General features: G+C 44.5%; 2 protein-coding genes across 3 annotated transcripts; one reads left to right on the forward strand and one right to left on the reverse strand.

Moving 5' to 3' along the window:
* Window positions 1-47,365: 47,365 nt before the first annotated feature.
* LOC143819658 (cytosolic beta-glucosidase-like) lies at window positions 47,366-139,705 on the reverse strand. Of its 2 annotated transcripts, none has more exons than XM_077301546.1 (6): window positions 139,571-139,705; window positions 95,728-95,935; window positions 81,860-82,087; window positions 76,185-76,990; window positions 72,647-72,770; window positions 47,366-50,504 (listed from the first exon to the last, which is right to left on the reverse strand). In XM_077301546.1, the coding sequence occupies exons 2-6, from the start codon at window positions 95,846-95,848 to the stop codon at window positions 50,299-50,301; spliced, it is 1,485 nt and encodes a 494-aa protein (XP_077157661.1). In that variant the 5' UTR covers window positions 95,849-95,935; window positions 139,571-139,705; the 3' UTR covers window positions 47,366-50,298. The 2 variants fall into 2 exon arrangements, with proteins under 2 accessions (XP_077157661.1, XP_077157662.1); XM_077301547.1 differs by lacking the exon at window positions 139,571-139,705 and adding an exon at window positions 113,731-114,003.
* A 183-nt stretch (window positions 139,706-139,888) lies between these two features.
* ADGRA3 (adhesion G protein-coupled receptor A3) lies at window positions 139,889-198,969 on the forward strand. The gene is made up of 19 exons (XM_077301548.1): window positions 139,889-140,380; window positions 152,637-152,708; window positions 158,833-158,904; window positions 159,867-159,938; window positions 162,493-162,564; window positions 163,090-163,250; window positions 165,499-165,712; window positions 166,938-167,102; window positions 171,114-171,315; window positions 172,193-172,342; window positions 176,170-176,331; window positions 176,980-177,183; window positions 179,012-179,225; window positions 179,360-179,568; window positions 181,870-181,994; window positions 184,251-184,374; window positions 185,759-185,904; window positions 191,457-191,552; window positions 194,248-198,969. Exons 1-19 carry the CDS (start codon window positions 140,109-140,111, stop codon window positions 195,491-195,493), a joined length of 3,978 nt encoding a protein of 1,325 aa, XP_077157663.1. The 5' UTR covers window positions 139,889-140,108; the 3' UTR covers window positions 195,494-198,969.
* The last annotated feature ends 3,289 nt before the right edge of the window (window positions 198,970-202,258 follow it).

Genomic DNA, 202,258 nt, shown 5'->3' on the forward strand with positions numbered 1-202,258 from the left:
CTCAATGTGCCAGGCGGCACGTCATTTCTTTGCGCCTCTTCCTTGGCGCCAGGCAACTCCGCCCGTCAATGGGCAGCCTCAGTAAGTACCCAAAGGAGTCTCAAAGTGGCTTACAGTCGTCTTCCCTTTCCTCTCCCCACAACAGACAACCTGTGAGGTGAGGCTGAGAGAGCCCTGATATTACTGAAGAAGAAGAAGAAGAGTTGATTCTTATATGCCGCTTTTCTCTACCCGAAGGAGGCTCAAAGTGGCTTACAATCCCCTTCCCTTTCCTCTCCCCACAAAAGACACCCTGTGGGGTGGGTGAGGCTGAGAGAGCCCTGAGATTACTGAAGAAGAAGAAGAAGAGTTGATTCTTATATGCCACTTTTCTCTACCTGAAGGAGTCAAAGTGGCTTACAGTCACCTTCCCTTTTCTCTCTCCACAACAGACACCCTGTGGGGTGGGTGAGGCTGAGAGCCCTGATATTACTGAAGAAGAAAAGTTGGTTCTTATATGCTGCTTTTCTCTACTTGAAGGAGTCTCAGAGTGGCTTACAATTGCCTTCCCTTCCTCTCCCCACAACAGACACCCTGTGAGGGAGGTGAGGCTGAGAGAGCCCTAATATTACTGAAGAAGAAGAAGAAGAAGAAGAAGAAGAAGAAGAAGAAGAAGAAGAAGAAGAAGAAGAAGAAGAAGAAGAAGAAGAAGAAGAAGAAGAAGAAGAGTTGGTTCTTATATGCTGCTTTTCTGTTCCCAAAGGAGTCTCAAAGTGGCTTCCAATCACCTTCCCTTTCCTCTCCCCACAACAGACAACCTGTGAGGTGGATGAGGCTGAGAGAGCTCTGATATCACTGCTCAGTCAGAACAGCTTTATCATTGCCATGGCGAGCCCAAGGTCACCCAGCTGGCTGCATGTGGAGGAGGAGCAGGGAATCAAACCCGACTCACCAGATTAGAAGTCTGTGCTCCTAACCACTACACCAAGCTGGAAGAGGAACACTGGGCAGGTAAGTATTCAAACTGGATCCTGCATTCTCATTTTCCTCACTTGTTTCTGTTTCTTTGGGCAGTGGGTAGTGTCTCTTCTGCACATGTTTTGTTCCTGCTAGGAGTTAACTCGATATTACATCAGTTAATGTCAGGCATATTTCCCTGCAGATTTAAACTGCAAGTTTTTTATGCTGGACATAAACCGCTGTGATATCAAACTGAACATTGCAGGTAGCAAAACACATGGAGGAGGAGCTGGGGCCTTTGTACCCTACTTTGCACTACCCCAAAGAGGCAGCTTACACTTGCCTATTCTTCCTCTCCCCACAACAGACACTTTGCGAGGGAGATGAGGCTGAGAGAGCTCTGAGAGAACTGTGATGGGACCAAGGTCACCCAGCTGGCTGCATGTGGAGAACCTGGTTCTGCAGATTAGAGGCTGTTGCTCTTAATATTAGATCTTAAAACTGAAGATCCTTACTAGCTTATTTATGGAAGCCCTACTCTTATTAGCAGAACTTATTAGTTATTGAATTGTTTTAAACTGAGTTTTAATGTTTTAACTGTGTACAAAGCTTTGATGTAAGCTTCTCCCCCCCCCCAACCTGCTGTGTAGGGAGGGGTGGCCTAAAACATCAAATAAATAAATAATGTTTTCCCTCACAGCCAAGCAGTGCTACCTGTCTGCCGACTAGTTCCATTTCTGACATGTCTTTGTGAACTACAAATGGGTTCGAGGGGTTTGATTGGCTGATTGGCTGGGAGTTATCATGTGGCCGTGTTTGGATGCTGTGACACAGTTTACTAATGTAACAGAGTTAACTTTTGCTTATATATTCCTACAGGTCAGTTCTTAGTCTGACGAAGAGTGCTTGCACTTGAAAGCTCACGCCTTGAATAAAACTTGGTTGGTCTTAAAGGTGCCCCTGGACTCTGGTTTTATTGTGCTACTTCAGACCAACACGGCGACCCATTTGAATCTAGTTAAAATATAGATATATATGCGAACACTTAGCATTTCTACACTCAGATGACCCAACTCATGCAACATAAATAAATGTGACTGGAGAGAGGGAAGTGAATGTAGCGTTTCTCCATGAATATCTAAGCAGATTGCACAGAATTATCCTACAAGTTGCTGCCGACAGCTGGAGATGCGGAAAAGCTGTCAGCCCATGTCTCTGTAAAGTGTTGCCTTTTGTGTATAAAATGATGGCCGTTTTTCTCCTTCCCAGTATTTATGCTGAAGCTTACTGTGATATTCAAAATTATATACATACAAGGACATATGGAGAGAGAGAGAGAGAGAGAGAGAGAGAGAGAGAGCATAACCTAGCCAAATGCACTGCGCCAGGCATTCTGCCCTAGAAATTATGCATTCTGCAAGCACAAAAACTCAGTTCTGCAATTAGAATAAATCAAGCTGGCTTAAGGAAATGTGATTCAGTGTATACAAAACAAAGGTTCAACGTTGCCTGCATATTCAGAGAAATATTTGCAGTCTGTAATCTGCCCATGAAATTGCCTGCAAAAAAGGGGGAGTGGTTCTGGACATTTTAAATTTTGCAGGCAGATTCATTTGTGTTCTGACCTGCGCTGCTGCAGTCTCTCTCATCCATGTGAATGGCAGAGCGAGGAAAAGGAAAGCTGGTTGGACTGATGAGTCAACTGTAGCTTGCACTGTTCTCCTCTCTGTCCTATCTTCACAACAACCCTGTTGGGTAGGGTCAACTGGCAGCGTGTGACTGGCCCAAGGTCAGCGAGTAAGCTTTCACATTAGAGTGGGGATTCAATAAACAAAAATGATGATGACGGATTGCACTTAGGCATGAGGGAAAAGTGCTTTCCACATGTCCAAATATGATCCCATTTTCATTTTGCTAAGATCCTCTTTTGTAAGAGCAAGAGCCTCAAATCTTGAGAACTGGGCTCGATTCCCCACTCCTCCTCCACGTGCAGCCAGCTGGGAGACCTTGGGCCAGTCACAGTTCTCTCAGAGCTCGCTCAGCCCCACCGACATCACACGGTGTCTGTTATAGGCCCATTATGCACGGGGGGGAATAACATACATTCGGGGTGGAATGGCGGCGACTAAAATCACCAATAATGCACGGAGCCGGCTGCAACCGGCTGCAGATTTGGTGCATGCCGCCGAAAAAGCCGTGTTAGCGAAATGCAGAAGAAAGCGGCGCCAGGGTCACCACGTGCATAATCGGTTACTCTGGGTTTTGCTGCCGTTCCGTCCCGTCCGGTGCATAAGCGGTTTGCTTCGCTTCTTCCCCCTCCGCGTTTTCCATGTGACCCGAAATTGCCGTTTCGGCGGCCGTGCATAATGGGCCATAGAGAGAGGAAGGGAAGGGGATTGTAAACCACTTTGGAAATCCTTGGGATAGTGAAAAGTGGGCTATAAAAAAAACAGTTCTTCTTCTTCTTCTTCTTCTTCTTCTGTTGCCTGACTTTTTCAGAAGCACTGATTCCACCCTAAATATTTAGAACAAGATAAGTGTGGCCTTCCTTCTGCCACCTCCTCGGTTTAAAAAGATTTGACAACTTCAGGAGCAAGAAGATCAAAGCAATTTACTGCAAATATTCAGGGTGGGGGAAGCATCAATAGAGAGATTCAGCTTGCCCTAACATGCCGTCTCTTCTTCTCCTTTCCTTCCAGATAATGATGACTTCAAAAACAAACGGGGCAAGAGGGTTTGAACTCATTGATTGATCTCTGTTTGGAACGTTTAAAATAAAAAAGGAGAAGGAGAAGCCATACCGCCCAGATATTGACCTGAAAAATTCTGTTCTGCTTATGTAAGCACTAGCCAGCAGGCGAGAGTGATATTTCTCAAGCTGTGTCAAACGCTTTGGAACAGTTCAGGCAACTTTTAAATAGACTCCGGGAGATAATCACTTGATCGTATTACCAAGTGTCAGGAGCAAAAGCTGACCTCTCTCTCTCTCTCTCTTTTTTTTTAAAGGAAAGAGAATTTAAATAGAGCTACTAGTTATTTTTATTAAATACCATTAAGCATGTTGATTAGCTACAAAACGGGAAAGTGCAGAAGTATTTCTGTACACCAAACCTCAACTGTTTTTCATACTAGTTGAGCATCACAGTTTCACTCACACAAAAAGAGTCCTGGGAATTGTAGTGTTATAGAAGTCATGAAAATGTTCTGTTCTAAGAAAATCGTGAAGCTGTTTAAATACGCAAGAGAGCAGAAAAACAGGGTAGTGTCACACAAGGCCCTGTAAAGGCCCCCCTGTGGCTTCTTTGGGCCTGGGGATGGCCTGGAGAGCCTTCGGCGTGGCGTTCTAGGGACCGCTGCATTCCTGCAGGCAAAGGGCTTTGCCCCTAGTAAGAAATCCCTGCAGGATTAGACCAATGGTCCACCTAGTCCAGCATCCTGTCTCACACAGTGGCCAACCAGCGAGAGCAGGGAGGCTGGGCTCCAGGCTTGCTACATTCACACCTACCCTGGACAATAACCAGGACCTGAGTTCAAAAGACTAGGCTACAGACCAAAGGACTACATAAGATGTGTGCATTGATAATAGGCCAAGATCTGTGAATAGCAGGAACCGGGCTCTATGGCGAAAGCATAAATCATGGTTTTGACAAAACCTCCGTTTGGGGCCTGGCATTCTCCCAGAATTACAGCTGATTTTCAGACTATATAGATCAGTTAGTTTGGAGAACATGGCTGCTTTGCAGAGTAGGGACTTTTTGGCACTCCCTCCCCAAACTGACTTCCCCAGGCTCCATCCCCCATGTCTCCAGGAATTTTCCAGTCCAGAATTGGCATCCCTATCAACTTGTAACATTAACTCTCTCTGTCAGCAGAGTTTGACATATACTCAACACAAATGACGCAAAACAGAAAGATTTCCAGGTAAATGCTGGGAATCTTGAAACCTGCAGAGACACACCACTGGCGCTGTGGAGAAAAAAACGACACCTTTCCAACGCACATCTCCAAGGCACAAAACTCAAAGCATGATGAGGAATGAAAGATCTCTTTACCCTGAGACACAAAATATTGTTTGGTGATTTTAAAAAATAGCTCCCTTTATTATCTGTTAAACAGAGGAGACATACCCCAAAGGCAGAGGTTCTTATCAGCAGGGAACAATGAAAATAACTGATTGGAGAAAATAATCCCCATGCTCTCAGAAAGACAGCAGAAGTTGTTACATTACACTTGTTGCTGTTTTTCCTCCATGCAGACCCCTGCAGCTTTTTCAAAATGGACATGCGGTATCGTAGCGAACATCCAGGACTCCAGGTCAGATATTCCATTTGTGGGCAAGGCTGAAAGTTTAGCAGGATTAAAGGAAATGGTCAAAGTGCTTGCAGGAATTGAAGGTTCGCATTTGTCTCATCGTCCTCTGCTCGTGAGAATCTCTGGTTCCTCTCAATAAGCAGGGTTCATTTGTAAAAAGAAAGCTTTTTATTGAAGGAATAATGAACTAGACATTACAGGAACTTTGCTAAGACTGAAGTTTCTAATCAAGCTACTCTTTTATCTACCCCTCACCTCTGATCCCTCCCTCTGCAAAATCGTTTGGACATGAAGTCTCTCTCGGTATGAAGGAGCCTGCTGAGATTTAAGATCCAAGGAAGGATGACAGTTCCAAGGTGCATCACAGTGAGGAGGAAGCTTGAGATCCGGGACTAGCTACATTCACACCTACTCTAGTCAATAACAAAAGAACAAAACCAAGGTAGTGAGGCTGAAGATCAAAAGGTATAACCCCGATGGGGTGTCAACAGAGGTGCTGTCGCAGGCATGACCATTGACAAAAATTAAATCACAGAGCAGAAATACACAATGTAGAACATCATGGCAAAAGTGTAGCATGGGGAAGGCAGAGCTAAGAGGGCGGGATGGGAAGTCACCAAATTGGTAGTCTCCTGCACCACAGTAAGGCAGGCTCTAAATCTGGGGTCTGTAGGGAGTAGAGGGGCATATGAACTCCTCTATAAATCGCCTCTGGTAGCTTGCAAAAGTGCCAGGGGCTCTAGTTCAAATCAGAGGGCCTGTTTGAGCTGCTTCTGCAGACCTTCATACCAACAAGATTTTCCGTGACATGGGGACCTGATCTGTAATTCCAGGGGATCCCCAGGTCCCACCTGGAGGCTGGCATCCCTAGCAGCACTTGTAAGCACAAAACTCAAACTGCCTGTGCCCAATATCCTTCGCTACCATTTTCTTATCTAGTTTCTTAACTGCTAGGGTTTCGTGTACCAAAATCTAAAATAGTTAGTCGTCCACATGAATACACACAAATTGCCCTGTGCAATATTGAACTGTAAAACGGTACAATAGAGAAATGTCGTGTTCAATTCTAGCACCAAGTCTTTGCGCATTGCTCTTTTCATTTTTTTTTTTAAGTCGGGGGACCTCTTTACACCATTAACATCATTAACTTCTCTCTTGTGACTGCTCTGCTAACTCTTATATTAAAATGGAAAAACACAGCAGCCCCTCCTCTCCCCAAAAAGTGAGAAATCCTTACAGCCATTCCAGATTGTCAGCTACAAAGACGGAAAGCAGGGAAGGGGGGGGGGGAAGAGCATTGACGAAATTTATTCCAATAAGTATAAAATTATTATAAAACTGTCACATTTCTAATATTTCATCTCATTCCTGACCATAAGCTCTGCAGCTATAAAAGCAATATCTTTGACTCCTCGACGTGGGGAAACGATGGTTTGCATTCTATCAGGCTTACTACGTTTTAAAAAGTGCCTTTAATTATGTTCCAGACAGCTGATGGGAAGGAATTCTTAAAACTGTCGTCAAGGTCAAGGCATTACTCTCGGGTTGATCCTGAGATCATCCATCTCTGATCGTCATTTTGCTGACATGGTATCTGTGTTATTCTTGAGAAAAGCTATATTGCTGTGCGGTCGAGACCAAGGATAACATCGGCTGTCCCTAAAGGTTCAGATGCATCCCAGTGATATCTCTTTCTCCTTTGCTCGCCTTAAAAGGTCAGCTAGGCTGAACGCTAATGGATGTTCTTACTTGGTGTTTGAATCCTGGAATCCTGAGTCTCGAGTCTATGGTATAAGAAGCAGCTAACGTCCTTCAAACTTGTTTCTCCAATAAGGTGTCGTAACACAAATGAGGAGGGACATGATTGGTGGCCCATCACGGTATTAACTGGGCACCTTGAAAGTCCTATGTAGGTGGTTGGGGGAGTGGGGGGGGGAGTTTGCCATTCCAATGATTGCTAGCTGTACAGTCCGCAGACATACACTCTTACTCCCCAAGCATTAATTTAAACTCAGAGACACCAAAAACCAAAGAAGAATCCTCTTCATGGATCACTGACCTCGTTAACAAGTCTAAAACCAAATTAATGGTATTAAAGTGATGCCCATCAACTCTCCTGTATAAAAAGGCCCAGTTGAATATTTGGGGCATTACAAATGTGTCACGTCCTGTGGCAATTCTCCCAGTGAGGAAAACTCTGAGGCTCTAAGAAGGAACTTCCAAGACGTTTATTTGATGAGATGTACTAACAGGTTCATCAAGACGCTCTTGAAGCCTAAGTGGGCTTCACCCAAAAACCAAGAACAGTTATTGGGTTCAACTCACACACAAACACCCCTCAGCTGGTTTCACGCACTCTGTGATCTTACGGAGACTGTTTCTGCTTTTGAGACATATGTTGCTTTAGTCTCATTTTGGATTTCTATTTCATGCTGTGAGTCAATACTAGGCTTTCCACTTTTGGACATCCCCCCTTCATTTTCCAGGCTGAAATCCGCCATATATTTTCTGTGTTTGGTTCAAATGGAGGTATCTTCCCATCATGCTTTGCTCTCATTCCCCTTTTCCAAGTTTTTTTTTAGTCTGCGTATGGTGCCTGATTGCGCCTTTCTTTTCAATATGACCCATTATTCCACCATTCTGTGCCTTTACTGACCAGCTTCCCCCCTTTCCTCTCAAGTATACTAAATGAAATTTGTTTTTGTTTTTTAACTTAGTTTAGCATATTACAACGCTGGATTAAAATCCAGACTGCTGCTATTTTTGTGTGGGACACATCTTCTGGCGTGCCTCCTGAAACGGATATGAATACGGATGTGGCGTCCATAGCCCTATTCCAAGGAACATGTCAGAAGAGGCAGAAAAGGCCAAGGGAGCTGAGAATGCTGAAGCAGAGACCACAGTGCCCCCTGGGGACCCAGCCAGTGACTATGATGCCGGAGGGGGTGAGGAAGCGGCTGCCCTGGCTCCTTGGCCAGGGCAGAGGCTGCACTGACCCCTGGATGCCCAGCCAATGCCTATGACTCTGGTGGGGGGCGGCGGCCAGGAGGTGGTCTTGTGAGAGTTTCCCCACTGGACAGTCCCAAATTAGAACCTGCCTCAAAAATGCAATTCGTGTATCTGGGAATTTGTTTGATCTGACAAGTTCGGTTTGCACTTGAAAAGGCTACTTAAAGTGTGGAAACAGATGCAAAATTCAGCCCTTTTAAAAAGACAAAACTGATGGATATCTCAAGTGCAGAAACAGTTAGAGATAAGAACACCAGATGTCCCCAGGAAGCAGAAGAAGAAAACAGGAAGTGTCAGGTTCCAAAAGTGAGGGCAGAAACGACCCTGGAAAGCATAATGGGACTTTGGGCAAGATGAACATAGCATGAGCCAGGGACAAATATGACAAAATTATTGGCTCCAAGATGGTAGTTTCAAGATTGCAGAACTTGCCTTTTGAGTATATATCAAAGGGCCCCCTTTTTCCAACAACCACTACCTTTCCCAGCCCCAATCCTCTGAATTAATTAAACGTCCCTCTTATTTTACTGTTCTTTTTGACTCAAAGGTCTTGAGCAGATCAAGATCCAACTTTCTTCCAGGCAATTGCTGCAGTGAAATTTTTACCAACTGCTAAGGTAGTTTTCCAGTCCTCATCTACAAGGAGAAACTGACCAGTTTTTAAGATGATAAACTCACAGAATGTATTAAAGGGGAGGACAAAGACTTTTCTCTCAAATGAGACCACATTTCACCCTCCAATAAAATACATGCTAAGCACTCAAGCTGACAAATTCACAAATCCACATTCACAAATTCTGTCTAAATATACTATGCCTTCCAGTATGCTTGAAGGAAAAGAGGTTGTTTAAAATATGTATTCTACTTCTGGAGAAAACTGATGTTTTGGGAGGCAGACTGCATGGTATTATAATCTATTGAGTCCCTCCCTTCCCTTCCTCACTCTTCAACACTCCATCCCCAAATCTCTAGGTTGAGAAATTATTATTATTATTATTATTATTATTATTATTATTATTATTATTATTATTATTATTATTATTATTATTATTATATTTATTTCCCGCCACTCCCTACAGGCTCGTGGCAGGTAACAATAGTCTTAAAATCCCCCATTAAAACCCCCGTTTTATGCCTGGAGATCTCAGAGAGGTAGGGTGAGGTTTGGAGAGTGGAGGAACCTCGGTCTTCATGTCAACCTTTCAAGAGATCCCAAAGTAACGTCAAGAGACCTCCAGGCCCTACCTGGAGGCACCATTGCAGTACTGCCACTAATCATAGAGTCTCAGTTTATCTAGTCCTCTCCCACCTGCATTGATTTTGAATGATTTTTTACTTGAAATGTCATGTTTTTTCATCGCATACACCAGGGGTAGTCAAACTGCGGCCCTCCAGATGTCCATGGACTACAATTCCCAGGTGCCCCTGCCAGCGAACGCTGGTAGGGGCTCCTGGGAATTGTAGTCCATGGACATCTGGAGGGCCGCAGTTTGACTATATCTGCCAGAAGACTGACCACTGCAGAGATGAACTCATTAGCACATGACCAATTGGCAATATAAAGATCTAGAGGGAATTGTGAAAATCTATTTCCTCCCAGCTTATTTTGTGAAACAATGTTGGTCATTGGAGGAGGCAGGCATGGGGGTTAATACATCATCTATTTAATAGTATTCCCTTTCCACCTTATGCAATGCAAACCAATTTTGAATGCAGAATTTTGCAACTGAAACTAGACATTAAACCTGAGAACTAAAATATCCGAGGCTCACAAATGTAGCATTAATTGTGCTACCGGTAATTAATATTAATTAAGGCTGAAGTTTTAAGATACAAAGCCGTGAAAGGAATCGGCAGGGTTCTGCCCTCCTATTTGTCAACTTTTATTTGAAAACAGCAGGGGAAGTTTGATCAGAACAATATTTAGCCTCTAACTATCCTGCAGATTGTTTTGTGTGGCTGTAATTACACAAAGACAGCTTTGGTCGAAGCTCCTGAACACTTTTTATTGCTAATTTTGGCTATAAACCTGTTAATTAGTTACTAGTAAAACATTAGTGAACGGAGCGCACAGAAAAAAAAGGACCCATCTGTTTAACATTACAGAAATGTCTTCTGGGCATAACATTTTAAAGCAATTGTGCTAGTAACTGTATCACCTATTTATTGAACTAGACACACACAAAGTCTTTCCCTTTCATATTCTCGTTACACGTAGCATTGAGATCCAAACTCTCCAATAGATAGAAAAACTATATAATATGGAACATACCAAGTCCTCACCTGGAATAAAGAATGAGTGGGTATTTATATTAGCATAATCTTCCTATCACATAAATATGGTTATCAGTTCTGGGTTGAGAAATACCTGGAGATTTTGGAGGTGGAGCCTAGGAAGGTGGGCTTTGGGGAAGAAGGGACCTCAGCAGGTACAAGGCCATAGAGTCCACCAGGAAAATGGAATTCTGTAACCAGTTGTAGTACTCCGCCTTCACCATCCAGAGACTGGCAACTCTATAATCTCAACAATATTTTTACTACAGATTTTCTTGACAGGGGATGGTAAAATGCAACCACTGACCTACCAGTAAATGACAAACCCAAAGGATTGCCAGCTGGGGCTGAGTCAGCACTCACATGCTTTTTTTGGTCTTGGTCCTGCCGATTTCTGTTCAATGCAGACTCGGATCTTGCCAGAGATCAAAAATAATCATTTCCCCCAAATGAAAAGAGCGTTGACCCAGGTGCTGTAATCTGTACCCAGCAGGAGAAGCCCCTTTAACTTCTGGTGGTTCCATTGAATGCTTCCCCCTTGAGTGATCTTTGGGTAGCTCCAGAAAAAAGTCATTCTCCCAACTGTTACTTTCAGAGCACCCCCATTTCCACCCTGATTTGCAGTGTGACAAGAAGGGGGAAATCAGGATTTTGTGATTTTCCTCATCATTGAGTAAATTGGACGAAAACTGCACCACCCACTGGAGAGTTCCAGGTTGCTGCTGACATCATGTGGAAGTAGCAATGAGAAATTGTCCAGGGGCAAATTCCTCATGTGGAATCGGGCAAACTGAATTTCTTTTCTGTGATTCCTATGACATAAGATGTTACAAGAAGGTGACATGAAAAGAAAGATGAAGACCACAGAAAATAACAGATCATGCATGAAGCACAGCCTTTTGTTTTTCAGACCAGTGATCCAACTTGACTTGGAATTATTTATGGTGCCCCAAATGACCTGTTCTTTTTGCTCTCAAGAAGTATCCCTCAACATCTATCTTTCAGGGAAATCATGCTTGTGGTGTATAAATTTAACCATTTTTCCAACATCCCTCTTTGTACCAACCTAGAGCCTTTTGTGGGCCCAGACTTTCATCCATATCAACTTGTAGGTAAGACCATCTGGACTTTCATAGATCCTTAGAGCTGGGTACGGTCTTGAAGTTATCTGGTATCTTGGTAGTAAGATATTCAAGGATGCTAAATGCAGGAAGAATAAGGCAATGTACCTGATCAAGACCTTATCTCCTAAATTCCTCCTGATCTGTTCTAGCCTGTGTCAGAGTCCAAGTCTACGTCTTCATGTTCAAGTTCATCATTCTTGTTCCCAGATTGTATTTTATTGCTTCTTAATTTTCTTGTGAATAGTTTACCCAGTTTTTGACCTTGGTTCTCCCTGAGTTAGTTTTTTCCTGATATTGTTTCCTGAAAACAACCATTTTACCCAGACATTTCACCTTATTCTGTATTGTCTCTGCCTCCATTTTGGCCTCTACATGATTTATCTCACCATTCCCACAGCCTCCTGTCCCTGTGATGTTCCATGTCAGTCTCTGGGGTTGTCCTTCCCAGACTGGAGTTGGATTCCTCCACTCCACTGCACCCCTCCCTTCCCAGTTCTTTCCTGTTTACACCTGACCTTGTTGGGCATGTCTGTGAAATGCAACTGTTATCTCTCTGTACCTCCTTGAAATGATAAACATTCTGTGTAGTGGCTAGAAGAGTAGGAGCCTGATTGCACCACTAGTCACCCCTGTGAGATGAAACTCTCTTCCCTGGGAAAAGGCTTTCCTGTGCATTGCTATGGGTGGGGGTCTGAGCCTATATTTGCCCATTCACCCTTTGTCTAGTGTCTCATCAATTTCCTCATTGTGTGATGGACTTCCACGGATGCTTTCCTCTGCATGTGCCTTCTAATAAAACGGACTTTGGTTAAGTACAGGGTCTTTGCTTTGTTGGTGCAGAAGGTGACCTTCTGAGAGTACACTCTGTGGGTCATGACACCCTCTTTTTCTGGGACTGGAATGACCTTGGTTGATTCTGGAGAGCCAGTTTGGTGCAGTAGTTAGGGGTGCAGATTTCTAATCTGGCATGCCAGGTTTGATTCTGCGCTCCCCCAGATGCAACCAGCTGGGTGACCTTGGGCTCACCACGGCTCTGATAAAGCTGTTCTGACCGAGCAGCAATATCAGGTCTCTCTCACCCTCACCCACCTCACAGGGTGCCTGTTGTGGGGTGAGGAATGGGAAGGTGATCATAAGCCGCTTTGAGCCTCCTTTGGGTAGGGAAAAGTGGCATATAAGAACCAACTCTTCTTCTTCTTCTTCTTCTTCTTCTTCTTCTTCTTCTTCTTCTTCTTCTTGCCCATGGCCTAGCATTGATAGCAGTAGCTTGCAGGTTTTACCCACCTCACCATTCCAGCATCTCACTCTTTGAGCTTTGGGGGGGAAAAAACTACCTTTCTTTCTGATCGTATCAGAAAATTAATTTATTTTGTGTTTCCGAGGCCGGCTCATTCATAAAAGCACAGCTTCATACAGTACATTTTACAGTATTATTCACGAACACACTAGCTTCAGGTTGACAAACGAGTTCCTGTTTTACTTTTTTATCAGTAAAAATGACTAGTCAGGACATTGACATGTACAGTATTTCAACTGCCATAAGTGGATGAGATAAAATAGAAAGAAAAGGCCTTGACAATAACATCCCATGAGAAATATTAAAAAGTGTCCTACTGCAAAAAAAAAATTAAAAAGTGAAGACAAATGTCAGATAAATTACTGTAGCTAAAAGAACTCCTAAAATGATTATTGAGCAAGGAAGGGAACTCTACATGACTGAGGCAGCCAGCTGTCAGTACTGGGCTGAAGGAAGTGGAGCTGGTAGGTCCTTTCACACAAGCTAAATAATGCAGTTTCAATCCACTCCAAGGACCATGTGCAACTATATTTTGTCACTTCACACAAAACCCAGTTGCAAAGTGCATTGAAAGTGCATTATTTAGTGCCGTTTTCAGGACTGCTTCAAGGAAACTGAGATTAATGTCTTCCTAAGATGGAGTCAAAGCCGATTAATTGGCATCCAAGAAGAGACGACAGCTAGAGATGCCATCAGGACTGGACATCGGGATTCAAGTCAGAAGCTCCTACTGCCCTGCTCAGCAGCAAATAGAGCCAAACGCTGACTGTAGCTAGAGATAAATTCCATCCCATCCACCACCAGCCTCTTCTCTCCAGGGCATTCTGGGAACTGTAGATCTTGTAACAATTGTTCAAAGAACTGGTTCAATTGCCTATGAAACAAGCGATTCAGGTCTAATGCAGGTCTGCAGGTAAAGGTAGCTGAATCATCCGCACTGAAACCCCCAGATCCTTGTCTCTCTGCAATAGCATGTGGGGGTGGGGAATATAGTTACCATGGATAGGAAAAGAACAAAATATTCAGCTCCCTTCACTGGAACATTCCTGTGGATATTAGAATTGGACCCTGTTATTACCCACCCATCTTATACGTGGTTCCTGTACCTCTAGTAACAATGAATATATCTACTGCTAGGGAAGAGCAAGCCCTGGAAAAGGAGACAGTCCTGGGCAACTGTGCAGTGCCATAGTTTGACATCTAAAAATTATTTTCAGGTGTACATTCCTAGCTACCATTGTAACATCTAGCTTGGCCACTGGTCTGAACAGAGGCAGGGACATGGTAGACAAACTAGGGAAGAAGGTGACTGAGGCAGGGAGGAAGAAGGCAATATGCCAGACCACCAAGACCGAAAACTAGACTCTCCTCCCTCCTCCACCTCCATCCTGGCTGAAGAAGGACTAGCCGGCAAACCTCACTGGTGAAAAAAACGATATACCTCTATGGAAGGCATATATTTTGAAAGAAATGAGCAGTTTCCATAACATTACAATCAAGATATATAAAAAATACTCGAATCAGTACTATAGCAACAGTTAAGGATGGTGTGATGAACAGGAAATAGTTAATGATTTAATCTGGTCTGAGTATTGAGTGTCAGGATTCTAGTGTTGAGAGGGTCAGTTAGGAGGGGCAGTTAAGAATGACAGTTGACACAATGACAGTTGACATTTGAGGAATACCTTGATGTTTAGGAGGTGGAGCCTGTGAAAGGTGGGGGTTGGGGAAGGGAGGTATCTCAGCAGATATAAGGGTGTGAAGTCCACCTTCTGAAACAGCCATTTTATCCAGAGGAAGTGATCTCTATAAACTGAAGATCATTTCTAATACCAGGAAATTTCCAGCTACCGCTAAGAGACTGGCAACCCTATTATTGCCCAGAAATAATAATTAAAGTGCTTAGTCCTTTATGATCTTTCTGAAAGTTCTCCATGGCTTGGCACCTTGAATTCACTTTGCACAGAAAGGGGTACATTTCACTGTGCGTACCACGTGACCCTAATTATCCATCTCTTTACATTAATGATGAAATAATACAATCTTCTATTTTCTGTAATTAACTTTATTAGGAAGGCATTTTCCTGTGCCTATTTTTAAAAAATTGAAATTCCATTCAGAGTCGGCATATCAGATCTTATTAATTTTATTACATTACAACATGAAACATTTCATTGGAGAAAGGGAGGAGGGGGGATGAATCAAGCCCAAACGCGACGCTTTGATAATACTGATTTTTTTAAAATCCAGTGCATTCACTTTTCTGCCTCTCTAATTTTTAAAACAATCCATGTCAGAGTTTTCTAATATGAAGAGCTTTCCCCCTCCTCTATCAGCAGAGGCCAACCGATCTCGTGCTGCTTCAAAAGCATTTTGGGTCTATTTCTCTGTTCTTTTTCCTTAAGAAAAATACAATGGGATTCTAAGGCCCCCAACTATGACAGTTATGGAGCTCACAGTTCTTGCTTGATCTGTGATTGACCTAGAGTTGGTTGGAGGAAGAAAGGGGATGCATAAATTATACTAATTACTTCCTGGGAGACCATTGTATCATAGACTGTCATTAGACCCCCAGAGTGGTAGGTAGGGCTTACAGTGGAGGGTTCCTAAATGAATAGTTTCCACAGGCATATGAAAATGTATTTATTTTCAACAGCTTTGGCTGAATTCGGCCATGCCTTTGTTTTAACTTTTTGTGTTGGGCTGAGCAAAAGAGAGAACCTGGTCAACTACTACTAATATTTATTTACTATATTTGGTCCTCCTTTCTCATTAAGGATCAAGGTGGATTACAGGATTAGTAGACCACTGGCTAATTACTGAGAAATGTATTTCATTTCTACCCCATCTTTCTCCCCCTTGTGGATTCATCATTCTTCTTTCCTCCATTTTACTCTTACAACAGGATTGCCACCCTCGCAGTGTGAAGAGTGGAGAGTGCAAATGATGTGACACCGCTCTGGTATTTTCAAAAATATTTTACCATAAAGATGTTTGAAATTTGTAGAATCATGATGTCACTTCCTGTTCTGAAAGAGGAAGTGCTGTCATGTCACTCTAGGAATTTCCTAAAGCATCATGATATTCCCATTCCATAATGAAAAATGATGTTCAGATGATGATCAACACCATTCCCCCTGATTTTCCAGAGAGCAAGGATTAGGGACAGGAAGCTTTGCTGGAAGGTTTTCTCTCACTGATAAGTGACAGTCCTATACAAGTTAACCAGAGAAATTGTGTTGATAGCTCAAGTATCTATTAAGTCCACTTAGAAGGTGATCCCTGTCTACATACTTCCACACTCCCTCCCATACATTTTACTCTGTGGTTGGGATTCCCTGTGGTTGGGCTCCCATGCCACACAAACACATATCTGCACACGGGAATGATCACTTTTCAGAATTATACCTTAAGCCCTTTTTATTTTCTGGTTCTCGGGGGAGAAATGTCAATTTGTGTTAGTTCTGTTGTATTCTAATCATGCCTCACCTTTTCATTTCTAGGGGGAACTGCTGCCCTTGAGTTTCCATTTTGGCTGGTATCACACGGGAAGCTGGGTCCAGCTCATCTTTGCTCGTCACGCAATGCAAAGAAAGAGGGCTTCCGGCCATCAACGTCCCTGGGAACTAGCCGGGGGGGGGGGGCAGGAGTGCACCTTAAATGCCATCCTGCTTACTGAGGAAAGCCAGTGTTTCAAAGAGAAGCCAGCCTCGCTTCCCATCCTGCAATCAGACTATTGATCAGTGCCTTTCAAGTGATGAATCAGCAGGCCATTCGCTTCAAAGAATCCTGCTGTGTCAACAGTCTACCAAAGAAGGAACTGTACTCACGTTATCATTTCCCCAAAATAGGTCACACTGGCCAAATCGCTGCAATCAAGATATTTGAATGGCCTGCAAAAGTCATATCGGATCACTGGCATAATAGTTTTTTGGGGGAAATGCTCCTGAAATACCTTCTCCTGCCCTGCATACTGGAATGTCCAAAATGTAGGACTGTCAGCTATCTCCAGACTACAGATATCAGCTCCCCTGGAGAAAGTGGCTGCTTTGAAGGCTATATTATTCTACCCTACTGAGGACCCTCCAGCCCAGATTCTCTGCTAAGCCTTGCAGTGGTTTTCTAGGGCAGGGCTCCCCAACCACGCTACTGTGGTACCATATAATGGGGGTGGGTTTGGGGATGGTAGAATCCTTCTCCAATGGGGACTGAACTGCAAAGTGCACTTTAAATTGACTCCAAACTCCCCATGTCTGAACAGTAGCTTAAGTCCTTCATGTCCCACAACTTCATATGGATTATCCTGGAATTACTTGCAAGGGAATTACTTCCCTAGTAGCTCCATAGCATTATACTCCATTGAGTATCCTCCCCACCCTAAATCCTGCCCACTCCCAGCATCACCTCCAAGGTCTCCAGGTATTTCCCAATCCAGAATTGGCAACCGTATGGTTGATTCATGCACATAATAGATCTTGCATGCTCCAGCACTGACTGTAACAGAATCCCTAATGTTTTCTACTTCCCTGCTCTTTCCGTCTGCTTGCTAAGTGGCTTCCGACTTAGGGAGACTCTAAGAATGAAAGTTCTTCAAAATGGCCTATTGCTAACAACCTTGCTCAGGTCTTAAAAACTGAGAGCCATGGCTTCCCTTATTGAGTCAATCCATCTCATAAGAATATAAGAGAAGCCATGTTAGATCAGGCCAATGGCCCATCCAGTCTGTCTCACACAGCGGCCAAAACCCAGGTGCCATCAGGAGGTCCACCAGCAGGATCCATCACCCATTGGCTCTTCCTCTTTTCCTGCTGCCTTCAACTTTTCCTAGCATTATCATCTTCTTCCAGTGACTCTTGTCCTCTCAGTTTAGTCATTTTAGCTGCTATGGAGAATTCAGGCTTGATGTTGGTAGCCAATTCTGCATCCTCCGCAGGTTCTCTTCACCACATCTAACAAAAACGCTAATCCTATTCAGAAGTGTGACTGACCCTGTGAACCTTTCGCGTGGCCCTGGCATTCAGTGACACTACCTCAGCCATCACTGATATGCCGTAATATTTTCTTTGTCACTGCTGGATGGTAGCAACCTGTGTCTGTAATGATTTTATGTCGCTACCTGAAAGTGATAAAGGCTATGAGCACAATAAAAAAAAAAATCTGGATACCCCACTGAGAGGTATCACGTCCTGCTGTCTTCTCAATGCAGTCTATGGATGTGACTCCAGGGTGCACGCAACCTAAGTATTTTGGGCTTAGACTAAGAACCTGCTATTTCTTATGGTGCTATTACACAGCATGGGTGACATACCACGCTAAGGGGTGATAGGCAGTGGTTAAAAAACCTTCTGCTTGCTGTAGGCAGAGAGGAATTCTGACTTGATGATTTTATGAACGAAAAGCCCGAGCAAAAGCTGCCAGAGAAATATATAGGCCATGACAGGAGAGCGAAAATATCATGGAAAACCCAGCAAAATGACTTGTAGTACATACCTAATTGGCTTAAATTGCTTATTTGGGTTTTCTGTGAGCAGCAAATGTAGGTCATATAACTTGTCTAGCCGCAGCTGTTTCTTTATTCAACACTTTATCACCCAGGAAGGAGGCATAGTGCCTTAAATCCTACACCAAAGACAAAGATTCCAAGAGTCTTCTAGCAATTTTTCCCATGCCACAGAAAGGGAGGCAGGAAGGAGAGTGTGTATTAATTCTTTTATCTCTGCCCCTTCCTTAGAAATACATAGATAGGAGCTAGTGTCTGCACAGGAGTGTCTCCTGTACCTTTTAAAACCTTCAGATAAGACAGATCCTCTTTTGTGCCCCGCAAAAGAGCCTCAAATTATGTCTATCACATCATTTTGTTAGAAACTTAATTTTTGATGGTTTCACTGTATCAAAGGTGGTGGTAATAATTAAATAAAGAGAAGACAAGATGAAAATTAAGGGCTGTGAGGCAAAGGACATAAGGATGTAAAAACACAGGAAGACTCCCTGCTGGACCATCAGACTAGTGGTCTATCAGACCAGAGGCTGAGGGTATGGCCTTCATAAGAATATAAGAACCCTGCTGGATCAGACCAATGGTCCACCCAGTCCAGCATGCTGCCTCATACAGTGGCCAGTCGGATCATCTGGAGATCCAATAACAAGACAGAGACTGAAGACTTACCCTGATGTTGCCTCCTTGCACTGGGATTCAGAGGTTCACTGCTTCTGAATGTGGAGGTTGTCCTCGGGCACTATGGGTCTATCTGCAAGAATCAAAAAACACATTTGGATTTTCATGCTAAAAAGAACGTTGAAAAATAGGTTATTCAGTGAGGCAATTGCTTGATTCACGTTCTCCCAATTTTTGTTATAGCCCATTTTCACATTCCACTTAGATGTATTCATGACTACATAGGAGCTTATTAGGATGAGCAGTCCATTCTTTAATACAGTTTATGTAACTGTCTGCATTCAATAGCAACTAGAATTACTTAGATCTGAACATTATTCTGGTGCCTTGCTCTCTGGTTTCAATTTCCCATGCTGTGAAGATTATGAAGAAACAAATGGCTTCATCATTCAACATTAAAAAAAAAACCCTACCTTGCAGGCAAAAATAATAAAGCCACTACATAGCATTAATTAAATCAACAATTTATACATTATAGTATACATTTCTGTGCACAATTCCACTTTACAGTTGTGAGCATAAAAGTCATGCAGTAGACATATACTTGAAAGAGACGTTGGGCTCTTCCACATTCTCATTTTTGTTGCTGGTGTGTTCTTGTTGCTTTGGATTCCCCTCCCCCCCCCCCCGTTCTGCACATGTTTTGCTCTCTTTAACAGTAATTCAGTATTACAGTGCTTAATGTTCAGCATAAAGTCATGCAGTTGAAATCTGCAGAGACATATGCTGGGCATACAGCAATGTAATATAAAATCTACCACTAGAGGGAGCAAAACATGTACAGAAAAGTTTAAAAATGACATAACACATAAGCAACTAGAATGAGTAAGTGGGAGAGCCCATTATCCAGCCACAAGAGGTTGCCAGTGTTGAACCAAACAGGTTTATTTAAAGATAAATAAGAATATAATAGCATGTACATAAGACATACAGGTACCGAAGGTATCTCCATTCTTCCACAGAGATAAGGAATTAACCTATTATTTATTTGTTTGTTTGTTTGTTTATTATTAGATTTATTCCCCGCTATTCCTGAAGCTGGACTGTGCCGGGTTACAATGATCCTTCATAAAAAACCCAATAAAACCCCATTAAAACAGGACATCACAAAATACTATATAACACAACACAATGAACATGGCAGTAATAGCACACAACACCCATCCTCCACTATACCCAGGATGCCTAATAGCGGGGGGTTGGAGGAGGGTCATTGATGTCATTTGGAGCAAAATGCTATATAATACTAGCACTGGCACTGGACTGGGGGCAATCAATCTCCCTCACCACCCTGGCCTCAACCGTAGACCTCGTGGAAGAGCTCCATTTTGCAGGCCCTGCACAACACAGAAACTTCCCACAGGGCCCTCGGCACTTCCAGGACCTCATTCCACCTGGTCAGGGCCAGGACCAAAATGGACATGGAGCTGACTGTTTCATGAATCACTCTGGCTAGGTGGTCAGAGGACAGGTAGGCACTAGTAGCCAGGCATGGCGAAGATGGAAGAAGGCCTGGCCAGCTACCTTCTTGACCTCCATGGTTATGTTATCTGTGTGTTACAGTTATATGTTATCTGTATCTTTTCCTGTTTTCTGTAAACCACCCTGAGCCCTCAGGGAGGGTGGTATATAAATATAATAATAAATAAAAGAATTCCTGGCCTCCATGGTTAGTGAGGCATCAGTGGTCACTCCCAAATTCCTGGCCTGAGGCATGAGTGTGTGGATCATGTGTGGACAAATCTAGTGTGTGGACCATGTTCCAAGGCCTCAATGAATAGTTCCAGTCTTGTTCAACAAACAGCGAGAGAAATTATCAAAAACTTTCCTTCACATGATTCAGTTCATGTATTGATCTTAAGCATTTCCCTAGCTACTTTCTCCAGTTTACCCTTGACATGGTGGGAAGCTCTGAGAATTGATCTTATGGCAGTCATTCCAATCTAGGCAGGGGTCTTCCCCACCATCTCCTCAGTACTTAGTGTATGGCTTACAAAGTGCTGGAAGAACAACATGAAGATCAAAAGCATAAAAAGGAACATTTCCTTGAAATTAGAACCATTAATTACCGAAAGGAAAACCATACAGTGAGCAAGTTGTCTAATTACTGAGGGGAAAAAAATTAACTGAGGGAAAGAAATTGCATTCCGATTTCCCTAGTTCTAAAACAGTGATCTTAAGAGGTAGGAAGAATAATCTTAGTTACCCAGTTTGCCTTTACTCAGAAAAATTCTGCTGTCCTCTGGGTTACTCCCCACATGCTTTTCAGCTTTCTACCCACAAAGGGGGGCAGGATGTGCAAGGCAAAGAATATTATAAAACAACTGTTGAATTCTTTTTTCTTATTTATTGCTTTAAGATTCTATGGAAGAAAACTTTTCAGCCCATAAGACCTTTATCTGTTCAGTAAATAATTTCATCCACTAGATGCATCAAAAGTTAATAAGGTTCAGTCACTAGTTACAGAGAACCTTTAAAGTTTTCCCTGCAATAAAGAGCTTCATGTTCTCAATCCGGGTTACAAGGAGGTCAGTTGAGAGTGTAAGAATGCAGCAAATTAAATACTTCTCTTCCAAATCACACAAGTTACCCAGTGTTCCCCCTAATTTTTTCCCCTAATGAGAAGAGCAGGGTCCATTCCGCACAACTTTAATATAGCACTAGTATTGCATTTTGCTTTCGCCACTAAAACTACATTCCGCATGACGTCGTGAGCAATCTGCATCACTTCTGCAACCCTAGCGCCCCCTGTTTGCCAGCCCCCTGTTTGCCAGTTCCCTTTAATTTTGGCCAAAAATCACGCCCGTGCAGGGAGGGGATATTTTTTCCACTCAGGAGAGCATGGTAACGATGACTCGCCAGCTAAATGAAGGTATGCAGAACGCCAAGATTCCACTATTTAAAATAGCGTTATTGCTTTGTGAAACCAATTGGCAACATTGGTCCTTGTGCGGAATGGGCCCAGTTCATGACCTGAGCAGAACACAACTGCTATATTATTTAAAAGGGCAGGGCAAGACCCTGCGTGACTCCAGATTGCTGTTGAGCGGGACTTCCTGTGTCAATGAGCAGCCACTCACATGCACAGCTTAGAGGGAACACTCGGTCCCATTTGACCTACCCAATGCTATGGTGAAAACATGGGGAACTTGGAAATGGTAGAAAAGAGCAAGAGACCAGTAGCACCCTAAAGGCTACAAAATTTGTGGCAGGGGAGGAGCTTTTGCAAGTCCCTCCTCACTTCTTCAGCATCCGGCCGAGCTTTTTTTCAACCTTTTGACCATGGAGGAACCCCTGAAATATTTGATTGGCTTCAAGGAATAACAGAAGTGGTGACATGCCCTTTCAGGGATATAGGCACAGAAGTAAGATGCGGGAGCCAGCCAATCAATCGATTGATCATTTGCCATTTCCATAGTGAAGAAAGGGACAAGACTTGCAGAGCAACAGGTGAAGTGGCTCCAGTGACTAGAAAGGCCAGCAACCAACTGAACTTCTGGGAAAAGCCATGTAACCCCTGGGGAGCTCACTCGTAACCCCTGGGGTCCCTGGAACCCTGGCTAGAAATCCCTGCTACAGCCTATGAAAGTTACAAAAATGACACTGTAAAGCTAGAAGACACACTTGACAACATTGAGATGTATACCGACTTAGCAGCATACAAGCCAAAATTGTTCCGGTGTAACAGAGAACAAATAGACCTTCAGCAGAAACTTAACTCACAGAGTTGGATCCAGCAGAAGCCTTAAGGTGTTGGCAGAGCAGATTCCTTCCTCACCATCCCCAAACAGAAACAATTTTTTCCACTGTCCTGCCTGAGGACTAGGAGAGCCTCAAAAGTGAAATGCATCAATGAGGAGGAATTGCCTCTTTCCCTGCATCCCATTCGTCGCCTGCATCAGTGGAAGAGAGACAAGAAGGCCATTTTACTTGATTTTACTTTGTCACAACATGCCCTGGTCACCTGGCACCTTTTGCATGCAATGTTCTCCCTGAGAGGACTTTCAAGATGAACAGTTGGACAGCTTTAAGGTGGGGAAAGACCCCCTTCATCAACACCTTCTGTGAATTTCTTGAGGTGGGTTCGACCCACTGACAGGAAACTATACTGCAATGCAGTTGCTTGAAGCGAAGCCATCTTCAACTTTTTTAACCACTGAGGAACCCTTGAAACATTCATCAGGCTTCAAGAAACCCCAGAAGTGGCACGATTGTGCAGAATATCATTGGGAAGCATAGCTGTGTACATGCCCACCTGGGGACCCTCCTCTTCCTAATCCCTCCAGATCCATCATTGGCCATTTCAGGAGGGGTGGGTAGGTTGACATGACCATATATTGTTGTATCACCCAATAAATGTTTAACCAATTAAAAAGAAATAATTAACTCTCGCCCATTCAGAAAACCCTTCCAGGGCTGTCAAGAAACCCCAAGGTTTCACAAAACCCTGGTTGAGAAAGCCTGATATATGGTCATATCACCCAATAAATGTTTAACAAAATTTAAAAATATATGCAAATTTGTTAACTCCTACCCATTTGGGAAGGCCTTAGAGGGCTGTCAAGAAATACCAGGGTTTCATGGGACCCTGGTTGAGAAAGTTGTGATTTGACTTATGCAACTTTTTCTTTGTTTAAAAGGTAAAGGTAAAGGTATCCCCTGTGCAAGCACCGGGTCATATCTGACCCTTGGGGTGACGCACTCTGGCGTTTTCATGGCAGACTCAATACGGGGTGGTTTGCCAGTGCCTTCTCCAGTCATTACCGTTTTACCCCCCAGCAGTAAGCTGGGTACTCATTTTACCGACCTCGGAAGGATGGAAGGCTGAGTCAACCTTGAGCCGGCTGCTGGGATCGAACTCCCAGTCTCATGGGCAGACAGCTTCAGACAGCATTTCTGCTGCCTTACTACTCTACGCCACAAGGGGCTCTTTTCTTTGTTTAGTGACAGGTAATTTGTAACAACCATATGACAGGCAAACTCCACCCATGGTCTGTTTACTTCTTTTATTCCATGTTTTCAAAGTACAAGTAATGCATCCAAATTACGAATGGACTCGCTTAACTAGGATTGAATCTATTCATTCATTCATTCATTCATTCATTCATTCATTCATTCATTCATTCATTGGATTTATGACCCGCCGCTCTCGAAAATTGGGTTGCAGTGGGTAACATGAAAGAAAATCCATACAATAAAATTCATTAAAAACCTCCATTAAAACCCAATCACCATACACAAAATATTAATTGATGGCAAAAATCCCATGGCCCTCTTTAAACAGGGAAGCCCTTGCAAGGGCAGCATGGGGGATGTAAGATGTTCAGTACCAAATGTTCAAGTACCAATGCCAGGGGGGATCCATATGTCCTGCTCTACCACTAGCCCCAACCATAAACCTGGTGGAACAGCTCCATTTTGCATGCCCTATGGAAAGCAGTAAGCTCTCCAAGGGCCTGCAACTCCTCCGGGAGCCCATTCCACCACATAGAGGCCAGGACTGAAAAGGACCTGGCCCTGGTCAAGGCTAGGCAAGCATCCCTGAGGCCAGAAACTATCTACAAGTTGGTACCTGCAGAGGGCAAGGCCCTGCAAGGGGCAAAGGGCAGAAGATGGTTCCTCAGGTCTGTGGGTCTCAGATCGTGAAGAGCCTTGAAGGTCAATATCAAGACCTTGAACTTAATCCGGGCCATAACTGGCAACCAATGCAGCTGCCTCAGCACAGACTGAATATGGACCCTCCAAGGTTTTCCTATGAAGATTGTAAGCAGCTGCATTCTGCACCCAATGTAATTTCTGGGTCAGGGTCAAGGGCAGGCCCACGTAGAGCGAGTTATGGAAACCAGTTCTGGAGGTGACTCTTGCATGGATCACCATAGCTAGGTGTTCTGGTGAAAGGTTGGGCACTAGTATGTAGTAGCCAAGCCTGGCGAAGATGAAAAAATGCCTTACTGACCATGCACACTGCGCTACTGTAATCATTGAGTCTGGACAGGGAAATGGAGGTGGTTACGGAAGTGCATCCCACACCTCTTTAAGATTGTTAGCAAGCATAGAAAGGCCCTCCTTAGGCACTTTCACACATGCTAAATAATGCCGTTTTGACCCACTCCAGTGACTGTTTCCAAGTGGCCCCTTTTGCCATTTCCCCCAGCCAATCCCAGTTGGAAAGCGGCTTGAAAGTGTCGTGTATAGTGCGTGTGAAAGGGCCCTTTGTCTTCCTATATGACTTTGCGAGCTGTCAAAGACCAGTCGGGCCACCCCATCAGTTTGAGCTATTCCACCATCTTGTGCTTGCCTTCTGGATCCGCGTTACGCCTCACAAGCGGCAGGCCGGCTTTCTTCTCAGGAACCAGTGCTATTTTATTAATGGAGTCATCTGGCAGGAAGGGGGAAATTTCATTGCTTCACCCAGCCTGCAAATTAAACAATATGGCTGAAGGAAAAATAGCTATAGAGACGAGAATACATAATCATCGTCTTGTCATACGGGGCATCTAGGGATTCAGAGATATAGGAGTCTTTTATTACAGTTTACAGGCCCTGCTTTCCTAAGCTATTGCACGAGCAATAAATTCTGGTTTGGATACTAATTTGATGCATTTGAAAACCATGCCAGGGTGCACGTTTTGTTCCTGTCGTGGAAATATGGAGAAGTAAGTCTACATATCATTTCTTTGGCATGTTGACATCTCCGAAGATTTATGCTCTTTGAAAACCCCTATTCTTGCTAAATGTACTGCATATGTAAGTTCCCTGTAATTTACTCGGAACTTTGCTGTCACAAATAATGTTAATATGACTGTTTTGATTTGGCACATAAAATTTATTTAATCGGCGACCTCGTTTTGAAATGTATTCATTAGGAGCGCAGCGTCGAAAGCCGGGGATATCGGGCGAAGGGAGACGAAAACACCCACCGCGGCACCGCAGAAGGCCACGTTCATTTAGAGGGTGACGGCATTTGCAAAGTCGTAAGGAATGAACCAGCTGAATAGATTCTGGTCAAATATCATGGCATTATTCGGATGGGAGGATCTTCTTATTGATTGAGCACTGGTTGAAAATTTAAAGCTTACGCTACATTTCACTAACACCGTGACAATGAAAACCATGAGCAATGGTCTGTCAAATGCGAGAAAATTGCACTCTCCGTGTAAATAAAGGCGCTGTTCATAATCCTATAAAAAGAGGGACGGCAACATTTATCCTGGAATTAAGCAGTAATGAAGTGGAGGGCCACATCCTGTGCTGGGAGAGAATGGGCTGGGGTGATGGGCGAAATCCTTGCGTTCGTGACGTCTTCTGCAAGAGAAAACATGATTCGAATCCACCTGAGCAAAGAGGGAACGTGGTAGAGGGGACTGGCACCACTCTTCTATGTTTTGTGCTCTCGCATAGACCGTTTATGCACTGGGAACTTCACTGCCTCGGCTCCTGTGCAGGAGCACAAATCGGGGGTGGATGAGGCACATTGGGCCAAATGCTCCTCCAGGTGGGTGCAGGAAGAAGTGGGGCAACCTGCCACATCTAAAACTCCAGCCTGCAGCCTGGCATGAAACCTCCAGGGCATAAACGGTCATATAGAAAGCAGGAGCCATGAGCATTTTCAGGATAGAATCATAGAATAGAATAATAGAGTTGGAAAGGGACCTTATGGGTCATCTAGTCCAGGGGTAGTCAACCTGTGGTCCTCCAGATGTCCATGGACTACAATTTGCTGGCAGGGTCTCATGGGAATTGCAGACCATGGACATCTGGAGGACCACAGGTTGACTACCCCTGTCAATTGAGGCATTCTTTTAAAATTTTATTTTAACTTTAGTTTCTAGGCTGCCTCTCCCCCCAAGTGGGCTCGGGGTGGCGCACAACGTATAAAATGACATTTTAAACATCATAAAACAACTTCAATTGATTACTTCTTTAAAGCGTGACGGATTAGAATGTAGAATTTGCTGCCAGAGGACGTGGCACTGGCCATCACAGACGGCTTTAATAGGGGTTACACAGATCCCACTCCATTCCACTGTAATCACTGTTCCTTTGGCCATTGCCATGGATAGAAGCACGCAATCAAATTAAAAACAACAGGCAGGCGGCTCTTTCAATACATAGCGTTATAAAAACATTGCCAAATATTAGGCCACCTGCACAGTAACTTGATTTCTACATCTCTGAATAGAAGAAAATGGGGGAAAAAACAATTGGTGCTTGTAGGGGCAGAATATGAGCCTCTTGTGGTGCAGAGTGGTAAGGCAGCCGTCTGAAAGCTTTGCCCATAAGGCTGGGAGTTCGATCCCAGCAGCCGGCTCAAGGTTGACTCAGCCTTCCATCCTTCCGAGGTCGGTAAAATGAGTACCCAGCTTGCTGGGGGTTAAACGGTAATGACTGGGGAAGGCACTGGCAAACCACCCCGTATTGAGTCTGCCATGAAAACGCTAGAGGGCGTCACCCCAAGGGTCAGACATGACTCGGTGCTTGCACAGGGGATACCTTTACCTTTACCTTTAGGGGCAGAATATTGGTTTTATTCTTAAATTATTACAGTGATATCTCCCCAAAGAAGTTTGACATGAAACGCGTTGGGGGTTTCACGTATTTTAAAGGCTAGCAGTAAAGCCCATGGTACAAACAATACAACGGGCTCTAGGCCACCTGAGCTCCCTTTCAATACTCCCCGTCCCCAGCCTGCAAAGTTAGGGGGTAGTATTGAAAGGAAGCATGGCCAAGATAGCTGTGCAGCTGTCATGATCAGCTGTTACGTGGGGACTCGGTCCCTTTAAAGGCTCCCTGCCAGGCTCCCAAGGCAGGGGAGTGCATTTAAACACATTGACACCTACTTTTAAGGATGGACTTTAACTTCTGATGTCAAGAACACAGGACCACAAAGGGAAAATTTGGGAAATTAGGAGGTTAGCAGAAACGCAGTTCTTCACATATGTATCCAGGGCAGAATCTGGCTAGAGTTTGGACAGACTTGGAAAAAATCTTGACTATTAATTTGTCAGACCTAGCACTGGTTAACTGCTAGAATGCCACCAGGGTCAATGATGAAGAATGGAAATAGCCCTTGTACCTTCCATGAGCTAAACAGGAGCCTAGGTGCTCAGGCTGTTGCTAGGCTATTGGACTCTGTATATCTCCCAAGTCAAAGGGCTTTCCCAGTTACTCTCCTCATACCATCTACCCCCATCATGGTTGGTTTCTTTCAGCCACTTTTTCTGATGGATTCAATATCCATCTGATCCAACAGTGATAAGTAGGCATGTTTTTATAAGGGAACATGGGACAGGAAATACCTGTGACTCCAGTGGCCGTGTTTTCTGCAGAGCCCTGTCCCCTGACCCCCCTTCCCCTGTTCTGTTCCTAAGACCATGCAAAGGCAAGAAGTCTGGGGTCCTTCTTCAGGCCTTGCCAGGACATGGGTTCCCTGGCTCAGCTGTGGAACCCGATGTGCTATGCACCTAGTGTTGGGGTGTGGCTGACTTTTGCTGCCAGAATGCTAGTCACCTCCCCTCCCTCAGTGCAGCTTGGCTGGGTAGTTGGGAGGTGCCCTTGAACAAGTTCCCGCCAATGGGGATGAGTGTTGGTGGGGACTGGCACCTGGCTGGCTTTTCCTCAGGTGGAGTTTGCGTGACACATTGCTTCAGTCCAGGTCAGAATGCTGTGAACCTGGACAGGAGGTTAACATTAATGCCTAGTAGTGGTAGTGACAAATGAACTTATCCTCCATGGATCTGTGCAATCCCCTTTCAAAGCCACCCATGCTTGTGGCCCTCATTATATCCCTTGATAGTGGATATCACAATTCCATTACTTACCAAGTGAAGGAGCAGGTCCTTTTTCTCTGTCTAATACCCATCAACTTCACTGGATGGCCCAGGCTCTAGTATTATATCATCCTTCGTGCAGTGGACGCCCTCTGTTTTTCTGTTTGTTCTTGTCTTTCCTTGGCTTCACTGGAATAACTGAAAATGCTGTCTTTTCTCTTCACATCCTCCTGACCCTGCAACCACCTCTGTGTTCTAATCACCTCCATTTGTCTCTCAGCAGGGGAGCCTCATTTCCCCTTCTTCTAGGGTTGCAAGTCTCCAGGTGGTACCTGGATGTCAAAAGTAACCCCTTTGATCTCTAGATCAGCCATCCCACCTCAGATTTTTGTTCAGAATAAGGGTGAATGTAATGAGCCTGCCTTTCCTGCCCCCATCATCTTCTTGAGTACCAGAGACTGTCCATGTTATCAACAAAGAGTCTTCATGCCCAAACCCCTTGGTATGGGGAGGGCCTGTGAGTACAGGATAGATAAGGGGTCATTTGGTATACATCCCCAGTCTTAGCAAAGACCCCATGATGATCTAGATATTATTTCTTCAATAAAGAACTTTCTCTTCTCAAATGAAGTCCACTCATTGGGCATAATCAGAGATCTCGCACAGGAGATCTTCAGCTATTACGATTAATCTCCAGAGGACCAAGATCAGTTCTCCTGGAGGAAATGGCTGTTATGCAGGATGGATTTGATGACATTGAATCTTGCTGAGGTCCCTCTCCTCCCCAAATGCCACGTTCCTCAGGCTCCACCCACAATGTCTCCAGGAATTTCCCAACCCAGAGTTGTAGTGGTAATCATCCCAATACAGACTAGAGAAGATTGTGAAATCTGGTTCAGGGTTGGGTTTCATGTGTGAGTCCTGGGTGTAAACTGCACGGAGCTTTTATTCCAACCCAAGATTGATTCAGTCCCTGCCCTCTACACAGAATGCGATTTCCATTTGGATTTGGGGCGATTTAAAATTTCCTTCTGCAGCAAGAAGGATTGATCCGGAGTGACCCTACCTTTATTGTGTGATATCTTAGAGTGCTTTTAATCCTGAATATATTATAAAATCGCATTGTTTTGAATCGGGGCTCTCCTCCGTGGTAGAGGACCCGTGATTGGCCATAGGTGGTCATGTGACGAATTTGCCTTAAAGGAGAAGCCCCTAATTTCTCTCAACTTCTGTCGGTCCTGGATTTTTTCTCCCTTCTCTGCCTTTTTCGATCTTCTCCCCCTCCCCTCCAAGAAAAGAAAGAGGCTCCCTGGTTGGGTCCCCTCCCCCTCCCCTTCAAGAAAAGAAAGAGGCTTGGCTCCCCCCCCTTCTGAACTACCCTAACCACGTGCAAAAGACTTTCCTGTTTCAATGGGGAGGGGGGGGGGAGAGGAAGATCCGAATTCAAAGCGATCTGAATTCAACAGGATTGACAATGGAATAAACAAAGTAAGCGTAGACTCTGCCCTGGTCTCTCCGTAAGCTGTTTGGATCAAAACTTGATTTATATGTGATCATACAGTGGTGTTATTATTTATTTATTTATTGCATGCCAGGTGTGTAATATAGCCAGGAAATCCTGAGGCTGCTGGGCTGCCAGGCAAGAGACATTCGTAGGTGGTTTGCCACTGCCCACCCCTGTGACACAACTCTGGTTTTCCTTGGAGGTTACCCTTCCAAATGGTATCCAGGGCCAACCTTGCTTAACTTCCAGGATCTGATGGGATCACACCTGCTTGGGCTATCCAGGTCAGGGTTTGTGTGCGTGGGGGGAGGGGGGGAGTTGCATTTTGAAACAATTTCCCTCCCTAGTGTCAGACAGAATTCACTGAGTTCCCATGAAAAGCATGCCTACAAAATCACAACAACAACAATAAGAACAATAATAATAACAACAGCAATGATATTAACTTTATTGGCATACAGCAAGTATAAAACACAGACAAACATGCCTATATATTGCAATTTTAGTGCCAAAGTGAATATTCTGCAGTAGTTTAATTTTGGCACCCCAAGAAGGTATTTCTGTTATTTCAATTTCTATGTTTCAGTACAATAACATTCTTTTGCATAGAAAAACAAAGAAAATGCTTTGAAATAAGACTTCTAATGTAATCAAAGGCTTTTTGAGAAAAGTCTTTGGACAGAGAAAGGTGGGGGGAGGTCTTCATTGCTTGTTTGCGAATCCGTTGCTACAAATGGGTGTGACTTTCCTGGGATGCTTTTTTCTGGGTGCCATGGACACAAGACACCTATGGAATTTTTAAAGAAAGGATTCTTGGGTCTGTAGTTTCAGTGGGAATGGGGAGGATCAGTCTGGATTTTACTTCCTAGGTTTTACTCTAGAAGTTCCATGAAAGAAGACGAAAGACCAAAGCATTATGATGAAAATACAGTACGAGAAAAAAACCCAAATCATGAAGGAGTTGGGGAAATCCACTGATTTCTAACCCAGATGTCCGTTCACATACCGTTCCTGGAACAGATCCCTTCTCTGATGTCCTAAAAATTTGACCCCAATGGAACATGAACAGACCCTGGCCTGGACTGAGTCGCCCAACAGAAAAAGAGCCCCAAAACAATGCTTCTGCGTTGAGCACCTGTTGTGCAGCCCATCCCCTTTGGGGCCAAATCGTCTTCACTCAGCTCAGCACCAGGACTTCAGAGCCAAGCCTAAGGAAAAGGGAGTTTGTCCTCTGCAGGTAAGCTCATTGGTGGGGTTGTGGGCAGCAAGTATCACCAACTGGGTCACATTTAGGGTTGCCAACCACTACGTGGCATCTCGAGTTCTGCCACTATTACAGTTGATCTCCAGATGACCAAGGTGTGAGGTTTCTACCAAGTGCTGCAATAACAAACCTTGACGGTACAAAGATAAGTTTATAGGAAAGATACGGGTAAACATGATCAATACACTGCCAGGACTAAAAAAATCAATAGCAAATGCGAGTTTAAAACTGTTTCTCCTGCGCTTGTCCCCCAAGTTGTAATATTCCGTGGGAGCCAGGGTCTGCAAGACAAAAGGCATAACAGTTCTGTGTGAATCAAAACAAACACCAGGGAAGGGGGACACAGAGCCTGAGACAGGGTACCTAGGGCTGCCCACCAAATAACACTTTAGAGCAGTGGTCACCAACCTTTTTATCACTGGGGACCGGTCAATGCTTGACAATTTTACTGAGGCCCGGGGGCGGGTAGTCTTTTGCCGAGGGACGCCACTGCCTGAGCCCCTGCTCCGCTTGCTTTTCTGCCGGTGCCCCTGACTTCCCGCCACCCACTGGGGGGTGCTGCCAGCAACAGCTGTGCAGTGCCACGTCGAGGGGGAGCCCCAGCCGTGGCGGCCACCAGAGAGCACCAAAGGTGAGCTGGCGGCAGAGTGGCAGGGCAGCCCCCAAGGTGGCAGCCAGGGAGGAGGACAAGGAGCTGCAGCCCGGTACTGGTCCCCGGACCGGGGGTTGGGGGCATCTGCTTTAGAGGACAAATGGAAACTGCTGTCAGGACAAATCAAAGGGCAGGGTATAACGAGAGGGCAATAAACAGGAAAGAGGTTACCACCAAAGAGAGAGTTTGTCAGATGAAAAACTGAACTGGTTACAGGACAAGATACATAGATGCATGGAAGAATGAACCATTTCTGACTCAGTTCCTCTGGAGGAAACGGCTGCTTTGGAAGATGGACTGTATGGCTTGCAGAGGGCCCCTCACCAAACCCCACCTTCCCCAGGCTCCACCCTATAAGCCTCCAGTTATTTCCTAACCCACAGCCAGCAACCCTAGCCACATTTGAGCAGGTGCTGAGCCAAAGGGGCACTGGGAGGGTTTCCCTGATGTTTCATTGGGCTGCAGGGTCTCATGAGAGATTGGGGATGCCCATGTAACTTATGCAGCTTTGCCCCAGGGTGCCAGGTCCTTCTGGGTAGCCAGCATGGGATGAGGGGTGAGCTTACAAGGAGCTAGGAGTTTTGTTGCAAATTTCACCGCTGTGTCCACGTGACTTCCAATTTGACCTGGAAATGATGTGTGCACATGGAGGATGTCAGAGTGACACTCGGGTTTCGGGGCAAAAATTATATGGTAGAATTCGCTTCTATCATGGAGTTTTTGTCCCAAAAAACAGAAAGTTGTCCCAGTGTCCTCGATGCACCTGTGCCACTTCCAGATCACATTGAAGTCATGGAGCAAGTCGGGTGTTCCTCCCTTGTTTGGGGGGTAATCCCCTCTCTGGCCAGATGAGCCCCAGTAAAGAGGTAGGGCCTAGCAGTAGGGGATCCCCATTCTCCCTGGTGTGTGTGTGTCAGGCATCCCTGTCTTTCCCACATCCACTAGCAGAGACCTGACAGAAGCCAGTGAGGTCACCAGTTGAGACAGTCAGAGAGGAAAACTTGGGGGAGCTTGGTCTGTTTAGCCTGGAGAGGAGACGACTAAGAGGGGATCTGATAACCCTCTTCAAGTATTTAAAAGGCTGGCATGTACAGCATGGAGCAGAGTTCTTCTCTCTTGCCTCGGAGGGATGGACCAGAAGCAATGGGATGAAATTAATCCAAAGGAAATTCCGTCTAAAGTTACTGACAGTATAAGAGGCTTCCTCAGAAGGTGGTGGGTTGTCCATCTTTGGAAATTTTTAATCAGAGGCTGGATAACTGTCTGACGGAGAGGCTGATTCTGTGAAGGATCAAAGGGGTGGCAGGTTAGAGATGATGAGTGATTGGGTTCTGAGTGTCCTGCATAGTGCAGGGGTTGGGCTAGACGACTCAGGAGGTCCTTTCCAACTCTATGATTCTATGATTCTAGAAGCCAGCTCACTGCCACTGCTTTCCCTTTCCCAACCAGGGCCTTGGGAGCCCCTGTGACCAGACTTATAGAGGTGGTGGGAACACAGCAGCAAAGCTTGGAACCCTGCCCTGATGGATAATGCAACCATTGCCAGGAAAACATTGGGAAAGAGCTCACGGCCCTGGGCCCCAGGGAACTTCCACCCCACCCACAAGGGCCGCAAAGTGCCTTTTTTGCCTTTCCATAATGGTGATCTTAACAGGATTCTGTCTGTCGCAGAATCAATACTGAATACACTAAGTACAGGCATTATTAGAAGAGAATATTTTTATCAGAACATGTAGGATTCAGAAGCTTTTCAGAAAGCCATGGTGTCACTTTTTAAAAACTGGGACTGTCAGGGAAAAAATATTTCTCAGTGCTGGGTTCGCGGTACTTACACAGTAAAACAAACAAGTTCACAGACCATTGAAATAATAAGCACCGTATATTAAATTTTATGAGGAAAATATACATGCGCAAGAAAACCAAAGAGTGCGGGGTAGAGTTCCCTTCCCCAGTCATATATTGCCATTAGAGCAGTAGATAAAGTTTTCGACTTGTACTCTGGGTTCAATATGCCAAACTGTGCAAAACGGCCCTCATTAAAAGGCTTGAGGGTGGCTCCACAGAACAATGGCTCCTAAATCACAGTTCCCGCAAGTGTTAACAACCAGCCCATGAGTTACTCAGGACAGTCTCTCGCCATATAAGGGACCTGTCACGAAAAGGTCATCTTTTATAAAAGGTTCCTTCCCTCCAGTGAGGCAAACAATTGGAACGGCAGCTCCTGAGCGGAGAAATACAAAGCTAGCGGGAACAATGTGGGATAAAGACATTGAGAAGAAAGCCTTCCGTGCTTGAGCTGCCGTTGCGGGTACAATAGACAAAACATGATTTTGCGTGCTGATATCCACACTTGATGGTTGCTGTTGAGGGTTAAGGCAGCCTTTCTCAACTATTTTACCATTGAGAACCTCCTGAAACAGTCTTCAGGCTTCGAGAAACCCCAGAAGTGGCGCAATCATGTAGAATATGGTTGGGAAGCAGAGCTGTGGACATCTCCACCTGAGGCTCCTCCCCTTCCCTCCCCTCCAGGCCCATCATTGGCCATTCTGGGAGTGGGTGGGTGGATCAACATGACCATATATGGTCATATCACCCAATAAATGTTTAACAAATTTTTAAAAGAAATTAAAAAGTAAACAACTCCCATCCCTTTGGGAGACCCTTCCAGGGCCATCAAGGAACCCCAGGGTTTCATGAAACTATGGTTGAGAAAACCTGGGTTGAGGATTTTGACCCAGAAACCTGGCACTCTCCTGGAATTACAACTGATTTTCAGACTACGGAGATCGGTTCCCCTGAAGAAAATGGCAGCTTTGGACGTCTGGTTCTTTTTCTGTCTGGAGCTGTTCCCCCTACTTCTGCACACACTAAGTCCTGGAGTGAGCTCAAGCAGTGGGTAACCACTGGCTTGGATTATAAAATCAGAGTGATGGAAATGCCACACCTCCCCTTCAAAAACCCAGCCTGCCTTAGGCTTCAACCCTGCTGCCCAATTTCCTGGAATTCTATCATGATCTGAGGCTGGGCTCATCAAAGGAGTTACCTGGGAGTGTGGGAACTGATTTTTCAACACACTCAAATTACTCTTAATTTCCTTGGGAGTTGATCCACACAAGCACTGGTATCAGTTTGGGCATGGTTCCTCAGCCTGCCTGCCCTTCCCCAGATATTTTTTTTCCAGTTGTGGAGTCTATTTATTGTTTTTCTCCCATGGATGAAATACTCGAAGCCAGCTCGGTGTAGTTGTTAAGGGCAGCGATGGCCTCTAATGTGGAGAACTGGGTTTGGTTACCCCTTCCTCCTCCTCATGCAGCCAGATGAGTGACCTTGGGCCATCACAGTTCTCTCAGAGCTCTCTCGGCTTCACCTATCTCGCAAAATGACTGCTGTGGGGAGAGGAAGGGAAGATGATTTTTAGCTGTTTTGAGACCCCTTCAGGTAGTAAAAAGTGGCATACAAATAAACAGCGCTTCTTTCAAGTGAGGGTGCTGTCACCATCGGTGTTGTTATTTGTGGCATCAGAGCACCCTATTTTTTAAAAAAATAGCCTTAAGATATTGATAGAATGCAGTAATGTTGTAATCATAGTTTCAGCAGCTTCTCTGAATTCCCAGGTTTCATTATAAACAACAACATAAGTTTCTAGCTTCTTCTCTTGCAGAGGTATGAGTGGTTTCTCAGTGGAACAGGCTTCCTCGGGAGGTGGTGGGTTCTCCATCTTTGGAAATTTTTAAAATAGCCATCTGATAGGCTGATTCTGTGAAGGCAAAGGGGTGGCAGGTTACAGTAGATGAGCGATTGGGATGTGAGGGTCCTGCATAGTGCAGGGGGTTGGACTAGATTAGCGATTCCCAACCTGTGGGCCACGGACCACATGTGGTCCTTTGACTAATTGGAGGTGGGCCCGAAGGACACCTTCTCCCCCCCCCCCCGGCACTTTACTTCATCCCCGCTGGCCCCTTACAACACACTTCGGGTGTCATTGTCTCCCATCACTTCCAGATGGGACTATCTCGTTGCAGAGAAACAAGTTCAAGGTTCCCATTGATTTGTCATTGTCATGAGTTAAAATTTTCATTGTCATGAAAATAAAATGTTCCTTATGTTCATTGTTGTGGCGTGTCTGTATCTTATTTTGAGGGGATGTTAAAACATTACGATAGCTATCAGAGAGTGTTAGGGCAGTGGTTGAGAGTAAACTATCCCCCCCCCCCCCCGGGCCTCAGTAAAAGGCGTTGAGTGGTCCCCGGTGATAAAAAGGTTGGGGACTACTGGATTAGATGACCCATGAGGTCCCTTCCAACTCTATGATTCTATGATTCTATGACAGACACTTACCCTTAAAAAAAATCAAGCTGAAAATTCAGAAACCTGCTTAAAGTATCATTACAACACTATGACATTATATTGATAGTTTAGCATCTTAAAAAAAACAAACACCTGAAATCATTTCTCTGGGGTAAGCGGGAATGGTTTAACAATGACAACAAACCAATGATTGAAAAATGGGCTGGAGCTGAGTGAAACAAAGAAAACCAACAGAAAAATTACACACTGGAAGAAGCCAACTCAGAACTGGCTTCCAGGGTAGCACTGGGATCAAAGTCGTCTCAAAAGAGCCAGGGGAAAACTTGGCGGGAGTGAAAATTAAAATCACAAAAATGCTTCCCAAAATCAGAGGATAAACGGAACCAGTGTGGGGAAGCCCCTCACCTGGCACAGAGAGAAGCAGACGTATGCATAATTCAAGTCCCAGAGACTGCCATCATATGGTTTGGTAGCAGGATTGTGGTTGAATTTCAATAGCTGTCTAGTTCCATTTGAATATTCCCATTCCTGTTTTCTCCTCTGAGAAAAAGAACAGATGCAGGGAGAATAATGAACTGATTATCTGACATAGCCTCCATGTCGCTCATATGGTTTCCCCTTCTGCATTGGTGATTAAGAAAGCTCAAACCAAAGCTGTGTCTCACTAGGCAATCAAATGCTTAAACGTATTGCAGCTTGTTTTATAGGAAGGAAAGTCCGCTTTTGTTGTTCTTTTAATGTTATGTGTTGGGATCGGCTTGGTTTTGTATTTTTAATTGCAATTTCTTTCCCATTCAGTCTGGAAGGTTCATTTTCACCTCAGTTCCTTTTCAGGAGGACTTCACCCAGAAAATAATTGACACATTTTCATTTTCTTTTTGCCTCAGTTGCACAGTGTAAATTTGGTAAAAGACTCAAAGGAACCGTCAACGAGCAAACCGAAACTGACAGCAACTTGATAGAAAATCAAGACGAAATGACCGCGGGAACGTAGCTGCCCAGTATAAATGTGTTTGATTCTTCAGACATGGTCTTTGCTTGGTTAGCAGATGGTACTTTCTCTGTTCCTGTTTCCCAATCTGAAGATTCCATCACCAGGATCCCTCATGAAATTCTATGGTAAAAGACATAAAGCCTAAAATCCTAGAGAGTCACACAAATACCATGATATCCCTTGTGGTTTTTGTGCTAAAAGTTACATTGTAGTGTTGACATGATGCCTATTGCCTGTTCCCACCCCCTAAAGCAGGGGTAGTCAAACTGTGGCCCTCCAGATGTCCATGGACTACAATTCCCAGGAGCCCATGCCAGCGAATGCTGTCAGGGGCTCCTGGGAATTGTAGTCCATGGACATCTGGAGGGCCGCAGTTTGACTACCCCTGCCCTAAAGCTTCCACCAGGTGCCAGCTCTGGGATGACAACCGAGAGGTAACAATGTAAAATACTGAATAATTAATTATTTTTAAATGGCAGTCTTCAAACAGAGAAGCTTCAAGGGGAGACTGCAGTCTGAGATGGCTCAATTTGAGGTCATTCACAAATTCAGCAAATGATCCCCTGCATCTGAATAGGATTATTTCACTACAGATGCTAATTTTTTGTCTGTGCGCCTTTTCTTCTTGCTCAAATTGAGCTGATCAACTTTGTTTTGTACCTCTGCATCCTTCTTTGAAACACTCCTTTCCCTTTAGTGTGGGATATAAGGGATCAAGGATCGCCATTCCTACTTGTATCTGAGGAAGTGAGCTTTAAGGTGCAGCTGTTGTATTGCAGATCAACATGGCCACCCTCTGAAACTATATCCACTAAAGCCATTATCTTAAATTCTCAGGTTGACACTTGCTGATGATTTGACCTCCATTGTTTCCAATACAAAGAAAAGAACAGTTTTGGGGTTTTTTTTGCAAATTTGGTGACTCTTTCTCAAACCCCCACCTCTCTTAGACCACTGAATAGACAGAAAAGGGAAATTTTGGTCCCTTTAAGCTTCCTGATATCTGCATGGCCGAATCATACCCAAATAGTGGTTTGGAGATTTCGCCAAGGCTGCTTCGGGCAATTTAACTATGTTGTTGTTGTTATGTACGAAGTCGTGTCCGACCCATCGCAACCCCATGGACAATGATCCTCCAGGCCTTCCTGTCCTCCACCATTCCCCGGAGTCCATTTAAGTTTGCACCTACTGCTTCAGTGACTCCATCCAGCCACCTCATTCTCTGTCGTCCCCTTCTTCTTTTGCCCTCGATCGCTCCCAGCATTAGGCTCTTCTCCAGGGAGTCCTTCCTTCTCACGAGGTGGCCAAAGTATTTGAGTTTCATCTTCAGGATCTGGCCTTCTAAAGAGCAGTCAGTCGATTCTGTGCTCCCCCACATGCAACCAGCTGGGTGACCTTAGACTCGCCACGGCACTGATAAAACTGTTCTGACCGAGCAGGGATATCAGCGCTCTCTCAGCCTCACCCACCTCAGCCTCTCAGCCTCACCCACCTCACCCACCCCACAGGGTGTCTGTTGTGGGGAGAGGAATGGGAAGGCGACTGTAAGCCGCTTTGAGCCTCCTTCGGGTAGGGAAAAGCGGCATATAAGAACCAACACTTCTTCTTCTTCTTCTTCTTCTTCTTCTTCTTCTTCTTCTTCTTCTTCTTCTTCTTCTTCTTCTTCTTCTTCTTCTTCGTATTCAAACCAAGTAATGCATGTCTGGATGTGGCCACTTCCAAAGAGATTTGTAATCTGGTATAATTGAAAGCAATAGGGATTGTAGGGGCTAATGGATGGAGGACAAGTCCCCCAGTACCATTTCTCTTTTGGATTGCCCATCCATGCTTGCCATGTAAACTAACCTCTTTCCTGGTGCTCAAACTTTTTATATTAAAATTGCAATTGTTGCTTAGGGCTGCACAGTTGTGGGGCATGGTGTAGTAGTAAGAGTGCAGGATTGGGATCTGGGAAGCCCAGGTTCACATGCCTACTCTGCCATGGGGATACTGAGAGACCCTAGGTCAGTCACTCATAGACTAATGCACCATCCAAAGTGGTGGTTGTGAGGATAAAATTGAGAGGGGAGAATAGAGTCGTAAACTGCTTTGGGTCCCCATTGGAGAAAAGAGCAGGCTATTCAATCTATACATAATGTCCAGCCATAGCTGCTGTATTATACATAAAATCTAATAACAGACATAAAAATGACTCCTGCTACTGCATGCAATCTTACAGAGACTTTTTTTCACTGCACCATGATTAAAATTTGAAGATAAGTTTTTTATACCTCATTTTCCTCTGCCACAAGAAGTCTCAATGTGGCTTGCAATCTCCTTCCCTACCTCTCCCTATAACAGGCACCTTGTGAAGTAGGTGGGGCTGAGTGAGTTCTGAGAGAACTGTGACTGTCCAAAGCAGGCAAGAAGAGTAAGGAGTCCCCCGTCCCCCAGTTTTCCAGAATACAATCCACTGCTGTCAACCCCTGTACCACAGTGGTAGAACTAAGCTGGATAACAGTTCTCTGGGGGCCATACTGGCTCCTTTAAACCTCCTCAATTTCTATTGGATTGAATAATCCTTAAGTCTTTAATTTGCCTGACAAAAGTCATCATTTTCCCCCTAACATCTTCTAAAGCTGACATCGTACTTCTGCATGTCCAGGGAATGTGCAAACACATGGTGCATGTGAGAGTTTCATTTCTTGCTTTCTTTGTGAAATTCAGATACATTTTTGGGACAGCAGATGATAGCAGTGACTCCATTTCCCCAATATCTCCTATGGAAGACTCGGGATATCCTCCAGATTAATTTTTCCATCCCTTCTGCTGAAATGTGTTTTGTTTACTTATAGTATCTTTAAAATCAGCACCAAGAAGTACTATTTTATGTGCTGAAGCTGTACAGAAAAGTGGAGATGAAAAGTCTCATTTTAAGTCCTCCAAGATTATCGCATTCCAGCTTCTGAAATAATTAAATCTCAGCTTCATTATCTTTAGTGTTGTTTCCTCACCCTTTTGTTTTCCTTGGAAGTTTATCTCTGTTAGCACTCCAAGGGCAATTACATGCTAATGTATTGGCAATTGTGGCTGAATCTGGCACTCCAGGTGAAGTATATATCTGATAATTAGAGACTATTAATTCTGGTTTGTTCGATTTATCATCTGGGGCCGTGGTAACGAAGCACAGATTTCTGTTTGCCTCGCGCTTTTAACACATGGCTTTCGACAACAGCTTTTGGAAAACAGACTTGTGTTTTATTTACTGACCAGTTATGTCAAAAATTAGTTTGAATAATGGATTCATTATGCATACACAATGTGTTTGCTGCTTTAGAGTTAAAAACAAAGTTAATGGGGGGAAATTGCTAATCTACTTCAGGGGGGAGGGGGCGACAATGATGACACAGTCTTTGCAACTGCCAGCATATATAACCTGAAGAGAAACAAATTAAACACTACCACTTTTACCTCAAAACTCTACGCTTTCCATTCTGAAGCATTTACTTACACATTACACATATACTTGGTAAACTTTACAAATCAAACTGTGTAAGGTAAAGGTAAAGGCATCCCCTGTGCAAGCACCGAGTCATGTCTGACGCTTGGGGTGACGCCCTCTAGCGTTTTCATGGCAGACTCAATACGGGGTGGTTTGCCAGTGCCTTCCCCAGTCATGACCGTTTACCCCCCCAGCAAGCTGGGTACTCATTTTACCGACCTCAGAAGGATGGAAGGCTGAGTCAACCTTGAGCCGGCTGCTGGGATCGAACTCCCAGCCCCATGGGCAGAGCTTTCAGATGGCTGCCTTACCACTCTGTGCCACAAGAGGCTCTTAAATATACTAAATATACTCGTAAGGTGTAAGTGTAAGTGTAAGTGATGGTTCAGAATGGAAAGCATAAAGTTTTGAGGTAAAAGTGGTAGAGTTTTGAGGTAAAAATGGGGTGATGGTACTTCTAGGCATGATTTCCAAGGTTATAAGGGGTGATCTTCAGCTATCAAGGCAATGGTTCACTGCAGAACTTACATGAAGTAAAAACATATTTATAACAGGATGGAGGACTTGAGATAGATCACAAATGTTTGGTCAGTTGGACAGTCCAACTGCTCTCATTGGTCTTCAACAAGAACCAGTGAGTTGACACCCTGAGTTGTACTCTTCATTAATTGGCTGAAAGAGTTAGGCCAGGCAGAATAAAAGGCATCTAGTCCAACCCCCTACACTATGCAGGACTCTCACAACCCTATCGATCATCCACTCTAACCTGCCACCCCCTTGAACCTTCACAGAATCAGCCTCTCCATCAAATGGGTATCTAGCCTCTGTATAAAAATTTCCAAAGATGGAGAACCCACCACCTCCCGAGGAAGCCTTGTTCCACTGAGAAACTGCTCTGTCAGGAACTTCTTCCTGATGTTTAGACAAAATTTCTTTTGAATTAATTTCATCCCATTGGTTCTAGTCTGTCCCTCCGGGGCAACAGAGAACAACTCTGCTCCATCCTCTATATGGCAGCCTTTTAAATACTTGAAGATGGCTATCAAATCCCCTCTCAGTCATCTCCTCTCCAGGCTAAACAGACCAGGCTCCCCCAACCTTTCCTCATATGTCTTGATCTCCAAACCCCTCACCATCTCTGTTGCCCTCCTCTGGACACGCTCCAGTTTGTCTACATCCCTCTTCAACTGGGTGTTATAAACTGGTTACAACTTGACAGCACTAAATTCTTATTAGTAGTGTTTATGGAACAGCAAGCAACATGTGGAACATGGGGGGGGGCTTTTTAATCTCTTTGAAGACTGTTCCACAAGGCTGGAAGGATTTCAAAGAGGAGTCAGGCAAGAACAAAATACATCCTCACAAGGTGCTGCTGAGCCAAGTGAATTTACTGTATGGAATCATAGTGGAAGAGGCAGTCCTTAAAGTATGTGGATCCCAAGTTGTGAGGGGCTAAAAAGATAAGTATCTGAACCATGAGGATATCTACATTCAATATGCATTGCATACATTCAGAAAGTATTTTATATTTTTCAAACCCAGGTGTTGTTCTCTCCTGTGCTGTGTGAGAAAAGAATTTTCTCTGTGGGTCCCTCCTCACGATGCCGGTACTCACACAACTTTGATCTGGTATGGAATTTCCAGTGGTTTTGGATCAACTAGTAGAGAGAATAGCTACCTGAAGACATATTGTCATCCACTGCAATGGCTGTTGCATAGGAACAACATGCTGATACTAGACTCAGACACCCAACAGGCTGCTGAATTCTGCACCAGCTGTAGATTATGAACAGTCTTCAAGGCTAGCACCACACAGAGCATGTCCCAATAATTCCACTATCTTGATATGGGGTTTCCTTGTGTGGAACAAATAACAAGGTACCAGGATATAATAATAATTTTAAAAACTTCAACTTTCAAGGGTCAGTGGTGGCCTGTGGAATTTAAAGAAATGGATAAGACCTATAATAATGATTTGGGGGGCCCATTTTTGGATGTAGAGACCCTTGGAGATCCATAGGAGCTCTGGAGGGTGTCTGTTGCCTTTCACCTCCTGCCTTAATGAACTCAGCCACAGCTAGGGAACTGGCCACTTCCACTGCTTCCCTACCCCCTCCTGAGCATGACTGAGCTTTGCCATGGTTTATGGACCTAGGAGAGGGGCAGGGCCTGCATGCCTACTCCTGCCTTAAACCGCTTCCTGTCTCTCATCCCCCTCAGTCTTCCTTGAGCTTCCTGTTAACATGGGTGATGATGTCACACCTGGGGTCATGGTAGGGAGGTGTGGCCAGTTGACATCACTTCTGAGGTTCCTCTAAACCTAATTTTTTTTCAGGGGCCCTCCATGGTCAAAAGGTTGAAAAAGGCTGAGATATAGGTTGAAGGATTTTAAAATCTCCAGTCTCTTCAGGAATGGGTGATAATATCCCATGCAACCACTCTGCCTTCACAATTCTTCTTCTTCTTTTTTTACAAACTTTTACTCCGCTTTTGATTTAATTATTTGATGAAATTATCTCAAAGGTCCTTTTTCCACATTATTTTTGTGTGTAGTTTTTCCTCGTCAAACTTTTCTAAACTTCCTTCAGGTCTTCTGCATCAATTTCAATCAAAACAAAAAACTCAGACATACACCAGTGTGTTTTGTTTTTAAATGGAGCAAATAGAACCATAGAGCTGGAAAAGACCATACAGGACATCCAGTCCAACCTCCTGCTCAGTGCAGGAGAAGCCAAAAGTATCCAGGTTATGTATTTTGTTTAAATATACTCTTAACTTGGAAACATATATCTTAGAAGAATTTTTCATAATTGAAAAAGTCTTTGCAGATTAAAGAAACACCTTTAAATAGGGGTGATGCCTGATTTTCCAGATTTAAATATTTTTCCAGGTGTAAAGAGGTTTAGTTAACCTGCATAGGCTTTTCAATTGTGAAGAATTCTTCTGGGATATAGGTCTTCTGTTGAAGATCTCTATGGGCATTTCTTTAGACTTATCTTTCTGGTACTGTGGATCTACTGAGGAACAGCGATGTGATGAAATGGAAGTTTCCTGGGTCTTTGTATGGACATCATGGCAGACATATTTTCATAAGAGTGATTTCAGCACACATTACCTATCCCAGAACAGAAATGTCTTAGAACGGGGGTGTCTGTCTGCCTTTGATCTTTTCCACATTCTCATTTTCCTTGCTTGGAAGATCCTGTTCATTTATTTTATTTCCTGTTCTAGATTAGGTGTGTTTTGCTCCCTCTAGTGGTCAATTCAACATTACCCTGGTCACTCAGATTTAAACTGCAGGTTTTGATGCTAGACATAAACAGGTGTAATATTGAATTGATCATTAATGGGGGCAAAACATTTTGGGAACAGCCCCCCTCACTCTAGAAATGGGAACTGACACGTGATGAAATTGAGAATGAGGAAAATTCTCTTATCCCTATCATAACTAACAGATACTGTTGTCACTTGCAGTCTTCTGACCATATGGATACACACAGGCCTCCTTTGATATCAGTTTTGAATCTAGCCATTTTCATTAGATATCAAACACAAATAAATCCCAAGGAACTTCTTAAAAAGCCTTTCAGCTAAAGCTTTTGCTTTTTTGAAGGCCTTAATTCTGGCTGTCAACCAAGACAAAGGTGATGTGCGCTTCCCAAGTTTTCCTAAGTTTCACGAATAAAAGGCTCAAAAACATACAGAACCACTCTGTTGCACTCTAATGACCTTCCGGATTGATATGTACAGTAATCTATGGATTTTAAGTATAATTAACAACTTCCATTTTGGTACTTAACAGCTTCAAGATCTGTTTCTTTGACGGTCAAAAGCTAATCAATCTTATTCTCAAATGCTAATACAAGCAATTAAAAATAACATTAATTGAAATACTGCAGGGGCTGGATGCTTTTTCCCCCAATTTAACCTTATGGCAACACTAATTTACAGTACTAATTAGCGAATTGCCCTTTGTATGATAAAACTTTGGAAGACAGAGGTGTCCTTTAAAGCCCAACAGAGAACTACAGATGGTCACTGTGCTTTCTGTGGGCTTGCGTGCCAGCATTTGGAATATTTATTTCACCTGATGGGTCAAATGTGCAAGAGTATATTATTTACAATGCAAATATTAACACTCTTGTATTGCTGGGGAAATATACTGGCCCACTTTTCCCACCGTAAAAATGTAAATATGCCCAATAGAATAAATAATAGTCTACCCAACTTCCTAATTAAAGGACGTTAAACTTTTCCATCTTGGTTAATCATATAAATAGGGAAGACTCAATTGTAAGTAAGATACACTGTAAAAATCTGATTTTGGCAAGGGAAAAACTGAATAATATAAATGAACTGCAAATGTAAATTAATTTTAAAATAGGATGTTTTAAGAATTTTTATGGTGCAATTAGAGACGAGCAATTAGCAAACAAAACCAAAGTTCACTAAATACAAATTTATAATCCCGCTTGTACCTTTTTCCTTAACACACTTTTCCTTCAGTGGCTTTATATCAGAGAGATGCAACTCAGCTATTTTACTCTTCGCTCTCCAGTAACCTATATCATATTTTCATTGCCAAAGACTTACCAGCCAGCAAACATGAAAGGCATCCAGAAATCAAGGTGCCCTTGATAGGAGAGAGCGGGTGCATAATGATCATTCAATGCTGTATAGAAACAAGAAATCTTGGGTTTTTCTTTAAAAGGTTAGCTGGTAGCTTTTGGAAGGCGAGGAGATATGAAAATTTTGTTCTGAGAGACGCTTTTTCATCAGTTACTGAAACAAAGACTAATTAGCACACACATCTTGCATTTGTTCATTGGGGGATAGTTCATACAAGTAAGTTGATTCCTTGGGGTTGGATCCACAGAACCGCCAGCAGCGTGAAACTGACTAGATGGGGCTTCCTCACTTTCCCCTTCGTACTGAGCTCCCCTCAATCCTGCTCTTGGGGGTGAGAGGAACAACTGGGAACAGCAAGGGGTGCAAAGTAGGCTTTATGGGGACAGATTGGCCAAAACTGGATATTGTTATCAGGTGACTGTTTGCAAATATGAATGCAACTCAGTCATGAGGCTGGCTTGCACATTCATCCACCGACGGATCATGGTCAAGGGAGAAGGCATGCATCGTTAGCTGCTCTCTGGTGTGCAAACCTATGAGCCAAGTGCATGGAGACACAATCAATGTGGCCCTTGGACATGAACTACAGGTAAAGGTAAAGGTATCCCCTGTGCAAGCACCAGGTCATGCCTGACCCTTGGGGTGACGCCCTCTAGTGTTTTCATAGCAGATTCAATATGGGCTGGTTTGCCAGTGCCTTCCCCAGTCATTACCGTTTACCCCCCAGCAAGCTGGGTACTCATTTTACCGACCTTGGAACGATGGAAGGCTGAGTCAAACGTATGAACTAGCCTAACATAATGGACATGAACTAGCCTAACACAATGTCTGTATCAGGAAATGAGCTTTGACAGAGTATGACTCTACCTCCTGTACCTTCCAGTTGGGTCCCTTCCCCACCTATCCATAAGATTACACAGGCTCTCTTCATCTTCCATGTCCTTCGATTATTACTGGTTGTATAGGAAATGAAGGGCAGCCATTTGCTTATACAAAAAAACACTCTCCAGAGCACTATGCAAGAAGGTTAAAATCTGTTCTCTGTCCTTGGTGGTCCCAGCCACTAAAAATCAGGTCTGACCCTAACTGCATAGCCCCATCCCAGCATCCATTTCTTGGTCACTCTAAGGAAGGCTTTCTCAACCTGGGTTTTGTGAAACCCTTTCTTGATGGCTCTGGAAGAGTTTCCTAAATGGGTGGGATTTAATTAAAGATTTACATATGCTTTAAATTTGTTAAACATTTATCGGGTGATATGAATATATATTATCATGTTGCTCATGTTGCTCTTCTTCCCCCTCTCCAAAATGGCCAATTATGGGCCTGGAGGGGGTGGGAAGGGGAGGGGTGTGTTCTGAGTGGGTGTGTCCACAGCTATGTTTCCTAACCATATTCTGCACAGTTGTGCCCCTTCTGGGGCTTCTCAAAGCCTGAAGAAACAGTGAAAAAGTTGAGATAGGCTGCTCTAAGATGTGATGGGAAGGGAGAAAACCAGCTTTTCTTTAGGATCTGTGAAAGGTAAACTGTAAGGCAGCTGTGCAATCAATACCCTCATCTGTAAAATAAGAACACTAATATGGCAATGTTGTCTGGGACATAATGGAGAGACGCGGTTAAAGAAAGCACAGGCATGGTAAAAGAATCACTTTCTTTCTCAGGGTTTTATTTCCCTCCCAACATGAAATGTCAAAAGGGAGCAAAAGGCGGTCTTAATCCCCAGAAGCACACCTTGATGTACCATTTGCACAGGTAAAGGAGATGTAGAGTTTACACAAAAGGGAGGAACAAAGCCAAGCCGTGTTGCATTCTTCTGACTTCTCGTCTTTTGTGAGTAGCGGCAGAAGGTAAGCACAACACAATTTCTTTTCTTTTTTTAAAGCATTTTAATCTAAGCAATCAGCACCACGTTTTTATTCTTTATTGAAGAAAGATTAAAAACTTTGTAGGATTTTCTACTGGAAACCAACCTTCCTTTTGTATAGCATCTTTTTTTTAAAAAAATCCCTTTTCTTCCCCTCTCAAGAGTAGGAAGGTACCAATGTGGGATTGTGCAGAATCCTTTGTTGCCGTGGAGTTTTCCTCTTTTGACTTTGCAGCTTTGAGCACATGGAGGGGGTTGGGGGAGGGAAGGTCATGTCTTCACGGGCAAGACTCTCCTTTGCTGTGGGCTGAGACTTTCCCCTTTCAGCACAGCCTTGGGGCACGCCACCTGACCTTTCTGGGAAGCACACCATCTCCCGACTTTTCTGCTCTAAGCTCATCCCTCTTCCCACTAGCAGTGGTCAGGAGCGTCTGGCCGTGCTACTATTCAGCTGTGCAGAACCAAATCTGAATCGAAATGACATTTGCTCTAGACGGACTCAAATAGCTCCTAGGCAGGATATTCACATTCTCCTTGTTTCTCCTTCACAGTGAAGTGCTTAACAAAATCATTAGCTCTGATTTGGGGGGGGGGGGGGAGAACCAATTCATTTGTTAGCTGCTTATTCAACCAAAGCATCAGGAGGCAGACTTTCAAGGCCTAGTTCAATAAGGCATCTTTAAGGCTGTTTGTATGGATGCAACCCAGAAGGACCATGTGAAAGGCATACCACAAGGCCTTGGGAGAAGAGTTCAATTTCTGTAGGATCTTACCCTTCAATTTTCAAAGAGCCCACCAAGTTGATGGTCCTTGTGACTAAGAAGTTGTGCTTATGCCCAGAGGCAGGCCCGAGGTGGCACAGTCTATTCTTGGACCTTGGGCTTGGCCATGGTTGATCTTTGAAAGCTCTGACAAGAGCCATTGGGAGTCCTTTTTACCCAAAATTCTTTGATCCACACAAAATTCTAAGAACAGTCCTAGTCTTCTTCCTCCATCCTGATTTTCCAAAGTCCCCAATTCTGCAAGGGCTGGTCTCCATTGCCAAGGCAAGCTGTTTAGGTGGGTCTCATGGTCAAGCTGCAACCACTCATCTCCAGTAAAGTCTAAAAATGTTAACATTAACTGCTGCTTAAAAATGGTTGGTAAGAAAAGTCTAGTCTCTCAGCCACAGAATTTCACAATCCGTAAGGTATAAGATTACCAGGTCTCTGGGTAGAGCACATTTGGATCTTGTATCTCCCCGTATCTAGTGACTCAGATGCCCCAACATGTAGTAATTGTGACTGGCTCTGTCCCTAGAGGAAGCCATTTTGTAACTGGCATCAAGTGGTAGATCCAGGAACGTTGCTGAACACAGTAGATTCTTCAGCTACAATGCCTGCGTATTCTCAGCTGGGAGAGCAGTGCTTGCTGTAAAATCAGGGTGGGCTGAATGGCCAGTTCCTCCAGCCCTCCATGAGAGCACAACCAAAATAACCAGGAAAGCCCTTAGCATAAAGTCATGTCAAGTTTGCTATGCAAACTCATTCAATATGCACAATGTCCACAAACCACAGAATTCAGGTCCCCCCCCCCCAACAGAATAGGAACGGTGGGGGTACAACACTAGCATTTTCAGTACCTATTTAATTAATGTGCACCAGTTGCTGTTGTGCGCTCAATTTCTACTGTTGCCAGTTGACTGTCATTTGTTCAGTTGATTACTTGTTAATTATTAGAAATGGCTGGTTATTTGGTTAATAGGCGCTCTGGGGATGAACACGACATTGGCCATTAAGACCCTCTGTCCAGCTTTTGGAATGAAATAGTAATAAGGGGACCTGGGAAGATGATGCACACGATTAGGGTAAGGAAGGAGAGACATCATTTGGAGCTATTTTATACCCTGAAATGAGAAAGCACCAAAGGGATCTGCATCAGCTGGAATCTTCAGGGGCCAGGTCTTTTGCTGGGAATCCATTACTTCTGGATGGGCCACTGGCCTGATCCAGCAAGACTTCTCTTATATGTACTGCCTGATTAGTGGTTTTGCTGCTGCCTGGTATTGGACACTATTTTGCATCCTGGTCAGTTATATAAATGGTATCAACACAGCACAAATCCTTTTTCCCTTTTCAACTAACAGAGATTAATTTTTGTACTCCTGAATGTTATTCTTCTTGGGGACATTAGAAACACTAATGACACCTATAATCCCTGCTTTAATTATTTCTTTTTCTCTTAACTTTCAGGTCTAAAATCCGATCAAATATATTTGGAGTTGTAAAATTTAGAAAGCTATATTGTTTAAAAAAAATCAGAATGCTATAGTACTCTTTTAACTATATTGCTTTAAAAAAAAACATCTAAAGGGGCTTTCCCAATCGTAGGACATTCTAAAGCTGAAACAGTATTGCTTGTTCACTATGGGGGAACCCTATGTGTAGACAGAGACTAACTTGATGTTTCTTCCGAAGTTACGGAGGCAATGACACTCTTCCCTGGTTAAATTTGGTAACTAATCAAATTCCAAGTATTTTAAGCTTTGCAGAAAACATATAAACAGCATTTTTTCAAGGCCCTGTTTAAAAGATCTTGTCACATAAAGATCTACAGCAACAAGTCCATACGCATCTTTTGATATCTTGTAAAGGCCTTGGGCTACACAAATAAAATTGACTGACTGACAATGTCCATGGACAGCATGAAGGGGTCTCCAAGTTCCAATCACTCATGTGAATTCACCGGCCTGTTGTTGGCAATTACTTTGGCATATTCGGTAGCTGATTTGTAAGGAACTCGAGGGAGAGCTGGGTTTTCATAATCCACATGGAAGAGTCCAAATCGACTGCTGTATCCGCAAGTCCATTCAAAATTGTCCAGCAGGGACCACACAAAATAGCCTTTTACTCGGACACCGTCAATGTAAATGGCTGAAACGAAATCAAAAGGACACAAATGACCGTCTGGGTTTGATTACAAGAATGCATGAGCAGAAGCCTGGCAATCAGCAGGATGGACACCAAATCATGATTTCCAAAATATCTATTGCCAATCAAGACATGGGTATGATGAAACCAATAATCTATTTCATGAATGATTTGTGAACCTGTATCATATTAGATCAAAAGAAGAGCTGTTGTTTCTGAACCCCATTTCCCACTACTCAAAGGCATCCCAAAAATGGCTTACAAACACTTTTCTATTCCTCTCCCCACAAGAGGCACAAGAACTAGAGGCTACAAAATGGACGTCAAACAAAACAATGAGGGCTAGCTTCGAGCCCAGGAGTACCAGTACCGGAGAGCCAGTTTGGTGTAGTGGTTAGGAGTGCGGACTTCTAATCTGGCATGCCGGGTTCGATTCTGCGCTCCCCCACATGCAGCCAGCTGGGTGACCTTGGGCTCGCCACAGCACTGATAAAGCTGTTCTGACCGAGCAGTGATATCAGTGCTCTCTCAGCCTCACCTACCCCACAGGGTGTCTGTTGTGGGGAGAGGAAAGGGAAGGCGACTGTAAGCCGCTTTGAGCCTCCTTCGGGTAGGGAAAAGCGGCATATAAGAACCAACTCTTCTTCTTCTTCTTCTTCTACTTTGTAGACCAACAAGAGTTTCAAGGTATCAATTTTTAAGAGGCAAGGTTCTCTTTGTCAGACACAATTTGAAACAGAGATCTCAAAGTCCATGCCAGCAGGGACTCATGAGAATTGTAGTCCATGGACATCTGGAGAGCCAGTTTGGCTACCCCTCTAGCTCGTAAACAAGCTGATTACAATACACATGGTAACTTTTCCACTTTCACAAACATCCTTCACAACATCCCTCCCACCCTCTGATGAGAATAAAAGAACTCAGAGATCCCAATTTCTTCTCTGCTGTGTAAGAGGTTTGTCTCTCGAAAGCTTATACCTGGAAACTGTTGTTGGTCCCTACTGGACTCAACTCTGTTTTACTGCAGACCAACCCGGTTCCACTCTAAAACAATGATGGAAGCCAATGATTTTTGTTTGCTTGACTCATAAAAGATCTCCTGTGAGATTTATGATCTCTCACCCAGGAGAGAATGCACTAGAGAAACCCAGCTCTCAGCAAGGATTTTAGGACCCTTGAGGCTTCCGTTTTCTCTTTCTGCTCGTTCCCCATTTGCATGCTGAAAAATCTGAAGTCTATAAAATGAGAGAAAGGAACTAGCAGCCAAACCAAATGACAAGAGGGGAGTTGGAGTTGCCATTTATATCTCTCCTGCAGCTGCAGCCCCCCCTCCCCCTGCGCCCCCCAATAAGGCTACAATCCCAAAGTTCTCAAGTAATAGAACGAGTTCAAATATTTTAAGACCAACCAAGTTTTATTCAAAGTACATCCTTTTGTGTTCAAGCACGCATCTTCAGATACATACAAATGGAAGTGACCAGTCCATACATAAAGGTTGAGGGTGAACAGCAAATCAGTATACTGCGTAAGAAACGGTGTCCAAGTGATGCAAGGACCAAACTGGAATAATAAGCTTACTTTATACGGCCCCCAGCTGTTCGGGTTTAATTCCAGAGGAGGTGAATAAATATATCAAAATCGGAGACTGATGACAAGATGTATCCTTCTAAACTGTGAAATCCTGAGAGCAATGGAGACCCTGCCATCATTCCATCCGTCTCCTCTCTGGTGTGGTGTATCTTCTTCTTTGAGGTGGCGTGACTGAGGCAGTATGATGCAACTCCTTTTCCCCCCAACCAGACAAATATTCCAAAGCACATTACATTCAAATTCAAAAGAAATTCTATCTCAACACCCGGAAGAAATTCCTGACAGTTAGAGCGGTTTCTCAGTGGGACAGGCTTCCTTGGCAGGTGGTGGGTTCTCCATCTTTGGAAATTTTTAAGCAGAGGCTGGATAGCCATCTGACGGAGAGGCTGATTCTGTGAAGGTTCAAGGGATGGCAGGTTACAGTGGATGAGTGATAGGGTTGTGAGTGTCTTGAATTGTGCAGGGTGTTGGACTAGATGACCCATGAGGTACCTTCCAATTCTATTATTCTATGATTCTACATTCTACTATGCCTTACATTACAAACTACTAGCAATAACAGAGTAATTTTGGGGTTCTTTTATGCTAAATACATCCCATATTTCTGTAGCATATGGGTTGTGACTGGAGGCAATGTGGGCTTGAGTCTGCCCACCAGACTTGCCAGTCTCATATCCAAGTTCACCAGACATCCATACAACGGACAGTGCCCAGCTAGCATACAGTGAGTAGAGCAGGGACTCCCAGCCAGGCTTCCTCCACAATGGAAAGGGAAATGGATCAATTGATTGGCTGGGTCTTGCAACTTTTTCCCATGCCCATGACACCATTTCCAGGGTTCATTGAAGCCTGAAAAATATTTCAGAGGTCAAAATGTTGAAAAAGGCTGGAATAGAGTATCAGATTAAGAGCTGAGAAAACCAGGTTCAGTCCCCCACTCAAACTAATTCTACATGGTAAAACCTCTTCTTTTTTTTTTTTAGATGGAGGAAAATCAATCTACGAAGAGCACACAACAAAGAAAACCCTGGCTCTGCCAGAAAGAAAAACCCCAAACAGAAGCCTTTTAAGCTTCTGCCAATTAAACAGCGAAAAAAAAACAATGGAACTGGCCTCCACCGTTTGTCACAAAACAATAATATTTAGGCGCAGACTCGCTGAGGTAGCATCTCATCCAGCCTGTGTAGAACGCCACCCAGTGACATTATGAGAAAATAAGCCACAGAGGACTCCACTGTATCACCTGTCTGCATACCATGCACAAAACAGGGAGAGGAAACCGAGCCACGTGACTTGTCATCTTGATTTATGAGGTGCCTAAATCTTGGGGGAAACAATCTTTTGTGTATTAAACCTCTCTTCAAAACAGCACTGTGTACAAAGATAACCGAGGACGATGGGGATGGCTCTTCGTCCGCTGGAGCCGGAACAAATTTGATAAGGGACTACCCGTTTTTGTGCTTCTACTTTTAAGGGGGGAAAAAGCTTTAGGCTATTATGAGAGGGAAAGAGAGTGTGCAAATGAAAGCAAGTGTAATATAAAGGTGAGGTGCCAAAATAACGTCTGCGGCGAACTTCCTTGATGGTAGGACGTTTGCTAAAGATGGCGGCTCCATGCCGATACTTTGATTAGAAAAGCACGTCAGGAGCTCGTTATTTCTGAGCCAGGGGCACCAAGTTCCCAGCATTTTTCGCTAAATTGCACTCCGATGCCATGCTGCATTCAAAGCAATTTCCCCTCCCTCTTCATTTTTTTTTTACGGGGAGGAGGGGGAACAAAAGGTAGAACTCTGCTAAATTTTATACTGGAAGCAGACTAATTTAGAAATAAAAAGTCTCTTATCTAGAGCAGGAGTGGCCAAACTATGGCTCTCCAGATGTCCATGGACTACAATTCCCATGAACCCAATAGCATGTGCTCTAGAGCAGTGGTCCCCAACCTTTTTATCACCGGGGACCACTCAACGCCTTTTACTGAGGCCCGGTGGGGGGGGGGGTAGTTTACTCCTCTACTCTCAACCACTGCCCTAACGCTCTCTGATCGCTATGGTAATGTTTAAACATCCCTTCAAAATAAGATACAGACACACCACAACAATGAACATAAGGAACATTTTATTTTCATGGAAATTTTAACTCGTGACAATGACAAATCAATGGGAACCCTGAGCTTGTTTCTCTGCAACGAGATAGTCCCATCTGGGAGTGATGGGAGACAAGGACACCCAAAGTGGGTTGTAAAGGGCCGGGGGGGGGGAAGGAGTCCTTCGTGGCCCACCTCCAATTAGTCGACGGACCACATGTGGTCCGTGGCCCACAGGTTGGGGATCACTACTCTAGAGTGTGGGGCCCAAAGTTTAGAGCACAAGGCCAAAACCATGGCTATTACCCAGACAGAACAAAGTTTGAGTCCAACGGCAACATTAAGATAAATAACATCTAATTCTGGGTATAAGCTTTCAAGGATCCATGTTTCAGATCAGCTGTGAGGGATGACACTTTTTAAAAGCTTAGAAGTGCTATACAAACAGCTGAAGGACTGTGAAGCATTAATTCTTCACAGAAACAAAGAGCCTTGAGAGACAAGTTGCTCCAAGCAATCAGTTTGGTTAACATTAGCTGAGCAGAGAAAGACTTCAGAGTTTCATGATGAGGAGAGAATCAGCCTGATTTCTAATTTGACTCAGTTCAGCCTGATTTCAGCCTTAGATGGAAGCAGTTTTACACAGATGGAAAACTGGGGGAATGTTGGCAAGGAAGTTTGGCAAGTAGGCAAAACTACCACTTAGAGAACATCCCCTAACCTGTCAAACAGGGAGTTATCTCTGAAAACTTCAGAGATCCTTGGTCTAGTGTGGATAGAAACTGCCTTTGGAGACCTTAAGAGTCCATTAAAAATTCAAGACAAATGCTGGTGTTTCAAGAGAAGGGGTTTGGGTATTGGGAAGAGTGTACCAACCTTCTAGAAGCCAAGAGTCAAAGCATACTCAAAGAAAATGTAGCAAAGTGTTTGAGGGGAAACACTGTAACAAGAGCCTCTTATTCCTAAAGCCATCATGACATCCCCTGGCAGCAAATTACACGTTTTAATCCCGCTCTATGTAAAGATGTATTTCCTTTTGTCCATCCTGAACTTACTGCCCATCAGCTTCATTGGATACCCTCAAGGTCCAGTATTTTGGGAGAGGGAGAAAAAGTAGTCAGCTCTCTTCACCCCATGTATCATAAGTTGTCTCTTTTCTAAACTGAAAAGCCCCAGGCTTTCCAGCCTTTTCTCAGAGGGAAGGGGCTCCAACTCCCTCACCATCCTGGTTGCCTTCCTCTGAATTGTGTCCAGCTCTGCAGATTCATGTGCATCTGTGCAAGTGTGGTCTCACTGACAGAACCTTATGCTAGAGTGAACTTGCCTATTCTAAGATCCCTACTAGTGATTGGGTTTTTAAACCTGCTTTAACTTCTGGCAGTAAAAAATAATGTTTTTAAAGTTTTTTTTTTAAGTTTCATGCACCTAAAGAGTGACACTATGCTATATTCAGTTTGCCCCTACTAGAAGAATTCATTTTTATATGCCGCTTTTCTCTGCTAGGAGGCTCAAAGCGGCTTACAACCTCCTTCCCTTTCCTCTCCCCACAACAGACACCCTGTGAGGGAGGTGAGGCTGAAAGAGCCCTGATATTACTGAAGAAGAAGAAGAAGAGTTGGTTCTTAGATGCCGCTTTTCTCTACCCAAAGGAGTCTCAAAGCAGCTTACAACCTCCTTCCCTTTCCTCTCCCCACAACAGACACCCTGTGAGGGAAGTAGGGCTGAGATAGCCCTGATGTTACTGCTCTGTGAGAGGAGCACTATCAGCGCTGTGATGAGCCCAAGACCACCCAGCTGGCTGAACATGGAGGAGCAGGGAATCAAGCCCTGTTTACCAGATTAGAAGCCGCCACTCCTAACCACTATACCGCACTGGCTCTCTACTGAAAGTGCTCACAGCTTTTTAATTCAAGACATGATTTTGCACTAGAAAAGTAGGCAACCAAAGAAGGATCCCGTTATACGATGCAATACAGAACATGCACCCTCCCTCCGCGTGAACCAACAGTAGGTCACAGGGAAACTTGGTGGTGCAGACAGAGCCTTTGTGAAATCCAGACAAGCAAGGAGAGTCCATGGCCGGTAATGCAGGTAGGTCTAATGTGCAAGGATTGTTTTGCTACATGGAGTTTACCCCACTGCATGTGAACTAGCCACAGCAAACGTGCCTGTGAATCTACAAAGAGGAACCATGTCTACCGGACTTTCTTTGCAGTCTCTTCTCCGGTGCCTACGCATGTCGGTGACAGCCACATTATTAATTAGCATAGAAGTGTTTACACCCATCCTGCCATTAATCACTGTATCATGAAGGTCGTCTAATTAATTAACCACCATGGGTGGTCACAATAGCCCAAAGAACCATTTCAGGTGTATGGCGGAGGAGATCATTTGTCTTGTCTAGCACATTAGCCGTCCCTTTCTTGTTGGGGTCTCTTCGGCATACTTTCCTTCCCTTGATCTCTGTGTTAGCTTTGATGCCACGGGACACTCATGCTCCACAAGGTCTTTTAATTTTTCCAGTTTTAGGGCATCAATTTACTTGTTCTTCATGTTGCTGACAGCTCTTCTATAGAAATATCTCATTCCTCCCTTCCAGGATCTAGTGACATTTTCCAGGGTTTTGCCATTAATCTCTTTTTATTTTCAGAGTTACAGGAGTAGTCTTGATATCAACCTTATTACATTCTCTGCTCTTGCCTACGTAAACTGCACTGGTTCCACATTGAAAACCAAACTACTTTCAAAGTGCTGTTTGTTACCTTCAAATTTGTTACCCTGAATACTCTGGGACATTCATAACCTGCAGGACTGCCTCCTCCTTATATATTCCTACTGTTATGATGATCAGTTCATAGTCTGACAAAGAGTGCTTGCACTCAAAAGCTCACGCCTTGAATAAATCTTAGTTGGTGCTACTGGACTCTGATTTTATTGTGCTACTTCAAACCAACACGGCTACTCATTTGAATGCCTCCTCCTTTGCACCTCTTAGAGAAATCTATGATTCATTGTATGAAACCTGCTCAAAATCCCCAGCCCCAGAGAAGTTCTGTCTTGCAGGCCCTGAAGAACTGTTCTAGTTGAATCCAGTTTCACTTCTCTGGGGTTGGGGAACTTAGATAGCATAGAATGAAGTGGACGGAGCGCATGTCCCTGTAAAGTTTACCGTGTAGTAACACATGCTTGACCCTTTTAACTGTGCCAGATTGGCAGGAGCAAAGGTGCTGGGAGTGTGGTATGCATAGGTATCTTCCTTCTACATATGTTGAGGGCAAAAGATTACACTGGGCCAAAGTGAAGACTCTACAGTATTTGGGGAATTCTGTGGCATACAGGTAGTTTGCTGGCATCAAGTTTCAGGTGTTGCTCCCGGTTGCTGGACAGAGGGATGCCCAAGCTCTATCAGTTTGGAGGGATATTATCGCAAAGTTGTTGTTTTATTATTTCGTGGGCTCTTGAGGGCCCGAGGTGGCAGACTGCTGAGGAAGAAAAGCCATACAGTTATAATTTATTCTCGGCATCGACCAGCCAGCTGGAGCGGTATGTATCTAGAAAGATTAAGGGGGCTAATCCAGATGGATAAAATTTTTAGCGTAAGCCAAAGGTATGTGGCCAGATACCAGCTGTGTGCCTCTAGTGATATCTGCCCCAACTCTATTCTAAGGATTGTGTTTGGTGCACAGCAAGGGACACCAAATATACACAGCTTCTAGGGAGAGGATGTCTTTATATAAACAAATCTGTGAGCCATACAGAAGTCTGGATGGTACTTTGGCTTGAAAAACTGTGATGGTGTATGGAACATGTGAGAGAAAGAAAAATCTCAGGGTGGCTGATGTAGTGGCTACCATGTACACCCCCTCACCATGAAAACATCAGGTCATACAAGTTGCACGAGAGTGTGATCACCAGCGACTACCCCCCCCACACACACACAAACTAACCCTAGTGACTGACACCCCACCCCCTGAAAAAACACACATACCCCTAAAGGCCCTCATGCGAGCCTTCAACATCTGAACAGAGCCCACAACTGGTGTGTGTTCTCACCTGCCTACCATCTGGAGATGTAAGCAACAACAAATTGTGAACCACGTGAAAGCGCTGCAGGTTGAAAATGTCAAGACCAATTTACATTCGGGCTTGTTCTTCTGGCGCTAGTAATCTTAGCTACAGCGGAAAGTAAGTAGAAACTAAAGACACAAGCATCAATGAAGGGGATTAAAGATAAATGCCAGGGATTTCTCATGAGTGGCATTTTGCAAGCATTGTTTGCAAACTGAAAACTTTTTAGCGCGTCGACTGTCTAGGAGGAGACAAATGGAAGATTTGTGGGCATGGAAGCAGCCATTAGCAATGCAGTAGTCAGCATACTTAGAAAGGAGTCAGGCCGGTAAAACAACAGGGGCAATTGTTTATTAGAATTTATTAGAATTCTCAAGCCTTCCTATGTGTGGTGGTTTTAACTGACAATCAATAAAAGCGTTGTATACTTTCTTGCAAGCTGCCAGAACTGGAAACATCTAAGGTCAGATCACATGCTTACCTGGGCAACAATCCTTTACCTGGGTAGATGAGGCTGGTTAGTGCCTCTGTCATGCATACAACTTTAATTGGTGACATGGAGCTCCACACAATCTTTATCCTTCATGTAGAGTGATCAGCAAACAAGGGATATGCTTAAATGTGAGAAGGGGCTATTATGCACACAAACTGTACAGAGAAACCTTTGAAGAAAGGGGTTACGGTCACTGGGATAGCTATGGGTCTTTCTTGGTACCACACAGCTTCAGATAGAAACAAGTACAACTTTGTACATATCTGATTCAGATTAAAACTTCTACACATCACTGCAGATCCAAGTAGAACAACCTTTTTCAACCTTTTGACCATGGAGGAGCCCCTGGAATACTTTTTCAGACTTCAAGGAGCACCGGAAGTGATGTCAGCTGGCCACGTCCCCTGCCCTGGAAGTGACATCACTATCTGCACCCTTAGCCTTCCCTTTACTCCCTTCTCCACCTTTACTACTACTATGTCAGTTCTGCCTCATGTAGATTGGAAAGAAGGGTAGGAGCTGAGAAGACAGCCTAGACACCACCCCATGCTATGCCCCATAACATGTCACAGAACCCTATGGGTCCATGAACTCCTGGTTGGGAATCCCTGAAGTAGAAGATCACATGGAATATGAATATGAATATATATATTTGAATTTATATACTGGCGATCTCAAGTAGTCTCGTGGTGGTTTACAATAAACAATAAAATACAATACCACCCCTAAAAACCCTTAATATATTAAACATTAAAAGATGGCAATACAATCAGAGTTCTAAAATTCCACCCCCTGTTCAGCTTGAAGTCAAATGAGCTCTCTCATTAGGAGTCAGGACAATGATCTAACCAACACTAAGGGATCCCCTGTTGGAAATACCAAGATCCCACCCTGGTCTCAACCATGTGCCTGGTGGAAGAGCTCCGTCTTACAGGCCCTGCAGAAAGCTGACAACTCCGACAGGGCCCCTAGGTTTTCCGGGAGCTCATTCCACCAGGTTGGTGTCAGGGACAAAACAGCCCTGGCCCTAGTTGAGACCAGGTGCATGTCTCGGGGGCAAGGGCTAGCCAGCAGATTCATATCTGCAAAATGCCCTGCAAGGGACATAAGCAGAAAAACAGTCCCGCAGATAGGTAGGGCCCAAGTAATGTACAGCTTTAAAGGTCAAAACCAATACCTTGAACTTGATCTGGAAGCAGACTGGTAACCAATGAAGATGACACAACATGTAGGCCTTCCAAGATGTCCTAGTGGGGAACTTTGCAACTGCATTTTATACTAGCTGTAATTTCTGGATCAAAGCCAAGGGTAGGCCTGTGTAGAGTGAGTTACAGAAGTCTAACCTGGAAGTAACTGTTGCATGGATCACTGTGGCCAAATGTTCTGAAGACAGGTAGTAGCCATACTTGGTGTAGATGAAAAAACGCCATCTGGGCTACCCTTCCTCTAACCTTCCCACCCTTCCTCTTGATAGCATGTAGGTCCTTTCCAATTTTATCTTCTCAACTACCATGTAAGAGAGGGAAGGAGTCAACCCAGAATTGGGATTTGAACTTGGAACATTATTGTCCTAATCTGACTCTATGCCACACTGCCTCTCAAATAAGTCTTATTTATTGGCATGAAGCAAGCCTTGATCTTGGAGGATTGACATATAGTGTTAAAGACAATGACTTAAATCAGAGACAACAGGGGCTTCTTTATGCTACTGCTGCAGGATTTCCTTACGTTTCACCCAAATGCTTTTCCTGGTGGACAAAGGACCACTAGAAACAGTACAGGTGGGGTTGGATGTTCATAGCAGGAGGGACTCATTGGATCCAATCCAATCCAAAATATTCCATAGTCAGCTGTCTGGTTCCAAAGGAGCAAGAATCTGCCATCTGTCTAGAGCAGGGGTGGCCACACTGTGACTCTCCAGATGTCCACGGACTACAATTCCCATGAACCCCTGCCAGCATGCTAGCTCTAGAGCAAAAAACAGATGAGACCTGTCAAACGCAAGTCTCCAGAGTTACTCCTGCCACCTCTCCAAAGCAACTCCAAACCTATTTCTTTTAATTATAAGAAATGCTCTCAGGCTTTCTGTATTCTGTGAACTGCAGATCAATACTGATTCAGAAAATGAAACTCCTTGGACAATGTGAATGGAAAATTATGAAATATGACTTCTCCCTCAGAACCTTTGGGATGGCAGCATCATCGCACATCGGAGATCTCTTGCTGCCAAAAGGAGGGAAATAATCAAATTGTAAAACAGCAAAAGAGTAAGAAATCATGTATATAAATAAATGATACACATGGATGGAAAGAGATGTTTGCATTCCAGGCAGATGTTGTTCCACTGAGCTATGGTTTCTCCACCGCACAGGAGACAACTTTCTCCATGCTTTATTTCATATAACTTACTGCCAGGAGTCTACCAATCTTGTTGATACTGTAGGCACTTCTGGAATTTTGAGACCTAGGGAATAAGTGCCTCAACAAAACAGATGCTGTGGAAGCCAGGGACAATCAAAACAGTGGGAGGTTGCTAGCCAACTATCCCGTAATGGAGACAGCTGTTTTCGACTGGATGTTTGCCTGAAGACGCAAAGTGGATGAGCCTTCTGAAGGATCTTCTGCTCCACAAAGGTGGAGAACAGTTATGACTGGCTCTCTGGTTTGAGGAAGATACAAATGTGCACCAGGAAAACCCAATGGCATGCAATGTAGTGCCCATGAGTACTTGTTTACTGGATAAGCCTTTTTCTGCTGAATTTTCACAAGTCAAAGCAATCTTGGATCCTAACCAATATTCATGGTAGGTCCTTTTTTGGGGAGGGCATGCCTGGATTTGCACAGTGCAGAATCCTTCAAAAATTCTGGGCTGTGGTAAACTCAATGGATATTCAACAGGATTCCATTGCCATTTTTGATGGCCTCCCTGAATCTTCATCATATTCACACACTGTGTTGTTAGGCAAACATATATGTAGTAAATGAACAGAACCTGCAAAACCACTGCAAAAAACCACTGCAAAAACAGGGATTCCTGTTTTTGCAGGAAGCTGTTTCTGGGGCCTAGTCGCCATTGATACGATCACCTTGCTGTCATGCCCCCCCCCCTCCAGCAATGACAGCTCCTCAGATTAAGCAGGTGAACTGGTTTCTCAGAGAGCTGAAAGCTCAGGGGACCAAGGAGTGCCAGCTCAGCCATCTGTAGCTGATGAGGCAGCATGCTATAGCCTTTGAAGAGAGAAGTTCTTCAGGTGAGCCAGATGCTGTCAACATAGACTTAGGGTTGCATTATGTGAAGGAAGAGGTTCCACCGATGTGCTAAAGAGCCTGACAGTGACTGATTGCAGAATGACTTCCAGCTGAGCTACTGAGCATGATTTAAGGAACAGTCATAAAGAAGGCTGGGTGGATGCAACGTGCTCAGTTCCTGACACAACGGGACTCCACCCTGACAACCCTGGACCAGTAGCAATGACTTTGCATCTGGATTTCTCAGCTTGGATGCTTTAGTTTGCTTTTGGACACACTCTTCCCTGATAACCTCCCTGGCATCTGACCCATGGCTTGTTTACCACTGTGACCTTGGATATTCCTCTCAGTGTAGCCTCCACAGATGTAAGAAAATCCAGCTTTAGTTAGTTGTACCTAGCAACTGTTCCTCCTCCCAGCTTCCCTCCTGATCCCTCCCCTCCCCTCCCTAAATCCCAAATCCCACCCCCAAAGTCTCCAGGGTTTACCCTACTTGGAACTGGGAACACTAGGAAGAACACTATAGAGTCCCCCTTCCAAAGAGGACGTTTTCTCCAGGGAAACTGATTTCTGCGAGCCAGAGATCAGTTGTAATCCAAGATCTCCAGCCTCACACAGAAGTTATTTTATTTATTTTTTCATTTATTCTCTACTTTTCCTGGAGGCTCTGGGCACCCTTCCTGGAGGTTCAGGTTGGCAACCCTAGAACAGTTCTGCACTGGTAGAAACATATGGCTCTCAGTCAGAACATGAAACAAGAACTAGATAGGTCTATTTTGTATTCCTGCTGCATTCCCATTTACAACGTGAATGTATTTGGCTTGCCGGAAACATTTTCATGCTGGCTGTTCTAACAAAATGCAACCAAAACTGCAAGACAAGATTTATTCTTTGAACTCAACTCATCCCAGTCTCACTGCTGCTAAAAAAAAAACTCTTCACCGATTAGCTGAATTCTGCAAGACTAGCAATGCCTGTTCTGCACCCCGGAAGGGATGGAAAGTTTGGCCAGGGTCAGGGATCCAGGTTGTTAGTGGTACTCCCCTTTCTTTGCAAAGCACTGATATCCACAGATGCTCAGAAGCCCCTGGAAAACCGCAGAAACTTTCCACTCTACTCTTATCTTCCCACCATCTCCACACAAAGAAGAATCTCCTCCAAATTAGATCAGAAGCAGCCACCACTGCACACAGAGTTCTGATGTCATGCCAGGGGGGGTTATTTTCTCATTTTTTTTTAAACGAACAACAATAAATTTATAAATACAGGACATATTAATAAAAGTGAAGTTCTGGGAAAGCTGTTTTTGTTGAAATAAAAGACATTTTTCATATCACATTAATCTTCCTTCCCTATTACAAGCTGGCAACAGGTGCACATCTCGAGCTTATTTAAGATCAATAGATTAGAGATGAAAGAATTAAAGTAGACACCCCCCTCTCCCCTGGCTAAAAGAGAATTTGAAATGGATATAGCAAAACACTGCCACCTCCAGTTACGGGAAATGTACCGTCAACTATCTGTGCAACACATTCTATTCACTACGGGAAGACACGGAACACATAACAAAGCGGCGGTGAACTCTGGAGACAAGCAAGGTGTCTAAAGGGTAATTGAATGCCAGCACATCCCAGGGAGGTCCTTTGATCACACAATGGATATTTGCTCAGCTTCATGTAATTCCCCCAGTCAAAAAAAGAGAAGTGTTAATTCAGAGTTGTGGTTGAGAATATAAAGAAGACTCCTGCAATGTTAGAGTGACTGATCACCCAATGGGGACGCAGGGGGCAGGAGGAGATCTGGGCTCAGATCTGCTCAGACAGTGCACTCCTAAACAGAGTAACCCTTTTCTAAATCCGATGGAGTCAACAGACGGAGAAGGTATAACTCTATCTGGGATCCTACTGGGAGAGGCTTTGTGAGTCACTCGTTCCCCTAGTCTAGCTTGCTTTACAAGATGGTTGTGGGGATGAAATGGAACAAGCTCCATGCAAGGCAGCCCAAACTTCTCAGAAACAGGATGGGATATAGAAGGAATTGTTTTCAATACCTTGTGTCATGCTTGCGCCACTGGTGCCTCTGGACACACCATTAGGGGGAATGCTGAGACCCATGCCACCCTTGGAAGAAGGAAGGCCTCGGACTGGCCATTTCTCCACTGGGTTCACAAGAAACAGACGTGGAGTTGATCACCAAAGATCCAGCTGAGGATCGGTATCAGTAAGACTAGGCAGATGATGAACTGCCCAGTCCCAGTCAAGAGCTAATTCAGCCCTACATGCCAACCGCACCAGGGCCTGCACCGCCAGGGGTGTCCAGCTCAGATGACTTGCCAGAGGGCTGGAGGCAACAAAGATGGGCTGTTCTGACAGAACACACTTCTAGCCTCCTGTTGGCTTTCCAAGAGTTTTTAAAGTTATCCTTTTATTTACAACATCCAGGAAGTAATGCATCACTCAGACAGGCCCCAAATTAAGTTCTAAAAAGTTGCCTTCTCTCAAGCTGAGGAGGAGATCTTTGGTCTATTGGGAATTCAGTCCTGTAGATGCCAGTGATAGTACTTCTGTCAAAAATCACTTAAGATAATTTTGTCAAAATTTGCTCAAGGTCCCTGGCCCCAAGGAAATATAACTGGCCTTGGCCCCAGCTTCTTGGAACACTCTGACTGGGGGGTCCAGGGCCCTTTGGGATTTTTAACAGTTCTGGACAGAGTTGTTCTACCAGACCTATGGTTGAGGTCAGGAAGCTAACACCAACAAAACGCTGTGCTCCCTACCTGAAACACAGAACCACCTAAAGAAATCTGCCAAACACTGCCCCCCCCCCCCATGCGCCCAGGTCTTTTAATTGAAATGAAGTGATGGCTTTTAAACTCCCACTGGGGAAAATTTAGCACAGTGCTTGGAGATCACATTGGGGTGGTAGTAAAATCTGTCTGCAGCGTTTGACTCTGGGTGGCCCAGCCTTGACTACAAGGGACCCTGAGCCCATGACAAAAAAATCACGCAAATGCACACACAGAGAAATGCATATTTCTTGACAAGTACAGGTCAGATGAACTTATAGTGTTGACGTCTTCTCCAAAGGCTCCTCTCAACAACCAGCATGATGCAGTATTTAAGGGTGGCGGAATCTAATCTGGTGACCTTGGGCCAGTCCTCTTGGAATTCCCCTGCCTCACAAGGGGCTTGTTGTGAGGAAGAGAAAGTGATTGTAAGCTGCTTTGAGACTCCTTCAGGTAGAGAAAAGTGGGATATAAAACCCAACATAATTTATCATATATATAGTGATGATATCATTAAAGGTCTAAAATCCTGTTCTTGGTATCGCTTCCGAAATATATTATGTTCCCACTTGGGAAAACACAAGATGTATTAAAATTTAAATTTACTATGGAAACCAAGAGCATGTTACTAGGAATATTGCCTGGCAAATTACCAAAAGTTTTGGAAGCATTTGGATATATGGTGACAGTGGCAAAAATTATCTATGCAGCACAAAGGAAATCTGATTTTTTTTCAAGCTAGAAGATTGAAATAACAAACCGGTCGACTATGCAGTAATGGCAAAATTAACTTCATATCTGAAAAATAGATTTGAAATTCGAGGAGAGATTGAAAATTTCTTCTCAAAACAGAGGCTAAATTTAGAATAAAAAGAAATTTAAAATAATATATAAATATACAGCAATGTTAAAGCAGAATGAGAGCAAAATTTGTATATAAATGCATATAGAATTCAAATAATATTCTTTCTTTCTGATTGTTTTATTTTTCTATTATGAGATACATACTGGCTTCTTGTGCGGGGACTTTGATTTATTAACGTCATAGTTAATATGTTATAGCTGAAGTGTAGAGGTGACGAGATGTGTAATATGGAATACGTAGCTGTGATGAAAATAATATAGTGGTAAAAGAGAATAGATATAAAGTTTGGAAGTTAGAATATTTGAAGTAGGGATCATTGGAAAGATTATGGTGAAAACATTGGGAAGAAATATTTTGCTTGTCTGTTTTACATAACCTGAAATAAATAGTAATTTTTGAATAATGTGATTTGCTAGATATACCCCCTTTTCTCTTTTTATATTTTTATCTTTATTTTTAAAATAAAAATATTTTTCAAACATATCACCTCCTGTTTTACAGGGCAAGTGAGAAACTTCAAAATAAAGTGAAGTAAAGTTAATTTTTTTATTTTGTGAGTATGTGCAAACAGCCAGGGAGGCATAAATTGGAAGCCGAGCATAAAATCATCATAAAACCAATCTTTAAACTCTTCACTTTCACAATATAAAATAGCTCGGCAAGAGAAAGGGTGGGGGAGGTTTCTCTTAGCAGGGAATAATCACAAGAAACCATATTTAATTGTCACATTGTGGAGAACTTAGAAGAAGAAGAAGAAGAAGAAGAAGAAGAAGAAGAAGAAGAAGAAGAAGAAGAAGAAGAAGAAGAGTTGGTTCTTATATGCCGCTTTTCCCTACCCGAAGGAGGCTCAAAGCGGCTTACAGTCGCCTTCCCATTCCTCTCCCCTCAACAGACACCCTGTGGGGTGGGTGAGGCTGAGAGAGCCCTGATATCACTACTTGGTCAGAACAGTTTTATCAGTGCCGTGGCGAGCCCAAGGTCACCTAGCTGGTTGCATGTGGGGGAGTGCAGATTCGAACCTGGCATGCCAGATTAGAAGTCTGCACTCCTAACCACTACACCAAACTGGCTCTTATACAGAGGAATAAGCACTCTTGAGGCACAGATACAAAGAACTAAATTAGCCTTTCCAACTGAAAATCCCAGTTTCTTTCTCCTAAAGAAGAGTTCTTTTGAGGTCAGGGAAAATGTTGGGATTTGTTGGGCTAAAAGCTTGAGTTCTAATCAGGTCAAACATGCCTACTACCAGGGTTCTCCCTATACTGTGCGCATGAGCAGCCGTTCGTTAACACAGGAAGCCCTGCTAAGCAGCAATTTAGAGCTGTGCAAGTCTTACACTGCCCATTTTTCAGATTACAGCAGCTATATAATGCTCAGGATGGGAACTGTTCTGCTTAGTAATGAAAAAAAAATTAGAGGGAACATTGGTCAACTACCTTCCCAAACTAATAATACTACAATTCTGGCGGGGGCAAAATGGAGACATAGCCTTGATTCCCTGTTGACACAAAACAAGGAGCTCAGATCACTGTGGATCAGTGGTTCTGAGAGTTTTTGAAGTGGAGATCTCACTTATAAACTTTATCCCATCCAGACCCTTCTGAGGCTATGGAGAGAAGGCTCTCTGCAGTTTTAGAGGGTCTGAGCGAGGGCTCTCTGCAGTTTCAAAGGATATAAGAGGGAAGCAGTTAAAGATCCCACCAAGTAGCTGATCCTATCACTGGTTGGCGAGGTCTTTCTCCCACCCAGACTCTCGTGAGATGCAGAGAGAAGGCTCTCTGAAGTTTCGGAGGGGCTTGCAGAGGAAGCATTTAAAGACCCCACCAAGCAGCTGATCCTCAGGATGTCTGGGCTTCTGTGATGCAACTGATTTATGTGGGATGTGTGATTCAGCTCAGATAAGCCTGAAAGAACTGCTTAGCCTGATTTAAAGAACAGCTGTGAGGAATGCAGTGTGGAGGTAATCCTTATCCATTGTTGTTCCTCTATATATTTGTGAAATAACCTAGGGGGTGGGATGTGTCCAAGTTGGAATAGGGCTGTCCAAGTTGGAATAGGGCCAATCAGGGTGCAGCCAGCTTTGTCCTGATTGGCCCTGCCCCTGCCCCTGCAGCTCCCGCCCTCCATCCCTGGACTGTAGCCTCTTTGCTCTCAGACGCCTCAGTGCCTGGAGCCAGCAGCAGGCAAAGGGTCGTGGTGGAGGGCTTGCTAATGAGGGCCTCCTGGCCTCCTGACTGCCTGTCCCGGCCCTGCTAACGAGCTGCCCAGATCTCGCCCGACCCACTTGATCTGGCTGCGAGCTGCCGCCCAAAGCCACCTTAAGCTGCCTGGCCAGGGGCCAGAGAAGGGGACCCTGTCAAGGCCCATTCTTAGGAATGGGGTTTTAAGCTAGTCATCTTCTAATACAGCCTGACTCCACACTCCTGTTCCTGCATGACCCCAGACCAGTAAACTGACCTTGACACTGGACATTCCCTGTTGGCATCTTGACTTCTCAACTTTGACTCTTTGGTTTGTTCTGGACTCTCTGTCTTTTGGCTCCTGGCTTGTTTATGACCATGGCCTTGGACATTCCTTTCAGTGTAGTCCCCTCAGTTGCAAGAAACTCCAGATTCAGTGAAAACTGTGCCCATCAGTCGTTCCTGCTCCAGGCTTCCCTCCCGACCCATGCCCAGTACAACATAAACTCTCAGAACAATGGCCTTGAGGACTGGACCCATCCTCCAACGTGCTTGTTTTATCAACTCTAGTTTCATTCATAAGCTAGAGAAGCTCAAAGACCGCATGTTTCTATGGCAGTGGCTTTTAAAAGCTCTCCCATTTGTGAGCTCAAATCCCCAACCGTAACCCAGCAAAATTATTTGCGTTTGATATTAATAGGACTTCATTACACATAATGCATTGTGTGCATTTTATCCAGTCACTTCTAATGTTCTGTTCTATTGATCAATATTTTTGTTTCCATTTAATTCTGACATTGGAAAGGCACAGACACAGAAGTGCTACGCTAGTGCTTCATTTTGACATTGTAATATTCTCTCCGCACACTTGCATTTTCATTATCTGATGACCACCGGGATGACAAGATGTCCCCTTACCAGAACTGACAAAACAGTCTTAACTCAAGACTGTAATGAAAAGGAATGGCTGCGGGAGGAGGGTAGCAATTTATCAACCCAAACAACCTCTTCAGAATATAAACTTGCCCCAAATAAATGTCACTCATGCATATTTCACCTTCTTTCAATCCTCACAAAAGGAGCTAATCCAAATGTAACTCATGTCTAAGATAGGCCCTATCAAGAGGGACCAGTTAGTTAGTTGGGCTTTTAGGGGGAGAAGATTATTCAGAGAGGAGAAACCAAGCACAACTAGATGAGATCAAGCGTTCATCCACTCCAACACACTGTTTCCAACAAAAAGAGTATCCAATTAGGGTTGTGCAATCCGGCCATTCCCGCCCGTAGCAGCCAGTGCCACGCCGCAGGGGGAGGGGGAGGCGCAGGCATGCCGGTCGATGCACACATGCAGACACTGCATCTGCATTTGTGTGTTCACTGGCACACTGGCACCCGCGCCTCCCCCACTCCCTGCGGCACGGTGCTGGGTGCTACGGGCGGGAATGGCCACTTTGGTGTCCGCATCGCACAACCCTAGTATCCATCCCTGTTGTTCATTCCACATACAAACCAAGAAGCCACTGCATGTATGTATACCATTTGGTGACACTGGCTGGTTCAAAGCAAAGAAAGGAGTGTGCCAATGCTGTATTCTTCCCCCCTTCCTCTAACTCAGGGGTAGTCAAACTGCAGCCCTCCAGATGTCCATGGACTACAATTCCCAGGAGCCCTTGCCAGCATTCGCCAGTGAATGCTGGCAGGGGCTCCTGGTAATTGTAGTCCATGGACATCTGGAGGGCCGCAGTTTAACTACCCCTGCTCTAACTTGTATGTTGTGATCATAATGAGAGAGATTGAACTCAAAGAATTGAACACTGGAATTAAGAGTAGAGCAAGGAATATAAATAATCTTCAGTATACTGACGACACTACCTTCCTGTCAGAAACTTGAACAGCTGAGCAGTTTGGTTCCTTAAATATTAAAAGTAAAAAAGACAAAAATGATGACCACTGCAAAAAACAGATGCTACAATACCAATTGATGCTATAGAGACTGAAGGCATTAAATAATTTATTTTTCTTAGATCACAAACGGATAAGAGTGGTGATAGTACGAAAATAAAATGCCGACTTGCTCAGGGTCACTTGGTCATGATAAGCTTGAATTGAGCATGGGAAAGTAAGGACATTAGCCATGATAAGCTTGAATTGAGCATGGGGAAGTAAGGACATTAGCCAGACTACCAAACATAGATTAGTTCAAGAGGAGACTTGACAAGAGGAGAATTGACTCATTTGGACCCTGGTGCTGGAGAAAGCTTCTGTGGATTCCATGGACAGCAAAAGTCACAAACAAGGAAATACAAGGGGACACTACAGTGCATAAAGCCTGATATATCACTGGTAGGCAAAGTCACGAAACTCTGGCTCACTCACTTTGGCCATATCATGAGGTGCAACTTGATGGAGAAAGCAATTATGCTAGGATTGGTCAGTGGAGGAAAGAAAACCAGACTGACAAAGGGCATGGAGGCTGGGTGTGATCAAAATGGACATTGGAGAGAGCATCATACAGCTAAAAGAAGTGGTGCAAGATCGAAAGATGTGGGAACAGCTGAGCCATAGGATTGTCAAGAGTCGGATACAACCAAATGGCTAACATCAACACCATGTTAGTATTATGAAGCTGGATCAACAAGAAGACACCTTCCTTAAAAAACAAAATTTGCTGAACCTAGAGTTGCCAACCACCAGGTGGTACCTGAAGATCCCCTACTATGACAATTACTTTCCAGAAAAGCAAGAACACTTCCCCTGGGGAAAATGGCTGTACTGGAGGGTGGGTTTTATGGCAAGATATCCTGCTGACATCACTCCCCAGGTTCCACAACCCCCCAGAAAACCTCCACGTGTTTCCAAATCCAGATCGGGGTCCTATCTGCACTCAGTTTGATTTAGATTCTTACTGAATTGAAGTGGTATCTCTTTAATCCACATCTTGATTGCATCTGTTCCTGCACTCTGCACCTGTCTTATTTCTTGCATTTTCTTCTCAAAATAGCAAATTTTAAATCTGCACACTGGACTGCTGAGATTTTTTTCTTCCCCCCCCTCCCTTTGTTTGAGCTCTTGATTGGTCTCTGCGGATTGGCTGGTTTTCAGCAGGAGCAGTCCCTTTGACTTCCGGTGGTTCCATTTTAGTGCTTGCTTCATGTTATGCTAATTTATTCCCCTGAACTGATGAGATAATCATTAATATTAGAAGAAGTAAAGATGAGCTCTCCTTACCACGAGCTGCTTCTTCCTCCCAGTTTGGCTGCTTCACACTGCAGGAGGGGGGGGGAGAATGCTTCCTAGGGCTGCCCTCTTTCTGGTCTTTTCTCTAAAATGAAGGGGACCTTTTACACTGGGATTTCTTTGTTTAAAAAACTATTTTACAGAGGCACTTCGTTTCATTCTTTTAAAAAAACATTTTAAAAAACCAGCAGTGAATGTTTTGAATACAGCCCACAGGCAATGCACTCCCATAGAATTTTGGTGGCTTAAGGTACAAAAGCCTCTTGTGGCGCAGAGTGGTAAGGCAGTAACATGTTGTCTGAAGCTCTGCCCATGAGGCTGGGAGTTCAATCCCAGCAGCCGGCTCAAGGTTGACTCAGCCTTCCATCCTTCTGAGGTCGGTAAAATGAGTACCCAGCTTGCTGGGGGGTAAACGGTAACGACTGGGGAAGGCACTGGCAAACCACCCCGTATTGAGTCTGCCATGAAAACGCTAGAGGGCGTCACCCCAATGGTCAGACATGACTTGGTGCTTGCACAGGGGATACCTTTACCTTTTTTAATTAGTAAGGTGCTTGGTTTGCAACTACAACTTTATAGGTTAAAGTCTGGCTGCGGATCTTGAGATTTTTTCCCCACAGGAGTTTTAATTAATTTTTTTTACTTTTGAAAAGCACATGTTTTAAAAATGCACCATTTTAAACTTTTGATCATTTTTTTACTTTTGAAAAAGCAGAACTGCCCCTGTACAATCATTTTTTAAACAAAGAAATCCCAGTGTAAAATGTCCCCTTCACCTAAAAAAAACAACCAGAAAGAAAGCAACCCTGGGAAGCATTTCTCACCCCCTCCCTTTTCCCTTCCCTCCCCCATTCCCCCCATACTGTGTAAAGCAGGCAGACTGGAAGAAGGGGGGGGGAAGGCAGCTGAGGTAAGGAGGGCTCATCTTTACTTCTTCTGGTATTAATGCTACTCACAACCCTTAAGGGGGCTGACAAAGCAGCATAAAATGAAACAAGCACTAAAATGGAACTACCGGAAGTCAAAGGGGATGCTCCTGCTGGAAACCAACCAATCAGCAGAGACTCTGCACAATGTCTGTGCTTTAGGTGTGGCTGGGGTGGGTTGTAAGAAAATCCAAACTAGGCAGGACATCTGCACACAGAAGAGGGTGACATGGATCCACATTTCTTTGGTGAAGCAGAGAAAATCCACTCTTGGATATGCCGGCAAATAAGCAGTGTGACTGCAGAGTCAATCCTCAGCTGTGCAGACTGGAAAAAAACCCCGACCAAGATCAGAGTGGAGATTGGGATCAGATGCAGATGGATTTTGTTTAACTGAACCCTACCAGCTTTAAAAACCCAGTGCAGATAAGCCCCTGGTACCCCTACTTGAGCCGCTCTCGTCTGATCGTATTCCAAGATGGCAAAAGAGGTCCAAAGTATTTTTCTTTCCTGTCCGTTACACATTTCCCCCTTCTAATCACATTGCCTTTGTCTGGTGGCCATGAGTGTTAGCTTCAAGACTCAGCCAGTCATTGCTAAATGCAAATAGGCACATAAGAAAATTATATTAAGTTTGCACAATTGATCTTTCATCACTCTAAATTGTACCTTTTAAAATCTCCTGTAGAGTCAGCCTAAAATACTCCCAGCGTTGAGAGTCATCAAGTGGAGCGGGGTCACTTTGGGAAAACCCATTTTCGGTGATGTAAATTATAGGATGATTATATGTATCCTAGAACAAAGGAACAGAAGTTTTATTCGGCACAGATGTTAAGAAAAAAGCCATAAAATCAGGTGCATTACCCTCGGTCTCATTTAAGCCGCAACCCAAAACTGGTTTTCATCACATCGCAGTGACCCTATTAACTAAATTTTCTACAAGCTGACCTTTTACCTCCAACAATGGAACAGCAAAACTGTGCAAATACCCATGAAGACAGAGAAATTGCTTCTTTTAATGAGAAGAGGAAAAAAGCCTTTTTCTCCAGCGCCCCATCTTCCTTATTGTCATCGCTTTTTAACCCCTGGTCTCTGGCCAGACTGCGGCTAATCCCCACAGACAGACATTATCAGAATGTGGGGACCGAATGGATGTATGTACACATCTCAGAACGAGAATCCGAAGGCAGCTCTTGGGGTTAAGCCAGCAATCCGAAAATGGCTGCTCCAGGAGATGGCGCCAGCTACAAAATGGTTGCCCCAGCTTGCTTTCAGTCACGTTGTTAAATCTGTGGGTTCCAGGAAGCCAGGACCACTGGGAGTTCAATCGGCTTTTTATTGTGATCTCAGCATGGTGGTATAAAAGGCAAAACTGAATTGAGAAACGTCCGAAGCTCCCCAGTGTATGTTATTGGACAGTTTTGGTTTAAACTGACTGGATCCGGCAGACAGGATCTAGCTGTGCATTGGTCAATTTCATTGCCTGCTTCAATCCTGCCTCAGAACTCAAGCTTGGTTCCTGGCAGAGCCACAAAAATAACACACCTTGTGAAGACCCTTGTGAGAGCTGCTGCCAAAGCAACACGCTTAAAAATACCTTAATAGCCAATTGGAAGTCTTCCTGGCAAAAGCCCCACCCACTTAAAACAATACACTTGGGAAAGCACCAGTAAAGGTGCCAGAGGACGCTAGGACACCCACCAACACCATGTTGGGGACCCGCTAGCAGCTCACAGCTAGTGCATAAATGTCCCATAACAAAACAGAGGTCCAGCATTAAGAGACCTTTAGCAGATTATAAGCTCTGTACAGCCTGCCTTGCCAAATTCAAGTAGATGCAGCCACAAAAGCTGCATTACAGTTTTTCCATGGAATGCAATGCACCAATATATTATTTTATATATTTTCCCCTTACCTTTCCTCTGCTCAGTAGGCCCCGAAGCATGTAACAAACCCTCTTTAAACTTCTACCAAGCCCACACTGCTGCCGCATGCTACACTGGGGTTTACTGCCATTTAAACCACCATCCTAAGGACATTTTCCTGTGAGTCAGCCCCAATGAATAACACTGGACTTGCTTCGGAGTTAACCTGGATGTAAACTGCACGGAGCTTTTATTCCAATCCCAGGTCGATTCAGTCCCTGCCCTCTACACAGAATGCGATTTCCGTTTTGATTTGGGGCGATTTAAATTTTCCTTCTGCAACAAGAAGGATTGATCCGGAGTGACCCTACCTTTATTGTGCAATATCTTAGAGTGCTTTTAATCCTCAATATATTTTAAAATCGCATTGTTTTGAATTTGGGCTCCGTGGTAGAGAACCCATGATTGGCCACAGGTGGTTATGTGACAAACTTGCCTTAAAGGAGAAGCCCCTAATTTCTCTCAACTTCTGTCGGTCTTGGTTTTTTTCTGCCTTCTTCGATCCTCTCCCCCCCCCCCTCAAAAAAAGAAAGGATTTTTTTCCTCCCTTCTGTGACTTCGATCCTCTCCCCCTTCAAGAAAACAAAGAAAGAGCCTCCATTTGCCTCCCCGCCCCTCTTCTGAGCCTCCCTAACCACGTGCAGAAGACTTTCATGTTTCAATGGGGAGGGGGGGGGGAGAGGAAGACTCGAGTTCAAATCGATCTGAATTCAACAGGATTGACAATGGACAGTGCAGACTCTGCCCTGCTTAGGATTGCACCCTATCTGATGTATTATGACCGGGTCTTTCACTGCATCGGGGGGACAAAATGATAAGGACACTCTGTCATCCTCAATATTATTCTACTTATCTAGTACAGTGATCCTAATCTTTGGATTTCTGGGCATCTTTGGATTTCTCACACAGGGTGGTGGGTGCATCCACAAAATGGCTGCCAAAGAAGGGAGAGCCGACCACAAGATTGTCGCCATGTAAGGTTACCAGGTTCCTCCTGGCATCCAGTGGGGGATCGGGGGAATTCCTAAGAGTGGAAGGGAAGCCCAGGCGACTTCCAGAGTGCTACCAGATTTATTTATTTATTATTATAAATAATGCAATGTCATCATATTGCGACACTGTGATGACACTCTGATAACTTAGCTACTGCTGTGTTTTGTGATTGTACACAGTTCTAAGCCATCTTGCTGGAAAGGCAGTTTAGAAATCAATTAAATAAATATTTAAGCAGAAACTCTATGCTAAAAACTACCATAGAGTTTTCGCACAAAGTTGCAGAGCATCACCTGGTTGTCACCACCATGTCGATTTCATTTCCTTTGGGCAGGCAAATTGACACCATAATTGGCCAGTGTCATGGCTTGAACCGTCCTCTCTCTCCTAGTAAGTCCTCCCCACTGGCAACTCGGGACTCCCACCTCCACCAGAAGGAGGGGCTAGCCACCCTAGTGCCATGGAAGGTGGCGCAACCACAAAAATGTCAGGGAGGGACATTATGAATAGCCCAAACTTTGCCATTTCCAGCAGAACCTTTGCTAAACAGGATGCCTTTTAAAACGATCTGATCATTTTAAAATATTCTCTTGCATACACACATTTATTTTCGGTCATGCAGTGAAGACTCTTGTGGTGTGGCCGCAGCTGCTGCCAAAGCATTTTCTTTTAAAAATCTGTGCCGCCAATCAGTTCTCCAATCCCAATCAGAAGACCTGCTAGGCAAAAGCCCCTTCTGGCTCTGGCCACATTCTAAAAACACTTGGTGAGCATCAGGAGCATGGGAAGCACAACGTTGAGACGCTCATAGTACTAACTGCACCAAGGGACCAATGATGCAACCCCACAGTTGTTCAGACAGTGTAGATTTGGAGAAACTGCATAGGCTTGCACCGCCCAGCTAGCAAGCCAAGCTGCACATTACATAGGAAGGGGGAAAATAGGCTTCCCTAACCCCCCTCTGAACAAAGCCTGAGTCCAGAGGCAGCTTGAAGACTCTATAAGCTTTCGTGTGCATGGACCTTGAATAAAACTTAAAGATGATTTTTCAAACAATTACATTTTTAAGGAAAATATTCTTTCAAGTATAAAACTGGAGCCCAGTGTGGATGCAACAAACCTGGAATAATGCAGTCAGCTCAGTGTTCAGGCCACAGCATTCATTACCAACCGTCACTTCCAGACAGTCTCCAAGGACAGCCCCACAAAGGCTGTGCTGTGGTAATCAAACCTAGATGTTATCAGCTGATATTCTATGCTATTGATAAAAGAAAACCCCAAAGCCATACCTTGATATATTTCAACAGATTGCGCAAACCCCACGGAACAACAGCCAGCCAAGAGCTCCCAGTTGCGACAGGCCACGATAGATCCATCACTTGCTCCGCTTCGGTGTCTCCAGCCCTACTCGGCTGACTATCTAAATAATCCTGGTGCTTAATTTTGCGGGTAGTGTAATAATTCAAAGCAAAGAAATCAGCAGTGCCTTTGATGGTCATCTTCTCTTCCTCGGTAAATTCTGGAAGCCTTGACGAGGGATACCCTTGCTTTTTACTCATAGCAGAAATCCTGGATTTCATGACGACTGGGTAGTCCCCATTCAGGAAGATTGGGGTAGCAAACCAATCCAGGCAAAATCCTATGTGCCTGTTGACTGCTTCCTGGTCGGCAAGGGAATGCGGCTGAAAGGGCTCCGCCCAATCCGAGTTGAGCGCTATAGACACGAGTCCGCCCTGCTGCTTCCGGAACACTCTGTCGTAAGTGTGCCAGGCGGCAGCATGAGCTTTGATCATGTTGTGAGCAGACAGGTATGCTCCAGTGCCCAGTTCTTTAACACCTGGGGCCATAGTGCCTTGTTCATAGCCGAGCTCTGCAACAATATAGGGTTCATTTATGGTGAGCCAAAGCTGCACTCTGTCCCCGAAGGTCTGGAAGCAAAAGTGGGCATATGCATCAAAGGCTTCCACAGTCGCATGTGATTTCCAGCCACCCTGGTCTTCTAAACTCTGCGGCAGGTCAAAGTGATACAACGTTACCATGGGTGTCACACTGTTGTCCAGCAGGCTGTCAATCACTTTGTTATAATAATCAACTCCTAAAATGGAAAAGAAGACAACCGTACTCACAACGAGACTACGTTTAGTGGGCATGAGTCTTCCGTCACCGTCACGTTTTACAAAGCAGACCCGTTGGGTTCAAACCTCATTTGCAATCTTCTTTCATTGTAATTCATTTATTTATTTTATTAGATTTTATTTTAGCCCTACCCCTCCCTGCAAATGCCATTTGGGGCAGTTAAGAACATTGCTATACAATAACAAAAAGAAAGTCATAATTTTGGTGAAATCCAGTTAAAAACTCAGCACACAACAAACCAATGCTTTTGACATTAAAAAATGGCATTGATGGTAGAGTCCTGTAACATTACGTTAGAGCAGGGCTTCCCAAGCACGGTACCACAGAATGGGTTTTTCAAAATGGTGGTTGAGACAAACCCTCCCACCCTCTGGCTTCTGTTTGACCGTTTATGCACTGGAGGTTTCATGCCGGGCTGCAGGCTAGAGTTTTAGTCATGGCAGGTTGCCCCACCTCTCCCTGCACCCACCTAGGGGAGCATTTGGCCTGGTGAGCCTCAACCGGCCCAGATTTGTGCTCCTGCACGGATGCTGGGGCAGTGAAGTTCCCAGTGCATAAATGGTCTTTCTGGCTTCAAGTGTAGAGGAACGCAAAAGGGTTTTTAATTTTAAAAATCTGTCCTTATTCTACCCCGTACTCTTGTTGCCCCTCCAGAGGAACTGGTGGCCCCTATGTGAGACCGGATGCTGAACTAGCTGGACTATTAGTCTGATCCAGCAGGGCTCTTCTAATGTTCTTATGAAGGCCTCAGCTTCTCTCCCTTCTGTTGGTGCTCTGGTTGGCCACGGTGTGAGACAGAATGCTGGATGAGATAGACCAGCAGGGCTCTTCTGATGTTCTCATGAAGGCCTTGATTTCTATGCCCTGTTCTTGAACCTCCAGAGGAACTGAACTGATTGGTCACTGTGTGAGACAGGAAGCCGGATGAGATAGACTCCTGGTCTTACCCAGCAGGGCTCTTCATATATTCTTATTTCTCCCTGAGACCCTGATCAGCTGCTACCAGTCAGTGCAGACTATTCTGAATTCAACGGACCAACAGTTAGAAAGTACAAGGAAGCATCATGTATTTGGGACTGAGGACTCTAAGAACTTATTTCTCCCTTCTGGCTTTCAGTTTGCTTTTTGTTTTTTTGTTTTTTTTTTACACGTCCAGATGTCTTAGTCTCGATTATCTTTACAGGGACAGCATTCAACATTAGGCTTACTCTGTTTCCACAGCTGCGCCATATGGCCGGCCTTATCTCAAGCGTGCCAGCCGTCCTGCTCTTAATGCGGCATCTGATGCAGCAAGACACCACCAGACGTTGCACAGATCTTGGTGGCGGTGCCAAGGCCCACACGAGCCTAGTCTCCTTTGTTGCCACCCGTCTGTTTACCTACCCGGCGACAGAATCCATTAAGCGCTCCGGTGCCTGGGCAAACGGAATGTTCCGAAATCCCCTTCATCCCGAGTGTAGAAGGGGGTTGTGCTGCATTTCAAAGCTCTTAACTTTTTTTTTTGATGAGAAGCAACTGCTAAAAGCATTTAGCCCCCCCCCCCAATTTATCACTGGCTGTCTTGTGGGTTTATGGAAACTACAAATCCTGATAACTGTCAATAAATGGGGAAAGCACGCACTTTGGGCTTCTTGGTTATCCAAAACAAAGTAAAAAAAAAAAATCCATGTCTACTTTGAAACACCCTTCATTGAAGCCAGGGGTGGCCCATCTGTGGCTCTCCAGATGTCCATGGGAATTGTAGTCTGTGGACATCTGGAGAACCTCAGCTGGGCTAGCCCTGAATTAGATGGTTGAGGTTGGTTTCAGGGCGATCATCAAGCAGGGGTAGTCAACCTGTGGTCCTCCAGATGTCCATGGACTACAATTCCCAGGAGCCCCTGCCAGCGAATGCTGGCAGGGGCTCCTGGGAATTGTAGTCCATGAACATCTGGAGGACCACAGGTTGACTACTCCTGATCAAGGACTGGGGTGGTAATTCCTCCAGGGAACACTAGAGGTCATGACGCAGAGGCAGGCAACGGCAGACCGCCTCTGGACACCTCTTGCCTGGCTGCCAGATAACCCTTGGATCTTCTGCTTACACATCTCACACCGCAAGACAAATAAATCACCATAATAAGTGGACAGTGGACAAGTCTACTAAGCAGCTCCGATCTCTGGTCTCCGAAGCGCACTGTATCATCGTGTTACATTTTGTTTAAGTTGTTTTTGTAAATCAAAAATTTTAAAAGACAGAATCAGTCCTTGCCATTTTTTTAAATGGACTTTCTTTTGAAGTTTCTAATTCTCCACTGGCTCTTGCGGGGGGGGGGATGTTTATCCAGGGGAATGCTGGTGGCCTTTTCCATGTGAAGCCGAAACCGTTTCTTCAACAGATCACTGCTCAGCAGAAGCGAGAGGCTGCCTGATGGAAAGTGGCTGACTTGGAGAACCTTCTGTGCCCTTTTGCTAAATTTAAAGTTCATAATATTAATCAGAAGAGTGTTTACGAGAAGGAGAACCGGGAGGGGGCATTCTAAAAAATCACCGCGAAATTTTGAAAATACATCATTTTCTCTCAACTCATCACAGGAGTCTCTGTTAAACTTATCCTCAAGGACAGAAACTATCTCTGCATCCGGGTGCTGTGAACCGGGAAAAAGCAGCAGAGCTCTTGGTCTGAAGGGCTCTAAAATTTAAGAATTGTTGTTTTTTATACCCCGCTTTTCTGTACCCGAAGGAGTCTTACAGCTGCTTACAACCACCTTCCCTTTCTCTCCCCCCCAAGACACCCTATAAGTTAGGTGGGGCTGAGAGAGCTCTGACAGAACTGCTTTGTGGGAACAGCTAAAAGAGTGACCACCCCAGCAGGCTGCATGTGGAGGAGTGGAGAATCAAACCTGGCTCTCCAGATATTAACCAATATACCACAAACTGACTCTTTTAATGGAGGAAAAGCTGCTTCTATATAGCGGTTATGGGAGGTGGACTGTATTCTGGAGAACTGAATTTGATGCCTCACTCCTGCCAGTGATGATTTGGGGCCAACCACAGTTCTCTCAAAACTCTCTCAGTCATATCTACCTCACACCTACCTGTTTTGGGGAGGTGGATTGAAACTTTAAGCCACTTTGAGAGTCCTTAAGGTAGAGAAAAGCAGGGTATAAAAACCTACTCCCCCCCCCCCCGAGAAAATATTTGATACAAGAAGTTTGCCCCAATTTGTCAGTCCACAAGGCATTTCAAGACCTTGCTTGTCCCAAGTGAAACTAGATTTCTTCACACCAATTAGAAAGGAAAGGTTGGGATGACCATTCGGTTGAAGGGTCTCTGCCAAATAGAACTCCTACGTCTCCAAAGGGAGGAGGAGGGGCATGCCCCAAGCTTGTAAGGTGGCTCATCTGTTCACTTTCTTGCCCATGTCCCAACCCAGATATTGACCTAGCCCCAGTTAACTCACCAGGGCAAAAAGGATGGGATCAGTGCAGTAGCACAATTGCATAGCCCATCGGACTAGGGCATGTTCTTGTAATGACCGCTTGACACTTGAGATGGTACAGAACCCTACCTAACAAGCACAAAAACTCCCCTATATCAGGCAACTGCTTAAGGTATAGTGTAAGATTTCTGCCATGCAACAGTCCCAAAGCAGTGGGAGAGCCAACGTGCTTGAATGTGAAAGCATCGGATACTCATGAAATGTGATTGTAAAATCAGCACGGGCATCAAATGACGCGGACACATGACACAGAAAAGTCCGTACAATTGCCTGTTTTTGACACAACAAAAGCAGAGTCCAATCTATGTTGGTCTTAATCTTGAATCTGTTTTTGACGCGTGGACCCTAGGTGGCTTGAAGTAAACAAATCCAGCCTTTTGTCCCTATGTCCAACCAAAACACTCAACTGCATTAACTCACAGCCGCCTCTCTTTGAACTTCCCGAGAGCAAACCTGGAGCTGCAGTTAAGAGTGGCGGCCTCTAATCAGGAGAACTGGATTTTATTCCCCCCTCCTCTTCCACATGCAGCCGACTGGGTTATCTTGGGCCAGTCCCTGTTCTCTCAGTGCCCCACCTTCCTCAAAGGGTATATGTTGTGGGGAAAGGGGACGAAAGCCAACTGTAAGCCGCTTTGAGATACATGAGGTCTGCTGGGGGACCTTTGACTGGTTACAGTTCTCGCCGAGCTCTCTCAGCCCCACCTACCGCACTGTGGCGGGGAGGCGATTGTGAGCTGATTTGAGATTCCTTCAGGTAGTAAAAAACGGGGAATAAAAACCCAGCTTTTCTTCATATTCACCATGGTGGTTGCCTTGACCTGTCCCTTCCCTTTTCTCTCTACCTACCGCTTAAAAAAAAACAAAAACTGGAAAGCACCCTGTACAATGATGGAAGTGATTCCTCGCTCCCTCCTTCCCCGATACAAACAATAATATGTGATTCTCATAGTACCAGCACACAACCCTATGACTTGTCCCATCACAAACGATAATCGTATGAGCGACAACCTAGCCCAGGGTAAGTCAAACTGCGGCCCTCCAGATGTCCATGGACTACAATTCCCAGGAGCCCCTGCCAGCGAATGCTGGCAGGGGCTCCTGGGAATTGTAGTCCATGGACATCCGGAGGGCCGCAGTTTGACTACCCCTGACCTAGCCCATTCATTTGCATTTGCTCTCCTTTTTTTTATAAAAAAGAAAGAGATCCCGATCATCCCATAATTACCCTGAACAAAGTTGCAATTTCCAAACGGCACTGCAGAATAGCACACCAGATTAATTATGCCAGACTGCGGCAGTAACCTTGAATTAAAGAGGCACAACTTTCTATTTTAAAGGAACAATTGCCTTTCTGGTTGACGAAACCTGTCGTCCCATCAGGTAACAGACGTGACCAGGAAAGAGAGAAGCGATAATGAGTCAGGCCAAGCTGTTTGATACATTTCAAATCTTCCTCCCACAGAGTGTAGCTGCTGCAAGCCACGTCGCCGGTCTGGTTCTCGAAGACCCGCTCCCCCGCCTGGTGGGTGAACGTGTCCCAGACGCTGGGGCCCTTTCCGTCTGCGTCCCAGCCCCCTGGAGGGACACAAAACAAAGGGTGACTCGTCGGGATGCGGGAGAGGCTCATGTTGAATGTCAAGCTGGACAAAGGGAAGCCAGGCACCTAGCAAGGCAGAAAAATACCCAGACATTAGTTCACATCTCCGGTTTTAACCACTGCTCCTCAAGATGAAGAACGATTGGGATTTTGCTGAGCATTTATTCAAGGTGTGAGTCACTGCCTGATGATCCATTTCTAAGACAGCTTCCTTGGAGAGATGATTACATCCTAGACACACGTTTTTATCCAAAAGCAGATGTTTGTAAACCTATGCAGGAAGCATGTTTTTTTCCCCCTCCTCCTTTGTTTCAGTTACTACCCATAATTCTCCTGCATGTTTATCGATTTTTTTTCCTGACAAAACCAGCTGTCTTACAGCAAGCCAGTGGTCAAACTGTGGCCCTCCAGATGTCCATGGACTACAATTCCCATGAGACCCTGACAGTATGTGCTCATGTGAATTGTAGTCCATGAACACCTGGAGGGCTAGAGTTTGGCCACCCCTGCCGTTGGATTTTCAAAGTGGGAGACATTCAGAGGTGGCTTCCCATCGCCTGCCTCTGCATAGTGACCCTCCTCTTGCTTGCTTGGAAGTCTCCCATCCAAATACAGGCCAGGGCCGACCCTGCTTAGCTTACGAGATCCAAGGAGATCAGGCTAGCCTGGGCCTTCTAGGTCAAGACATTGACTTATTTAGATATATTTATATGCTGCCTTTCTGTTCAGAAATGCCCAAGCTAGTAACAGTACTAAAGAGTCATGAAGATAGATCCAAACCGGAGAACAACTTTTGAATCCAGTGGTATCTTGAAAATATTCAAGATATTTTCGTGTGGCCACTCTCTTCAGAGGTAAGAAGTGGGCTGTCACACAAACTTTTATATCTTAAATAAAACTTTGTTGGTGTTAGAAGGGCCATATGACTCAAGCCTGGAGTCAGTCAGTCAGTCAGTCAGTCAGTCTGTCTGTCGGTTTCTATTATTCCCCTTCGTTAATACTTACCTTGGGGAAGTGAACAAAAAAGTTAGCAAACCATCAATATAAGGTCAAAATACATAAATATAAGAAGCATTCATAAGACATTAAATTAAAATATAATATAAAATAATATAAATTAGATTAAAATAATTTAGAACAACAAATTCCAGGGGGGGGCAGTGGGGATGAGGGAGGCCCAACCTGATCTTAGCAGTTTCTTCTTCTGGTCTCAACCACAGGCTTGGAGGAAGAGCTCTGTCTTGCAGGCCCAGCAGAACACTGCGAGTTCTGTCAGGTCCCTGATCTCTCCAGGGCTCTCTCTCATTTTTGGAATTTAGGGTTTCCCAAAGTCATGACAATCCAAGTCTAAACCTAATCCAAAATTCAGGCCTGGGTGATAACAGCTCGACACAAATACTAACTGCCCTCACCAACCGTCCTCTTTCCCATCAGCCTCCCACTGCTGGAAGGAGCGTTTGTTCAGGTTGAGGAGCTTCAGTGTGTGTTTAATTAATATTTCCAGAAGCTGAACCCGAAAAGCCAATGAATAGCAGCACTCTGTATGACCACAAGGGAATAACAAGTGGTGGACATTATAGGCTCAGCCCAAGAATCCATCCTTTAATGAAACAAGAAGCCTTAACATAGTTTTGCATTTCTTTTTTATATAAAATCGAGCCTGAGAAAAATTATTTGCATTCCTAAGTGACTTCTCTCTCTCTCTCTCTCTCTCTCTCTCTCTCTCTCTCTCTCTCTCTCTCTCTCTCTCTCTCTCTCTCTCTTAACGTTGGTACCATCAAGGATGGATGGGGGAGCGTGTCTAGGGATCCGGGGTCAAAGTGGGGGCCAGATTGTAACTTTGCAACTGTAGTGCACATTGCCATCTAAAAGGTTCCCTTCTGCCCCCTAGTGATTTAGAACCCTGTTCTCTACGAACATGCAATGGCCACTCTCTGCTGTTTTGTTTTATTTAAAATATATTTATTAATAGTTCCAATACAGATATAAAGAAAGGGAAAAAAATAGAAAGAACATGGGAGGGAAAAGAAAGCAAAAACACAAAGAACAGATACATCAGCTTCATTACAGTAAATTTTGGGTTCCCTGCCATCCATAATCTAGATTTTTGAACCTTTTGACTGTGGAGGAGCTCCTGAAATAAATTTTCAGGCTTCATGGACCCTCAGAAGTGATGCCAGTTGGCCACGCCTCCATGGAAGTGACTTGTCACTGGAGGTGACATCACCACCTTCATCCTTTGCCCTCCTTTCTCCCTCTCTCCCCACCTTTACTACCACTAAGGCAGCTCCGGCTCATGAAGACTGGAAAGAAAAGCAAAGCTGAGAAGACAGCCCAGATCCCCCCATAGCATGCCACAATCAACTCCTCCCCACCACAATTGATTTTTACACCCACAGCCTACCCACCAAGACTTTTGGGCAGAGGTGGCCATTGCCCTAGTATGTGGCCAAGCCCATTAACGCAGGAGGGGAAAAGTCATGGACCCCTCTGGAGCTCTGGGGAACCCTAGGGGGTCCATAGATAGCTAGTTGGGAATCCCTGATCTTGATCATCAATTATTTATCCAGACTTATCATTTATATCCATATAATTATAAAGTAATTACAGCTACTATTTTTAATCTCTAAAGCCACAAGTCATCAAGTCATTTTTATCTCCATATTGCAAGAGGTTTATAAGTGGTTTCCAGTTGGTAATAAGAGAACTTTGTAACCGTTCTGCATATTACCATCCAAAAGGTTCCCCCATTGCCCCTGGTGATTTAGAACCATCTTCCCCACAAACGTGCAACATGCTACAGGAGACAGATGTCCCCCTTCTGGCCACACTCCGCTCCAAAGGCTGACGGCTCCCCATACCAGGCCCGATGGCCCGTCTATCTGAGGTTAACTGAGGCTCCTCGGCACTGCGGTAAAATTACCTAAGCACACTACTGGGGAGGATCTGTTTGAGCCCCACATCAGGGTAGGAAAGGTCGGCTCTTTTCCCTCCCATGTGGAGGAGAGTTACACAGAACAGATCAGTCTGTATCAAAGGGCGCCCTTAGGAGAAGACCAATCTGTCCAGCAAAGAAGCACTTACGATTGTCTGAGGTGTCCTTTGAAAGTACTGACAGTCTGTTAGAAAGAATGGAAATGCCATTAAAAGCCCTGGCCCTAGGCACGCGAAAGATGAATTAATGTAACAGCGCCTCTGCAAAATGTCTTTCGCTCAGACAAGCGTCTACAGAAAGGGGGGGGGGAGAGGGGAAACCCTGCAAAGGTTTTTACCAAATTAAATTTTACGCCCGGTTTTTGCAACCTTTGCATAAATTTTTGTGTCCTGATAGTTTAAAGATATTTCATACTGATTTCAAAGTCTTTGATGGAGGTCACAATTTTAAATGTCATTATAGGCTACAATCATGCATAGCTCTCTTCCTTTTTTTAAAGAGAAGAAAAAATCCCAGAAGAGCTAGGGCAGATTAAGAGACCAACTGTCAACCAGGATGCGCCCCACACACACATGTGTCCATGCTGAGAATCCACCTGGTGGACTTGGTGTACTTCCTATCCAATTGCCCACCAGTTTCCATGCAGACTGACAGACAAACCTTTATCACGGTCATAGATCAACACACACCTGGTAGACTTAAACTATTATTATTATTATTATTATTATTATTATTATTATTATTATTATTATTATTATTTAGATTCATTGGCTTCCCCTCCCTAGAAATAGGCCCAGGGCAGCTAATATTAAAAATATATATCTACAAATAGAAGAAGAAGAAGAAGAAGAAGAAGAAGAAGAAGAAGAAAAGGTTCTTATATGCCGCTTTTCCCTACCTGAAGGAGGCTCAAAGTGGCTTACAGTCGCCTTCCCATTCCTCTCCCCACAACAGATACCCTGTGGGGTGGGTGAGGCTGTGAGAGCGCTGATATCACTGCTCGGTCAGAACAGTTTTATCAGTGCTGTGGCGAGCCCAAGGTCACCCAGCTGGCTGCATGTAGGGGAGTGCAGAATCGAACCTGGCATGCCAGTTTAGAAGTCTGCACTCCTAACCACTACACCAAACTGGCTCTCTGGGCATTAATTTTTAAACCTCATAATCTAAAAACCTTCCTGAGTGCCCCGGATCTGACAACTTGGATTAAGTTAATTTCGGCATCTATTTTGAGTTCAGATTTTAGGATGGAAGAGGAGGGAGAAGTTATATTTCCATGAGGCTCAGGGCAGGTAACATTAGTCAATCAAATACAGCCAAATAACATTACAAACACTGTTACATTAAAATGTATTGCAACTTCCCCAAGAGGTAAACTAGTTGGCTGAGCATTAAGGAGAGTTTCACTCTTCCAGTTGATGGGTTGATATTGGTGTTCCAATAGACCAGGGGTGGTCAAATTGTGGCAGATGTCCATGGACTACAATTCCCATGAGCACCTGCCAGTAGGGGCTCATGGGAATGTAGTTCATGGACATCTGGAGAGCCACAGTTTGGCCAACCCTGCAGATGTCTCCCTGTAGGTACCACAACATAGATCGAGATTTGTGACGTGATCTATTGTTAACTGATGTATGATATATTCAACCCCGCCCCCAGTTAAATTATCTTAGTTATAGCTCCATATAAGGAAGTGCCAGTAGGCTTAAAAAAAAACACTTACATTTTATAATTTTGATTTATTTAGATTCTATGCTTATATGTTTTAATATTATACTTGAACTTTGCTGTGATCTGCCCTGAACCGTCAGGGAAGGGTGGAATGAATATAAATGTAAAATTAGAGTAAAATTAAAGTAAATATGTCTTTGTACGGTGGTGTAACAATGTTGAGATGCAGCAGTGTAAAAGAGTGCACACCTTGTAGTGTGTTCTGTAAATGCAGACACTATTTAAGTTAGGTCTGCACGACTTCTTTTACAAGCCTTTTCACATGTTTATATTTTGGATGCGATCCCACGTTTCTTTCGAAAATGCCGAAGAGAGAAAATTTGTCCTGATAATTACTTTTTAACAGTTTAACTCAGTATTATTGCAGGGTCTCCCCATCCATCCATCCATCCATCCATCCATCCATCCATCCATCCATCCATCCATCCATCCATCCATCCATCCATCCATCCATCGATCCATCCATCCATCCATCCATCCATCCATCGATCCATCAATCTAATTTTTTAAGCTGGTTAGCAGCCCCATCCCACTGATTACTGAGAGATTTCCTCTTTTACTGCAGCCAGGAAGATGAAGGTTGACTATGTCAACCCCACCCCCTCCCCTCCAGTTTGCATTTGTTTCAGAGGGGGCTAATGGAGGGAGCTTTCACACACACTAAATAACATTGAATCCACTTTGCAACAGGGTTTTACTGTGCGCAATAGAAATATAAGAAGACTTGGTCCTTATATGCAGCTTTTCTCTACCCGAAGGAATCTCAAAGCGGCCTACAATCAGCTTCCCTTTCCTCTCCCCTCCACAGACACCCTGCAAGGTGGGTGAAGCTGAGAGAGCCCGAATATTCCTGCTCGGTCAGAACAGCTTTATCAGTGCTTTGGTGAGGCCAAGGTTACTCAGCTGGCTGCATGTGGGGGAGCAGGGAATCAAACTTGGCTTGCCAGATTAGAATCTGGCATCCACGTGCAAACGGACGCAGAAGTGGGTTGAAACTGCACTAATGAGCATGGGGAAAAGTGCCCCAATAATAGTCCAAAACACAACTACCAGTCAGGATGACACAACCTGAGTTCTGTGCTCACCTCTTGCCCACCGGCTGCTTAGCAGGGGGGTTGTTTCCATTAGGGGAAGGAGTCCACAACTACTTACATCCCACCTTTCTTGCTGATGGGGGACTGAAGCACCTCCCCTCATTCTTTCCTCCTCCTTGTTTTTCTGGCCAAGACAAGTAAACGAGCCACCAATCATCAACCAGAAGCCCCCATCAAGTGCACCAACAGAAAACATAACCACAGTGCAGACACTGTGGATTGTTGTCACATAACACTGTTTCATTACAAGTTCTCATGGTCAAATATTTGAATCAAGATGTTTATTGTACTGTATTTTTATGGGAGTTACAATGTAAACCACCCTGAGTCGAAAGGGAGGGCGGTATATAAATATAATAAATTAATTAATTTGATCCTCCTAAGAACCCTGGGAGGTAGGCTAAGCCTACTGTGTGTCACTGGCTTCATCTGACTATTGATGGTGCCTTCAATGGACCAACCTTGAGAGCCAGCGTGGTATAGTGGTTAAGAGTAGCGGCTTCTAATTGTAAAACCGGGTTTGATCCCCCCTTCTCCTCCACATACAGTCAGCTGGGTGACCTTGAGCCAGTCACGGTTCCCTGAGAGATCTCTCAGCTGCACCTCCAGGGTGTGTGTCGTAGGGAGAGGAAAGGAAAGGTGACAATCAGCTGCTTTGAAACTCCTCTGGGTAGTAGAAAGCAGGGTACAAAAAGAAAAGGTTTTCTTCTTCTCCCATGTCTCCAATACCTGCGACTGATGGGTCACCAAGCAGGCCTGTTCTCCAGAGGCCTTTTGGGGAGGAGGAAATTAAAATTAAGGCTTCTAGCAGTGAAATTCTATTTGGTTCCAGATTACACCATAGTGGACTCACTGAAATGTTAGGAAGTGTGCCAAATGATCCGCAGGACGGGGGAGGTGACAGCCATAGAAGATGTATGTTAGGTCAAAAGAGTCATGCACCGTGAAGGAAGAGAGACTGACTGTCCTTAGCAAGGATGGGTGGCTGAGTTAGTCTGTCTGTAGCAGCAGAGAAGAGCAAGAGCCCAGAAGCATCTTCAAGGCTAACAAAACTGTTGTGGCTGGGGACGTGAGCAGAAGGGAGGAGTGGGTCACAAACCAGACCAGGGTTAGTCAAACTGCGGCCCTCCAGATGTCCATGGACTACAATTCCCAGGAGCCCCCTGCCAGCGAATGCTCCTGAGAATTCTACTCCATGGACATCTGGAGGGCCGCAGTTTGACTACCCCTGAACCAGACTCTTGCTCTTTTCCGTCCTTAATGAGAAAACCATCTGAGGCAAAAATGAAAAGACGCGTTTGGAGGTTTTTTTAATGAGTCTTTGAAAAAGGAATGTTTTTCCTTCCAAAATAAGTCTCTTCCCCAATTTTAGTTGGCAATTTAAAAACCAAAATAGGGAAAAAACAGTGTAACGACTTCTGGTAAAGTCTATTTCAACCTTTGCAAAGCCTTTGGGCTGAAATTGTGGGTAAATGTGTTTCTTTGCTATGCCATGTATGTTATTGAATTATGAGGAATAACTTTAGGTCAAAATACTTATTTGTCATTTTTACTTTTTCTTTTTGTTATAAGAAGGTTTCAAGGTTGAAATCGACTTTACCGGAAGTCGTTAGGCTCTTTTCCCATTATTGTTACATTTAAAGTTGCTAAGAAAAATTGACAACTTATTGGGGGAAAAAAATCTATTTTGGAAGGAGAAATGTTCCTTTTTTGAAGGCCTTATTAAATAAATAAAAATACTTCAAACATATCTTTTGGGTTTATTTTTGCCTCAAATGGCTTTCTCATTGCTGCAACCTGTACCACGGGGCTACTTTTCTTTCATTCGCCAGAAGGGGGAAAGAAGAAGCCAAGGGATTCGGCTCTGAAACAGGAAATGGGGCAAGATGCAGCCTAAAGGGGACCGTTGGTCTGTTTGGTAAGTTTGGTAGAGTAATCGGGATATGTGCAACACACCCTGGCTTTTAAAAGCCACAATTGATTACAATGTCTGAATGCAGCCGTGATGTGATCCAACCTTTACAAACAGAGTCCAGGAAGAGGGCTATGAGTCTTTTTGCACAGAAAGGCCATCTAGACCCTGTCTCTGTATCAGGAGTCCCCAAAGTCCTTTTAAACCCGCAGCCATCCTTGGGATGAAGACCAAGAGCTCACGGCCTTGATTCTCCATTATACAAGAGCATTTGCCTCATTATATTCAAACATTAACAAGGACGGACTCATTGCCACTGACGAAAGCCAGACTGAAAATGGAAAACAAATGAATCTAGAGACTGTTTTGGTAGAGTCAAAGTCTAAATAAATGAGATAAGAGACTTTTTATCTTCTTATACTTAATTAAGCCACTGGACAGATTCTCTCTCTCCTTTGTTACAATTTTAGAATTGTCCACTATTTTCGTGCAGCACCCTTGGGATTCTGGCACAGACTAGTGGAGCACAGCCACAAGATGGATGTCGGCAAGAGGGTAAGCCAGCCATAAAATTTGGGGAAGAGAGGTCATGGAGGGGATACTAGAGAATGGCAACACAGCAAAACCATAGAGTTTCCCCCAAATCCTAGAGCGTTACATCCATGGCCCTGTGGTGACATGATGTCATTTCCAGGCATTCACTAGAAGTGATGTCACCGTTTTTAAAAACGGTGGCCCTCAGGAAAAGAACAAGGTGAGTTAAGCAGTATGCCTTTTAACACAAACATTCTTAAAAAAAAAAGTTTTGTGTACATACACAGCCACTCAGTGAAGATTCTGCATAGGCCTGCATAGCCAATCAGATACCCTGCTGGACAAAAGCTCCACCAGACCCCACCCACTTTCGAAAAAACAGTTGCTAAGAGGCAGGAACAGTACTGCCAGACAACATGGTGACCGGGGCTCCCCGTTGGGGAACCCTACTTATTATGTGTCAGCAGCAGATCTCAAACCACCTACTTTACCAGCAATCCCACCAACTCCAGTGGAATTACTTTAGTGTCAGATGGAAAGCTGGTATCAGATGGAAAGGTTGCTGCCAGAGGCAAGACTGAGCATGTGCTCTTTAATGTGAGCAAAAAAATGCCACTGATCTCCAGCGAAGCATGGTAATCCTTTGATCACAGAAATGACAAAGGGCTAAAATCTTCCCATCTTTATTATAAGTAACATTTTTCAGATTTCCCTGTTCCAGAGTTCCCTGTCTCAAAAATTAAAAGGACATTATCGCTTAGAGCTGTCTATAAATTAAATATCAGCCGGTCCGCAAAATTAATATCTATGTAATAGTTATATACCAGCCCTCAATAAAAAGAGTTTTAATAATCAATTAGTATAATAGAAATTAAAGATGGAAGAGACCTATTAGGAGGTCATCCAGCCTGTCCCTCGCCAATGCCAAATTGCTCCCTGAAGTATATTCAGCGCTTTAATACACATCTGTCTTATTAAATCTAAGTTTAATGCAAGGTTAAGCATATTGCAGACATTTAAAGCATTCCTAGAATATGTAATGTCCCTTCTACAGCTGGGCTCCTGATAGACTTTCTGTCACGTCTCAGGTTCTTTGCCGAATTTTATCATAGCTTGAGTGCACCAATATATCTACGCAGGGTTATTCGGCAAATTGAACTTTAATGTGGGACAACCTTCAAAGTAGGTCAATTATTAGATCAAAGTGCTTTGAGTGTCTCTCAAGGTTCACGTTTTTTCCCGTGGTTCGGTGACTCAAGGCAATCGCATTTTCGTCAGCTCCTCAGAGCACCGAAAGTTTTCCAACACATCAACTTTGACATCAATTAAAGATTCAATTTCTTCCCTCGGAAAGATTTAACCCTTCAGGCTGTAGCGATTCTGGGAGAACACCTTTTTCCAAAAAGACTGCAATAGGGTGGTTTCAGGTAACCAGGTGGCTTTTAAAAATACTAGGCCCAGATTCTAAATGCCTTGCGTGACCTGGAAGAGTCCAAAGGCTGGAATAATTGATACCACTGATGGATGCCTCTGGCAGCAACTGGCTGAACTTCCATGACTATGGCTACTTCCACCCACTATGATGTCATGGAAGCTCAGCCAATCACAGCCAGAGATATGTCTACTGGCAGAGAATGACAAGACAGCCCAAAACAGGTTAAGGAGAAGAGGCACTGAGAAGACACCAGACAAAGAGAGGGAAGAGACCGTTGGGGTGCTGACTAAATAATGGTCCAGAAGAATTGCAGGAATGAGACAGCAGGTCAGAAGGCAAGTGTGAGAGAGGAGGGAAAGAAGGGAGAGAGAATACACCAGCATGGTGCAGTGATTAAAGTGTTACGACTGGGATCTGGGAGACCCAGATTTGAATCCCCGCTCTGCTGAATGGGATCATCTTGGACCAGTCTCTCTCTCTCTCTCTCAGCCTAACCTTCCTCACAAGGTTGTTTTGAGGATTAAAAAGGGGGAGTCACTGCAAGAATGAAGCCACAGTGACATAAGCTTTGATTTTTGAGTCCAAATTCACATATCCTGCAGAGGAAAATTCACACACACACACACACACACACACACACACAAATATTGAGGTCCCAGTCCACACAAGCAATGGGGCCACATGAGCACAGCTGCTCCTAAAATGCACAAATTAGCCCCACGATATGGAAGGATACGTTCTTGTCGCTGGCATTTACTCATTTATGATTTTGTTCATAGAATGTAATTTCAAAGTCAGAAAAAGACAAAACATCTTGAAAAATCGGAAACAAGCAAAAAGCAAAACCAGCCCAGAATGCTGAAATTAACTTCCAATGAGTCGGCCTTTGGTAAGAGGAACCACGCCCTGATGGAAAGATCATGTGGGTACACCTGAGCTGCAAGAGTCTTGAAACTACACTTTGAGCCTGCAATTACTATGACCCTTTGGCCCCTCTGAAAGATAAAAGGTAGCTTATGCCGGCAAAAATGTGTCACGAGTAAGTCAGCTGTCCAGGGTGAGACTGTCACAGGTGTATGATAAACATGACTGATTAGAAGGCACATTGGAATCATGTACAGAGAGGTAACTATGTTGGAATCTGACAAATGGGGCATGCACACAAAAGTTTATAGCCAGAATAAAACTTTCTTGGCCTTGAAATTGGTACCGGACTTCAACTTTGTTCTGAAACAGCTAAGTTAGCCTTTCTCAACATTTTTATCACTGAGAAACCCCTGAAACATTCTTCAGGCTTTAAGAAACCCCAGAAACGGTGTGATTGTACAGAATAGGGTTAGGAAGCATAGATGCCCACTTGGGAGCCCCCCCCATCCCTCCCAGGCCCACCACTGGCCATGGGGGGGGGGGAGGTCAACATGACCATATATGGCCATATCACCTGATAAATGTATAACAAAATTATATATGGTTGAGGCCAGAGCTTAAACTGGAATGGGGGGCCGGGGGGGTGGAATGGGATACAAGCACCCCTGTGCCATCTTTCCTTAGTCTTGTCAAAGTTTTGTAGGGCCTTCTCATAACTTCCAATAAATTGATTTTCGAGTCAAGGTGTCTTATTGTGGCAATTGGAAGAAAACCTCACAATGCTCTGTCAGGTTGCTTCCAACTTATGGTGACCCCATGTCGTCCAAAATGTCCTACTCAGGCCTTGGAAAATGAGGGCTGCGGTCTCCTTGACTGAGTCAATCCATCTCATGTTGGATCTTCCTCTTGTCCTGCTCCCTCTGACTTTTCCTAGCATTGTTATCTTTTCCAATGACTCTTTTCTTCTCACAATGTCACCAAAGTACCTTAAGCCTCAGTTTAGTCATTTTAGCTTGCAGGGAGAGTTCAGGCTCAATTTGATCCACAACCCACTTCTTTGATTTTTGGGCAGTATCTGCCACAGGTCTGGCAGATACTGCCAGACCTCAGCAGCATCTGCCACAGGTCTGGCAGATGCTGCTGAGGCATAAGCGCTGACTCTCGGGCGCTCGCTTCTCCGGACATTCGCTTCACTTCTGTGGAGGGACTTTAGCCGGAGAAGCCTCGTCTAAGGGAAAAAAATGGCGATCGCTTCTCCGGAAGTTCAGGGGCAAGAGCGGGGGAGGGACATTCTTTGTACCGCTACACTGAGAACGCACATGACTTTCACTGATGTGTTGCAGCTTGTGCTCAAAAGTGTAACGATTTTTTCAGGGGGAATCCACTTTTCCCGATTTCCTGTAAAGCGCTACAACGAAGCGATTTTTGCTGGAGTGTTGCAGGAGTGTTGCAGATTGTGTGCGACGTCATGCGGAACTTTGAATTTGTAGCGTTTACCCAAGGTAAGACTTCTGCTATATTTAAGTCATGCGGAATGACTGCGTGTTTCGGATGGCTACATCTTCAGGTTGTTTTAAAGGGTGTTATTTTATTTTGCAAATTTAGCTGTCAGGGTAGCTTTATTGAGGAGGAGGAGAAGTTGGGGGAGTGAGTATGCATGTGTTGTTGTTGCTTTCTCACAGGAAAAAGTCATCTCTGAGCTGTTTTATACTTGCTGGGGAATTGATTGATTTATCGCATGGTGTGTGTGTAGTGTGGCCAGGAGATCCGAGGATTGTCTGGCAGCCATGCAAGGGATGTTTGGAGTTGGTGTGCCATTGCCTGTCTCCGGGTCATGACCCCTATCATTCACTAGAGGAACTGCCACCCAAATGCTTGGAGGTCTCCCATCCAAATACTAGCAAGGATCAGCTCTGCTTAACTTCAGAGGTCTGATGGGATTGATTCCAACCTGGTGGAATGAGCTCCCGGGTAAGCTGCGGGCCCTACGGGAGCTTGCGGTGTTCCGCACAGCCTGTAAAACGGAGCTCTTCTGCCAGGTTTATGGTTGAGGCTGTGGGTTGGCAAGGTAGATCCAAGCACCTCCTCCAGGTACAAGTATCCAGGTATGAGTATCCATCTTACCTCCTTTCCCCCCCCCCCTCTAATAGTGGGGGGTGGGGAGGAGTTTACCGCCATGTCGGGGGTTTTTAACTGGGTGTTTTAGTGCGGATTTTATGACATGTAACCCGCCATGATCCAATTTGGGAGTGGCGGGAAATAAATCTAATCTTAATAATAATAATAATAATAATAATAATAATAATGATAATAATGATGATGATGATGATGATGATGATGCAGCGGTTATTTTGGGAACGGGAAACCAAAACACATTCCCGTTTGCGTTTTCAGGTGGTGGGGTATGAACAGGCAAAGAGGTTTGCTTGTGTGATGAAGCGGCCCCCTCCCATTCAGCTGGGCATCTGTGCTCTTTGTTTTTAAACCTTACTGTGAAGACACAAACCAGTTACCATGGCCAGCCTATCGCAAATCTACCTGAAGATAGAGACCATTACACAACGAATTCCCAAGAAAGGAGGGAATGTTTCTTTGTTGTGGCATTTCTCCATGGCAATGCAGAAGTGTACCTTTTTATTTTTATTGTATTTAATTTCAGGGCTCAGGAGAGAGAAAGAAGTTACAATTGTGCAGGGATTGGTGGCTTGCGCTGATTGACCAGCCGAGGAATCGGGGGAATTTTCCCTTGCCGCCTCATTGGGAGGCAAAAATCCACGATGGGGAGGCGGGAAAATGCAGGAGGGGTCTCCCATCAGGAAGCTTGCAAAAGCACAGCTTCCAACCACAAGTTTGCAAGCAGGAGGTGGTGCGGGTTTTACACCTCCATGAGCAATCAGACCCCTTCTGTCAAGTGTTTCCAGGTATGTTCTTAAGCTCTGCTGCCACCAGAGAAACCAGAAAACACCAGAGAAAACCAGCAGGGGGTTTTCCTAAGGAAAACTCTTCGGAAGTAAGAGAATCCTCATCACTTCTGGTCCACCGGGAGACTATGGCTGCAGAAACAAAACACAACCAAAAGAAAACCCCCCCAAATTTCAGTTGAAATGAGATACCTTCAATCTGATAGGCTGCAGTGGAGGCACCCCACGCAAACTGTTCTGGGAAAGAAGCATCTTCTGGATTCCAGTTGCAATAAGCAGGGGTTGAGGGAGCCGTGCTGGGAGCTGAGGCCATGCTGCTGGGAAGATCTGTCGCACTTCGCAGTCAGTGAGGACTTTTTTTTTTTTGCGGGCTTCCACTTGCCTGGAGCAAACCAGACGTCTGTCAAAGAAGAAAGGAGCTATGAAATGTGAGCCTGGAGCCCAGCCGGAATGCCTCAGGAGTAGAGGCAGCGGTTAACCTTCTGCACTCCCACAGAAGACGGAGGAGAATAATCACTTGCTGCCCAGGAAGGAACGGTATCTTCAGCGTGGCAGGGCCCAGCAAGTAACAACCAGGAGCAGGCTGAACTGAGAGAACTTTGTACTTTAGCAGTAACACCTATCAGTGAGGGGAGTTCATAGATTTGGCAGACTTCAGCTTGGTGTGGTGGTTAGCAGTGCAGACTTCTAATCCGGTGAGACAGGTTTGATGCTGCGCTGTCCCACATGCAGCCAGCTGAGTGACCTTGGGCTCACCACGGCACTGATAAAGCAGTTCTGATTGAGCAGTGATATCAGGGCTCTCTCAGCCTCATCCACCTCACAGGGTGTCTGGTGTGGGGAGAGGAAAGGGAAGGCGACTGTAAGCCACTTTGAGACTCCTTCGGGTAGAGAAAAGCGGCATCTAAGAATCAACTCTTCTTCTTCAGTAATATCAGGGCTCTCCCAGCCTCACCCACCCCACAGGGTGTTTGTTGTGGGGATAGGAAAGGGAAGGGGATTGTAAGCTGCTCTGAGATTCCTTCTGGTACAGAAAAGCAGCATATAAGAACCAATTCTTCTTCTTCTTCTGTTCTGACCGATCAGTAATATCAGGGCTCTCTCAGCCTCACCTACCTCACAGGGTGTCTGTTGGGGCAGGGCCTACAATTTGGGACCACACTTATTTGACTAAGTAAGCTATAAAGGCAGATAAACTGGATGAGTAAAGACTGTTTAGAAAATGATGTGATACAAGGAACCAGGAGAAAGTCTGGGGGGGGGGGGGAGATGCGTGGAAGAAAAAATTCAAAGTCCTTTGTAAGGCAGACAGGTGGCACTTGATCTACAACAGTCTTTTCACTCATCCAAGACAGATTTTGAATGGGCAGGAGTCTTGAATGAAAGTAAGATAGCATCACACCTGCAGTGTCAGCAATGCAGTCTGAGAAAGAAAGCCATTCAGAGACCAGCCTTCCAGTCTTAACAGCTATTCCAGCTGCAATATTTACACTGGAAAAGTCCTGGGCTTACTCTAACCCAGGCTGCACAAGAGGCTTGCCCAAGGGTGCCAACCTTCAGGTGGGGCCTGGGGATTTCTGGTATTACATATGATTTCCAGACTTGCAGAGTTTAGTTTCCCTAGAGAAACTGGACACTCCTTAAGGTGGACTCCAGGCCGTTGCACCCTCGTTGGGCTTCTTCCCCTCCCCAAACCCCACTTTTCCCAGGCTATGCCCCCAAATCTGCAGGACTTTCCTAACACGGAGTTTGCAACCCCTACACTAGTATCCCTGCATCAAGACACATGTTCTTATTTCCGGAGCCAAAGCCACAAAGCAGGGATGAACTGCTGGTCATCCAAGCCAAGGGAGAGCATAAAAACCTTGGGGAGAGAAGCTCTCTTCTGTCTGTCTTCTGCCTCTGCCATCAAGTCCTAGCAGACTCATGGCTGTCCTGTTGGGTTTTCGAGGCAAGAGGTAACAGTGGTGGTTTGTGATTCCTTCCCTCAGGAAAGCAACCGTGGTATTCCATCGACCAGGGCTGACCCTACTTAACTTCCAAGATCTGCCAAGGGGAGGGGCACCAGAGAGTGGCATTCCTGGTAAGAAAGGAAATTCAAAAGACTTCTGACAGCTAAACATTTATTTTAAAACAGCACACTAGATGGCGCCAATGCAACTGTATTGTTCAAGTGCTGCACAAACTTTCTGCACCCCTTGGATGGTATCTTCACACACTCCTCCCTGAAAGACTCAGAGGTCGTTCTTCGCAAACAAGGTGCACCCCCCCAGAACGAAATAATGAAAAGGTCAAATTCTATGACGTTAATTCCCGACTTAAGCAATGCTGCTCTCCTTCTCACGGAAGTTCTGACTTCGACAACTTGGACACAACAGCATCACACATGTAAAGCACATATTCCCAGGGGTACCTACCTGCAAATGGGCAAAATCGCTCAAATGTTAGTCTATGTGCTGCTGACGTGACCACACATGGGCAAAGCCAACAACTGCCCATACACGTGCTTTCAATAATGAGGGATTATTAAAACGTTTTTTTTGAGAGTCAGCTCGGGGAAGTGGCTAGGAGCGGTGGACTCTGATATGGAGAACTGGGTTCGATTCCCCACTCCTCCGCATGCAGACAGCTGGGTGACTTTGGGCCAGTCCCAGTTCTCGTAGAGCTGTTCTCACATAGTTCTCTCAGAGCTCTCTCAATCCTACCTACCTTACAGGGGAGCGGAAGGGAGAAGTGTTTGTAAAAGCAAGGGGTAATGTAAAGTGGGGTGTAAAAATACTGGCTCTTTCTCTGTTGTGACTCCCCCACCATATGGAATGGCCTGACTGAGGAGGTCAAGAAGGTTCCTCCTCTCATAGCTTTCTGCACACCATGCAAAACAAAACTATTTAAAATGACTTGGATTGGGGCCTATATTACTGTGTAGTATACTATATTGTATGAGGGGCCCTATTATAAAACTGTTGCACCACGTAATACGTCATATTAATCAGAATTACCAATTTGGAAAAGCAAAAGAAGGAGGAGAAGGAAGCAGACCTATTTCCCAACTAACTACTTCAAACAAGGGATCACAAGAACAAACCTCGTTTGAAATACCTCTGTGATCTCAGCTGCACTAATTGCTACTCACTAGGAAATTTCCTAACCTTCCAACCCCAAAAGAGGGCATTTTCACCATTTTTTAAGAGCCCAAAGGAGGACAGACACCCAAAAAAGAGGACAGCTGGTAACCTTGTACTAGCCTGAAACATATTCCAGGGTGTCCTCTATGGTCAAAAGGCTGAAAGAGGCTGCTTTAGTGACATGCAAGCTGTCTCCCCATCACCCACAAGAACCCTGCAAGAAAGCTAGGTGGATAAAGTGCAGAAGAAGAAGAAGAAGAAGAAGAAGAAGAAGAAGAGTTGGTTCTTATATGCCGCTTTTCCCTACCCGAAGGAGGCTCAAAGCAGCTTACAGTCGCCTTCCCATTCCTCTCCCCACAACAGACACCCTGTGGGGTGGGTGAGGCTGAGAGAGCCCTGATATCACTGCCCGATCAGAACAGTTTTATCAGTGCCATGGCGAGCCCAAGGTCACCCAGCTGGCTGCATGTGGGGGAGCGCAGAATTGAACCAGGCATGCCAGATTAGAAGTCCGCACTCCTAACCACTACACCAAACTGGCTCTCAACTGGCAAGAGGCCCCCAAGGTCACCCACTGAACACAGCTAGAATTTGAATCCAGGCCTTTAGTTAAAGTTGTAGATTCGAACCACACTGGTCAGCCCAGGCATACTCCAGTCTGTGGAGGCTTATTTCAGCTGGCAAAATCAGAATTTAAGTTTTAGACAGCAGCGAAAATAATTTCTCCCATTTTCTCACTGACCTTTTCTTTAAAAATGGAAATTATATCAAGAAAGAAGATTCTCCCTCGTCTTGACATGCATTTCTGTTTTCGTAATTGGTTTGGGCATAAAATTAGCTTCTGGATTACTCCTTCAAGGAATATAGTCCTTGGAAACTTGTTAGAATAATTAAAGAAAAGCAACTGATTCAGACCAAGTGAATCTCCTTAACAGTCTTGGAGGCATTTGGGGGGGGGGGGGGATGATTCGATGACAAATTACTGCGTTCCAAGAAGCACAGAATTTGAGAGGATTAAAAAGGGAGGGGGAAGGGAAGGTAGTCTGCTCAAACCAAATAGTAATTAACATGTGGAATTCACTGCTGCAGGAAATGTCAGCTTCAAGAGGGCACTGGATAAACATATCGAGTGAAGGTCCTGTTAGATCTGTGGGTTTAGAGACCAGGCAAGATAGAACATTAGCAACTTCCCGCCAGTGCATACTATTGGTCAATTCAGCACAAACTCATCGGAACCAGCAGTCAGGATCCAGCACACACTGGCTAGTCTCGATAGCAGGGTTATGACTCCTGCCTCAGGCTTCAAGCTCAGGTCCTTGCCAGATGTACAAACTCAGCGCTTGTTAGCCACAACGTATAGATGGAACACTGTCTTCTTGGCGCTTGGAGAGTAAGGCGGGGGGGGGGGTGCTGGAGTTCTGGCCTTGATGGTGGACCTCCTGATGGCATCTGACAGATTGTGACGGATTGTTGGACTGATGGGCCATTGGCCTGATTCAACATGACTTCTCTTACGTTCTTGGCCTCAAAGACTGGCAGAATCCAAGAGGCAGAGATTCTGGGGGGCGAGATTTTCCAAACTGGATCCCTACCCATAAACTGAACCCCCTCAGCTTGTAGTGGAACAGAGATTTCCAAATTTGTTGATCTCCCCTATTGGCAACTTTGGAATTCTGACATCAGGTGGTGAGTGCAACCGAAAAATGGCCAGTGTTAGAGGTGAAACAAGACACACACAAAGAGGAGGAGGAGGAGGAGGAGGAGGAGGAGGAGGAGGAGGAGGAGGAGGAGAATCCCAAGTATAGGAGACAGGATTCATAATTTTAAAAAATAGTCTGGGAAGGAGGAGTGAGAAAATGAATAAAACCAACATTGCAGTGGCAGCTGCCACTAAAACAATGTTATTTTAGTCTGCATGGTCAGTAGCCAAACAGAAGTCCTGTGCAGCTAGAGCCCCACCCACTATTTAAAAACTCTGCATCCGTGGACACCGTGTTGGGAATTCCTGTCCTAGAAAAAGTTAAGTTTCTCGCAGAGAACAGTAAAGCCCTAGCAAGCATTTCAACACAACTGTCTCTTGCAGAAACTCAGATCAAGGCGTTCTCACCAAATTGAACATCTCCCCCTCCCACTGTCTGAAATGAAGGGTGATGATGAATGACAGCTTTGGGGTGGGTGGAAGAGGCATTTAACGCAACGCAGGGAAAATGGTATTGCTTCTGATGCTATTTAGTATCTTCATTAATGTTCTGGAAGAGGGAGGAAAGAGCAGATTAATTAGATTTGCAGATATTAGGAATGGGAGGAGTGGAGAACATTGTTACATGGCAGAATTGCACGATTTTTCCCCCCACTTGGAAACTGGTAAACTGCTCCATCTAGTAGAGAAGCAGGGGAAAAGCACAAAGGAACTGGAAGGCACGCAAGAGCTACAGCAAAGACAGGTCTGAGCCAACCAACCTGTTCGGTAAGAAAACAACATAATCTTGATTCATGCATAAATTACAGGCTCAAACTGCAAAAAGACAAGGAGCATAGAATTGGTGTCTGGTCCACAAAAGGGGCATTTGACAGCACATGGGGATGACATCTGGGCCTGAAACCAGTTGCACTAAAGCCTCATCTCTGTTTAAGGGAATCAAGCTGGTAGGTCTTCCAGTTCCCCCTCCAACCTTTGCAACCGACTGGTCTCACAGCACGGGCTGTCTGTCCCCCCTCCCTACAGATCAAAATGTCTACATCGTGGAACAGTGAAAAGTATAATTTAGAGTTCTGAAAATTTAGGGGATAACTCTCAAAGTGGCTTACAATTGCCTTCCCTTCCTCTCCCCACAACAGGCACCTTGTGAGGTCGGTGAGGCTGAGAGTTCTGGGAGAACTGCAACTGGCCCGAGGTCACCCAGCAGGACCCCTCGCAGTTCTCCAGGTTAGAATCTGCCGTTCTTCACCACTACACCACACTGGCAGCAGGTTCAGGAGACGTCACACCATTGCTGAGGTCAGAAGGTGCCGATGCCTAAAATTCAAAAAAAGAGCCAGAGACGTTGATTTTTTTTTTAATTAGCACTGGCAGCTCTTGACCCTTCCAGCTTTCCTTCCCTTTCTTGAAGAAGCTCACCTCATTCCAATGCCTTCAAGAAACACCGACATGTAATAAGGTGGATGTTGTGAACCTGTAGTGAGCATCCATATGCATGCATTCAGAAACCCTGGCCCAATGAAGGTTCCCAGTTGTGTATACATAGGTATGTGTATCAGTGCGCAGAACATTTGCGCTGGTTCATTGTGTATCAGCGGTGTTTTCTGTAACCAGATTTCGTTCATTTGTTGTTGTTAGGTGCGAAGTCGTGTCCGACCCATCGCGATCCCATGGACAATGATCCTCCAGGCCTTCCTGTCCTCTACCATTCCCCTGAGTCCATTTAGGTTTGCACCGACTGCTTCAGTGACTCCATCCAGCCACCTCATTCTCTGTCGTCCCCTTCTTCTTTTGCCCTCAATTGCTCCCAGCATTAGGCTCTTCTCCAGGGAGTCCTTCCTTCTCATGAGGTCACCAAAGTATTTGAGTTTCATCTTCAGGATATGGCCTTCTAAGGAGCAGACAGGGCTGATATCCTCTAGGACTGACCGGTTTGTTCGCCTTGCAGTCCAAGGGACTCGCAAGAGTCTTCTCCAGCACCAGAGTTCAAAAGCCTCAATTCTTTGACGCTTGGCCTTCCTTATGGTCCAACTTTCGCAGCCATACATTGCAACTGGGAATACCAGTTGCAATGGTATTCCCAGTTCATTTACTGGACGCCAATTTTGTTCTGCTGCTTCCGACCAACATGGCTACCCACATGAATTTAACTTGACAAAGTAAACCAAACCTCTTTAAAAGCCAGGCTCCTTTAAAAAAGGCTCCTTAAAAAAGGAGCCGTTTTAAGGCTCCTTAAAAAAAATGACTTCTGATTTCATACCATTTGTTCTCCTGATCATTCTTAAAGATGCGCTGCGAAGTTGGGAGGTGGTTATGTTGTTCTGGGAATATCGTAAAAAAGGGACACCTGACACCCCCTTCCCCAAGGTGCAGCAGCAGGATCATAAAGAGAAAAGAAAAGATCGATGTGGTTTCTGTTTGGCATGGCCGTCTCTTGCCTGATTGGAACGCATAAATGAATGAGAGATTAAAGGATACGGTCCTTTGACTAGCACAGCAATGACCTTTTTAGTATCTTAGAGGTTGTCTGCTTAAGAAAAAAAGAAAAGTCGCGGGGATGCAGCCAAAAACTCACAGAATTTCAGCTCTTTTGATTATTCGTTTTCTGTTCATTAGGCTCAGAGGAAACTGAACAGGTGCAGAGTAAGAGATGAAACCACACGTATTCCCCAATTCTTCTTGATAAAGTTTGCTGTGAACTTCACAGAAGAGTTTTGTGTTGGACTTTCTAACTGTTCCTGGAAAAATAAAAAACCCTGTGACTTCTTCCGTTAGGCTTTAAGGCAGGGGTAGTCAAACTGCGGCCCTCCAGATGTCCATGGGCTACAATTCCCAGGAGCCCCTGCCAGCGAAAGCTGGCAGGGGCTCCTGGGAATTGTAGTCCATGGACATCTGGAGGGCCGCAGTTTGACTACCCCTGCTTTAAGGGAACTTGATTAGATGTTTCGAATATGGCTAAGCAAATCATCTTTGGAGGAAAGCTTCAGAAACGCAATGACTGAGAATAAGGGGAGAAGTTATATAACAAGGGTGGCCAAATTGTGGCTTTCCAGAAGTCCATGGACTACAATTCCCATGAGCCTTTGCCATCCTGGGCCAAGCTGCTTGGACATCAGCTATGCGACTGACGTGTTCTGCTCTGAGAGGCCAGATGTCCTGCCCAGGTTTTGGTGCCTCCCTGGTGGTTCATATGCACCTTGGCAGGGATGTTGTTTGTACATCAACATACATTCAGTTGAAATGGGGAGTCTTGGAAGTAGAGAAGCATCAGGTGAATTGCACGCAGACTGATGTTGAGTGAAGCTTCTTGATGCAACCAGGTCCTGTGCATGTGGCCCAGTGCACAACCCAGTCCATCAGGCTAGCATCTGTGGTGAACTATAGGTCTGTGGTCACTTGGAAGGGTTTGCCTACAAGCGTTTCTTGGTTATCCACCAAAGGAGGTCCTTCCTGAGATGCTGGCTCTGATGTGCTTTCAGAGGGCTATGGCTCTTTGATATGCTAACGGAGTCCACAGGTACCAGGAGTCCACAGGTACCAGGTACCATGCCACGGTACCAGGCTGCCGGCAGCCGCGCCTGCCCACCCCCCCCGCCCACAGCGAGAAGGAAGGGAAGAGGCAGGCGCAGCCGCCGACATGCCGGTGACGCAAACGCGCATGCGCGCAGTTGCCGCGTATGCGCGTTGGCTCCCCTGGGGGCAAAAATGCGTGTGCGCTGCAATTGCGCGTGCGCGTTTGCGCAGCACCCCGGCCGTCGGCTCTCCCCTCACCCCGGAGGCGATCCCTGACCTGAGAAAGGTTGGGGACCGCTACACTGAAGTATGTGAGAGTGTGCCGGGGTCCAAGGACTGTCTCAAGAGCTGCAATCAGGTAACCCAGAAGACCTGCTAGGATCATCAAGTCGACTCATTTCAGAGTGAACTTGTTCCGCAGTCTGAACAATCTTCTCTGCTCTAGCTAGTGCAGCTTTTCTCAGCTTTTTTTTTACTGCAGAGAAACTCTTGAAACATTCTTCAGGCTTTGAGAAACCCCCGAAGTGGTGTGATCATGCAGAATGTGGTTGGGAAATATAGCTGTGTACATGCCAACCTGGGGTCCATCCCCTTCCCACCCACTCCAGGAGCCATTATGCACAGGGGGAATAACGCACATTCGAGGTGGAATGGCGGCGACTAAAATCACCGATAATGCACGGAGCTGGCTGCAACCAGCCGCAGCTTCGGTGCATGCCGCCGAAAAAGCCGCGTTAACGAAACGCGGAAGAAAGCGCAGCTTCTGGGTGACCGGGGCGCAACCAGAAGTGGCACCGGGATCGCCGCGTGCATAATCGGTTACTCTGGGTTTTGCCGCCGTCATGCCCCGTCCCGTGCATAACCGGTGTGCTTCGCACCTTCCCCTTCCGCGTTTTCCATGTGACCCGAAAACGCCATTTCGGCGGCCGTGCATAATGGGCCCAGGACCATCACTGGCCATTTTGGGAGGGGGGAGGATATCAACATGACCATATATAACCCAATAAACCCAATAAATGTTTAACAATTTTAAAAGATATTTAAAAAATTAACTCCCACCCATTTGAGAAACCCTTCCGGGGCTGTCAAGAAACCCAGGGTTTCACAAAACTCTGGTTGAGAGAGTTTGGTCTAGTGGAAGAAACAATGTTTTTCTGGACTGATTCCATCACTGACCCCAAATGCATGATGACATTGGGGAGATATTAGCTGGCTTTTCTGGAGGTTGATTAGGAAGCCATTACTTGACATACACTGGATCGGGTCCTGAACGGCCTTTCTCAACTTTTTACCATTGAAAAACCTTTGAAACATTCTTCAGGCTTTGAGAAACCCTGGAAATTGCCTGATCGTGCAGAATATGATTGAGAAGCATAGCTGTGTACATGCCCACCGAGGGCCACTCCCCTTCCCACCCCAACCAGGCCCATCATTGGCCATTTTGGGAGAGGTGGGTGGGATGGTCATATCACTAAGATAGATAGACAGACAGACAGACAGACCTCCCATACATTTGGGAAACCCTCCCAGGGCGATCAAGAAACCCCAGGGTTTCACAAAAGTCTAGTTGAGAAAGCCTGCCTTCTAAGGAGGTTGCTAAGATAGGGATAGATATGGGTTCCTCTGAGATACAAGCTTGCAAGAAGTCGGGGCACTGATGCCAACCCAAATGGCATGGCCCTGAACTGGAAGTGTTTTTGACCAAAACTGAATCTCAGATACTATATTACCTGGGGACTTATGAACACAGGAAGATATGCCTTGGTGAAATCAACGGAGGCCATGAAGTCTTCTGGCTGCAGGGATTCTACAATGGTCCAAGATCTCTATTTTGAACTTCCTATACCTCACAGGAATTTGAGCTGGAGGACAGCCCTGCTGTCACAGTTCTTTTGAGGAACCATTAAAACGCCACCTCCCACCAAAGGTTGGGTGAGGGGAGCCCGATCGATGTTCTTCCACCCAGTCTCCACCAAAAACCTGGTGGAAGAGCTCTATCTTGCAGGCCCTGCAGAACTGCAAGAACTCCGAGAGGGCCTTCAGCTAATCTGGGAGCTCATTTCACCAGGTTGGGGCCTGGACCGAAAAGGCTCTGGCCCTGGTTGAGGCCAGGCGGACCTCTCTTGTCCCAGGGACCACTAGACTGTTAAGGTTCACAGAGCTTAATACCCTAACATAACAACACTGGTGGACTTTTCTGGGAGGTCAAATAAGCTCTTTTTTTCCCCTCCTCTGATTGTAAACAAATTGTTTTAGTCAGTCCTGGAAGCCTGATGGAGCAACAAAGAGTTCTCCCCCCTAATGGTATGTCCCCTGATAGGGAACTATTGTCTCCCTTTGTCTCACCGCACCAGAAACCACAAAAGGCTGCATTGAGCCAGACCAGATGACCAGTGGAGGGTGCAGTTTTAGCACCCAAAATCGACCCTGCTTCTTCATGCTCCAAGCCAGATGATTATAAGCATATGAATCTCTCCAGGAGCTCTGTCGTGCTGGACAGCTTAGGCAAATGGGTTTGCAGGGATTTCCTACTTGGGTGCTTGGGGATCACCTCCCCCAGCTCTCCCTCAGAGGGGGGGGGGGGCATGTTCTCAGCTGCAGACATTGCCATGACTGAAGCAGCAATCAACAGAAGAGAAAGGGACCCTTTTTAAGGCAATATGTGTGTAATAATATATACAATGAGTAAATATAATTTCTTTTACATCTTTTATATACTAGAAGGAACAACCATAACGGCTTCTAGATCAATTCCGTTTTCATTGGCTTCATCAGTGGTTGAAACCTCCAATCCTTATATTACTATTGTTAATATTTTATTATTTTAGTATCAATCGGCCAATTGATACTAAAATATTAACAATAGTACTATAAGGAAAGGCAATAGGATTTTGCCACCTTTGATACTACAAACTCTTTTTGGAGGATTGTAGGTTTCAACCACTGATGAAGCCAATGAAAACGGAATTGATCTAGGAGCCGTTATGGTTATTCCTTCTGGTATATAAAAGATGTAAAAGAAATTGCATTTACTCATTGTATATATTATGACTGACACAGCAGGCAAAACGCAAACAGCCTCGGGGATGATGAAGCCAGAAGAATGAAGTTTGGTTTTTCAAACAAAAGGAAATGCATGCAGAGAGGCAGACATGTGGAAAGAGCCAAACAAAGTGCAACCAAAAGCGCTCCTTAAAGGAAAATCTCAGGAGCTCTCTAAATCCACTACTCTCTCAGGCAGAGGGAGGAAAAAGACTGAGGGTGGGCTACTCCTTCCCCCAAGAGGGAAAGTGCAATCCATTTCCTGCCTCCAAGGATTTTGGGAAGGGGAACCCAAGTGTATCAAAGTGCCACCTTCCCCTCGAGAGAATCAGATGCTTTTCTTCCTCCTGAGTAATCGTCTCTTACTGACATTTACTAGAATTTCTTCCTAGGCCAGAGTTTCCATTTGTTCTGTCATCCAAGCATGAAAAAGTCTTTCCTGGTGCTTGGAACTGGCCTAACGTTAAAAAGCTTCAAGCATGAAAAGCCCAGAAAACGCGCAACACAATGGACAGTATCCCCAACAATCGCACAATGTACCCGAACACTTTCTCTTCTTTCAGATGCCTCCAAGAAACTAATCTTATTCCAACCCTTTCCCAGTTCCCTCGGAATTTAGATGATGTTTTCACTGAGAGGGGGCCTCAAAATGAATTCCACTGAAGGCGAAACTGTCATGCCACCATTAAATATGGCCAAAATCAAGGATCGCCTTAGACAAATTGGTATTTCCAGTCCATCGTATTCTATACTTCACAAAAAGACAAGGGAGCCTTGAAATGCACTCTTTCCAATTCCAATACCATTGTTTCCACAGTAGAAATTAGAAGCCTTCATTTGTTCAAGCAGGGTGGTTGTTTTTTTTTTTTTTTAAGATTGCTGTGAAGACTAGAGACCCAATCCGTTGGGAAGCTCTCTGGCGTAAGCCCCACAAAAAAACAAATGAAGCCTGTACTAGCCACCTTTATATGATCCACACAGCTTTCTAAAGATATTTGAAAGGACTCCAGGGATGTGTATTAATATCAAACAATGCATTTTCCCCACATAGTTTACGGCATCCAGCCTTGGCCAGAGGCCCAGAACAAGCCCAAGATATATGTGTCCCTCAGTACTGCTGTGTTATAAAGTCTGCAGTTCTTATACGGCTGGATTAGTTCCTCGGACATACATTTGAAAACTGGTACACAAGAGAGGATTTAAGAAGAAGAGTAGGTTTTTATGCCCTGCTTTTCTCTAACTTAAGAAGGCTTGGAGTAGCTTACCATCGCCTTTCTCTTTCTCTCCCCTCAACAGGCACCTTGTGAGGCAGGTGGGGCTGAGCGAGTTCTGAGAGAACTGTGACTAGCCCAAAGACAACTGGCAGGCTTCAGGAGTAGGGAATCAAACCTTGGCTCTCCAGATTATAGTCCATAGATCTTAGCAGACCCCTTAACCCTCCCCCCCAAAAAACAATTATTTTCTTAGACTAAAATAAGTTCAGAACAGGTTCTTTGGACTCGACTGGAGCCTGCCTACAATCCTGAACTGTCAGAAATAGAATCAAATATAGAATGACTGAAACCATTCTGAACCAAAGGTTCCATCATTCAGTACCACTCTCTCCTGCCCACACAGTGTCTCTTCTTCTCCCACCTCTGGGTGGCAAAAACTCAGGAATTCAGATACAACTTGATCTTTTTCCATGTTCACCCATATTCAGTGACTTCACAATGGCTTCCCTCATCACACTATAAATTAGTATGCCCTCAGACTAGGCATTCCCAAATTTGCTGATTCTGCAGTCCCTATTGGATATCTGAGAAAGAGTACTGGGTGTCACCCCAAGATGGCTGCCATAAGGGGAAGGAGCAGGAGGGATCACAAAATGGCTGCCACAGAGAAACTATTACAAAATGCTGGAAAGTTCTAAGCCAAGAATACTAGTTCTGAATGAGTGTTCCATGCAAACATCGAGGTGATGCCTTCTGGGATCTTCTGGGATCTTTTATTATAGTGTGATAGAACATAACCAGGACTGGCCCTTTTCTTTAGGGCAGGGATTCCCAAACAAGGGTCTATGGACCCCCAGGGGTATGGGGGTGCTATGGAGGGGGTCTGCAGCATTTCCCCTCCTGTATTCATGGACTCGGTCACAAGCTAGGGCACTGGCTGCTTCCATTGCTCTGCCTCCCCCCTCCTGAGTGTGAGTTCTCTTGTGTTTCTGTGTCAGGAGGAGGGCTACTCTCGCCTTAAACTGTGTCCTCTCCCCCCTTCCCAGTCCTCCCCATGAATGCCTGTTAACACAGGTGGTGGTGTCACTTCTGGTCACATGTAACTAATGGCATGGCAGGGAGGCGTGGCCTGCTGACATCACTTCCGGGGCTCCTCGAAGTCTGAACAGTTATTTCAGGGGCTCCTCCATGGTCAAAAGGTTGAAAAAAGTTGCTTTAGGAGAATATGAGTTCGGAAGAAGGAACAGATGAACAGCAGGAAACACATGAGTACAAACCACAGTGGGGAATCACTGCTTAGTCCCCACACTCAAGAATGCAGTGAATCATCTGAGAGCCCCTACAGGCATGTCCAGGAATGTTTCAGATCCAGAGTGTAGCTTTAAAAATGCCATTGAAATATTGCTGTTTAAGACGGCAAATCCTAAACAGGCTTACTTGGGAGCGAGTCCTGTCGACAGCAACTGGATTTAGTTCACAGACTAAACATTGCTTTAAGCAACATTTTGAAAAAATGAAATGTTTATCTCCAACCGTAGTAAATTTTTTATTATACCCACAGGCCTGTTAAATATTTCCTACATCCAAACCGGGCCCTCGGTAATTTCCTACTAAATGTCACAACTTGAAGTTATGGCCTCAGCTTCAAATAACCGGCCATACCAACAACTTTAAACTCAACGGCTCAGTCCTCAAGCATTCAGACACGCGTCTCGGATTACTTCCCCAAAACCCTTTCTTGACATGTATGTCGGGAAATGCCCCAAAATATGCCTATAATTGTAATCTGGAGATAGCCAGAGATACACCCAGAAAAATTCCCAGAAGAGTTTGGATGTCAGGTTTTTCCAAAACCTCCCACATAACCTCTCCCCTCCCACTCAAACACAAGCCGTTTGAACTGTTACTTGGGGCGCACTCATACAGAGAACTGTAATGTGCGAACCAGGTGACTGTCAACATGCCCATTTGATTTAATTAAAATGATGCTGCCACTGTGGGTGTTTTGACTGCCGAATCTGTGATGCATGGAGGGGTGGGGGACAATTGTTAGCGTGAATGCAAACCTGAATGCGTGCAAGACTGATGCGGTGCACCCAAAACAGTATCCAATGAAACTGCACAAGCACGCCAACTGTTAGAAGGACACCGCTCCTAAACATTTGCAAAGCGACTCTTGGTACAAGGTTTCCATAAAACCCTCCCAGATCTGACTACCGGCAAGAGCAACATATGGGATTTTATGGACCACTGGTCTGATCCGCTATGGCTAATTTTAGTTCTTAGCATCAACACAGTCGGCTATATGAATTCACATATGCAAATCAGCAAATATTGCTAAATTCATTATGGGTTCTAACTCGCACAGGTTATATACACCTGCCTTCTAGCAAATTTCACGCTCCCATCACTATTAGTAGGGCAGTGAAATAGAACCACCCCATGAAACAGAAATAGACGAGGGAGTTGTTTCAGAAAATACACGGATTCCCCGGGGATGCAGGAAATTATCAGTTATGACATTCAGAGAAAAGAACGAAGCTCCACAAAATGGGCTGAGAACAGTATGCATCGCCACTGAGGGGAAAGTGCTGATGGGCAGTTGATGGGGTCTTCTTTTGGAGGAAAACCGGGGAAAGATCCAGGAAGGGATGTGCACCATAAGGAACATAATTCCTCACCCCAATTCTCGGCTCCCACCTCACCACCCAGTCCACAAGGTCATGCCTTTAGGGATTTCAGCATATCTGAAGTTAAAGGGAGGATTAGTGAAAATTTGCTTCTTAGTTAATTTTAACCCCTCACTCCCTCCAAAAAAGAGTCTTTCAGATATTAAGGGGTAAAAGCCCCTAAAACCTAAAAAATGACCCCCAAATGGGGGTGCAATGTTGAAATTATGTGCTGCAAGGCCTGTATCATCCAACTCTCAAACATTCCTTAAAGTTATCCTATAAAAAACATCTTCCATTCTGCTTAGCTCTGAGTTTTGATAAGCAGCTTCCTGCTCAATTTAGCTGTGGTCTAGTCATAGAATAAGAGCCTCTTGTGGCGCAGAGTGGTAAGGCAGCAGACATGCAGTCTGAAAGCTCTGCCCATGAGGCTGGGAGTTCAATCCCAGCAGCCAGCTCAAGGTTGACTCAGCCTTCCATCCTTCCGATGTCGGTAAAATGAGTACCCAGCTTGCTGGGGGGTAAACGGTAATGACTGAGGAAGGCCCTGGCAAACCACCCTGTATTGAGTCTGCCAAGAAAACACTAGAGGGCGTCACCCCAAGGGTCAGACATGACCTAGTGCTTGCACAGTGGATACCTTTACCTTTACCTTTAGTCATAGAATATCTGCTGAACAATCATTATTATGTAACGGAAAAGTCAGCCAGCTCAAACCAGAAGTATCTTCAGTATCTTTAATAGTAACCATCAAACACAACCAAGACTAACATCCTACATATTAACTAGTTTAGTTGGACTTTCTCAGCTGTATATTAATTGCAAATGACCAAAATAATTTCTGGCAGAACTCAAAGTCTTTGGAGTAATGGAAAAGAGTCTTGCTAGACTTAATATTAACCTCCAGTTAAAATATAAGACTACATTACCGCAGTCGAAACGAATTCCTCGGAAACATGCAGGATTTACTGAGCCACAAGGTTTTTCCCTTGTCTGCTTCCATCCGCTCGTCATTTCTACCTCACTGTCTCAATCCTCGCAACAGCATGCCGCATGGTGATCAGCCTGTGTTTCACTTCCTCCATTTCTTGCCTGCCACTCACAGACGTGACCTTAACGTCAGTGAGGTCATTGTCCTGCCCCTCTTTTCCCATCACGTGACTGTATTGTCACAGCGTTAGTGGATCCCAGGCCACCTAGAGCAGTCGTTCTCAACCTTCCTAATGCCGCGACCTTTTAATACAGTTCCTCATGTTGTGGTGACCCCCAACCATAACATTATGCAAGTCTTCTTTCACAGAAATTAAACCAAAACTGACCAATGGAGAGAAGATCCATAGTTCATGATTGGATATAAATTGTTTTTTTCCCCTGGGGTTTCTCAGTTCAGTTCTACTTCTTGTCCCACCATGCAAATCTCGCTCTTTTCCGCTCCTCCAGACAGACAAACGCTCCACCTCAATCTACCCCACAAGGCTGTTGTGTAGATAGTGCGCCCCTGGCCAAGCTGCTTGCCCTGCCGCTAACCCTGTGAAAGGGTCGTTCAAGCCCCAAAGAGGTCCCGACCCCCAGATTCAGAACCACTGATCTAGATCAGGGGTAGTCAACCTGTGGTCCTCCAGATGTTAATGGACTACAATTCCCATGAGCCCCTGCCAGTATGGCAGGGGCTCATGGGAATTGTAGTCCATTAACATCTGGAGGACCACAGGTTGACTACCCCTGATCTAGAGGATTGAGATAAATCCCAGGTCTGGAAATAGCAGATGACTCTACTTGAATAAATGGACTGTGTTCTACAATTTTACCTAAGCTCTACTATTTCAGTGATATATAAACGCGTCCTGTAATGTCTATGTGCTGATAAGTTACGGGTGGCAGGAAAGAAAACAAAAGCTAGAAAGACAATATCCTCAAGACTACAATCTGAGAGGGAGTGGGGGGAAAACAGAAAATTCTGGTCCACCAAAGTTCAATTCTTTACTGAACTGACCCAGAAACCACGGAATCATTAGCTTCCAAAAACCCAATTTAACCAGCCAATTATTCCACAGAACTTGACATGATCGATGGTGCTGAAGGATTTCAGAGAGTAGAACTGATCAATTTTGTGTGTGCATGTGTGTGTATGAATAAAACTGTCAGCTTATTGCTGATAAAGTGATGTTTAAGACAATTAATGAGGTAATGCTCTGTACATGGAGGGCAAAAGCGCTAATTGATATTTTTAAAAGTCAGAACACTAAGTGCTCAATTAATTAATAATTTGCCTACTAATTGATTTCTTCAAGAATTCTGGAGGGCAAAACTGAAGTAGTAGGGATCCATAATTGCTGTCTCTCTGTAACAGCTGGCCATTTTGATATTTTTCCCCCTCAAAGAAAGAATAAAATAAGAGACCAGTTAATCCCTCAAATCCATTTACAACTGTTCATGAGATTTTTGGGGCGGAGGGGAGAAGCAAACAACCACTGCTTGATTTGCACTGTCTTTACTGCCACAACGAATGCTGATTCAGACAAATGAAACTTGATGAGATATCTTGATATACAGACATAAGCGCCGGATGGCGTTCAAGACTCACATCTGTTTCAACATGTTTCCCCATAGTCCCCGGGGCCTTTCTAAATACTATTGGAAAGTCTGTAAGAGCAGGTACAGAAGCCAAAACCTACCTGTGTTCTTGCCTCCCCTTCAAGAACAGATATTTCAGGGGTCCATTACCCCCCCAAACGTGGAAGTTCTATTTTGCCATCATAGTTACATTGTGATGGACAATCTTCCATTGTAACCAGATTACCACTTCACATATGACACAGAGTCACAGCTCCCATGCAGCCTCAGACTGGCAAGTGGGATATGAAGAGATCAGGTTGTACCCCCACAATGCTCCCTGAAGGGTAGCGAACACCTGAGCTGGAGATGATACGTACCTGTGCCTGAAAATGTCAGGGTCGGATGGAGGTCAATGCATGGGCTCTTCAATCCCCCCAAGCAGGACCAGTCCCAGGCCCCGTATCCTATTAGTCCAGTAAGAAGGAAATAGGGAGGGGTTGTGGCTCAGCGGTAGAGAATCTGTTTGGCATGCAGAAGGCTCCAGGTGCAATCCCCAGCACCTCCAAGTGTGGAAAACAAGAGAGATAATCTAAAACATATACCAGAAAAATGAGGGAGAAGAAATGAAACCAAAGCTGCGGGGGCAGTTGCAACTGAAACAACATCATTTTATACTGCACAGCCAATCAGATCTCCAATGGCCAATCAGAAGCCCAGTTGGGCAAGAACCCCACATGGCTCCTCCCACTTTCTAAAAACACTTTGTAGGTAGGGAGCTGCGGGAACAGCACTGGGAAACCCCTGCAGTGTGGAAACAAAGTGGGAGGCAAGAATCAGTAGATATCATCATCCGCTTTCCACCAACAGCAGGGAAATTCCATCTCAATTTTGGATCCAACTCTTTGTGGTTAATTTTTTTAAAAAATAGAGAGTTCCCTTTCCCCAGATGGGTTAAAATGGTAAGTTCTTGACAAACACCATTCCCCCCTTGGAATTTAGCATGCCATTTGTTGGCCAACTACGTACCTGGACACCGTTTGCTATTGTTAGAAAGATGGCGTCACTATTAGCCAATATGCAGAGGCTTAAAATCATACTCAGAAGTGACTTCCTCATATTATTAGTGTGCTAGGATTTTCAACGCAAAAAAAAAAAAAAAAAAAAAAAAGGTCCCAATATGTGGGATTAATAGTTAAGGTTATGCAAAATCCATTTAATCAGCCCGGCTAATTTTAGATTTAACGAAAGCTGCTGGCAACTGCACGCCTTTTGCTCTGGGGCTTTACTTTTTAAATAACGAGGGCATCTACTTTTAAAGGTACATTTATCGGAACAGAGGGCTCTGCCTAATGCTCTTTCGTTGCTGAAGAAGTGATTTGAATAGGATTTGCATGAAGAAAAAGAGGGAATTCTTCTGAGGTATTCCTTCAGAATTGCTAAGTAAGCACTTCACTTCTTAGTGAATACTCAGTAGGTGAGTTTTCTTACAAAAAAAATCATCAAATATATATATTTAGCTTCTGGGGTCAATATTACAAACTACACCTCCTCACCTCCACAACAAGACCAGAGAGAATCCAAAATCTAGAAAGACAAATGGAAAGGAAAACCCCCTAACTAAGGAGGTGCCCTCTTCTCAGGCAAAGACCACAAGCTCACGAGGATCTTTATTATTTTTGTCTAAATTTTGTCTAAATTAAGAGTTACCACACAGGGAAGGATTTAGCTCTACATTAACACCTTAAATCAAGCGTGAAACGGATTAGACCAAAAGTTAAAAGCATATTATAAATGGAGTTCTTACCGAGAAGAACTTCAACCACTTCAATTTTTAGGGGCGAGGGGGGGAAACAACCAAGAAATGGAAGACATATTTCTTTATGAGGTTCCATTTTGCCTGCTGTGCTAAACACTTGCACCATGACAGTTTGCATTTCATGGGGCAGGACTAGAGACGAAGCTGGGTTTTTTATAACCCATTTTCACCATCTGATGGAGTGCAAAAATGACTTACAAACACCTTTCCCTTCCTCTCCCTGCAACAGATACCTTGTGAGGGAGGTGAGGCTGAGAAAGCTAAGAAAACTGTAATTAGCCTAAGGTCACCCAGCTGGCTGCAGGTGGAGGAGGAATGGGAAATCAAACCTGTTTCTCCAAATTAGAGTCCACCACTCTTAGCCACATCATACTGGCCCCTCAAATCCCACTAGCCTTCAACCCACGGCCAAAAACGGTATCCTCAAGTCAGCTCCACACTGTTTGCTAAAGAAGGTTTTAGTTTAGTTTTCAAAGTGCTGGAAGCACCTTTTGCAGTTTTCTGGGATTATCTGATGAAGAGGGACGAGGCACAAAGTCTCTGCCGGATCTCAGTGGCCACAAGAAGAAAGGGGCCCAAAGGTGCAACAGGACAACCATCTGAGACAAAAATAAAACCCTGGTTGAGAATGCCTGACCTAGAGTACACGTGATATGTATCTGTCCAGCTGCTGATTGTTGTTTTTCTTCTTGTCAGCCGCTCAGTCATGTCCAACTCTTGGAGATCCCCTGGCACAACTGTCGCCATAATCCCCAATTCTGCACCACCTCCCTCAGCCTCCTGGTTTCCTTTTTCCACTGATCTAGCATAATTGCTTTCTCCACTGAGTTGGGTCGCATGATATGGCCAAAGTAAGTCAGCCGGAGTTTCGTGATTTTGCCTACCGGTGATAGATCAGGCTTTATGCGCTGTAGTATTTCCTTGTTTGTGACTTTTGCCGTCCATGGAACCCACAGAAGTCTTCTCCAGCACCAAAGTTCAAACAAACCAATTCTTCTCCTGCCCGATTTTTTAATCGTCCAACTTTCACAGCCATAAGTGGCTATTCAGATGATAGATCTGACTAAGCTACATTTGGGAGTCAGGCTCAGGTGCTTGCTTTTCCATGTTCGGTTTAAATTCATAATTGCTGAGCAACCCAGAGCGATTTGACGTTGTATTTCCATACGGCAACTGCCACTCACATCAATATATGATCCAAGAAGAATGAATTCTTAGTCGCATTCGATCTCTTTACCATTCAGTTCTTATTGCAGCACGTCTGTTTTTTGCAGTGGTCATTATTTTTGTCTTTTTAGTGTGTAAGAAAAGGCCAAATTTCTTGCTTACAGTATTTGCTGGCGTATAAGACTACTTTTCCCCCCTGAAAAACATGCCTCCAAGTGTGGGGGGGGGTCGTCCTTTACACCGGGTGCACTTCAGTTGGGATAGACATAGCTGCCCATAGTACTGTATTTTGAATGGAAATGTTGGGGGGTCGTCTTATATGCCCAGTCGTCTTATACGCCGGCAAATAAGGTACTTCATTGACTTTTGTAATCAGCTGTTCTAGGCTTTCCATAGTTTCTGACAGGAGGGTCCTGTCAGCAGCATACCGAAGATTATTTATATTCCTTCCACTAAGCTGCTGTTTGAAGATCACCAGTGAGGAAGAGGTCACCACCTCCTTAGGCAGCCGATTCCACTGCTGAATACTCGGACTGTAAAAAAGTTTTCCTTACATGTAGTCGGTATCATTCTACAGAGAGTTTGAAGCCATTACTCTGTGTCCTCTCCTCTGCTGCCAACAGGAACCTTTCCCTGCCCTCATCTAAGTGATAACTTTTAAAATACTTAAGACAGCAATCCTGTCCCCTCTCAACTTCCTCTTCTCCAGGCTGAACCTTCCCAAGTCCTTCAGCCTTTCCTCACAGGGCTTGGTCCCCAGGCCCCATCCTCCTCCTTGCTCTCCTCTGCACCCTCTCCATTTGGTCCACGTCCTTTTTGAAGTGAGGCCTCCAGAACTGAACGCCAAGAAGTGCAAAGAAAGTTTGAAAACGGAAGAAAGCAGTTTACCTGAAAAAAAACAGTTCAACTCTGTTTTGCTAGCGGGACGCAAGAGGCTTTTGTACGGAGAGGTAAATAAAATCCATTAGCAGCCGGTTGATAAAGGTTGCTAAAACGGCTACCTCTGAACTGACGCAAGAAATCCATTAGCAGCCAGCTCGTAAAACGGATTACAAAGGCGTCTTGGAAGGGGCCGGAGCATCTGAAGTTCTTTTGGAATGCTTCCCTGGAGAAAGCATCAAGTGGAAGCGGAGCCGGAGGCAGGCAACCGATATCTGCTTCCGTCCTTTTGCTTATCTTGTTCGCCGCAAAGCTGGACATCCTGCCCCATGGCAGCTAAAAGAGGCACGGCAGGCTTTGTTTTCCAGCAAAAGCATTCCCTAAATAATGCTGAAAGTGTTGCTCCATATCCCAGAACACAAATTCCTCAAATCCAGACAGCAAAACAGTATTGGAGTACTTGATTACATCACAGCGCCAGGTTTACAAGGGGTGCATGCTAAGGAATGGCAAGCTGCGTTCAACTTAGGATGACCCTAACAGGTTGCCAGTAGGGTTGTGCGATTCGGCCGCTGAAGCAGCTGTTCCTGCCCGTAGCAGTCAGTGCCGTGGCGTGGTTGGGGGAGAGGCGCGGGTATCGGCATGGCGGCGGGCGCACACATGCAGGAACAGAACTCTGCGCCTGCGTGTGTGCATCAACCAGCGCACCGGCGCATTCCTCCTCTGCCTGTGCCGCAGCGCGGCGCAGCTGTAACAAGCAGGAATGGCCACTTTGGTGGCCAAATCGCACAACCTTAATTGCCAGCTTCCAGGTGGCACCTGGCATTTTCTTTCTATTACAACTGTTCTTCAGACAGCCAAGACCAGTTCCCTTGGACAAAATGACTGCTCTCAAGGATGGATTCCATGGCATTATATCCCTTTATTTATTTTATTTATTCATTGCCTTTTTATACCGCCATGCCCAGCATAGCTGGCTCGTGGCGGTTTACAAATCAATATATATCTCGTAAAACATAATAAAACAACAAGATCCCCACATAATACTCTAAAATAGCGATCCCCAACCTGTGGGCTGCGGACCACAGGTGGTCCGTCGACTAATTGGAGGTGGGCTGCGAAAGACGCCTTCTCCCCCCACCGCCCCAGCCCTTTACTTCATCCCCCCTGGCCCTTTACAACACACTTCGGGTGTCATTGTCTCCCATCACTCCCAGATGGGACTATCTCGTTGCAGAGAAACAAGCTCAGGATTCCCATTGATGTGTCATTGTCATGAGTTAAAATTTCCATGAAAATAAAATGTTCCTTATGTTCATTGTTGTGGCGTGTCTGTATCTTATTTTGAAGGGATGTTTAAACATTACCATAGCGATCAGAGACCATTAGGGCAGTGGTTGAGAGTAGAGGAGTAAACTCTACACCCCCCCCCCCCACCGGGCCTCAGTAAAATTGTCAAGCGTTGAGTGGTCCCCGGTGATAAAAAGGTTGGGGACCACTGCTCTAAAATACAGGTGCAAGAAGTCGCTTCTTCCCCAAACCCCACCCTTAAAATCTCCAGGTAATTCCATCCCAGAGCTGGCAGCCCTATGAAATAAAAGTTGATAAGGTTGTTTCAGAAATATATATGGAGTCAAATCATAGGCCTGGTGGAACAGCTCCATTCTGCTGGCCCTCTGAATTGCCCTCAATTAAAGTGACAATCAAAACATGGGTCAAATTCTCTCCAAGGCAGTAAGCAGCCTTTAAGTCAGCCTTTCTCAACTTTTTTACCATTCAGAAACCCCTGGAACGTTCTTAAGGTTCAAGAAACCCCAGAAGTGGTGTGATTGTGAAGAACAGGGTTGGGAACCACAGCTGTGTGCATGCCCACCCGGGCCCCTCCTCTTCCTACCCCCTCCAGGCCCATCATTGGCCAACTGGGGGATTGGGGTCTACATGACCATAACCAGAGCACAGTGCAGCTATGATAAAAAGGGGTTAAAAATGCCAAGTTAAAAGATAGTACATAAGGCAGATCAAAAAGTTATACGTCTTTTTTTAAATGCAAGAAATGGGAAACTTAATAAAAATGTCTCCCCCACACACACACACACACAAACACAGAGGCCCCAGGACAAAAGTTTCAGAATACAATTCTTCCTACACTGCTTGGTGCCAAACAGATCTGCAAACAGGACTCAAAGGTTGCTTACAACTCTTTCATTGCTCATTTCTCAAAGGTTCAATCCTACCACAATATTGCCAGTAACTCCTAGACTAGCCTTTCTCGACCTTTTGACTGTGGAGCAGTGGTACTCAACCTTCCTAATGCCGCGACCCTTTAATACAGTTCCTCATGTTGTGGTGACCCCCAACCATAAACTTATGCAGGTGTTCTTTCACAGAAATTAAACCGAAACTGAGTTAGCCGGAATACCAGGCTCCCTTGGCATCCCTCCGGAGCTGTGGTAACAAGTTTGTGAGCAAGGGGGTGGGAGTCTAGTTGCTGCTTGGGATGGATTTAATCAGGTTTTCATTGGGGTTGGATTTAATGCTTTCATGGGATGAGATTTGTAAGATGATTATGACCCACCATGAGCCACGATGTGGGTGTAGCGGGATATAAATAAAACCATAAATAAATAAATATTCTGAAGGGGACACTGAGAGGACAACCTTATGACACAGATACCATGTCCACGGCCTTTTTGAGTTTGCGGGCACCTTTGGTATTCAACCACAAAACGGCTGCCCCAGGAGGTGGACCCAACCAGAAAGGGTCAGGGGGGATGTTATGTGTACCTCTAACAGTAACTCTTTAACATTTCTGGCAGAAGCTCTGTTTCACAGGAAGTCTTTTTTAAAATGGATGTATTAATAAAAGTATCTTCTTACATACTCACAGCTTATTTGTCAGTCACACTGTACACACCCCTATGCTATGGAGTCAACCGCTACCCAGTCTGCCCAGCCAGTCAGATCTCCAGTGACCGAGCAGAAGCCCTGCCAACGGCTCCCTCTGACTTTGCCCACTTTCTAAAAAGTCTTAGTGGATGACAGAAAAGGTGTCAGTGGGAACCATTTTGGGAATCTCTTGTCTAGGGATTAGAGAGTTGGCCTTGGGCTGGGGACAGTTAAGTGGAATCCCCACAGTGCCATAAAGCTCTTTAGGGCTGGTTGTAAGAACATAAAAAGAAGAGCCCTGCCGAATCAGGGCAATTGTCCATCTAGTCCAGCATCCTGTCTCACAGTGGTCAACCAGTTCCTCTGAAGTGCCACCGACAAGACAAAGATTCATAAGAACATAAGCAGAGCCCAGCTGGATCGTATCAGTGAGGATCCATCTAGTCCAGCATCCTGTCTCACACAATGGCCGATCAGTTCCTTTAGAAGGCCAACAACAGGGCACAGAGGCTGAGGCCTTCATAAGAACATCAGAAGAGCCCTGCTGGATCAGACCAATAGTCCATCATGTCCAGCATCTTTCCTCATGCAGAGGCCAACCAGTTCCTCTGGAGGGCCAACAACAGGGCAAAGAGGCTGAGGCCTTCATAAGAACATCAGAAGAGCCCTGCTGGATCAGACCAATAGACTATCTAGTCCAGAATCCTGTCTCACACAGTGGCCAACCAGTTCCTCTGGACGGCCACCAACAGGGCATAGAAGCTGAGCACAGCTTCTTATAAAAACATAAGAACCACTCTGGATCAGTCCAGAAACTTTTCGGTATAAATCAGACTTTCCTCTCTTCGAGTTTTCCAGCATTCTCTTTTTCTTTGCTTGTAAGTTCCTGTTTCTTTGGGTTTTTCCTGTTCTGCATGTATTTTGCTCCCTCCAATGGTCGATTCAGTATTACATCACTTTATGTCTAGCATAAAAATCTGCAGTGGGGAGATATGCTCGACATAACGTGATGTAATATCATGTTGAATACCAGAGGGAGGAAAACATACACAGAACAGATTCCCCCACTCCTCCTGTGCCTCAAAGCAACAGGAACTTACAAGCAAGGGCACTGAAAATGGGGGAAAGCCCTTCAGTTTTGGAACTGGTACCTATCTTATCCTCGTTTCAATACGAGGCCAAAATGTTTCATTTTGGTGAGCCAACGGCTTACAGAGGAACAGGGTACCTTTAACAGCCAGAGCTGCCCGTAAGGTATCTTGGAATGTGGATACACAACACCACTCCCGTAAACCAAAAAAAAAAAAAAATCATTCTCAAAATGCACCAAAAACCAAAGTTAATCACCTGAAAGATACCCACAAGGCCTAGGTCACAGACTATATTTAATACATCAAAGAAGCTTGGCAGATTTGTGATATGTTGCTACTGATGTGCCCACACTTCTACTGATGGCTAAATGCCAAGGACTGTTTTGCTGACAGGCAGAATGCTTCGTTGTTTAGGCATTTCTCTGTTATTAAATGCTGCTAAAACAAGGTTTGCTAACCCAGACCGTGTTCTGCTCGTTGCATGATCATCTTATCTCTACTGACCTCCTACCAAGTAGAGCATAGCTTATTGTCAATGCTTTATTACCCACGAAAGCAGTATTTACAATACCACCAACCAGTCGATGCTTGCCTTGAATGTAACTGGATAACCACAGTCATGTGCTCGCCACTCTCCGGAGCATTTCCAGGGCGGTGCTACAGAGCTCTGGATAAGAGATTACTGAGGACTTATGGGGTCTTGTAATATTTGAAAATTGGCAGTACACTGGAAGCAAGCAGGTTCACACGCCGGTGGTGAAAGCACTAATTCTGCATCTCATTCCCGGACAGCCACTGCTTCAGCCAACTCCAAGACGACGCCTCAGTTCTGGTAGCTTGCTAAAACTTCTCCTTCTGTGGTTTGGCTCCAATGATGTACAAGTGGAAGCACAGTTCTGCTCATGCATCACCTAACACTTCCCAACCTCTAGATTTTAGTGCCCAGAGGTTGGTTGCACACAATTCTGCACAAGCAGAAGCAAAAGGGAGAATACAATATGCCGGACTCAGCACAAGCCACTATAGCAGTCTCTCCCCACCCCCTCTGATGAGAAATTCTTGAAACATTCTTCAGGCTTCGAGAAACCCCAGAAGTGCTGCGATTGTACAGAATATGGTTGGGAAGCATAGGTGTGTACACGCCCACTTGGGGTCCCTCCCCTTCCCACCCACTTCCAGGTCCATCACTGGCCATTTGGGGGGTCAGCATGCCCATAAATGGCCAAATCACCCAGTAAATATCACCTGAGCCTTCGGGGTGGGTGGTATATAAATACAATAATAAATACATAAAAATAAATGTTTAACACATTTTAAAAAATATTTTTAAAATTAATTAACTCCCACCCATTTGGGAAGCCCTTCCAGAGTCATGGATTCCACAAAAGCCTATGAGAAAGCCTGCTCTAGCACTATCCTATCACTATCCTATTCTATAAGCAGAGTTACACCCTCCTAAATCCATTGAAGAAAGTGGCCTTGTTATGATGTAACTCAGGATAGATTGCAGTGTAAGTATACATGGAGGCATCCAAAGGGACTGGGGAAGAAGGAGGAGGAGGAGAAGCTTTTGTACCCTGCTTTTCACTAACCAAAGGTGTCTCAAAACATCTTGCAATTACCTTCCTTCTCCACAATAGACAGCCTGCAAAGTAGGTGGGGCTGAGAGTTTTGAGAGAACTGCTCTGCAAGAAGAGCTCTAGAAGAACTGTGACTATCCCAAGATCACTCTGCCAGCTGCATTTGGAGGAATGGGGAATCAAACCCGGTTCTCCAGATTACAGGCTGCCGCTCTTTAACCACTACACCAAGCTGGCTCTTAAGCTATCTGTCAGGTAGCCAGCTATTTATTTACCTTCTTTACACCCTGTCTTTGTCCCCAAAGGGGACCCAGATTTGCTTGCTTTGTTCTCCTCTACACCGCTCTTTTGGAAACCTCCCCTGCCCTCAATTTCATAAGTGATTCACTAAGTCCCACTGAATAGATCCAAATAGCCCACCTTACGAGCAGCGCTGTAGATCTAGCAGTTTCTCGCAGTTTTCAAGTCGACAGAGAAGCTGGAAGAATCACGTTGGGGTATGTCTCTTCTTCAGCTGCACGTTCCATTTTATTTCTCCCCCCCCCCCCAGCTTCAAAATATGCCTCCCTCTAAAGCAGGCCAATATTTATTGAGCCAGGGGGGTGAATGCCAACCCTTGAACAACCTTTCAAAAAGGTAATAAGTTTATTATCAAATGAAATGTTATTTAATACAAGATGCCAAGCTCATTCGTACTGGGGAAACGTGATTTTTCTTTGCAGATATTCACGATGTGTGATAACTGCTACACCCTAAATGACACATGAAACAAATTTACAAGAGTCTTTAACACCAATTTTAATGAGTAAAAGATGTTACAGAAAGATCAGATCTACAGGGGGAAAGTAACCTTTCAAATTAGTGCTCCCCTCTGTGCAACTAATCTTGATTTAATAAGACAACTAATATGTGTTATTTGAATATTGATTATTAAACATCCAGGTTAATAGAGCTGTTCCTATAAAAGGGGCAAGAAACCTACGTTGTGGCTTTCGGTAATCCGTGTATGACGTTGTAATATGCAGTTGGTATTTATTTAATTTGCAGTGGTATTTAATTAACATGCAATAATGTTTTACGAGATCTAAATTAAACGCTGCGCTTGTAAAGGCTTAATTGGAGAGGTCTTCGGTGTGCGCAAAATAGAGCAAGTCTCTATTCTACACCACCCTATAGCAAATCTCATTGTCAGCAATGTTGTGTGTGTAGTTCTGCCGAGGACCAAGCTTGAGGTCCAAGGCAGGGTCATCAACCTGCACTACAATTGACCAATGGCAGCTAGATCCCGGATCCTGGATCCAATCAGTTTAAAGTGATAGCGTGCACTGGCGGGAAGATCTATTGTGGGGCTTTTGTTTATAAGTTGGGATTTGTGGCAGGTTTCTTCAGTTCAGTTTTTGCCACTTGGTACCATCATGCTGGGGTCACAGATTCAGAATCAGAGTACCTTTATTGGCTGGGGTCACACTAAAGAGCTGAAATGAACTCCCAGTGTCCTGGTCTCTGCATCCATGCAGCTGTAACAGGTAAAGCAGGTGTACCCTAAGGTAGCAGTCCCCAACCTTTCTCAGGTCAGGGACCGCCTCCGGAGTGAGGGAAGAGCCGACGGCCCGGGTGCTGCAAAAACGTGCACGCGAAATTGCCGCGCATGCGTGTTTTCACCACCAGGTGGAGCTAACGTGCATGCGCAGCAACTGTTGTGCATGCGCATTAGCATCACCGCCATGCCGGCGGCTGCGCCAGCCTCTTCCCTTCCTTCTTGCAGCCGGCGGGGGAAGGCAGGCATGGCTGGCAGAGGCCCGGTACCGTGGCCTTTGCGGCCCGCCACCGGGCCGCAGACCGGGGGTTGAAGACCCCTGTCCTAAGGAATCTGGCAGGAGGGGAGGGAGCACCTTTAGAACACAGAATAATGTGATTTTACTCTACCAATGTGGAAGTCAAACTTGCAAAAATTTAAATTGAACTCGTAGAAGTTAAAGGCCAGTGTGGTGTGGTGGTCTGGGAGATATGGGTTCCAATTCCCACACCACAGAACATCACCGGGTTAGTCACACACACTCAGCCTAACATACCTCGCAAGGTTGTTGCGAGAGTGACGTGGAGGAGAGGAAAGCGATGTATGCCGCTTTCTCCCACTGGGGAGAAAGGCTGGGTAGCAATAAATAAATAAACGACTCAGCATAAAATGTTTTAGAAACATTCCCTTGATGATACAACTACAAAGGCAAATTAATTTGTATCCATCAAAATGCCAAATCAGCTTTTGTTGCTAGAAGAAAACAGCTTATGGCCTTAGCCCAGGCTTTCTCAACCAGGGTTTTGTGAAACCCTGGAGTTTCTTGACAGCCCCAGAAGGGTTTCCTGAATGCGCTGGAGTTGATTAATTTTTATTTTATTTTTAGAATGTGTTAAACATTTATCAGGTGATAAGAATATATGGTCATGTTGACCCCCCCTCCCAAAATGGCCAATGATGGGCCTGGGGTGGGTGGGAAAGAGCTGCCCCAGGTGAGCATGTACACAGCTATGCTTCCCTACCATATGATCATGCCATTTCTGGGGTTTCTCAAAGCCTGAAGAATGTTTCAGGGGTGTCTCAATAGTAAAAAAGTTGAGAAAGGCTGCCTTAAGTACTAAAAAAGGAAACAGAGGTTTATAAGGTTTATAAAATTATGTATAGGGTGAAGAAAGTTAACAAAGAGAAAATGTTCTTCCTGTTTCAAAATACCAGAACTTGAGGGCATCTAATAAAGCTAGTGAGCAGTAGGTTAAGGACATACAAAAGGAAATACTACTTTACCAAGAGAGTGAATAAAATGGTGAATTTGCTGCTGGAGAATGTCATGATAGCCTAAGGAATAAACAGCTTGAGAAGGGGATTACACATATTCATGGAGAAGTCTATCAACGGATACTATGAATGGTGACTGAGAGAAGCCTCCAACTGAGAGCCAGTTTGGTGTAGTGGTTAGGAGTGCGGACTTCTAATCTGGCACGCCGGGTTCGATTCTGCGCTCCCCCACATGCAACTAGCTGGGTGACCTTGGGCTCGCCACAGCACTGATAAAACTGTTCTGACTGAGTAGTGATATCAGGGCTCTCTCAGCCTCACCTACCTCACAGGGTGTTGTGGGGAGAGGAATGGGAAGACGACTGTAAGCCGCTTTGAGCCTCCTTCGAGTAGGGAAAAGCGGCATATAAGAACCAACTCTTCTTCTTCTTCTTCTACATTCAGAGGCACTAATCCTCTGAATCCCAGAGTCAGGAGGCAACCTCAGGGAAAGGCGTCAGCCTCTCTGGTCACTGTGTGAGACAGCAGGCTTGACTAGGTGGACGAGTGATCTGACCCAGCAGGATTTATGTTCTTATGAAGGCCTCAGCCTCTATGCCTTGTTTGGCCACTGTGTGAGACAGGATGCTGGACTAGATGGACCACTGGTCTAATCCAGCAGGGTTCTTCTTATCTTCTTAATACAGCGACAGGTTATATATCTACTAGAAATTAAGCCCGCTGTAGAAGAAATACAGCGGGCGCTAGCGGATGGGGAGGCAGACTGTAGGAAGCGAAGGAAGAAGAGGAAAGGAGGTATGAAAGGGAGAAAAAAGGGCACGGTGTGGTTGAAGGAATGGGTAGAAGGGAGAAATAAAGGAAGTAAAGGAGAAAGACAGGAAGCAAGTGAGAGGGAGAGACAGAGAGACAGGAAGTAGATGGAGAAATAGAGAAAGTAAGGAAGTCAGGAAGTAAGAAGGAAAAAAGGAAGGCAGGGAGGGAGGGAGGTGAAAGGTGAGGGGACAGGGTGTGTGTGAAGGGTGGGGGGGAATCACGAAAGGGGGCGAATCGGGAGGGGGAGGTGGCGACGGAAGAGGGGGGGTAGAGAGGAGTGTGTGAGTTGGTGTGTGGGGTGGGTGAAGGGGTGGGAGAGCGCGGTGGGTGAGTGGCAGTGTGTGTGCGTGTGGGCGTGGGGAAGCGGTGGTGGGGCGATAGGGGGGCGGCCAGGGGGGTTTGGCTGGTGAGGCTGTGTGTGTGTGTCTGTGGGCGTGGGGAAGTGGCGGCGGTGCAATTGGGGAGGGCGGCCAGGGGGGTTGTGTGTGTGTGTGTGTGGGTGCGGGGATGCGGCGGTGGCGCGATAGCCATTGGGAAGGGACCCCAGGCGGGAAAGGAGCAGGGACGCTACGTGTGCGAGGGGGAAGCCAGCGGGAGTACTCACCATCGGGGAAGGCTGCTTCTCCTTGTGTGTGGTGAGTCCCTGCCGGCAAGGCAAGGCTGGGTCAAGCAGCCAATGGGGAGCCACGCTTTGTGCGGCTCCCCATTGTCCGCTTGGCTCTGGAGTGATTGGGCCCTCTGAGTGGGCCCTTCGCGGCTCCTGATTGGGCCCTCTGAGTTTTTATCCCGGACAGAGCCCACCCTTTCTCCTCCCCCTTAGGGCTTACTCTTTTATTTATTCCGCTCCACAGGAGCGGTTAAAGATGAAAGAAAATAGAAGTCTGGTGACCCGTTAAGGTCTACCAACATTTATTCCAGCTTGAGTTTTTGTCAATCAGAGCTCACTTCTTCAAATGCACATTGGAAAGAAATCATTTTGTGCATGTCTATACAGAAAACAGACACAGAGGTAGGAGGGAGAAGAAGTTGGGGCAGTGAGAGGCTTTCTGTAGATCCTGAAATCATTTTTCTTTTTCCTAAGTGGAAGAGACCACAACAGCTTGGACTTTAACTTGTTACACACAAAGGACAGGGAAAGAGATCAGAGGTTCCGACCTCTTAAGAGGTACAGAAAAAACGATGTTTAAAATAGTAGGACAAACAACAACTAAACAAGGGAAGAAGGCGCCAGAACGGTATCTGTGACAGGAAGCACTTGACATTTGAGGACAGGCTGCCAGCAGCCCAGCTTGGCTCCTTGCCGAATGCACAGCGGCAGGTTGTGGAAAGCAAGAACTTGTGAAGCACATCTACTTCCTACCTCATGGGGAAAAATGCATCGATGACAGCCAAGAATTACAGTCACATGAAGGAAGAACCTGAGCGACTTGAAACGCAAGCATCGCGCTCCCTACGGGGAAAAAGTCACAGGACAAGGCAGAACCGGATCTTACTAGATACCCGACTGGCAACTGACACGGGGGTCCTGAGGTTCTTTGTGACAAGTCACGTCCTGAACTAGCAGTGTATGAAGAGTTTTCATGCACACATGGCCAAGGAGGAGGGTGATGTGGTGGTTACACTATGGCATTAGGAGGACTTGGGATATAAAAATTCACATTACCGCCGTAAAGTCTGGGATCCAGTGTTTACAGGATCACCTCTTCCATTTAAACCCCCCCAAGAGCCTTAAGATCAAGTGATCAGGACAAAAGAAGTAAAACTGGCCTCAATCAGGGCCAGGGCCTTTTTGGTCCCAGCCCCGGACTGAAACAGCCTTGGAAGACATGTGACATGTGGTACTGTGGAGCAGCAATGGAAGCTCAAAGGAGGCAGCTGAGGGGCAGGCAGCTGATGTGGTAGAGGATCGCAGAAGATGGCTGTGGCAGTGGTGGTGAGAGTGGCGCTCAGCACTGTGCGATGACAGCCACCATGCCCATTCCTCTCAGGGCCCTTCTGGCACAAGAAGAGAGGAGAGAGAAGGGAGGAAGAAGGAGAAAGGGCAGGGAGGAGGCAAGGGAATCCTTCAGGCTGGGATGAAGGAGTGGAGGCAGGACACAGGAGCCCCAGAGCTGATGGATGTTTCCACAACCTGTGAGAATTCAATTGTCACTAATTTCATTTATTATATTTTTTCAAATTTGCTAAACATTCATCATATATTACCATATAGGGCCTTGTCGGTCCGCCTATCCCCTCTCACAACGGCCAATGATGGGCCTGGAGGGGGTGGGAAGGGGAAGGGCGCCAGGTGGGCATGAACACAGCTATGCTTCCCAACCATATTCTGCACGATCATGTCATTTCTGGGGTTTCTCAAAGATGGAGGGATGTTTCAGGTGTTTCTCAAGGGTAAAAAAGCTGAGAATGGCTGTGCTTAGATCATCCACTGTGTCCCATGGGCCAAAGGAAATTTGAAACACAGATATCCTCTGAACTAATGTAACACTTTTTCATCTCTCTGTGCTTCAAAGCACACTATGTACAAAGTTCCTCAATGATCTTGGGCTCTTATCCCCCCAATGTATATCTGCCAGTCACACATAGACAAACTTGATACAGCAAACACCAGTGTTTGCCACGGTAAATATAACTTCTGTGCTAAGGGGACCCAACAAAATCCGTGGCCATAAAGTGCCAACTCTTACTCTTTAAGGGGGGTAAAAATGGTAAGAAAAAACAATTAATAATCATCCCATTACACATTCTTTCTGGGTCTTATCGAAACACTTCCTCCAAGCCACAGACCAAGAAATCGTTGTTCCGTAACTGTTGTTCCTGCTTTTTAAGGTTTCAGCAAGAAGATGCAAATTTTTACAACAGCATTACTTTCCTCGCCCTCATAATACCTCCAAAGTTACTGGGAAAAGTGTTGAAAAATAAAATAAAAGGGATTTGTGCCTTTGCTATGCATACCTGGTATGCAGGCTCACTGAACCGTGAGAAACAGTCGTTATTTGGGAGAAAGGACGCCAGCCTCCAGGTGGGACCTAGGGATCCCCCCCAGAATTACAGGTCATCTCCAGATGACAGAAATCAGCTCCCCTAAAAAAAAAAAAAAAAGGATGCTTTGGAGGGTAGACACTGTGGCATTGTATCTGCCGAGGTCCCTGTCATCCCCAACCATTTCCAGATCACCAGGACTTTCCCAACCTGGATATGGCAACCCCACCCGCTCATTTTCCACTGGTGGTTGGAGGCGGGGGGACACCTGGAAATTCTACTTGACGGGCATATAACCAGCAATCTGTCTAGCAATATATGAGCTTCTGACGAAGAGCAACACATTTTGTTGGAACATTTTGTTGGAATTTTGTTGTAACTGGTCAATGTGGAAAGCTGTTTCTGAGCCAACTGCGACCTGATTTACGGAGTATTTCATACTAGAGAAATAGCCTATGAGGCCAACTCTCTGGTGGTGCCATGAGAAAATGGATGCTTCAGAGGGTGGACTCTATGGCACCGGAGCCCGCTGAGATCCCTCCCCTCCCCAAACCTTGCCCTACCAAGGCTCCCCCCCACCCCCAAGAAAAATCTCCATGTATTTCCCTACCCAGAGCTGATAACCCTAGGCATTAAGAGTTGGAAATTGCCTACACGAAAACCATTCCCCCCGCCTGCAAGACAATTGCTTTTCAGAACGGTAACCACGAATCAACAAGAGCAAATAACAATTTTCATATTCTTCGGCAATAAGCGAAAACTCTGATGTCTTTACAGTAATCGGTCAGCTGTATTTCCTTGAGGTAGAAAACTGACTGTAAGAAAATAGCACATTGTGCTTGCTTGTTTGCGTTGAGCACTAATAAAGGAAATGTGCTTTGTTTCCGTTTTATTTAACAGCCGTGTGCCTATTCCTTTGCTCGCACCAGGACATAAGCACACAGAGACACCCGTCTCCTTTTTTTTTTACTTCACTCCACTGATAAATGGGCCAATTTGCATTAGACAGGGAAGACGACGCTCAATAAAGCAGCTGCAGAGTATAAAACTTATGCATCTGACTGTAATTGCCACGCGTTTTATCTGAGCAAATGTAAATCCGGCGATTCCACAAAGGGCACCTCTTTTCATGCCGAATGCATTGTTCTGTAGTTTGCACAGATAGGGAGGCGTTCGTAAGCAATTCCGGGAGAATTTAAAATGATGGTCCCTTTAACTCCGATCTGCCTAAATAATTTGTCTTTCAAAGGAAAACAGAGATAAGGCACAGTTCTCTTCATTTCCCCATCATTTTTTTTTCCTGGGTAGTTACAGACTAATTATGATGCAGGATTAGAGACTGCAGCAGAGTCGATTTTTATATACAGGTATTCATTACATAAGTTTTAGATGTAACTTATCCCCAGTCCCATACACACCCCTAGCAGTCTTCATAGTCTAGTATACATTTCAGCTAAAATGTTGTGTACAAGACAAGTCCGAGGCAGGGGGTTGAAACCTCTGGCTCTAGAGCCAAATAGGGCTCTTAATACAAAAGAAAGGAAAACGTCTGGTGCACTAGCAGCGAAGAAGAAGAAGAAGAAGAAGAAGAAGAAGAAGAAGAAGAAGAAGAAGAAGTTGGTTTTTATACCTCACTTTTCACTACCCAAAGCAGTTTACAATTGTCTTCCCTTCCTTCCCTTCCAGCAAACTCTGGCAGGAGCTCATAGGAATTGTAGTCCATGGACATCTGCAGGGCCGCAGTTTGACTACCCCTGGTCTACACTGATATAAACCGAGGCAGTCATGTGGAAGAGAGAGAAGGATAGCGTTGGGAAGGGCCCACCTGTAAAGTATCCTAATGCAAGCCATTTCTTTACCTATAAATTTTAAAAACTGCAATCTGCCCCCTAACTGTTGAAAGTGACAAACACCATCACATTGTCAAATCACAAGACTCTGAAAAAGAACAATTGAAAACACCGAAAAAAGGTTTGCTTCTTGCCACCTGGGGAAGGAAAGTGATCTCAATAGGGCAAGGTCAAAGTTTTTGGCTCCTTAGGTCGGCCTTTCTCACCTTTTTCCTTATTATTATACAAAAACTTTTTTACCGTTGAGAAACCCCTGGAATATTCTTTAGGCTTTGAGAAATCCTGGAAGTGGTGTAATTGTGTAGAATAGGGCTGGGAAGCATAGCTGTGGACATGCCCACCTGGGGGCCCTCCCCTTCCCACCCCTCCAGGCCTATCATTGGCCATTGTGTGTTTTGGGGGTGGGGGAGGAAACAGGTCAACATGACCATATTTGGTCATAAAGGTAAAGGTATCCCCTGTGCAAGCACCAAGTCATATCTGACCCTGGGGTGATGCCATCTAGCTTTTTCTTGGCAGACTCAATACAGGGTGGTTTGCCATTCCCTTCCCCAGTCATTACTGTTTACCCCCCAGCAAGCTGGGTACTCATTTTGCCGACCTCAGAAGGATGGAAGGCTGAGTCAACCTTGAGCCGGCTGCTGGAATCGAAGTCCCAGCCTCATGGTCAGAGCTTCAGACAGCATGTCGGCTGCCTTACTACCCTGTGCCACAAGAGGCTCTTTTATATGTGGTCATATCATCTGATAAATGTTTAACATTTTAAATATATATATTAAACATTAATTATCTCCCATTTATTCGGGAAATCCTTCCAGGGCTGTCAAGAAACCCCGGGGAAACTCAGAGAAAGCCTGCCCAAGGTAAATTATTGCTTTTCCGTTTATCCCCGCCCCTGCCCCCCATCAAAGGAGGGAAATGTGAGAAGCCCAACTTCAAAATTAACAATATAAAAACATCTTGGTTCTTCCAGAGCCTTCCCTGTTCCATCACGGCAGCTATACAAGATAAGAATCAACAGATGTGGAGATCCTGGAAGGCAGTTAACACTCATTTTTACTTCGTCTGTCGAGCAGGTTCCTCTCCCCTTCTGGGCACACCCCCAAAACCTGACGCCCTAGGCCAGGGGTGGGCAAACTGTAGACCTCCATATGTCCATGGACTACAATTCCCATGCGAATGCTGGCAGGGGCTCATGGAAATCGTAGTCCATGGACATATGGAGGGCCACAGTTTGCCCACCCCTGCCCTAGACAATGGCCCAGGTTTGCCTCATCTCTGGATCTGAAACCGGCTTGCTTTGCACAAACTCTAAGATCAGGCAGAACTTATCACATGCAACAAAGTTTCCAAATGGTGCTTATTTTGCACAGGAGAAACCTCAACCAGAACTCCCATGAGCCTGTGCAGCGTATGCTATGAACATTTATACATGTTCTTTTAGTCCGCCTTTCTCCCAGGGGCACGAGGCGGATGACACACAGGCATTAGGATGAGATGTCTAGCACCACAAGAAGACACAGAAACTCAGCACTGGAAATAACATGACCTAGTAAACTGCCTAGAAATTACAGAATAGGATTCAACTTATGCTAAATAATACACTAGGGATCATGAGTCCCAATGGTTAAATCCATGGGTTCAGCTGTGGACATGGTCACAGGAAGTGATTTGAGCTCCTTATTAGGACCTCAGCATGGTTCAAAAAAAGGACTGAATGAACCAAGAACCCACAACCAACCCCAACTTATACACACAAGCCACACAATAGATCTTTCTGCCAGTGGGCGTTATTGGTCAGTTTCACTTTAAACTGACTGGATCCAACAGCGGGATCTAGGCTGCACATTGGTCAATTACTGGTCAGTTACTGCAGCCTCTAGCTTGGTCCTCAGCAGGTCTACAAACAGGACACCAATCATTTATCTAAGGAAGTCCGCAAAACACTTTTATTGCTCAGTCTTATTAGACTTGTTTTTATCCTCTGCTTTGCACTACCCAAAGGAGTCTCAAAGCGGCTTACAATCGCCTTCCCTTCCTCCCCCCACAACAGATACCCTGTGAAGCTGAGAGAGCTCTGAGAGAACTGCGAATGGCCTCAGGTCACCTAGCTGACTGCACGTGGAGGAGTGAGGAATCAAACCCTGCTTTCCGGATTACAGGCTGCTGCTCTTAACCACTACACCACTATATCTGCACAGAAAAGCCCTCTGGAATAGTCAGTTTTGCATAGTTGACAAAAGTTCAGGAGAGTCAGAACTTTTCCAACCTCCTTGGACAGACCTTTCTGAAAGGGGGGCACCATGGAGAAGGCTGTTGTACAGACAGTGGTCAATTTTGCCCCTCCAGAAGCCTTTCCTGCTGAGGAAAGGTGTCATGTAGGAGCATAGGGAGAAAGGTGGTCCCACAAATAAGAGAGGCCAAGAACACAGAGGGTCATACGTGGCAGCCAATACCATAATATGTGCTTAATTAAAAATGGGAGAATGCGCAGAATTAGAGTCATATGCTGGCGCTTGGAAATTATTCTTCTTCTCCCTGGGTTATAAGCTCTGAGCAAAAGCACCAGGCTGTCAAACAAGACATGCTTATAAAAACATAGGGCTTACTTCCAAGGTGACAAGCTTAGGGTTGTTCCCCCTCCCCTCGCCTAACTTCCTTCAACCTGAAGAACTCTGTTCTGTTATGGCTGAGGCCATATTACATTCACAGCACAAAGGTTTCTTTGGATCTGACTCCTGCACATACGCAATGTTTTGCATTTGGTCAGTGTATTGCACGAGTGTGTGCGAGCACCCACTCATCACACAGCCTGGCCATTCAGTTTCCCTTCTTCCTTCCCACAGCCTATTCATTAAATGTACCATCCAATTAAAAAACGCTGGAACATAACCAATGACTGCCCAGCATGGTATAGTGGTGACCAAACTGTGGCTCTCCAGATGTCCATGAACTACAATTCCCATGAGCCCCTACCAGCATGGGAGACCCAAGTTCAAATCTCCACTTATGCCAATGAAGCCTGCTGGATGATCACTCTCAGTCTCAAATGCCTCTCAAAGTATGCAAAATGGCTAATAGGATACAAACAGGCTTTGGCTGCTGTGCAAACCAGTCGTTTAAGTGGGACAAAATATCAGGCCCCAAATATGACTGTGGTGTAGCCCGCTAGACTATTTTCCATTTGTCACAGGAATATGAATGTCATGCTTTCCAGGGAGATGCGGTAGAGCTCTTTGTGCTGTTCCCAGCTACGACTGAGTAGATTGAAAATAGATATTAGTATTTAGGGAGCTTGCCCAGTCTGTCTGTACAACTGTTGTACCTACTTGGCTACATATTTTATATTATAACATGCTTCCTGAGTGTAATTCTGCCATGCGATAAATACAATAAATACATCCTTTCCAAGATTGTTGTGAAAGTAAAACAGAAGAGACGAGAACAGTTTAAGCTGCTTTGGGTTACAAATGAAAGAAATAAAAAATGACTTTTATGGAAGCTGAAGACTGTACTGTGCTTCTCAGTCAAGCAACAAATGTATGGTATCTCTGGCATTTGGAGATGAGTTATCATTCCAGGGGATTCCCAGTTCGCCCTGGAGGTTGGCATCCCTAGTTCAGTGGCTGTGATCAAAATTTATATATATATATGGCTGCTATGGACACTTCAGCCATCTGAAGAAGTGAGCTCTGTCTCACAAAAGCTGTAAAGGTAAATGTGTTCCCTGTGCTAGCACCAAGTCATGTCTGACCCTTGGGGTGATGCCCTCCAGCGTTTTCATGGCAGACTCAATACAGGGTGGTTTGCCAGTGCCTTCCCCAGTTAGTACCGTTTACCCCCCAGAAAGCTGGGTACTCATTTCACCGACCTCGGAAGGATGGAAGGCTGAGTCAACCTCGAGCCGGCTGCTGGGATCAAACTCCCAACCTCATGGGCATAGTTTTCAGACTGCCTTTCAGCCGCTTACCACTCTGAGCCACAAGAGGCTTAGGCAGCAATAAATGCTCTTCGTCTTCAAGGTGCCACTTGATGCTTGTTTAGTTTTACATTAGTAACATTTATAAATGCAAATGTGTTTAATTTAAAAAATGTAACACTCACTTTCCTTGGAGCAATCTTACAATGTTAATTGCCTCCAAGTCGTCAGCTGTCTGGCAATCCACTTCAAAATCCTGTCTTCACTTCTGCCTGTCTTTTGGCTCTACAGTTCCCTGCAGCTCCACTCACTGGCTCTTTACACAGCTTTGCACCTGGGCAGACCAAGGCAGGGGACCGAAACCTGATGGACTAGCTGTATCTGAAGAAGTGAGCAGTGTCTCATGAAAGCTCCTGCCCTGCCAAAAATGTAATTTTAGAATGGAAGATTAGGATCTAATTCTCTGGTTTTAGGACAGGAGACCTAACTTTTTATTTCCTCTACATTTTTATAACCTCTACTCTGGAAGTAGTATTGCTATTACTGCTATGAAAGGCAACGGAAATGGTGAGGAGTTTGGAGACCGAGACGTATGAGGAAAGGTTGAGGGTGCTTGGTCTCCAAATTCCTTGGTCTGGAGAGAAGACGACTAAGATGATAACCATCTTCAAATACTTGAAGGGCTGTCACATAAAGGATGGAGCACAGTCGTTTGCTCTTGCCCCAGAGGGTCAGACCAGAGCCAATGGGTTTAAATTAATTCAAAAGAAATTTCAGCTAAATATCCAGAAGAAGTTCCTGACAGAGCGGTTTCTCAGTCGAATAGGCTTCCTCAGGAGGTGGTGGGTTCTCCTTCCTTGGAAGTTTTAAAGCAGAGATTAGATAGTCACCTCACATAAATCCTGATTCTTTAAATGTAGGCAGATTGTAAGTAGCTGGGCAGAAGGGATTGTGTCTGCGCTTGGCTTTTGTGGCTCTTTCTTGCATGCTCAGGGAAATGCCGATCAACACTTTGGGGTTGGAGGTCAAATTTTCTCCAGGTCAGATGAGCCAGGGATTCGGGGGGGGGGGGGGGTTGGAGGGGAGCATCATCTGGGCATGGAATTGGGGTCACTGTGGGAGGGCAGGTACTTGTGAATTTCAGGCATTCTGCAGGGGGGTGGACTAGATGACCCTGGAAGTAAATTCCAACTCGTTGATTCTATGAATCAGAACTATAGAGTTGGAAAGGTCCATACAGGTCATGTAGTTCAACCCCCTGTTCAATGCTGGATTAGCCTAAAGCATCTGTGATAAGTAGCTGTCCAGTTGCTGCTTGAAGACTGTCTGTGAGGGGGCGCTCACCACCTCCGTAGTAAGCCAATTCTACTGCTTAATTACTCTGTGAATTTCCTCCCCTGCTATTTAGCTGGTAGTATTCTATACATAGCTTAAAGCCATTATTTCAAGTCCTATGTTGCCCATAGGAACTGTTCCCTGCCCTCCTCTCAGTGACAACCTTTCAAATACTTAAAGAGAGCGATCCTGTCACCATTCAACCTCCTCTTCTCCTGGCTGAACATTCCCAAGTCCCTCAGCCTTTCCTCACAGGGCTTGGTCCCCAGGCCTGAGATTTTCCTTGTCACTCTCCTCTGAACCCTCTCAATTGTGTCCACATGTTTTTTGAAGAGAGGGCTCCAGAACTGCACACAATACATCAGGTGCAGTCCAACCAATGTGAAATCCTGCAAAAGTAACTTCTGTTCAAACTCAAATGCTGAGTCACTACATCCTAACTGAGTTTCCTCCCCTTCCCAGACTCTGCCTCTCCCAGGCTCCACACTAAAATCTCCAGGTATATCCCAATTCAGAGTTGGCAACTATATCATGTTCTCAAATTATGAAATCTAGAGATACACAATAATGGGATACAATTTGATTGCAAGCTAATAGAAATTCTCTTAAAAAAACAAGTTGAATAATATACTTGTTCATATCAGTTCTCTTCAAGATAGTCAATTAAATCAGCCTTCCAGTTGGTGGTGGACAGTACTGTCAAGTCACAGTTGACTTGGCAACTCCATGCAGGGATGGCCAAATTGTGGCTCTCCAGATGTTCATGGACTACAATTCCCATGAGCCATTGTTGGGCATGCATATATATTGGCAGGGGATCATGGGAACTGTAGTCCATTTGGCATCTGGAGAGCCACTGTTTGGCCACCCCTGCCGTAGGGTTTCCAAGGCAAGAGATGCTGAAATAAGTTGGGATCGAAGTAGTTTTCCATTGCCTGCCTTTATATTATAACCCTAGACTTCCTTTGTGTTATCTCACTCAAAGAGCCAGCCCTATTTAGCTTCCAACATCTGATGAGGTCAGGCTAGCCTTCCATACTCCTCCCATAAGGCAAGATCTTGAGAAATAAGAGAAGCCATGTTGGGTTACACTAATGGCCCACCTAGTTCAATGTTCTGTGTCACACAATGGCCAAACCCGAGGTGCCATCAGGAGGTCCACCAGCAGGGCCAGAACTCCAGAAGCCCTCCCACTGTTACCCCCTCCAAGCACCAAAAATATAGAGAATCACTGCCCCAGACTACAGTGTTCCATCTATACCTTGTGACTAATGGTCACTGGTGGAGCTCATGCAATCTCACCTTGAAGCTGTTGATGCTAGGGATGGCCAAACTGTGGCTCTCCAGGTGTCCATGGACTACCATGAGCAAGAGGTTCATGGGAATTGTAGTCCAGAGCCACAGTTTGGCCACCTCTAGCTGTGTTAATAGCTGCTGCCACTTCCTGCAGCAGGGAATTCGATGAGTTAATTCCATTTTGGGTGAAGAAGGAATTCCTTTTATCTGTTCTAAGTCTATTGTTCATCAATTTCATTGAGCACCCACAAGTTCTTGTATTGTGAGAAAGGGAGATAAGTACTTCTTTCTCATAATTTTATAAACCTCTGTCATGTCACTCTTTAACCTTTCTTCATTTCCCAGGGAATTGCCAATTGCTACTTTGGGATCAGGAAGCGATTTTTTTCCAGGCCAGACTGGACAGAGATTTTGGTTTGGGGCGGGATGGCAGGGGGGTGTCATCATCTAGGCATGGAATTGGGATCACTGTAGGTGGGCAGGTAGTTGTGAATTTCCTGTATTCTGCCGGGAGTTCAACTACATGACCCTAGAGGTCCCTTCCAACTCTATGATTCTATTATTCAAATCTATGATTCAGAGAGAAAATGTTCCATCCCCATTAGCATTTTAGTTGCCCTTTTCTGCACTTTTCACAGTGCTTGAATATCTTTTTTCAGGTGCAGTGAGGTAATATTACTATGTGGTAATATCTTATTACTATGAGGCAATACCTTATTAATATGAATCTGATATGTATGTAGTCTTCATTTAGAATATAATTAAATAAGAAGTATCAGAAAATCAAATAAAGTGCTTGGTCTCCTTATCCATAAATGCAGCAAAGTCTACGGGTAAAGGAGCCATCTCTACATACTTCTATCTATCTTGTGAATTTTTATTCTGCCCTTCCTCCAAGGAACCCACAATGGCATGCATAGCGCATCCTTCCCAATTTTATCCACAGCATAACCCTATGAGGTGAGACACGGAGGGGGGGGGAGAGAGAGAGAGAATTATTAGCCTGAGGTCACCCCGTGAGCCTCCTGGCTGAGTATACAGGAGGAGGAGGAGGAGGAAGAGGAGAAGATTTGTATTCCCCAATTTTCACTACCTGAAGGAGTCCCAAAGCATTTTACAACCACTTTTCCCTTCCTCTCCCCACAACAGGTACCCTGTGAGGTCAGTGGGATTGAAAGAGCTCTAAGAGAACTGCTCTGTGAAAACACCTCTCAGAGAGCTAAGGTCAGCCAGCTGGCTGCATGTGGAGAAATGAGGAATCAAACCCAGTTCTCCAGATTAAAGTCCACCATTCTTAACCGGTCTTAACCTAAGATTGGTCTCCCCAGATCCTAATCCAGCATGTCCACATATATAGAAAAAGGTGGCTTTGTCAATTAGTCAACAAAGTCTCAACCAATTTTGTCCTTCTCACAAAATCCTCTAGGATGGAGTATGCTCCTGGAGACATGGGAAGCTGCATGCAGTGGAGAGTCGTTTATTTATTTAAAATAAATAAAATAATAATGAATAAAAAAATAAAAAGCAAGAACTAAACTAAATTACATCGAAGAAAAGCCAGTATGGTGTGGAGAGCCAGCATGGTGCAATCGTCAAGAATTTTGGACTACGATCTGGGAGACCTGGGTTCAAATTCCTCCTTGTGCTGGATGACTGGACCAGCGAAACTCTCTCGCCCTCACCTGCCTCACGGGGTTGTTGTAAAGATAAAATGGAGGAAAAGAGAACAACATAAACTGCGTTGTGTCCCCCTTGGGGATAATGGCGGGGCAAAAATGAAACCAATACAAAAATAAATGAATCACCTCTAACCTTGGCAGAAATAATCCAGAAATGGTCTTTTAATTTGGCAGGGCCTCGTGGTCATTATGCCACCCCTGCACTATGTCCTCTGCCGGCCAGCGGTCCGGACGCTCCATGACAAGGGTGGGCAACTCTTCAAACGGCCCTGAACTACAATGCCCATGAGGCCCTGCCTGCAAAGCCGACGGGCAGAGGCTCATGGGCATTGTAGTCCACGTGCACCCGAACCCCACTCCCTCCCCGTCGCCATCCACCCAACCTCCGTGAGGGCGCGAGGGCTTCAGCGCGCCGCCTTGCGCCTGCGCGGCGTCGGTGGATCCGCGCATGCTCCTTGGGCCCCCGCGGCGTCGAGCGCCGCGATTCCTCAGAGAAGCGTCCGTCGTCGCCTTCTCCGCCCCCCGCCCGGTGCCTTCATGGCGGCCTCCCTGCCGTCGCCGGGGCCGCCCCGCCCCCGCCGCCCCCTGGCCCAACCGCCCGGCCTGCCCGCCGTCGTCGGCCCCCCTCACTGAGGCGGAGGGCGCAGGCGACGGAGGCCCTCACGCGGGCCATGGCGACCCCGCGCTGGCCCCCTCCGCCCGGGCTCCTGCCACTGCCGCTGCTGCTGCTGCTGCTGGCGCTCCTCGACGGAGGGGGCCCCGCGCGGCTGCCCGCCGGCTGCAAGCTGGACGCGGGCGGGGCGGGGGGCGGCGGCCGCCCCAGGAGCAGCGCCAAGGCCGAAGGAGGAGGAGGAGGAGGAGGCGGGGGGAAGGTGGTCTGCAGTAGCCTCGACCTCGACCGCCCCCTCCCGCCCGACGCCCTGCCCGCCAGGACCCTCGCCCTGTGAGTAGCGCGGCCGGAGGGGGGAGAGGGCTGGGCACGGCGACCCCCTCCACGGGACACGCCAGGACCCCCAGGCAGGCAGCCGGGGGAGGCAGAGGGGGGGGGTCTTATGCAGGTCGAGACGCAGGGGTAGTCAAACTGCGGCCCTCCAGATGTCCATGGACTACAATTCCCAGAAGCCCCTGCCAGCGAATGCTGGCAGGGGCTTCTGGGAATTGTAGTCCATGGACATCTGGAGGGCCGCAGTTTGACTACCCCTGGTCGAGAGCGACTCTGATTTTATTGTGCTGCTTCAGATCGACACGGCTACCCCATTTGAATCGGAACCTCAAAAAATCAGCACCATCGTTTGTTTTGTGTTGTGGTTTGGGGAAGGAGAGTCATAGTGCTGATCAGTAAGAAGGCTGGTTTGGACAAGGGTCACTCTTCTTACCTGTCCGGTCCTCATGCTGCATACTTGTAGTACTGATTACTAATTTATTCTTTCCTTACTTCTTTGATCTCCGTATAGAGGCAGTCTTGCAATTTTTGTGCCATTGTCTGAGGAAGTGTGCCTGCACACGAAAGCACAACACCTTGAATAAAACTTGGTTGGTCCTAAAGGTGCCACTGGACGTAGGTTTTGTTGTTCGACCTGAAGGAAGATTCAGGTTGGGTAGCCGTGTTGGTCTGAAGCAGCAGAGCAAATTTAGAATCCAGTGGCACCTTTAAGACCAATCAAGTTTTCTTCAAGGTGTGAGCTTTCGTGTGCAGGTGCACTTCCTTAGATACAAAAACAACCTCCCCTCCAAATGTCAGAGACCCCCCTGCATATAAATATGCCGAGACTTTGAAACTCTGCAAAGTTTGAAAATCTGTCCCCCACTGTACATGTGTTTGGGGACATGTAATGACTGGTTTAGATTTTGTTTTTAATCTTATGTTTTTCCTATTATGTTATGTATATGATATAATATATGATTGTATTGTTAGCCACCCAGAGCTCCATGGGAAGGGTAGGTTATAAAAATAAAGTTTATTTATTTATTGGCCTGCGGAAGTGTGCCCACACACTAAAGCTCATCCTATTAATAAAACTTTGGTCATTGTGTCGTTGAATTCAAAACTTTTTGGCCCATTCTGTAGGCATGCTAGATAATGTGCTTTCAGTGCTCCTTTAGAAGCAGAGGTTCCTGTTTCACACAGGAAAATCCAGCTGGGTAAGCACATTGGAAGTGTATTATCCCACATGTGCAAAATGGGCCTTTGTTTTACTATACAGTGGTTTGAAGAGATGAGTGTATAGTAAAATAATGGATTGTTTATCTTTAAAAAAATATATTGCATCTCCTTTTTTAGGGTGGCTCATGACCTTTTTGGCTTAAGGGCTCAGGAGCAAAATTTACTTGATATGGGGAAACCCTTTTTTAAAAAATATTTTTTTTGGAAAATTGTTAAAACCACAAAAGCCTGGGATCCATTTTCAAATGCCTTGTGATCCACTTTTGGGGTCAGGGTAGTTTGAGGTATGCTGCCCTGTGAAGTAGTTTTAAACTTTACAGATTGCAGTATGATGGGTGTGCCTCTCCTGAAGTCCACAGACTACGGTTTGGTGCAGTATGGTGAGAGTTTTGTAATAGCTATCATGGATGATTTATCAATAATACTAGTAATGACAATAATAAATGTCCTCCAGTTTTTGTCCTCTTTCTCCCTCTGCCCCAAAACTCAGGTCATTCAGTATGCTAAGCACTCTGCTATAGCAAAGCAAAACTTTAGGTGGTAGTATTTAAACTTTTTATTACTGGATCAAATAAAATCCTGGACTGCAATTTGGGAAATTTGTTTTCTGATCCTCACTTTGTTGTAGAAGCCTGTGGGGTGCCCAGTGATACACCCAAACTACTTTACGGAGTAGTTGTGAGGATAAAAGGAAGGGAGAATGTAGCAGGCTGTTTGGGGTTGACATTGGGAAGAAAATTGGAATATAAATGAATAAAATCCCATCTTTCACTCGTTTTTCATCATTCTATCTCACTTTATTTTTCCTGTAAATATTCTTAGTTCAAAGCATGACCCAGTTGTGAGACCTAACCCACATGTTTAGGGTTGGATTAATTACAGTATTATGTTTCCAACCTCCGGCTGGCCCAGATGTCTGGAGAAATTTATAAGCAGTACATAAGCTGATTATTTATGTTCCATTGTTTGTCCCCAGCATCATGCTCTGGTTGTACTACTCTTTCTGAACATGGATGTTTCATTTAGATATCAGTGCCTATGAATACAAATGACACAGGAGCAGGATCTTTGTATCCCATAGGGCTTCCTGGGGCTCTGTGAGAGCTCCCTAGGAGTTCCCCAGCCTTTCCCCTGTATCCTGCCAATCCACTCGGCCACACTTCCAGCCTGATTCTGGTGCTTCTCAAAGCCTGAAAAATATTTCAGGGGCCCCTCCACTGTCAAAAGGTTGGAAAAGGCTGCCTTAGAGTGAAGCTGTGCTCTTCATTTAGAAGCTCAGTCCTAGTCCAGTTTACTCAGGGACAGCGATGTGAGGTGGGAAAATATTTTGGAAAACCTCATTTATTTTTCCATGGAAAGTTCTCTGCCCATGTATGTAAATATAGTTGTCTGGGCTGATGTACTGTGAATCAATCCTGTTAGATGGGCTAAATGTGGAATATGAAGCATGGATAAACCACAGCACTGGTACATGGTGCATTGTCTTTCTTCTGGGAATGTTATTCAAATTTTGCTAACGTTGGGGGGGATTGGAGAATCTACTTCTGCTCAGAAATAAGTTACAGTCTTGTATGGGAGTAAGTTTCCTATTGAATTAAGTGGGACTTGCTTCTTGGTAAGAGTGTGTAGAATTGAGTTGTGAGTTCTGTCCATTTTGGTGCAGCCAGCTTCTGAATAAAACATCCATGGTGGTTAACAAATGAAAAGCCACCCTTTATTATACTGTGAACTTTATATTTGGTTTACTTCATGTATACCCCTCGGTTCTTCCTAATAGGGACTCAGAATGGCGTACAATGTTGTCCCTTTCTCAGTTTTTATCCTCACAACAACCCTGTGAGATAGTTTAGATTGAGAACGTGTATCTGGCTCTTCCATGAAAGAGTGAGTATTCAAACGTGGAATTGCCGAATCCTAATCTGGCATTCTAACCACTACACCCGACTGCCTGTCTTTGTCACTTGGGCGTTTCTTCCTTTAATATTCAATATTCCTTTAATTAAATGAATCTATATCAGCCAGAATGCCTATCGGTATCTAATGGCCTAAAAGGGACAGAGAGCTTTGCAATTATTAATTACCAAACAATTTACTTTAGTGAAGTACTAACTTTCCATTTAAATCAGGTTCATGAAGAGCTTCTCAGTTTCCTAATTCAGGATCCTGGCATATACTCTGGCTTCCTTGTTTTTACTAGTCTAAAGGTATATTTTATTTAACTTATATGCTGCTGCTCCTAGACCAGCTAGCCCACAGTGGCTTACAACACTTTATCCATAATAGTAAAATCAATATTAAAAAAAACCTACCACCCTCCCTCGCAATCCCCTTCCCCACCAGCTCCAAAATTGGAGCCATATATGTCCAGGGAGATGTAAGCAGTCAGGGTACCCAAAGGCACAGGAGGAGGGCCTGATCTTCCAGATGCTGGGAATCTTAAGAATTGGGAAAGACTGCCACTTTATAGTGTATATCTACAGAACCTAATGACAGAGTAGGGATGGGTGTTTTGCAAGGTTTGTAGGATTCGCAAGTAGTTATGGTGGGGCGGGGAGGAGAGAATTAAAAAGCCAGTGTGATGTAGTGTCAAATTGATGTTGCAGGCTGGCTTATCAGACTGGAGCTAAGGAAACCCAGATTCAAATCTCCAGTCAGCCCTGAAGCTTAGAGGGTGACCTTGGGCTACTCATTGTATAGCTTCACTTATAGAGTGATTGTGAGGATAGAGTGAGAAATGGGAGAATCAAATACACCAACCTTGGAGCAAGAATGGGATAAAAAAATGTGATAGATACTAGAATCTAGGGTCAAATGGGACTGAACAAAATATTAAATACAGGATCAAGTGCAATTGATGGGCATCAGGCATAGGAATGGGGGGGGGGAGGAATGTCTCACAAAGCCTCTGCAGAAATAATTATTGCAGAATGTGGCAGTAGCTACCAAATCCTGTTTTAGAAGAAGAGTTGGTTTTTATACCCTGCTGTTCACTATCCAAAGGAGTCTCAAAGTGGCTTACAATCACCTTCAATACTTCTCCCCGCAGCAGACACCGATGAGGTAGGTGGGGCTGAGAAAGCTCAGTCAGAACTGCTTTGAGAGAACACTTCCAAAAGAACTATGGCTAGCCCAAGGTCACCCAGCTGGCTGCTTGTGGACAAGTGGGGAGTCAAACCCAGTTCTCCAGATTAGTGGCTTCTGCTTTTAACTGTTAAACCTAGATGGCTTTATAGATTCTCAGTATAAATGTATTAATGGTATCTATGTATTAATGACTAGTTGCCATCTTAAAGAAAATTGACCTTTCAGTTCTAGAAGCCTTATAGCTTGGAATGCTAGATGCTGCTGGCACAGTGGTTGATTTTTTTCAAGAAACTCCTGGCTGGCTAAAATTTGAAGCAATGCAGGATAACTATCCAGCAAAGCAGTTCTTATATATCTAGATGACAGAGCATTACACCAGGGCCAGATTGTGGGCTGATGAAGGCTTCTAGTCTAGGATATAAAATAATCTGCTCTGTTTCCCAGGCATGTCTCTCACACCATCTATTTCTGCCACATTTACATCTGTGTGACTCTCTGGCAGCAGCCTGTTGACTTTCTAAATTTTGCTGGTGGGAGACTTTGATACTGCCCTACATTCCTGGCCTTAGGATTGCACCCTTTATTTCTTCCATCTGCATTAAAAAACATTATGATGTTGTCAGTTCTCAGTATTAGAGAGGTGGGATCATTACAGGTTTCTGAGTTGCCTGGTATGCCAACCCCTTGAGGATGGTCTAAGGCAGGGGTAGTCAACCTGTGGTCCTCCAGATGTCCATGGACTACAATTCCCATGAGCCCCTACCAGCATTTGCTGGCAGGGGCTCATGGAAATTGTAGTTCATGGACATCTGGAGGACTACAGGTTGACTACCCCTGGTCTAAGGGAAGAGGTAATAATGAAGCAGGTAGCCCTAGATTCCATGCGCAGGTTTGACTTTTCTGAGTAGTGTGCCAATCTGCAAAACATCCAAAATACGAAGGATCAAGATGTGAACTTCTTTCTCACTTCATCTGTTGCAGCGGCTAAAGACACTTCTGAGGCAGCATTCTAAGCTGGTTTGGGGAAGGCAAAAAAAGCCATTGAAATAATGGGGCAAACCTAAACCCCCTTCATAGTGCCAGTCACATGTTATAGTGAATACATGTACAACCTGCACGTATGTGTGTACATCCATATATAAATAAGAGCCTTTACAAATGAAACTGAAGATTGATACATGGATAAGTGTGGGAGTTAAATCACGCGTTCACCCATACACAGGTTGAATATAACATGAGAATTACTCAACACACATATAAAGACAAATCAAGTGTACGCTGCCCAGAGTGTGTGTGTGTTAACTGTAAATCATGAACAGGACTCATGTTGGCAAAGACTCTGGCACAAGCACACTTACAATACCAGCTTCCCCTGAGTGCCCAAGCAACAGCTGGTAAGTCTTCTGCCCACATGTAAGCAGCGGGGCTGGATGCATCAGGAGCAAGCAAAGAGTATGTGTGTGCTTGTAGTCTAGCTCTCAGTCCTGTGCTCACTTTCCTCTGTGCTGCAGAGTTTAGCCTTGGGTTAAAGATTTAATTACTGTGATTTATAACCATTCTTAACCTACAAAGTGCTTTTTAATTCTGATCTCATTTTATCCTGGTGCAGTGGGAAAGACAGAGGAATGTTCAGTTCTCCATAGCGACAGTGATCTTCGTAGCTGAACAAGGATTATAACCTGGGTCCCGTATCAAGCCAGACATTCTGCATCACACTCAGATATTTTATTTTGCTGGAAACCATTTTCCCTCCAAGAATAATTCCAGTTCTTCAGCATTGCGTTAGTACACTGTATAGTGCTGGAGCAGGACTTGGCCTGGTTTCTAGTTTACCTCATCTAGAATTGCAACCTCTCCAGTGTTTATGGAGAAAAGGAGCTTTCAAAGATTCTTACCTACTTTAAATGCTTCCACTGTTTCCAGCCTTCAGTAGTGTATTTATCCTATTTGTTTGCTGTCATTTAATAGCAGTAACAGGTAAAGTGTTAAGTCCATTTGCAAAACTGAGAAATACAAGGCATTGAATTCCCAAAGCTAAATTATGTACAGGCAATTCTTTTAAATATTTGTGGTTGTTGATTGTTTTTTCCATCTCTTAATATTGTGTCAAAAACAATTCTGTAGGCAGAGAGATCAGTGAAGCTGGTAATGAATTAGTCATATCCGTGCAGTTAACAGTGAAAAGTAATGAAATCGTGTTTTCCTGTTTATTCACAAAAATTACCTTGAACATAATTTTTTTTTGAAAATTTTAGATCATACCGGAGACAGAGAATGCAAGCTCCTAAGAATAATGCTTGCACATCTGCCTTTTCAGAGTCAAACGAAGCCTCGGGAACCAGGAGGCAAAATTCTGTCTAGCCCAGATTTTATGATCTTGTACCTTGAAGTAACAGACTGCCACTTAACCTGAATTAGTGTGCGATTTTGTAATTGCCAAGCTATCCACTATGCAAACATTTTAGTACTGTCAGCACAGCCTCTAGAATTCACTTAGGACTTATAATTGGTACTGTCATCAAATATCACCCCATCCCTTGCGGCTGAAAAACTTCTCGGTGGAATTCAAGTCATGGTGCTGCAGTATCTCTTTGTTAATATGTATTTTCATGGAATTTCTGCTGTTGGTCAGAATTCTGCAGCCCAAGTGTTGACAGATAACAACATATCTATTCATATTTTAGCTGCCTCTGAGCTCCCAGGCTTTACTCTCAGTGTCTGCATGTGTATCTTAGCAGGTACGATAGCTTGCAGTGGCTAATTCATGCATTTTACTGAGGACAATAAAATCCGAGTCCAGTAGCACCTTTAAGACCAAAAAAGATTTATTCAAGGCGTGAGCTTTCGAGTGCAAGCACTCTTCATCAGACTAAGAGTGAAAGCTCACGCCTTGAATAAATCTTTGTTGTTCTTAAAGGTGCTACTGGACTCGGATTATATTGTGCTACTTCAGACCAACATGGCTACTCATTTGAATTTTACTGAGGAGACACTGAAGGAGGGGAAGTCATGCCGTGTACTGATTGCAATACCTAAAATGCATCTGCGAGAGTTATTTGTGTTTTTTTCCCCAATGTCCTGTCAATCAGCAGAGATTAGAAGGGGATTATTGTCGTTCTTCTGCATAGGTTTTCATATGATTAGCCCAGTTTGGCTCGAGCTCAGCAGGGCTTGAGGGTGACGCATGGTTGGTCATGGCCAATGCTTGGATGGGGGACCACCAGGGAAGACTGGAGTCACTGTGCAGAGAAGAATGTGATCGCAAACTACCTCTGTTCACTTCCTGCCTGGGATACTTTGTGGGTTGGTTGTGACTTGACTCTTTGTTCATAGGTCACGAGGAAAATGTTTTGTGTTTAGTGCCTTATTTTTATTCCTGTTTGTGCAGTGCAATTTTGTTGGCGTCGAGGTTTCCTTGTGTGAAGTACGAGGCGAAATGCTTTCACAGATAATTATCAGTAACTTTTTTTGGATGTTAGTTTAAAGAAATATTTAGAGGGAAGCTGATCTTGGGAACTTTTGCATATAGAGATCTTTGCAGCCTGTGCAGTGCTTAGCATTTATCCTGTGCAAATCTGTAAGGGTTTTTGTCAAGTGTGGGAAACGTTCACAGTTTTCTCTGGAACTTTCCCCGGAAAAATATTTACTTACGCTTCAAAAAGCTTTCCATGTTGCCACTGTTTTCAGTAAGAAAAGATCTTTCAAAATTGTACTGACAGCTGTAGGTCCTCTGAGTCTACCCTTTCATATTATGACGGGATGTGTTCTTTACTGTTAATAGTGGCCAGTATCCAAAGAACTAGATAAACACGCAAAGGGATTTGTGCTAATCTAGTGCATTTTTTACCCTTTGAAATATCACAAACTGCTTCTCAAACTCATCTCAGTTTCAAAAGCAGTTACACATGCGGCTTAGGGCTTGCTGTTCAAGAAAAACTAGTATAAAGCCGCCGTGGACTCCTTCGGCTTTCTGAATTTTACGGGTTTTATGATTGCAGTGTTTAGGTTTTATTTTCAATTATTATCATGCTGAACTATTGGGGGAAAAGGGGGTAGTAAGAAATACATCAGTCATTTTAATGAGTCGATGTATTATGTCCTGTATTAACTACCTGTCTGCTACGATAGCACCCGAAGCCCTGCATGACATTTTGCATCATTTAATGCACTCATTGAAAGCTGTGATACAGCTCTTACATTAGCAACACATAAAATGATAGCAGTATGGACATTGGGAATTTACCTGAGTTTTAGTCTTTCGCATTTGTGCAGTTGCTTTCCTATAGGTAGCAGTGTAAATTTTCCCAAAATGTTGATGTTATGGGGGGACAAATATGTGTGGTAGGAGCAGAAATTTAGAGGAAAATAGGGTGAGGTAGTCCCGGGGAGTAAGATCAGCTAAGTATTAGGCTGGCCTGACTCGACAGGTATCCCAATTTTCTATCCGTCTTTGGCTTGTGTGGGATATAAATTTAAATTGTGTATCGCCATAGAGCTTTAGAATGTTATTTAATGTTATTTAATGGGATTGTAATGGGGGTTGTATTGTTATTGTATGGATTGTATAATGAAATTGTAAACCATTGCGAGCCAGTCTTGGGAGCAGTGGTCATACAAATCCAATTATATATATAAATAAAATATCTATTAAATAAATAAATGCAGTACTTTCATATCAAATTGAACCCCTTTTTCCCTGCTTTAATGACATAAAGTGCATCCTTTATATCTTTGAATGTGAAATTATACTAATTGGCATATTTATGGAGTTTTCTACAAGCAAAAGTGTAAACACACCCAATACTAAAGAAAATCTATCTCATAGCAGTTTTTTCAAAGGCTAATTTTTTTCAAAGGGGTTTCTAGGCATGCATATGAACCTTCTTCCTTGGAACTTTATCTGATTTTGTAGGCCAGTCCTAGATATGCTTGTTTTGATCCAGTTGAGTTCAGGGGAACTTACTCCCAAATAAGCATGCACAAAATTTGACAGACCAACCATCTTTAAACCGCCCGTGGCGCCACGGGCGCCACGGACTAAATAATTCGTTAAGGGCTCTTGAGGTGGGATTTGTCCGTGATGAGGAAGGGTCCGGGTTGGACCCTTCCTCAGGACAGACAATCGGAGGGACCAATCGGCAGGCGCTTTGTGCCTGCCGATTGGTCCCTCCGATTCCCAGCCCCAGGAACTGCGAGCCGCGCGCAGCGCGGCTCGCAGTTGCTCCTGGCCTGACGCGGCGAGAGGCGCTTTTCGCCTCTCGCCGCGTCAGCCCACCGGGTGCTCCCTCGGCTAGCCAGCTGACTCTCGCCGCATCGGGCCGCGTCTCGCAGCATCGGGCCGCTGCAAAACACCCCGGCAGTCGCGCGGAGCGCGGCTGCCGGTCCCTCCCTGCCTCCCCCGCCGCTGCTAGCAACACAGAGCCGACTACGAGAGCCGTCGCCGCGGGACAACACAGACTGTATGTATCTAGAGCCCGCTGTATCCCTTTTACAGCGGGCTATATTTCTAGTTTAATCATAAAGCAGCTCAAATAGTATATGTTATTGAAAACATATGCTTATATCCTACCTGTCTGCTCACCAGAGTTTGAGGCTTTCCTCATTCTTAAAAAGTCTTAATTTTAAGTATGTAGAAGATTAGTTCAGTTGAAGAAGGGCCCTCTAAGGTTGCAGCAGTACAGACTTTGGTGAGTAACATGACAGGGTACACACCATGGTATTTCCTGCTATGTTACTAGTTCATATTATCTTTCCAGTGCAAATTGGAGTGTTTGGTTACTAATATGTGTAAGTTATTATACACTTTTAAAATATTTTCTAAAACCTTAGATTCTAACATTGGGGTACAAAACTAGGAATTTCACCAAACTGTTCTGAAATGTGATGGTAGTATAAGGATCAAGCAGCACCTGAGTTGAATACCAGAGAGGAATTCTGTCAACGGAAGATGACTTTCTTGACTCCTCCTGAATGTTGTTTCTTGGTGACTGGGGAACATCCTTCCCCGCAAACAGCATTGGAGGAACTGGAAGTCTGCAGCAGTAGAAGGGAATTGATGAAAATCATATTGTAAGCATGGAAATCCTATGTATTACCCAAGCATCTGTGTCTGGGTGTGCGTGTGTGTAGATTGAGTGGCCAAACTGTGGATCTCCAGATGTCCATGGACTACAATTACCATGAGCCTTTGCCAACATCTAGAGTAGGGGTAGTCAATCTGCGGTCCTCCAGATGTTCATATACTATAATTCCCATGAGCTGGCAGGGGCTCATGGGAATTGTAGTCCATGAACATCTGGAGGACCACAGGTTGACTATCCCTGGAGAACCATAATTTGTGTAGAGCTTTCCCTTTCTGTGATGGGTATAAATAACTGCCAGTTTTGATCAGTATTTTGGATTTGTCTAAGATTTTAATGCAGACTTCCTTTCACATGTTTAGAGTGTTGCCTTTTGTAGTGTGTCCCACATTTTAGATTGTAGTCCCATTCTAAAGCTTTAAAAGCGTACACCTGCATTCCATAAGCTCTGTTCTCCATTCACTGCCCTTTCCAAAGTGAATGTGGGAATGTGTGCATACCATGGCAATTCATGCAGGGGAAAGAAGTCTTTCAATGGCCGTATGTACTTTCTTAATACTGCTTTTTGCATTTATGATTCTTTTAGGCGTGGTTCTGTTTGCAATGCTAAGTGAAATGTAATCATGAACAATAGATAGTCTAAGCAAAAAAATCAAAAGTACTTTCATGCTCTAGCAAAACATTTGGCCTGTGAGTAGGCATTTGATTCATCTCTATTTGAATGGTCACTGCTTTTCCATTACTTATACAAATATTTAAATTGTTTTGTTTAGCTTAAGTCAAATAACTGCAGTAAGCTGCTGTATGTATTTTTCTGCATGATACTTAACATATGTCATTCAACTTGCTTTTGCCCACAGCTTAGATTAAACAGTCTTGGCAGTTATAATGCTAGTCTTGTAATTCAAGTACAAATGGTTTTTCTCACTGGGCTAGCATCCCTGTAGGGCAGGGGTAGTCAAACTGTGGCCCTCCAGATGTCCATGGACCACAATTCCCAGAAGCCCCTGCCAGCGAATGCTGGCAGGGGCTTCTGGGAATTGTAGTCCATGGACATCTGGAGGGCCGCAGTTTGACTACCCCTGCTGTAGGGTTTTACTAGTGTGGACTTTAATTATTTTGGTGGTTTTGAAATGTCACCAAGACTTGCACTTGGGTTTCTTTGTTCTGGTTGCTGCTGCCTTCCCCACCCCTTTGTGATGATGTGTTTAGGAAATTCTGGCTACTGATCGTTCTACTGTATGAAGTTCATAATAGTTTTAATTTACTAGATCACGATTTTTATATGTTATGAGAACAGGTGTATACATAGATTAAGTAAACCAAATTTTTAATCACATACCACTATCTCTGAGTAGAAAATAGTATGGTGCAGAAGGTCAGACCACTTCTCCTGAGGTAATCGTCTGTTAGTTGTAAATCATTATCTGCCCACCACTGACTGCTCTTCCGGTTGGGAAATATCTGAGGATACGTGCAGACAGGAAACAATTTAAATGGGTTATTTAAAGCACTGTTTTCTCTGTCTGTGCTGGAGATGATGAAGGGGGGAAAAATCTAGTTCTTTTTTTTAATTCAAGTTTTGCAAGTTACTGGACAGTAAAGTGGCACTTATTTTCACTAGTAATTATGTGCGAGATAAAGTTTGTATGGATAAAAATAAGGTAGATTTCTTGATAATTTGTGACACAAATTACTGGTATTGTGCCTTAACTTTGTGTCCATTATACCCCTAAACTATCCAACTCATTTTTCTGTAGCACCTCTATAATGAATAAATGATAGGCCATGGGACTACTGGAGGGTTTTTTTTTTAACTGAGTTTTTCCTTTGGAATTTCATTTTAATACTCTTTTTAAAATTTGTGATAGGATTCTGAGCAACAATAGGATATCGGAATTGAAGAATGGTTCCTTTGCTGGATTGAGCCTGCTTGAACGATTGTAAGTTACCTAACCTTACATTTTAATTATTGTAATAAAAGCCCTTTACTAAAAGAAACCGTATTCAATTCTGGTTTTTGAAGTATTAAGATGCTTTGCAGTTGGTGTTGGTATCCCGCTATACCAATGCATAACATAAGTAATTACTTCTTTAGGTAATGGACACAAGCAAATACAGTATCTCCTAATTTGTGAAACAGCTTCAGCATTTAACTGTCTTTTCTATGAAGGTTTACTTGGAAACATGTGTCCTTGAGTTTCGTAGAGCTTAACTGCACGTAAATGTCAATACTTGTCATCACTTGTTAGCATGCATGGATATGGTGAAGGTAGTTCTTTAGCCGATTCTGTGAAGGCACAATTTTCCTTCCGCTAGTAGTTTTCAGGCCTGGCATACGTGAAGAAGTAAAAAAAGATACCGTGTCAGAAGGAAAGATTGGCGCTGTCTAATGTCTCCTTTTTTTCTGGCTAAGATTGTTGGTAGTTCTTGTTCTTTTTTGTTGCATGTTTATTTTGATTTTTTGTCTATAGCTGAGTGAACAATGAATTCAAATAACCAACTGTCTTTTGAGCCTATGTTTTTTCTTCAGTCTTCTAAGCGTTTAAATCGTCAACATTTCTTAAAATATTTTTCTTCCAATTTTCTGTTGTTGTTTTTGACTACATGAACACTAAATTTATTGGTATGTCCACATCTTTTTTTCATAGACATATTGCTGGATTTTATCACGCTAGACTCCTAGACTCACTTTAAATAATAGCCAGGATCTAATAGACTTCTTTACAGCCAACTAAGGTCTTGGGTATGCCCAGGGAAATTATTTACTAAGCCATGCTATATGTATCATGAACTGCTTATAAAACTCCCCCTTCTTTCCCAAGGATGTTTCCTGGAGTGAAATGGGAGCTTCCAAGGAAAATATGTAAATATTGGATGGATATGCAGAGCTACTTACATGGATTTTTGGATCCAGCCCATTAAATTTTAACATGTAACAAATAGATCCCCGCATCCAAAGACTATCTATAATTTTCCCTTTTTTGATGTTTTTGGCATATATTAGCTCCCCACTCCCAAATCCATCGGTGCCAATAAACCTTTTCACTTCATTATATGGGATACCCTGACATAATCATCTTAAATTGTGTTCCAGATGACTTGCCAGGCCTGATTCAAGTCTAGGCATGCTCCTAAAAAGCTTTAAGTGTCTAATTAGCTTTCCTAGAGCAGGTAATGAATCATTAGGAAGAGGTACAGCCTTGCAGCCTGTTTGGTACACAAATAAATTCTGTTAGAGAATCTTTGCCTCCATTCCATCTTATGTGTAGGAGTCTTATGATTATACAGGATTCCAACAAGGCAGCGAGTTGTTAACAGTGTTTCAAGAATTTTTAATTTAATCATAATTTTAAACTCTTAAGTGATTTAATAATATTTCTGAATCTTAAACCAAACCAAATACTGGAAGACATTATTCTGACTTTTCGGAGGCAAAAATCTTATTGTAAAAGACATAATTTGCCTGAAGTGTGCAGTTATATTTTTCCTAAGATTATGTTTTCTCTTAGTGGTCAGTTTAAAGATAGGGAAGAGCAAAACTAACCTTGACATAGTTGACTTGCTTCCCCTAATTGATGCTAGAATGACCAGTTTAGCTTGTACTGGTGAAAAGTGCAGGATTTAGTTGTGAGTGGAGTATTGATGGACTTTGAAGATGAAGGGAGAGTTTGGAATCAGATTTTCCTCCTTCATATTCAAATAATGCTGCAATATTAGACAGCTTCAGTAGTTGAACCAAATGGAATATTTTAACCAAAGCTCTTTCCACTACTTCATTCCTTTGAGCATAGTAAGTATCCTGTCTTGAGTGGGGAGGGAGAGCTTCTGTGCGGGGAGAGCCAGTGTGGTGTAGTGGTTAAGAGCAGCAGCTTCTAACCTGGCAAGCCAGGTTCTATTCCCTGCTCTTCCACATGCAGCCAGCAGTGTGACCTTGAGCTTATCAAAGCCCTGATATTGCTGTTCTTGCAGAATAGTTCTATCTGAAATCTCTCAGCCCCAGCTACCTCACAGGGTGTCTGTTGTGGGGAAAGGAACAGAAGGCAATTGTAAGGCGCTCTGAGATTCATTCAGGCAGTAAAAAGTGGAGTATAAAAACAAACTCATCCTCCTCCTCTTCTTCTCTTAATGGATCAGTCTACATTTGACTTCAGATGCTGCCTTGATAAGGCGTCTACACTGCCCTTTGACCCTCTTGCCCCTGTGTCCTGGCTTATTCCAGACCCCTCACCACCTTGGCTTTCATACATGATGTAATGGCACAGGAATTTTTAGCAGCACATTTTTAGCATTTTTATCCTGATCATGTCAAGAAGATTACCTTGCTTTCTTTTTGCGGTCTGGTGGTGGTTTCTTATACTTCTTTATGTACTCCTACATAGTAGCTCTTCTCTTTTTAATAACTGCAGAGTTCACCTTGGTAAGCAGTTGAACTTTGCCTAATGAGCTGTGAAAGGTCAGGGCTAGCCTAAAGCATTTGTCAAATGGCTTCTGTTCTTAAAATAATTTCTTTTAAAAAAATCTTAGGGAAACAATTAACTGATCATTCTAGTTCATAATTTGCTTTTTGCCAATACAGCTGTTTATTCCTGTTTTGCAGCCACAGTTGTAACCTAAAGTTATGCTGGAACTTCTCCAGGCTTTATTCATTAGGTATCTTCTGAAATAGAGATACAGCACACTAGATAATCTTTCAAGTATCCTGAAAATTTAAGTGTCTTCAGCTGATGGCCTCTTGTGGCGCAGAGTGGTAAGGCAGCGACATGCTATCTGAAGCTCTGACCATGAGGCTGGGAGTTCGATCTCAGCAGCCGGCTCAAGGTTGACTCAGCCTTCCATCCTTCCGAGGTTGGTAAAATGAGTACCCAGCTTGCTGGGAGGTAAACGGTAATGACTGGGCAAACCACCCCGTATTGAGTCTGCCATGAAAACGCTAGAGTGTGTCACCCCAAGGGTCAGACATGACCCAGTGCTTGCACAGGGGATACCTTTACCTTTAACAATTGAATAAGATAATAAATAGACATGGATGCCCGTCTTCTGGACTTCAGATGTCATTTGGTGTGGAATGCTTTGTAGCAAAACTATTACAAAAGATTCTTTCATATCAGAGAGAACACCAAATTAAATATTACACATTAAAAAGGAATTACCTATAATGTTAGTGGTTCTGAAAATTTTAGTATGACTCTCAGACTAATAATGCTAATATTTAAAATTTACATGGTGCTTCTAAAGCATTTTCCCTACATTATCTCAGCAATTATTCATTATTGCAAATGGTATTTTGAGGCAGGCAATGTTCTCCATCAGTCTCCATGCTAAACTCAGAGTTTTAATCAAGGTCTTACTGGTTGACAGTTCCTTATTCATAGTAACTGTGTCCTGCCCCTTTTTCTCCAGATTCTGTAGTGGAGCACGTTTTACTTTTCTTGGCCTTTCTCTTGTATTAACACGCACAATCAGTTCTGTATTTAGAATGGATTTCTTTCCCACCACATATTCTGGCCTGCTTCAAGCAGGCATTTGACTTCTGAAACCTGGCTGTGTTTTTCCATTTCACTGTTTATTTAGCACTTCCCCCCCCCCCCCCTTCATTTTAAAAAGCCTGTTTGTGAGGCACCGGATTCTGACCTGGCTCGCCCAATCTTATCCGCTCTTGGAAGCTAAGCGGGATTGGCCTTGATCAGTATTTGACCACCAAGGAAATTCAGGGTCAGGACTCACAGGCAGGCAATGGCAAGCCAACTCTGGATATCTCTTGCCTTGAAAAGCCCACCAGAGATCACCTTAAGTCCTCTATGACTTGATGACAATGTAAAATTTCTCTAAAAAAAAAAAGAAAACCTTTAGGCTTTGGGAGCAGATGGCAAGCCCATGTTAATCATTTGTGTGTCTCATCCTGCACCAGGCGAAGCTTCCACATGTAGAGTTTGTGGAGTTGTGGAGTTTGATGTAGAGTTTGTGGCAGTAATTCAGCCAGAATGTTACCAACCTCTGTTGGATCAGTTTCAGTCCCGATCCAGTGTTGCTGTTTTGTTTGGATTAAATTTGTTTGATGTCACCCAGTCTCTCGCTGCTGCCAGTTGAAAATTATCAACCAGTCCCTTGGACTCAGATGGAAAGGAGAAGGAGACTTGAGCATCATCTTGCATAATGATTACAGCTCACACGAAATCCCCTGTTGATGCATGTGGGTATTAAAGGACATAGAAGGACAAGATGGAACCTCATGGTATCCCCCGAGTTAGTAGCCTGCAAACTAAAATAGGCCCCCCAACAACAACAACATCACATGAAACTTGCAAGACTAAATGTGGTCTTATAAAATTCATTTGAGGCATCATACAAGTTGTCTAGCAACACAAATGAAAAATCTTATAAATTTCACATTAAACATCTGTAAACAAAAGAATTCTATCTCCACGTGTTATAAAGATGCAGTGACTCTTTACTTTTTGTCAGGTTCACATATTTCTTAAGCGCTTCCCACAAAACCATAATTACTCCCTTTGGACTACCAGTGCTGTTGTTTTGTCAGCCCAGATCTGAAGTAGACAGAGCAGAAATTCCACTTTGATTTCCTGTAAGGTAGGCAGCTGGTAAGGCCCTTGAGTATCGTACTAGATGCCTTACATTATTTTGAATGCTCAGTCTTTTCAGACTGCACTGGTAAATAATTTGGTTATGGCTACACAATTTGGCATTATGTATGTGACATTTTGCTCAGGAGAGGGAATGTCTGCTTTTGGAAAAGGAAACACCGAATCTTGTATAGTAATGAATGAAAAAAGTAATGAGAGCTAAGTGTTCATTTCTTGAGGCAGTTTATTCTGAAGTAGCTTATTTATTGCCAGGTAGATCATGTGCTTCGTCTCTTATAATGCATATATTATCAAATGCCAAGTAAGAGCCAAAAAAATTTCTCCTAGATTTTCAGATAAGAAGTTGAACTTATTATTAGGCACAATGGCTCCACCAGTACTGTAGCTTATAGGCATTAAACTTCTCATAAATACACAGTCCTTCCCCATAAGGAAGACCATAAAATATGAGAGCCTTGTTTTCTCAGTTGCCCACTTCAGCATTTACCTGCAGTTGCGCACACTTAGCCAAAGGTACACAACAGGAGGTTTGTGTACACTTGTGTGTACATTTCTCATATTCTGTTCACCCCAATCTTCTGCATCATGGGACAGTATAATGGGCTACTGTGGAGCTTATGTGTGCACTGGGGTTGGGAGAGCACTGTGATACCATGTGAGAATCCTTCTGTGAATGGACATGACACTCCCATGGGCCAGGATTGTAATCCTTTGCTTGTTGGGGTTCATTGCTTATCCCTTTACCTCTTAAGTTGGCTAAAAGTCAGCTGTTGGACCAAATCAACACAGAACAATGGTCTTCAGCGCATGAATCGGGGACCCCTTATAAAACTGCCTTTGCTGGAGGGAATGTGTATGTGCTGCCAGTGCACAAGCAAAGACCTGTTCCTCCTGCTTAGAGGAGCATCACAAGAGAAAAGCACAGTCACTTGGGCAAGATTCAGAGACACCCCCCTCCCCATAAAAGTTTACTCTTTCCCCTGGTTCAACTGCACTCTAACCACCACCACAATCACACAGCCCATGAATGTTCTGAATGTGGTACCAATGCAAAGCCCTCCTATCAGCTGATGAGGCCAGACCTCTGGTTCCTCTTCTTATCATATAATTTTTTGTCATACTACTTTCTGTCAAAAGGTGCAGTGAAGTTGGGTTCCATTACCAGATCTGGAAGGGTTGAAAACCACTGCAGAGAAAACGTTTGTTTTCTGGGTGCAGAAAAAATGTATTACTGATTCGTGTAGAGCAGACCACCATGATAGTAATCTAGGCTTCTAACCAACTGAGAACAGTTGTGTTTTTCCTTTTACTTAAGGAGGTTTTTATAAATAGATAATTCTCTTTCCTACCCCTGAATATTATAAGCGTTACAAACAGGTTCCTGTTAGCTTGAAAATTCAGTCCTGTAGTTTGCTTTTCTGTAATGAATCTTACGTATCTTGTGCACTTTTTTTTTAAACAGGGACCTTAAGAATAATCTCATTAGTGCTATAGAACCAGGAGCTTTCATAGGACTTTCATCTTTGAAGAGATTGTAAGTATTTACATTTCTAACATGGAGTTAAGTAAAATGCAATATATTAAGTGCTAGCCTGAGCTAAACTTCAAGAGTTCTCCCCCCCAAAAAAAAAATCTCTTGCAGCCTGCTTGAACCAATAAAGTGGTCAACCACTTAAAATCGTTTTGCTGTTGTGTTCTTAATTAAGCACTTAACTATATTTACTCCAAAGGAAGATGGCCCTGAATATTAGGCAAGGTTTGACATTAAAACAGATGACATTAATTTAAGACTCACAGACACACACAAAGACTCAGCCAGCCAGAGATGTCTTCCTCCATTTTCCCCAGTGTCTTTTCATCCCAGCTGCAAACACTTGTGGGTTCCCTTGTCACAAACACTTTTGTCCTCTGTGTCGGTCCCATTGTCCCTGGTCAGAAAACATTAGTCAGCGCAACACAGTTGCAAGAGAGGGACACTCCTCCTTATCTCCCTCTGCTCCTCAACTTGGTCATTCATGAGCTGCTTCTAGTCATCCCTTCAGCTGCGGAAGAGGCAAGCCTCTCCCTCCCTCTGTGCTTCCTGGTCATGCCAGGGAAAGAATGCCCTGACAGCACTTCCTTTCCTCTCCTACTCACCCCCAAAGGCATGGCAGAGACCGCAGACTGGGTCAGCTAGGCTATGGGAGAGACAACTCACCCCAGCAGACTCTGTCGATTGTAGACTGAGTTTAAGACAGCCCACTCTTCCCTTGGAAGCCACCTGAAAGTAGTTTTTAAAGCTTTTTTATATTTTGGTAAATATATGGTATCTGGGAATCCTAATATGAGCAGCCAGTGTACTATGGCCATCATATAGAAGCTTAACTGATCTTACTAGAATGGGTCAGCAGGTCATCCTCTCTGATTCTCCTTTAGCGTCAGAGTTCATTTGGCTACCAGAGAAAATATCATTTTTTGAAAGATTCAGTTGTTTTCTGTTCTGTTTCATTTGGACAGAGACTTAACGAACAATCGAATTGGATGCCTGAACACAGACATATTTAAAGGACTGACAAATCTCATTAGATTGTAAGTATTGCTCTGCTAAATGCAATTTCTAGTGCCAGGTACCCAGCAGGTCTTTCTCCCTTCTTTCATAAAGTCCTCCTTTGCTAACTGTGTTCCCTGGTAGCCTGTTCTAAAAAGGGGCAGCAAAATGCCATCATACAAAAAATAGGTGACTGGGGGACAAAGAATATTAACAGTATTGAGAGTGACAGATTGGTAAATTTTATTTTTCCCATTTTTATTTTTGGCCAAGATTTCTAAGAGAAACTTAGATTGACTATGGCCTCTTATACACGGGCCAGAAGTCCCGCGTTGGCAGCAGGAGTGCTTTGGTTAAAATCACTGCGGTAAGCGACCGCGGGATCTTCCGTAGCTTCCTGGGTGAGCTGGGGCTGTTGTGGGCCGGCGCTCTGCGTAATCGCCAGCACCAGGCTTGTCGGCCTGCCCAGCCCCGACCCTACGGTGTCCCTTAAGGGACACCACATGCCCCTGTGGGCTTCGTGGAGGAGGCCTGGCCCCTCCCCACTTCCCCCACCCCCGCTGCTTCACTTACCTTGGCCGGCAGGGATCCGGCCCTCCTGGCCCTGGTGTAAAGAGCACGCAAGTGTGCTACGCCTGGGCAACCCAGCATGCCCCACTCCTGTGCATACATGGGAAACAGCGGGGCATTGTGCCCCACCACAACGACACGGCATCAGTGCAGGGAAGCTGACACCGTGCATAAAGGGCCTATGTGTGACATATACAGAAAGCACATTATGTCAGACTTTTTCCTTTCTCTCGGAAACTGGATGGCTTTCCATCGAGCAGGTCAACAAGTTCATGTATCTTGGGGAGGTCATCTGAGCATCAAGAAGCGGAAGTGCTTATTACAAATAAGTAGCCAAGCTTGGCCAAAGATGATCGAACAACATACTCAAATTCCCTTACTGAAAAAGCAGGCACTATGTCCTGGCAGCCCTGGAGTTGTTGTGGGCAAAGTCCCTTTCTCAGCTACTTTATGGTTCCTCTGTTGGAGCTCCAACACCAAGTATTGCTACTACAGAGAGGGTTCAGTCTAAATTCCTTAGGGCTATCCTTCAGCTTCCCCACAGTGTACCTAATGCATTAGTGCACTTGGAAACATATGCTGAGAGTTGAAGTTAAAATCACCGTGCACTCTATTCAGATGTGGCTGAAGTTAAAGCAACAGCCTGCAACTTTGGGCGTCTCTCGTTTTTCAAGATAATTTTCAGTCTCCATGGTCCAGATCAGTGAGATTCAAAATACAAAAGCAGCGGATGTCAATGAATCTAGTACTTAAGTTAAATCTACAGCAGGCCAAAAACATATTAAGGCAAAAGAGCAAAGATATAGGCCAGCAAGAAGACATAAGTAATTCCCCTGGCTTTATTTACCGTATTTGCCGGTGTATAAGACGACTGGGCGTTTAAGATGACCCCCCAACATTTCCACTCAAAATATAGAGTTTGTTACATTACGTTACAGTACTATGGGCACTGAAGTGCACCCGGCGTATAGGATGACCCCCCTACATGGAGGCATGTTTTTCAGGGGGGGAAATAGTCTTATATGCCAGCAAATACTGTATTTTATTTATTTATTTATTTGATTTATATACCGCCCTCCCTGGAGGCTCAGGGTGGTTTACATGGAACTTATGAACAATACATAAAACAGTCGACTGTCAAGACAGGAATCAATATGTAACAGCTCCAGCCACCTATCTATGTAGACTTAGAAACAGTAATCGGAGAAGAGCTTTCACTCTTGCCAGATGCCCAGCTTTGCCTACAGCAGTACTAGTGGGCTGATATAAAAAAAAAAAATCCCCCCCCCCCTCCGGGACCATGCCCCTGCCCCAGAAATTAGGTCAAAACAAGGGAGCATTTTTTACTCCACTGCTCCATATATAATATGTTACTTGATAAAACTATACAAATTAGATTAGAGAAGCACTCGGGTCTGACAGCAAAAGAAAAAGTAAAGAAATCTTTAAATGATGAGACCCCCCCCCCTCCAAACCACCAAATTTTGTGCTGCCACCATGTAGATCTGCAAAAATTTCACAGGGAAATAAATCTTTGTGGATTTTTTAGAATGGTCATAAGTTTACAAATGTTATATAAATAACTGGTTAATTATGATTTTATTTTGAGTTTTAAATGCATTCAAGATTTTACCTCGTATTTTGATATCCCTGCATTTATTCTACTGGTCTAAATGACTGTAAATATTGTTGTTGCCAGAAGCTTGAACAAATAGTGCTACCTTATTTATTGTTAAGCTGTTGGGGTACAGAAGAATCCAAAGGAGAGTTCTAGTACTTGACATTCTACCCAAGGTGTGTTGGATCTGGAAAGGAATCCTAAACAGGTCTACTCAGAAACAAATTCAGATCTATTTAATGTGGCTTACTCCCAAGAAGGTGTTCTTAGGATTGCAGTGTTAGTATAAAAATCAAGCTCCGTAACGTGGCTTCAACATCACTGATTTCCCCATCTCTGAAAACTAAGAGTTCCTCATATCTGGTTTTAATTTTTCCTTTCTTTCCTTTAAAAAAATGTTTTCTTAGAAATCTTTCAGGAAACTTGTTCTCATCACTGGCGCAAGGAACGTTTGATTATCTTACTTCGCTAAAGTCTTTGTAAGTAAAAAAAAATCTCTTTGAGGCTTTTAAAGTAGAAAGCTAACTGTAATTCAGTGGGTTTTGGAGGTTAAAATCAAATGCAGTACATGATCAAATTAAGTTTCGTTTCATTTTATTTGAAAGCCGTGTTTCAGTCAGCATTCTAGCTTTGGTAGTAAAATCTAGAAGTCCTTATCAGTGAGACAGAGGATGCTCAAAGTACATATTGACTTGAGGTTTATAAATGACCAGACAATGCATCTGGTAGGTTGAAACAGGTAAGAATCGCCTCCGTATAACCAAATAGGCACGATTGTGTAAATTCCAAGGCATCTGGTTCTCTTAAACCTTTAGATTACTGTGACTTATTATGTCATACGCCTGTGTAAAGAGGCTAGTAAAATTGAAATGCATAACTGGAAACTAATGTGGCTATCTTGATTTCCAAATATTTGCAAGCAATTCATTTGCGTACTTAGAATTCCTCCTGGATTCATTGAGGCTACTTTTTTCCTAATCCTCCTGTTATTTGATATGTTGTAGAGAATTCCAGACGGATTATCTTCTGTGTGACTGTAATATGTTGTGGATGCAGCAGTGGTTACAGGACAGAAACATAACAGTACACGAGACTCGATGCGCTTTCCCCAAGTCATTACAAGCTCAACTGGTTGTGAGTGTCAAGCAAGAGCTGCTGACATGTGGTAAGAGAATTACAGTCTAGTGATGTGGTGTTCTTGCGCGCAGCTCCACAAGCATCTTCATTCTCTGCTTTCCTCTTAATTGGTGTCTTTTTCACTGGTAATTCAGCCAGCATGCCAGCTTTGTAAGGACCAAAGTTTGGGCTTCTTAGAGGTATAAAATTTCATGGAGGGCCCATGTCCAGCCAGTGCTGAAGCAGCTGTGTTGGTTACTAATCCTATTCCAGATCATTTTCAAGGTTCTGGTAATTATATCCGAGGGACTGCCTGTCTCCTTAACCCCCCCCCCCGCCCTACAGAGCAGGTTTGAATCTGCTGATGGTCCGTGGCATTTTTGGTCTGGCCCCAAACTGGTGGAATGAGCTCCCTGAAGAACTGAGGGCCCTGACGGAGTTATCACAGTTCCGCAGGGCCTGCAAAACAGAGCTCTACCGCCCAAGCATTTGGTTGAAACCAGGCTGTGGAAGACCTGTGTTCCTCCTCCAATGGCCCCAATGGCCTTTATGGCCTTAAATGCATCGTCCATCTTGGGCAACCTCCTGAGGTTGGTGGGTGGTCCATGCTGGGACTGGTTGGGGAAATCAGGGAGGGTAGTGACTGGTTGAGGCTGCTGGGAGAATGTGTTTTATTCTTATTTTATTGTACTTTTGTAAACTGCCACGAGCCGGCATGGTCCAAGAGTGACAATCAATAAATATATAAAAGTCAGAGGGAAAAATGGAAGTTGAGGTAGGGGATTAAAATATATGCAATACCTTTAGGAGGGGGCTATATTGGAAGCTATATGCCTCCATAGTTGATAGGATCAGAACTATAAAATGCAGAATAATATTTTGGAGGCCATATGATATCATAACACATAATTTGTTAAAATTTTGAGTCACTTCTAGCCTACAGTATAAACATGCTTAATTTTTTTAAAATAATAATATTAGAAGTGACTAATTGCTTTTAAGGAATGTCAGATGTTAATATCAAGGCAGAATCTCTCAACTTTTTTTACCATTGGGAAACATTTTTTTTCAGGCTTCAAGAAACCCCAGAAGTGGTGCAACCATGCAGAATATGGCAGGAAAGCATAGCTGTGTACCCACATACTTGTGGCCCCTTCCCACCACCCCTATGCCCATCATTGGCCATGGGGGGGAGGGTTTGACATGACCATATATGGTCATATCACCCAATAAATGCTTAACAAATTAAAAAATATATAAACAATTTACTCTCACTCATTCACGAAACCTTTCCAGGGCCATCAAATCCTGTTTGAGAAAGCCTGCAACAAAGCCATAAATAAATCTTTGGAATAGAGCCATCCATATATATCACATCTGTTCTCATAACTTGCTTTTCAGAAAAGCTGAGAACTGTTGATAAACAGATTTCTTCTATTAGTAACTTAGTATATTAAAAGCATAAGTGCTGGATGAGCGTGAAAGTTTATGGAAGCATTTAAAAATGTTTTGATGCTGTGGTGAGGCCCAACAATGTGATTTGTTAAGGGATTCAACAAATCCTTGGCAAATAGTTTTAACTAATGGTGATCCATGTCCAGGGGATCTGTGCTAGCTTAGTCATTCTTGACTACCAGTGGATCACAATTGTACCTGTGGAGAGGGAGGCATTGCAATACCAGAAGGTAAAACTGGAAAAGGAATTGGCAGCTGCTCTGGTAGAGGCACAATTGAATTTGTCGTAGGTCCAGCAAAAGTGTGAAATTGCTGAGCTACCCATAGTGTGTGTGTGGGGGGGATATACAATGGAAATCGCTACAGAGATTAGCTGTGTGACTTTAATTCACAATAGAGTTTTATTCATGCCAGTCCTATTCACACTGCAGTGGTTGATGTAAGAGAATAACTTTACTAATGGTGACAGAACATCCATGTACAGGGGCAGGGTATCTTAAAGTACCACATGCTTGGGGACAAATGTATTTATTTCATTTATTTATTGCCTCACTTAAAATATACATGCCAGTGGAGTGTTTTGAAAGGGAGAGCTAGAATTTATATAAGCACAATCTTCACTCACACTTAATGTGTATTTGTCTGCTGCATGCATTTTAAACTTCAATATTATATCCAGAGTATAAAGTGTATCCGATGGTATGCACACCTGATCCTACTTGTGGTTATGTAAGGTTTTAATATAAAGAATTTTCAAATTCACACACGAATCCTGATACACACAGAAAACGGTTAATCTAGAAATTCAGTGTGTGTATTTTTTCCTTTCCAATGGAATACAGAGCCACCTTTGGAGTTACCGTCTTTCTACATGACCCCCTCTCATCGCCAAGTGGTATTTGAAGGAGACATTCTGCCTTTCCAGTGCATGGCTTCATATATCGATCGGGACATGCAGATTCTGTGGTATCAGGATGGAAAGATAGTAGAAACCGATGAATCCCAGGGCATTTTCGTGGAAAAGAACATGGTTCATAACTGCTCACTCATTGCAAGGTAGGTTCAAATGGGTAGCCGTGTTGGTCTGAAGTAGCGCAATAAAATCAGAGTCCAGTAGCACCTTTAAGACCAACAAAGATTTATTCAGGGCGTGATCTTTTGAGTGCAAGCACTCTTGTGCTTACACTCAAAAGCTCACGTCCTGAATAAATCTTTGTTGGTCTTAAAGGTGCTACTGGACTCTGATTTTATTGTGCAAGGTAGGGTCTTTGTGTGTGATTTCCTCTAGTTCTTTTGGATCAATTTGTTAAATATCTATAGATGGAAGTTCACAAGTTACTCTTCAGAGAGAATGATGGTAGGATGCGTAAGATGGCAGAACGTTCACATCCATGGCCCCATCCCTGTGTCCATTTAGTATAATATGTAAGCAGGAACTAAGCACGTAGGTCCTATGCGTCCCCTTGGGCTCCCCATTCGTGAGGGTTTTCATTCACATACAGCGCTCGTCTGTATGCTCTTGCTCTCATAAGTTCAGTCGCAAGTATGTGAGAGCAGTCGTCTTCTTTACCCACCCTGCTCTTTCATAGTTTTTTTTGCCATTACTTGCGCTTGACATTCCTTTTCTGCCTTAAGTGCTACTGCACTGGGCATATTTCGGGGTGGAAGATGACTAAGCTCAGTACACTATGCAATATTTGTTTGTTTGTTTGTTTGTTTGTTTGTTTATTTATTTATTTATTTATTTATTTATTTATATGTCTATACCGCCCATTTCCTTGCAGCTCTTAATTTTGAATATGAACCCACCCAACTTGTGGGGTGGGACATGCATATTTCAGTACTATGCTCGGAGAAGAGCTCCTCTCTCCCCGCCAATACATTGTCTTGGATCCAAGGATACACAAATGGCAGCATAAACGCGTTTGCCACAGTTCCGCATGTTCAAGGCCTTGTAACACCTAGTACTTTCTTGCCAGGATATTACAGTGCCCAGACATTGTATGCACGAGGTTTTGTGCAGGAAGTAAAGCAAGTAACTTTGCACAAGCAGCTGTCGTTGTCTTTTTTCTCAGATTTCCAGTTGTTCCAGAGCTCTTAACAAAAGCAATAAAATAAAATAAATAAAATGCTGGATTTAACCCAATGCCATTTGTTTAGTTTTGAGCATCTTTAAGTATCCCCTTACCAGCCAGAGTAAACCGGCTTTCTCAACAGAACTTACCCTTTACAAATGCTTTTCCTGTAGTGTTTGAATGCTGATCGTTCCTCTTAATCTTAGTGCTTTGACCATCTCAAATATTCAAGCTGGATCAACAGGCAACTGGGGTTGCCACGTGCAGACCAAACGTGGGAATAATTCAAGGACCATTGACATCGTAGTATTGGACAGCTCTGCTCAATACTGTCCACCGGAAAGAGTTGTCAACAACAAAGGTGACTTCAGGTTGGTGACGACAGCTCAGGAAGCGGGTTTGGGGGTTATTTTTATACATTGCTTTTGAGCTTGAGTGTTACTCGGTTCTGTTATCCTTTATACTGATAACGATTTCATCATCCTAGTTCATAATTGGCCAGAATCAAATAACAAAGTATTTAAAATTACCTTTAACTTTATAACAGTGTGAAGAATGGCATTTAGTAAAATTTGCAGTGGGTAGCCATGGTTTAGCAAGAATACTGAGTGAACTGAAATTTAAACTTTAAGGATATTATTGTTCTGGGAAGAATCTTGTTGTGTTTTACAGTAACTAATTGCATATATGTGTCTTACTGTAAACAACTGTATTCAAGGGCTGAATACAATAGGCACAGAGCTATTTTTTGCTATAGTGAACTGTCAGTAGTAAATTTGGGATGCCGGCCTCCAGGTGAGTCATGGGATCCCATGGAATCACAACTCTTCACCAGACTACAGAGATTAGTTCTCCTAGCCAAAATGGCCTTTTTGGAGGGTGGTCTCTATGACATTGTACTCCAGTGGGGTCCCTGTCCTCCCAGGAGTTTCCCAACCTGGATCTACCTCCCCATCCCCTGCAGGTGGCCAGGGGGGATCTGGCAACCACGTAGTAAATACACCTTTCCCTTCTTCATTATCCATACTTCTCTTCAATTTGCACTTTATTTCTTTTTTTCACCTCCTCCTGTCTAAACTCTTTGTTGGTCACTCTTAACGGTACATTTTCACTGGGGGTGACAGTTAACAGCAATTACCTTTGTGTGAAGTAACTCCTTTTCTTACTTGGATCTACTTTTCTTCCTTGTAAAGCATGCACATCTGTCTGTTACATTACTTGATGTCTGTTGATCCTTTTCTCTCTTTTTCTTCCCCTTCCCTTAGTTCAGGGATTCTTTACTTCTGGTGACTTTCAGCATAGATCTCATTTCCATGAGATCTGTGTTCGAATCATAGCATTTTACTGAATGTAGTCTCTGGGGGCAAGTCACATTTGGAAATCATGGTGAAATTAGATGTTACTAAATTGCTGGTTTTTACTGAGGTGGATGAATGGCCAAATCCAATACTATATCTTCAGACTGGCAACAGTTTTCTGAAGTCTCAGGTACAAAGACAATTGTGTGACATTGTTGACCTGGAAAGATAGTACAAGCCCCAACTTTCTGTGCCAACAGGCCGGTTTTATTCCTGATATGTGGGTCATCTGAGGTTATTTACCAGTCAGAAGTGGGATCTATCACCACTTGGCGGTGATGGTTCACGGGCTCTTAACAGAATGGTATTGCCTTGACTCTTTGTCCAAAAATGGGGTCCAGAAATGATGTGACTGATTTGCACACTCAGTGCATCTTTATAACCTTTGCCACTCCAAACGCTTTTTAAATTGTCTTTGGGCTTGCAACTGGAGGTAAAAATCAGATGGGAAATAGGCTTGCCCTTCAAGCTCCCCTCATTCAAGTAACCTGCCCTGCTTATGGATTATTTAACATAATGAGATTTTGTCCCAGTGAAATTCCTTTGAACGAAGCACAGTTTCCAGAATCACCAACTTTTATTAGGAGGTTCACTCAACTTGGGTATGCTGCAACTGACTTCTCAGTCTGTAGTATGTAAAGGGCAATAACCCAAGAGTTATTCCTCCTCTTTAGGGGCTATATACAGAAATCAAGTTTCGACTTATGAAGGGAATTATTTGGAGCTCAATGGCTGTAAACGTACCTAGAAACATTTTCTTTTATTCCTTCTTTGGCTGGATAGAGCTTAGCAGTGCCAATTTTGCTTTTGCTTAGAAGCCATTTGAGACGGAAGGCGTAGAACTCTTTGCCAGGAATAAAATGGTATATTTGGGCAAAGAAAGGAGGATTTATACATACGACATACTTCATTTTAGCTTGATTGTTCTTTGAAATTTCATATATAGCTCCATATTTAGTCAGCAGTATGCTTTTTTCCATCTGCATGTTCTGTGCCTCTTGTGCAAACACATCTTTTTATAACTTGCCATAGCAAAATGTAAAATAGCAAACAAATTCTTGGGGGGAAAGACCCTATTCAGCGTTCTTCCAGTAAATCTTTTCTTTGGGAACTTTTTGAAAATAATTAAAACTCTTGCTGGATCAGATCATGTTTTTTTTTTTTTTAATAGTGTCCTGGGAAACCTGTAAAAGGATTTGGAGTAACACACCCTATCTTTTATACCCCCCCCCGGCCAAAGTATCTGGTATTGAAAGGGGTATAGTGCCTCTGAACATGGAAGTTTGATTTTTGTCACCCTTGTCATTAGACCCACCTACAGTTAATTCCTGTAATCCCTTTTAAAACCCATCTAAACCAATGGCATCAGTATCGTACCAGCAGATTCCATATGTTATATATGTGTTAGGTAAAGTACTTTCTTTTCCCTACATCAGTTTCATTAGATGCCCTCCCAAGGATTGCAAGAGAATGGAAGGTTTCCCTCTGTTCTGCTTCAGACCTGGTATAACTTGATAAACTTCTTTGACGGTCTCTTTCCTCAAGATTTTTCTCATCCAAGAACGTTCTAAAAGCTTTTAGCTTTTTCTCATGGGAAGATACTCTTAGGAGGGACATGGATTTTCAGCTTTAAAACCAAAATGATTGGCACAGGGATTGGGGCAATTAACAATCCCCCCCCCCATGTGTCCCCTAATAAAAATCTATCCCCCTCCCCCAGAAGAGTACCTATTATGGTTTTCTCCCCCTTGCCTTTTCTTCTTACTGGGACTTAAATCCTCCTGGGGTACAAAGGAAACATTTTCAGTGTGTTGATATGGCATGTGGGGAAGTCCTTTCCCCACTTTCTTTACTACTCTGATCCAGATAGCATAATCCTCTAACACCAACACCATTGTATTGGTCTTAGGACCAAATAATGCAGGAAGACACAATCTTGTAAAGATCTTTTAAAAAACTTAAGACAAAGGAGGAGAAGAGTTGGCTTTTATACTCCGTTTTCCACTACCCAAAGAATCTCAAAGCAGCTTCCAATCGCCTTCTCTTCCTCTCCCCACAGCAGGCACCCAGGAACAGCTCTAACAGGATTGTGACTAGCCCAAAGTCACTTAGCTGACTGCATGTGGAGGAGCAGGGGCTCAAACCCGGCTGTCCAGATTAGAAGCCATCGCACTTAACCACTGCACTAAGCTGGCTCTCACTGTTATCTCTCTTGTAATTTTAGCTTTCAGTACCCTGTAAAAATGTGGTGGTGGGGAAGTAAGATGCCCCTTGGTATCTTCATTTAATTATACGTTATGGAGGTTGAGATTGTTTACAGCAAAAAAATGATTGAAGTGCAATAACTATGAAAAGTCAGAAACATTATAGAGAGCAGAAACTTGGTGGGAGCAAGGGGGTGAGCATTTGGAAGCCCAAACCTGTCTGGTAGCAACCTCCACCAACAATCTACCTCTGCCACCATGCAGCTGGGCCTGACTTTTTCGAGGGAGAGGCTGCCCGAAGGAGGGAAAAAACGAAGGAAGGGGAAGCAGATAAAGGCAGGTTGGCTTGTGGGTGGAAAGAAGAGGAGGAAACGATGGGGAGAGCCCTTGGAGGATTGTAGAGAAGGGAAAGAAAACATTATGTGTGAGTGGGAAATGAGATGCCCCCCCCCATCACAAGCCCTTTTGAGTCCCCAACTTTTAATATTCCAATTTCTTATGACATACTGTGAATCTTCCTTAATGATCCCTTCAAATCACATGATAGTGGTGTGTCCCAACGTTTGCAAACTTATGATCAAGCTTAAATAATAGAACGGTAGGTACGCTGAGTCACATAGTACTATTCTTCAGTATTTTTATGCTCCCTGAACTTTAATGTTGGAAGTCTCATCAAGGTGACCTTTTCCATAGGTTACAGATACTTAGTTCTGAAGTGTCTCACATTTGGTTCTGTAGGCCTTAATTTCATTATTTACTGATCTTTTTCTCTCCACACTTGCCATGTAAATTTGTCTAATCTTTCTCCTTAACTCTCTAGGTGGCCTCGAACGTTGGCAGGCATTACCGCATACCTGCTGTGCACTCGTTACTCTGCTGGCAGCGGAATATACACTGGCAACTCTCAAGATGAGAAGAGGGCTTGGCGCAGATGTAACCGGGGAGGGTTCTGGGCTGAAGAGGATTACTCACGGTGCCAGTATGCAAATGATGCCACTAGAGTGCTGTACATGTTTAATCAGGTTATTCATCCCCACCCCCACCCCAATATGTTCAGTGAAATTATTTATCTGTTGAAAGCTTTCATGCTAACTTATATGATGATCATTTTAAAGCGGTGGTCCTCAACTGTTGTAAGCCCATGGTCACCTGATACAATGTGTGGATGCAGTCATGAAATGGCTGCCACAGCTTACTTTAAGTCCCACAGTAAATTTCCACATTGCACTTCCGTGTGGTCATAGAGGTTTACTAGTTCCTCGGGGGGGGGGGGGGGGTCAGGCTCACAGAAGTTCACTGGTTCCTTTTGGAGGTGGGAGGGGGGACTTCAGGCAAGGGGAAAGCAGGACGTATAGTCCTTTTGGATCCCACCCCTTGTATTTATAGTACACTGATCTATTATCGTAACTTAAAAAGCAGGAGTGGCCAAACTGTGGTGCTCCAGATGTCCAAGGACTACAATTACCATGAGCCCCTGCCAACTTGCTCTAAAGATTGTTGTTGTGTTTATAGTAGGATCAGATTAATCAACAAGCATTAAAGTTCTTTATAATCCTGTCTTTATGTCTGAATCCCATTTGATTTGTTTTGGTGCCAGTTTGGTGTAGTGGTTAGGAGTGCGGACTTCTAATCTGGCATGCCGGGTTCGATTCTGCATTCTCCCACATGCAGCCAGCTGGGTGACCTTGGGCTCACCACGGCACTGATAAAGCTGTTCTGACCGGGCAGTGATATCAGGGCTCTCTCAGCCTTACCTCCCTCACAGGGTGACTGTTGTGGGGAGGGGAATGGGAAGGCGACTGTAAGCCGCTTTGAGCCTCCTTCGGGTAGGGAAAAGTGGCATATAAGAACCAACCCTTCTTCTCTTCTTCTTAAACCAATGTTTTGTGCTTTGTACAGATGCCCCTCAACCTCACTAATGCCGTGGCAACAGCACGGCAGCTGTTAGCTTACACCGTTGAAGCAGCAAATTTTTCTGACAAGATGGATGTCATTTTTGTGGCTGAAATGATAGAAAAATTTGGGAGATTTGCCGAGAAGTATAAAGAGGTAATTTTGTAGCGCGGAGATATATATTTGTTTTTAAAGAACGAGAACTCCTTTTACTATTTCCCCTCTAAAACCACGCTGCATCATCATCATCTATCATCAATTAGTTAATAAACCGTTTTCTTTGAAATCCTTAACACTTACACAGAGGAAACGGGATTAGAATGTGCTTGTCAAGTAGCTTTTAAGAGTCAAGTTCTGCTTGTGGGGAGAAGCGTTCAATTTTCTTGTTGAACATTATTGATCTTCCCATTTAGACATATTGGAGGCGACCGTCTACTAAGACCGCAATCTAATTAAAAGAATCCTTGTTACTAATTTTAAAAGCACCAGAAATATATATTTTTATTTATAAAAGCAAGACCACTGTGGATTTTTTTAAATTGATCAAAGTACTTCAGTAAGTGACTGAATTAATTAATTTGACCTAAAATATGAGTATGCTATGGCTATGGATTACCGGATGATATAAGGATGTTGTTTTTCCCTGTTGTGATATAAGGGGTCTACATTGATGCAGACTGACATAGTCAGTGCTTGAAGGCAGTAAAAGTTATAATAAAAGTGCCAGACAGAAACTCATGAACAGTGTTGGTCACAGGAGTGCAACATTACAGAGTGAAGCCACTTTTAGGGATGCCTTAGGTTGGCGAGCCAGGAAAACACACTAACTTTTTGTTTTGTATGAATGTACAGTATATTAAATAGGCTATGGTCAACCGTAGTAAAAACTGCTATAACTGAGAGAATTCCTTCTGAAAACCACCAGGGAACCCTGCCATAACACTGTTTAGGTGTATGAATTGCTCAGAGTACTGCTTACTTTATATGGCACTAATGTTTTTTGCTCTGGCAGTGGAGGTCCATAAACATATGAAACCACAAAGGCAAGATACTGATTCCTGATTTGCTGTTTTGTCTCGGTGTATTTCCAGAGTGCCTTTGAAAGCAGAGCTGCCTTTCACAGTTCACTGTTTTCATGTCTAAACTATGCCGGCAGAATGCAGCTGAAAATATCATTCAGGCCAGAGTAAACAACATTTGTCCCTAATGTGTGTGGAGGGCCTCTTTTTTGGCTGCTCTTGAATTCTACCTTTTCCCTATGGAGCTTCAGCATGGTTGTTGCAACATATTCCAGCCACTGATATGTGGTCTCTGTACTTGATCTCATTCGAATGTACATTGTTGCATATCTCCTCTCCTTCCCACATTTCAGAGGAGGGGTTGGTTGGGGGGGGGGAGGGTCCTGCTGTTGACATTTTTCTCCCTTCATGACTCCTACAATGCCTGCCAAGTGAGGCTTCACTTACACATCTGAGGAAGTGGGTTTTAGTCCGTCAAAGTTTATGCTACAACAAAATCTTGTTAGGTGTCACCTGTTTGTTTGTTTGTTTATCGGTTACCCATCTTGGGGCGGTTTACACAGTCTAAAAGGCTCAATAAAACAATAGTACATGGGATAAAATATGATTAAAATATATAAATCACAATTCATCACTGTTGCATCAATTTTGGAGATTAAACATATTTATTTTTATTTATTTTTATTTTTAAATTTGTTACCAGCAAGCTGTCTCATGGCGGAATACACAGCAAACCAGTACAATAAAACCCCAGTAAAATCCTCATTAAAGCCCAACAATTACAAAAAATACAGCAACAATAACAATATGGCAGCAAAAAATAAAAGATATATGCCCTCCCTAAACAGAGGGGCTACTAACCAGGGTAGCAAGGGAGTACAACATTGGCCACATCAATGATGGTACCAACATGGCAGTGTGTCTTTTCTGGGGGGGGGGGGGGGGTTGATGTCTCTAGCACTGGCCTCATCCATAGACCTGGCGGAAGAACTCCATATTTCAGACCCTGCAGAAAGCTCTCCCAGGGCCCACAACTCTTCCGGGAGCTTATTCCACCAGGTAGGGGCCAGGACCAAAAAGGCCCTGGCCTTGGTCGAGGCCAGGTGAGCTTCCCTGAGGCTGGGAACAATGAGCAAGTTGGTACCAGCAGAGCCCTGCAGGGAGCATAGGGTGACAAGTGTTCTCTCAGATATGTGGGTCCCAAACTGCGGAGGGCCTTAAAGGTCAAAAACAAAACTTTGAAACTTGGGGGGAGGGGGTTAGAAGGCAGGGGGGGGGGCAGGAGGGCGGCCTGATATTGCTGTAGGTGTTATCTATCTTGCTGGCCTCAACTATATTACTGTATTTTTTCTGTTATTCTCATCTGGAATTCCTGGTAACGTTGAAGGTGCTGAAAAAAATATTGTGATTTTGGGACTGAGTGTAAAAATGGAAATTGATTTTTTTAATATCGAATCCATCAGCCCATTCCAAGGAATAACTAGGGTGACACACAGTATATGGAAAATGTTTCCATAAATACAACAAATTTAAAAATGAACAGTACCTTCCACTGAAACCCTGACCTCCAAAACCTCTTGCTTCCAGTTTCTCAGCACTGCCTATATATTTTGAGTTTTTTCCCGCTGTGATATAGACTCAGAAATTCTGCTCCATCTTATTTTTCCAACTCTTTTTTGCATAATGATATTGTTTTTAAAAGGACATACCTAAGAACATATTTAATTTTCAGTTGTTCCAGTCTGAACACAAAGTTCTTATGCATCACCATGATGTTCAGCAAATCTGGGCTGTATTACAGAAATTATCACATCACCCGATGTCTCATCGTAGAATATAAGCATCGTCAAGTAACATAAGCATGCTTCACCACAAGACTGTTGTAAATTTGGTGTAGTTGGTTAAGTCAATTGGGACAACTGAAGGGACAGAAAAAGGCAGGGATCTTGATAATGGATGAAGTCTACCTATCATATAGTTCCCCTTTCTTTGTTCATGTCAGAATTGAAATGCACAGAGATTACCATAACTTCAGTTGAAGCAGAAATCTGTTCTATAATACATACCAGTGAACTGCATGTGAAGGGCTCACCATTGATATGACAGCTTCTATGTGTACAGAGGGAACAAAACCCTCATGTGAAAACCCGTGTGCATAATATCCACAGTTAAAGAATTGAAACAAAAACATGCCCATGAAACTAGAAGCATCAGAGAAATCAGCATCTTAGCCATGCCTAGGGCTTAAATCATAATTTTGGATGTTAATGGAAAGTTACACCACAAACCTGAAGCTTTGTTACTGTATAACTTCATTTTTATTTAGTGTTTGTGGCATTAGTCTATTAACCAAAAGGCTTTACTGTATGTAAAAGGGGGGGGGGCAGAGCTAGCACATACTTGGTTCCTTGGAGAATATGACTTATTTAGAATTATAGAACCATAGAGTTGGAAGGGGCCATACAGGCCAGATAAGTCTCTTTCCAGCTGCTGCTTGAAGGCTGTCAGTGAGGGGGAGCTCACCACGTCCTCAGGCAGCCCATTGTAATGCTGAACTACTCTGACTGTCAAAAACTTAATCCTTATATCTAGCTGGTATTGTTCTGCACATAGTTTAAAGCCATAACTGCAGGTCCTAACCTCTGCTGCCAACAGGAACCTTTCCCTGCCCTCCTCTAAGTGACCACCTTTCAGATACTTAAAAGACAGCAATCAGGTCCCCCTTTCAACCTTCTCTTCTCCAATCTCCAAGCTGAAAAATAATTTTTAAAATTTATTTTTGAGATTTCTAACCCACCCCTCTCCAAAATTAGCCTCAGGGCTGTATAACAGTATAAATATACAGTTTGAACTACATAATTTTACTTGACCAGGGGAGGAGGGGGGAGATAGAACAAAAAATCTTATCTAGAAATCCTTGTGTGTAAAAATATGTCAGCCCTCTGTCTCCATTTCCTCTTCCAGCTTGGTGACGTAATGGTTGACATTGCAAGCAACATCATGCTGGCTGAAGAGCGCATCTTGTGGATGGCACAGAGAGAAGCGAAAGCTTGTACTCGAATTGTACAGTGCTTGCAGAGGATCGCTACCTACCGGCTGGCAAACGGTGCTCAGGTTTACTCAACGGTAGGCAACTGCAGGTTGTGTTGTTACTGGTTTATTATTCAGCGTTGCTTTGTTTTAGTCACAGTAGTTTTCATTAAAAAAAAAAAAGAACATCAATTTTGGCATTCACGTTTTTGAATTTTGGAAACAAAATGTTCTGATCAGTCACTGCAGCAATTCAGTAAGAGAGTTTGATGGTGCCAGTAGTGGCTTCTTCATGGCACTTTGTTTTGGTTTTTTTTTTAATAAGATTTTTATTTTTATTTTCCAGGATTAAAGATAATGAAATACATGCAATCTACATTGTTAGTACAGAAAAAAGAAAGGTTATGCTCTTCATTTAATACATTTAGTTCCCCGTTTCAATCCCCTTTTGTATTATTTTCTTAAATAGTTCAGGTAAGGGCCCCATTGTTCTTGAAAGGCCTCTTCTGTTCTTCCGTTGACTATCAGTGTCAGTTTAGCCATCTTGGCAAAATCAGCTAATTTATTCAGCCAGTCTTCTATCGAGGGTAGTTCTTGCGTTTTCCATTTCTTGGCCAATTCTAGTCTTGCTGCCGTCGTCGCATAAAAGAATAAACTTTGTGTGTGGGTTGGGAGGCACTGCGGACTTCATCGCACTTTGTTGAGCTGGTTTGGGTGGGGTTTTTTTTTGTTTTGTTTCTACAGTATTCTCCAAATATCGCAGTGGAAGCCTATGTCATCAAAGGCTCCAGCTTCACCGGGATGACTTGCACCGTCTTCCAGAAGGTGGCTACAGCAGACCGGACAGGACTGCCAGATTATGGACGGCGAGACTTGGATGGAAATCTAGATAAGCAGCTGGGCTTTAAGTGCAACGTCTCCAATACATTGTCAAGCCTGGCACTTAAGGTTAGACACGTGCCAGGAAGCGGGGGGCGGGATGTGTGTGCGTCATTAGGTTATACCTTCACCTGGATCAAGTTTTAAAGCACCACCTACCAAAGTGTTTCATAGAGCTGAAATAGAGGTGTTCTGTGAATGGGCATCCTGTGCTAAAACAAATCAACCCCCTCCCCCCGATTTTTGAAAGGGACCCTTCCTGTGGCTGGAACCCTTCCTGTGGCATGCTGATGCTCCATTCCCTGGGTGAGATCCCTCACAGTCATTCCATCAAAGATGCTATTACATCACAGGGTAGATGTGGGAGTAAAATGGTAGATAAGAGGACTGTGCCGCTTGGAGGAAAAGCAGGATTGAAATGTGCTAGCTAATACTTATAATAGTAGTACATCTATACTATCCAACTTTACAGTTTGTTATCTTTGTGCCTTTTCTTCGAGGTTTCACTTGGTTCCCCCCCCCACACACACACACACTTTATCATGCAAGGGTGTCCAGCAAGCCGCATTACTTGAGCGGAGATTCAAGGATGGGCCTCCGAGGTTCAGCCTGAGAAGCTCTCTGCTGTATGACACTGGCTCTTAAGCAGTACAAACTGTGAGCTGGGCACTGCATGTGCAGTCAGACATGCTTGTCCCATAGCAGTGTTCATGGAATAAAAAGAGTGTATGAAAATTTGCTTATAATGTATGCTTCCCCTATATCAGCCTGCTGGTAATTCCTGGCTACAAGGATGTCCGCCATCCTGGCCCTGACGTGATGGAATGAATTGTCAGCTGAAATCCGGACCGTGACGGAGCTGTCAAGTTCCACAGGGCCTGTAAAACCCACTCTTCCATCAGGCTTATGGCTGAGACCATAGCTAAAGTGAAATTATACAGGCCGCCCTCCTTCTCCTTGCATCTCCTCACCCCTCATTTTATACTTTATATTGACCTCAATCAGGATAGCAGGCAGAGGGTGTTCAGGCAGGTGAGGGGACTGGGCTTTTAAATTATGTTTTTTTTTTAATTTAAAATTACCGTATTTGCTGGCGTATAAGACGACTGGGCGTATAAGACGACCCCCCAACATTTCCACTCAAAATATAGAGTTTGTTACATTACATTACAGTACTATGGGCCACTATGGGCAGCTATGTCTATCCCAACTGAAGTGCACCCGGCGTATAGGACGACCCCCCCCCCCCACTTGGAGGCATGTTTTTCAGGGGGGGAAAGTAGTCTTATACGCCAGCAAAAACTGTATTTAAAATTCAGTCATACATATGAAATACATAGATTCATAACAAAAGGTTTTATGATGATGATTTACGATTGCGTTTTACTGTTGTAAAATGCCCTGAGCCCTCTAGTGGGGAGGGGGTAGTATAAAAATTAAATAAATAAGTAAATGCAAGACAGTGTTCTGTTGGAGGGGAAGATTCTTTCTCCCCCTCCCCAATAAGCTTATGTAACAACTTTTAAAATATCTTTTTAGGATTTTAACAAATCAGTTTAGAAATACATTGTATTGAGTACTCTGGAAGCCATAGCTGTGATCTGTAAATGGGCCAATCAGTAAAGATCTTCTTTCACGAGGATTATTGGCAGGTATTTCTAGAAATGTGGTTTACATGAGAAATCTTTTCATATCCTCAGGGAAAGTTCCATGTCAACGTTGTACAGACCCCGACATGTGTGTGTGTATCTATCTGTATATCTATATCTGTCCATTCCTACTCAGAGAAAGGATATTCAAAGCAGAAGGTTGGAAGGAGCAGCTTCTCAAACCACAAATGGTGCCTAAGCAGCACACTCTTTTCATTTTGTATTAACTCTTAACCATTTTATCGCAGAACACTGTCATGGAGGCCTCAATACAGTTGCCGCCTGCTCTGTTTTCACAAAAGCGCAAAAGGGAAATCAGGCCAGCCGACGATACTATCTACAAGCTGCAACTTATCGCCTTCCGCAATGGGAAACTCTTCCCGGTCACAGGGAATTCATCCGCTTTAGCCGATGACAGAAAGCGCCGCACTGTGGTCACCCCCGTTATCCTCACCAAAATAGGTTTGTTTCTTGCAAATTCAATGCTTTCTAAGAACATCAGCCTCTGCGTCTTTAATCCTGAAATCATTGCTTTTTAAAACAAATCCTGGATATGTATGCAGTGATCTTTCTTTTTTTTTTAACTATCAAACAAGATGGCTTCAGCCCTCCCCATCGACACCTTCCTATTAATGTGACATTGCGGCGCATTGCGCATGGTGCAGACGCAGTTGCGGCTCAGTGGGACTTCGATTTGCTCAACGGCCAAGGAGGATGGAAATCAGATGGATGCCACATTCTCTCTTCAGATGAAAACGTCACTACCATACAGTGCGCCTCGCTCAGCAACTATGCTGTCTTGATGGTATGTGAGCTGGTAACGTTTTGTGCAATTTTCTGTGTTGAATTTTATAGATGTGGGAGAGCGCGGAATCAAACCTGGCTCGCCAGATTAGCAGTGTGCGCTCCAAGATTTCAGTCTAACTGGCCAATTTGATTCTAATTGCCATGGAGGAAACGATAGGTGCCAAAATGACATACCGGTGCAGGGGGAGGGGGGGACGCCTGTAATAACCATCCACTGGCTGGGCCAGAGGGCAGACAAAGAGCCAAGTACAAACTGATGGTCGTATCCTTGAGGGAATCAAGTTGGCGTAACACAGGGCTGTTTGCCGACTTGATTCTTCACTGCATTTAGGGTGTAGCATAGCTAGCCATTGAGATGTCACCTGCCCTTTGGGGAGGGGAAGGGACTAATTTCACCTTTGTTAAGTAAATAAGCCCTTTAGGTGGAGTACTGGAGCAGTTTGCTTATTGTCGTGCTGTGATAAATAACTAGCTGGAGCCCTATTTGAATTGCCCTGCAATATGCAGGCTGAAAGAGCCTCTTGTGGCGCAGAGTGGTAAGGCAGCCGTCTGAAAGCTTTGCCCATGAGGCTGGGAGTTCAATCCCAGCAGCCGGCTCAAGGTTGACTCAGCCTTCCATCCTTCCGAGGTGGATAAAATGAGTACCCAGCTTGCTGGGGGGGGGGGGGTAAATGGTAATGACTGGGGAAGGCACTGGCAAACCACCCCGTATTGAGTCTGCCATGAAAACGCTGGAGGGCATCACCCCAAGGGTCAGACATGATTCGGTGCTTGCACAGGGGATACCTTTACCTTTTACCTTTATGCGGGCTGACTTACAGATGTCTGCTAGCATAGCCCAGGGCATACTTCTGTTTCAGTCCAGGCTTGTCAGTACCTGCCCTCCTGCCAGCCTGTAGCTAGAAAGAATTGCCTCAAGAATAGGAAGACGGGGCAGTTATTGGGAATGTGAAAGGTTCCCCTTCTCCTTTCCTTTTTCTTGGAGGCAGTGATACACCAAAGTTGACTTCCAGAGCTGTAAATGGGCCAATCAGTAAAGAATCTCACAGGCTTTAGTTCAGGGATAGTCAAACTGCGGCCCTCCAGATGTCCATGGACTACAATTCCCAGGAGCCCCCTGCCAGCATTCGCTGGCAGGGGGCTCCTGGGAATTGTAGTCCATGGACATCTGGAGGGCCGCAGTTTGACTACCCCTGCTTTAGTTAGTTTAGAGCACAGAACTTTAGTTGAATTATTTCCAAAGTTGTTCTGAACCTTAATATATCTGAATCACTAAGCAGCTTAGTCATTGAGAAAGTATTACTGTAACAAATAACTTAAAATACTTTTAATTAGTTCAGAAGGACTTGGGTTCGTTATTAAAGGACTATCATTGTCGTTTACTTTCTATTGCCTTTTTGAATATCAGTAGCAGGTGTTCTTAATTTTTGTTGCTAGTACATTTTTTTTTCTTTTTAAAATGTATTAAAATGTGATGCTGCAGCCTGTGAAGTCTTTATGTGGAAAAGATTGAAGTAAAAATTATTTTTTTTTTGAGTTCTCGGAATTAAAAGCTATTTAAAAAATGTTAATCAGTGTAATCCTGGAACTTGAACATTCTTATTCTCCGTTTTGACAATTATACCTAATCCTTCTGTAGAAAAAAAAAAGTTTGCGTTATTTTAAAATAAAAAACGTTAGCGGAGTTGAGTTTACATTTAAAGAAGTGAAATATAACTCTGCCATCTGGTGGAGCAAACAAATATTATGCCATCTCCCCCCCCCCCCCAAGTTCTTTGAGATTACTAGATTGTAACCATTGAGTTCATCATGTTAATTTTGGGAGACGGTGACTAGTCATCCTTCAGCATTTGACAGTTGCCTTGGGCTGGTGGCACCATAACAAGCTTAATTATTCTCAAGAGTCAGTGGCTAGGACCATTTTCCCTTCCCAGGAAGCTGGGACAGGGATGCCACCTTCAAATGGGATCTCCCAGAATTATAACTCCAATCTACAGAGCTCAGTTCCCTTGAACTCAATGGGTGCTTTGGAGCGTAGACCCTAAGACATTGTATCCCACTGAGGTCCTTGTCCTCCCCAGTCCCCATCCCCAAAGCTCCAGGAGTCTCTCCAGCTGGATCTGATAACCTTAACCCCCTCACTGGTGTGAGAGGTTCAAAGAGCCTTATTCAGTTGCTAAACTGAGACTCACAGTTCTGTCCCAGTCTTATGTTATTTTTTAAGCTGTCTTTGGGGGTGCTACATCAAGTAGGCGGCACGGATAGGCCTAATGCTGCATCTCATTTTGTCATTGGTTAGGATTTGACAAGGACAGACTTGTATACTCAGTCCGCTGGCCTCCTGCATCCGGTGACCTATTCCTCGGCTGTGATTCTCCTGATGTGCCTCTTGGTGATCAAAGTTAGCTACATATACCATCACAGGTATCAATAGCTTACGTAACCTCAATTTAGACGTATATCAGATTCACAAAATGTTTAGTTGAATTCAGGGGTCTTTTTTGCATGGACTGGCAACTCTGAAGCAGAAGTAGAAAGAGTAGAAGAGTCAGATCAAGGTATCCACTGCCTATATAATGCCTGGCTTTCCAGAGCACGAAAATCAAATTCTGCCATATATATGAGATTATCCAAGGACCTTAAAAGCAATTATTCTGGATTCAGGTGGTGAATTGTATCAACTTCAGTATAGAGCAGTGGTCCCCAACCTGCGGGCTGCGGCCCGGTGCTGGGCCACAAAGGCCTTGGCGCCGGGCCGCAAAGGCCTTGGCGCCGGGCCGCCGCTCCCTCTTCCCACCCCCCCCCGAAGCGAGAAGCTCGCCAAATCGGCCGGCAAAGTGGCCGATTAGCTCGCGGCCCGGCAAGCTTCTTGTTTCGGGAGGGGGGAGAAGAGAAGCTTGCCGAGCCGCAAGCTAATCGGCCGCTTTGCCGGCCGATTTGCTGGCGGCCCGGAGGGGCCGGGAGAGGGAGCCGTGGCCGCCGGCATGCCAGTGGTGCAAACGCGCATGCGCTCGCGGCAACCGGAAGGTTGCGGACCACTGGTATAGAGAATGACTCCTTCCCTAATGATCATCAGGACGAGTTTACCTTCTTGCCGGGAGATGTGACAGATTATATAATGGTCTCTGACAGTCTAGGACAGAACCTTGACTCATTTGAGGGTTCCACTTATCATGGTAGCAATCACTTACCCCTGAAAAAGACTACAGAGATTCCATAGTTTAATCCTCAAATTGAGGACTTACCATAGAGGGGTAAGAGAAATTGAGAGGAGGCCTAACACAGAGCAGGAATCCTACCATCTGCCAAGCATTATGGATTGCAAGACTCTATTACTGAATTCCTCCAAAAGATCCATATTTAAAAAACAGTCCAGACAATTCTAACTGTAGCTAGTGTTGCTACCTCCATATGAAACAATAATGGCAATGAGACCACTCCAAGAAGAAGAAGAGTTCGTTCTTCTGTGCCGTTATGAAATAGATAACCTGACACCTCACAATTGTGGACCACTTTCTGCTACAAAATAAAACACAAACTTAAACAGCCCCAGTGGTCTTCATATCCCTATGATTTGGGCTGTCATCAAACTGGCATGGTGTATGTTAGCGGGACAACTTCTTGGCAGCTACACACGTTTCTCTGTCACGGATTAAATCGGGGGTCGTCAACCCCTGGTCTGTGTCCCGGTACCGGGCCGCGAAGGCGTCGGTAGCGGGCCGCCAGCAGCCACACCTGCCTCTCTCCCTCCACAGTGAGAAGCTCACCAGGCCACGAGAGAAGTGGCCGTCAAAGCGGCCGCTTCACTCGCGGCCCGGCTAGCTTCTTGTTGCTAGAGGGGGGGAAGAGGCAGGCGCGGCCACCAGCACGCTGACCAACACAAATGCGCTTGCACGGATCTGCCGTGCATGTGCGTTAGCGCCCCTGGTGGTGAAAAATAGGTTTCCACCACCAGGGGGTGCTAACGCACATGCGCAGCACCCAGGCCGCCAGCTCTTCCTCACCCCCGGAGGCGGTCCTCAACCTTCAAAACATTGGGGACCGCTAAACATACAAGCTTCCGATTCCATCCCTGATGCTACAGTTCTGATAATATAGCCCAGCGGTTTTCAAACTGCATTCCAGGAAACTGGGGGCATTCCTTGGAAACCAATCAGGGCTCTTTGTGCGAGTTCAGTAATGGTGGCTAATTGTTCACAAAGGCCATTTACCCACCTCTGCTGAGCTTCCTTTGCAGTGTGCAGGTGAGTGCTGGATGTCTTCTGTGATACACTCTCAATTCATGTGTGATGACAGTAAGGCCATACTGACTAAGATGGTATGCCATACAAATTGAGTATGTACTCTGTGATATACCCTAAGATCACCTGTGGTGTACAAAGTCTCCTTGGGAGGAATTCCTCAGCAGATAGATTTATGCAGAAAGATTTCTTAGAGGTACAGATGGTGAGAAGCGCTGATGTAGCACTCGAGTCTTATCTTAAAGGGCCTTTTTCGTGCCCTCTGCCGAGTCTTTTTGGCTGACCGACCGACATAGGGAATATTTAGTATTTATGTCAGCTTTATTTTGAAAGACCCCTGGGGGTGCGAGGCAATGGGGGTAGATGGATCAAGTTGAAACTGATGTTTTTGTGTCATGTGGGCAACTGTATGAAATGCTGCCATGTCTTTGTTTGACAGTGTCATCAGGATCAGCCTGAAAAGTTGGCACATGCTAGTCAACCTCTGCTTTCACATTTTCCTGACGTGTGCAATGTACATTGGAGGCATAACACAGAGCAGGAATCCTACCATCTGCCAAGCAGTAAGTGGAGTGTTGTTTGGGGAGGAAGGTGCTAAAAAGTATAATAAGGGCTCTGTATGTGTGTGTGCACACGCTGTACAAAAACATTACTTTGGGGCAGTTACCTATTTTCCCCTTCCAGAAAGGTACTAAACAGCAACCAGAAACACTGCTCTTCACCTGCTTAGTTGAGATATCCAGCTGTTTTGGAGAGAGACCTACAGATTTCCTTCCGTTAGGCAGCTTTTTCCATAAAATCTCTTTGCTGAGGAAGTCCAGCACCTCAGAGAATTGGGGGTGAGACAGCCGGGGGGGGGGGGGATTTACTATTGCACACCAGTCCAGATAAAGCCATGGTTGTAGGTCTGTTGCAACTGAAGCTTCATCCAAGAACACATCAAGTATCCTTCTGTAGGTATACAGGAAAAAATAAGTGGCTGTTATGATAAACTTCTCCATTGTTACTTAGCACTTCACTGAAAGTGTGTGAAGGGACCACAAGGTTTCAGGAGGCACAACCTGGAGACAACTGTGGCTCTCCAGATGTTCATGGACTATAGTTCCCATGAGCCTCTGCAGGAAGAGCCACCTTTGCTCGAGACCATCTCCAGACTAAAAGCATATTCTTCAGCATTCAATTTAACTGCCTTCCTTAATTTTTCACAGTGATTTGTACAAAATAGATGAGTTCAGCCTTGTTTTTTGGAAATATGACTCTCCTACCAAAAACGTCTGTAGGCTTGGCTGCACTCTTAACCCCGCCCTGGGAAAAGTTGTTGGAGGATTCTTTGAAGCCAGTCAAGGAAGAGTTTCAACACCCCTTCCCCTTCCAAAGTGTAGAGTTCATCCCACAAAGGAGTCCTTTTCCAGCCCTGTTTCCAAGCATTTAAAGGCGAGCTGTGTGCTACACAATTACATGTAAACAAAAGAGGTTTTAAAGGGGACCTACAGGAAACATGCACTCTTTACAATTGACATGGGTTGCAGATAGTTTTAACTCCAATGTTTATACCTGAGTACAAATTGTTGCATGAGATACTGCTTTTCCTGTAGATGGACGAAAGTTTGGAAGGCAGTGAGTTCCCCATCAGTTCACACTGATTTGTCCAGAATGTATACATCCAGGGGTTTCTGCTTTATGCATTTTACATATTGGAGTCTGTTTGCTTAAAAGTGTGTGTGTGTGAGTGTGTGCGTGAATGCATTTGAGCAGTTAATGTAGACTTACTTACGCCCCACATAGGAACTATTAACCAGAAATTTTATGGATCTGTTATATACTATCCAAACGAGTTGTCAGGGAATCCTAAATGTTTGCAAGTGAAAAAAATTACTATTATGTGTGGCTTTTGTGGGGGTTTTTTCCTATTAAATGTTTATAATTGCCTTCACATCTCTTCTCCAGGTTGGCATAATTCTGCACTACTCCACACTGGCCACATTATTGTGGACAGGAGTCACTTCTAGGAACATTTATAAGCAAGTCACAAGAAAGGCGAAAAGATGCCAAGATCCTGATGAGCCGCCACCTCCTCCCAGACCAATGCTCAGGTGAGATATATTTTCTTCGTCTTCTTCTTTACTTGACTGAACTTGAAACTCAGTAAGTTGTAAGTGAGATGCCTGCACCAAACCGATAAATAGAGAAATGTTTAAAGTCTTTGCACGGAGTCCTGTCTTTAATTAGCATGGGCTTCCAGTGATGAGTCTGAAGTTGAGATCAGTCAGAATAAGCCATCCTTTCCAGTTTCAGGCATGTGCCTTTTTTGGCCCAACCCGCTGCCAAGGAACTCAGGCCGACTACAATGGTTTTCCTCTCCCTCCACTTCAACTTCAGAACAATGCTGCGAGGTAGATTGGGCTAAAGAGCAGCTTGAGCAAGGTCACCTTTCATGACCGACCAGGGATTAGGACCCCAGTCTCCCCAGTCTTAGTCTGTTCCTCTCACTAGTGCACCGCAGTGGCTCTCAAGCCTTCTTCTGTTCAGTAGAGGGGAATCCCTTGGGAGACCAGTGAAGCAAAACGCATCCTTCAGAATCAATAAAACACCACTTTTTGTGTGACGTCTCCACACTCCGCAACAGATCTAGCCTCACAAGAAAAATTCCTCCAGCATTTGCCTTTTCTCACACACCTTCTAGCTGCCTGCTTCGACTTACGGCTTCCTGCAGCACTCCTTGAGTCACTCCGTTTCTTGACATGAGCAAATCTGTATGTATTCTGGGGTTCTCCTGAATATCGGTAGGCATCCCTGTCTGCTTGCTTTCAGGTAGTCACTGTCTCCAGCAGTCTGTCCAGTCGATATGTTTGTCTGTTGCATTGCCCCTGTTCTACCTGCATGTAGTAAAGGATGTGTCTTTCTGATCCTTGGGGATCAGAATTAAGGCTTTTCTCCCAAGAACAAGAGAGCTGCAGTCTGCTTATCACATTGGAATACTCCTTGATTAGGCAAAAATTCTGTCAAGGGCACACTTCCGCTTCCATCTCAGAGTTCTTTACATCAGTGGTCCCCAACCTTTTTATCACCGGGGACCACTCAACGCTTGACAATTTTACTGAGGCCCGGGGGGGGGGTTACTCCTCTACTCTCAACCACTGCCCTAGCGCTCTCTGATCGCTATGGTAATGTTTAAACATCCCTTCAAAATAAGATACAGACACGCCACAATGAACATAAGGAACATTTTATTTTCATGGAAATTTTAACTCATGACAATGACAAATCAATGGGAACCCTGAGCTTGTTTCTCTGCAACGAGATAGTCCCATCTGGGAGTGATGGGAGACAATGACACCCGAAGTGTGTTGTAAAGGGCCGGGGGAGATGAAGTAAAGGGCCGGGGGGGGGGGGGAGGCGTCCTTCGTGGCCCACCTCCAATTAGTCGACAGACCACATGTGGTCCGCGGCCCACAGGTTGGGGATCGCTACTCTGCATGGTCAGCTTCTTAATACCAGTTAGAGCACTTCAGCACAGAGCAAGTCAGACGAAGAGTAATGTTGGCCCGAGGGGTTTCCAAACTGCTTTGGAACTGGAAAAGCAAATTTTCCAGCAGCAATCATGAATATTTCTGAAAATGGAAAATCGTAGCAAGCAATACTTTGAAGATGAGTCAGTAGTATGATTCAGTGACTAAAAGGACAAATGGGATTTTGGGCTGTATTAATAGTGTCCAGATTGCGCAAGGTGATGGTGCCGCTTTTCTCTGGTTAGACCTCACTTAGAATACTGTGTTCAGTTTTGGACACTACAATTGAAGAAGGATGTAGACAAACTGGAGCGAGTCCAGAGCAGGGTAATGAAAATGGTGAGGGGTTTGGAGACCAAGATGTATGAGGAAAGATTGAGGGAGCTTGGTCTGTGTAGCTTGGAAAGAAGACAACTGATACGATAGCCATCTTCAAGTGCTTTAAGGACTGTCACAAAGAGGATGGAGCAGAGTCGTTTTTTGTTGCCCCAGGGGTTCGGACCAGAACCAGTGGGATGATATTAATTTAAAAGAAAATTCGGCTAAACATCTGGAAGAAGCTCCTGACAGAGCAGTTCCTCAGTGGAACAGGTTTTCTTGGGAGGTGATGGGTTCTCCTTTGGAAGTTTTTAAGCAGAGGCTAGATAGTAATCTGACACAAATGCTGATTTTGTGAACTTAGGCAGATTGTGAGTGGGGGGGGGCAGAAGGAATTGTGTCAGAGCATAGCTTTTGGTGGCCCTTTCTTGCATGTACAGGGAAATTCTGATCGCCCCTTTGGGGTCAGAAGGCACATTTCCAAGGTTTATACTTGAAGTGCTCAAGCACTATCCCATTATGTATGGGGGAGGATCAGCCTCCAGAGTATAAGTGGACGGTGTGTCAAATTAGGATCTGGAAGACCCAAGTTCGCATTCTCACCACAAAGTAAGCTTGGGCCAGTCATTCTCTTTCAGCTTTGCCTGCCATCACTGGGAGGTATTTATAGTGTCCCTGAATTCCTTGGAGCAAAGCGGGGATAAAACATAGAAATTGAGATTATATGTCCAAAATGCTTGTCCTAGACCAGGGAAGACCAAACTGTGGCTCAAACGGCCTAATTAGAGTTCTTTTTCTAGCCCCAATTAATCACATTAGGAGAAAACCCTTTTAAAATATTTTTACTGCAGAAGAAATATAGACACGGAAGTACCCAAATCTGCACAGAGAACAATAGGATTACATTGTGCTAAATACCCTTTCCTTGAAGGCTGGGAAAGACGATCCCCTTTGCAGCCTTCAGATTTCCTGTGGATTCCCATTTGGTTTATTACAGGAATCGACGGTTCAGCTTTATTATTCCAGCTATAATATAAACTTTGCTTCTGTGAGAGAGCTTATCAAAAACTACATTCCATAGAGGAACAGGTCATTTTTTTTCCTGCCTGGTAAGAACTTGAACCAGAAGATACCAGTATGCAGAACTATAGTCAAGTTCTAATAACTGTACGATCAATCATTTACCACCATGCCATCACCAATGTCTATGGACCACAATTGCTATGAGCGCCTGCCAGTATTCTGGCTAGGGCTTACGGCAATTTTAGTCCATGGACATCTAGAGAGCCTCAGTTTGGCCAGCCCTGACCTAGACCAACATGCTCAGATGTGCATAAAGGTAAAGGTATCCCCTGTGCAAGCACCGAGTCATGTCTGACCCTTGGGGTGACGCCCTCTAGCATTTTCATGGCAGACTCAATGTGGAGTGGCTTGCCAGTGCCTTCCCCAGTCATTACCGTTTACCCCCCAGCAAGCTGGGCACTCATTTTACCAACCTCAGAAGGATGGAAGGGTGAGTCAACCTTGAGCCGGCTGCTGGGATTGAACTCCCAGCCTTATGGGCAGAGCTTTCAGACTGCATGTCTGCTGCCTTACCACTCTGCGCCACAAGAGGCTCTTAGAGGTGCATATGTTAGCAAGTATTCTCTGCGAGTTGAACTGAAGAGGGAATCAGATGTTAACAAGAAGAAAATCAACTCATTTGTGCTTTTGTGTCAGCACAAAGTTTGCTGGCTTGGTTACTAGTTCGTCGACACCTGGTTCTGGTCTGGGGGTTTTGTTTATTCCGTTTTTGCCTTTGTTTTGTTTTTCACCTTGCTACAATACTTTAAGCTTAATGCATGGGACAAATATTGTAGCGAACTAAGCAGAAGTTGTATGCATTTCTCCTCCAGATAATTTTTTCTTCAGGCTTTACACAACAGCTGTAACATTTTATGCAACATGATCTTCCTGGTATAGCAGTCCCTGCCTCAGAGGAAGACAGTGTGTGTCATGTGCTTCAGTGTAAATTTCTACATTGGCACAAGCACACCCACTAGGAAACTATGTACACGATATATTACGTCTTTTTTAAGAGAAGCAAAGATGAAAGGGGATGAAAGAGATGCAGAGGCCCAAAAGTGCATAACCCTTGCTCGAAAATATCTCCTCCCCCAACCCCCTGCAAGGAAGCAAGACAGGATCTTCAATTTTGGCACAGAGTCTGTTATGCTTTATTTATCTGGGGTTGTCCACAAGGTGGCAGAAAGCAATCAGCTTTCCTTCAAACTGATTGGATCCTCATAACCCTCTGTGTTAATTTGTAGTATGCAGCACTTTTCTCTGGCTCACAGAGAGTGATGATAGAGCAGTACAGGGAGAAACAGTTGGGAGTTTTTCCCGCAATATCCCCTTACTTATCTGAGGTGTGAACAAAAGATGATTCTCTCGTAGTACCTGTTCATTTCAGTGAAGCTTGAACAGGAGTAGCTTTTGACGGATTTTGTTCACGGATAACACTAAAGGAAAAAATATTCAGTTGATATATTACTGTAGTCATTGAGATGCTTCTGTTTCTCTGCTTTTCTGCAAGTGTATCTGTTACATACAATTCTAGTCCTTTGGAAACCATTCGGATCGTGACCATCCAGAGATTTTTAAGGTCCTTTTCTCTTTGACCCCTCATGTGTGCCCTGTAAAACTCTGTATGGGCTTCCAGGTGAACGCAAATAAGAAAGGTTCCGGTGGGTAGCCCTGGTGGTGGGAAGCAATTGAACATGGCTTGTGTCCAGTGGCACCTTTAAGACCAACAAAGTTTAATTCTCGGTTATAAGCATGCAGGTGGAAGCTTATACCCAGAATTAAACTTTGTTGGTCTTAAAGCTTATACCCAGGATTAAACTTTGTTGGTCTTAAAGCTTATACCCAGGATTAAACTTCATTGGTCTTAAAGCTTATACCCAGAATTAAACTTCATTGGTCTTAAAGCTTATACCCAGAATTAAACTTTGTTGGTCTTAAAGCTTATACCCAGGATTAAACTTTGTTGGTCTTAAAGCTTATACCCAGGATTAAACTTTGTTGGTTTTAAAGCTTATACCCAGGATTAAACTTCGTTGGTCTTAAAGCTTATACCCAGGATTAAACTTTGTTGGTTTTAAAGCTTATACCCAGGATTAAACTTTGTTGGTCTTAAAGTTTATACCCAGGATTAAACTTTGTTGGCCACTGGATGCAAACTTTGTACAAAGAAAGTTAGGGAGCAGAACTGTAATACTGATGTCCGAAGAGTTTAAATTGTAAGACTGAGATAGGTTCAGAAGAGGAGAGGAAGATGAAGGGAAGGCAAAGTTGTACATGGTTACTTCATGATAGAGAATCTCTAATTGAAACGGTGGCTTTGAATCCGAGAGATCACTTATGTATGTGTATCTGGGTATTCTATCCAATAGATTTTGAAAATGTAGGTCAAGATAGGGCATTTGGGAAAGTAGCTCATATTTGTGAAGAATAGCTTTTGTAGTCTGCTTTCTTGAGGAGCCAATGAACTTTATATTCATCAGGGAGATATTAAAGATTCTTGTTTGCATTGGATAAATCCCATCACATGAGCAACAGAAAATTTCCATTATTCTGAATTTTAAAAGTCACCTCCCCCCCTTTATGGCTTTATCTGCTTTTATTTTGTGATTGGTTCCTAGAGGACCTCATCAGGGCCAGAGCTTTTTAGGTACACTGGGAAGCAAATTGAATGGAAGAAGATGAATTAGGTGTGATTCTTAGTTTGTGGTATATGAATCCTGCAGTTACCAATTAATGCTTATTTTGTGTTTTAGGTTCTACCTGATTGGCGGGGGCATCCCTGTCATTGTTTGTGGGATAACAGCTGCGGCAAACATCAGAAATTACGGAAGCAGGCCCAGTGCAGCATAGTAAGTTCTCACTGGTGTATAGCAGGGCAGCTGTGGGGAGTCATTCTTTCACCTTCAGTGTTGGGTGGTATCTAGAATTGCTTCTGCATCTGCTTAGGGCAGGGAATACCAACCAGGGGTCCATGGGAGTTCCAGAGGGCATCCGCAGCCTTACCTCTCCTGTCTTAATGGATTTGTCCACAAGCTAAGGAACCGGTCACTTCCATTGATCTTCCTCCTGAGTGTGAGTTAGTTCTATCATAGAATCATAGAGTTGGAAGTTATCCCCAGGGTAACTTGCACAGTGCAGGAACTCACTACCTGCCTACCCACAGTGACCCCAATTTCAAACCCAAGTGATCCCCCACCACCACCACCAAAAATCTCCAGAATCCAGTCTGACCTGGAGGGAATTCACCTACCATCCCACAGTGGTGATCAGCAATTCCCTGGGTATGCAAGAAAGGGCCACAAGAGACGAACACTGGCACATCCCTTCCTGCCCACCCACTCACCATCTGCCTAAGTTCATAAAATCAGAATTTCTGTCAGATGGCTATCCAGCCTCTGCTTAAAAGCTTCCAAAGGAGAACCCACCACCTCCCAAGGAAGCCTGTTCCACTGAGGAGCCACTCTGTCAGGAGTTTCCTCTTCCTCTCATGGATTCTGTGCCTGAGAGGGGGTGGAGGCTGCACACCTGATCTTGTCTTAAACTGTATCCTGTCTCTCCCCCCTTCAGTCCTCCTGCCTGTTAATGCAGATTGTAATGTCACTTCTGGTGACATACAATTTCTGTAGGGGCGTGGCAGGGAGGTGGGACCAGCTGAGATCACTTCCAGGGCTCCTTAAAGCTTGAAAAATTATTTCAGGGGCTCCTCCATAGTCAAAAGGTTGGAAAACGCTGGCCTGGGGGAAAAGCCCCAGTCTGCCCACCCCAGTTCTAGGGCATCCTGCCAGAGCTGGGAGCACTGAGCTGAGCCCCCAGCTGCCCAGCCCTCCACTTCAAGGGCAGATATCATGCCTGTGTCAGCTCCCCAAGTCTTGGAACAGCCAGTGCCCCAACTACCAGACGATCCTGCCATAATCCCCCCAACCAAGATTGCTGCTGCTTGGACCTTATTGAGGGAGAGGCTTTAGACTTTAATGCACCAATCCCTTCAACACAGGTGTTCAGGAGCACATCCAAGGCATCAGAGCTCAGTTATTGGTGGCAGTGAAACTACCTGTGCAGTGATTATCCAGCAAAGGAGGTGCAAAGATCCCAGGGTTTTGGAGCCCATTTCCCCCCCACACAATGAATTTTGGATGGGGTATTAATGCACCCCAGTATTTGCTTCTGGGTTGCCAATAAAATTATTAAAGACATCCAAGAGATTCTTTCTAACGAGTAGGTGGGGGAAATGAAAGTGGCAGACACAGAGGCTGCTTTCCCTCATTGGCCTCATGATCTCCCTGCCCTAAGTGTTCAAGGAGCTCATCACAGGCATTCCTTTGGAGGAGGCTGATTGCTGTTCTCCAGACTTCCAGAAGCAGATATTCCAGAAGCTTCTTCAGCCACAAAAAAAAAGAAAAGAAAAGAAAGGTCTCTGTCCAGAGACAGAGCAATCAGGGATGTCCACGCAACAATAGAAGCACTAGCAAAGCACGGTTTCCTGGTCAATTGCTAAAGCTTTGCTAACCTCAACTCAACCCACCATCCATGCGGGCACTCGGATAGACACAAGCTGTCCAGCAGTCAGAAGGCTCTCCTTCCACTCACATGAGCAACCTGAGCTGTCTTGATGACCACAGAGCACTTGTTTGGACTCCTGCTCTCTGGCCTCTGCATAGTTGCATGGGCCAGGCTGCAGTTGAACCTCGTCAGGCCAACATCCTACACTGCAGCCACATACCTGTCCCTCTCTTAAAAGTAGTAATCCTTTGGACAAAAAGGGACAACCTCGCAAAGGGAAACTCCCTTCTCATAGAATCATAGAGTTGGAAGGGGTCATACAGGCCATCTAGTCCAACCCCCTGCTCAATGCAGGATCAGCCCTAAGCATCCTAAAGCATCCAAGAAAAGTGTGTATCCAACCTTTGCTTGAAGACTGCCAGTGAGGGGGAGCTCACCACCTCCTTAGGCAGCCCATTCCACTGCTGAACTACTCTGACTGTGAAAAAAAATTTTTTTTTGATATCTAGCCTATATCCTTGTAGTTTAAACCCATTACTTTGTGTCCTCTCCTCTGCATCCAATGGAAACAGCATCCTGCCCTCGTCCAAGTGACAACCTTTCAAATACTTGAAGAGGGCTATCATGTCCCCTTTTCTCCAGGCTGACCATTCCCAAGTCCCTCAACCTATCTTCATAAGGCTTGGATCTGACAATCATACCCGTTGCATGGACCTCCCCTACTGGCCTAATTTCTCTGAACTTCCCTGCATGCAGAAAACCACAGATATCAGCCTACTAGGCCAGCACCTCTTGGCAGTCAGGCATGTACACACACACAAAAACTGGACCATTTTGAATTTGAACTGAATCCATTTGGGCTGAATCCGAAGCTCCCTTCACCTCTGCTCTGCCTGTAGTACTAGTCAGGGGGTCTCTTGATACCTTCCATTCCATTGAGGAGAAGACCGTTCTCCCGGTAAGCCCAAAGATTTGTCTCACACAGGCGTTATATCTGACCACAGATGCCTTTCTCAGATTTGGATTTGTTGTGTTTCCTTACAGTTGCTGGATGGCATGGGAACCAAGCTTGGGCGCTTTCTATGGACCTGCCGGTTTCATTATTTTCGTAAACTGCATGTATTTCCTCAGCATATTTATACAGCTGAAGCGGCACCCTGAGCGCAAGTTCGAGCTGAAAGAGCCGACGGAGGAACAGCAGCGGCTGGCAGCCAATGAACACGGGGAGCTGAACCACCAAGACTCCCTGTCCATCTCGCTGGTTTCTTCTTCCGCTTTGGAAAACGAGCACAGCTTCCTGGCACAGCTGCTGGGCGTGAGCCTGACCTTGTTTCTGTACGTGGCTCTGTGGATTCTGGGGGCCTTTGCTGTTTCTTTACATTACCCATTCGACTTGGTATTCAGCTGCTTTTTTGGAGTCGTGTGTTTAAGCCTGGGCGGTTTTCTAACAATACATCACTGTGCTAACAGGGAAGATGTTAGGCACGCTTGGATTACAACCTGCTGTCCTGGAAGGAGCACATATTCAGTACAAGTTAACATTCAGCCTCCCTCCGCGGCGAGTGGGACCAATGGGGAGCCTGCCAAGTGCACCAACAGCAGCGCGGAGTCTTCGTGCACTAATAAAAGCGCATCGAGCGTAAAAAATTCTTCTCAAGGTTGCAAGCTGACCAATATACAGGCTGCGGCAGCACAGTGTCCTCCTGGCTCTTTAGCACTGAACCCGGGACCACCCCTCGATAACAGTCTCACCGAACACTCGGTAGACAACGAGATCAAAATGCACGTGGCCCCTTTAGAGGCACCTTTGCGGCCCAACGGGCACCCGGGTCGCCATCACAAAAACAGAAGTAAAGGGCACCGTGCCAGCAGGCTAACGGTCTTACGGGAGTACTCTTACGACGTCCCCACCAGCGTCGAGGGGAGCATCCAGAACGGCTTGCCCAAAGCCCGTCAGAGCAGCAGCGAAGGACATTCCAGGAGCCGGAGAGCTTATCTGGCCTACCGGGAGCGTCAGTACACCCAGTCCCAGCAGGACAGCAGTGATGCTTGTAGTACTCTTCAAAAAGGCCACAGGAATACCGAAAAGACAGTCCTTGCAAACTTCAAAAAAGATGTCCTGAGGAAGCCAATGGCCGCTGAGCTGGAAGGGCAGCAGAAATCCTACGGCTTAAATCTGGCTGTCCAGAGCGGACCTATGAAAAGCGCTGCTCCGGACGGGACGTTGCTGAGCGCCGACAGTACTGGCAATATCAGGACTGGGCTGTGGAAGCACGAGACTACAGTATAATGGGGCAGGAGAGGGAAGGGTGCTGGGAGGAACATTCTCCTTCCGTTCGGAAATACTTCTTACCGTTTACAAACCAAGGTACTTTAACTCGGGAGATGTGAGGCAGGGGAAAGAGGATCTGCCGTGTGGGAAAAGCCTCACGCCTTTTAGAAGTACGACTGACGTTTTTAAAAAGAATCATTTGTTCTTTGTGACTTTTTTTTTTTTTAATGATCAGGTTCTGTTTCGATACAGAACGGGATGCTGTTTCTTTTCTTTTTTTACAGGCAACTTTCTCTCTTTTCTAGGTACGTCCAGCGCATTTCACTTTTATATTTAAACGTGTAAAATAAATACCTTTCTCTAGGATCCTGTTACGTGCCATATTGGTTCAAATAGTGAAAGGAGGGAGTAGTTTGTATTTACATGTTAGTGTTTGTATTTACGTGTTAGTGTTCCTTTAAGTGCCTTCGAACCTACCAATTTCAGCTGCTGACCGTTACAGCGACTGGGAGGGGGGGAAACATGCACAGTATCTTGGACACCGTGAGACACAAGCTGTTGCCAAGCGACTGTCCAGGGCCCCACGGTGAGCGAGATGCTTCTGTATCCTCCCAACTATCAGTGGTACAGGGAATGACCGTTGTCCCCTTCTAACCCCATGCTGCCACTGCCCAGATCCTAGCAAGTGTTCTGTGGCAGCCCCTCAGGAGGTAGGCTTGGACACAAGCAGTGGAATAGGCCCAGGAGGAGATAGCTGTGCCTTGCCTGGGGATGACCCGTTCCCTTGGCATGCCATTGCCTATTACCAATTATCCAAGTTCTCCACATGCAGGAAAAATGTTTTTAAATGTTTCTGAGCCACAGGATCATGGCCCCGGACACAGAACATGCAAGGTCTGCTAAGGCTGTTTTTCCAGGAAGTCATTAGAGGGAATTCTGTCGGGTCAATCCTAGCTCCCTTAGTCTACACACGGTATGGTAAGCCTCTGGCAAAGATGGCTGCAGGTCTTTTCCAGTGTTTATCCCGGGAAAACAGAGTGCTTAATAGTGATTCCTGTATAACAGGCACGTGCTTGTAAACCTTTAGATTCCTAGATCCCAGAACTTTTGGGCCCTAGAATTTGTTGTGCAAACCTCTTTACAATTATCACATGGGGTTGGGTTGTTTGTTTCTTAATCAGAAGTGGTCAGGAAACCTTTTTTTAAAAGGGCAAGAAGTGCTCATAGAGGCATTTAAGAAAAGTACTCCTTCTGCGGCTAAGTTTACAAGTTACCTTAATCGTAGGCTTCAAAAATGTGTGTTTTAAAATGGCACAGTGACATGTGTGACTTCGTATTTCAGCACAGCAGCAGATGTTGTGGATTTTGCAGCTCTTGGGGCATTGAATGACGGGAACTCTTATCCTTTTTCATGTGTGGGCAATTTCAGTACTCATGTAACTCTTCAGTCTTTGCACTGAATTAATGTCTCCCACAGCAAAACATCTCGAAGTCCAAAGGCAACCAAAGGCAAAGGTTTAAGTATCTGCTGGTTCCTCTTTCCTGAGAGCCAGCGTGGTATAGTGCAGTGGTGGCCAAACTGTGGCTCTCCAGATGTCCGCGGACTACAGCTCCCATGAGCTCCTTCCAGCATCTGCTGGCATGGGCTCATCAGAATTGTAGTCCATGGGAATCTGGAGAACCACAGACTGGCATCCTGTGCTGTATTGGTTAAGAGTGGTGACCTCTAATATGGAGAACCGGGTTGGGTTCCCCCGCTCCTCCACATGCAGCCAACTGGGTGACCTTGGGCCAGTCATTCTCTCAGAGTTCTCTCCGCCTCATGTACCTCACAGGGTGTCTCTTGTAGGGAGAGGAAGGGGAGGAGTTTGTAAGGCACTTTGAGACTCCTTCGGGTAGTAAACAGCAAGGTATAAAAAACCCAGCTCCCCTTCTTTTGTGACTCTGTCCACCCCCACTGCCATTCCCATGTTCATTCTCCTTTTAAATGGTACCACTTCACTTTCCTCCCAGATAATCATATCCTTCAAATAGAAGAATTTAGTATGAAGAGGGGTGATGCTCATGCTGCAAATGATTCTTTCGGCTCTGGCCAGGGGGTGCAATAAAGCCAGGTTTTGGTATCTTTTACAATAAACGGTTCTTTATTTGCAGTGCATGGAAGTAAGTTTTGTATTGATAAGTCATGTTTGAGTGCTAGGAATAAATTGGGAGTGAACAGGAACAGGTGAATTGAAACATTTTAAATCCATTAAGGCAGTGGTCCCCGACCTTTTTTCTCGCTGCGCGGCCGTGGCCGTCGCCCTGCCGGTCCCCAGCGCAGCGTGGCTCTGATTCCCTCTCCCCCCCCCTCCCGCAGTAAGAAGCTTCCCGGGCCGCAAGCTTGCGCCCTGAGAAGTTTTTTACTGCAGGGGGGGGGGCAGGGAGAGGGAACCACAGCCCAGCGCCCTGGCCTTCGCGGCCCGGCACCGGGCCGCGGACCGCAGGTTGGGGACCACTGCATTAAGGTGTCTGTACTTCTGTGAGCCTCTGTCATTGCGCTAATACAACGAAGTGGCAGAGTTGTGTTTGCATTGCTAATTTCAAGTGAAAATGAGTACTTTGAGCACAATTGGTATGAAATGGGTGTTTTTCACATTTAGTAACTGATAGTTTCAGTACATTAAGGAGTATACAGAGAAGACATCATGGAAATCCGTTTCCATCAGTTCTGCTTCAAAGTTTTTGTAGCAGTGTCGCCGAACGTCATTTCTGAATTATCACTACTTCCGCGGCAGTTGATTTCAAAGCTGAACATTTTGAGTGTTGAAATTCTAGCACCTCAACCCTCTTCAATCCCAAGAGACAAATAATTCGGAATTGCAAATGTACTTTACCAGGAACTTGTTCAAAATGTGTCACAACGGTTCGGTTTTTTGTAAGAAATAACTAAATATTTCCCTGGAGTTGGTGCTGACTTGAAATTAGGATCTTTCTTGCAGATCTCAAAGAAGTACTTTAGGTGTGCTTATGCCCAAAGGTATAAGACAGTCCAGGTTCTGAATGGGCTTGGGGTGAGTGACGGTTACTTGAGAAGCAAGCTGCTGAATCTACCCTTTTGTTTTTGCTTCCTGGTGTTTATGTCTTCAAAGTGTTTGAATTCCCAAGTGGAACTATTCAAGGACAATTGTAGCTAGTTAAAATGTCATTTGTTCAACTGAGGTTCGTCTGATCCATTCAGTCAATAAATGGCTTTATTTCTGTTTTACTGGGCCAAAACTGAGATAAAGAATGGGGTGTGCTCAGTGGGGGGGGGGGGGTTGATTTGAACTTAGATGCCAAGACAGTACAGTTTGAATTCCAAATGAAATTCTCCCGCTGGATGCAGTGCATTCTGTTGAAGTTGATTCTGCCTTCCCACTCCAGCAGCAGGGCTTCCTTTTTACCTTCTGTACCTTTGGTCTTGAAAATAAATAATTTCTGATAATTTCATCAATAAAGAATATCACGAGTCATCTTTTTGTCTCAACCAGTCAATTCAATTTCCCAAGGAATCTCTCCCTGCTCTTTATCCTTATACAAGCTCATCACAACCTTTCCTTGGTTTAATTCAGATCAGTTTGGCAAGGCAGACCCCAGTGCCCCATGGACTCATCCACCCACTCGAGCTCACCATTTGACAGCACAGTTTAGCCACAGGAGAGGATGCTAATGGGCTTTGAGGCCCTGGAAGGAAAAGGAGATTTTTCTGTTACTGCCTTGTCTGGTGTCAACCCTGGCTGGGCTCTTCAGAAAATGTAATGGGGAAATGCCTCCCTACTATCCTGTTGCCATCAAATGACAACTTTGTGGTTTTGCCCCTTGAAACATCTGTCTCCCTTGCTCAGAAGGCAATTGTGGGAGTGTTGTGTCACCTCTCCCCTTCCCCGCCCCCCCAAAAGTATGTAGAGCAGTGGTCCCCAACCTTTTTATCACCAGGGACCACTCAACGCTGGGGACCACTCAACACCTTTTACTGAGGCTCGGTGGGGGGGGGGTAGTTTACTCCTCTACTCTCAACCACTGCCCTAACGCTCTCTGATTGCTATGGTAATGTTTAAACATCCCTTCAAAATAAGATACAGACATGCCACAACAATGAACATAAGCAACATTTTATTTTCATGGAAATTTTAATTCATGACAATGACAAATCAATGGGAACCCTGAGCTTGTTTCTCTGCAACGAGATAGTCCCATCTGGGAGTGATGGGAGACAAGGACACCCAAAGTGTGTTGTAAAGGGCCGGGGGGGGGGTGAAGTAAAGGGCTGGGGGGGAGAGAAGGCGTCCTTTGGGGCCCACCTCCAATTAGTCAAAGGGCCACATGTGGTCCACGGCCCACAGGTTGGGGATCGCTAATGTAGAGGAGAGATTAGAACTGGGAACATGGAATCCTGGAAACGGGGAATCACTGAAAACTTCAGCCCAAAAGAAAGCTGCCCGCCAAGCCTACTGTATATACATGAAAAGTCCAATCTTATATGGGGGACACAAATGTAATGGACGTGATAGACATTGGCAAGGGATCCAAAATGTATGTTCCTAAATATAGTGCCAAACAGTAGCAAAACGAATAGTGAACTTGTGAAATATACACTAACATTTGTGGGAGGATCTTACATGCTTCAAGATGACAAAAAATCTTGACCAGATGTTCCAGAGTGGTTAAATTAATTGATGGAATATGGATCGATGGCAAAACTTACATATTTGATGCAATACAGATCAATATGAGATTTCAGTAGAAAGTGGAGACCAATATTAGATTATATTATATTGATTCAATGAGATATTGATCTATGTAAGGTATATATAAATGATGGAAACACCAATTTGGGAGGGGGGAAAATGGGTACACTGAAAATATATACGTCGTTGTTGTTAGGTGCGAAGTCGTGTCTGACCCATCGCGACCCCATGGACAATGATCCTCCAGGCCTTCCTGTCCTCTACCATTCCACGGAGTGCATTTAAGTTTGCACCTACTGCTTCAGTGACTCTATCCAGCCACCTCATTCTCTGTCGTCCCCTTCTTCTTTTGCCCTCGATCGCTCCCAGCATTAGGCTTTTCTCCAGGGAGTCCTTCCTTCTCATGAGGTGGCCAAAGGATTTGAGTTCTTGATATTTCTCCCTGCAATCTTGATCCCAATTTGTGACTCCTCTAACCCCGCCTTTCTCATGATGTGCTCCGCATACAAGTTAAATAGGCAAGGTGACAGTATACAGCCTTGCCGAACTCCTTTCTCAATTTTGAACCAATCAGTGATTCCATGCCCGGTTCTCACTGTTGCTTCTTGACTTGCATATAGGTTTCTCAAGAGACAAATAAGATGCTCTAGTATTCCCATCTCTTTAAGAACTTGTTACATCGGCTTAAAATTCACAGTTCTGTAAATGAAACATGTAGTGTCTTCTATACTATAATATTGTAAGCTGCTTTGAGACTCCGGGCAGTGAAGGGTGGGGTATCAAGACCTACTGTTTTAAGCTCTATGTTCCGTTTACATATCAGTTTTATAGCTGATTTGAATTGAATGCCTTTTAAGAGTGTGCAGCCTCGGGGGCCCTAATCAGGTGAGAAGGTGAGATAGAAACGTTTCTTAAACACAAGCCTTTTTTGCAGGAGAAAATAACCTCTTTCCACAGTTGTGTAATATCAGTTTGCAATTTTATTAAGGAAGTTTGCTATGACAAACTGCTGAAAAACCATCTCAATCTTACATTATCAGGAAAGAATATTTCAAAATCCATTTTCTAATTGGTGCAATATTGTATCGCCCACAAGAGGGAGCAAAACAGGCAGAACAGAATAAAAGTGAAGGAACAGCAGCTCACGCAAGGGAGGAAAAACCCAGTGCCACTTTAATAAGCAAAATCTTGTTTGGCACTTTAGTTCTAAAATAATAACCAAGTTATTCAATGGTGCCTTTTTTTCTCTGCCTTCAAGCAGAGCTGAATGTGCAATAAGCATGATGTTACTGGATGCAGGGGTACAAGAAGGCTTCGAAGAAGGAATTGTGCCTCATGTATTAAAGAGCAAGACTATCTGAAAAGTAGGGAAGAATGCCTGCCCCAGTGGCTACCACACATGACTTGACTGTAGTTTCCCAAGATAGAGGCTGCTGGGATGGGAAAGGGACAGCTAAAGAGAGAGAGAAAGGTTGATTTGCTGTTTGGTTGGAATGAAAGGAGAAAGAGGCTAGGAGGGCTTTCAGGAACAGGAAATAAATCATGGGGGAGGGGGAAATAAGATGCCTCCTGCCTAGGGTTGCCAACTCTGGGTTGGAAAATACCTGGAAGCTTTGGGAGTGTGCAGGGAGGGACTTCATCAGTGAAGTATAATGCTGTGGAGTCCTCCCTCCAAAGCTGCCATTTTCTCCAGGGGAACTTCCCGGTTGCCTGGAGATGACCTGTAATTCCAGGGGATCCCTAGGGCCCACCTGGGGACAGGTATCCCTACAAGTCCTGCATATCCTTGCAGGTTCCCGCTTCTGCTCTCTCTTTCCCAGGAGTGGTCCCTGTTTTCCGGAATCTCTCCCTGTTATACACAGTCTTTGTTTAGTACCTGAAGAATTGTGATTTGTAAGAAACGTTTACAATAAAGTAAGAAGCACTCGTTTTCTTTCCACCTCTACCTAGATGAGGAATAGGTAAAGGTATCCCCTGTGCAAGTACCGAGTCATGTCTGACCCTTGGGGTGACTCCCTCTAGCGTTTTCATGGCAGACTCAGTACGGGGTGGTTTGCCAGTGCCTTCCCAAGTC

This window comes from Paroedura picta, chromosome 10 (genome assembly GCF_049243985.1).
Source record: "Paroedura picta isolate Pp20150507F chromosome 10, Ppicta_v3.0, whole genome shotgun sequence".
In the NCBI taxonomy this organism is placed as follows: Eukaryota; Metazoa; Chordata; class Lepidosauria; order Squamata; family Gekkonidae; genus Paroedura; species Paroedura picta.

Excerpts from the sequence above, each read along its gene's own strand:
- LOC143819658 (XM_077301546.1), bottom strand. The coding sequence starts at position 95,848 with ATGGCCTCAGCTCCCAGCACGGCTCCCTCAACCCCTGCTTATTGCAAC. Across the intron at positions 82,088-95,727 it reads TGCAGCCTATCAGATTGAAG|GGGGCTGGGACGCAGACGGA; the intron begins GTATCTCATTTC and ends GTGTCCCTCCAG. Across the intron at positions 76,991-81,859 it reads AGGTTTCGTCAACCAGAAAG|GAGTTGATTATTATAACAAA; the intron begins GCAATTGTTCCT and ends TTTCCATTTTAG.
- ADGRA3 (XM_077301548.1), top strand. The coding sequence starts at position 140,109 with ATGGCGACCCCGCGCTGGCCCCCTCCGCCCGGGCTCCTGCCACTGCCG. Across the intron at positions 167,103-171,113 it reads AACAACAAAGGTGACTTCAG|GTGGCCTCGAACGTTGGCAG; the intron begins GTTGGTGACGAC and ends TTAACTCTCTAG. Across the intron at positions 191,553-194,247 it reads AGCAGGCCCAGTGCAGCATA|TTGCTGGATGGCATGGGAAC; the intron begins GTAAGTTCTCAC and ends GTTTCCTTACAG.